The sequence below is a fragment of the Coloeus monedula genome (genome assembly GCF_965178545.1).
Source record: "Coloeus monedula genome assembly, chromosome: 4".
NCBI lineage: Eukaryota > Metazoa > Chordata > Aves > Passeriformes > Corvidae > Coloeus > Coloeus monedula.
Genome location: NC_138784.1, coordinates 67,692,619 through 67,980,976, shown reverse-complemented (window position 1 = coordinate 67,980,976; position 288,358 = coordinate 67,692,619). Strand labels below are relative to the sequence as shown.

Below are 288,358 nucleotides of genomic sequence, written 5' to 3'. Positions count from 1 at the left end.
CTTCTTCATCAATGTTTTCCCCAGTTTCCACTTCCAAAAGCTTAGAAACTGCTAGTTTTCCACCTTTCAGTCAAATAAGCATTAGACAAAACTGTACCTAAATCACATTAGGATCTTGGCATACGTGGAATTTATATATGAAATAGGCATTGAAAATGCACATAACTATTCTCTCAATTCTAGAGTTTCTTCATGCATGGTATAACCTGAATCCATGCAGGTATATCACTGTGATCCCTGAGTGCCTGTAAATGTCCCTTCCATGACTGTGTAGAGCACATGGTACCTATTTGCTTTGTTGTCATGTTTTATGGTTCATGAAGCTCCTTAGGATATGTCTTGCAATAAAACTTCGATTTAAGAGATGATTGTAATTTTATATGTATGAATGTGCATATATACACACACACAGGAAGAGAGAGGAAAGAGATTTGTTAGACATCATCTGTATTCATGTGTACAGTCCCTGTCATTATGGCACTAAGGATTATCCAAAACATTTGTAAAATCTGTGGGAGAATGGCATAACCGTCAGGAATTTCCATGAGGTTCCTGTTGCTACATATCACTTCCTTTCTGTCTTCTGGCTTTAGCTGACACAAAGACTGCTGGATTCCTTCATCCTCTTCTATCTTTTAAATCCTGCTTTGTTTACCTTTGCTACAGTGGTGGGAGGTGAGAGATGAAATATGCTCAGCATCAAGAGACAGTCGTTGTAGGCATATACACCTCCTATAAACTGATGCAGCTGGAGAGCTAGACCCATAAAACTGCACTGTGTGGGTGCCATATGGAAAAAGATTCCATAATCTGTGAAGCATTTGATTCGTATTAAAATTGTCAATATGTATCTTCTACACTTATCTCTAGAAATGAAAATTCCTTGTAACATATCAATATTTATTTATTTATTTGTTTTTAAGTTGGTCACTCGTGTTTCAGACAACCAGAGAAAACCAGAGTGAAAAGTTAAGCAAATAAAGGCAATTTACATTTACCCAAAAAGGATGCCCAGTAAATTTCTGTACAAATCCCATGTGAGAAGTTTTCTGTCACGATATATCTACATCATTCTCTGCCAAGCTTCATCATCCAGCTATTGGCTAAAAATAAGTCTGCTGCACCATGGTAACTGCCTAGCGTTGCAAATAATGTTGTTTTTGAGATCTTAAAAGGTCAGCAGCAAAAAACACTGGGCCTTCTTCACAGTGATATAATTAAAGCAAAGTCATTGGCTTATTTGGGATAAGAAAAGAACCTTCTCCTGTCTCTCTTGCACTAAATAAATTGGGAATTCTCCTTTCAATAGCTTATTGTACTTACCCACATGTCTTTGAAGAGTGTTTTCCTCAAAATTATGAGTTTGACCCAGCCTCACATGCTGGCAACCTGAAAGAGCAAATGTAAAGAATGAGCTATTTCGTTACAAACATCCGTCCTGGCCTTATAAGATACATCAAGGAAAATGGCTGGAGACCAAACCCCTCCGTAATTTAGTCACCAGCTCTGAAATGCTGACTGCCCGATAGTTGTTGTGAAAATTCCCAGGCTGCCCAACCAAAAACCATCTATTCACCACATGTGACCAAAGCCACAACTATGGAAAACAGCTTTACAGAAATTCTTTTCCATACCTTTCCTTTTCCACAGCCCTTGGCAGCCTTCTACACAGTAGGATCCCTGGAAACAAACCCTCTCCTTGACACATCCATGATGAACAGCTGTAACTCCTTAGGCACTGATTGCAGCTGCCTTGAGCTGCACCATTGAAATAATCCAAAAAGGCAGCAAAAAATGGAAATATGTTATTGAGTATATGGTTAGTCGTCTTCGTGCATCAGCTAAATGGGTGGCTTCCAATCTGTATTGCCAAGGCTGCTGGAAATCACGCACAAAACACGTCTGATTCTTTTTTCACTGTTTTCGCTCTGGAGTTATTTCTGGCCAAGGAAAAAGTGAAGAGACCAAACAAGAGTGTAATGCTCCCTTCTCTTCCTTCTTGGTTAAATTCTTAATTTATATTATTCCTAAAATTTTACTGCCTTCAGGGGAACTCAGACTGCAACTGGGAGATCAGGTGCTGGACATGCTTATAACAGTTTTGTGCTATTTCTTGATATTTGAAGAAGTTAAGATACAGAGAGTAGAAGGGGCCCTTTAACATTGCTTCCTGGCTAGGCTAACGGGTAGGCAGGTGAGAAATTGGTTATATCAGCTGAGAAGAGTACTTCATGGACAACACCTGTATTGTTTCCAGCTCCTGAGGTAGCTCGAAGAGGATGATGTATTGCTGTGTTGGTATATCCCACATCAGATTATGCTCTGATTTGAATTACTGGTGAAAAAAGAGCTTGGCTGTAGGTAACACAGCTGCCCTGAGCTCAGCTCTGTGCTTAGCAGTGGATCTGGGCAGGCTTAAGCCTGTACACAGTGTTTTATGAAACTCCGAGCTGGCTGGTTGTTCTCTGTGAGGCCTACAGCAATTCCTACCACCAACATGGGGAGGAAATAAAAGACAACTGTGTAAAAAAAAAAAAAAAAAAAACACAAATCAAGAAAGGATAAAAGCTATTTGTGAAAAACAATGCCCCACAGTGTTCTATTCATGGCACAAAATCATCCATCTGGGAAACCTTTGCATGATTATTGCTTGAAAACATTCTTCTTATCTGATCAAGTGTTTCTTAGGAATTTCTTCATAGACTGGGGTCATAAGACAGTTTCAGAGAGACATGATGCTGCCTGGTGCTCAGCATGGCAGCTCCAGTCCAGAGAAATGATTGGCTCTAAGCACAGGCAGCTCCTTTATTAACACCTGAAAGGTATCTGAATTTCAGAAATTAAGCAAGTGATGGAGAAATTTTGTTTTCTTTTGTGTTCCTATTTATAGGAAGCAAGCAAGATATTTCAATGTATTTTTCACAGTTTATTTTATCCTTTCCTTTCTGGCAAGGTTACATAATTATTGTGTATTTCCACTTTCCTCTTTAAATTCAAGTAATATAAAACATCTCACTGTGTATGGTTAATTAGCTCTTCAGTTGCTGAAATGCTTCTTCCTAAAAACCTTTCAAATAATTCTCTAGCAGTTTCAGGTGGGAAAGGGCCAAATGCTTTCCAAAGTCGAGCTGGCAGTGAAAAATATCTAGTGCTAGTTCTTGAGAGTGTAAATGCTTCCACAATGTAAGTTCCCAAGAAATCAGTTCCAGTAAATAACAAGACAACAGGGGATTTTTTGTTTTTTGCTTTGAGTGGAGGTTCTTTTGAGTTTTCATAAGAGAACTGGAAGGAGGACACTTTTGAGTTGTTGCTTTATATGTGGAGATTTTTCTTGGTATATTTGGGAAAATTGAATTTGCAGTTGGAAGATTAATAATTTTTCACTTTAGTAAACTAGGAAGAGTGTTTTTCTTTGCTTTTTCTTCACTAGGCTATGAGCATGAGGTGTTAAAATTTACCAAACAGTGAAGTAAAATAGACTTGTAATTTGTCATCATCACAAAACCAATATATGACAAAACTAAGTTCAGGCTGTCTTCAGGATCAGTATGGCAGAAGCAAAAATCTATGAGGTTCATTGATGTGTAAAAGTGCAGTGACATTTTAAAAATGTGCACTGACTTTTTAAGAATACTCATTCAGAGTGACTAGGAAAGAAACAGATATATCTATTAGGGTCCTGTGAACCAGTGTTGCAGTCTGCTAGTGGATGCTGGATTTAGGCACAGGCTCATGTATTTCATTTAGAAACAGTAATTTTGCTTGTTAAGCCAAAGGCAGGTATAAAATATTTTTGGAGCATTTGGGTTGAAGACGAAAGTATTTGATTCATGATTAACTATGCATCTGTCTTCAATACCAGACAAAAAGCAATAACTTCTCTTCTCACCATATATAACACCTTCCAGAAAAGAAAATCACAGTGGTCTGCAAATCTTCATAATACTTCAAAGAGTTATTTCCTAAGAAATACTATCTTCTTTATTTTACAGGTGAAAAACCAAAGTAAATAATAGCTACAGTCAATCTTTTCAGCCATTAATTCCCTAAATTACTCCTGTTTGTCAATCTTCAGGTCTTATTCCAGCACCTGTCAGAATAGTAGCCAAACTCCTCCCCTGCTAACCCAAAATGTTGGGTGTATTTCAGCTAGACATCTATAATTAGTACCTAAGTAAGTGGAACTCAAGTCATCTGCGGTTATTCATCATTAAGCAATCAGGACATGCTTTAAAGTACCTACATTTACATTTAGAAATCTTCTGGGAGAAGCCAAGTAAAAGAGGAAACTTTTGGGAGTGTCTCAAAATGTCTGAGCCTGCCTCTCACAAGTACAAGGTCATTCTCCCTTTTGAAATAAAGGATGTAATAGTGCAGAGAAGTACAGAAGACAATGAATGGACCATAAGGAATGTTTGCAAGTGCTTTCAAATGAATAAATTAAAATTTGTAATCAAGCACATATTTCATTCTTTGTTTTGGTACAGAACACGGTGAATAAAAAAATTAAAATAATTTCTGACATTGTACTTGAATACTAAAATAAATTCTATTTATTTTTACTTGTAATTATATTTCTGTGATAACTCTCTGGGTTAAATGATTGTTATGACATGCAGGTACATTTTTGGCATATTTAGGATGGAAAATCTTTTCTGATCAAAGAAACTCAGCAATGGGAAGGCTGACTAATGGAACCAGACAATGGAATCCAAGGTGCTGATACGGACAATAATTCCTAACAGCTGCCCTATTCTTCTTAACGTTACAATAATCATCTAAGAGAATGTAAATTTTAGAGATTCCAGGGGGAATCTTGTAGTATAAATTGCTATAGGTCAGTTCTCTTAATTTTTTATTGGAGAAATCCCATTACTATTCTCACAAATGGGCATAAATTGGTGACCTGGAAAACAACAGTTACCTCTTGTTCTACTAATTAATATCCATAGCTAAGCCTTTTTAAACCACCTGAATTATTGTATCAGTGTGCTGTTTAAGGTGGGATACCTGGCAGACTTTTTTTAATAAATATCATGGAACCATGGGAATGCTGATCTAGTCCAGCTTCCTGCTCAAAGTGGAATTATTGCCAACACTAACCTTCTGGTTAACTTTTTTTTTTCCTTAAAGTTTAAGCTGAGCCTCCCAAGCTGTAATTTCTGTTGTTTGCCCCTTGCTTTGCTCTCTGCTGCTACCAAGACACGTTTGGCTCCCCTGTCAGTGTCACTCCTGTTCATGTCCCATCATTTCTGTTGCTGGGTCTCCCAGTCTGGCTCTAACACTGCCAACACTTTCCTCTACTGACTTTGGTACTATAACAGTACATTTGAATAAGAAATCTCTGTTCCATCAAATTATACAGTTACAAAAATGCTTTAATATATTTTTATGAGTACACATATGCATGCACACACATACATAAAATGAATGTATATTTGTGCAAAATATCTTTCTTAAAATATTGACAGCAATTGAAATTTCAGCCTGAAGTAATCATTTATCCTTGCTGTTGGTGATGTCAAATATATAACTTTCAGTTCATATCTCTTTTTTTAAAATATATATTAGAATTGGAAACTACATACAAACATAAATATGTGCATATAAACATACAGATGCTCATTCCATATGCAGTCCAGACATGCCAGGGCTTGAAATATTTTATTCAGGAAAAAATTGCAGCATGAGATCTGTATATTTTTTCCTCTGACAAGGTTGCTTCCATGGCCTGAGCAAACTTTTGGTTTCACAGACACTCATGGAAACATGTATAACTATTTGTGACTACAGTGGGAATCATTCTCTTCTGGGCAAACAGATTTTTGACTAGAGATGGACATCAGCCATTTAGATCAGATCCAAATAAGGATTTCAAAAGATTGAAACTTTTACTTACTGCATATTGGATCCAGGATTTTAATTTAACGCATTACAAAGATAGGGGCTGTTTATGAAATACATGTACTGATCCATCTGGATGTTATTTACATCTGTGATTTAGTTAAGGGTCTCATTTACATTTTATATTTGAATTCAAGAAACTCTTTAAAACACTTAGATAAGTACCACTGTGATGGAGAAATCATTCCACCAGAATAGTGTAAAAGGGCAGAATGCAGCAAAATTATAAAATTGTTCAAGTTGTTCAAGCCACCACAGCAAAGTTTCATAAAAATCAGAAAAAACTTGGTCAGAACAAAAGCCATTTCTAAAATGTGATGCAGTACATATTTTCTAGGTACGGTGAAAGAGTTTTGAAATCTTTGAATAGTAAAACAGACATTTGTTTCTAGAAATGAGCCTAATCCTTTCCTCCAAGTTTTTCTGTGGATGAATGCAAAACATAATCAATCTAACTTTTTGGTTATTCATGAGTACAAGTAATGATCTTTTTTTGTGTTGTTGTTCCGCACAAAACCAGACGTTATTGTGTGCTACAAAAAACACATTTTTGTCTGGAGTCCAGGGGCTATTTTATTAAATGCTGAAGCAGAGACTAATATATAGGGAGGATACTTTAACATATATAAAGATTTCTTTTCACTAGAGAGGAGGAGGATGATGCCTAAATTTTCAACAGCAGAGCTTAATTTCTTTCATCATCAGAAAGATTAATATTTTTATCCTCATTTTACAGAGGGAGTATCTAAAGTCATGAAAAACAATGAATTCTAATTACACTACAAAAATTGTCACTAATCCTGAGATCAAGTATAACCATATCCCATATGCCATGTGATGATATTTTTAACATTGTTCTTCAACCTTGCTTATTCTCAGACACTGTCAGTAAAAAGACAGTAAGTCCCTCATTTATCGTATAATTTACTGCTACAATAAAAGGTAGTAACTAATTCCTGGAGATACTTAGCATATTAAAAGAAAATACTATTAATCCAGTAAGCCATACATTAAAAATGTCTCAGACTTTTCAAGGAGTGGCCTCAAGAATATGAAAATCACGTGGTATCACACGGCAGGACCCAGTAATTTTGCAGTTTCTCCAGGACAAAAGGCCAGCTTGTGGTTTGCAGTAGCAGTTGCATGTGTTGCAAAGCAGCTTAGAGTGACTCATCAAATCTTACTGAAACCCTAGGCGAAATTGTAGCTTACCACTACAGAAATATTTTTCAGTGTAAAAGGTCTGTGTTTATCCACTTTGCACATCCTGTCCTTCTTCAGTCCCATGGATGCCCCTCATGGCATTAGTAGCACATTTTAACTTGCAATGTGAATTGTACGCTGATCTTTGTATTCTTTCTGAGATTAAAAATATCCTCTACATAGACAACTATCCCTACTTATAGCTATCGCATTACATTTACAGCATAATTTTTAGAGTATAATAATGTAATTCCACAAATTTTCATAATATCAATGTTGAAACAGGGAATATATGGAGATTTTTGTGGGGACAGATGACTATTTAAAAGGACTGGAGATTATACTATATTTAGGATCATGTGAGAAACACCGCATGAACTTAGAGCAAAATGATGATTTCTTCTTCAAAAATCCTGCAATCTTAATTGAAAGAATAACACACAAAAGCGAGAGCCCAAGGAAACAAAGAAATGCAAATTAGCACCATGACCAACAGTAACAGTTTGCAACTTTGGAAAAGATATATAGAACAGCAAGTTTTTTAACAATTTTTGGTTGTAAAGTTATTTCCTCTCATACGAAAGAAAAACAAACAGCAAATAGAATCTATTAACAGGAACTCTCTATATTAACTGCCATGTTTTGCTTTATCTATGATATTATATTGAGATAAATATAAAGAGATATAATATTTAATCAGTATGTACATCAACACAAAGTAATAAACTACTTTCTGAGATTTAGATTACACCTAAGAAAAAAGGCGCTGTTGTTCTGCACTGGTTTTGTCCTTAAATTTTCTCAGAATTGATATTGCATAAAACCTGAAATATTGGCCTGGATATTTTTGAAGATGAAGAAAATAAGTTTATAAAACTGGAAAAAATAAAATGCTTCATCAAAACCCGTGAAGTAGACAGAGACCTATAAGTAAGAACCAGATATTTCATTTGTGTGTCCATAGGATTAATATCATATAATGAAAATAAATCAAATGGAACTGTATGGATAGAAACACAGACATGAATGTATTGTTATATGGTCTGGTCAGGGATAATTTCAATAACTGGACTTTTAAAGTATCTTCTTGTTTTGTGGAGATCAGAGAGTCCTTGAGTGACTCTTACTGAACAAAGAAAGGAATTAACCACAGCATCTAAGTTCTCTTGAGCTCTCGTCTTACTTCTCATAACACACATTGAACTTGCTAGCTGATGCCGGCTTTTCTCTCATACCTCATTTGATACCAATTTCAGTTTGTCTCATGCCTAAATGGTTGGGTGCATGGTAGATACCCTCTTGCATACCTTAGAAGCAATTCAGTTCAATAGGTTTGTCTTTGTGTATTAGTTGCATCGCAGAGCACTGAAATTGTCTAAATTTGCATCATACTTACTCCAGTTAGCTTTTATGCAGTGAACAAACACAGCTGGGAAATAGTTATGAAAAATACATGGGAAAACAGGAGACAAAATCAATGGCTTAAATTACAAACTACACCCCACAGGTTAAACTCATGAGAGTTCAGAGTGTGCAGAAAGGATGTTGCACCATTTTGGAAAGTGCTGATTTGCTGGAGGGTCAGAAGGCTCTGAAGAGGGATTTGGACAGGCCAAAATAATGGGCTGAAGCCAGTTGTGTGAGGTTCAACAAGACCAAGTGGCGGATCCTGCTCTTGGGTCACAACAACCCCAGGCTGGTTCTCTCCAGGCACTACAGCCTAGGGGAAGAGTGACTGGAAAGCTGCCCAGCGGAAAAGGACCTGGGGATGCAGGCCAGCTGTGGCTGAACATGAGCCAGGTGTGCCAAAATGACCAAGAAGACTATGGGCATCCTGGCCTATATCAGCAAAAGTGTGGCCAGCAGGATCAGGGCAGTAGTTGTCTCCCTGTACTTGGCACTGGTGAGGCCTCACCTCAAAAATTGTGCTCAGTTTTGGGCCCTTCATGACAAGAAAGACATTGAGGTGCTGGATTGAGTCCAGAGAAAGACAACAGGGATGGTGAAGGGCCTGGAGAACAAGTCTGATGGGGAGCAGTTGAGGCAGCTGGGGGTGTTTAGCCTGGAGAAGAGGAGGCTTGGGAGGGATCTTATCGATATCTACAATTACCTCAAAGGAGGGTGCTGTCAGGTGGAGGGGTCAATCTCTTCTCCCAAATAACAAGATAAAATGAGAGGAAATTGTCTTATGTTATGCCAAGGGAGGCTTAAATTAGATATTAGGAAAAAATTATGAAGAGTGTTGACCAGCATTGGAATATGCTGCCCATGGAAATGATAGAGTCACGATCACTGGAGGCATTTAAAAGACAGTTGCCCAGAGAAGTTGTAGATGCCCCATCGCTTCAAGTGTTCAAGGTCAGGTTGGATGGTGCCTTGAGAAACCTGGTACAGTGGAAGGAGTCTCTGTCCATGGCAGAGGGATGGGAACTAAATGTTCTTTAAGGCCTCTTCCAACCCAAGTCATTCTAGGATTCCATGACACCATGTGGTGCTTAGGGATATGGTTTAATGATGTACTTGGCAGTGTCAAGTTTATGGTTGCAGTCAATGATCTGAAAGGTCTTTTCCCACTAAAATGATTCTATGATTCTATGATCATTACTAAATTGAATTGCCACCAGAAATAATGTCAAGATGAAAAGGAGTATGGTGAAAAGTAAGTTAGAGAAGCCAGAGATTAAATCATCCCCTCCCTACAGGCCTTTTTTGAAGAGAGTGAAGTCAGGAAAAGAGCAACTGCAGGAGAATTATGCTAGCAATGAGTTTTCTCCAGAAGGGTATTGAGATGGACTGAGTGTCTACATCTGTTCACTGGTTACAGAAATGTCATTACAAGATATGGACATCTATCTAAGCCTAAGCTAAAGACTGAATGTTTCATGACATGAGGTTGAATTGTGGTTTCTGTGGGTCTGTGGTATCAAGAGTAGGAAAGGCTGCTCTGGGCTGAGAATCAAAGCATTCTTTTTATGCAGTGTCAGCACATTAGCAATAAATAGACATCTGATGCTCATTATTTTATTGCAGGAATTTTTACAAAGAAAGCAAATTATTCTATATGGTACAATGCATCCAGCTTTGTTATTGCTTAGAACTGATAGGATGGAATCTGGGGAAGGATTTGTTTTCATATGACAGAGAGACCGAGGCCTCAAAAGCTTGAAGCAAAGCTCTGTAATGATTTTTGAAGGAAGTTAGTCAGAGAGTGTGTTCCTTCCACCAAGGGGATGGATACATTTCAGCGGATGTGCAACTGAAAGCAGGATGCCTGTTCTCAGCTAGTGGAGCTGGCAGAGCACTTCTGCAGTGACACAAATCCAGGGGGACCTTGGAGAAACTAAGCATGAACATACATCTTAGGAATGACTGAGTGGGAGTAGAGTGTTTAACCACACCCACCCTCTGTATTTTAAGTCATCAATCTGAAAACACCCAATAAAAACAAAGCATGGGCCATGACATTCAAATAGTTCAGTAAAGATTTAGATTCCCTAAGTTTTATTTCAAGCTGACAGACCAAGACATTCCTACTTCTTTGTGTTCTATAGCAATAAAACCACTACTCACGCAACAGGCAGAGGTTTGGAAGTGAAGCCTGCTTCTACCATCATACTTCAAATGCAATTGTTCCAGGCACAAACAAGTTCCCTGTGTGGCAGTTGGCCACATTTAGTAACAATAGCCCAGCGCCAATATTGTAAAGGTACCTGGGCACCCACAGAGCTTCTGTTACGGCTCTCGACTGTGTGACCATTTGCTGCAGGGTTTGGTGTTCTCATTCTGACACGCCATGACTCAAATCACCTCAAGTAAACTGAGATCGTTTCATGGGGCTCTGAGAAGACGAAATGTCTGGCCTTCATTTCCAGGTTGCTGGTGATGATTTCATCAGCTCTCTGTGCCACACAGGGCACATCCACTCTCTGACTACACTCAGACCTAATCGAAGGCTGGACTCTCTTTATTGCAGGGTAAGGTTCACAGAGATGTTTTTCCTTTTTGGAGTGAGAGAGAGAGAGAATATTCTACATTTAGCTGTGTTGTTCTTAGCATGGGCAGAGAGGGAAGGACAGAGCATAAGATTATCTAAAACAGGGCTTCCCTCAGACATGTTTTCATTGCCAGGGCACATCAGTAAGGATTAAGCACTGTTAGCATGGCAGTTTGCACAGCTGCTTGAACTAAGTGTCATCTCATCTATGGCTTTTGGGGAAGATGTGGAGAACTCCAGCAGGGAAAATAAATGTCTGTGGCATTCAGTGAGGAAGCGTTACTCTTGGTTAAAATCTCCTGACCTGAGCGGAGCTTTGATTTCAGCCTTGATCGTTTGTCTCTGATATTTTTCTTAGCAGACTGAGAAGCTGATTTCTTTAGGATTCATCTTTTGGGAGACCTAACCCCCAGCTGAGATGAAATTAGCTTTTGAAATCTGTCTTTTAAAATCCAAAATAGCAGAGATTCCCTGGCTTCCTTCCAATGGCAAAGCTGGCAGTAAAATATTTCTTTGAGCGGAGCTCCCATTGCCAGACCATTTTCATTGACCTTGCAGACCCAAAAGTCATTTATACAGGCAAGTATTCATTGGCACAAAGAAGAGCAGAAAAATAGACATTATATGCTCTGCATTGTCACTTAGACCTACACTATAGTTAATTTTAATATTCAATTTCAGCCGAACAGGAAAAGAAAATGATTAGGCAGTAGAATGAGATGTGGTAGATATACCGGTTCTTCTTGTGTTTCAACCAATAAGAGGTTTCAGTAGGGATAAGTGAAATAACTCAATCACCTGTTTGTTTCCTGCTTCCTTCAGATAGCAAAATGCTTCCATGTGTTAGTGGTTAAGGTACCAGAGACTTTGGAATTCAAACAACATCAACATAAGGAAAAAATAGGCCAAGAACCCGGCAGTGTAGTTTGCTTCCTTATTTTTATATTATCTCTTTTTCTTTGACAACTGCATAGCTACATCCAGAGAAGTAGTAATTATATCCAGAACCCAAAGAGGTCCATCATAACATGAAAATGTTGTGACATCATAGTCCTTGGTTAGGGAAATTATAATGATGGCAGAGGTTAAAGCCACATTGTAGGATAGGCAGAGAAAGAGAAGAGCCTCAGAGGAGAGTTTCTTGCTCAAGAAGAGCACGAAACTCTCCCATTTTGGAGGAGAATTGTCCCAAGGTAAGCCAACTTACTTTTAAAATGCTTCTTTGCATGGGGATGTTTTTGCAAATGTTTTTCAATTGGTTTTAAACCACTCATGGGTGAGGTAGGAGAGAGGAAATAATGAGAAACAAATTCAGTGGAAAAACAAGTGTTGATGGTGTGACAAGGCAGTGAAGTAAATTTATGAACTGATTTGATCATGGATATTAGCACCTCCTTTCCTTCCAATGTGAGTCAGAATGAACATAAACATCACAGCTATATGGAAAAATGTACCACTGTGGGGGGAGGGGAGTAAAGGACAATTAAAAAACCCTTACTTTTTCTGCAAGCTTTTTTTTGCCTGCTGGTTTTTTATATTTACTAAGAAAAAAACTCACAAACTGTTGAAATAGCTTTCCCATTTCTCTTCTGACTGGGAGAAGAAAATATGAGGACTAAATATAGTTTGTGACACACCAGTAAATTTCTAAGATAAATGCAACTAAGACATTAGTGTTGTTTTTTTCCATAGAGATACTGATGAGCCAGGATATGCTACTTTGTGAACTGTATTATAACAGGACAGAAGTACCTTGAGTCACATTTTATTAACTTTTCAAGTATTCTTGGATTGATAGAGGAATTGCTCTTCTTTACCAAATGCAATACACTCTAAAATTTTCACAAGCAAATTCACATCTCCTATCATTTTGTCCTTTTCTGTGGAAAGAGGAGGCAAGTTTATGGTGGTGCTAGTAATACAAAGCATTTGTCATGAGATTGTCTAAGAGAACCATATCACCTCCAGAAATCACAGAATATGCTGCTATTTCAATGATGAATTAAATGTCCACTTTGCTTTTCATTTTTAAGGAACTAAACTTAATTTGATAACTTTCAAAACATTGATGGACACTGATCATTTCACTGTGAGTTCCTCAGACAAATCTTAGATTTCAATTGTCTGAGCCATGTGCTCCTTCCTTTGTGCAATATAACAACCTTGTTTCTGTAAGTTCATTGGAACAGGCAAGTAATGAAGGGAGCTTGAACTCCAAAGCACAGTCAACATTTGCTTTATATTCATGATTAATGTCAAATCTGAACTCTATCTAATAGAAATACTGAGTAACCTCATGTTGATCTCTTCTTGATGCCAGCTATGACTGGTTATAATAGCTGAGGTCAGATCACTCTCCCTGATGTATATACCCTCATCACAGAATTTTCTTTGGTAAGGAACTATATTGAGGAAGAATCCCACTTCTTGTTCAGGCTGGCCTAGTTCAATGAAGTCAAAAAACATCATACACACCCTGACATTTAAAAATCCTTAAGGCTGCAGGAATTTACTAGGGCTTAATTATTAAATTGGTAAACATCTATTCTCCACATACTTTCATCTATACATATATTCCAAGATTTCATTGATCAAATAATTTTTAAAAATGTAGACATATGGGTAGCAGAATACACAATGAAAAAATTTTATCATTATCTTAGCCCATATGAGGACTTCCCCCAAAATATGTTCTTAGAAGGAGAACAAGCAGACCCAGCTATGATTAGATTTTTCTTCATAAGAGCAGAAAATAGCATGATGTAAATATTGTTTTTATTGTACAGATGTGCTGTTACAAAGAAAAATGCACACAATATTACATTTTCTCTACTAAAAAATGAAAAAAGTTACAATAAAAAAGAGTAATCCTTAGCCTGTGTTACATAAACTTCAAGAAAGGGTAATCAACCTTGATGCGTGACTAAGGCACACATCTGTCTGTGTGACTTATGACAGAACACAACCAGAGAATAAACTGTTCTTTAAAAAAAAAAAAAAAAAAAAAATCCTCCCTGTAAGAGGATATTCTGCTCTACAATGAAGCATATGAAGCATAGATTTTTTTTTCCCATGTTTTCTTTTTCACTAAGTTGTTATTTTACATCTATGAGATGTAGTTTCTTAGCAGTCATTATAGAAATCCTTATCACTCTCTTCTCTATAGAAGCTCAGAGTTGTTCTTGAACAGAGAAATGATTCAACCTGTTTTATTTCAAAAGAAGGAACAAGCTTTTTCCTAAAAACATAATTATAATTCTGAATTAAGTGTCAAGGAAATCAAGTCTCTTTTTATTTCTATTCAAAAGATTAGTGTATGGAAATAGGGCAAGATATTTTCATTATTCTTCTATTCTTTTAATGCTCCTTAGTTTGAATAGGACATTTCAAAGGGCTAGAAAGAGTTGCATCTTCATGATTCTTTGACAAAACTTCCAATAAAATTATCAGCCATATTAAAGACAACATGGATATTATCAGGACTGCAATTTAATGGAGACCACCTACCCAAGCCAAAGTAAGCTGCTGAACTATTACAAGGAGTTTTCTTTTTATTTTTGATAGAGATATAGACTGTTTTTAAAGAAGTAAGACTTTGTAGGTTTTTTTGTCCAGTGTATTTGATTATAAATACAGTATTGCTTGAGTTAGAACAGAAGGGCTTGAGACACTTGCATTGAATCCAATGACAAGATTTCCACTATATTCAAGTGTAAATTAATAAGTAATTGAAGACTCAGCGTTTCCCAATGGCCTGCAGTCCTAGTCGACTTAATTTTAGATCAAGGTCATTAATGTGGGTTGAAACTTCTTTTACTGAACACCAGCTACCACCTCTGCAGTGCAGGAAATAACGTGGCATGATAGCAGAATATTTCACTGAATTATAAAAAAAACCCCACTCAGTGAAGAACTTAAAATCTTTTCCCAGTGTTGTTCTTTATTTACAGCTGTAATGAATCACTTTCAAAGGTATATCTCACTGAGTCAGTTTATGCTACTGGTGCTGGCTGGACCTGAAAACTGGCTGGCAGGGAGAATGATGCAAGAGACTCCCGTGCAAAATTTCTGGATCCCTGCCTCGGAGAGGAAGCAAAATGTGCTTATGTATTTGTCACATTTAATGGCCTTTTCAGAAGGAAATTGCGTGTCCTGTGACATCTATCGGCAGGAAAGATGACTTAATAAAGAAAGGGAAGGTCTTGCATTAGTGAGAACAGAGTAGTCAATTAGTAATTCAACAGTCATGACAAAGTTATGTGATGACGTTTATGCAATACTGGATTTAGATGGGCCTGGAGGAAGCTTAAAAAGAGTAGGAGGCATAGGAGATGGTTTCAGGCCCTGCCTCTGCTTTAAGTCAAATACCTCATAGCATTAGGTTATGTTAATGTACAATTTTATCTGCTTCTGCATCTCTTTCATTCATCCTGCAACATTTATCACAGGGAGATCAGAAATGTCTTAAGCAATTTTGCATATGGAAGAAATGAAGTTGCTCCACTTAATGGAATTTTATTTGGAAGGCATAAACCAAAAGAGATCAAACCAGAATATTTATCACAATAAATGATTTGTCTATATAACACCAAAAAAAAAAGTTAAAAGACCTAAAGCAAGCCAATCAAAGATAAAAGTTTAGAAACTACTCTCTATCCCTTTAAAATCTGTAACATGCCATTGGAGAAGGTTTTTACTTTTTCTTCTAGTTCTAAATTTTATTTTTTTCCAGTGTATTGAAATGGCATAAAATTTATACCAGAATGACAAGACAACTGTATTATTCATGACTCTATTTTCTTCCCAAATACCAGAAAATTTAATCATCATCTCATCTTAAAAAGAGCAGAAATGTGGGTACATCTGCATAGTAAAGTTGTAGTCAGAGACAGTAGTGCAGGGTTTACAGGTAGCAGAGGCAAATATTTTAAAAATATGAATTAGACACAGTATGACAGATTCTGCAAAGTCTAAATTGTTCAAGTGTAGACTGGGCTACTGCCAATGCCAAAATATCAAGTAGATTGGAGGCCTCTGCTCAGGGATATTCCAAAGCCTATTAGAGTTGATTTAGACTCTCTGCTGATAAAAGAAACTTTCAGTTGTGCCTCATCTCCATAGCAATCTCACTTGAGTGAGTTCAAGGAATGAAACTCATAGAATCGTTTCATTCACTTTGAGTCAGATTTGGGAAATGCACAGCATTTCTCCACACCAATCCAAAGAAGACAGAATATAGCTCCTCTTGGACTCAAATATGGCATCTTGCTCCTGTGCCTCTGGGGCCCAAAGGTAGCCATTGGCTTCCTTTATTTATTTTTTCTTTTAATGTATCTAGAGCATAAAACAGGTTTTTATATTCTTAGAAGACCACCCATGAGGTTTCCTCCTTCACTTTTACAAAGCTGTTTTTCATTGGGAATAATGTGTTTGCCCTTATATGTACCAGCCAGGGAAAGCTTTCATTAATAAGGCCAGTTCTGAAAATGCCTGTGTTCATTTTCATCAATAATTTCTAAGACAAAGAAATATTTCTACATCTCTTTCCCTGCTGGTGGGTTTCCAAAATTTTATGCATGCACAAAACAGTATGCATAATATAGCTTCTGAGAATGTTTATGTCAACTGGAGACCATGAAACCTGACCAGCAGGAATTCCATACGCTTCCTCCAAACACCAGCTGAGACTTTGCCTTTCTGTGAGTCTAATTTTGAAAAGCCATGTTTTCAGAAAAACACCTTTGCAGGTGACTTCTGGAGTAAAAATGATACATACAATAATATGCCATTTCTCCATTTTAAGAATATTTTCATGCAAATGCTATCACTCATCGTGTAATTATTATGTCTGCCATAAAGTTTATATCTGCAGAAGACAAAAATATGCTTTAGATAACTTCTATCTAGTTGCAGCTTATCTCAAGACTTTGTGACAAACACTTCTAGCATTGGTTTAAAGCCAAACATCACCTCTTAGGGCTCCTTGCTTATGCAAATATTAATGTTTAATGTCAATGAGGAGTATTTTTACGAAAATGTATTCATTCACATCTTTAGCTTTATGTACTTGATGAGATGCTGTGACAGGACACTTAAATCAGGCATAATTGTGACATGAGCCTGTCCAAACTTTTTCTTAGAGTGAGGAAAAAAAGATGGTTTGAAATCTCCCTCTTGCCCAGAATAGCTTTCAGCTCAAGATCTAGTTCGCAGTCAGCACTGGGATTCCTGTTACCTGGGACAAATCTACATTTCCATTTTCCTCCATTTTTCTGCATTTTTAAGAAGTCCATGCTACAAACTCAATCTTTCTTCTCATCTTTTTCCTCCATCAACCCAGAGAACTTCTCTCAGCTTGTGGTACAGGTATGGACATCCTCATCTGCTCTCAGAAGATTGTTTCTCCTTCCAGTCTCATCTGTCTGGTCTCAAGCTCAGTAGCTCAGACAATTTGAGCTGATGGAATTCTCTCTTACCTACCACTAAGAACTTTCAGTCATATATTGTATATAAGACGTAATAATCATGGAGTGAAAGAAAAATTTAAACAAGGAAGAATAAAGAAATTTGGATGGAACATCTCTTCATTTCAAGTGTGTATAAGCCCATTAATAAAAGAGCTACCAAAACTAACACTTCATATGTGGAGTATTCCACAGATGAAACTAATCTAGTGAAGTGCATCTGAAATATCTGCTTAACTTTAAATTGCTGTATGTCTGCAAAAGCTCATAGTTCAACAAATTATTTCCAAACATGGACTTTCAATTGAGTAAAAGCTGATCACATTCACAAAATGTTCCTCTTTGCTCTCCCTCTTCCTTTTGTCTTGTAAGAAATAATAAAGTGAACAGAATTTTCTATTAAGTGTTTTGCTGGTTTAATCGTAGGACATTTAACAGGGTGGTCTACTCCTTTCAATCCTAGAGCAATTGTTAGAGGAGCAGGGAGCTAGAGCTGGACTTGGCTGCTCGTATTTGATTATCAGAGCCAGCTGGAAAGGGGTCAAACAGTGCCTATAAAGGACTGAGAAACCTCAGTTGTAAAAACCAGCAGGAGGTAGTTTGGCTCCTGTGATCCACCCTGAAGTAGTGGGAGCACACAAGGTAAAAACAGAGAGGATCCTACAAATTTTTTAATAAAGATTAGTTTTTCTTTCTGCATACCTGTGTGTGTACATGTCGGTGGGTGGGTGGGTGGGTTGATCTTCACATCTCTGTGTCCAAGACATTAAATGATTGCTTAAGAAAAATGTCTGAAAGAGGTACAAGAATGTTGCCAGTCCTGGCAAGGTGACTAGTAAAGAAGAAAATCAGTGGTACTTGCTCTATTTATTACTGGCATGTTTAGATTGAGCTTCATATGCGTTAGAAAGAAGTGCATGCACCTGAAATCTGAATTTCACAAGGGATTAATAATGTTGGGTGCTTAAACTTTTGATGCCCCTCCTGAGAATCTTAAAAATGCCTGACATTTTCTTTTTAGTGTATTTTCTGTGATGCTAGAAAGTCCGTTTAAAAAAGAGGAAAAAAATCTCAACAGTAAATAATTTAATTTATTTAATGGGTTTTTTGTGACTTAGAGATAAACTTTTCCATGGACTTTTCCTGCATCTGATCTTAAAAGGCACAGTCTCTTTAACACAGAATTTTAATCAGAAACTTTTGTATGGAGACTGTTTTTTTTGTCCAGCTAATACAAATATAAAAATACAGCTGCTGCTATATCTCAGGAAAGTGTTGATAGAACTTTGACAGAAGCATCACAATAATAATATTTTAATATCCCTCAAATTCTGCTATAATTAAGAATATGCCTTATTCGGCTGTTGCATGTTGAAGTCAATAGTTTAGTTATGTGCATACATATTGCAGGAAATAGAGATACTTTGAATAGGAAGTGGTTTAAAACCAGTTTTGGGGTGGGGGTTGTACATTATTATACAGAGAGGACTGGATTAGCAGGGTGGTTACAGAGCTTGTGTAGTGACTAAGAAAACTCTAGCAGCATTGGAACAATAAACCTGTTTAATACTCGGGACACTCTCAGTTGTCTTCCCAAATAATTGATTAGAATCCGGTTAAGAAAAGATAAAACGTAAGAATCCACAGAGGTATCTTTTATGGTTTCTCTATCAGTTTACTTCTTAAGTGGTCTGTGTTAGCCTCCTCAGATCTAGGGCTGTTAGGTTTGATGGTTTTGCATCAAATTTCGGTCTTGTTTCCACAGACCATTGAAATGTCTTCCTTCACTGAGCTTTGTTCAGGTTTTAACACAAGGTCTGAAATTTGTCTTTAGCCTGCAGAGAAGAACACCAGTAGGAAAGAAAAAAAATTCATTACTTCTGGAGAGCAAATCAGCAGTAATTGTTTCCTTTAGCAGATAAGGTAATTTATTTCATTTTGAATCACTGACGTTGCAGAAGTCTAGGTTGCAGAAGATCAACTCTTTTATTTTTGAGATATTGAAAATTCTTTTTCTAATTACTTCAATTGTGTGTGTTGGCTTCTGTTTGACAATTGATGTGGGCAAGATCTCAACACTGGTTTCTTCCACTGGATGAGTTTTCTTCTGCCAGCTCTTTAAAACTAGAGGCTAGAATATCTCTCAGCAAACTTCTTATAATACATCTGCACAAGAAAATTATCATGTAATGTCATTTGTCTCTTCCTTGTTTCAAAATATTTTAGCACAACTCCTCCTGTTTCAATCACATTTAGAAAGCCAGAGCATTTCAGTGAAAATGTAAGTCATGATCCAAATATAGAAACTTTTTTAAAAGCATGTAACAAACAAGACCTTGCCTAATTTTACGTGAGAATGTTGCTAGCTTATTTGCCAAGGAATGTTAGGCATTGTGCAAGCACATATTAAAATACAAACTGTGTCCTAGAAATCTGTAGGGTCCCATAGCATCTGCCATCAGAAATATAACAAAATTAACCAACACAGTCCATGTGTTCCAAACAGAAATCTTTAATTTGAAACGTTCAGTGAAATGAGTCAACTGTAGATCCAACTGGGTTTAATTCCATTTGGACTTGATCTTTTGTGAATACATTCCATACAGAGAATATTGAAAAGCATTTTTCTCTGCTCATCCATAGCCCTGTCACTATTTAGCATTTTGAGAACCAGGGTATTCTCTAGATCCCAGAGCAGGTCTGTGTTCATGTGATGGGCATCACAGTGGTAAGTTTGTGCCAGCGACTGAAAAATCCATTTATGTGAGCAAATTTCTAGTTAACAGGTTGCAGAAATTCTTAAATGTTTTTTCATTTACCTTATCTTCTTGCACATTTTCAGTGTGAAAATAAAAAGGATCAGACTGGATGGAGAACAGAAATTCATATAGGTGTAGAAATGTCGATTACTTGGGTTTTTCCAGTGAAGTGTGAGTCTCTTTTACAGCTGAGGTTTAAAGTTAACTGCTCTGAGCTACTCCAATTTGAACTTGGCTTTCTGATCAACTTCCTTAGCTCAAGCTAATCTTTGAGTACTCCCACAAATGTGTCTGAGTAGATATTCAAGTGCCCAGAAGTTCTGCCTGGCTGCCGGGCATTCTGTGTTGCAGAGTTCTGGCTGCTGGCAGAGCAGGTTCCCTGGTGCATGGTCCTGCTGGCTTCCTCTGCCACAGGGTTATGCCTGTGATGCTGCACTCCTGCAAACCTGCATGTCTCCTCTCCAAATGAATGTTTGCTTGCTCCCTGGCCTTTTCCTAAGCAAGATTAATGGAGTGGGCCATAGCAAAACTGTGCTATAATGTTTGAAAAAGTGAAACTAATTTATTTCAATATAATCTATCTAGGCTTGCCTTTATAAGGAGATATTGATGCCTTAGGTTTTAACTTTCATATTTTTCAAATCCTGTACTGCCTACTGTGTAACTCTGAAGTTTCTTGTAGCCTCTTAACTTCTGCTCTCTTATGCTAGGTAGACATAACAAAGCCTCTCCAGGGCAGCTCTCCAAGGACACCCAGACTGTCCTAGGCCCAAAAAGTATAAATCAAAAGCCTCTAAAGGGGGGAAAGCTTTGGGAAATTACATCATTAACTGAAGCTTTAATTGGAGAATTAGCCCTGATATGCAAATGAACCAAACCTATAAAAGTGTAAAGAACTCATGACCTGTTGTCCATCTTGGGGTCCATCTTGGCAGCAGCCTCTGGCTCCCCAGGGTGTACCTTTGAAAGCACTTCAAGTAAATATCTACCTTATTCCCTTATTCTTGTCTAGTCTCTGTTTTTAGGTGGCCACTTCAGGAATCAATATAACTTCATTCCAATAAAAATCAATGCATTTAGAGGTTTGGGAGATACGGAAGAGGGATGGATTGGGTTGGATTTTTTTTTCCATTAATGAGACAATCCTAACAAACTCCAGTTGCAAACCAAAATGACTTCATTACAGCAAAAAGGCTGATACTTTATATAAGTGCAATATGACTGCATTTCATCACAAGACCCCTGCCATGCACTTTCCCAAATCTTATTGAATTTAGAATAGTCCCTGTTACATAGTCAAGATTTTGGATGCTTTGAAGCAATGCTGTGGTAATTGGTTATGTTCTTATTTACTGTTCAGAAGTAGATAAGCTTTTATGTGTTTTTTCTGTAAGCTGGTTGTATTTTTAAAATATAAAATTATTTTCCTTTAGGAGTATCAAAAGCAACATCAATCAAACTGGATAATTTTGCTTTGATGATTAAACACTTGTGGCTGTGTGAGGTAAGATCTTTTCTTCTTCTTTTTTTTTTTTTTTTTTTATTGACATGCACTTAAATAAGTCAAAGCTAACAGTTCCTTCTTGTTTGTTTTCCAGGGATTAAGAGTTCTGTGCAAATTTAACATGCTCCTTAAGGGGCCTAACTAGTACTCTGAAATTTATGTAAAGTAGTAGAATACTGGTTTTGTTTAATTTTCTTTTAAAAACTCAGCTAGATGTTCATCTAGACACTGCTGATCTGCTGGAGACAGATAGATACTATGCTTATAATAAGACATAGGTGAAGCCCATGATGTGCCCTACAGTTTGGATCCTTGATTTGTGCCCTGACAATGTCATGCCTGCTTGCTGAGGTGGGATCTGGCACAAGAGTACATTGTTTGTGCATTTTGATTTATCTAGGAAGTTTCAGTGGATGGCCACACCACGGCCCTTCCTCCTAGGGAGCTGGGAATCGAGGCTGATGTTGCTGACTCTGGGTCAGAGACGCCCATCGTGTGAAAGTGTGATGGGATGGTAAATACTTTACTGCTCTGAACTGTAAATGTTGTTTTCATACCTGGTAGCCTTTTTGTTCTGGAAGAAGCATCATTTACAAGAGTTCACTCTTGCAGGTTCAGCTCTTGGCTGGATACTTGGATATCTGAAATAGTTTCAGGTACAAGAGCTCAGTTTCTGCATCTGTGATTGATTTGACCAGCACAGATTTTTAAAATGAAACCTTCAGATGGGAAAGGAAATCCATGAGGCCAATGCCCTTGTGGTTTTTAACATTCCCTTTTTAATAGAAATTGTAACTGGCCATGGGGTAATTTTCCTTGTGTGAACTCTGGAGTAGTCACAATCACTATTTGTATAGGTTCTTCTCACAGAGATTGTCTTTGAGCACTAGTTTTATTTAGCTATTATGAATTTTTTTTGGAGCTGCCTCTTTTACCTAATTACACAGTGTTTGTTGTACAGGTGCAATTTAATATTAAATGGTGCAAATACTTGTTTGGAGTTGCATCCTTCCAGTATATGCTTCCATGAAAACTCTAAAAAGCACTTCACTGTTGGAGAATTTTTTTCTCACCCCCTGTCTCAGCTGTTGCATATGGAGCAAAGTGCACAAGGGTCTTCTCATATTCCTGTCCTTTACCCCTGGAGTTACATTCACAGTGGGGGGGAAAGGGAGAGAAGATTTCTCCCTCCCTTACATGACAAAGAAAGAGTTATGATAATTTAGCCCTAAGTGTTTAAGCCATACTCCAGTGCTTCTGAATCTAACTGAGTTTGGCATCATTTGAAGGAGCTTGCTGAAGTGTGAAAGGCAATGACGTGGGTATGATTAAAAAGTATTGAAAAATTATAGACCACACTGCAAGAGGCTTTTATTCAGGTGGATGAGGTCAAGGCAGGTTAATACACAAGGAACGCTTTTGTAGCTGATGCCTGTGTACGTCAGGCAAAGGCACATTAAGAGTTGTTTCATCAGGTGTATCCTCTCCTTCACCTTACTGGCCAGACTACAATTGGCAGAACAAATTTTGCAGTATTAGAAGTGGATCTTGCTGTTCATGATTTTAGAAGGGATTGCTTCTGCCAATATATAGCCTGTACTTAGTTCTCTCTATTCTATGTGTTTGATGTAAGTTTTTCAGTTCTGGCTGGCTGAGAATGTGAGCAATAACAGAGAGGAAAAATAGAGAGTGGGCTATATGATGTAACCCCACAGAAAACACAGGTGACTGAAGTTTGAAAGGTATGATAGATTTTAAAGGGGTTCCTGCTTTCTTGAGAAACTATTTCCATATCTTAATTGGACCTATTAAAAGTGTAATATAAAGGTTTTACTTTGGGTTGATTTAAAAATAAAAAGAGTATGTTAGCAAGTGGCAAACTTCCAAGATAATCACACAGTTTAGGATGGGATGAATGTCATTTCCAACACTCTGGAACTATGATTGACCCCAATTTATAAATATTTTTTGATACTCAATAATATTTTAGTCCCATTTTCATGGCTGTATCCCAGACTATAGATGAAAGCTAAGTATCTGTTTTCTTTTTTTGGCAAACAATGATGTCCTGATTTTTCCAATCTAAATTGCCCTCCAGGGCACTAATAAAACAAGTCATGGCTCACAAAGTAAATTTCCTGTGTACTAATTGAAAACGGTTTCAGATTTATTAGGGTTTCAATCATCTTCCCAAGATCTAATACTTGTGCTCATGGTATTCAGTCTGACTGTTAATATATTTACCTGAAAGGGGAAAGAAGCATTAAAGGTACTTCTCAGGTAATTTAAAAGGAAGTGGGAGAAAGGGGGAATGAAAATAACAACAACAGAAAACCACACATATCATGTTGTTGAATATGGTTTAAGACAACATTTGAAACTGAGCACTCATTCTCATGAAATATTTGGGTTTATTGTACTTGCCAAAACCTTTCCTATATGTGTTCCCAGACACTGGCTGTAATGCATGATCTACTAGGATTTGCTGCTAGACATTGTTCTAAGGTGGTAGAAAAGGCAGGAAAGCCACAACATTGGTTTATTTTTTTTTTTACTAGGTTTTCTGTCTTTGCTGTGCAAACTGCAGGAGACAGGGAGAAGGGCTGTTGAAATGTCCCAACTTTCTCCTCCTTCAAACCACACCACAAAGAAGTGTAAGCACCATGCAAACCATCCCCCAGCAACCCGCAGAGAGCCTTCTGCTCTGGGCTTCCTCTATCCAAAATATTGTAATGGGAGGGAAGGCACTTGTCAGATTTTCTGGCACCACATTTCACAGCAGAGTTTCTCTAACAAGGGAACCACAAGCTCTTGCGCAGACTGAATTAATAACATGACAAGAGCATTTGGCCTCCATGTGGATGAGTACTGGCTGGAAAACTAGAACACTGGCTTCTGAAAGAATTCAAGGTTTAGAAGTTTGTTTTATTTTCTTCATCATGCTAAATCAAATAGTGTAAAGGAAAAACAGGGTAGGAAAAAAAAAATCCCCAACTCCTTTGGCCTTATTTTCCTAAAAATACTGATGTATGAATGCTCTAAAATAGCTCAATTGTTATGAAGATCACCTATGATTAAAAAGAAAAACAAAACCCTATTTCTCTCATGTCTCCAATAAAACCCAGGATAAAATCAGTCTCTTTTCATTGTTTTTATTCCAATTGTTTTGGTTTGTGCAAATACTTAAATATAAGACAATAGTCCGGATGGCTTGATGGGGAGATAAAAAATGAAATTTCTATGGGCAACTGTTTTGTGTCTCAGGGAATGTGGGAGACTGCAACTCAGATCTCATCCTTTCTTTTGGTTCATGGTGATCCCTCAAGAAGAGGATGATGGGGTAAATTCCTGCTTGTGAAATGTCTCCAAGGATGTCCGTCTCTGTGCTCTCTACGTCCTTGGAGAGATACAGTCTTTCTGATTGTTATTGCATATTTATACAGAATTATCTTCACTGGCCCATGACACACATGCATTAATTCTCTATCCTCGTGTTTTGTCTAAGTAAAAGTACAGTCAAGGCAAACTTACTCCTTTGGGATAGTCTGTGACGGATCTGTCTGAGAAAAATTTCAAGCACAAGTCTTCTCAGAAATTTTCATTTTCATTAAAAGTAATAATAAAAAAAATATTCTAGCAAATCATAATTTTTGGATAGGAAAGGAACTTTGTTGGAGAAGTCCCATCCAGCTGTAATGCAGATAGCCTTTGTTCAGGGTGCATGTCCTGAAAGCTGCATGGAACAGCAGTAAATCCCCATGAGGTGGATTCCAGCACCAGTTGTGTGTTTGTGCTGCTTTTCCTACTGTACCTTTCACCCCCCCTGCCTTTTCCCTTCCAGCACAAGAAGTAGCACTCAAGTCTCCCATCCCTGTTTTATTTGGCTCAAGTTCTAAACACTGTGACTTCCCTCTGCTTACAGAGGTGTGTTCTCTGCTAGTATACCTAAAGGGACTACATTAATGTCTGATAGCTATTTTATCCAGACCCAGTTTCTCTGTCAAGACTCATGTTCATGGCAAAGACAGCAGAAGACCAGATGAGCAGCAGTTGCAATCCTAAAAACTAATTCCCAGATGTAGAAGAGTCTAGTTGTAATGGCTGTACTGTACATGTGGAAATTAAGTCTAAACATACTGCAGTCCCCTTTCGCTTGTGAGCCAATTAAAATGTCAGTCATGACAGCAGCATAGTAGATACTGTGTTTCTCCTTCTGTTCTCTTGTATGCATATCATTTTGGTATGTTCATGATAATTTATGGAAAAAAGATAATATAGATATTTCACCATCATATGGTTTTTGCAATGCCTAGTACAATACTACACTTAATTCCAAGAACTTTAAGAGACGCCCACTGAACTCCAGTAATAACAATTCCTTTCAAACTGTTCTAAGCAGCAGTTGCACTTTTTCAGTTTTACGTACTAGAATTTTCCTATAAAGCTGCAGTAGATATTTTATCATTTTACAATTGTTATAATATAAAATCCATGTTTTATCCAGATGCATCTTTTTCTTGGCAGGATTGTACTCCATGATTACAGTCAGAATCATGACGTGATAATGAAATCTGTCAATAGTCAGATAATGTCTAATGAAAAAAATCTTGACACCCATTCTGTAGATTCCTTCAGATATGAGCCTGGTTTTGAAGTCATAGAAAAAATATGTTTTATTATAATGGACACTTTATACAGAGATGATAGCATCTGATTTTGAGCTCTATTTCTCATCAGCATGAGAGAGTAAAATAGCTTCAAAGTTAGCATAAATTAGGTCTACTTTTGTACTGTTTGCAGTGATGGAAAACAATAAATGTAGTTGCTTGTTGGGGTTTTTTATTTTAAAAATCCTAATGTTAAAACTCAGTCCTCTAACATGGGTTATTTTACATGCAGAGAAAGTAGCATTTTCAGTTCTCCTTTGCAAATATTCAGTTTCCTCATTATCTTTCCCATGAGAAAGAGGAGGAAAAGAATATTAATTCAGAGGGAACTGAGGTTGTGAGAAGAAATGGATTCACTGTCCTCCATAGTACCATGCATTGACAAGCAGAGCTGCTGTATTTAGGGACAGGCCATTATCTTTCAGTGAAGTTTAGCTTTATAATCCGATTTTTATTTTCTTTATCTTTAGAAGGGAAGTATTCTTACACCAAAGCCATAGTCACAGTTTCCCAACCTGGAACTTATTGAAAATGCTGGCACCTTAAGGTTTCTTTTACACTGAAGAGTCAATGACTTCTGCTTCTGAGATTTCTTCCATCTCAGTGAATTTTGATCATTTAATTTGGTTAGTGAGTGGCAAACTCTTGAGAAATAATTTCCTAGAATTAGCAGTCTAAGGCTCAACTGCCTGTGCTCAGAAAAAAAGGATGTGATTATATGTAGATGGAGAAGGAAATCACTGATTTCTCTCTCCCCTTACATATCACATCTTTGCATCATTCTACTCATTTTCAAATGGGTATTTGCAAAATTAACCACATCTTTTCTGTTTTATTTTTTTCCTTTTTTTTTTAAATTGAGAAGGTATTTGTGCAAGGTGAGTTTCTGAGCTAATATAACTCTGCAGAGAGTAGTTATGGGGTCCTTTCTTTCTGCTGCCATTCCACACACCATTGTTTCTCCTTCTTCCAGCTGAGCTTCACTTTCTGCTCTTCTGGGTGCTTAGGTCACATATCTTTGATGAAATGTTGGGTTTAAGTATGGTATTTTTTGTCCCTGGGATTTGGGAAATGGAAGGAGAGTGATTCTAATAGGAGATGACTTTAATATTTCAGATCATTTCCCTGTGTACCATCAGAGTCACTAGTGCTTGCCAGAAAACAATTGTAAGTATTTAGTGTATTTGGGTGGTGTCCTTTTACTTCCGGATAGGAGTTCACCCACGGCATTTGGTTACTTTGTTGGAGTTCCTATCTAAATCTAAATTTACATAAATGTTGACTATATCTCATTTCTGAAAACGTTTTGAAATGGGATAGGAAAATTACAATGGCATTGATTGTGCTGAATAGCAGATAAGTTTGGTTTCATGGGTTTGCTCTAGTACCTTTTATAATTACTTAATTCAATTACCTTCCTCAATATTACGAAATTCACTGAAGGAGAACCCCTGCTTAGATAAATAAAGAATTGAGTTTATCCCCAGATATCATAGAAAAATAGTTAGACACCACTTCAAAAGATTGTAATACTTGCAAGGACCACTGAAGAATATTAAAAAATGCTGTGAGGCCACCAGTGCATTTCTGTTCCTACAACACTTCTATTTGTTCCAGTAGGGGTCCAAATATTTTGGAATCTGAGTTCCATATGAATGCTGATTAGAGAACTCAAAAGCAAATAAGCTATACCTTATCCAATTACTTTGGAGCTCGCACAAAACATTTCCCCCAAGAAAAACACACTCACCAATCCATTTAAATTTTATAATAGCATTTTTGTGATATATTAGGCACAGTCAAAAATGGACAAAATAACCAAAGGAAGAAGTATGTGTTCCAATTTATACCTCAAACTTCTATAAAGTTGCTTGGAATTACTTCTGCTAGATTTATCTCCCTATTGTGTTTCCTTTTGTCTCTGCATTCCTGTGCTAGGAATTAGGCCTGAGAGGGAAAGCTATACTTTTAGCCTAGCCAGGGGCCAAGTACCAATCAGCCTATCTGAACATTCCTCTTCTGTTAAAGGCAAACCTCACTCTAATAGAAAATCTCAGCTATGTCCCAGGACAATGATACTTCAAAGGTCAACACGTCATTCACATCTAAGCTTCAGGGACACAGTAAAACTGATATTTGAAACCACAAGCAACAATGTTTCCTTGGGATTCTTTTTAACATGTAACCAGGAAGGGCTGCAGAGTCACACAGTCAGAAATAAACTGTGGACTCAATGAGGACAGAAGCATCCAAAAGAAAAGCAAAAGCAAGGCAATGTGTGCAACAAAAAAATGTTTCTAAAATGCCAAAAGAACATAAGTTGCTATTCTGTTCTCAATATATGGTAGCTTGATTCAAGGGGGAAATATAGATTTTTAGGAATGTCAGCATGAAGATAAACATCACACTTGTAGGTCAAGGGGTTGAGGAAGAGGATATGTTCACCACATTTTCTGGCTTTTTGCCCTACCTATGAAGCTGAGCATAGTTGTACAACAAGTTATATGTGGTTATGTTAATCATATTTAGAGACATATTGGCTATTTTGTTATTTAAAAAGTACATCTGTATCTTCCCAGGAGGAAATGCAGATTTGTTTCTGAGCCAGCTGACACAGCAAAATGAAAATCTGGACAGTCCCTTACTCAGCTGCACAGACATCATTTTCTCCCTGCCTGCTATTTTGAGTCAGTGTAGGATGAATTTAATAGTTACTTAATTTGTGTTGATTGCTTTGAGAAACATCTTGGATAGGTCTGCATGACTTTTTTACTGAATTAGTGTTAAGTCACTAATTTTTCCTTTTTCATTCTTTTAGTACATTTTCTTAGTTTCACTTTATCCATAATACCAGAAAAAATACTGAAAACTTTCCATTGTACTCAGAGCTTATTTGTATTGTATTGCTATGTAATTTATCCTATCATATAGAATATATATCACATATAAATGTGTCACTTTGCTTTGAAGAGGTATCTGCTCAGGGTTCAATACCATCAAAATTAGGGAGGATTCAAACTGAGATACTATTTTGTACCAGGAGAAGGTCCCTGTAATTAGATAGAAGGAACTTTTTTAAAAAGAACTATTAGAAGTCTTTTTTTTTTTTTTTTTTCTTAATGGGATGTGCCTGTTTTAGTTGTTTTGATTTTGTATTTTCTTCAGTTTGAAGTGTCTTCTATAGGGTATTCTTTATGCATTTTCATGTCTACATATAGCCTATCTTGGAAACTGGAAAAAAAAAACAACCTCCACCTCTCATAATGACAGTTATGTAGAAAAGATATGTGAGGCAACCTGTGATTGCTTCTGCTATCCATTTTTAAGAGTTACATGGGCATCAAGTCTTCCCTTTCCACCAGCTTTTGTGCCCGTTCTCTTGCTAGGACTTATTTTTGCAATTGCAAACTGGGAAATGAACTGTCTATAATGAGACACAATGATCAAGAAACAGTTTATTCATGCAGAAATCTCTGTATCTTGGTCTGATATAGACTTTAAGTAATGATATAGGAAAGCTGCACAAACAAATGAATATACATTCTCAACTCCCCTGTCAGTGAAACAGTGGCAGTCATCGATTCCCTTTACCCCTCTTGACTTCTGAATTGGAATAGACAATTAAGCAATCTTAGCTTTCTCATAGAGCCTGTCTTCCCAGTTGGAGCAGTGTGAAAGGAAGCTGTGAGAAATATTAAGAAAAATAGGGCAAAGAAAGAGTTATAAAGATTGATTTCTCTTCCCTTAGTGAGTGTTAGCAATTAGGTAAACTGATTTTCAGTGAGGTCATCTGTCACAATTGGAAGCTAATTTGAAAATGGATTAGCTTAGGAAGTTGCAATTTCTGCTCCATGGGATTCAGCAGCAAGTGATTCAATTCTGTAACAGACCTCATAAACTGGCTGAGATCAATGCCCACCTAATGTGCCATTACACTCTGGGCACACTTCAGTGACAGCACTGGCGGCCGTGGCTGCAGGGAGTTCCCTGCTGGGCTTCCCCTGCTCCACGCTCGTGTTCCACAGGTGTGTTAGCTGATTATTTTGCCTAAGGGAATAAACAGTTTAGGAGAATTAGAACGAGTGAAACAATTTCCCCATCTCTTGAGAATGAGTTTTGTAGTCCGAGATCAGCAGCAGCAAGTGAGAAGGATTAGTTAGCACACCCTTTTCTTATAAAAGGGCTGCATCTGCTATGTGAATGCAGATTCTGCAGCAGCACAGCAGAGACTAATACAGGATCTGCTGGCATTTCCAGTTACAAAGGACCTGAGTCTGGTCAGATTTTTGGGGCTGTGTGTGCACACAGGTGGAGAAAGATCATCTCATGCCCTATCCCCCCTTTTCCCAAGAAGAGTCCCAATACCATTCTATCATTTTCTCTGAACCGTTTTGCCTCTCAAAAATCAGTACAGCCCAATTACCCCATCTGTCCTTCTTAGTTCCCCATCTTCTTTCCCAGCCAAGCTCAGGTCCAGCTGAATTCTCCAGCTGCAGGTCCCTGTGCTGTGATTCAAGCAGGTTACAGCAACTGGAGCCTGTGACATCACACAGTCAGCAGCAGCTGGTGATGGCAGTGACCTCAAGTTGCTCAGGCATTTACCATCAATAACCTCTAATGAATACAGAGATATTTGTGTAGCTGCCCAAGTGAGAAACTGAATGTGTAATTGCCACCAATCCTGGGATAGTGACCCGTGATGGTCTGGAGGGACTCGGGTGTATGGTTCAAGTAAGCTTTGTTGTGTTGGGACAAGATTGAAAACCAGAGCTAAGGTCCTCAACGGGAGAAATATCTAAAAGAGGTTTGCATGCTAGCAGTGGGAGGAATTCTGGAGCTCAAGATCAGGATGAATTAATAAGCCTGGAGGAATATTGTTGTCTTACAGTGAGAATTTTTATGATTTTTGGAGAACTTTTTCCTCTAAGCTTGGTCAAAAGCTTAGGGCCAATATATTTAGAATTTCATATTGGAAGTCCAGTTGGATAAATGAAATATCTTTGCTGTGATACTTGTACAGTGTTTCCTTGAGATTAATTCTGACTTCTTAAAATGCTTGCAGGATGGGTGGCTAGCTGGAGAAGATTAGATTTTGAAATGGATATTGATTGATTTCTTGAGAAAAAGGAGGGAATCTTTCACTTAAAATGTGAAAAAGCCAACAATTCTGAAACTTAAAATAAAAGTCTATAAAAATCACTAAGCTTTTCTGACAAAGACTTTTAACAAGCTTTCTAAACCATAAAGATGAATAATGATGATCACCTAGTTACTGAGCTGTAGTGACGATATAAATTTGAAAGGAAAAAATGGTGACTAATTGAAGGAGAGAAAATATTAAGCTTCACACCCTGCTCCCCGGGCATGTGCAATTTATGGTTACATTTTACAGTGGAATAACCAGACAATGCTAATACAAAGAATTAAGACTTCTAAAACCAAGGCTCTGTTTACCCAGATATTTGTGGTTGTACAAATACCACAGCACCACATACAACAATGTATCACATTCATACTTCAGACCCTTAGATACAGTTGCTAACAGTTCTTTTGCCAAAGAATTATTCAGAAAGTTGCAATAGAAATCTTAGGATAAAATCCAAAGAATTCTTCAAATGGGGTCCTTAATAATATGAAACATTTCTATTGTCAGACATTAAACTCTTAGGAACCCATCTGATTACTGTATTTTTTTAAGGGTAAACAGACAACTAAGTAATATGGCTATGGTCTGGTCCCACATGACCAAGCCATTTTTAAAAGTGAAATTTAATCTGAAAAGTGGCTTAGACACTTATTAAAATTTTACTGGGTATTAGGCAAAAAAAAATTAAATGTGAAAAAGCAGAGTTAGTAAGGTCTCTGTCTAAAACATCAGAGCCATATAAAGATGACACTTGTGCACTTCCTTCCTTGCCATGCTTTCCTTGGAAGGGAAGCACATCTGCCTGGAACAGTGCAAAGTCATGGTGTGCTCTGCTATGTCTTGCTTAGTAGCCAGCTGAGGAATCAGGGCTCCAGGGAACAGCATATTTCATGCAGTCTAGATACATGTTTAGAAATTGTCTCTTGTGCTATTTTAACTTCTATCTCCTTATGTCAGTACCAACTGTAATGCAGAAAATTTAATATTTTCATGGAATTTCAGAGCTTATGTTTCATGTAAGTGTGAAAAGATGTAGTTCCTTTGTTTTAATTGTATTTTTACCTATTGAATTACTGATAATGTCAGGTTTCAGAAACAGCTATTCCATGACACTCCCTGAAAACTCAGAAAAATTAATAGTATCTTGACTTGACTCTGCTTGGAATGTACCATTGAAACAACAGAAACAAAATACCAAACAGAATGATGAAAATAAAGAAAGTTGAACATTAGGAGGCAGAAAATCCAATTAATTTTAATGTGAAGTCTAACAAGTTTCTAAGAGAATTGTATCATGTCAATGATTGCAACAGCAACAACATAGACATTGACACTCAGGATTCTCTCTGGTGCTTCATGCCAAGATGTGCCTTTCTGCATCTTCACAACAGCAAATACACTTTTTTTCTGATGTCACTATTTCTTCATAAATTTTTCTAGTTTGATAAATGTAAGAAAGAGCCATAAGAGCAAATCCCTGGTTTAGTTTGTGAAGTAAACACTATGTGCTATTTCCAGAGCCGGCTTTGCAAAGGCTATGTAACTGCCAAAACCCTGTAGCTCTCATTAAGATGTCTTTCTCTTAACAACTGATAATATCATTTAGAAGTTCTCCTACTCACCTACTGTCACAATGGTGCAACATTCAGCTTGCCTTTAGCAGCAGGGTGTTGAGTTTGGCAATTGGATGGGGATACACTTGGTTTCAGCAGAGCAAGGGGCATTATTTAAGCAAAATCTAACCTGCCAGTGATTGTTGTGACTGAACTGTGGGGTCACTTTCACACTGCAATTGTACATCAACATACAGTTAATAAACAAAGTGACACTTTGTGATTATTGCACAGCAAGTTAGAAGTGAGGTGAAATTTCCTGCCTTTTCTGTAGAATAAAATCTATGATGTCAGTGACACCAGCTCCCATTTTTTTGAGCATAAAAACTGAAAGAGGCTGGCTGGGTGATTAGATGTAGGAAAATTAGTTTTTGATGAAGTGTTGGCTAAACACGCCAAATAAAATTCACCCCTACTATATCTCCATTGATCACATGGGAATAACACCAAAGACAAAATTTTTCTAACCTGAAACCCAAAATTTTCCTTTAATTCTTAACTCTATCCTTCAAAAATCCTAAGTGAAGTTCAACTTTACAGTGTGCCTGATTCATCTATGCACAGAGTGAAAGAACTTTGCAGCAATGACTTTCAGGCTTTTTAACACAAAGTGTATTAGCAGATGAGAAATTCTGATGTCCTTTGCTCATTAAAGTCACAAGTGCTCAAGTACTTTGCTGTCACTTTGCAGAATGGAGCCATCAGCAACACTGGAGTGGGAACATCCATCTCCACATAAACAGCTGAGGCTTTATTACTCTTTACAGATGGGCATTGTGTCCATGGCATTTCTCAATCCTCCTTCTAGGCAGGGAGGATTTGGGATACTCAATCTGTAACTAACCATGACTCACCAAACCTTTAACTTATCAAGAGTGTTGTCAGATGTCCTGGAGACAGATCCACAAGTTGGGATGTAAAATTAAATGCATATGCTGCCTGATCCACTTTGCAGAGCTGAAATGAAGGTGCCCAGCTTGTGTAAGCTGACCTAGTTTCACTGAGGTGTATGGAGGTGGGGTGATGTGTAGCACCAGCATGCAGCCTGTGTGGTGTTTATATTTAACACCTGGTCTTGTGGACTTATCAGAGCTAGAAAAAAGTAATAATTAGTCTAAGATCTGGCCATACTATAGTGTACTAGTCATGTACTATATGGTATATGTTGAAGCTTCAAAAAAGAATAAAGGAGTTCCAGCCAGCCTGAATGCCTCCTTACCCAAAAGTTCTTAAAGAATGTGTGTGACTCACTCTGTAAATCAGGTTGGAACTTCTGTCAGTCAGGTTGGCACTTTTGTCATTTTGACTGCATCACCATATTTCACAGAGACTGGTCATCGAATTAAGCTTCTACTGACTTGAAATATTATGGGAGGAATGGAAACATATCACATATCATCGCTGTATGTGCTCTGCCATACTTTCCCACCAGCTAACCACCCTGAAGATATGTCTATTTCCTAGGATATTCTGAAGTCAAAGTCTCAATGTTATTGTTCTGGTGGGTTTTTTTATTTATTGTGCCTAGTAACTTCAAAGAGAGAATTATACCATGGCTGTTTGCATAAAAAATATTTCAGCTTCATAAACACATGGAAATATTTAAAATGAAATACTTGTTCAGATAGCTGGAGAAACACCAAGTTCTTGTTATATATGCTTCTTGGTTTCTCTGTACAAACACAAATCTAAGGCAAACCAATAAGCATTTGTATATGAGTTTTTCTCTGAGCTTCTTTAGAGACCATTTCAAATTCACTATGTGTATTAAATTATAACTTACTTAAATAACTTACTTCCCCATATTGAATCCAACATCCACAAGTAACTGCTCAGTTATTTAACACAACTTGGATAGCACGTCTTGTTCATGTCAAATATCAGTGGAGAAAACAGTCCCCCACCACTCAGAGCCACCAGAATATGTCGAAAAGTATAACTCAGAGTTTTGTATCCTATTGGATTACAGATCTTATATGATCAAGAGAAATGCATATTGGCTGGTAGACGTTTTTAAGCAGTTACAAGTCTCCTCTGTCTTAATAGAAGAGTTCATTAGATTTCAGATAGCAAAGGGCAGAGACCTTTCACTGACACCAGTTCCCCCAAACTCTTTCTTTTAATATGCCCTTGGATGTTTCCATTACTTGAAGGAAAGCCAAAGTTGTTTGGAATGTTCATACACTCCTTATAAGCCCCTTTACATCTAGGGGACCCACAGGTATAGTTTTCACTCGATTGCTTTTGCTTTTGTAACTTCACAAAGTTTGCTTGGGGATTTGGCTTGTAGTCATTGAAGTCTTCTTGGATAGGTCACACTCTTTTCTTTGTAAATAGTGACTCACCATGATTAATTCTCTGACTGACAGATAGTATTGAGAGTAGACTAAGTGGGATAAGAAAGCAAGATGTTAGATAATCACCTACTGGATTCATAAGGGACTTCCAAGAACCTAGAATACAGTCTCTTTCCAGCAGACTTAAACATGAGTCAGTCAAACGATTTACACATCAAGATTAGATATTAATTGGGTGTCCAATCTATAGCTACTATCTAAATCAGCATCCCATCATGTATAGAATGGATAAACACACCACTCCCAGTACTCAGTGTAAGCACACATAATACAGTCAGATGAACTTCAGATTGTTTATACAGCGGTTTTCACATGAATAACCTCTGGAATCTGCCCTGAGTTTAGCTCTTCTGACTTAAAAGAAATTTAACAAAAATCCTTTATCTTTCTTCCTAGATCATATTTTTTCCATTCAAACTAATGAGTCAGAGCTCTGGCGTTCACCCTCAGGCCTGCTGTAGCTGTGTTTAACACAAGTCTCTGAGCCTGGAGGACAAAAGTGTTTCTTTTCATAGTGCTTAAGTTAGAGGTTTGATACCAGCAAAGACAGGATTCATATCCCACAGTTTGGTGGCTTTGTTTGGAGCAATGTGCCAGCTGGGTCTAACACGTGTCATGTCCCATTAATCCTTGATCTGTTCAGCTCCTCATCTGACAAACTGTAAGATAGGCAAAATTTTGCCAGCCAGGCAGGTCCATAATGGAACATTACAGCCTGCTTTCAGGCCTGCTCTCTTGAACGTTTATGCTTCCATGTGCTTGGGAACCTGCTGTGTTTTCTGCACATGTACAGCCATAGGTTGTCCAGACCTTTACAGCACATGCTTGCCTTGCCTGCCCTGCATGCTTTATCATGATGCATGTAATTACACAGGTCTTTTAAAAGGTAGATTTAATATTTTTAATAAGTCCTTTGAATTCACTACTTCAGGTGATTTTCTAGTTATTGGCTGTTTGTTCATTATTTTGGGTCACTCTTTTAAAAATTATGACTGCTATGCACTTGCATTTCAATTTTTCATTTAATAGTGGGGTTTTTTGACTTGTTCTATTAAACACACTCTAAAGTATTACTTTGTTTCCCCACATGCAGGTGTTATGAGGGTTATTTGTATCTTAAAGCTGTTTATAGTATATATCTGACGGCAATTTCATATTCTTCTCTCCTTCCAAATGGGAAAAAAAAAATTGTTATTAATCATGGTTTAAATTTGTCTATTTAATGCATCTCCCAGGAGCTTGAAACACCTGCTGTGTTAACCTATGCCTTATAAGAATAGAGAGGTTATATATTAGATTTAGGCTTGTGGATTAAAATAAAACTTTTCTTTATAGGAGTTCCACCTGGGAATGGCTGCTCTACAATTCTATAAAAACCATGAGAAAACTTGTTTCCAACCCAAACGACTTTACAAAATACAAGACATTAACATGAAAATGTAACTGAAACAAAGTTGACAAAAAAACGAAGTGCCATGGGAGAATCACAAATTCCACCCTGCCAATAACATTTTGAGACCTGCTGTTTTTCCTGTAGGTGTCCACATGGCTCTGATTTCCCCTGATTAGAAAAAAACATAAGCATTGGCAAATGCAATGAAGAAAGAGTGCTGACCCCACTCTGTGAACTAGCACTTGATGCTGTCTGCCTTCGTAGAGTCTCAGTTTGACTATAAAGATATATTCATTTGGTTTTAATTTGAGGAAATTTTATATTTCAATAAAATCAAAATTAAATTCCCTTTGTTCAGATTAGTAAATTCTGACAGTTGAGTTTTACATAGATTTGTTGACAGTTAACCATGGTTCTGTCACTGCTTCAGTTGAGGGTTTTTTCCTTAATATTTAAACAAAAATACATAATTTTGTCAAGAATATACAAAAAAAAAGTAAAGGAAAATTGAGAGAATCTATAGAACAGTAAATCAACACTTGAATTTTCTCTGTAGTTTGTGTACAATGGGAGAATCAAATTAAGGTCATATTCGGGTCTGTAGGCAGCTACTTGCAAGAGACGAGGTGACAAATTTAGTCTTAGAAAACTTTGGCCTCCTGGTATTGTGGCTGCAGTTGCTATTTGGCTAAGTTGTGGTGTTGGCAGCGAGAACAGATTTATGCACATAAAGCTGCCATTCTATTAGGGCTGTTATAACACAAAGTGCACTTCTCAAGTTGTACCTTGGTCTGAAAAGAGCTGAAAGAAAGAAGCAATTGAGCACCGGGAGAATGGTACCAGATGCTGGCCTTTTGACATCAACCAGTGGGCCATGGCTGAGCACTTCCTCAGCAAGCCCTGCTCTCAGCCACTTCAGCTACCTAAAGAAACCCTCATAATAAAAAACACTATCAAAACTAAGGAGTTTCATGACCTCCATGTGACAACAAAAAGAAAAGGGGGAAAAAAAAAAGACTTAACTAAACAAGAAGGTGATAAAACAAAGCATGCTGCTGTATTTGGTTTCCAAGCTAGCTGTAGGCTTTTAAAGGACGTTTTTTATCTTTCTAACAGCAGTAAAATTCAGTAATTAGACTTACTGGCAGGGCAGTGGGACGAACGTGGAGGGACTATGCTAACTAGAATCTCATCTATATGAAGCACTTGGGACGGGGTTCAGGAGATCTGCCTTCATATCCCTGCATCCGCTGCTTCTTCCCTGTGCAGACTGAAACAAATATGTTGTTCATGTTTGAGTTCTTTCTCTGTAAAATGGGGATTATAATTTTAAACTTCTTCTGGCCTTTCATCTGTACTTTCTGTTGGGATTGTAGGTTCTTTGGGGCTGAGTGTGTTTTTTATATCTCAAATTCCACAAGGCGAGGTGAAAAATCTGCTCATAAACACGGAGATGCACATTAGGAATTGACTCCTGTAATTTCAATTAACTTCTTTGCACTTTTACAGCACCTTTTAGCCAAAAATCTCCAAGTAGTTTACAAACCATGACAATGCTATGTTCAACCTCACAATATTCTTATGAGTTCATTAAAAATTATTGCAGTTCTGTAGATGGAAAAAAAAGGGGCGTATAGAAAGTCTGTGACAGAAAAATCATTAGGCCACTGATTTTTCAGAGTGTTCTATCATCGTGAATGCTAACAAATCCACCATCACTTCTCCCTTGCCTTCTTCCAACATATTTGCAAAGTAATTGTATGGAGAGAGAGTAGAGATGTGTCAAACCATAAGTGATGCTCCATCTCTAATGAAAATCACAAGCATATATTGCTGTATTATTATACCACCAACATGCAAATAATGAGTCATGAAATATGTGGAAATCAGTTTCAATGGTATAAGTTGAGCACACCCTTCCATGGTTTTGACACAGAGAGAGTGTGGTAGTCCTCTTTAATGTAGTAAAGGCTCCCTTATGTAGGCATGTTAACTTTATCCTTAGAATTAGAGGAGTAGATTGAAGTGGAAATGGGACTGAAGGGCAGAAGTAGAGTGAAGATTGAAGCATGCAGTTTGTAACTGTTGGACAAGTCTTCAACACTGATCTGTAGACACTCACCCCAAAGTAGATACAGTACCTTCTTTTCCCTCCAAAACAAATTTATTTTCAGAGATGAGATTAGATTATTATATTTTTTTGTTATACTATATATTCTTCATTACATACTCTTCATTATATTACACATATCTATACCTTTGTTATATATTTTGCACCATATTACATAGCATTTCTTCAGGGAAAAAATGATGTCATACTGAAAGCTGAAATTTTGAGACCTGGGTTAAGTTCCACTTCTGCCATAGGCATCTTATGTCACTTAATTAAATCCTCTCAGTTTTTGTTCTTTTCTGCTCTGTATGTTACATAATTCTTTAGAAAATGCTATAACCAGTTCAAGATGAAAAATATTTCCTTCTGCTAAGAAGACTATTCCAGTGCAACTCTAAATATGTGTACACATATTTATCCATATATCCAAGCAATCAGTACAAAAAGCCAGACACAAAGGTGTGCATGTCTGCACAAGCTTATATGCTGTAGATAGGAACCATTTACTCCAATGTGGAAATTCAGTTGGCTCTCAGACACAGATTGGTAGATATTTTCTGCTAGCACTGCTTCTCAAGGAAGAGAAAGTGAAGAATAGCTTCTCCAGTTAGGATCTCTTGGAGAATTTAGGGCAGGATAATATCATTACATAAGCTGGAAGTAAGCCAGGATACTGGGGTTAACACCCCCGCTCAAGTGAGAGGAGCCAGGGGACCATTCACAGCTATAAAAGTGGTCAAGAGCTGTGGTTTTCGGTTACATCCTAAATACAGGTAACTCCAGGACATTGCTAAATGCATCCCATTGAATACAAGCTTCACTTCTGTAGAATGGCCTAGCATATTTTTAATATTTATGAGTACTTGAAGCAAGCTTTTTCAGTCATTACTGTTTGTGATACATAAAACCGAAGAAATAAAAGACAGAAGGAGAAGTTATGTTAAGTTCAAACCAGCATTCAGTTGTGATCCTGGTAAAACCACAGGGACATTTGCCTACTATTGAGAAAAGCATCAGATAGGGTTTCAGTTTTACTGTGCGCTGTTAGGTGCCTAGCAAATAGAACATGAGTCTTTCTATATAGACTTGCCTTTATAGAAAGATGTCTACATGATGAGTACATTTTCAGTTTTATTTTCTGTCTTCTGCCTGAGTGTTTTCTAAACACAAAACACAAAGCTTGCTTGGGAAAAATATGTTGTTATGCTAAAAGTGGCTGCACAGAAAAACTTCAAAGTACTTAAAAGGTTTTATAAAAAGTTCAGGAAGGAGATTAGTTGTTCTGTTGAGTATTTTTCATTAACTTTCTTGCCTTTGCTCAGGTGAACTAAGATTGTTTGGGGTTCAGAAAATGTGTGCCCTAAATGAAGTATACTCATGGACTTGACTTCTTAGACACCTTTAGATCACATCTAACTGGACTAAATTAACTTAAAGAAGTATTGGCACACCTTCTGATATAATTACCAATCGTTGCAGTATTGCTTCAGAAAGAAGCAATAAAATTTTCATCCTTGTTTCCATACCACAGTGAAGAGCCTTCATTCACTACCTTTTGTGATATGTTCTGGGTGAAGGGATCTTTCATCTACCCGGATAAATTATGACCAGCAATGCAGGAACAAGGGGTCATGATTCTTAGATGCCCATATCTAGAAATCAGAATACTCAGCTGGGAAGTGGAGTCCTGTTTCTATGGTAAAGTCTGCTCCTCTTTGCCTACATAATTCTTTTTTTCAACCTAGTGATGTAAAATGAGAAAATAATTTATGTAAACTGTCTAATCCTGTCTAATCCAATAGGTAGCTTTTACTGAATAGTACAGGGCTTCTTAAACTGACCTAAGTGATTTTGCTCTGAAGAGGATGCATAGCACTTTTGTGCTCCATTCCAGAGCCACTGGCTCACATTAGTGTTGCCTGTAAAGTGATGGGACAATAATATCTCACAGTGAGACAGCTGTTTCCTCAAGGGAAGTCAGATCACGAGCTGCGTAAACTGTCTGTGGGGGTGTGCAGAGCCAGTTGTACTGATGGAGAACAAGGGATGCTACACATTTTCACAGAGGAGATGACTGTGCAGAAAGTCTTTGGAAGACATCAGCAAGTGATGCTTGTCTTCCACGGATTTGAACCTTGATGAATTTTCCTGCCTTTCCCTTCTTTCTTAGCAGCGCTCTGGCATGTACACCATGGAAACTTCTTTAGTAGTCCATGTACAGCTGTGCTCAGCACACACACAGGTGCTTTTGCCTGTACCTTCTGTCTTGCCAACACTGGCAATGTATTTTAAGGGCATTTCTGGCAATCCCACTCGGATGTTCTGCAGCTAAAGGGTGAGTGGAGCCCATCCAGCAAGAACAAGTGAAATTGTCCTTGTTCCTCACTGACTTCCTGGTCACTCTCAGCCTTTGAGGAAGAAATCAAAGGGGTCAGTTGAATCATTTAGGAAATGTTTCTGTATTAGCATGCTTATTTTGTTGTTTTGTAGCTTAGCCTGGAAGGCTTGGGCACGGCATCTGGCGTGCAGTGAGGTCCTGCCTTTCCCCCAGTGGTGCTGTCAGATTGCTGAGGCCTGTGGAGGTCAAGAGACTGTCCACAAGGTTATCCAGTGATTCAATACCTCCGTTCAAACTCAGTCCCAGCATTTGCTTGACTTTATTTTTTGCTCTGACCAGGAGACTCACTCAAAATTAATTGGTGGGGAATTCAGGGCTAGTTGGATTAAGTTGGTCCTCTTATGTTTGTGACAATAGTATGTCAGTGTTTTCATGATGAATAGAGGAAATCTGGTATGCAGCATCAATCCTTACAAAAAAATTCAGTCCTATTAGGATGATCAAGCTCCAGAAACTCAAGCAACACATACACAAACAAAGGAGAGACAGTCTTGGGGCTATTCATTGATTCAGTCAAAGGCAAGTTTTCTTTGCTAATAGCCCTTGTGCTTCTGAGGCATTTTTCTGCTGTGACCAAGGTCAGCATAACATGGCAGAAATCACTCTGCTAGGAAAGGACAGTGTCAGTGCTGGTTTGTATCTTTCCCTTTTCCTTTTATTGTGGTGTTTTGACCCTGGATGGATGCCAAGTGCCCATCAAAGCCTCTATATCACTCTCGTCCTCAGCGGACAGGAGAGAGAAAAATATAACGAAAGGTTCATGAGTTGATAAGGGCCAGGAGAAATCACTCATTGATTACTGTCACAGGCAAAACAGACCTGACTTGGGGAAAATTAGCTGAATTTTTTACCAGTGAAAATCGGAGTAGGATAATGAAAAGTAAAACAAATCTTAAAAAACACCTTGCCCCAGCACTCACTCCTCCCTGGGCTTAAGTTTATTCTTGATTCTTAGCCTTGACCAGTGGTGGGTGCATCTTGAAGCCAGCTGGTATTGACTATGTTGGACATGGGGACAGAGAAGCCACCGCTAGATCTCCCTTCCACTACCAGAACCTTGCAATGGAAACCCAATACATTTCTAAATATTGGTTTTTAGTCTCTCATTCTTTAAAAATAAAGGTTACATTGAAGTTATGTCTAAAATCCTTCTTAAAGTCCTGAAAACATGAATATTCAAAGTTTGAGAACATAATACTTCTTCTCAAAAGATAGTCTTTAAGGAACAGACAAAAAGAGTACTCACCTTCATTTGTGGGTTTTTTATATTGTTTTATAACAATACGCTGCTCTGTTAAATATGGGGTTTTGTTGTTATTCCATCAACAAGCTGACATTGTCCAGAACAAATTGCTAAAGAGAAGGAGCTAGAACTGAAATATTTTTTTATGAACAGAATTTCTTGAAGTCTTTTTAAGTCATTTGACCTTTGAGGAAACCAGGACTTTCAGTCTTACTAATATTTATTTGTTTTTATTTAGTAAATGCTTCCAAATTGTTAGTGACAGTTGGATATACACAGGAAAGAGTTTTCAGGGATGGGAGTTCCTAAGAAGATGAAGTAACATGAGGTCATGGGGTGATTTTTCATCCACCAGCCCTCTCAAAAGAGAATTTCACAGCTTCATCATGTGTTACTAAGGGCATAGTACCTTAAATCAAGAATATTTGTTTCTTTTGGAGGAAGGGCAGGTAATCTTACACTTTGCCTATTGCTGTTAGATACCACCTTTCCTTTCCATCTTTGCTGGAACCAAGAAGTTGAGCTCTGTTCTAGATTAATCTCAGGGTGTAAATTACATACACACACACAAACCATGAGAAATCTCACCCCTTTCCATTCTTTCTGGCAATACTCCTCCCTGCCTTCCTCCATAGGTTTTGAATAGTGTGGGCATTTAAAACTCTAGCAAAGTAACACGCAACACAGCCCTGACAGTTCTGAGCAGAAAGTGGAGAGAAGTCACCTATGACAGATGTCTGTCATATTGCCTGCTGCTATTTGGAGAGAGACTAGGTTCCTGAAATGATAAGTGTCAAGAGTCTAGGCAGACTATAGCAGAGTTTCTAGGCCTTCTGCTTCAACAGAAAGATAATTTTGATCATGTCTTTCAAACACGTTTTTACCGGTTTACTTTTTCTGCAACTGGACCCTAAAACCCTTTGTTATCCTCCTGCTTTTAAGGAGATTTAATTTGGAGGTGTGTGACTAAGTTTCAGAAAGGTAGAAACATCTGAATTTTTGGTATTCTCAAATGATCCCAATGCATAGATACTTTTCCCTCTTCAAATAAGTATTTTTAAGCAGTTTCTCATTCAACTTTTTACTAGCTGTTTTTAAATGCCTGGGAATGAAATAGTCTGCTTGCAACTAAGTGGCAGCACTTGTCCTGGAAATGAAATTCACATTGCTAAAGTGTTTATGGAATACCTGGAATGAGAGCATATAAATCATGGTCTCTCTATGTACAGTTCAAAACCAGTAATTTTAAACATTGCAGGTATTACAGGGAGTTGTGCTGAAAAATAAAGCATGAAGGCAGGTGGGATGGTACTGACAAAATTCTTACCATGTGCACCAAAAAATATCTAATTTTATGTGCACCTAAATAAAGAATATGCTTGATCAAACTTCACTTGTAAGCCTCTTTTAAAAACTTCAAAGATACCACTTATAACAGCACTGAGACATTGGTGGTCTGAAGATCACACACTCACAATTAGCTGTTCATTTAAAAACGGGAAATACAACACCTTAATTATAGTAACAGAAATAACTAAATTTCCATGCAGAATTACTCAGAGTTGAACATTTTTTTCTGTTCTTCTGTTGTCAAAACAGTCAATTAGTTCTGATCTTTTGATGAATTTGCTTTTATAGCAAAAAATGCAAGTGGTCAGATGAGATTATAATGATGTCTGTTCAACTGAATTTTTAAATTAATGATACATTTTCAGAAATGATGTAGGAAGGCTGGCTTTGTGAATGCAGTTCTTAGACACCATAACCAGATGGAAAGAAATTGTAATTTCAAGGGTAGAAAATAGAAATTGTTTGTCATGAACTTCAAATTTGAGACTTTAAAAGAATGAACTTCACTGTAGGCATAAATATATTTTGTTATGGTATTGCCTCAAATAGCATAATTAGTTTATACTTTTGAACTAGAAGGTTCTACAGTCTGGGGTTTTTTTTATTCTCCTTATCTTCCATTGTTTTATAAAAATGGACTGCAATTTCAAGCCAAGAATACCTGAAGTTGATTTTCACATGCTGTTCCCAATTGCTGCTAGATAACTGTGTTCAACAGGAGAGTATTTGGCTTCTCACTGTACAGTACATAAATCTTATGCAATTGCTGTTTCAATTTTTCTCTTTCCTTTGAACTCTTGAATGGAGGGAAAGAATTTCTTAAAGAGTTCAGTAGGAATGTCCCATTACAAAACATCAATCATCAAATGCCCATTGTACATGGAAAGTGAGGTGACTGTAATAAAATTGACATAACTAAGCAAGCAGTATCTGACCTTTAGGAGCCAGAACTTATGATCAGAAGACCCAGTCTTCCAAACCTTTAGGAGTTAAGAGTTATCATCTCCCACAAAAAATACCTCAGTAAATGAAGTGCTACATATGAATGTATGTGATAAAAGAGGTGGAATAAATTCTTCCCTGACCCTTAGTACAGAGTGTTGACAGAACAGAGGTAGAGACTGACTTTTGAAAGGAAGGAAAAAAGGAATGTATCTTTGGGTCTAGATGGGAGCAGCTGCTCCCCTTATCTTGCATCAGTGTTAAAGAAGTTGCTGTTCCTGCCGTGTCAGCCAAGTCACAACACAGCATGCAATGCTGCCTGCAGTTGATCCAAAGAAAGGACACAATGGGTACTGTGAAAATGTTGTATCCACAATATGAACATAAATCTTTTGCTTTGTCAACCTGTTTGCTTTTGTCTACGCTCTGTTTTCCATGTAGCATGCTGTCACTACCATATTAGTCTTGTTGAGCTTGCCAGTTCTTCAAGTATTTTGAGGGCTGGTTAGAGGAGAGAGAGACTCTGAGAGTTCTGACTCAGCATCAAGCTGCTGAATTAATGTCATTTTTGTACCTGTTTTTGTTTAGTTTCTCCCTCCTTTTCTGTTTTATTTAAGAGGCTTCAACCACATATACAACTGATGCAGATGATTAGTGCAAACCAAAACATTCAATGTCTTAAATTTTAGCAGAAGGCCCTCAGCTATCCCTTGAAGGGATTGTTCTTCCCATTCAGGTGCTGCATACTTTTGCAAAAATGAGTGACCATAGAGCAGGATGCAGTTGACTTCCACGCCAAGGACATAAATGTTACGGGGTTATACCAGTCTCTTCCCAAAGATTTTGCATATATTTATAACATTGGTCAAATGAAATTGACAGGAATTTAGAACATAGTATTTCCAGATATCCTTGAGGAAGTTCTGTCCCCACATAATGGAAACAGTACTCAACTATTCTCTGAGTCAAATATGTAAGCTTTTTATCAGGTAATGCATTAAGCCAGTACAGAGTAGAGTTGAGCTGCATAGGGACTTCCACTGTAAAGTAAAAATTTCAAACAATTCTAGAACAACCTTATTAAAAAAAAATCCCCCCAAAGTTAGATTTTGATGTGTGCATGATATTTATTACTTCCCTTAGGTTATTCTGTTAGAAATAGTCTGGTGATTTAGGATGGCTTGACTACTAGCTTCTGAAGTGGTAAGCAATATTTCCTCATCACTCCTTGATCTGTGAAAGAGGATGGAGATGCCAAAGTGAGAAGAAAGCAGTAATAGTTAAATCTTTCTATTCTTCTACCTTGCTCTGAGAAATTAAGTGCAAAGAAAGAAAAAGGGTAGGTTGCCTCTCTATGTGTTTTTGCCTCCATCCGTCTCCATGTTTACAAGGCCTCCACTCCTGAGGTACTACAGAAGGATCTGACAGTTCACATAACAAATTCAGAGAGCCATTTCTGGCAAAGAGTTACTATGGTCCCTGTTTTGCAAACAGGAAACTGGAACTAAACTGCAGAGCAGATCATCCAAGTAAGCCATAAACAGAGCAATACATTAAATTCTTCCTTGGTCCATCAGTAAACTCCTATTTGGAAGAGCACTTTGGGGAGTGCTTATCTGGTTCTCTCTCTCCTTTTCCCCCAAACACACTTTTTTTTTCATGGAGCACATTACAAAAAGGATCTTTCAGTTGGCCTGGCTGGATAGTGTTTCTGTTCAGGGGCAGATTTCTAAGTTTCAGAATTAAGTATATTTATATCTCACAAACAACTTTATGAACAAAACAAAAAGAGAAGTTAACCATCTTCCAGTTTGTGTTTTTAGGGAATGTAGTTCCAAGAGCTCTTTGAACTTGAGAGCTAACATGCATTTTCTACTCTGCAGATGTTCCAGCAAACTGTAACTCAGCACTGCTTCTCTGGAGTATGGTGTACTGTGGCTTTTATTCAGCCAAGTACAGCATGTCAAATGTCAGGTTGTTATGACAGCAATAAACTTGTGATTCCCTTGAAGCAGATGTTTTAATTTGTTAGGTGTTTTTTGGGGAAAAAATCTGCTTGCATTTAAATAGATGTTCAGATTGAGAGTGGAATTTGCTTGAAAACATCTTTTCCACCTGTATGAAAACTTTTTCAGGAAGGCTTATGACACATGTGTGAAGTGGTGCGAGAAATCATCGCAAAGATTGCCAAAGTACAGAAATCTCCTTCACACCTGAAAGATGACCTTTCTGAAGTCACTTCAGTGTAGGAGTCAGATCTGGATCATGGAGGACCCTGTTTAATGTATCTCATATTGCAAAAGAACACTCAAATCCAGAGTCTGCTGAGGCATCTTCTTCCTGAGGTGGTCCTTGCTGCTGTGAATTAACACCATACTCTTCTGATCTTTCCCTCTTTAGTGTGCTATTGCTTTTATCCCTTTTTGTAGTGATCAGCAAGGACTACAGTTTTGAAGCAAGTGCCAAAAGGAAAAACCTTTGATGGTTTTCAAAGACAGGGAAGAATTATGCACCTGTCTGAGCTTCAGGTAAAGAAGGTTACAGCTGTTGGAACACTATTTCAAATAATTAATTGATCTCACTTTGCAGTGAAATATGTATTGGACCTTACTCTGTCCTCAGTAAATGGTAGGATTTTCCTCAGGCATAAATTTGACATTAAAGTTCATATCTTGCTGAAAGCAAAAATTTAGGGAGCAGTTTGCCCCATTAAACAACACACGGACAGATAGACTCAAAAGATCAGTCTAAAATTCCTCTTTTTTCTGGGATCCCATGCTTCACATGTGGTCATTACTGTGTCATATATGTTGGCAGTTTACACTTTTTGCTCTAGTTCTTTATACGAGCTGGTGAAGCCCCAGTTGCTGAGGAACATATGCTATTCAAATCTCAAACTTTTTACCTTTCTAAAATCTGGTAACCCCAAAACAAGTGAGAAAATGTAAGCCTAAAGCCAGCCATAGACTTTTCTAGAGTTTCCTTGAAAGAAAAATAAAACAAAACAAACCCCTGATTTGTTTAATGAGTCTTCTCTCTCTGATAAAGTTTTTAGGAGTTCACTGCAGTCCACCTAGGGTTAAAACAATTAAGCAGAAGCAACTGTTCAGAGTTAAAGCCACATCACTTAGCCCAGTGTAGACTGATCCCAGAATCACACACTCAGCAGCAATGTAGGGGCAATGTGGATCCATCAGCAGTGGGAATACAAGAATTTCTCCACATTATTTTATTTGTTGATATCTCAGCCTACTATATATTCTAATAACTAAATTATGGGCCAAGTTGCATGGTTGAATATTTTTTTTTTATGTTTAAAAAATTCTTGTGTTTTCTTTTAATCTTAAAACTTCTGATCATTCATACTTGAAAGGAATGGTTAAATCCTGCAGCAACAGCCACAGAGTCAGAATAGCAGAAGCCTTTGAAAAGAAACTTACCTGTTTCTGGTTTTGAAATATGTTTGAAATAAGAATTTGGGTAATCTGCAGCACCAACATTAACTTAATGGCAATTTACTTTGGAAACTGCATTTTCACCACAAAATATGGCTAATAATATATTTCCAAAGACAACAAACTTGACGAAAGGCAGACTTTAAGGAGAGGGGACTCTCTCACTCCTGCTTTCTCCCCTGTGTCCAGGGGTGCTCACACATCTGTGGGACTTTGAGGATTTTAAAACTTTATTAAATGGATGGCCTCCCAGATCCATGCATCATTGCTGTTTTGCTGTTAGAGTGTTTATAATTAAAAATCATTACATGTGACCTTTCGTCCATGGCCGCAGCATAATTACTTTCACCTTACCTTATTTATGAATGCAAATCAGGTCAATTTAACTCAGCATTGTGTTTACTCTGCATATTTTTAAAAGACATTTCTTGCCCCAGCATGTCTTTCTTGTAGCCTCCTGCACTTTGTGGTAATTGCAGAGCACGCTGTCATGCTGGAATTGCAGGTATGGATAGTTTGAGCAGTGATGGAGTTTGAGTGGTCTGGAGATGCCTTGGATCTGTCAGCAGGCAAAAATGATGAGATAATTTGAATGGTACAGCTTTGTCTTTGAATGGCTAACAGTACTCCCAAACAAGCTTTAAGGAAACGGATATACCTTGGCAATAAAACTAATTCATCTCCACTGAAGTTATTTATGCTAGTCGAGGCTCTAACTCCCAGCTTCTTATACAAGCGAGGAGACTGCAGGTTTTGGAAGGCTCTGCCCCGAAAACTCATCTATGGAAAGCCATTCTTCATTGTGCCTTTGAACCCTCACCATGCCTTGAGGTAAACTCCTCCCAAGTGCCAGTGGATTAAATAACCCTTGTATGGAGGTACACAGGGACAAGTGAGGGGAATTTCAACTGGGCATTATCAATCACAGAGCACAAACAGTTTGGAGAAGTAATCAGTCTCTCTGTCCTCCACACAAAGAAGTTTACAACACCAGAGGAGTTTATTATTATTGCTGGCCTAAGATCATCAAAGTCATTTTGTTTCATCTTGCACAGTAGTCAGAGGGGTTAAAGGGAGGTTAAACTGCCTAAACAAAATGGAAGCAATTACACAGTGGGATCATGGATGGCTGTTTGCTTTAACCCTCACTGACAAAAAAGGTATTATAAGAAAAAGTTTCCCGACTCTTCACAATCATTAAAAGCATCTGTCTATTTAAGTTCATGCCAAGCTTCTTCACCTAAATCTTTGGGGAAATGTCACTGCTTTAAACACTATCAGCTTCTTCACAGTTCCCCACACAGCCCCCGTTTAGTGTCTGATCTTTCCAGCATTGTCATCACCTTCCAAGCCTCTGTGCAGGGCAGGACTTACACGGTGCTAGCGATGTGCCTGTAAAAGCTGTGCCTTAGCTTTTCTACTTAGTGACTTGGCAGGAAAAGACAAAGCTCTGTGGAAGAGCAGTATGATGGGGAATGCAGATTTGGCCCATTCCAAACTTTAAATTGCAAGAAGGGGAATTGACCCTTCTACTCCATTCAAGGTTATATCACAGCTGAGTTGTCAAACTTGGCCTTGCCCTGACCTGCATCATGTGAGGGGATGAGATCTGCCCCTCACTAGTTTTGTTTTTTTTTCTGTTCCTCAAATATGGAAGGTAGTAGCATAAACAACTTTTACTTGCAGCATGAGAACTGATATATTATGGGGCTAAATTAAGTCTTTATTAAAGTCTTTATTCCCTGCAGCTCCACTGCCGTTAAGGAGAAAAACACATCAAAGAGTCCTAGGAATATGATGTATTTAAAGGAAGCCTAGGAAAAAAGTTTTAATCCCATAACCAGGCATTGACACAGTGTTTATTGAAACTTGTCTTTCTGAAAGGTGACTAGGGCTTCTACAGATAACCCAAATGAAGAATTGCATGCCTAATTTTATCATTATGTAAGACACTTGCAAAATGTACCCTGAAGGAGTGTTACTGATATTGCTTCTTTATTGATGCGAATCTTTACAAAGTTAATGGTGAAATATTTCTATGATCCTGTGTCACACCTCCAAACATGAGGAGACTTTCAAAGAGTTCTCTGCATCCTGTGAAGTGTTTATCTTCTTTGAGCTTGTTGCAAGTCTTAAGGAAAAAAACATCAGGGAATAGGATAGGAGGAAAGCAGTGCATTTACAATTTATAAAGGAGCTTGCAATTATATGGCATATCTTCTGTTGGAAAAAAAAAAACAACCAATAAGCCAAACAAAAAAGAAAACCCAAAAACCCAACATAAAAAAAACCAAATAAAAAAACCCCAAACAACCTTTCTTTTATAAAGAGAAAGCAATAAAAGCAGCTTGTCCATAGAGCCAAAATATTCAAGCACAAAAAAGATTTAATAGATTCACAGTCATAGAAGGAGGTTGCACAGGGATGAATCAGGCTCTTACTTCTCAAAACATTACTGTAAATGGTAAAGACTAAATAATATTCTTAGACAAATATCTGTGCATCTCTGATAATTAACCACAGCCTGCACATGAAGGAACATATTTCGGTCTGTCTTGCTTCAGATTTAAAGAAATGGAAAGCTGTCAGATTCAATGGGACTATTCTTTGTTTAAAACTAAAGTTGCATTGTGCTATTAGAACAGAGCTTATCATCCGTGAGGACCTGCTTTGAAAATGTTGAAGCTATAGATAAAAATACAGGTAAAGTCATATAAAAGGGCACGGATTTGACTGAGGTTCTGAGTGGATGGAGGAAAAGATTGGCACCTGTCCTGGGTTATATGTTAAAGAAAATAAGAGTCTAATTTTTTTCTGACTTGTCTGAGAGAAGACAGCTTGAAGGCCTAGTGGAAATGTGCTTTCTATTACGATTCAGAAGCATTTGAATTTGAATAGTTAATGCAAAAATGGCAGTTGACTGTGTAACAGCAGTGTAGCATGCCACTTGCTTAATTAAATAAATTTCCTTTTCTTCCCCAAAATTAATAGACTACTGGACCAAGTCATGATTTATGTATCCTCTAATGCTGGCTCCCTAGATGCAAGAAGGACATAAATGTGATAGGCATTGTTTTACAGGCAAGCAGACAACCAAATATGAGAGCACAAATAGGGAATGCTTCCATCGTATAATGAACCTGATGTCAAGATCCTTGGTTTTGTGTCATGTCAGTGTAGTGTAGGGGAGAGCCTTATTCATTTTGCCTCCCAAAGCTGGATATCCAAAAATGTGTGAAGCTGCACCTGAGTTAGGAAACCTGCACAAGCTCATATTCAGCAACTTGTTTAATCACAGGATCTTTATATTACATTTCTATCAAAGCTTTTTCCTAGTACAGACCAAAGATATAAATTTTATTATCCAGAACAGAGAAGGCTACCCTGGAAGGTAATTCAGCCTGGCAGGGGTCAGTGGTGTTTAGTGATGTTCAGGCTGTAACTTATTGTCACTGTCTCACTGCTGACAGCAGAGAAAAGAGCTACTGAATTGCCCTGCATCTTCCTGTCATGGCTGCACCTCCTCCTGCTCAACCCACCTCCTAGCTGCTGCCTTGCTTAGGTAAAGGGCCACTATAAATTACTGTGCTGTATAAAATAAACTTAGGTCAGAATAGGATGCACCATAAAACGCTGTTGTACAGGATAAAGTTACTGGCAGGAATCAATTCTTGAGGCAAAGAGCATCTCTGAAAACCGTACTTGAGTCTCCCAAAGATGAAATTTCCCAGACTTTCACTGAGGATGGCTGCTGGACATCTGATGCTGCAAAACTAGGTTACTCTCAGCAAACACTGAGTGTTACTGATTTTCCTGCTCTGTATGAGCTGGACATCCATCTTCTGTAAGCAAGAGATCAGAGTGGTATGCTGCATTCAGGACGAGGGACAGTATTTTTGTCCTTTGTTCTAGCACCAAGAGGATGGATTTATTTAGCAGAGAAAAAGAAGGAGTCACTTTTTCATTTGAGGTCTTTATTCCTGGGGCATACTAGCTTGTGCAGAGAGGAGAGATGAGACTTTTGGACTGCTCCCCAATAATTTGTTGGGATTTCATTCTTTCCCCTTAAATGGGCAAGGAGGATAAGATTGATAGATATTTTCAGGGCACGCTTTTAATTAACAGTTTCAGTAGCAGCCCTTACAAACAGCCAGTCTGGGTTACGATTTCTGATCTCACTTTCTCTTTAGAAACTCTGAGGCCAGCCGATCTTTTTCTTTTTCTTCTTTTTCTTTTCTTTTTTTTTTTTCTTTTTATATTTTATTTTCTTTCACAAACCAATTCCAAAGGATTCCTAAACTATAAAAATGAAATTGCTCCCTATAAAATATAATTGGAGCTGCATTGTAGTTCAAGTGACAACCAGATGCTGGAAAAGAAACCAACAAACTGTTGGTCCAATTATATAAGTTTCTTCATACTCACTGCATGAAGTCTAGTCCAAAAGAGATTTGCTTCTGCTAAGATCTTGCTGGTAATTTTTATTCATTCTTAACAGCCTTTTTGATAGCTTTTCTCCTTCTGTATCTACATGTTTTCTCAATATACAGTCACTAAAACTCATGTGTGTTCTGTAGGCTGGGAAGCAAATCCAGAAGTGCAGTAGGTATGAGAGCAGTTTATAGAAAACCAATAGTGGCAATTACAGGGGCTGTATTCTCACCATCCCTTAAAACACACAAGTCACTCACCAGGTCAATGGATTTCCACCTGTGTCTAATAAATGCAAATTAAAGAAAATCAAGTCACTTATGTTTGCAAATCCCCATCTTTCTATTGAGTTAAAAAAAAGTGGGGGTTTCCTGCTAATTAAATACTGTGGGGTTTGCTTTTGTGTCCTGTGAAGAATTCCAGTCTCTGGCTTTGAGTGGCTGCACAATATACCTAAACTCTGTTAACACTTACCTAGTTACCTAAGCTGAAAACAGAGTTAGAAAATTTGCTTACTTCCAGCTAGTGGCAACAAGTTGAGTAAAATGGTTGCCCTGGCATTTTTAGCATCACTGAGCCACTGGAAATTTTTTTTTCCAAAGACTCAGAGTTTGTGTGTTCAGCTCCAGCATTGAATACAGGTATAACAGGATGCAGCTGAAATGGAGATTTTTGGACTTCCCACTGTCTAACCTGGTCCTAGTTCCTTCCATTTGGTCATGGTATGAATTTGTTTCTAGACCAAGGTTAGTGAAAGGGGCTGTAAAAACTAGGCTCAATTTAAGTGCTGGGAAGATTTTGATGAGAGGAAACATTGGACAGACCCAGCATTAGGCTCCTGCTGCCCAAGCCCAATGACAGTCCAAATGAAAGTAAATATTCTTCCTTCAAGTGATAATTTCAAAGTTACATTCTTCCAAAGTTCAATATACACTATCTCTGTTTTCAAATGTCTGAACATTGTGATAGATACTCTATTTAGTTATATAAAATCCCTGTTTTCTTAGTTTTTTTTTTTATTATTTTCAAATCCATGAAATCTGTTAATGAAAGCGTTTGTGTATTACAGCTTTTTGAGTTTTCAGTAACAGAAATGTTGACCCACATTACATAAGAAAGTATGTTTGTTTTGAACCTCAATGCCTCCTTCTGTTTCTTGCAGGACAGCACTGTGCAAATGACCAGGCTTCTCCAACAACTGCTATTACCTAAGGTTAAAAATAGAATATAAAAATTTAGCCTGGAATGCTTCAACTTGTATTTAGTGAATATCAAAGTTGTTTCCGTATTAAATATTTCTTGTACCACTGCATTAGAAGCAGTTTCAGAGTGCTTTACAGGCATAGTCAGAGATGAAGAGCTGAGCAATAATTCAGTTTTAAGGTGATAAACAGATGAGTAATGGTCGGATGATTGGAGTCCCAAAGCAGGTGTCACATCCTGTGCCTGTGCTAAGCATGTGTGTGCCCTTTGCAACCACTACTCTTCAGAGACAGCAGCACAGTTTGCTCTGATCAGTGGGCAAGTTCACAGCCCTTTGGAGAGCTCAGGATTCCCTCCTTCTCAGTAACAGGGTTCACACAACCCTCTTGTGTCTCTAGAAGCACACAGAGATGACCACAATGTCTTTCAGTCCCTGCAGGCCTGGAATAACAATTTTTACTGAGAGGAGAAAATGTTAAAAATGGATGAATGTAAAAAGAGCCTTTGGATGTTTACCTTGGGCTGCTTCAGAATGAACTTTAACAACCAGGACTGGAAAACCACAAACATCCAGCTAAGAATGAACAAAAATCAGAACCACTTGCTTTCTGGTGACTGGGGTGACTTGATATCTCCTGTCAGAAGTAGCATTAAAACAGAAAAAATAATTCTAAAAAAAAGGACAAAAAACAAAGAAAAGGAAATAGCTTTGAATAGTCAACAGTGCATGTAACATCTTAGCAATTGGTTACTATCTATATGATATACACCCCCTGCAGCATGAGGTGTAAACAACCAAAAGCAAAATCAGGAATGTATTTGCAGTGTTTTTAACAGGACTTCTGGAGTATTTTTTGATTTAATAGTTCTCAATCTTTGACCAGAACAACTGGTAACCAGCAGTGGAGACCAACCTAACCCTATCAAATACTGGCACTAGAAACACATTGTGTTTCCAGACATACATACCCTGTGTTCCTATCTCCCTCCAAAACTGTGTGGTATTGGAGCTATAACACATTAAGCAGTGTGACATACTCTTCATGTCTCTGCAGAATTGCCCAGTGTGTCCCTGGGGATATGTCTTCTGTAAAACTCCCTCTCTTGGTAAGGGTGACTAGGGATCCCTTTGGGGGTTGGACTAAATGATCTTTAAAGATCCACTCCAACCCAAATCTTGCTATGTTTCTAAGCAAACGAAATCAGAGAACTCAGAATATTCAAAGCACAATTTGGGATTTCTTTTTAGGGTGACAGCATCAGCACCTGCACCTGATCTGGGCTGGAAGGTTGAAATTTTTATGTGGAAAAGGATCTTGCTTGACAAGATTTAATGAACATTCTGTTTATTTTCTTAAAGTCTCAATGGTGAATGGTGGATATTCTTTTGTTTGTCTTTACTGATTCCAAATGCTGCTACTATCTTCAGTTTTCAGGCACAAGCAACTATTTGCTTTGATATCTGTAGATCTAAAAAAAAATGTCTCATTTATGCTCTAATGGTTCAGAGGTTTATATTGCAAATTATTTGGGGCAGGAATTCCTTGGTGTGTGTTACATCTGAGTCTCTGAGGACCCTAGGTCCCAGTGTTCAGTGAAAACAATTGGAATATAATATTTTGCTTAACTGGGTTTTGGATGAGGCTGTCTTGCTCCCTGAAACGCAAAATACAAATAGAATTCATAATTTTTTCACTCACCCTTTCCAAGAAGGGCCTATAATCAGAATGTTCTTTGTCTTAAAGTCAGACATAAATTTTATGACAGCATACATGTCAGAGAGCTTTGCACATAGACATGTTTCTCTGTTGTCAATAGTGGTTTGTGTCACAGTGGGAAATTTGACTGCTGTCTTCAACACTCAAATATAAGTGGCAGAATCAAAATTCATAGTCATAATTTTATGAATAAATTTACCTTTTCTTCAGATCTCAGGGAAATTATTTATTTTGTTTGGACTGAGCACCAGCTCTTTTGGATGGCTTATATTTAAATTCAAGACATTTCATTCATATGCAAATACTGTGCCAGGGGCAAGTGGAACAAAGTAGCTGACCTCCTGTTTTGCTACCCAAATGCTGGTCCGTGAGGCCATGTTTCCATTCCTACATAACAAAAGTGTTTCTGTAGCACTTGTTTCAGAAGTGAGAATGCCATTCTCCCACCTAAAAAATACCTGTATCCTTCTCTACATTCTGATATGAACTACACGTCATGGACTGATGGCAATCCTTTACACAGGTCATCCTGAAATAAACAGCTTCTGAAAGCCACATCCTTGTCCTTTCCAACCCATAAACTCATAGTGTAGCTCAAACACAGAACAACAGAAATATAATATATAATCAAGATGGTTGTGATCACCATGAAATGTAACAATATCTCAGTATGAATCTATCCGGGATCCATTTTTTCCCCCTCAGACATTCACAAATGCATCAGATAGAAACCCTTTCAAGTGTTTGCCAAGTGCATATAAATATGAACAGCTGGGGCCAGGGAGGGAATCTTTCCTTTTATTTTCCCCTCAGTTATGCATCAGTATTTGATTGGTTTGTTTATCTGGTTTGGGGCTTTTTGTTTTGCTTGTTTGTAGATGTATGAATTTTAATGAACAGAGCACTCTGGTGTGAACAAAATAATCTGGAGACAACACAGAGCAGTGGTTAAGAGACAGTGTTGGTGTTCAGGTCGTTTAGATCGCATTTCAAGTCCTCTCACCTTTGAAGAATCTCTTCATTCTGTTCTACGCATATGCCCGTCACCACTCTTTCTCTCATCTCTGGTTTTGGTTATCATGTTTTTGTCAATTCTCTTTGTCCCTACTTTTTGCTACATCTTATTTCAATGTTCAGCCCTTTCTTGCCATGCCCAGATGAAGTCTTTTAACCCAAAAAGGTATAGAAAAGGTCAAATTTTTCATAACCTAGAGTTTAGGAGACCACAACAAAATTACCAGATAATACACCGTTATTTAATGAGATATCTTTTTTGCACAGTCAAAAAAAAAATAGCATAATTCGAAGCCCAGTGCTACTGGATTTTAAACCAAAAGTGGGATAAAACAAAAAACTATGGAGAAGAGCCTTATCAGCTGCACCCTCAGAAAATCTGATTGCACTCTGCTGGGAGGATGGTTCCCTTTTTCTTTCCATTTTTCTTATATTATTTCCCGAAATGTCCACTGATGTCTTCCACAGAAAGGAACTGGGCTCTTGATCTGAACAGCTATGGCAGCTTTAAAAGTTTTAAGTACAGAAAGATTAGAGGAAAAAATGCAATGATCAAGGTGATGAAGACATTCTATCATCATTAAATAGCTATAGGAAGAAATCTTGCAAGAAAAACAAAGCAAAGGGAAGAAAAATTACAAGGGTCCACCAGAAAATATTCCAGTTGTCTTGTCACATACCCGGACAATGGTTTAGACTTATTCCTGCCAATACATTTCTTATAAAGAGACCAAACTGAAACACAGATGTCCCATCTCATCAAATGTATATCATGACTGGCCTTAAGCCATGCTGGAGTCTTACTCATAACTGATTGGGCATTTCAGAAATCCCTGTGTCTCAATTGGAACAAACAGCTTTAGGGATAAGAATGTGCGTGACTGGGAGCTGCCCTTCAAATACTACTGCTGTTTTTTTCTTACAAAGTGTTCATGTGAGGCCAACCATAGCCTGAACCTAAAGTCAGAGTACAGTTAAAACCTGGAAGTCAAAACCTGCACAGCCCTGACAAAGCTGTGCCTGGACTGTGGAGTTCGATTTCACAGTACTTTTTTGAATGATAATAGGAAAATATATAGTTTTGCTTTCCCTGTCTTTGCTGAAGAGTATTAGAGAGAACTTGTTCTCACTCCCACTCTTTGGATAGGCTGAGCCTGCAGTACACAGCTGACTTAGTGCCACCTATGACTTCAAATGTCTTACAAGACGTTATACAGGAGCAGAAAACCTTTTTTTTTCTTTTGTTCTGTAGTAACATGATTATTGGGGTGAACTTTTGTAACACAAATAGTGCTTTTGAGGGGATAGAAAATGCCCCAGTAGGTTTCTCTAATCCTTCTTGAGAGAGACATCCTGGGGCAATCAACTCATTTATACATTCTCTACATTTTTCCCCCTTTTTGTTGAAGAAAAGGGCTGGTTTGCTGCCAAAACCTGTTTAAGTGGTAACCTATGCAATTCATTCTAAAAACACTCATTTATCATTTCCAAATTAATCTTGTAACAGGATAGCTGCTCTTATTTTCATTGTTATTTTGCCCTTTGGATAAGAGATCACAAACACATAGATATCCAACTCAAAGCTTCTAAAAAGCATATATAAAAGAGGGAAAATAGGAATGACATTGTTATAAACAGAAACAAGTAGCCATACATCTTCATTTCTCACATATCACATCTATTAATAATAGAATGAAACGTAATTTGTGCTGAATATTGCTCAGAGTCTTGTGCCAGCAGCATAAATTTTTTCAATCAGATTAGTAGTTGGAAGGAAAAGGCTTTTTTTAAACCCACAGTAAACACAATTTATGCAAAATTATTAAGATATGATATATTCCATTTTGTTCTGGAACACAGAATGCATTTTGACATGAAAAATGATATGAACAATGAAGAGTTTGGTATGAAACTACTGTACAGAATTTTAAAACCATATATGCATGGTGTTGGGTATAAAAAATAATATCTTGGCACTGGCAAGAACAGCTTGCTACAATGAAAAAGTTATAGATGTAACTTTTTTACTGCAAGCACGCAGGCTTTTTAAACCTATGCCTTGTAAAAGCATTGCAGACAAATTTAAACGAAGGGTCGAGGTTTCTGTGGCAGGTTCGGACTCTCGATTCTTCCTTTTTCGGGGGGGTGGGTGTAAAATTTTATGGGTTCTGCTCACACACTTAGAGGCTTTTCTCTCAAAGGACTTTCTTGTAGAGGAACACACTGCAAAATGTGTGATTTCTGACACCTCTCCTGTTCCCAGCAGCACAGGCCTAAATTTATGTTCTCTGTCCTGCATCCCACTCTGCAGGGACATGAAGAAAATAATGTTTTATTTTTCCTTCATTTCCCCACACACCCCCTTTTCCCTTATGTGCCAACATATCTCTTCAAACTTTCCTTGTCTGTGGATATTGGATATCTTTGTTTTGGAAAGATGGTCCATCTCCTTGCATAGTTGAAAGGGTTGGAAATTGTGTTTTTTCAAACAGTCTTGAAAGTAGGAAGAAGCATTCACCTAACCCACTAAACCGTGATTCTTTCCACTGACTACAATGAGCTTCAGACCAAGACCTTAATCGTCAATCTTCGTTGTTAATTTCTTTAATGAATGAGTTTCCTCACAAAGCTGGGAGTTGTCATTCTTTAAACAGTTTGTGCAAACAAATTTAAGCTCATGGATTTTTATTATTTTTTTTTTAAGTGAGAATTTGCTTTCTTTCTCCATCACTGACTGCTCACTGGTTTGTCTGTGATGGGTCGCTGAGGTCAGTGGTACTTTTTCTGCTCCATGAATGGAATGACTCAAGTGTTTGAAAGAGACTAATGACTCTAATAGCCAACAAAGGATGAATTTGCTTATGTATAAACATCTTTGTTTGTGTGCCAGTTAGTACATTTATGCACAGTACATCTATTCTTCCAGCATAGGTGTATGCAAATTGAAATAAAGCTGGGGGGGAAATGGCAAATGGAGCTTGCATTTTAGATGGGAAGACTTGGGAGCAGCCCAACTCCCTGGCGAGGGAGACGGCATGGTACAGTAGGCGCCTCCGGTCCCCCTGTCTATGCTCTGGGTTTCCCACAAAAGAAAATTGCTGCAGGTCCCATCCAGTCTGCATGTCCCAACAAGTCCCTAGTTAGGGTGTTTGGAGCAGTAGGACTCCAGGGCACAGCACCACACAGGCCCACAGGTCACATTATAATGAGCTGGAGATGATCAGAGAGATGCACTGGACAACTCCAATTCCCGAAAACAGCTTGAGTGTGTTTCTGATGTGCATTAGAAAAATAAAAAATAAGCATAAAAGCAAAAGCCTTTTAGAAGTCTCCCCCATACCTCCAGAGCTGCAAACGCTGTAAAACATACTTTCCTGTCATAAGGGTCTGCTTTTCAGTACTTTCTTCTTTTTCTTCTACTTCTCTCATCAGAAAATGACCACAGAAACCTTGTAATTTGAAAATATCATCAAAATAGACATGCTTCTGTGGAACACTTTAGTTTAAATAGGCTAGCACATATTGACTAAATTGTCTTTGGGTGAAAGTGTTCCAAATATATGCAAAGGCAACCCTTTCCCAAAATTATTTTTCAATTGAAAACATTGAAATTATCATTTTTGAATCTCTTGGGGGTTATTTTCTTCTGTCTTTGCATAGTTGGAATTATTTGTGTTGGTTTGTTTGTTTTCTCAGACATCTGATTTTTTTTAATAACTGTATCCATGCAGATGTTACATTAAAAAAGAAAAGAGGATATATCTTACCCTAGACCAAAGACTACATTGGGGGAAGGGGGTAAAATTAAACTTCAAATTATTGCTTCATGTTGGAGGCATGAGCAGCAAACAAAAAACTAAACATTTTCTACTGAAAAAAAGTATTTACATTCATTCTGCATCCACTGCTTTCTGATATGTCTTTGTCACATAGCACGCTTCCTTGGTAAACCACAAAGCAGAAGCTGGAGCTCCATAGCTCACATCTTAGAACCTTCTAGGGCTCCTAGGGCCAGACAAAGCTTTTAAGAAGCAGAAGTGGAAGCAGCAGTGAAGGACCTGCTCAGGTGACAGCATCCCATACCCAGGCCCCCCGCAGGCCATCAGCTGAGGGCAGCACTGCTGAGGGCCCTTGCAGAGAGAAAAATGATGCCCATTAGTGCTTAAAGTCAAACCTGCCACATCCTAAGGTCTGCCTGAAATCAAACTTCTCTTTGGAGCCTAGCAGAAGCATTTTCAGAGATAAGCAAGAGTGCCAGGAGCTGGGACCACCATCTCCTCCAGCTCGTCAGGATGTGTGTCTGCCTTCTTAGCATATCCAAGCTAGTGGGCTTAATGCTCTGGAGCCCAGAGCTCCAGTCCAGGGGAAGATTAATGTAGATATTGCCATAGAATATCTTTTCTCTCTTCAGTAGTGGTGATTCCAAGCTTCCACCCACAGCCTGCTTTAATGACAGTACTGTGGAGGACAGTGACGCCCACAGTTTGGTACTAAGTCTGTTGTCAGCTCTCAAAGTTTCTCACAGAGTTTAGCTCAGCTATTTAGGGCTGATGAGATCATGCTGTTTAATAGACCAGAGACCACATACAGATGATGTACCAGCACTTTGGAGAACCACAGTTTGAAAATCGTTCAGCACAGCTAATCCCAGGACTTGATTCTGGCAGGTAAGATCAGTCACTGGAATTGCTCCTGTCTAAGAGGTGCAAAAAGCCTTGACTAAAGCAGTATTTTCTGGATTTACTTCTGTAACACTATTATGACTTCATTGATGCCTGCAGTAATGTATGGGAATGAGAGAACAAAACCAACCATGATTACTACAGATCTTGTTTTTGGCATCGGTGCTTTCAGAAATGTACACTTCTTGTTCAGCACTTGCTCTCAGTTTCTCTGAAGATGTCTCTTTCCTACAAGCCTCTTCTGTGCCTTGTCTGTCAATGAATGGAGCTGTGAATTCCCCACAAGCAGAGATCTATCCCTCCTGGCTGAGTGGATATTGTTGGCATTGTATAAACACAAAACTATGGGAGTGGTACTGTGGTATAGGTGATTTCTCACAGCTTGCTGAGAGTGGTTGGTCATGCTGGGTGTTGAGAGAAGGGGATCTGGCTGACCTAATTCTTTCTTGCCATGTGTCAGTGAGCCTCATGGATGTTTCTGCAGCAGGATCAGTGCAGGTTACCTGCGCTCCTGTGAGTTTGCTTGCAGAGGTGTCAGGGCTGGGTGTGTATAAAGCCACATAGCCACCGTGTTTGCCTAATGCCGTTCAGTGCAGATCCCAGCCAGGGCTCGGATTTGTGGCTGGGCTTGGAGCCTGCAAAGCTAAGGATCCAGTATTTGGCCAGCATCTGTCTGTGTATTTATATAATGACAGAAAAAGCAAATTCCTTACAAGCAACTATGAGTCAAAACAAAAACACTGTGAAGGTCAGCTGAGCACAGCAGTGAGAGGATATTATCCCAGCCACACGTTCAACTCTTAAACTGCCCGGCCAGCCAGAGGGACTCTTGGGCAAAAGTCCTGAGAAGATGCCAGCTGGGAAACCACCCACCGACACCCAGCTGGCTTCTCAAAACAACTGGAGCCTCAGTGTTTGACACTCTGCTCCAGGCACAGCTGCAGGGCATACCCAGCCACAGAGCAATACCATGGGCTTCTCATCAAGTTTTCCAAGAGAAATACGACACATGGGAAACACTGTTACAAATCCTAATTTGTAAGGATTTCCTTTTTTTTTAATAAGACAAACAGCAACATATTTAAGGCTAAATTTTCTTTTTTTTTTTTTTTTCCAAGCTAGCTGGCATAATATTAATCCAGTAAGTCAAACTCTGTTTTATTTCTTTTTTTTATAAATGTATTGGTTAGCATCTTGCTTTCAGCCAAGATACTATAAACAATTCACAGACACAGATCCAATCCAGAGTTAATTAAGGTTGATCAAAGCTTATGTGCAGCTCTCAGCTCCTGAGGATAAAAAAGAGGATATGTGCTGAGGATGAAAGCAGAGGTCTTTGTTAAGGATGTGGTGGCCTTGGACATATATATCCCCTCCTTATTTGTTTGGAATTAATTTAGTTTCATTATAACCTCATGTCTATAAACGCCCTTCCATTAAGTAATAACAATCTCTATGGAATTCTTCTTGGAAAAGTTTTGAAGCTATCTGGAGGCATTCACTATAAATGCGTATTTCATTTTTAGAGATGTAAATGTGTTTACTCTAGTAATTTTGAGAAGTTACACTGCATTGTGATCACTTTTCTTGTAGGAAGGCTCCAGCTTTGACCAGTTCCATTGAGTTAGGCACTGTACAATGCCTGGAAACTACAAGACAAGCAGGAAATCCTGTGCACATTCTACCAAATGATTGTAGAGACATCAGGGCTGAATCTAGAATTAAAATCTAAAGTTCTGGCAATAGGGCTATCTGCTCACCCCTCCCTCATCCATGCTGGGTCAAAGCCTCTGTTAGCACCAGCCACCTACACTTGTGTTTTTCAGGTGGATGATGAGAACCAAACCCACTGAGTGGAGGAGAATTTAGCAAAGAGCAGCTGTTGCAAATAATTTGCAATTTGCATGCTACATATTTGCCATTCTGTTCAGAGAAAGCAAAAGAAATTAAAATCTGGACTTCTAATAGTACCTTCATTTGTTCAATGGCAGACAGAGTAAGTTGGTCAGTGACCAGTACGCACAAGCTTTGTCTCTAAACTGGGTTGCCTTTAATAGATATAGACTAATAGATATAGACTCTCTCAGTGCAGTTGGTAGGGCACTTCACAGTCCCAGATAGCAATTTTAAGTTGTTTTACTTCCTCACATCTGCAGGAAGCATTGCCAGAAGTCAATAACCTCTGCATTACTGCCTAACAGGTCCTAAACAGTGCTCACCTTTATGACCCTCAGACCCTTCTGGGCCTAGAACAGGTTTGTTCCTGAAGGGCTGTACACAGAGAACAAGCATTCTCTACTCAGGGGAGTAGTTTTGTCTGTGAGGGCAGAATCTGGCATGGAAAGGCCCTGTACCCCGTCCTTTGACAGGACAAGCTCTCATGTGCAGTAGCCCACAAAAGAGCTCTTTCGTGTTACGTATGACTATGTAACAGATGCTTTACCCTAATAAAATGCAGATCAGGTTCTGTTTATGCTTATGTGTCAGGAAAACTTCTCATTAAGTTGGTGTAGTACAAAATTAATAATTTTGGCTAAATATGGTCCTCTCGTAGAAATGGAAAATGGAAAATCCTATATCCAGCCTTGCTCACTCCTCATGAATGGGGCAGGAAACCTCTCCAAAGACAGAAAAATTGGTCCATTTTTCTTTTATGCCCATATGCTAAATTACACAGACATATATTATGCTTTTCTTTTTCTTCACTTTTTTTCATGTGAGTTTTGCCAGTCTGGTGGTCTTCAGCACAAAGTCTCCTTGCCCTATGGCAGTGGTAGTTCCTCAGAGAACCTTCATCATGTGTAGAGGTAACAAAGTACTCTATTCCTACTATTAAGATTTTACAATATTCCCCCTGAGGTCTTGATCAACATCACCAGACTTACTCCAATCAGCACATGGGACACTGAAGGCCATCTCTAGCCCAAAGCAGAGTTTCCATTTGGGAATGGAATATGATTTTGAACTGGGAACCCAGAGGAGAAGGATTTTAATTTCTACTGTTCTTAGCCTTTCATTGGTCTTCAATAAGTTTTACTGTCAAGCAGAAAAAAAGATTATAGAAAAGTATAAAGCAAAATGTCAAATTTTATTGCCTGACAGGTTTTATTGTTGTAATGGGAGCTGATCAAATTGGTAATGGGTAGAGGCCTTGTGCTCACAGTTACTAGAGAGACAAAAGTATTGGTGAACTTTGTGTTCTGCCTAAAAATCACTCTGGGCTATGTGGCTACTATTTCATGCTCCTCTATAGAAATAAAACTTTTTCCTTAACTGTTGAAGCAACAGAAGTATTCTCCTCTTCAGTGAAGAAAAAAAATTAGAAAAATGATTCTTTCACTTTGTTGACAGCAAATCTTAAGTATTTAATAAATTGTAAATATTTCCCTTAGGTTATATTTAAGGAAATAAACCAACTCCTTGGGCTTGGAAGAATTTGCAGTTAGAAAAAGGGATTCTGTTACTATCTACTGAAAATAAGTGAAAAATCACTAGTGGAACCATGACACAATGAAATGTTATGTCAAGTTTCAAATTTGAAGTAGGAGAAAGTGCAATTTTTTCAGCAGATTTTTTCCAGCTAAGTTTTTCAGGGAAGATGGTTTCTGCTGACTTTAAAATTAATTTCTGGTTCTGCTTTCCCTTTTAAATGGCTTATTATCTGTTAGTCCTCTCCTCCATAATCTGCGAGAACAGCTCTATATACATGTGAATTCTTCTGGTGTTTTAATTGGATGTGTCTCCAGTGTGATACTAAAGTCTCTCATTTAGCATCGGTAGTTTAACATCCTTGGGAGCAAAGTGAACCAATGACTTAATTAACTTCCACTTGGGCAGTTATCTGCTCTGGGAACCTGCAGGAAGTATTATTCTATTTGAGGGTGACAAATGAACATACATGAGGTACCACACGCCACCCAGTGGGAGATCTGACAAGAAACATAATTTATTTCATTAGTGGTGCCAAAATGGGCTTTCAAGCTGAAAACCTAAATATGTAGCAGTGTCTTAGGAGAAGAGGAAACAGCATGGGCTTTGCCTTGAATAATTGATTGTGTACAGTTCGCAACATATATTTCCATGGGAAAGTTTAAGTTTTGTGTCAGTCTTCATCCATCATACTGTAGTTTGTTAAGTGTCAACCTAAGTGGTGTATAAAATAAAAAGTCCTAAATACTTTTGGATTTGGTAATACTCATCAATTCCATTATGGAAATAGATTTAAAATAAAATAACTAGCCTTGATTCAGAATTAACTTTGGGGGTTTAGAACATATTTATAATTGCTCTGAGTATTGTAGATTTCAAAACATGGCTACAGTCTCCAACATCCTTGGCTTTCTTCAGATTTATTGTAATTTATAGAGAAAAAGTTAGTGGCAGCCTCTAATTACCCACAGAACCAAAGTTTCCTGAGTGAAAACTTGAGATCAAAGGGCATGAATAATAGCCTTAAAGGCATCTCCCCTTACACAGGCTACTCTTAGCCCCACTGCTGTCCTTTGGTATAAATTAAGCACCTTAGGATGAATAAAACATGAAGCACAGAAGGTTTAGGTTTCACAGAAGATGAATGGTTGGATTATTGATGGGAAAAGGAGCATGGGAAAGTATAAACCATGTAGGTCTAAAAATTTTAAACTCTGTAAGCAATCACCTTTGCTTTAGTAATTTTTTTTTAAATTTATTTTTCGTCATTTTATTCAAATCCTTTCTGTTGATAAGGCAGCTGGGTTGTTCTGTGTCACTGAGCTGCACTTCTAAGCAAGCTCAGAAGCCTTTCACAGTTCATTCTGTTGATTTCAGTGGGCATATGACCAGGCCATAAAACCACAAGAGCAATCACTGGTTGTTAAAAACCATACAAGCACTTACATTCAATTATAATGAAAAAGGTGCATACCTCTTGTGTCTCATGAAACTCAGACTTGAAGGCTGCTTGATTCCTCTTATATACGGCATGAATCCAGTTCCTTCCTGAAGTGAAGTTCATTGCCTTTCACTAGTGTTACACGCGCTGAATTTAATTCATTTCATATCCCGTCATGGTATAAATGTGCATAACCATAGGAATTAGGAAAGTAGGGTCAAAACCCTTTCTAATATAGATGTTTATTCATAGAGAAAGATTTTCTAGGATGAATGGGTACATGAGGCAGAAGCTGTGTGTTTGTTTTGAACAAAATTCTGTAATTGCTTTCTATGAAGAATGTTTTCTTTGAAGGAAAAAAAAGTACAAAAAGAAAAATCAGTAACTGTTTTGGGAAATGGTAAAATAAAATGTTTCTCCATGAGCTGTGAAAATGGCTGACTCTACATCTTGGCCTTAATTTGTTAAGAATCAAAATCTTAACTCTCTGAAATTTGGACATTTGAAAAGTTATTTGTTTTGTGTTTACCTGTATTGAAGGCAACCAATGAAAGCAGTCAAATGCCCAAATTACTTTCCTTTGTCAACCAGAGAGATGCATATTATAATCATATCTCATTCAATCCTATGGCCCAGGTATAAGGGCAGTCCAAGAAACCCAGGAAAAGAGCTCACATACTTCTTATGCTTGATTAACATCAGGGCTTTGAACAAAGGTCATCTTGTTTCCGGGAAGTTGAGTCAGGCTTTGTCTCTCCTCTTAAGGTTGTTCCACTTTTTATAATACAATTAAAAATTCATTGGACTGGGAAGGGAACCCAAGTGTCTCACATCCCCTGGGACAGGTCTAACCACTGTCTTATACAGTCATTTTCACGCTCTCTTGGTGGCTCAATAAATATTGAAGTATTCTATGCAAAACGAAAGACCCTCTGTATGAGCAATGGAGGAAAAATGCATTCAAAGACTACTGTAGATTGTGATGATTGCAGCAGCCTTGGGGAAGTGGGGACTTCTGCCTTTTACCCTTGCCTTGAACCAAGAAAAAAGAGGCTTGAATGTCTCCCTCCTCATGTAGGAGTGTGATTATTTTTGGAAACTGGTTAAAAAATGGAAATTTAAACAAAAATGTGCACTGCAAAGATCTCATGCCACCTCTCTGGCTTTCCTGATTACAAATGCAGAAAAAAATACCATTTAGAAAATCATAATGGCCGGATTGGGGATGTGATTTTTTTTTGTTTGGGAAATGTTGGAATTTTGCATAAAATTTTTGTTCGGTTCCGTTTAGGCAAAAAGTCTTAGAGTACCCTAAAAAACACTTCTTCATATTTTTATTTGTTTTCCTTTTAAGAAAATAAATACATATCCAACTAAAGAAATAGAGCAAGAACATCTCCATACTTTTTCTAAGTGTTTTAATTTTTTTTTCTCAGGTCCATTTATTTGAAGGAAGAGTTGTGAGTCAAATTTTTTTGATTATAGCCAAAAAATCAGTTTTTTTTCCCCGGTGAAGTATGATGGAAAAAGTACCATTTTTCAAGTAGTTTTAATCTTATCTCTGAATAGGTGTAGTTGTGCTTAAATTGTCAGGTTTCAGGAAAACTTTGAGCTCCCAAAGCTGATCCAAAGCCCTCTGAGTAGGTGACAGTCTTTCTGTTGACTTAAGCTGTCTATAGAGGGGATGCTATCTGAATTAAAACCTACAGACTGAGAATCTGTGCCTGTGTAATCTAGTTTATTAAGACAGAGGTTTACAGGAAGGAGAGATACCTAAAGTTATCTTAATATTGCAGAAATTTGATTAATTATGCTTTTGAAGCAAGGGTACTTTTATTTATTGTGTGTGTTGTTTGATTGGATTTTTCCCCTGCTGTATTATGGATATAACATATTGATGGCCAGGACGCTGTAGAGGCCAATGAATTCCAATCAGTGTGAATGCTCAGAAACCCTTGGCGCTCAGAGCTCTGGCAAACAAAGCCATTTTATAATGCATCAGCACAGACTTCACATTGCCCTGAGGAATAGAAAGGGTAGTTAGTTTAGGCAATCATGAAAAAATAAATCTCGAGGAGCAAATATTCTCACTTACAACAGTTTTCTGACAATAAGGCCATTTCTGATGGGAAGGGAGTTCACAGGTCATTCTTATTAAGTGCTTGACTGATTTATTTTAACACAGCTCTCCCTTCTGCGGGAGCTGGGAGAACTGAGGTGTATTTTCCTCCAGAAAAGCCTGTTAATGCTGTGCTGGGCTGCTGAGTGGAAAGGGTGAGCACTGCTATCCCATTGTATCAATTGCAGTATGCTTCCATCAATGCAGCCAAAATGCTCTGGAAGGGAGAATTCTCCAGCCTGGATCTACTCCCTTACTGCCTCTCCCTGACATCTGGAGTTTGCCAAGTGCCCTTTTAGGAGCAGTTAGGTGGTTGTTGTGCTTGTCCTTGCAAACTGGATAACTCATTCTCTCTACCCACTGCACTTTCCTACAATATTTATTTAAGGAATAAGGAACAGCCCAATTCTGCCTCTAGAAGATGGAATTTTTAAATTTGTCTTAAAGTATTTGTGATGTTTCTCAAAGCCAGAGTGTACTGAATATTAAAAACATCATATGGGGTAATATTTCTCACTCATATTATAAACTAGATCTTTTGGGACTCCAGCTTCACTTTTAATTACATCATTACCCTAATTATCTTACTAACATCCATCCCTTTGTGGAAGAATAAAATAAAGGCTTTTTTCTTTGCCCTCACAGCAGGTTCATGATCAAATATTCAGAAACTATTACACTAATCGTGACCATTTCACTGTTAGCTTCCACTTTGCCCATCTGTTTGCCCGTATCCACTTGCTTCCTGCCATACCCTCAGAGTGTCAGCTCTCTGAGGCAGAGTGTCTCACAGAGCTTTGCACGGTGCTTCTTTCTGACTGGGGTGCGTGGGTGGTGGAACTGTTATAGTGATAAATTTGTTTTCCAGATTATCAGTAACATAATTGCATTTTATTAAGTTGTACTATTTTTGCCAATGCATTTTCTTACCTTATAATCTTGGAGTACTGTGTAGCATCTCCAAAACAATTAGGAGCAGCAATTTATTTATTAATTAAACAGATTGATAAATAACAACTGAAGCAGTTTGTGGACAATAAAGGCAAATGTTCTGTCCTTTAATGATAGACAATCATGAGTTCAACACACTTTGCAGAAGTGAGATAGGAAACAATGAAAAGAGAATTGATTATGTGTTGTCACTCCATTCTTCTCACTTCTCACAATTAGTTTAGGCCCTTCATCTCTTCATGTCATCCATGCAACACTTCTATACTTGTTTATCACCTTCCTCTTTTATTCCTGTTTTGCAAACGGGAAATTTTTGCAATATTGTTTCAGAGGAAATTATAGATCAGACTAGACAGCCACATTTCCTTTTTGTTTCCTTTCATATATAGCAAGAAGAAATATGAATTGAAACCCATGATCATCAAAGAGGGCATTGGGTTGAGAACACTGGATGCTGGTTGCAGTATTAAAGGACTACAAGCTGAAAATATGATACAGCTGTGCTGATAGCTTTGTGATTATTTTGAAAAGCTGGCTATCTGCCCCATCTGACAGTCTGTGAACATGGCAAATAATTTAACATTCATGCTGCTCCTGTTTTGGCATTATATATATGAATCATGTGGTCACCACTTTCCAAATTGATAGTAGATCAGAAAAGAGTTAATGACTAACATTTTGGTCATGACTTGTTCCACTGTTCCATAACAAAAAACATTGTAAAATGGAATATCAAGGCATAAAGGACATTTGTGTCATGACTCATTGGTCATGGAAAGCTTTTTTTTTAGTACATCTTAAAGAGTTATTTCTAACTTTGGAAGTTTCCTGAAGGGTTGATCAACTCAGTACTGCTGAATGCCAGGCATGGTCCATGGAATCTTTTTTGACTCCATAGGCTTCTACACCCCCAAATAACCAGTCATTTACTATTGCTTCTATGAGCTGGAAGAGAATATGCAAAGTCTTATTTCATGTACACTTCAAAAGTCTATGCAAGATTTGCAATTAGATTTTCTAAAGTCACAAAATACCTGTTTATTATTTGCCTGAAGTTTGGGTTTGGGGTTTTTTGTGTAGCTGAAATATGTGGGAAGGGAAGCCCTCATTAAGTTACATGGTGAAAAGATGGTTTTTATCCTGATGGCTTTATCCTCTTTGCTCCAGCAAGGAGGTGCAGGCTCTTCATTACACTGGCACCATTTGTGTTAAGCAACTTTGAGTGTGAAGATCCCCCTGTGGAGTAGCACTCTTGATCCTAAGTCCACCTGGGCACTGTGGTTATGTGCCTGTCACTTTGGAGCAAAGCTGATAACATAATAAGATGACATGCTGGGCGATTCTCAACTCAGCAGTGAGCCAAATCACCTCACCAGCTCTTCCTCCATGATTCAACATTTTCTCTGAGCACATGGGTGACCCCAAAAGCCGTCTTGAGATGAGCTTCTCCCTATCAGCATCAAAAATTTGCTCTCTTAGAGAATCATAAGTGTCTGCTTATCTGAATTTTAGCTTTTGTTCTTTTTTATGGCTGAGCTAGCACAAGTTAAAAACAGGGTTTTGTGTGAAGACAGAGCTAATGTCTGTCAAGCAAACTTGGAGTTTTCAGGGCAGGAAAAGCACAAAAGGAGAGTGAATACTGATCCAGGTATGGGAGACATGGTCTGTACCCTCTGTGCTTGGCAATCAGATATGTCATAAGAGCATGAGGGAATATCACATTTACAAACAGGGGCAGGAATAGGTTATCTCTATACCCATTAGTGTAATATCCAATTTCTTCCCTTATCTGTCCTAGAAAGGAGCAAACACAGTCCAGGTTCTTGAATGCATAGAGAACAAGGACATAGAAAATAGTGTCACCAGCCTTCCTGGGCCCCATGGAAGAGCTACCCTGCATTTCAGACTGAATCTTGTGAGGCAATGTGCACCAGCCTCTTCAAAGGCACTGCAGGAATTCAAATACTGTCTCATCACTACCCAAATACTTCTCTGCTTATTTTGTCACACAAGGTTCCTAGCTTGCTCACTGTTTGTGCAGAACACATGGATACACCTGCCAGACATTTGGCATCAAAGGCATTGCAGAGCTTATGTTCCAAAGCAAATATACAACTGATAGCAAAACACAGCAATCAAAAGCAGACAGTTCTTCAACTTGATGTAATGTAAGAAACATGAATTTGTATGAACTACACTGATTTTATTTTTGTCTTGTAGTGCTATACAAGAATATTCTTTTGATGATAATTTGAGCAAACAAGAAGTCTGTTGAAACTTCTGTAGTTAGAATAGCAGGAATTGGATAACAGTTTTGGCTTGTAGGGTTGTTTGTTTTTGTTGCTGGTGGCAACTGGAAATGTTCACGTTACCCAAAGTGACAGGGAAAAATTGTCAGCATTGCAGCAGTACCCATTGCCCCCCTCCATGAAGGAAAACACTCTCCTTATCCATCTGCGAAAATTCAGCTTTGATTAGAAATTTGCAAAGTCAGTTTCTTAGGATTAATAATGTTGCTAAGGATTGCATGAGGGGCTTGGAATCCTTGATTCAGACTTTATCCATCTGATATACCCAATCTGTTCTACCTCTCTCTAAATAGACATTTACCTGTCATATCTGGGATTAAAATAACTCCTGGGCCATACAGCAGGCATTAGAAAGATTTCAGCATACATAGAAACAGCCTAAAATTTAAGGGATCACTTTAGCTTCCTGCTGTAGCGAATTCTATGTCTGACTGGAAGGTTAATAAAAGGAAATAAGGATTTACAGCTTAGTCATTGAACAATTCTTTGAAGTTGTCTTTACACGAGGATTTTTTAAGTTCAGTAGTTATCTCTGTCAACATTTCCCTTTCAAAATATCATATTAGTGTGAAAATAGCAAGGAAAAAAGAGCAACAAAGCAAAGATTTTATGACTATAAAATTAATCTCCATAGAAGTATGGAATTCCCAGCTGAAATGAGTAAGAAATCAATAAAAGTACGGAAATTATAAAACACAATTGTAAGGGCAGGAGGTCTTGAAGTGCTATTTAGTCACTGTAGTGGGATTTTTTTGTCTCCACAGAGCAGTCAGATGAATAAGGTTCTATACTATAGATGAAATGCAATTTGTTTCATCTTCAGCATACTAGTTGGTATATAATTATCATACATACACACATTAAACTGTAATCAGATCATCTTCAAACACAGTTTTGAAACCCTGGTTATACAGTGGGAGAATGAGGATGTCATGGTTTAACATGCAACTAAGTACCATGCAGCTGCTTGCATGGTAATATTAAAAATAGCAATAATTAGTGTAAAAAAAAGGGAAAAGAGAGAGAAAGAAAACCCAAGACAAGTGATGCACATGCAATTGCTCACCATGCACTGGCCAATGCCCATCCTATCCCCGAGCAGCGACTGTCAGTTCCTGGCCAACTCCCCCCAGTTTCTATACTGGGCATGACGTGCCATGGTATGGAATATCCCTTTGGTCAGTTCAGGTCAGCTGTCCTGGCCATGCTTCCCCCTCAGCTTCTTGTGCACCTGTTCAGTGGCAGAGCCTGGGAAGCTGAAAAGTCCTGGATTTAGACTACGAATTACTTAGCAACAACTAAAACATGAGTGTATTTTCAACATTTATTCTCATACAGAATCCAAAACACAGCACTGTACCAGCTACTAAGAAGAAAATTAATTCTATCCCACCTGAAACCAGGACTGGGCAGAATTTTTTTATTAATGAACTAAGGAAACAAACATAAGAGGTTATCAGTGATACTTCACACCAGGATAAAAGCTCCAGCTATGTGAACTGCAGAAGCTACAACCTGAGAAAGTACTTTTGCTGTGTTTACAACATAGCTGAGAAGATGATGATGGAATTAGCCTTCTAGCATATTTTAGACTCTTGGACTAAATGCCACTTTTTAAAAAGTTAAATGTAGCTTGATATGGCAGTGAATAAAAGGCCTGAAAACAATATATGAACCAAATGTAGCCATTCCGGGAGAGATGTCTCTTAATAAAATCAGTGGCTTGAAGGTTCATTCTCAGGAATATCAGAGGCAAGAGTCTATCCAATATACAATACCTGTGAATAGTAATACTCATCAGGGGGATTTAAAGAAGCAGAAACTGATTCATCCTGCACCAAGCAGTTTATCCTGATGATGCTAATGCTACAGAAAGACAACTGGGAAAACGAACTGTAGAAAGAATTTGCTAGGCAAGTTAGGAGTAACATTTTTCAAATGTTTTCAGAAGCAGCACTAAATATTTCTAAAGTTATCAAAGGTATAGGGAAATTTTTTAGATAAGATTAAATGGGTTGCCTGGGAGACACTTAAATATTTCTATTTTCATGTTGCTCTGGTTCCTTTATTGCTGATGTTTTAACCATAAGATTGTGTTCATCTGCTTTTTTACGCTTTTCTTAAAACTCACTCTCAGATGGGCAAGAGATGAGAAATTATATTACCCCAGCTCTTTTATAAATTTGTTACTACTCTATTCCCTCAAAATTTACCAGAGTTCAGATCTTTGAGTAAACTGTGCATCATTTAGCTCCTGAGTTTTTAAAGTGAGCAGTACTACTTATCTCAGACACCATGTAAATTTAGCAGAAGCTCAACAGGCATGTGAAAAGACTTATTAAAAACATAGAATCTCATTTCGTCTTTTCACAGCAAAACATAAAAAAAATTGAAAATCATCATTAAAATAATACAGAATTTCAAATATTTATAACCTCTTTTTTATTTATATTTTATTCATTAGTTGTAAATGCTCTGAAGTGACCAGCAGCCTTTGACATACTGTCCCAGAAAACGTCGTGCCTTCCCTTTGGGACCATCAGTCCCCTTTATTTTTGGTTATGCCATGCCCCCAGGTTTCACTGTGTCAATTTTCTGCAACTGTTACTCAAGTGACACTTCCTTAGGGAAAATAACCTTCTCAAATGTCTCTCCAAGAATTGTAATTTCTCTAAAATTTGTGTCAGCTTGGACATACAGTTTCACCCACAGTATGACACTGGTGACTGTCTAAGTCTCACAACATATTCTCACTTCATTTTAATGAAATGGTCATTTCTTTTGGTGGCACCAGGTCAAAGTAAGGTTTTTTTTTTCCCTGTCTCTACCTTTAGTTTTGGGTCTGACAGCTTATTAATGTTTTCTATTCTCTCTGGAACAAATAGCACCTCATGGCAGACTCATTGCAGCCCTCCACAAGTTAGTCATGCTTAGCATCATTAAGAGCATGACTCCACATGTTTTTTATTAGTTTCCAGGGTTTTGGTGTTTCAGTTTGGGTTTTTGGGTTTTGTTGGTTTTTTGGAGTTTTTTTTGGCACCATTTTCTTGCTTACCTATAACATTAGGGATAACACCAATTAGGGGTTGCATTCTATACCTGTAATGAAACTGTTTAAAATAACATTAGCTAAATTCTGGCAGAATTTACTATGTAATAGGTTTCTATTAGACGTAGAGCTGGTTTAGCAAAAAAATTATTTAGCACATGTGGCTACATGTTCAGCTGCCATATTTTCTGTGAAAGTCATCTCTTGAGAGTCAGAATTATATTCTAACACAAGTATATTTGTCCTTGCCAATTTAAGAATTATCATCTATGTGTGTTTTCCTTCAAGGTGCATATTTTCCTTTGTCATTAGCAGGAATTTATCACTCTTTCACTTAGTTTTGTCTCATGTGGTAATCCCTGTCAATGTTCTTTATTTCACTGTTCACTTTGGGTTGTTTTAAAATATTTTTGCCCTTTGTCCAAGGTGTTTTTGGACCATAACACGACTTTTATGTATCCTTTTGAATACATATATTCCTGAAACATCCTAGAAATTGCGAGGTTGTTTCCTCTAACCAAAAGCCTACCTAGGATTGAATAGTCCCCCTTGAAAAGCTCTTGGAAAATTCTGATTCTACCATCCCATGCTGGTAACTTGGATGATTTCCCACAGTTGTAGTCTCAAATGTAGTTCTGGCAATTTCAGTCCTCATCTACCTCAATGAGACCTGATGTTCATGTGTTGGCAACTCCATACCCTAGTAACAGACATTGTTCCACTGCATATTTGCCCAGACAGTGTTACTGTAGTTATTAAATCTTTTCCCCTTTTTTAAAAGTTTGAATATGTAATTTTGTACCTGAAAAAATGAATAATTTTCAGGTTGTCTTACACTGGAATGGTTTGCCAGATCCCCTCCTGATAGCAATAAGTAATGTCTGACCAATTTAATTTTAAAAGCACATACAGAGTCAGAAAGAGCAAGTTGAAGCTTCTTATTTCCATTGCTTGAGGTCAATGCCTCCTTTCAAGCAGGCTGAATCTCAGTTTTGGTTAGTGGTTAGTGTGGTTAGTGTGATACATGAGCCATTGCTGATCATTTTCAATCACACTACTGTAAGTAGACTTTGCCAGAGCCCTTCTTAGAACTTTCATAGAATAAATTAGATTTCTGTTTTCTGGCATAGTAACAATGTATTACCGTGTCTTTTAACAAACCCATCAGTTTTAGAACCTCTTTAAGCTTCTCCTTGATAGTCATTAGATTTTCTTTGTACACTTTGACTTAGGCAGGAACATTTATCATAAATGTCCTGGTATGATTTAGCATTGAGAAGAACTTGGAAAACTTTACGTGGAATCAGGCATTTTAGTGATGACTTCAGCTTTATTATAAACTGCACATATACCTAGTTGTGTTAAAATCTAGTTTTGTTAAGATATGTTATGTCTGCTTATGAGTATTCAGATTTGGGCCTAAATCTCTGCTTCTTTTCAAAATTCTAACAGCTCAGAGCTGTTAGTCATGGCTAAGGTTTTGTTTTGTTTTTCTAAAGCAAATATTACTCCGACAGGCTTGAGTATTGTCTATAGCCTAGATGTACAACTTGTATTATATAAACAGCTATGTACAGACTAAAGAAATATATCATTTAGTCCCTGGCCACTTTTTCTGTTTTCTCTTTTCCAGGATAAGCTGGAAAAAGTCTAATATGAGACAGAAGGATTTCCCAGATGATGTACTGGTTCAGGTCTCTACCTTCCTGAAGAGTCTCTTAGGTCATTCTCTCTGTCATTCATTTAATATGTGCATAGTGAATTTTTTAGATGTGTTCTGTAAATCCATTTTTGGTCAGGAAGGCCAGTTTTAATGAGGGTGCACTGTGCTTTGGTTCTGCACTTGCATAATAAATCTGATATTCCTGGGAAGATTGTACAGTTTATCTGGAGAATGAGCACAGCACACCAAGGCCTCTCATTGCTCATCTTTTAGGAGCTGGTGCTACATCAGCTCAGTGGTGACAGGACATATATTCAGATATACCCAAGAAGACAGCAGGGGAAGCAGGCAGAGAGTTCCATGAATGCCACCTTCTCAAAACTTTGCTTGCAGTTATTCTTGCAAAGGTGATAGGGGAATCACTCTTTTTGCACTAAAAACTTGATTTTTATTACCCCATGACACTTTTGGGAGGAAATATTGACCCAAGCCTTAAGCAACCAAAATACATGAACTCTGATATCAGTGTTGATTATTCTACTAAAGTTAAAAATGTAGCTTTCCTTCTATGTTTAAATTGAAGAATCTTCCCTCATTTTAAAATTATTAAGATTATCGACTTAAAATTTACAAGTTTTGTGCTTTTGCTTAGATATACATGTTCAAATGATTTGTGAGTCTCACTGTGTAGGAACATTTAATGGGAAGCCAGTTTAAGAACTCTTTCTTCCTAAGTTTACCCACCCCCAGATTTATTCAGCTTCTGTAGCTATACTGCTCACAGTTAATCCACATTTCTTTGGCTCCACTACTGCACATGATTGTTTTATGTCATGGGATTTAGGGTATAAGTATACGCAAAAACAGATTATTCAGGGCAGCTTCAGAAGCTCCACGGTGGCCAGGAGGCGGCCTCCACCTCTACCTTCAAAAATTAGAGGTGATTGAGAGGGCAGGGCACAGGTTGTATATTGATGACACTATTTATCACAACTTTGATTTTTTTTCTGATGTTTTTAGTCTCCTTTTCAGGTATCACGGTTTCCTGTTAAGGTTACTGCTCTTGCACATGGCAGGTGCATTACTTCTCCTGAGCATAAATAGGATCAACCTTCTAATTCTGCTATATTTTATATCCATATCTCAGAGCCATCTCCACACACAAATGAACAGAGTATCCATCTATTTTTCAAAGTAAAACTGTAAGACAACTTTTACTCAAGCAATCAGATTTCCCTGATATACATTATTAATTACTATTATTCATTGCATTAAGGTGATACATAGGAATGCCACCCGACAGTAGTATTCCTTCTTGCTACATTTCCATAGAATCAGCAAACAGTTCACACAGCTTTTTGCTCTGCTGCTAAAAAGATGTTACAGAGACTATATCATATGCATTCTAAACACAGGTAACTAAAGACAGAAATTCATACAAAACTCCTAAAAAAATAGTGACTAAATTCTTTTTATTACTTAAAGAACTTTATTTATTGTGAAACACCCCAGGTTCCAAAGCGTGTTAGTAGAAGACAGAGATAGTTCTTTATTGATGATTTTTTTAACCATCTACCTCCCCAGACCTGAAGGCTTTTCATCTCTGGTCAGTAGAAACACAGAGCAGAAACAGAGAAGCTATGGTAACAGTAGGAAAAGAGAATCTAGATATGATTTTCTTTCTCCTGAACTGACTCTTCATGTCCCAGAGACATTGGGGAAACATTTTTCCTTTTGAATAATACGTGAAATGGAGTGTGTGAAGTGCTCTTCCTAAAAACAAATCTAGGGTAGTTTTTGAAAGGGAATTTATTACTCACCGAAGAATAACATCCTTTTAAATATGTCGCAAGAAGCAGCAGAGATGTAGACAGCAGTGTATACACTAAATCTTGTCCTGTTCACCAAGTGTGTTGTGGATACATCACCTTCTGCTAATACAGCATAAGACAGTGTTTAGGCTTGTGCAGATTTTTTTCTCCTTTGACAATCAGTGTTGTACAGATTTTTATTGTAGCGTGAATTGTTGTCACAGAAAAAGCAGAAGAAAATAATTTAAATTATAAACTCCATCTGCCTTGGCCAGACTCCTTAGCTGACTGATGATCTGTAACCCATACTTTTGGCTGCTCTGAGTTGAAGTTTGTGTTACCTCTTTATCAGTACATTAACCTGTCCTGTTCCAGACACTGCTGATATTCTGCTTTACATGTGTATAACAAAGGCTCCCTTCTGGAATGAGAGGTGTCCCAACATGAATTGCTGAAATTAAATTGCAGCATGTCTACTAACTCCCAACTACTCTGAAGGAGGCAGAACCCTCCTTTTCTCTCTAACACAATTTTCTTGGTTCCTGAAATCAGCTTTTCAGCTTTTATCTGATACTAACTGTGGTAGTAAAAATTCAAAGTCGGAAGTGGATCACAGCCAACTCTTCCACTTGTGCACAAGATAAGTATGCCATTAACTATGTCTCCTAAAGTTATTTATCTCATGCAAGCAAATGAGTTCAAAGCCTTCCTTTTACTGTTGTATGATTGTAGATATCTGCTGTCAGGTCTTCACTGGCGAAAGCTAGGCTCTTAACAGGGACAGAAGCAGAGTTTGCAGTCCAGTATGGCCCACGAATATAGGTTTTTTGCAAAATAATATGGCAGCCGGTAAAAATGTATGCCCTTTTTTTTCTCTTTTTCCTCCTCACTCTCTAGGTGTATACAAAGCACAGTACCAGCAGCAGCCCTCTCCTTTGCAGGTATGTGTCCTGACATTGTGCTTTCCTCCATCAACTTGAGAGTTCTCAGACACACCAGATAGATCAATGTATAGAACATTCACATTGGTTTAACTTTATAGCATCTCATTTCTTCTTCTCTGTTTCTCCCATCATCTGGCTCTGTCAGACTTTTTTCTCTTAGAGAATGTATGGGATATAGTACAAGTATCAGCTCGATACCATTATGAACCATAACATTCTCCAAAAAGAGCTTTAATTTCTTTTCCCATCACATGGTCTCTGAACTTAGAAAGCAAGGTTTTGGGGATTTTTATCAAGTCCTTCCTGCATCATCTTCCCTTCTGCTTCTGATGAGATTTCCAACTAGAATCCTCAGTGAAGGGTAAATTGCTTCTGCACTGTTTTGTATTGACAAGAGTAAGACTTCAGCAGTGAATAGTTACTGCACAGTGGAGGCAAAAGAAGTAGACCCAGAGGTGCTTTTTGCATTGGTGGCAGAAGTATGAGCTCACACATTTTTACTGTGAACTAAGCACAGGCTCTGTTCACATAGTCAGATGATGTATAACAACTCACAGGACTGTACCTCAGCCCTACAGCCTAAGCCCCAAAACATGCAACCTGCTGAGTAGCCTTAAGAAGTTCCATATGGCAGAAGAATCCCCTATATATAACTACCCATGTACTAAGCTACCTGTTCTGCTCCTCAGGGTGTTTCCATACACCCACAGCTGTTCCTAGGCAGGTAATGTTAGTCCCATTAAAGCTTGATGGTCAAAGGAGCTTGCTACACCCTACTTAGGGTGAAAAACTACTCCTGATGGCCTTGAAGGTAACTCCATGCCCTGAATCTTTCCATGTCTTGTTTTAACCTCAAATTAGCTTTGAATAGGCCTTTGGTTCTCTAGCTTGCATGAATTATAGAATTATAGAATGGTTTGGGTTGGGAGGGACCTAAAAGACCATCTAGTTCCAATGCACCTGCTGTGGGCAGGGACACCTTCCACCAGATTGCTCAAAACACTATCCAACCTTACCTTGAACACCTTCAGGGATCTGAAACTTCTGTGGGCAACATGTTCCAGTGCCTGACCACTGTCATTGTAAAGAATTTCCTTCTAACATCCAACCTAAATCTGCTCTCTTTCAGTTTAAAGCCATTCCCCCTTGTCCTATCACCACACGCCCTTGTAAAAAGTCCCTCTCCAGTTCCCTTGTAGCCCCTTTAGGTACCAGAAAGCTGCAATAAGGTCTCCCTGGAGCCTTCACTTTTCCAAACTGAACAATCCCAACTCTCTCAGCCTTTCCTCATAGGAGAGGTGCTTCATCACCCTAATCATCTTTATGGCCTTCCCCTGAACCTGTTCCAACAAGTCTGTGTCCTTCTTGTGCTGAGGACCCCAGAGCTGGATGCAGCACTCCAGGTGGGGTCTCACAAGGTGAGACCTTCCCACACAAGGAAACTTATGAATGCAAAGGAAAGGTTTCCACAGAAGGTATCAAAAGTCCATAGAGAAATATGTTCCTTGTAATTTCAGGTATTGAAAAGAAGACCTTTCCTTATTTGTCTGCTTGCATACAGAGACCCCACAGGACAGAATTTTAAATAGCTTAATTCCCAAAATTTAAACCCACAATTAAGGCTTTCCAAGAGGTTTCCAGAAATGGTATCTAAGTTTATTTATCTCCAAATGTAACATTCTATGAAAAACAGTTCTTAGGACACCCGTTATTTCAAACTCAGGATCTTTTAATTTGGTTCAGATGGAGGCACTCAGAATTAATACATGCTTTTGAACATGATGGCACACACTACACAAGAGCAGATGTGTCAAAGGGACCTATGTAACACATTTCTCAACTGCTAGCAAGAGTATCATACATCAATGATGTGATTGTGAGCAACTACATTGTTTTAATGTAGCTGCTCAGGGATTTTTACCTGTAACATGGTGGGTACAACCGTTAAGCAAGAAAAATGCTTGAAATAACAATAACAGTAACAATAATACTATCACTTTTGGTATCTTTATTCCAAATGTTAGGAAAAGATAAATAAGGACTACCATCACACACACACAAAATATCTAGAATGTTTTATAACACAAATCAGTGCAAGATAAAATTGAGGTCAAATGCGTGAGGGAAGAAAGAGCGTGCACAGAAACTTGCAAACTATTTCCTAGCCTCCAGACTTGAAAATGGCAGAGAAGAACATGTGGCAATTACAGAACCATTTTTATTGCTTTAAAACAACACAGTTTAATTGGTTTGATATAAACATTGGAGCATATCTCAACTATGAGCAAAGTAGTGTACTCAATCATGTTACTTTTAATGGAAATAGTCTTGAAAATAGATTGCGTAAGGAACATTTGTCATAATGGCTGGTATAGCAAATCACGCAAGCACAACTAGATAAATAAGGTAATGTGTCCTGCCACTTGTAACTTAATTCTCCAGTGTATTTCATTAGAAGGATCTTAATTTTCATCTGAACGTCTCCGCCTTAACGAGAATGAGACTAGAGTTTGGCTGGAGCCCAGATCAATTTCATGCAATAACATCAGTAACCATCTCAAACTTTGCCTTTCCAGTAATTGAACTATAGAATATGTTTAAAAAAAGAGGAAACATACAAACAAGCAAATAACTTAATCTCTATCCTAAACTATACTTTGAAACCTTTGTTTCAGGAGTCTTGAAAACACGATCAGTGAAGAAATATGGCTTTTGAGGCAGTGGTTGTTTCAGATAAAAAATGTTGGAAGAGATTAGTGAAATAGCTTTTGCGTTTTTCATGCTGATTCCACTGGAGATGTGCTGAAAGCCATAAAGATATGCTTCTTTCTCCAACTCATTTATTTCACATATACAATAATTTGCGGTCAATAAATCTAGGATGGATTTGCATGGTAAGGCATTGGTGTGGCAAACAGGATGGATAATAACTTTATCCATAATGTGGTTGTGGTATTTTTATAATCAGTTTCGTAATGTGATATTACTGGAGAATATCACCAACCAGTGTTCAATATGAAACAAAGTTTTCCAAAGCAACACATGCTATGTACTAATTCATGTCATCAGAGATCCATCTTCCGGTGTACAAGACTCATCTTGTGTGCACATGGCTTTCATGGAGATGATAGCACAGAGAAATTTACTTTTACAGTTCTATAGCTGGGCACTCCAGATGGATCACTTTACCAAGAAGAAAATAATTTCTTCACAAGCCAGAGTTCTCTGGACTTTGCAAGATAAAATTTGTGGAAGGGTGGAAACTTCTGAGATCTTTAATGAGAAATAATTACTTTAAAAGAACAATTGCAGTAGAGACTATTAATAAAATATTAGTTTACTTCTTTCATGTGTTCATTTGTATGTTTAATGTCTTATAAAAAGCAGAATATTTTAATTAAGGAAGTAATTTCCTTAGAAATATCTGTTATAGAAGAAAACATTGAAATCCAGTCATTTAAACAAACCAGACTTTAATATTTCTTAAAAATAATTTACAGTTCATATCTCAGTATAATAGTGTACTTAAACATGAAACTTTGAGACTCAAGAAATCTCAGTCCTGCATCCTGCTGAGTTAGTCAGCAGGCTTAAGTTTAAGCACAGTCTTCAATTTTCAAGTGCAATCAGCTGTCAAAAAGGTAAGATTTAGTTTATGCAGCATCTGATAACCTGCTTCCCTAGACACCTATTTTTCCCGGAGGTCCTTCCTTAAAGTTTCAAGTGTGCTGGAGAACAAAACTTGGCTCTCCCTGATTCTGGATTGTGCTGTCTGTCCTACTCTTTACAAAATTTCAACACACATGGGAACAGATCCAGCAAAGCATGTGCATAATTTGAAACCCATGAATAACTCCAGTTAAAGCTGCCAAAGATGGTAGGATGAACAGAGAAACCACTGAATTTCAGAGCAAAAATACTGGATGAAACTGTATCCTCAAACATAAGACTGCAAACTTTAGAAGGGTACTCACTCAGCACTTGTCAAGAAGGATGTTGCTTTTCAAGTTATTCACATAAATCACTATGGTATCTGAGATTCATTGAACAATTCATGAGAAATACATTTGCATTTGATTTTCCTTTCCTTAAGCTTCTGTTTGTTGCAACATTTAACTCCCGTGGGAGACTGGACTGAACTGTATATGTAATGCTTTCTTCTTCAGCAGAATCATTAGACTTGTATCACCAAGCATTGGGCAGAAAGTAGAAATATTTTTAAAGGTCAAATCATAAAACTGTAAAGCCTGGAGGACTTTATCTCTAGGGGGTTATGCCAAGTGTACCACTCCCTTGTATGAAAACATAATTGATGTCACTTGGTTGAAATTATTATCTCTTGAGACAAAATTTGATATGACGTTATGTAAGATATCAGAGTAAAAGGCATTTTTTGGATCAGATTTTAAGCCCAGCTTGTAGAATCACAATTGGTCATTGTAAAAGTGATTATTATATCACAACCAGAGGATTATGATGTCAGGTGGGGAATAAGTGCAGAAGCAGATAAATTCTTAGGAAACAACAGTGATTCTGTTTTAAAACATTGTCTTCAGAAAAAATGACCAGAAGAAAAGAAGTACAGGGAAATAAACTGCACAGAAGAGCACTTGTTTCCAAATAAGATATTTCATAAGTTTTCCATAAGGTGACAGCTGCTTTTTCAAGCACCACATTCTGCTCTCCGTTACATCAGTGTGAATCCAGAGGAATTGCATTTGAATTGTTTTTGCTAGGGACTGACATCAGGGTAACTGACAGTAAAATTTGGCTTGAATACATCTTCTCAGAAATAGAACCCATTTATTCCCTTCAAAATAGAGAAGGGAGAATTACCAAACATCATATGATGTCATGTATTGTTCAACACTTTGGAAGAAAAATGGGAAGCAAGATTTGTTTGAAGTATGGCCTGCTGTTTTTTTCCTCTTGTCCTTCCAATTTTCACAATTTATTGTGAAAGCCCCTGTGGCTGAAGCACAAAATAGACCTTTTGGGCACAAGGCAGCTCTCCTAACAGTTGGGTCTGCCACCAATAAAACCTTTAAGGACACTAATTCTAGGCTTAGGCACACTGTTCTCTGTTAGCAACATTACATAAGTAGTTTCAAGGCTCTTTATCAGCAGCTAAAAGTGTGTTTTTAGAACAAAATTGTCATTGGCAAACTTAAGTCTGACATGGAACACTGCTGCAAATGGGTGAAGACTGAGTTTTTGCATGCATCACATTCTGCAATTTCATGTAAAGTAACCTTTCTGGAGTGACAGTATTTTCTTTAGCTTTGTCCTGTGGTGGAGGGGGGAGAGGAGCAGAGTGAGGTTTCAGTCACTAAAAGCAGATGACAAGTAGCTTCAGAACACAAGAACTCACACACCTCACACACCAACCTGCTGCCTTCATTTGTATTCAACAGATGTCCCGATTTTTTTCCCACTCACTGCCTAGACTGTGCTGATCAGTATAAACAATGGAATTTTTGTCTTTATGGACATATTTTTGTTCTGTTTCACTTGAAGGTAGAGACAAACATTAAAAAAAAAAAAAGAAGAAGAGCAAAAAGCAACCTTCACAGACACATTTATAACTTAAAAATTTGATAGGTAAACTTGAAGAAATAATTAAGGTATTCAAGAATTTGGCTGAGAGATTCATGAAACTAGTACATGATGCTGTAAGATTTAAACAGAAAGAAAAAAACAGCAAAAAAGAAAACCTGAGGGATTAATCTGTGAGACACTGTAAAAGCCGGGGGAAATGAAAATGGCTAATTATGCTAATTTTATGTTATACTATCAATATGGAACATGTATTGTCTTTATGTGTATATATATATATAGATACATAGTGTGCATATATGAGTCCAGCCTTTTTCCATGACTACTTTGGTATAATATATCTTTTAGTTAAACTACTTTGCATGCACAGAAAAGCTGGCTTATTAGAATATAATTTTTTTCCTTCCTAGTCTGATCACAAGTCCCTAAGGTGTCACTAAGTAGCTAATTCTGGTCCAGAATCAAGAATTTCCATTGTTGTGGGAAATACTTACTGGCAGTAACAGCATCTTTGTCTTTCCTTCTCCTCAGTTACAGAGAACAGGGCAGGCTCTGAGAGAGCAAAACGATGTTACACAGTGTCAGCAGATCTCCATTATCATGTGATCTCCAACAAGGTGTCAGGCTGACTTGGTGCAGCACTCTTCCCTACATCTGGCCATATGTTCCCTTTCCTTTGCCACTTTTACCACCTCTACCACTGCTGTTAGTTCCCAGTCAGTGGGTGAGATGCTCCAGGGAGTTCTGAGCACTGAAACTGCAGCTTCATATCCTGCCTGGAGAGAAAAAAGGGAAGGGAGACTGAAACTGTTCAGACTTGTGTTTGACTGCATTTTCCCCAAGACCAAGTACTGGTGGAAAAATCCTCATTGTAGAGTCAGGGATGTTTGTTTTATTACCTGATGCTCTTTGTAGTTATTATCTCTATGCACATGCAATTGTCAAAGTAGCTAAGTAGTTCTAGAATGCCCAAGAAACAGAAACCAAGCTGTGTTTTCAGTTACTTTCCTAAAAAATTGCTCTAATTGTATATGTGTGTGTATGTGTCCAACATACGTTTGGATTTCCACAAACAAGATTTATGTGACTGACTGGTTCTGCTCCATCCTAATTTTGTTTTGGATTTCAACACTTCAGGAGAGAGAAGGAAACCTTTCTTTCCAATGTCTATATTTACCTGTCTAATATATCACAAAGTCTGATGTCAAAAAAGCTATGTTACGTAAGATATCAGATAAAGAATGAGTGTATGACAGATCAGGAAAATAATGCAGTGTAAAGATTTTCTGAAATAGTTACAAATGCAAACTGGAGAAGGAATAAAGTTCCCCTCCCCTGCTGATACCCCTATTCACTGGGGATTCTGAGAGGGAAAGAGAGAGTTAGTTAATGCTTTCTTAGACCTTGTTTTTCTTTGAATTCCCCTCTCTCCTCTTCTAGCACACACTTGTACACATTGCTGACTCTAAAAGCATTCCCAGAGGTCAAATTATTGAAAGTTCAACCAAATTTTCCTAAGCTATCACAGTTTACTTACCATTCCCAGTTTCCACAGGCTATCTGAGCAGTGATTAAATATCTATCAGTTTTGGCATCAGAAGCCATAAACTGACTCTTTAGCCCCTGTGCTTGTGTGATACTGTTTGATCTTCCAAAGACAATTTGCACCCACACACACTGTTCAACAGAATCTGACTTGCAGTTTGTCTGTGAAAAAAAAAGCATCCTCATTAAAAAGTTTTCCAGTCTAGAAAGTCAAATAGGGAATATGCATGAAGATGACAGTCAGTGGTTATGTTTCTGTTGGTTTTAAATCTTTGTCATATTATAATGACCCACTCAGCACAAGAAGAAAAAAAAAAATAGAAGAAAGGTCCAGAAAAGAACTATGATCATAGCAGATGCTGCACATGCTTTCAGTTTGTGGTTTGCTGCTATTCACCTGGACTATTTAAAAGCCTGTGATGAATGGGCGGCACAAAAGATAGTGTTGTGTCTTTCAAGCCTTTGACAGTAGGCACTAAATGTTACTAAGCAAAATTACATAGGGCCAAAAGGTTGGCCATGATGAATCCCAGATACAATAGAACTGGGGATTTTCTGTATACGGAGTGATAAGGAGGGACTTTTAGGGTTGACAGGAATGACTTGCATACTATGACAAATGAAGAGGTAAGGATGTGGCTGTTGGCACAGTGCGTGAGAAATGCGGGATCAATTTCCCGCCACGTTAATGTCTTAGTGTGTGGCCTTGGGGAAATCCCTTGGGATCAGACATTGGAAAGTATACAGGGGTCTGAAGATGCAAATCAGAACAACAGAGGACTTTCAAAGACAAGCAGAAAATCCTGACCTGATCCATGTCTTATTTTTCTGATCATAGAGGTTTGTTGGGTTTTTTAGAGAAAAATATTTTATGTATCATCAGTTGTTCCAATTCAGAAAAGAAGTGGGCAATAAAAGCCAAAATTGGATTTGAAGGCCAAAATAGCTGAATGTGTAATTCATTTGTGTGTAATACACCTTGCAAGTTGTCTTCACAGCCAATAGTGGAGAAGAGGACAGAACTGGTTTATTATCAGTCTTTTCAGAGATCCACCAAGCATTAAATCTGTCAGGATAGAGGAGCAAGTGATTCTGCAGCTGGTCATTTGGGAGGAGACCTTCTGGCTTGATTAGACTTCCCTCAGCAAAGTTCAATACATCAGGCCCGGAATAGGATTTAAGGAGCCAAAAGTTTCATAGCTGCTGTTTCTTTGGTTTTCCCTTTCCCTTTTCCCTTTCCCTTGATTTTTCTTAAATTGGCTTTTTTCTGAAGAAGTAGAACATCAAATATTTCTTTGCATTTCCCGCATCTCCTGTAAAAAAACCATATGTCCAGTATTTCCTCAGTGAAGGCCCAACAGCCAATAAACGGGAGCAATTAGAGGGACAGAAGTCTCTGTGCTTGGAAGTTAAAAGACTTGGAAGTTTTGTGCAATTTGCATCAGTATCCTGGAGTTAATCCATTGAAAACAGAAGCTACTGACCCATACCAGGGATTGGGGAAAATAAATTTTTTGTAACTCTTATTAAAGTCACATGCCTGGTACTGAGCTGTTAAGGTGGGTTTCCTACCAAGGCTCTGGATATCTACAGGTGCTGTACATCTGTGTCTGAGATGAACATCAGGCAGCCAAGGCCAAGGGAATAGAAAAGATTTATTTAGGTTTGAAGAGCAATCTGAAAATTTTGCTGTTCAGACAGGCATGTAACCTGTCTACAGAACAGGATGCAAAGAAAATTTTTGAAGAGTTTGATGAGGTGTTTAATAGACCTGAAAGCATTGTGAATAAAATACATCATACTGATACAGATCCCATTATGCTGCCAAAAGTACTAGCATCACATAGAGTACAGTCTCATTAGTCCCGAGAAATGAAGGAAAAGTTGATTGTGACAAGATGGTAAGATGCAGTGTTATTGAGAGGACACAGATACTGACTAGCCTGGTTAGCAACCCAATCACATTCAATAATAAGAAATGGTGTGGATTTATGTAGATGGAGGAGATTTGAATAAGGCTACCAAATGCAACAAAGCCCAAGGGAGTGCTGGGAAAAGACATGTCTAGACTTCCAAAAGCAAGAATATTTCCAGATAAAAATGCAAGCCTGTGATTTTGGCAACTGCAATTTGACAAAATTTTAAACTCTACACCTGCATATGTCTTTTTGCTGATGCATTTTTAAATAAATTTGCTCTGTGATTGCTTCAGAAATCAAAAAGTGCCACTAAACAGAATTTTAAATCCCCTAAAAAACAGGTGGAAAGAGATACTTATAACCTCTTGAGCTAATGTGATAATCATCAACACTGTAAAAATAATAGCTGATATCCAGTTCAGCAGGTCTGGCTATCAGAAGCATTTTTCTTCACTGTATAAGCCTTTTATAGGTTTCCTTCTTTTCGTTGTTTCTCTTCCATGAGAAAAAGAGAACAACTGTGTCAGCAATAAGCTTTATGTCAAATAGATTCCAGGTTTAGACTCCTGTCTTATATAGGCAAAGGACTTGAACCTCAGAGGTAGAGCTTCATGACATGCTGCCTTCAGGAGAGAGGCCAACATTTGAAGATCCCCTGCATTGTTGCTTTTCCCCAATGCCACTTGATGATTCTTTTTACTCCACTAGCAGGTGCATGCACTGCAACTGTGTGAAAAACAACCCCCTTCATATGCCAAAAAGATTATTTTTAAACATTCTTGTTCATCATGTTTCTAGTATGTTCCCACAATAAGTTTGTAGCATCCCACACAACAGAGTGGCAACCTGTGACATAAAATGTGGTAGATGATGTCTGGATATTCTTACAGGGGATTTTGCTTCTGAAGTCACTGGGTTATGACACTGCATTCTGGGTCTCTCACACATCCCATGAAAAACACACTTAAAATTGTTTTCTAGACTAAGCCTCCTTTGGACCAATAATGATCCAGTTATTTGAAAACATTTTCGAAGTATCATTATATATACAACTCACAAATTTCAAAGGCACCCTTTGCAGAATTGCAAATATTCTGCTTATCAAGCAATTCGCCTCCTATAGACAAAAATAGCAGGGAGTGTATCTTAGTTAAGTTTTCACATTTCCTGCATGAGTGCGCTAAGAAGGTTTTTAGCAATAGGATGCAGAATGAGAAGTTTTGGGTTTTTTCTCTGATTTTAGTCAGAAATTGCACACTTAAGAAATCTTTGCCTCAAAGATTACTAGATAACTACCAAGTGTCAAAACTGGATTCTGGTAATTCCTGCATAGTTCTGAGAAAGACCTGATCACATCCATATAAACAAGTAATGACTCATCCAAAACACAGGAAACAATCCTGAAAACAGAAGTCCATTTCTAAAGCACACTAACGACTTTCTTACAGCAGTTAAGCTTTCAAGAGTTTCTAAGCATAAAAATCACAGCAAGCAGAAAGGTTTGAAGTAATCATGAGTCAAGTAATACTATTTCTGAGTAATGAGAAGTACCAAATTATGCCAACTTGTAAGTGATTGTTAGAGTAATTCTGCATGGATGGTCAACAGTGAAAGCCCAGAACCATCCAAATATAACTTTTTGTGGGATCTATCAATGTGAAGTTGCTGCACATATTGGAAGGTGGCATAAAAAAACTCCAAATCATAATACAACACAGCATGAGAGCAGAAATGTTAAACAGAGCCCACAAGGGCCTATCTGGGGCTTGAAACATAAAACACTATATAGAATGTCTTATAAATACCATTACAGAAAATAAAAATAAAATCTGAAACAAATATGGGTAAAGATGCAGAAGAACTGTTATTCTTCTTGAACTTGCTTCCAATAATGGAATAATTCATTAAGCTAATAACTGTGGCCTCCATTTCTTCCAGGGATAAGGGTATTATCTTAAGAACTGAGAAAGTTTGTATTTTACTTTTTTGCCTCTCTCTAAATTCAGAAGCTAGATCTCTTTCAAAAGACCAAAGAAAAAAGGTGAATAGATTGTTATTTGAAAGTGAGTTGTTGCCCACCCTAAATTCCCAGAGTTGACATTTCTGGCACTGGTTGTAAGAGTCTTGGCCAAATCATTCCTTCCAAGCAAAGCCCAGTTTCGCCTTGGCAGAAGCACCATATGGCAATGGGTGCCTTTGAGATATAAAGCCTCCTCAAGCACCACTGAAGTGCTGCCATTGCCCCTCTCCTTATAAGGGGGTGTAGCATATGCTCTCCTGACTAGCTGATTAGCACTACTTAGAGCTAAATAGCAGAAGGATCAGGTTTTACCCTTCTCTGTGTCTTTAGACTGCTGTATCCCACAGAGGAAGGCAAAAAGTGAGTGGTCTCTCACATGAAGGATGCAAAAAGTGTCTCATCTCCCCTTAAATAATGCTGTATTTTGTCTCTCAGATGCAATCTTGGATAACTTAGTATTCGTTGTATCTAATCCATACGTTTTCTGGGGAAAATATATATTGACTGGGAATGTGGTTTGTTTATATGATTGATGTAAAATAGTCTGGAGTGTTACATGTTCATTCTACATGAGAAAGACAGGTTTTTAGCTTTGTACTATCTTCTCCTCATGAGAAAAAAAAGAAGTAGCTGTGCCTTCTTTATGCAACTAGAAGTAAATTGAGTGTAACAACATCATTGTAAAATGATGTGCTTTATAAAGTCCCGAATATGGTGCATCTTTTGTGTTTTGTTTCTAATTGTTTGCTCAATACAAAAGGATAATTCATTAGGCCAATTCTCCAAATAATCTCAAAGTGACATGAATTCCTTTGCAGAGTGAATGTCTGTAACAAGTAATCCATGGAAAACAGACAGGCGTCTCTTGTCATTTTGGAGCTCTAATCCACTGCCTGAAGCATGAAAATACTCAGGATAACAAGTGTGGGAATGACCAAAATCAACATTATTTTTTTATTTTCTTTTCTAAACAATGCTTCTGATCAATAGAATTGCTGAATCTGCCAGATACAATGCCATGGGATTAATGAATTAAGCTCAGGAAGCAGAAGAATTTGTTAAAAAGGAGAGGGAAAAAGCCCCTTCTTTTCCACTGGTGTGTGAATATTAAGCAATGGAAGCAGCAATGACAGAATTTTAGCCCTTGTTTTACCATAGCACCAAGCCTTGTTCTGCACAAGTCTTTACATTTTAATTAGAACCATACTGACACCCGCTTTTTCAACTGTGAACTTCACTTTTAAATTTAAAACTATTTCCTAAATGCTGGTTTAGTATCTAGGTCTGAACACAGAAGAGAGATGCTGTGTTTGTGTAATCCTGTGTAGTGTGGTCATCATCAGTGGGGCTAGATAATTTGTTTTTAAACCACAGTAAATAGTGGTAAAATGAAGGAAGAGACTCTCACTGAAATGCCATAGTACCAGTAGTCAGCATAAAGTACTCACATGCTCTGGAAAAACATAGAATGAAATATAGAGGGATCATCACACTTCTTTGATGATGCCAATGTTTTACAAAGGCTGATTGCCAGCGTTTCTGTCAATACTGCATCAGGAATGTAGCACAGGGTACATATCTGTGTAAGACATTACATTCCAAAATACACATTACATTGATATTCAGCACAGCATGGAAATTTTAATAAACCATCACTCACTAGAAGGGGTTTGTTCAGATATTTGGGAGGGGAGAGCTTATGTTTGCTTATATGTTTGTATCTACACCTCCTTAAAGACCTCTGGGAATTCTGTGCGTCCTTTTGTCCAAACAAACAAACAAAAAAGTCTTTATCTAGTTTCATTGCACAAAAATATATTACAATAATCACACAGTCCTAGAAATCGGAAGGTTTGGAACATTTTCAACTTACAAGAACACTTCAGAGAATACTCCTGTGTAATTTATGAGCCCCTCTAGACCTGTCCATGTCTTGAACTGATTGTTGAAGTGGGCTTTACTAGGAATTTCTTTGCCTGAATTGGAGTAGTGCAGGAGGTGGGGAAGGAGGGAGGGTTAGAGCAACCTTCCCTAACAAGGCTTTAAAAGCTTCAGCGGTAAAGTTATGCTGATGGGAGACTTTGTTACTTGTTTTTAACTGGGAACAACACGAAGAGGATTACGCTATGGGCAGGAGCTGTTATTTATGTGGGTAGCAACGTCGTGGGCTGTGTTGTGCCGTTGTTGTTTTTAGCGTGGGACGTGCATCTTTTGATTAGAACCGTAAAATGATTTTAAAAAACCAAACCGAACAGCCAACCAAACAAAACGCAACAAACCCAAACCAAGCAAAACCAAACCCAACAACCTGGGCAATGACATGAAACAGCTGGTGAAATGTTTAGCTCCGTGCCCTCCCCAAGCGCGGCGGAGGTTTCTGTTCTCTCATCTCTGCCGCGATGTGTTGTTTTTTTTTTTTTTTTCCTCCTTTTTTTCCTTTTTTTTTTTTCTATCTCCTTGCATGTGCTGTGACAGCCGGGGAAGGGGGGTGTGTGGGGGGGTCGCCCCTGCCGGCGCTCCCATTGTCAGGCGCTCCGGGAGCGCGGGCAGCGCTGGTGTCCCCCGCGCCTGGCGGAGCGCGGGGAGCGCGGGGCCGCCCCCGCCGCCGGGACCCGCCCGCCGCACGGGGAGCGGAGCGGGGCCCGCCCCGGCCCGGCCCGGCCCCGGCCCCTGCCCCCGGCCCGCGCCGCCGCCGCCGCCCGCACCATGCCGCCCCCCCGCCGCACGCCGCTCGCGCCCGGGGGCTGCCTCCCTTTCCGGCCCGCGGCGTGTGCGTGAGAGGGGCTTGAAGTTGCCCCGGCGGCGGCGGCGGCGAGCGGGGGGCCGGGACGGCGGCGGCGGCGGCGGCGGCGTCGGGGCGCGGCGGGCGCGGAGCGGAGCCCACCCCCATCACCTGTTACCTCCGCTCCCCAGGTTGCCTGAAGTTCCCCGGCGGCGCCCGGCAGGACGGGGAGCGCCACGGCTGCGGCTGGCGGGGACCCTACAGTGGCTGCTGCAGCATGGGCTGGCTCAGGGGGATTGCCTTGCTTTCCTTGGGAGTATTACTAGCAGGAAGAGTCAACTGCCAGCATGTGAAGAATAATGTGCCAAGGCTCAAATTATCGTATAAAGGTAAGTCTGTTGTTCTCTCTTATTCTCGGTTTTCCTACGAACCTCTCTCCTCCTTGCTCCGTCACTGCCTCCCTCCTCACCTTCCTCGCTGCTTTTCCTTATCTTCCAAAGGGGAAATTGACATTAGGAGAAATTTCTGAAAACATTTACTTAAAAAGCCCCTCCGTGCTGCGGTCGGTACCAGGCAGTTTAAACCTAGACAAAGAAGAGTTAGTTGCGGTTGCAGACGAGGACTCCGGATCGTGCTGATCCCTGTTAGAGCATTTTTCAGTCTTGTGCTATTTCACCGGACTTTACTCTTCAAAACGATGAGTCGCGTTTGGCCACCCAGCTCATCTCCCCCATGCTGGGCATGCAGTGCAGCCACCATCCCAGATCTGCTTTAAACATCATAGAATAGATGAAGATTTATATATTTTTTAATTTTATATTTTAGTCATGAAGTGGTTAATTTTCAAGTCATGAATATTCAGTTTGTACAAATCTGACAATCAGATGCCTAACATAAGCAGTAGATGGTGGGTTTGCCAAGAAACTATAAACTGAAAGGAACAGATCAGTCCAGAAAAGGAGGAGAGGACTGCTAGGCACCAGAAAATGCTGCCTATGGATGTTTAATGCAGTGCGATTTATTTGAAACACGGTTGTTTTCGGTGTAGTCTGATGTGTGTCATTAGAGATCACAGGGAAGGTGTAACTGAAGAAAGAGAGCTGTGAGATTACATTTACGTTTGAAATTGTGTAATGCCACTCACACTGCAGTTGTCAGTAATTAACTTTTGTATAATAGTGCCAGTATTAAAGGAGAAGGGTGAAGTAGACAGACTCTTCTCTTTATCAGCATAGTTCCACTCTAAGTACGTTTTCAGAAGAATTCATCAAATCTGAGGAATGTACAACTGGGAAAGAAGTTTAAAATGTAAGAGCTGTAGAGTATTTTTTTCTAAAACAGAGAGCTATACACCTAGGTACATACACATCTCTCTGAAGAGCTGCCTCCTCATAATTCTCAGATTATTGAAGGCTGAGAGAAGGAGCAGCAGCTACAGTTCTGAAAGCAGAGAGGAAAAATAACACACTGCTTCTACAGAGGGAAAAAGAGAACATGTGTGTGCTTGCCTGGTCATAGATGTCAATCTCAGTTTACAGCATAGTGTCAATACATCTCTTGCCAGTAGAAATACGTTTTCCTTTTTTTTCATCTTTCTCATGCTGCAAATGAGAGGGGGGAAAAGTCCTCTCTGATACAGAGCAGGCGTCATCTTCACACTCCAGATGAAAAAAAGAATTAAGCACCTGCAAAACTTGGATGCACTGTGTGAAATAAATGCATGTGCCGGGTTTTCTTAAAGAACACATATGTGCGTATTTGTGTGTATTTAAACTTTAAAGTGTATGAATGAAAAGAACAGTTTAAGGGGTTCAGAGTCTGTTAATGAGAAAAAAACATTTGTATTTAACACAAAATTGATTATTTTGAATAATGGAGTCTAAAGAAAGCTTCTACTGTAACTACATGTCATGTCAAAAAACTCATTAAAAAACTCTTAATTGCTTCCAAACTTCTACAATCGTACTGAAACTCAGATTAGTATATAGAAGCATAAATGCTATAAAAATATCCTGTAAAGGGGTTTAATGGCTTATTAATTACTGTTTATTTTTTTCACCCTTTTAAAGTTTATCCATGGCTCAAGTCTGCTACCCCTGCTCATATTGGCTAAATGCACAGAAACTAATTTCAAAGAGTGGCCAAATGTGACTGATGGTGGTTTTCTTTTTTTCTTTTCTCTTTTTCTTCTTCTGTTTTTTTTTTCCACCTCGCTGGTGCTGTATCTATAGACCCTTTAAAAAATGTTTCGCTGCTCTGCCGATTGGTTGCTTTCCAGTTCTGCTCTTGCTGGGATAAAGAGCCTCATTTTGATTTTTTAAAATATCAGATATCAAATTTTGCTATATAGTCAGTTCTATATGATCAAAACAGGAAACTGAGCTGAACATCAAAACTGTTTTATACTTGGTGGATCATTGTGGAACAAAAATGAGTTCAAATGGTGAGCAACCCTGTTTCCTATGCAGTGAAGACAGTAAATGCCTAAATCCAGAGCAAGTTAAAGTCTGAAGACTTACAGGAATTCACACTGTAGCCTTTGAGACACACATTTGACTTCAAACATGTGTAACTCTAAAAATCAGATCAGACTGCTCACATACTTAACATTAAGTACTGGTGTAAATGCTTGGCCAGGTCAATAGGAGAGTGCTGCTGCATATCCCCAGGTATGGGGATATCATTATTAGTCAGAGAAGACTCAGCCTTGTCAGGTGGTGCTTTTCCAGACAAATTTTGCTTCCAGCATAGTACTCAGTGCACCGATCAATGTTAACACCTTGCGTAGGAACATCCTTAAATGCTGTGGGTATTGAAAATATGTCTTTTAGGTACTGACAGAATACCTCACATGCTAATACTTATCTCTCTGGATATACTTCACTGCCATGTGACTATGTGATACCAAGTGATTCATCTCTATTTAAACTGCTTGCAAGTACAAAAAGAAGCTACCCAGTTACTTACCCATTCCTCATCTCCATGAAGAGATGTGGTTGAGTAAAATAAACTTATGATATTGGAAAAAAAAAATCCCAAACATGCAGGGTGAAAAGAATGACCCAGGTGACTTCACTTTTCTGTGACAGTCATTGTGCTTTCTTTTAAGACGTGTGCTTGTTTGTCTAAACAGATACCTTGGAGCTAAGTGTTGGTGCTTTATTGCAAAAGAAAATCAAGGATGTGTTTTAACTTCTTGTTTGTCTCGACTAATTAGATGTCAAACATGGTTAAAAAGCTCAGGCATTTGCTTTAAAAGTTAGCGAAATGAGTCATGAAGGGTTAAATCCCTGCCAACCTTGATTTCCTATGGTCACTTGCTTTCAAAGGCCCAGTATTAGCTCTGCTATTTCCCTGGTTTCTGGACAGAAGTTTTGGTGAACTCCTGTTCTTACTTCCTCTTAACTTCTTGTCGCTCAGTCTTGCAGAAGATTAAAAGCATCCTATGGGGCGTGGTGTGGATAGGAAGTAGAAGAGAAAGTGTATAAATGCGTATGTTAAGGCCACATCTGTGACCTGAAAAGGTTCTTTCTGTTTATTGTGAAACAAAGTTCTGGTTATTTGGTTTATATCACCTTGATTCTGCTGGCATATTAAAGAAAGGAAATTTGAGGAGAGCGGTAGGGATATCCTTGTCCATCTGAAATCTGTGGTGAAGCTCCTGTCCAGTAGCTTCTGGGTTTTGCTCTGTACTTCATAAAGTTTCCAAGCATTTTCGTCTCTGTAGATGGGTGGGAAAGGTTTTACTCAAATGATACTCATCTCCTTATTTCAGTCAAAAGGAATTAATATGATTAAAAGCCTGATCCAAAGTTCATTGAAGTCACTAAGTGCTGGATCATAGCCTAAATGTGGTAAAACCAGTCATAAAACTGAAAGCTCAGTTGAGCTCTTCAACCACTGAACTCCTCTTTTTGTGTCCTTCAAAGACTTTGTGTCCTTACTGTAGAGTAACGAGAAATGTCATTGTTGATATATCAAAAGTAAAAGAATCTTCCCTTAAAGAGTGTAGGGGGCTTTCTTCTTGCTTTTTTGTTGTTTTTTTTCTAATCTCATTGAATTCACTTCTGATGTTCGTTGTAAGTTTCTATATTGTGTCACCAGGTCAGAGATTCTGTTCAGGAAACTCCTATTGAGCACAGAGTTCTCAGAAAGACGGTGATCAAGTTGAGTGTGCAAAGTTTAAAACAATAAATATAGCCTTAACTCCAGATGGATTTCTTGTATCGTTTATTGTTTTGTATTTTCTTTTGCTGTTCTCTGTATGGGGAGGTAACAGCACAAACAGAGATGGAGCTAGCTATAGTACCCTTTAAATATAAACAAATAAGCCCCAAGAAAGTGTTCATTAGCAATCCCTTGATTTGCAGATTTTTTTCATAAAGCAACCCTGATTTTTGCCTCCACATGAGTAAATCTTGTCAACCCAACTTTCTCAAATCCATCTGTCACATCTTATTTGTCTATTGAAAATTACTAAATGCTGTAAGTATGTTTTGCAAGAGTACATGTGTGGTTCTCCTTTGTTATTGTTGCTCAATTGGATACATATTACTTGAGAAAAAGTAAGTGGAAAAGCATTGCACACAGATTTAGCTCTATTACTCCCTGGCTACAATTCAAGCCATATTAAAAGTAAGTGTCTTGTTTAAAGTTGCAGTGATAGTGACAACTACTCCATCCTTGATGTGCAGTTGATTTACAATTTTATAGCATGGATTTTTATCCAGATGAAATCATGGCCCTAGTGAAAGCAATGGCAAAACTTCTGTCTGTTTCAATCTGTCCCACATGGAGTGATGAGGAAGGAATGGCACCACACTGAATTACCTGTATGTACACTAATGTAAATATGATACCTGGCTTGTAGTTTGTTGACCCAGTCTGGTTGTAGTTGATGACCTGCCAGTGGGTTTGATTGTGGTTTTTCCTTTCCATCAAACTTTATAACTCACAATTCAATACCTCTGCAAATATTGGGAAAGCAGGACAAAGTGGGAGAAGGAAATGGGGAGAGAAATATTGGCAAGGGAGCCTATTTCTCTTGAGCTGGGACCAGTATTGGAGTTTGTCTCAAATTTCAAGGTAGCGGCTTAAAAACCTTTGCTTAAACTATCTTGTAAGAGTACTGTCTGAGGGAAAAGCCTCTCTGACATGCCTGAAAGGGAGAGAACAGCCCTGAGGAGGAAGACTTTGGGATGTAAACCAGGGACATCTGCATCTTAACCTTCCACCATTTGTGACAAAATTTCTGCACGGCTCGAGCACTCTTGGACCTCGCAGTTCAGTCAGTGTAGGAGGCTGTGGGATGGTTAAGATACCAAATGCAGCCACAGCCACTTCAACTTTTTTTTTGCCCGAAAATAATGAGTCTTTCAGGGAAGATCTGTGTGTTGGTCTTTCTGTCACTGGTTGACTGGGGTCTTCCCAAGACCTGGGAACTCTCAGGGAGGTGCTAGGACTACCCTGCCTGGCTCTGACAGCCCACAGGCTGACAGGAGGGAGAAGCTGATGAAGGAAGTGCCAAAGCTCAGATCTTGCCTATATAGGGAAATTTTCAGCTAGCTAATTAGGGCTTGAGACAGGCAGTGTAATTGGAACAAGGAGGGTGAAAACCTAGCCCAACATTCTCGTTTTGCATTTCCAACTTTCCCATTTAAATCCAGTGGAAAAAGTGGTTTCTGAATTACAGAGCCTCCCTTTTCTGAGAAGCTGGAGTTGTCTATAATTTTTTTTTAGTCTATGGTTTGCAAATGGCTGAATTATTCATGGAAGATGCTGTATTGACAGCCATGGAAACACTATTCTTTTGCTGCAGACAAGGTGTGTGCAGCACTTACTTGTATTGTTTGTAACAGCATCTTTAAAACTCTGACCTAGTGGGGAATTTAAATATCCATAGTTTCACTGAGCTCAGTGTATCTTCTGATATGTGAAGTCTGCCTTAAAATTTGCTTCTGTGCTTGAAGCTTTTGATCAGGACTGAAGTACCTATCTATTTGCTTAGGGTTTTTTCAGGTGTATACTTGTTCCATAACACTTAGCAAAACAGTATTATAATAAGAAACCCAGTCATGGCAGGTTGTTACAATGTTACAATGTAAATGGGTTATTTTTTATAATCTCTCCTGCATGTGACTATGTATGCACAGAAAGCATTTCCATGGAGTTCCCACCTGAAAAGAAACCACAAAATGATTTGTATTTTTAACTCATTCTTTTTTTCTTGGAAGTATTTTTCAGTTTTAATTTAATGCATTGCTATACTGTGATCCTTTTAATATGGTTTTGGTTTGCTTAATCGCTGATTCTGCATATGGCCTTTAATGCCCGCAGCTGCTGTTAGAGAATCTTCTTTATTTACTTCCTCTGGCCCACAGACTTCTCCCTCATGTGCATACCTGGAACACTACAATGGAAGCGCCTGCAATACAAAGTTGTTCCAGTATTTTCAACATTTTCTTCATCAGCTGGAGCCTGAGTTGACCTCAGTTCAGTCTGAAGCAAAATCATATCTTCACCTGAGGCAGTGCCTAAGTGACTGAGAGGAAAACAAATGCTTCGAAGTGGTGTTAATGGTTGTGACATTTTCCAGTTGTTTGAAAGCTAAAAAGGATAACATTGTTTTCAGGCTCCCACACGCTTATTTTTAAGCAAATGTGTGGGGTGGACCCTGGGAGCTCTATGTCAAACTTTTAAATGGAGGTTCTGTAGCCTGTTAGGGTGCTCTTGTTAATTAAGGTTGCATGTAAAAATTGTTTCTAGTGGTGTGCTGGTGTTGGTGGGCGATTCAGTGAATTCCTTCCCTTGCAGGATTAAAGCTCCCTTCAGGAATGTCTGCAAGTTCACGGTCCTCCCACATGCAGCCTTCATATAAGTTAGCTGCTCTCTTCCAGTAACAGCTGTGGATAGTGAGCATAACTGTGGGGATAGTACTTTTACTTGACTTTTCCTATTTTTTCCAAGTGGGATAGTGCCTGAATATACAAGAGAGAAAAGGATGGCCACAGCTGTTGAGAGCGTCAGAAATCTTGAGAGTGTTGTAACCTTTCTCTCGCACCACAGGAGGTCCTCTGTGGTGTCTTTCTCTTTCTTTGTGACTGACACAGTCAGCCACATTAGGCTCTTTTCAGTGTCAGGGGAAGGAGAGGTACCTCCAGAGAGATAATCTTGGGTTAGGCAGACTGAATGAGACTCTAAAGAGTGCTCATCACTTGTCATTGACTGTAAAAGGAATTAAGCTTCTGTTCATTTATTTAGTTTCTTTCTTTCTGGGAATGTATCGAAAGAAGGTACTAATTAACTGCTATGGAAGGACTTAGGCTGTATTCTGATCCAAAGCTTCCTAATTTAAGAAACTGCCTCTGCCTAAATGAGTATTTAAAGTTGTGTAAAAATTGAGCTGATTAAGCATATGGATGGCCTCAGTATCTGTGATCTTGAGGTCACCTGTGACTGTAAATTTGCATCAAACTTGCAGTACAGAAAGAAATGAACAGTACCACTACATTCTTCATATTTTTAAATAATTATCTAATTTACTTCTCACGTTTCCCATGTCTCTCTTCCTTAATAAGATCATCCCAAATCCAGTGACACATGCTGGAAGTGACTGTCTGGGGCTCCAGAGCTTTGCTAATTCAATGGCTTAATCATTTAGAGCTTTCAATAAGCTGTCCCCTGGCCAGCCCCATTACCTTCTGAATGTTTCTGCACTTTGAAGAGAAAAGCATACTCAAGTCTCAATTTCATAGTGTGTAGTTTGCAAATAAAATTCCCTGTGTATATGTGCAACTCAAAGGACAGGTGTCTTGACACTTTTTCTGCTGAACTATTTCAATAGTGAGAGTGGAATGAAACCTAATTTATTAATTTCTAAAAATTCTAAATAGATTTACACTTTGGGGGATTCTTTTCTCCCTTTGGGGATTACAGATACCCCTTGAACAAGACATATCTACAGCAGTCTGTAAAATGTGTGAGCACTACTCTACTTTGTGTCACATCTAGTTTTCATCCTTTGCTGTTTGATAGCCAAACAGTAAAGTCAGAAGTTTTTGCCATTCTTCTAATGTTTTAAAGTTGTTTGACATTTATTGGGCTGCCTGCTTATCTCTCCAGCTGGATGTTGCAGAAACTTTAGAAGTGAGCAGTCAAATAAAATTCTCATCTCTTATAAATATTTTCATGCAAAGTTGGATCTTGCAGCGAACAATCTAAGGAATGAAGTAGTTATTTGCTTTCATCTAACTTGTGGAAGGAGGAAAATAAAAGCTCTCCTTTACTCCTCACTCTAATGAAGCAAAGCTCATGTTGGTTCTGACGGCCCCTCTTGGCTCCTTTTGAAATTCCAGCCTTGTATGAGAAAAGGACACAAAAAAGCTCTGTGAGATAATTTAAAGGATTTAGAGCTGCCTTTCAAGGGGGAGGGGTTGGTGGCCTTTTCTAGAGGAATCACATGATAAATACAGCTCACAAGCATCCAAAAGAGCTGCAGAGAGTGCAGGGTACAGCTTTCATCTCCAGCTGATGCTGGAATGGCAATAACTCTCTTCTGCTAGACACAGATCCCACGTGTGGCCAAGGCACAGAATGAGGTCCCTTAAGATGATACCTTAGGGTGTTAATTTTACTTTTACTTCTTTCATGGATTTCCCGGTGCAACTTCATTACTTTTGCATGAATGTAGAGCCTGGAATGGTTCTGACTCCTAGTGAAGCTCTTTTTCTCGAAGTACAGCAACAACAACAACACTCAGTATTACCTGTAGGCCAACTTGATCTCCTCTCCACTGCACCAGGTCCTTTCCAAGGTCTCCATCCTGCTGGGGCTGTGTGATAAATCCAGTTCCCATTAAGGGATAGGAGGGACAGCAGAAATTATGTCTGGGGATCTGGGAAAAACAACTTTATCTTCAAGATTGCATTTTTCCCTGTATTCACTTCTACTACAACAGATTAATGGCTCTATCAAAACTTCTTGCTCTGATGACCCTGTAGACAACAACATAAATGTATTCCTGAGGTACCTGCAAATGGCACAGTTAGGAAATCGCTTCATTCTGAATTGCTGCTCTTCCAAGAAACTTCAGAGTCCACCCACCAAGACCAAGTGAATATTCAGTTGTGCAGGAAAGTGTGATAACATTTTCGAAGAGCTCCAGTTGGGACTTCTCTGCAAGCTCACAGACATCAGCAAAGCAGAATTTCCAGGACACTGGCTGTTGGGTTATCAGAATGGTAAATCCCAGTCTGTATTTTTGTTCCAAATGTGTAACTCTAGTCATAAAAACTGACCTGCAACAAATTGACAAGCTAGATTTCATCTCAAGTGAAACTATTCAGGAATTTGTTAAAATTGAAAAGAAGTTTTTCATAGTTCATTTTAAAGGAATGTTATGAAGTAAAGTATTAACAACAATAATATATGTTGAAAGTCTTTGCTTTTGTCTGCAGCCTGTATTATTGAGATAGAAAATTACATAAATTTCTAATTCTATTTTTTCAGATTTTGTTTCTCATCTGTAATGGGAAACTACTGGATGTTCTACTTCCTTTTCTCTCATCCTTTTACAATTCTGCGTGTTTCATCATTCTTTAAACCTGCATTGTAACTCAACTCTTTACTGGACAATAGTCATAAATTAGGAAAGTTTTGTTAATCTCACCTACATCGCCTACAAATGGAGGCTGGATGTTAACAGAAACCCAGCACCACAGCTGATGATACACAGGAAGTCTGTACTGTAAAGAGAATCAAAGAAAGTACCATAAATGTGAAATCCTATTAATTCCTTGGCTCTTTGTCAGCTCCTTCACCTGTAAAGTGGCATTAAGTGATTTCATGAGGAATTGCTCAAGGTCAGAGACTTGCCATGCTTATTCAGAGCTGTATCGTACTCTCAGAATAATCCCATTAATGTGTGTATTCAAAGTTCAGTCAGAACTTATTTTTGATCAACATAGAAAGGCCTTACAAGTACTTTAAAGTGATTGTAATAGTAATATTCACAGCCATGTATGCCTGTGACATGAAACACATCCCTATTATGCAGAAAGCATATCTAATTTAATTCCATTTGGATATTCCAGACAGTTTTTTACAGGAGCCCTTCACAGTGTTTTTGGAGTATCCACCTCTATTTCACACAAAATACACTGTGAAGGTGATTACAGATGGCTCTGGAGAAGAGCCTTTGTATTTAGTCTTTGCAGTATTGTCTGCCAATGGTGTGTGAGTGCTCATGAGATTCTGGCCTATTTCATTGAGTTTAAGCTAGGGTTTTTTTTATCATGGCTGATAATCATATTTTAAAATTAAGAAGGAATAAAAAGTGGTAATTTTTTTTTCCTTGTGTTTATCCGACAGAACTAAAACCTCACTTGGGACAATTTATCCCTTTGTACTCGGTCTGAGCATAACTTACCAAGCCACTGGTGATTAACACCCCCTGGCTCCTTCAAGTGTATGTGTTTCCTTCCCAAGAGATTATGGAAAAAAACCTTCTGTTTCTTTGTGCACACTTCCTTTTTTTCTGTCTGTCCATACCCCAAGTGTTCCCCCACCTTCTCCAGGATGAGGGCAACCTTTCCTAGACACTTGGGGAAGTATTCAGAAATCAGTTGAGTCAGTTATAATTGCCTATCATTTGTGACTCACTCTCTGGAAAACTGTTGCTTGACAGCCCTGCTTCAGACCTAATAATGAGGATAAACTGCTATAATAAATTCATGAGTAGAATTTTGCATTTCACAAAGATTCACATTCTCATTCCTAAAATAAGTAAGAAAGCACCTGTTCCCTTTGTCAGCCTGGCCTATGAAAAGAAAATTGGTGTTTCATATATTCCACATACCTTAAATGCAGCATTTAAATATTATCTTCAGTGAATTATCTCAAGGAATGTTTTTCTTTGCTTTTATACTTCCTCGTGCCACTTATGTGATGTAATTGTTGTTTTGAATAGCATTTTTTTTCCATAATAAGCTAACCGTTTTCATGCCATTAATTAGGAAATACAGGGAAAATGCAAGTTTTTGTGTGATTTTGATGTACTTTTGAACTTCAGACACAAGTTTATAGTTTAACATGTCAAACTATAGTGTCTAACTTGAACACGTGCTACATGGTTTTCTTTACAGTTTTGCAGGTGCTAGGAGAGCTAAGTTTAGTTCTTGAGGTTGGCAAACAGACCAGCTGAGAGCAATGGAGAAGGTCCTGTTTACTGATGTCAAAAGACTTCATATGTTTTCAGAGAGACAAATGTCAAGTGTCATGTGTATTATTATTCTATATTAGAAATTTTAAGCAGTGATCAACTATTCTGGTGTAAACCAAATGTAACATCATAACTGTGACTGCAGTGCTACATGTTTAGACCCCTGATTTTGCTAATTGACTTTTTACCAAAGGGAATGAGGACATGACTGAGCAATGCAACTTGTATTTTTTTAATACAATTTCCATAGCTGAGACCATAAACAGCCCCTTAAGGTCATTTCTCATAACTGCCACTCTCTTAAATTTTTTTTTCTACCAGCATTTAGGAATATGATAAATGCTGAATTTTGTTTCACTGTAGGTTCACCCCCATTACAATGCATAGAAACTATTTTACCTTATGCCAGACATATGGAAGTGATCAATGTATGTAAATTGTATGAGGAGAGGTGAAATACAGCTTTCTAGACAAGGAAATGTGTACTTGTTTCTGGTTATAAGACACTGAGAGCACACCAGAGAAGACTTTAAGTCTTCAAATAAGTTTTCTTTTAAAAGTAACAATTGGCAAGAGGGTAGAATAGCAATGATTTTTGATAATCACCATGAAAGCACAGTATTGTCCTGAGCTCAACTGCCCAGGCAGATCTCTTGGACACCAGGATTTAAGAGGCAATTGCTTGCATGTGCAGGGCCAGACCATGAACCTCCTTCTGAAATGCAGAGGTGAACTGTTCTGGGACCCACTGTGCTCAGTAGTACATGTCAAGTTTCTTCAAACACAGGGTTTAACTGGCAGGGCCAGCTTAAATGTCTGCTTTTCATTTTCCTCCCCTGATGTCATGGTGCCCACTGTGCAATGATTTGAACCTATTCTAAAAGTCAGGTTTTGAGGGGCTGAGTTATTTTTTGGGTTCTGAGTGACCACAGCAGGAAAAACCAAGACCTTAAGTCAGCTATGCTTTTCAAATACGATTTAAACTTACTGTTCCCAGATGGTCTCTAAGAAATAACTACGTATTTTATGACTAATAGGCATTCACTGTGCTCCCCAAATTTTCCATTCCAATAAAGTTGGATTTTTATTTTGATTTTTTTTTCATACTCGATATTGCAGAATAAGAAACTAGAGTCTGGCAGGCCTTTATTCTAAGGCATTGTCATATCTTTCATTCTGAGTTGAAAAATGGACAGAGAATTGGGTTTCATAAATGTGTGGAGGAGCTGTCAAAGTTCCCATTTGCATGTGAATGGTCAGCTGAGGTAGGAAGGGAGATATGTAAATAATTCTCTAGCTAGCTCCTGGCAAAGATCATTGCATTTCAAAGTACTGTGAAAAGCAGCACCATAAAACTTTAACCTATTCACTGGTATGGAAACTCCCACACCTTAGATAGATCTACTATAATAATGACCACTTGGGGAAAAATGAATCTTAAAAAGCAATATCAGGTCTCCAAGTACTATACATTTTCTGATTCTTTTAATATTTCATAAAAGATAAGCAAAAAAAGCCAGTCTTCCTTCTCCCCCAATGAAGGAGGGGAAAAAAAAGGGGAAAAAAGCACAAGATCTAAGCAGTAAGCAGATGTAGACCTTCACTGAAAATCTGGCAGGTAAGTGTGATGGGAGTGAAAGAAATGTAAAAGATTTTAGTATTATTCTGTATTATGTAGGTATCTCACCCAGGAGGCACCCCAAAAAATCATTACTTTAATCTTCCTTGCAAACTGCCCAGCATTTCACTATTCTGTTCTGCTGCTGTACTTCAGTACATGCTCAGCTAGATAAAGCTGAATGTTGTACTTTAAAACCAAATGTGTCCTTCAAAATATACAGTTCTTCATGGATCCAAAAAGGCAAAAAAGTGAAAGAAAACAGTAGAAAAATGAGGAACACAGAGTAAAACAAAATCTTAATAGACTCTGAGTCAGACAGTTTTCTACATATTTTATTGTGCCTCATATCTGCTTAGATAGAATTGGCATGTGTGTATATGGAGAGACAGGCAATGATTTACTAAGCCCTTTATGCCTGAAACAGCTCCAAAACCTGAAGGAGTAGAAAATGTTTCCTGAGTAAAGTTCACCTCCAAAATTGATATGGGTTATGTATGTGTACCCCTTAATAATGAGACAGCATGGGACTGTTGCTGTAGTTTACCAATATAATTTCCCTGATACTGTTTTGTAGTCTCCATCTACTTACCTCAGAATACCATGATGTATTTCATTCAAGCTCCATATTTCAGAAAATAATTCATGTCACCCTTGTAATCATTTTCAGCACAGTCCTTCTTTCTCACAAAGCTTCTGTGCAATAATTTGATCTGGTTACGCTGTTCCAAGAAACCCACAAAGTTAAATGGAATTTAATTCACTAAATTTACAAAGGGCAGTTATTCAAAGGCTCTGGGATTTTCTCTATCACATAATATTCCTGTAATGAAATGTGATTTGTCTTGGGATTTACCAGGAGATTAAAAACAACAAAAAAATATACTGATCTTACAAACACCTACTCACATGAGTATTCCTTTTGATTTCGATGTACCTGGCACTTGTGGTGTGAAGTGCCCTTTTGAGAGGTTATGCAAGTTATTCTTCACTTAGAAAATAATCAACCAATCAACCCAAGCTCTTGTAGGGATCACTTGAAATGTTTGAGCTCTGCCCATTTAATGGGAAGAAATGATGCAAAAACTGTTCAAAATGTAGTTCTACGCAAATGAAAGTTTTCATTCGGTAATAATCCCTTTTGATCTGTCTTATCCCATGTTTCTGCTGTGCTCTACCACGAGAGGAGCATTCCCTGCCTTGCTGTCGTTCATTGTATCCTCATGTCCGGTGGGACAAAATATCGGTTAAAGTCACTATGAAAGACCCTTAGTCTGGTAGATATTTGAGTATTAGTATGAAATGTGATCAGATTTTTTGAATGACCAGGAAATTTTAAACTGAGTTTTTGAGTAAAGGAATGTCATATCTTATCCAAGCCCTGTCCCATTTTCCCTGTTAATGGGTCTTTCCATTAAACCCTGTGTGCAGAAGCCCATTTGTGTGACTGTACATGGAGCACACATTAGGCAGTTCTGCTGATTCAAGCACAGTAACTTTTGATAAAGTGATACCACAATATTGGAATATGGTTTCCACAATGCAGCAGTTCTGTTTCAATAACCATTCCCAATCCATGAAAAAAGGGTACAGCATTGTGGAAACTTTTATCCTTTACTGGAGTATTACTTCTTTATTGTAGCTGTGGCTCCAGGCACTTTGAGTGAAAGTTGCTACTGACTCTGCTTCTCACATGAGCTGGTTGGAGAGAGCCCAGGAGATCTCCCCACAGCAGGAGACTCCAGAGCTGCTTTCCTGCCACTCCAAATAACTGCTAACGCTAGCAACTGAGCAAGGAATCCCTGCTCCTTTTCAAATATCAGTCTGACAAAGTGGGACAGTGAGCACGGGGCCATGTGCTCCCTCACCCCAGACATCTTGTCAATGGGCTCTCAGTGCTCTTTGCAAAACGGCAGGAGGAATCTCAGATTGCAGCCACTCAGATGTAGCCACTTGTGCAGACACTTCTATTACCTGAAAATTTATTGTGGCCTGTGTCACGTGTTAAGGAAATGTAGAAAGTCTCAAATGCTGTAGAGAGTCGTGAGGCAATACAATTTTTCACATTTTATAATAGGCATACATTTAAAGAAGGAAGAAAAAATAATGTTTTCTATTAAAAATAGGAGCAGAAACTATTTGTGGCATAGAATCCAATAGGAAACACATTTACACAACTTCTAGTTATGGTGCAGTTGGCTGTGAAGTCCTTCAGTAGGCTGTAAGGGGCATCAATTTAATTAATGGAAGCTGTTACTTAAATTATGTTAGCAATCAGTGAACAACCCACAGAGTAGCTCATGAGTGAGTAAGTCTATGATGTCTTGGAACAGAGGCATCCTAGCACTTCTCTAATGCTGGCCATGGATGATGTTGGAAGGCAGAGGTTGCGTTATGTGTTACCATACATACAAGAGATTCATGTATAAAGAAGGCCACATACTGTGAGGAAGCCCCTGAGCCTGTTCAAGTGATAACTGAAGGACATGTGGCCGTCAGACATCTGTACAGAACTGTCAGCCCAGTGGGGTGATGGAGTACGTCACCAGGGCACGTGGAGTGTAAATGCAACATGAGAAACTCCTTCCTTCACCTGTTTTGTCCTACTGAGACCAGAAGCTCTCTCCCACTTCACTGCTCTTGCAAAGGGATTTTTTGGGTCTGGCTAGCCTCAGCCTATTCTTCTGTGATGCCAAGCAGATGGATGAAACTTACCAAATTCTGAGCTCTGGAAATATCCTGAGGTGCATGCATGCATTTACCTACCTAATGTATACAAATATGAAGCTATTTACACACCCATACTTGGCCCAGATCCACAGACAGTGCAAAATTACACCACACCCGGCTGCAAGTTATTTTTAGCTCTCCTCAATGTAAATGTCTAGTTCATAATTAAGTTTCAAAATAATGAATGATGTGTTTTGTGTTTCAGTGGGTATAATCGTTTGCATTGCATAGTGAATGATTTAAGCATGAAAGGTCTTGCATTCCTAAATCTGTTACAGAATGTGGGTGGGAGGTGGATCTTTGCTCATACCAGGAAACAAAGAATGAATATTTGTCACGATGTTTCATCAAGGCAGTGTTAATGTTAGTTGAAGATACATTGTGGCAAGACTGAGAGCTTGCTTACTGTAAAAATTTCTGAAAACTGGGGCATTTTAGTGTTTATAAGGGATGTTAGCAGTGTTGATACTGTAGCCACCCAACCATGAGCCTTGTGCCTAGGCAGTTAATTAAGCCAGAAATGAAGGAGATCAAATGCTATTGAATCACCCCCCCTAAAAAAAACCCAAAAAATCAAACCAAACCAAAGAACAAACAAACAACAACAACAACAACACCAAAAAAAAAAAACCAGCAGCAAAAACCTAAACCCCCACACCTGAAAATCCAGCACAGTTTTCTCCAGTTTTGACGTAAGAGCTGTCAGGAATTACCTCTTCTTTTGCCCTCATGTTCTTTCCTTAATCATCTGTGGCTGCTCTTCAGTATTAGGGTGGCTTCTGCATTAGACTCACTTTTGGTCTGGCTGCATATCCCTGTGCTGATGTTCCCATCTCCAAGATCAGAGTGGAGATTTTGCCATAAGTTCAAGATTTGTGCTCAGTCCTGCACCTAGAGACAAAATGATCCCCATGTACACCTGCCAAAGAGCAATTGCAAGACCAAAGAAAGAAAGAAAGAAAAGAAGAAAAATCAAGAAAGAAAAGTAAAGAAAGAAGGGAAGAAAGAGTAGCTAGAAGAAATAAAGGGTTGTTTTCTTCAGCAGTGTCCGTATGTCTTAAACTGGAATTGTAATGGAATGTTATCCTTACGTGCATTGAAAAAAACAGTACAAAACCCACAACAACAACAAAAACCCCAAGGAGAGCTATTTCTAATAAAAACATTACTCATACTAGTATCATAGCCCTGACCTTACGTTTATTGGCATGAATGCGAGCTTATAAAGCTGTGTGGATGTTTGCCATATGCAAATCCATCCATCCATAAATCAGTGTACAGACTGGAGACTGCACAGCTGAAGTGACTGTAATGGTAAATGAAACCTTTCACCACCAGGTCAAATGCAGTTCAGCATATGTGGTAAATGGAAAAGCACTATCATACAGGAATTGATCTGTGGCGTGTGTGAAACAAGTGACTGAGCAGTTCACACTATTCACCACCACAACTGGCTCCCCAGGTTGGAGCTGGCAGATAAGTTGGAGCTGCAATGGCAAAGCAGTGAAGCAACCTGGCAGAGAATTTGCCTTACGGGACTGTCTGGTAGTGTATTAGAAGGATTAGGCAGGCTTTTTTCATCAAAATGAATTGTCAATGAAAAAGGAAGTTTCTATTTAATCCAAATTTTCCACCAGTTCTATCCAAATGAACACATTACTTTGGACTGTGGTGCTGATCTAAGGCACATAATGTTATATTCATCTGACATTAACCTCTGTGTGTTCAGGGTAGCAGCAGGGTTTGTAAAAGCTTTGTGTGGTTTTCCTGCTTTCTTGCCCATTCTTTTCTGAAGAGGGCAGTTAACTCCCATTAAAATCTTTGCGGGTACTCAGAGATCAGCATAAGGCTTATATGATAGCAGGATGGCAAAGAACATACAGCTCTGTCTCAGGTCCTGGTTGACAGGTCCAAATAAGGGATGAGGCACGTCTATCATTTATATAATGTGCAGTTTAGGGTTAGAGGGTGCCATGTGGGACAAGACACAGCAAAAACCTTTTCCAGGCTTTGTGATTTTGGGATATGACTTGGCCACGGCTGAACTGTAGAGTGTGTTTTCCCCCCTTACAGGCTAAGGAAGTTGGACACCCTGACCAGAACAAACATAGATAAGATGATAAAAAACAAAATTCACACATTCCTGGATTTATTTTTTTTTTCTAAGTTGTCACTTTGAGAAGTTCAGTATTTTGACTGTTTGATTTAATTTGAAAACAGATGCTGGAATATTGTAATTTCCCTAGAGACAAAAAAAATTTCCTTACTTTTCTCGGCTTTCCTTATTCCTGCTACGAAACCGTGTTGTCACAGAAAACAGTGCTTTGTAAAGCTCCTATGTGAGTTGTGAAGCTCCAAACCATCTTGACACATTCAGCTATGTGCTAATGTCAAAACATAGTTCTCAACAGTTATTGCAGCTAAAACAGCATTAAAAATTTATGTCTGATTCTTTGATATAATTCAATACATTATTTTAAAAATGAGTACTGTTACTGGTTATAGTTTGCTTAACAGAACATTTGCTCTACTTTTAAAGAATAAATCTTTGGAGACATTGATAAGTTGAGGTATATGTTTGCCTTCATGTTTCAAGGATGTTACTAATTCCAGGAAGATTGGTCTTGTGGCTAGAAGTGTGAATGGATAGATGTCCTTCAATTTGGGGATCTTACACAAACATTTTAAGTAATGTCAGACAATATCCCTGTGCCTCAGTTTCCAATCTGTACAGGCTTTTTGTATATTGTTTTATTTTCAGTGACATTGCATGTGTTCTGAAGGCAAGGACTATGCTTTTGTGCAATGAAATTCTATCTGGACTTTTCAGAACAAGTAGTACAACTGATAAATAACAGAAATACTTAGTTCAAGGCTCAAACAAACATCTGAGCACTAAGAATATAACTCTTACTCTTGCTTTCTGGTATAAAGAAGTTTAAAAAAAATTATTAAAAAAAACCCTTTGAAAATTCCTTAACAGTATAATCAGATTAATTTCAGAAATCCAAGAAATTTAGTTACTTTAGCAACTTTAGTTACTTTAGTTGCCTGATCCCTTTCTGACTGCATTGTTTTAGCCACTGAGAAGTGAATGTCTTTAGGAACCTATTCCTTTTAGGGGGAGGGGAAAAAAAGTGTTTTTTAATTAAAAAGGTCACTTTTCCTCCTGTCTTAAAGATTCTTTAAGTGATAACGCCACTACATATAAAATCCAAAAGCTGACAATTTTTCTTCTCAAAATTTTTCCCTTACATGTCTTTTTCATGTTATGCAATTCTCTGGAGATATAAAGGCTGCAAAATTATTCAAGTTTGTTACACACATACATTCATTCCAATATGAAGAGATATGTTTGTCTTACATATCTGGTGAGGAGAAGCAGTTCCCATTTCATTCTGATTGGTGCTGAAGAGCTTTGTTTGTGCATTCTCTTTCTTTCTCCCTTTTTTTTTTTTTTTTTTTAATTTTAATCTGTGGTTTCAGGTGTAGTTTGTCATATCAGTTGGCTGGAACACTGTAGATTATCAGGGGACTTCCAGGTATCACACAAGAAGAATGACTGTTTTCCAAAACAAGCTGTGCAGTCCTCTAGGCTCTGGCATAGATGAATATGGGAGTGTTACTAGGCATAGAAAACAGTTCTGAAAAGGTAATCCCATGTTGAGTTTGAATGTTAAGGAAACCATCTACTCATTCTGAGGGGCTTAACCTTTCTTCAGGAGGTAAGTCTGGAACAATGGTCCTTATTTACAAAAGGTTTCCTTTATTTTCCATAAGGAATACAAAACCAGAGTTTTTTCTTTGTTAGACTTGCTCCTTCCTTGATGTAAGTACGCATTGCCATTGTTGATTCATTCAAATGCAGATTATTACAGTAATAATAAGTGACAAGCTATGTGTTATTTTGAAGTAACACACATTATGGTTCACATCATGTCTTCAGAGACCCGAGCAATGTGTTGTTTCACATTGACAAATGCTACAAAGTGTTTGCACTTATGAATAAAATATTCTCCACGCAACTCGACTTTCAAGTGTGCTTTGTGCAAGAGCATTAAAAGGTGGCCTCGTCACAGGCATCCTAAACTTCTGTCACCTCTTGCCTGGATTACTCCTCTCCCTTCTGTGACACTTGTTCCAAGCTTTTGGAAAAGCATCAGTGGACTTTAATCAGTCCTTTAAACTGGTGGTGCCTCTGCCTTGGTCCATTTGAGGTTCTGGATGGGATTCAGGTCCTCAGTAGTGTTCTTTGGAGGTGCAATCTGAAGCCTATTAAGTTCAGTAAGAATTTTCCTATTGATTTTGGTGCCTTGCAAACCAGGCCACAGCCTTTAGTTATAGCTGATGTTCCCACACACCTTTTCTTTCTGAGCTCAACCCCAGGAGCTTGCCTTACCTGCAGGGACAGCCCAAGGTGTGACACTATTTGCTTGCCTGGGCTTTCTGACAAAATCTTCTAGGTGATACATCAACAGCTATGCAAGCTGGAAGGTGCTTTAGCATACAGCAATGATGCAAGTGCCAATTTTTGCACATTTACTTGCCAGCTAAACACAGCCCTTGGTTTGGTCCCTTGAAACTGAGCTATTACGTGTGTGTGACAGCTGAAAATTAAGGATTGTAACATAAAGCAGTGTAGGACCTGGTGTTACATAAACTACCTCAGGGCTGGGGTGAACTGTGTTGTGTCACTGTGTCTTTCATTAGACTGCTCAGGATGCTGCAAGTCTGCTGGGGCAGATCAACATACAGTCCAAGCATGGCCACTGCAGCCTTTCCTTTACTTTGGACTGCTGGTGAATTTGTTCTCACACAAGAAATATCCAGGACTGTATTTTGTAGCAAAATCCAGAAAAAATGTGAATCGAGTCATCAGCACATCTTTTCCAGTTCCAGTGCAATTTACCTCCTACATAATGTTTCGAATATAGAAAGTATTTCAAGAGGAAAATCTCACATGGATTAATGTTTATTGGTTGCCAAGGCAATAGTTTGGAGACCTCTCTAGCACAAAACAGATAATACTATAAGCAGAAGTAGATTAGTATGAATAGAAAATTTATCGATGTTAGGGAAGACAATGCTCTGAGTGTCTGTTATACCTTTAAGGGATTATATTAATTTTGCTTTGGTCAGTTTTCCACTCACTGACATACTTCTGTGCTATTATTTGAGTGTCAGGAGAAATTAAATCTCCCCATGAAGGCTGGATGGCACTGTACAATGCAAAACAGTGTTTCTGTGTGGAAAACCTGACAGTCCATTTAACAAGTCAGCCTTAAGGTAGGCTGAGAGCTGAGATGCTGTTGAAATAATGGTCATGCCAAGGTCATACTATGACTCCGTGGGAGACATGGGAAAAGGACACAACCACATCAGTCCTGAGTTATTCAAGTCTTGAATGGACAAAAACTGAAAAAGCCAAACTGAACTCAACTAAAACTAAAAAAAAAAAAAAAAAAATTAATTGACCTATATTAGTTACAAGGAGTAAATGTAAGGAACATTAGCAGATGCTACAGAGATGGAAAGCTGACAAAAAGCAGTTGAGATACAAAGATGGAAAATAAATGCTGAGAATTTCTGTATTTATTTTCAGCAAATCATGTCTTTAAATGCTCTTCTGTAATCATAAAAGAGCATCAGTATATTGAACTTTTCCAAACCAAACATGACCAGGGAACTAACCAAAAGAAAGGATCACGACAGCATTCACTCTGAATCATTTCAAGCCTAGCAAGAGATTACAAGGGCATTTCTGATGGGAATGGGGTTTCTATCCTCCAGAATTCTGTTCCAGAATACATCTGTACCAGCTCTTCCTCCCTTTTTTTATAGTCTCCCTGCCATCATGATCCAATCCATATTATAGAAGAAGGTGTAAAGTAACCATGTTCTTTTACAGCTGAACATCCCTGACTCCTTGCCAATTACTGCTTGGTTTTGTCTCTGCCATCTTACCTCTGCAGCTCTTCTTTACAATTCTTCTAAGCAAAGTCAGAACAAAGTGATAATGAATTTTTAGATTCTTTGATTGACTGATTTCAAATTATATTCAGTTTTATCTATAACCTTTGATATTTCTAAAGCAGCTCTGAACCTCCATTTTTCAAAGGTAGCTTGTCAGCAGAAGTGTTGGATGTTTAACACCTTTGAAAGTACTGTCTTTTGAAAGACAAACCATATCAAAATAATATTGTTCATTCGTCCTTTAAAAGTTATGTGTTCTTCTCATCCCTGCCCCACACTATACATTTTTTACACCATGTCCATAGTTCATAGATCACTTTTAATCAGATGTCCCAGTAGTCTCTGTACCTTCTAGTGTATATATGTATGTGTATATTCTGACATGTATATTATAAAGTAAGACAAAAATATTGAAAGTACATTATATTGCAATGTCTCCTGGATACTAGAGAGGGATAGAAAAAAAAAAAAAAAAGAATAAAATAAAAAAAGAATCTTGAGCCTTTTGCCGGAAATCCAAGCCAGAATTTTCAGACTTTGAAACATATGACCTAAAGTTTTTTTCTTCTGTAGTAATTTCTTTTGCTTACCGTAGTGGTTTTCATTGACCTGAAGAAGTAGGCCATACCAGTTTTCTGATATTTTTCACTCCACTGGATCAGAGGGCTGCTAATCTCTCTTGCCATGAGATTCTATTTGCATCTCAAGTAAGAGTTTTCTGTCTTGTCATCTTATTTACCTGAGAGACTTTCAGGTGATATCATCTCACTGTCTTCATCAGAGATCTGGCAAGGTGCTGATGTTGTCTAGCATTTTCCAAGGATGATGCACAGACGGTATCTTTACAGAGTCTAACACATTTTGATATGTAATTGTCAGAGAAGTCAGATATGGAATGCTCTCTAACTCAAGAACTGAAGGGTTTACAAAGTTTATTCAGTGCAGAGGTTTCTTAATTGTTCATTACTGTGGTCCTCTACTCCTCAACTGTAATTATGTCATACCAGCAGGTGTTTGTTTTCACCTGCTGCTACTGCCCCAGATGAATTCGGCACATTTTTTTCCTAGAATGTCGGGGGCTATTTCTGTTCCCATTGTGGGTTTGGGTCAAGGTCATATTTGTCAATCAGGAGACAGTGGCACCAGGCATGTACTGAAGTTAGAAGTGTTTGCACTGCATAACCCAGGTGTCCTGTCTTTAATCATGCTACCTTTGTTAGAGGAGCTTCCCAGCAGGAATGCCTGGTATGGATTATGACTATGTGGTTTTTTGCTGGACAAGTAAGATGAGCATGAGGGTCACAAGGATTCCAGACAGGGCTGCCAGAAGAAACCTGCATATCACAGTGGTCTGGGAAAGCAGTTTGATTCAGGATCCACTCAAGCCACTGTTAAGATCTTGCATATGCAGTGAACATCATATTTTCTTGCATGAGAGGTAGAAAATTACCCTGGATGTTAGTCTGTCATGCTTGGTAGGAAATGTATATAGGCATGTTACGATATTCCCTGTGATCACAGAACTCCCAGGAAATGTGTGGCATTATGCCAGCTGCATTTGGTGCAGCTGCACAATGTACTCAAAGATCAACCATGAGGTTACCAAGATGGCTTGTTTTTGACATACAAAATGCTTGAGAATAAAGAACTCTCTTTACTGCAGGGCTCTACTATAAAGAAAATATTCTTTCTGTGAACAGGCTCTTTCAGTTCCTGTGGAGATAAAAAGATGTCTTCAGGAGGAAGATACTAAGGAGTCTTCAGATACTCAGTTTCAGATCAGACCACTTTGCTCAATACAGGTTCAAATGAAAACTAAAATCAGTAATACAGAAACTTTCTTGGAGGTTTGCAGTAGAGCAGTTCTAAGGACCACTGACTCTTTCCAGAGTTTTGGAAATTATTCTAGTTATCCTGTATCTGTTGGTGGTGCCTGATGAAGTGGGTGTTGATTAATGGTCAGGGCTAGCAATACATATTGGCTGACATTGATCACCCCCATCCCTGTGGGGCATGAGATGAGGAAATGCAGCAAGAGGCAGAATAGGAAACCAGTGATCTGTAATAAGAGATAAAGGCCTAAAATATTCCTATGGGTGTTAATATAGTTTTTCTAAATCGGTCTTGAAATAAAATAATTTTTAAAAAGTAAAAATGAGTAGTGTAAACCTTAGGAATATGGCCCTATATTTTAAAAATCCATAATAAAGTGAAACCAGATACCAGATTCCCCATATCTCTATTAAAAGCAAGTCCAAAAGGAGTGTATGGGCTTGACAATAAGAGTTTTCCACAGAGGTTAAAGTAGCAGGCTCTCAGAAGTGGAGTGCAAGGCTTCGGACCAGTTTTCAGCAAGAGGAGCCAAGTCTTAAAGCACAATTTGTACCTTCAAAACCAAATTAAACTTCATGTTTCAACTGTTAAATAGAGGTAGTGCTACCAAATCATCTTGGAACAATGTCTGGAGGCTGAAGGGTGAAAAGTATTGGTATTTTTAATAATTAATGATAACAATAGATATTAGAGAGGATTTGTCTTCACTAACTTAACTAAAATTCTCTTGAGGCAACTGCACTGATATTAGACACTTTACCACATAGTGCTGTGTTTTGGGGGAACACTTAAGTTAAAGAAAGGTGAGAATATTGTGAAGACAAACAACTTTCAATATCTGAAAATTAAACCTCTCTACCACAATTAATAAAGTGCCAAAGTGCCTGTGACCTAAATACTGATTAGATATGGTAAAAAATAGAAACATTGTTACTGAAGAGTTAAATTGTGAATTGCTGAAAAGTTACATATCTCTTTACCAGGACAAAGTTTGGCATTGTAATTTTACTTCTGAAAATAGAGGTACCTTCCACAGCATTCACATGAACACATCTTATACTTTTTTCTTAAATGCATTGATTTTTAACAGTAGCAGTTTATTGTCCCCAAAGTCTAAACATATAAACAAAGCAAGATCTTGAGACAAAAGGGAAAATTTTTTTTAAAACTGGAAGGAGTGGAAAATGATGTTAAGGCTTCAGCCATACACACACATAGACCTTCGAATCTATGTTAGGGAGTAAGGACTCTTAAAAAGGAAAGTGTACAGTTTTTGATTGATTTTACAATACTATGCATTTTAGAACATTACTAGAATGTCTGGCTTGTGGGTGAAGACTGTGAAAAGGGCACCTTTGCATCTCTTTTACATTGCCCTGGATTTCTGTTTTGACTTCATGTCAAAATCTGTATTGAAAATAAAAGGTCTAGAAAAATAGAGTATAAACCAAAATAATCAGATATGAACTTCAACAATATGAACCTCTTATACTGAGTGTAAGAGCCTATTTAACGGGATTTCTGTTCATCATGCTTTATAATTCAGTGTGATATTGTATTCCATTACCAGCAGCCTAATTTATTTCTTTCACCATCTGCTCTTTTTTTTTTTATTCTTCCATGCCAAAAATTCAATAGCACTCAATGAGCGAAGCAAAACTATTCTGTATTTCAAATAAACTGGTTTTATGCTGTTGTTATTCAGAATATATTGGCCTATTTCTTACACTGGTTTTGTTTAGCTAACCAAGCCTTTTGTTTTCTAAACCTGGAAAATGTGAAACAGTAAATACTGTGTGAGCTATTAGTGCCAGACTTCTGTAGCCATTATTTTATGAGACAAATATCAAGCCAGTTGGTTTTTAATTACAGGCAATAGCTGAAGCTTAGTAAGTGTGACTGTCCTTGCCACAGCTCTATCCAGCCCATCCCTTGCACAGAGCAGGCTGAGCCACTTGCACAAACACAGACCAGTAGTCAAAGCATTCTCCATGCCAAGCCATATTAATCTATCAATATCTCAAAATGTCCTTGTGTGTTCCCTGAGCCGCCAAAATAATTATGTAAGTTTTGTGAGCTCCTAGAACTACAACTGTGCTCTCATTAACACCTTCTGTTCCTGTGGAGATAGAGAGATGTACGAGTCTTCAGAATACGAAGTTTCAGATCAGACCACTTTGCTCAGTACAGGACCAAATGAAAACTAAAATCAGTAACACAGAAACTTTTTTGGAGATTTGAAATAAATAGAGCATTGCTAAGGACCACCTCAAGGTAATGTCCATCCATCTGTGAGAGACTTACATAAAGGGTTTCATGCCACATATTGCAAAGAAATGATGGAAAATGAGTTTAGAAACTTTGCTCTGGGGCTTCCAAATTGTGATCACTGTTCTGGTCTAACTTGGAATATGTTGGACCTAGGTAATTTTGTCATTCAAGTTCTATGTCCCACAAAGCACTGTAGTATTTAGGCTGAGTTGGACATTAAATACTAGATATTCTATAATCTTAATCTTGTTGCTTCTTTCACATAACATGGTATCATTAAATTTCACATCACGGTATCTTTAAGTTGGTACTTCAGCTGATTAGTTCTGAATGACACTCAAATGATGTTTTGGTCAAAAAATGCCATACCAAAACTCTTGTAGTTCTTCCCAGATAAGACTCATGTTCTTTTGTATAAGAAATAAAGGATAATAAAATATGTATTACTAGGTAAAATAGAGCTAGCTGCACAGAATTCCTTTCCACAGGCACTTATAATTTAATACAATTCTTTCTTCTACTAAATAGTATTACTATAATGCCTGGAATTATGTTGGATTTTGGGTTCATATCCCAACTGTACAATTCAGGATATGCTTCAGACCTGTTTATTCAAATAATTTTATTCAGACTGTGGCTAAAATAAACAGAGAAGCAATTTAAAGAAACTTGATGCAGGTTATTCTGAAAGCCTAGTAGACATAATGATTAATATTTCCAGGAAGGCTGATGATTAGACAAAATAATGATACAGAGAAGAGCTTTTGGAAAAAAAAGAAAAAAAGGGAAGAAAAAGATGGAAAAGTACTCTTACTGAAAATTATTGGTAACCTAAACCACCTGAAAAAATAGTGTTTGCAATAGAAGCCCTTAAAGTTATAACAGAAGTGAAAATAATACAATTATTAAATTAAAGATAATTGAGAGATAAAATAATGTGATTGATAAGTGCCTGTTGTTTTTCCTCTCTGATTTCAAACAGAGCACAATATTAATTTAGGATTCATCAAACACATGTGATGAAAGACAAAGAACTAGTAGGAAAAATATATCATTCCTTACACAGTCATCACTATAAGATGTAGTTCTTTGTCAGCTACCAATTTATCAGCACTGAGAGTGCTTGCCTGCTGCACCTAACAACATCCTCATGCCAACAGTGCTGTTTTCTCTTGAAGTCTCGTTTATCTTCCTACACAGGTCATTAAAGATTGAACTTGCTTGCTTGAAGTTGTGTCTATGGTTGCCACTTTCTCTGTATCCACCCCCACAGTGTTCTTGTACTCCTGAGATACAACAGCAGCAGCAGCCAAAGTACTGGCGTTTTCACTGACAGAAAACTGGGGAAAGATTTTGTTTTAGCTTTATCTCAGTTTGTAGTTCTAACTACTTGCAGTAGTTTTCTCTGAACTACAAGATGTCAGTTTTAGGGGAGCTGATCAGTCTTACAGTTTCTACTGTCAGCTGCATAACACACGGCACACATACACTGCTATTATCTTGGGTATTTTTGCTTGTTTTACCCCACTGATTCTGCATTAGGTGTCTGTGTGCCCTGACAGAAAACCCTAATTCATCATTGTCCTTGTTCCTTCCTACTTGAGGAAAGAAGTTTTAGCATGTAGACTGCTGTAGAAGTGATGGGATATATATTTAAAAAAAAAACCTGAATGCCTATGTGAAAACAACAGTAGCTGTTAAAAGGAGAATATAAGTGAGAGCTTGCTTTACCCTAACAGATGATGATAGTGGGCAGGTGTATCAGTTAGTACAGAATCAGAGTAATTTAGGTCAGGAGGGACTTAAGAAAGTCATTGGGTTTAAGATCTAGCCCCTGCCCCAAGCAAGGTTGACTAAATCAGGTTGTTCAGGGCTCCCTCCAGGCAACTTTTGAGTATCTTCAAGTTGGAAATTCTACAGCCTCTCTAGCCCTCTGTGCCAGTGGTTGACCATCTTCACACTGGAGAAGCTTGATCTGGTTTCTAACCAAAATTTGCCGCGTGACTCTTGTCACTGGGCACTTAAGGGAGATTCTGTGTCAATCTTCTCTGCAGCCTCCCATTCAGTAGTTCAAGTCAGCAATAGAAGGTTGCCATAGTAGACAACCAGTGTGTGTATTTGGGGATCAGTACTGCAATATGCTCTAGAAAATAATAGTACAGCTTACAGGAGATCAGCTAGTACAGAAAGTGCCAGCCCAGCTTCTGACTGGGAAAGAATAATTATATGTGTTCTGTACTGATACACTGACTCCTGGATGACATACAAACTAAATTCCTTGACTTAAAAGCAGACAGCATTTAATTTTAATGGAATTCTATATTATTATTATTTTTAATAAAAATGTAACTGGATTCCTGTAAAACTTGAGGTATGAGGTATTTGAACATTTTCCTCATCCTCCTTTGTTTTGATACCACACAGTGAGTATTTTCATTCCAAGCTTTTTTTCCTAGTATTGTGCTACTAGAGTTGTTTGGCACATGACTGTTCCAAGTGACTGGCTACCTGTATTCTATCTCTGGATCACATATACTGTATATATGAGATCTGATTATTTTGGCACTGCTGGGGCTGCATCTGGCTTCTGGGTAACATCACCTCTTCCTTTTTCGGATGGAGTGAAACCAACAGTCCCTCAGTTCCTTCATGCTGTCATAGCTCATTTTGACTTCTTTGTGTGCAGTGTAATTTTTGATACCAACACTTGCATACCAGGGTGGACAGTAAGGTTATTGTAGCTAGTGTTTCTGGTGTGGAGGAGCTTAATTCTTACAGTTTTCTCTTTTATTGCACTGCTTAGTTAGGTAAAATGAAAATAAATCTTATTAATAGTAGAGACAGGTTTGTTTCTTGTTCTGGCTCAGAGTTGTGGAGATGCTGAAGGAAGACAGCTGGTGTAGACATACACTCCAGTTAAGTCAAAAAAATTGAGGAAGAACATCTGTAGGAGATACAAAAATATTTGATTTCAACAGGGCAGACATAGCAGTGTCATCTACTCTTCTTAGCCAAATGACTCAAGAATAATTTCAGAACATTACTATATGTTTATGCCCTTTGGAACAGTATGTAGGAGTAATTCAGAGGAATCTGAACAGGCAAACTGAGTGTTCTGCTCTCCTCCACATGAATGCTTTTTAATTACTGGTTACTGGAATAGGCAAAAAATGCACAGCAAAATCTAGCTTCTGTGGCACATGTCTTTAAATGTGGTAAAGAGGAGCTCAGGTGTGCCTTATTAGAGCTCAAAAAATACTACATACTCAGAGATTCCAAGATTTCTTGGCTTTATGAGACCACAGTTGGCACACATCACGTGGAGCCGGGCTTTATTTCCTCCTGCCTTCATTTGATATCCTTTGTTCAGGAACACAGCTAGGAATGCTTGTCTCTCCTGGAACCACAGTACAATATTTTTTTTGGTAAAAGAGCTTTTACTCTTTAGGAGTTTGCTTTTTTATACCATGTATTCATTGAAATTTCCTTTCTAGTGCGTAAAATGATCGCTTGAAGAGCTATGGAGATTCCTAGTTTCTTCTGTGATCCTAATGATGAAGTTACCCCATGCCCTATTCTGTTTCCCAACAAAAAGGCAGAGGTTTTGATTTTTATCTGGTCATCTACTTCACATTTTTTGCCACAACCATGGAACTTACTTCCCCATGGGGAAATCAAACAGCAAAATTTTATTTATTTTTTAAATTAGTTTAAAAGAACAAGACTTCTGAGAGCTTCTTCAGATTGTTGATACAAATCAAGTTGATTCGATACTGATGAAGTACAGCTTGATTACGTCAGTTCTAGGCAAGGCTGGAGCTGTGAGGGCTCAGATTTTGAGAAGCCTCTGTCTCAGAAATTTTCAGGGGAGCTATATGGGAATCAGTCCTTTCCACTTAGTACTGTGCCTTATCAGATCCCGCAGGCTTTTAAAAATTTTCTTAGGAGCCAGATTTCCATTGTGAGGATTTGCTCATCACCAGAACTATCATCCATGGAAAATGACAGGAGAAACATTTATTAACCTTGGGTAAATCTGTTCCTTCAAAACATATCTCTCTAACTGTTGCTGTGAGCCCTGCTTCCACTGCTACAGAATCTATCTGGAGTCTGAACTGTCAAAGGAATTTAAGACTGGTTGAGCCTGCTCTTCCCTGTATACCTGTGTGGGAGTCAGGAGAGGGTGAGATCATTCACACAGGAGAGCCCCAACAAAGACTCCTGACTTACAGAGTCTGAACTGGCATTTGTGGGTCTAACACACACCCCAGAGTGAAACTGCCAGAAACAGTCTCTTCTCAGCTGTTCTTTTGCTAAGTGGTTTTTCTTTTGGTATCTCTAAGGTAATTGGAATCTTTGTGCTTCTTATCTTTTAGCACATCAAATATATCAGATAATAGTTAAGTCAGAACAATAAGAGATGAGATGCTGTGTCAGCATGTGGGCTGCAAATGGAACAAAAGAGTTTTCTTAAATTCAGTATGTTCTGAAAATACAAAGTAAGTGCCAATGCTCAGCCATGCAGTAACAGGCCATACAAGGAAAAGGAGTTACTCTTAACACTGCAGTTCTTTTGTCTTTCTATATCAACATTCCCTTGTTTTTTAAATAGCCACAACAAATTACACTCTGATCTCTGTAAGTACCTTCACTGTTTCTTCCAGACTATTCTTCTGCAAAATAGACTGTGAAACCGTGTTTGTTAAGTCTCATTGTGCTGTTTATGGCTGTGGTGCACATGCTGTCCAGCAGCTGGAGTGAGATTTGGGGAATGCTGAAGTCAAAAGGACACAAATTTTTTCAGTGTGTTGAGATTGTTACTTAATCACCATTAAGGTGATGTTTACCTGGGCCCATTTTATTTGCTATTTACCACATTGTCTCATGAAATTTTTTCACAAGGATCTTTAACGTGGTCATGTAATAAATGCAAATAGCAGTAATACATAAAGGAATATTTTGTAGAAAATATCAATCCAGAGGAACTAATGCCTGTTCACGTTTGCATGATTTATAAATGCTGTTACTTAAAAAGAGATTGTGTTGGGAATATATGAGGGCACAACAAATGAGAACATGATCAGTAAATTAACATCTACGTAGCTATATTGGCATGCATTATGCTATTTGAAAATCTGGCCAAAATAGCATCTGAATTCCTGTATTTGACATATAGCACATTCATAAAACTACAATAGATTTTACATTTCAGTCCTCTGTCTTTTAGGGAAAGCTATGCATCCTTGTTTGCTCAGTAATGCAGAAGCAGTAGTATTTATGGTCCCCTGTACCCCCCAGCTGCTTTACAAGGACCAAAGTCGTATCTCCTGTTGCCCATTTCTTTGCTTTCTGCTCTTGCTTACAGTAATGGAAGTCTCACCCTCAGGAATACCTCAGGAAAAATCAGCTTTAAAGGAGATTAATAAATTTTGGAGGATTATTTTGTTTGTTTTAATAACAAGAGAAACTTGCCAATAATGTCCTGTTTTGTTTTTGTTTTGGTTTTTTTTTTTTGTTAGCTCTTAATTTACCACAGCTAAATCAATATATTTAATGCATAGGGAAAAAAATATGATTGAAGGTTCTAATTCAACCTCCTGCTCAAAGCAAGACTATATTCAGAATTAGATTGGGGGGTTTGTGTCTGATTGTGTCAAGTTTTGATGGTATCCAAGGGTGAAGACTGTAAACTCTCTGGTTATTGTTCTAGTTAAGAGTTTTTTATTCATATCCCATTCAGTATTTCCCTGACTCAACTTGTGCATGTTATCTCTTGTTCTTTCACTGTGCCCAACAGGTAATCAAAGACAACACTTAGATCACCCCTTAGCCTTCTCTTTTTTTTTCCACAGACATTACTCACTCAGGCTCAGTAAGTTCCAGTCTTGTGGTGCTGTGTCAGCCTGAAATGGCACTTGGTTTTTGCGGTTCACCATAGTTCAGGTCAGCACAACTTCAGGATTTCTTGCTTCATGTCATGGAGATATCCCACAATTAGGATAATACAAAAAAAGGTTTAAAACATTTATTTCCATTTTGAAACTCTTCTGCACTGCCCAAGTAAGTGACTGACAATGAGACTTAGGTCCTGTTGTTTATTAGATTGTGGTTAGATCTTTGCATGAAGATGCACAGTGGTGCACAATGTAATTGGTATTATTAACTCTGAAAATACAAATGTTTACTAAACTGGCATCTGATACACCTGGACTATAAATTATGCTTTCTTTCTCTCACACAAAATTCTCATCTTCATATTTACACTTAATGGGTAGTGGTAGTGCAGATGAACATTTCAATGAGTCAGACTCTGGAGTGGAAGGATTGTACACAATTAGAGTATTAACTTCAGATAGTAATTGCCAGCATAGTTAAATGTTGGTTTATTTAAATATAGCCACCAAATTATAATGGGCTCTAATGCATTGGAATGAATCGTAGTCTTGTTATGTTCAGTGAATACTTAGCTATATCCTTTATGTAAACATCCTACTCACAGTAATCCAGTAAGGACATAAGGTAGAGTCTGTTTATTTTAAGAGGTAAACCACTCAGGATTATACAGGAATTAGGATGTGCGTGCATGTATGGAGGTTTCCGATGTGTTTCATTCTGCTTTTACTCCACAGTAAAATGTGGAGTGTGTTCCCCTAGTTATCAAATAGTCTATATTCCCAACTTGCGGAAAGATTTTAGTGTGTATAATCTAAATCGGGATTTAAATTCTGTTGAATTCAGTAGAAAGGTGTGTTAAGTAAGTTTTAAGACTAGAAGTCATACATTTCCTCATAGTTAATGCCTTATTAGTTGGACACTAATTAACTGTGTGTGGTATTTCCTGTGATAAATTCATGGTTTTAGTTTCTCAAAATATGTAACACTCTGGACCAAAAGTTTGCATGGTGAGTGTCTTGCTTCCTTCTATTTGGAATTTTCTGGCTAAATCACTTCTGTATATGAATCTGTAATGTAGAGCCTGGACTACTAATGAGTCTGAATTCCAGAGAGGAAGCCTTTCTCTCCTCACACAGCTGGAGAATTCAGCAGCCTATTTCATACGCAGAAGTACCATGCAACCTTTAATTACACTTTTTTTCCCTGTTATTTCTAAGGCACTTCTGCATCTCTTGATGAGCAGAATGAGGCTGGGTAAAGCAGCAAGGTGAGATCTGTGTGTTCATTAATTGCAGAATCTAGTGTGTGTGATGAGTGAGATGGGACAAAAAGGTTAAGGTAGTTGATTCCTCTGCTATTCTCAAAGATAAGAGCTTGATGAGTCAGATTAAATGCTTATTATTTTAGGGTACTTTTGTTTTCTCTCTTCTTGTGCCTACATAAATTAGGAATCATAACAGCTTCTTTTCCACTGAATCATGTTTCTGACGCAGATTTTTACCTTACTGTAGATGAAAAGCAATTTAATAATTCCTTCTCCCAGACCAGCATTTGAAGAGTGTGTAGTCATTAGGAAAAATACTGAAAAGTTCAAAAAGAAAGATAAATTTGATGTTTCATCCATTCTGCACATTGAACAAAGTTAGGATAACATACAAAAAACATGTGTTTTAATCTGTCATGATAATTAGTGAATACCTGCAGTTAAAATACTGCATTCTGGCTTAATGACAAGGTCTCTTTTGCAGAACAAAATGGTATTTGATTCATTTATGTTCTTAAATATAGACAGAGCTGATCTCTTTGTGGAGATCCTCAGGGGCACCTCGCTACTTCCAGTGACCTACATAACACTTATTTTCGGCAAACTGCTTTGTGACATAACTAAAGTTTGGGCCCAGATCAGGTATCCAGGTTAGGTACAGCGCACACCATTTGTTCTTTTAGTATTATTCTGAAATGGAGTTCTCAAATAGCATGGGAGACAGTGGGATATGCATAGAACATGCATGAATCAACACCAAATCCTGCTTCATAAAGCCCACTCTCAGCTCGGATGAGTTGGACTAAGGCAAAACAGAAAACTCCCTCTGCTTGTATTTTCCCTAAGGAGATCATTGCAAAGCATGTCAGCTTGAACATTTAATCACAAAATAAGGAATGTATTTGGAGCCCTGTGCATAAGAGTGTTACCTAGTGACATCCATTGGGACCCTGTGTTTTAGCTTAAAGTACATACTTTTAAAAAAATGTTTCTGAGGTTATAAGGGTAAATGTTTTGGAGGAAGTTCCTGAAAACATAGGTCCTGTAGGAATCATACCCTTAATCCATTGGCTTGATGCAGTTTTCAGCACAATCAGTAAAATCCCACTGCTTGTGCTTGGCTTTGGATTAGACCTCAAGGGTCACAAACTGGTTGAACTAAGCAGTGGAGCAGATGCAAGCTTCCTCAACTTGCAGACCTTTCTACCAGATTCCTGTTCAGACTTGTTAGCATCTGAATCTCAGGAGTGCTTTCTGGAATATACATCTGCAGAAAACAGCAAACGTGTAAATTATTCTCTTAAATCTCAAAGTTTTCTTCTAAAAAGGGCAACAGTAACTTTCCTTTTAAGGAGCTCAGTACTACGTTCACTTACACCTCCAAGCTTGAAGACCTCCTCTTTTGTGGGGTGTTTATGCACTCCTCATGCAGCTGTCGTACAACAGCTTAATTAAGCAATATTCCACTTAAACTGCAGTCAGCCACTATGGCCAGGGTATGTTTCCTCTGCCCACCGTGGAGAGTTGGCTGTTCTAATTTCATTTGTTCAAATTAATGTGTTAACTCCCTCTGAGGAGGTAAGTAGTGTGTCACAGCTTGAGGCAGGACCTCTGCACACGAATCCTTTTAGTTCATAGCAGGATGCAGGCATGCAAATGTTGACATTTTGAAATTGTTTCCCCAGAAGGTCAAATTAGTATAACTGGCTACAAAAAGAAAACACATCTACCCTGATGCCTTTCATAATTAGACTAGCTAGAAATAAACCCAAGTGTTTGCCATTATACTAAACCATGTCTGCTGCTACTGGAATTACATTTGTTTATGGAAAAAAAACCCAAAAGACTTTATTTTGAATATTTATTTGACATTACAGGAAACAAATGGTTGAAATAAGTATTGAAAACTTTGTAAAAAGTAGTGTATTTGTTATATACTGATTGGTAATGTATTGCTTTCAAGACTGTGAGGTACCCGTTCCTGAAGGTTTTCAAACACGTATTCATCAGTAGGAAACCTCTTCATCATCAGGATAAGGAGTTGTTTTCCCAGCTATCTTAGAAGTATGAATGGAGTCTGCAACAGAATGTCATGATGCTGCTTTGTAATGTCTTTCTTGGGTATTACTTAGTCTTCAAACATTATAAACATGTAGGAACTATATTGTGACATTAGTTTATTCCAAGTTTAATCAAAATCTTGTTAGACAATAAGAAGTTTTAGAGACATGCTTTGTACATTTCACTTGAGGTATTTAATTTATATCCACATCTGCTGTAAATTAATTTGGGTGTACTAAAAGCAATAGAGCAATAGTTATATCAGTTTCTAGTCTGCTGAAATCTGTCTTTAGAACTTACTTGGAACCACCCAGTGCTACTTTAATTTGGAAACACTGAATCAGTGTCCTGTTCAATTTTAGGTGAATTGTAACTTCAATTTTTAATTTTTCTTTCCCCTCCAAATCTCTGGAGTGTACCATTAAACCACAATGTGTTAGTATATGAGCCTCAAGGAAAAATGTGAGTTCTCCTTTAACTTTCAGCGGGGATTTTGTGTGAATGTTCCTCATCTGTCAACAGTGACTCATGGTATCTTGGATCAATGTGGGCATTTGAAAGCCTGTGTGGCAGTTGACATACACATACACTCGAATATTGCACCCAAAGGAGCGTTCTTTTGGAGGGAAATTAGTAGAGTAACCAGCGGAGCTGCCGAGAATGAATAATATCATTGGGTCTGGAAGGGGAACTGGAAAGTGCCCTGCCTTTTCCCCCACAACATTCCAAGTTTTAATGCGCCCTTTACATGAACCAAACTTTACACTGAGGCTACACAATGTGTGTAAGAAATTCATTAAACTCACATTGTGCAGGCGTGGCAACTTGGTGCCAGTGGACAATGTTTCCTAAATCCAGGTGAAAAATGGTCCTGCTTCAAAGCACACAAAGTGCAAATAAATGTAGAATGGGAAAAAATAAACTAGGTTAAAATTTGCAGTACGTTTTGCAAAAATTGTTACATTTTGGTAATTCTTGTTTTACATAGTAAAGATAAGGCAAACCCTGCTTTCCATTTCAGTGTGCCTGGACCATTTCACTGATACCTTCAGTCTACAGATCATTCTCTAAAGGCTTCTGTTCTGACAGGGACACAAAGTAAATTATATGAATGTGATCTCTGATTTCTGTCTTGGTAAGAAAAGTGCAGTTTTTGTGGCTTGAGCGAAAATGAAATAATGATTCTCATTTATATTCCACTGGAGCTTCAGAAATAAAAACTTCCATTATTTTTCTTTCCTGATGCTAACACTGAGGATAATGATGCTATTGTGTTGATGCAAGAAGAGCTACTATTTATTTAGAGTGATGAGACACCTAGGATCAGTGGTGTGGACTAGATCTCCTTTCTGCTAGTTCAAAGAGAGTGGAAAAGAAGAAAACCTCTGGAGAAAGATGGATTTTTAGCACAGCAGGCAGCCACACCACTTTTGCCCCCTCCCCTCCAAGTTAATTTCGTTTAACAAAATATTGCTTGGTTTTTGTTACTTTTGGAACAGTATTTTCACTTTTCCAGTTCTAATTTATGTGTGTGTCACCTTCCTCTTACTGACATTTGCTGCAGGAGGTGGGAGGAGATGTGAGTGGACATGCTGCAGTTGGGCCATGTCAGCTGAGAGCAGCCACCAGGAACCTGCTATGACCCAGTTCTGGTGGGTCGAGTGGTCTTGGAGTCAGAACATCATAAAGTTACTTTCAATTGTCTTTGGATCCCCATCTGAGGCTGCTCTAAATAGAGGCTGATGTACCAGGTGATTTGTTGTTCAAACAAATCCAACTGTATTTGCATTGACATGTCTTTCAGCAAGTGAACCTGTGATCTGAGGTCAAGCACTGTGGAGTTGTATCCAAACCTCATCATGCATTAAGCCCAGCCAGACAGGAGGTGCTACCTGAGTGCTGTTGATAATCCACTCACTTTTCCTCTTCCACCTCTACTGGAAATTGCTGATGGGTCTTTCCGAAGTTCACTTAAGAGATCGAATATGAACAAGTTATTTCAAAACAAGAAACATTTAGAAGGAATTAGAGGTTGAAATGCTGTTACAGAAATTGAATTCAATCAGTGTGAAATGATGCTGTTTGCAGATACTTCCACTCACTCAGGGAGGCCCCAAAGGCTTTGAGGAAGGGAGAGGGAGAGGGAGAGGGAGAGGGAGAGGGAGAGGGAGAGGGGAGGAGGAAGGGTGAGGGAGGTGCCATGGCCAGCTGAGAAGGGAGTCACAGCAGTCATTTTGCTGAATTAGATTTCAAGTTTTGCATCTTCACTTTCCCTGTCAAGACTCAGGTCATGGCTGCACTTTTATCCACACATGATTAGGAGGGAAATATGCCGTCTCCAACCACAGCCAAAGCAAACATATAATATGGTTTTTCCATAACTGGGGTTCTCCACAGTAGAAGATAACAGGGTTAGGTCAATCAGAGAGTGAAAGTTCCCCAGAATACTCTATAAGTTTCCTACAATTTTAATTTCTGGAACTTGGTGAGCTAGAGGCTCTGCCTCTAAATTTAGTAGCATCTTAAAGGTTTTTTGTCGTGATTTTGCTACTTGGTCCTTTGAAACTATAATCAATTTTACCATTTACAATAGCCCATATCAAGAATTTCTACAGCTTAACTGTGTGTTAAGTGGATTAAGACAAATTTTGGGTGATTTTAAAACTAGTTAAAGCTCTTCACACTCTAATTTCTTGGTGTTGTCAGAATTACAGCTGCAAGTTTGCTTCTGCATAGTGAAATTTTGGGTAGAAATGTATTCCTCCCAGCCCCTTTAGAGTATGCCTAGAATCCAAAAAATTAATGTAAAAATTGTATGTAAGGTTTGCTTTCCATTTTCAATACAGCAATTAATTATAAATTTCTTGTTTCTTATTTGAGTGTGTAATAATTATAAAAATAATGAAAGTACATCTAGTTTGGTTTGTGTAACCTGAAAGAAATTTAAAACTTTGATCAGTAGAGTGGTATCAGGCATGAGAAAATTCACTTTGATTTGAGAAATGGGGATTTGCTGCTGGATGATTCTTATGCTTATGACATTTGGATGGAAGAGAAAAACTGGAAGTTCCTTTTTGATGCACAGAAGATTGTAGGTACAACTGGAAACATTTGATAAATAATGTTTACTAATTTATTCTAATGGATGATAAATATGTTGCGCACATTGCAGAACCATAGCAATCAGAATCTTTTATCCATGGTGTAAGTCCATTGATTTTCATTAGGATAAATTAAGAACAACATTGGGCATTATTACTTTATTTAGGCATGGAACTCTGTGCAAGGAGGGTCAAGGGTTAGAGTTCTCTGTTGTATTTTGCTGCAGTTAAAGTGCACAGCAGAGCTGTGTGTGTCTGTGAGCTACACAGACTGCTTAACTGCAGTTGCTGCTTTCAGCCCATTGCTGAAACTCATCCAAAACCTCACTTATGGATTAGAAGAAACCAGAGCTATCAGAAGAGAGAAGGATGTAAATCCAAGCATGAATTTTACTCATCCATTCTATTAGTGTTAAAAGACAATTCCTCAAAGTGCTGGATATGTGATCAAAGTGAAGGGTGAATCCACTCTGCAAAAACAAATTTTAACAGAAGCAGTGTTGATAGCTATGTCTGAAATTAAAAATATGAGGTCACTGTTATGTACCCATATATGAAAAGCTGGACACAGTCCATCTAAGCCAGCTGCTATATAAATTATAATGATTATAATGATTTACCTACTAGCAGGGCTAACCCAAAGCCTTTTTTGCATCTTATTCATCAGAGGACTTTGAAGAGTTGTTACACAGATAGAGACAAGAGTTTCACACATGATTTTCAAGCATAAGAATACCTTTTTTGAAGCAGGTCAGATGCCTTTTCCATCACAAATCTGCTGAAAACACAAGTGTTACTTAATCCATTTTGCAGTTTTGCATATGCAACTAAATTTCCAGGGAAGCTTCCTAACCCTATTGTGCATATTAAATAATTCACCTTAGTAAATAATTTGTGCAGGTTTATATTGTCAGTGCAGTAATAAAAATAAAATAAAATACATCAGAGAAGGCAGAGAATGACTTTACAGAAGCGTAGAATGGTTTGGGTTGGAAGAGACCTTGTAGATAATCTAGTTCCAAGAGCATGGGACGCCTCACCATGAGCAGGGACACCTTGCATTAGATGAGGTTGTTCGAAGCCCCATCCAACATGGCCTTAAACAGTTTCAGGGCCACGTCTCTGAGCAACCTGGGCCTGTGTCTGACCACCTTCATAGCAAAGAATTTCTTGCTGCTGTCAAATCTAAACCTGCCTGCGGTCGGTTTAGAGCTTGCTTAATTTCAGATCAAATCTGCCTCTTCTGTATTTCCCCCATCCCAGTGTTTGAAGCTGTAGAGACACCCTCCCTTGCAGCCTCTTAAGCCTGTGAAAGCACTGACACCCTCACTTACTGATGGCTCACCCTCTGCAGGTCACCCTCATTCTCACACTGTCTCAATTTTGACAGCTAAATCCTTTACAGACCTACCTCCTTAGACTTACTAAGAATTGATGGTAACTTGGTTGTCAAACACCAAAGTCAACTTGAAAATAAAACCACCAGTCTTTTAAAGAATTTCCTCTGATATCCCTGTGAAACTTTACTTCTCATATTTGCTAAATCTTCTAAATGAGCTAACTTATTTTTGAAATACATTAATTTAGTACCTGAAAGCAAGATTTCTTTAAGAGTTAAAAAATATTTTAGTACTCTTGCCCTGAGAAAGGAGTACACTTGCATGAGGAAAGGTTTTATCATAACTGCAACTCCAGTACACATATGGACATTGTTGTTACTTTTGAATCCTAGTAGTCCATGGTGTGTAAATCACAAAGACACTGACTAGGTTTTTAACTTTCATGTTCAGTTGTTAGGAGGTTCCCTTTTCAGAAAGGAATTTTCTAAAACACATTGTATTTAAGTAGCTTTTTACATAATAGTCCCCAAACTTCATGGCAGGTTCTGGCATTATTGAGACAGTTTTACTCTCATTGGAGTTTTTACTCAGAAGTAATGATTCTTCGGAAGATGGACTGACTTTAATAATAATAAATAAATAAGCCTAAAACTTCTCAAATTGTACTTGTACAAAAGGCATCAATTTTGTCCTTGCATTGAGTATATCTTTCATTGCCATGATTATGAAAAAGTATAATCATGTCTCTTGAGCTAACTTCAAAGTAGCTTGCCTGAGAAAACACCCTAATAATTCAGTATGCAGCTTTATTGAGTCACAATTAGATGAAGAGAAAAATCAGTTCATCTGCTGGCTTTTTAGCCAGTGTTGTTGGACACTGTGAGTACATAAGTGAGTTTCAGGGTAACTCAGGTGCATGTATACTGCAGCATGGTCAATGTCTGGAGCAAGTAGCTGTGCCTATAGAGAGCAGCAGCTCCTTTCCTGCCTTGCTTTTGTTCTGGTGGAAAAAGTTAATGAATTGAAAATCTGTGTCTTGCTTTATTTGGGAACACTCGGTAACTAAAAATTGTGCTCCATGCTACACTTGGACCCAACATGTAGCTCAACCATGCAGAGGATAGGATGTGACGGTCTTCCCATCTCATTCCTGCTTGGCCAAATGAAATACATCCCTGCCCTGGCAAAACAGCTGTCTGTGTGTTAGCCTTGCAAAGGTGTTCATGCCTCTGCGATACAAAATTTAATGAGACAAGGCCGATACTGTTTATAGATAAGGTAATCACTCCTTGAAGTTACAACTACCCACTGTTTTACTTAATTGATAACCAGTACCGGTTCTGCTCACTGAAGTTTAACTTCACAGAAGTATCATACAGAGAGTTGGAAATTGATTAGCTTCTAACTAGATCTGATAACTGAGTTATTTAATGAATGGGATTTAGCTGTCTGTTTACCTGTGCTAGCTCAGATGGTGCAATTTAAGGTCATGCAGTGCCACATTGGTCATGCAGTGCCACAAGCTCAGAGGGCTGAGCTGATATGCCTGCAGTGTTTCTAGTATTTGAGTTAGAATGTTTATAAACTTTGCATTAGATCATTATTTTGCCATATTATTTTAAAGAACCTTGATAGTTATAGATCTCCTTAAGATCTGGGTGCTCATTAGTATGATGTATCACTTCCATTACTTCTCCTGAAATACTATACCAACACGAGTGGGAGGTAGCAAAGATGTTACCCACTCAAATCTCAAGACAGATACATTTTCTCTTAGACAGACAACATCTTAGTAAAACCAGATTGTGGTCTGCTTTTGCCATCATATATTTCTGCCTGATTTGTCACACACAAAAAATGCTATAGGTAGTATAGGTAATGTAAGTCTGCGATTTTGTAACAATGCTGGGCTTAAATACTTGTGAAGTTCACAGTTTAATATGTGCCATAACCTTTCTCACAAAGCCAAGTTCATAATATGGGATGTTACAATAATTTTACAAATATATGAGATCAAACTTTACAGGTCTTTGTTTAGCTCATAGGTTAAAATTTCTCATGTTTTATAAGAAAACAGCTGAGCAGTAAGGATAATCTGGATTCACTTTCAGAGACCAAAAGGACAAATAATGCAAATAATAAAGGGAAAACAGGTTGGCTTTAAAAATCTGAATGTTTTATGTCTTTGATATATCATGTGACCCCTTCAATTACTCAAACTAAAAACACTTTAAGGGCTGTCATGTAGCTAAATAGTGCTGACATTAATGAGATAAAATCTTCTCTCAGTTTTACAGTATAAAAAACATATGCATCAGTATTTTGAAGTCAAAGGATTCCATGCTTATACTGGTGCAACTGAAACAAAACATTGGTGTAACATTCCTCCTTCAGGTATCTGGTTTTAATCAAACTATGCTCATGGCCCTCAAGTTTTCTTTGCTGTAGTGGAAGGTAGGTAGGAGTGTTTCATTTAAAATGCTTGGTTTACATCACAAGTGCACAAAAAACTGTGTATCTTGTCCTAGCTACCTCTAATTGATGAATTGTAACAGTTCCCTCAACTGTGTTTCTGAACTACGTGTTCTCTCAGAAGCAAAAGTTTTGCTCAAAAACAAACACAGTACCGATTTTTTTTCTCCTTCCAGTAGAGTTCAGTGAAACCAGGTGATTGGCAACTGTTATGATAAGGTAGACGAAGAGGATGAAAGCTAGGACTGATTGAACAGCTGTGAGGGGCTCTGTTCCAATTGTATTTTGATTACTGATAAGATAACCCTCCCTTTTCTCCCAGTGATTTATCTCATTCAAATTACAATAACAGTGAATTGCCATCAACAACAAACGCTGTGTAGTTTCAAGTCTCTCTGACTGTAGTGTAGCAAAAACCCAAAGGTGCTGCTTACAAGTTTTCATGTTACATTTCTAAAGATGGATAAATCATTTATTGCACTATGTGATCTCATACACTTCATAAGCCTGTTTTTTGTTTCATTTGAGGTAGACTGATCACTTGCTGATATTTCCAAGAAGAAAAATTCTAAAATTATCTGAAAACATAACTTGTTGGGATTTTTTTTGGAGGAGCGGGTGTTGATAATTGATATGTCTCTTTATTCTTCTGCTCCTAATATGAAATCAAAGACTTACAGGTAAAAATAGCTCACAAATACTGGAACAGTTTGAATTTAACTTAAAGGCAGGTAATCTGACCAGTTAAACTAAAAGATGTAACAAAACAAATGTTTCTGCAGTTATTCCCTGCCACTCCCCTCCCCACCTTGGGTGAAATGCTAGAAAGAAAAAGAAAGTATGAATTAATTTTCCTTGTTTTGTTTTTAGATGTTTGAATTGTACCACAGACTGTTAGCAAGTTATTTTTAATTAGGGTGGATGACTGAACCATTCTCCTCACTAAGGGCTAGATCCTGAGGTCCCAGTGATATGTGAGGTGTCAATGAAAGAAAATAATTGTGGTATAAAGTAGTTAAATCCTGGATGGGGGGAAAGGAGTTGTTATACTTCAGGCTATTGGACATTTTACTAAGCATTAGACCTGGCATGGGGTCAAGCTCACCTGATTTCAGACTAGTGTTTTCCATTATATAAGGAAATACCCAATTGAAATACCCCACTGTATGGCTGCTGTCATCTCATCCGGGTGGGGACCAGACTCCCAAGAAGTACAGTGTCTTTTCTATGCTTATGTTGCTGGTTTTGCCAAATAGCTCTGCTGGCTCATGCCTTGCAGGAAGCTCTCTTGATTTCCTGCCAGTTCCTGCCTTTTCCTTAACTGTTTGACTGGGACAGAAGTCACCATCTGCACTCACAGCAATAAAATGGGGAAGCTATGGGAGAGGTTGGAAGTTAAAATACACACTCCTTTCCTTGCATGTATCTAAGAATTCAGCAAATAATTACTCAAAGAGTAATGACTAATTTACACCTGGGATTATTTAGAAGGATACACATGCTGATATACAGAACAGGCACAATATGCATCTGTGTAAGCAACAAATGCATGTGCAAACATGCGGCCATCTGATCCTCTGTAGCCAAAGTAGAGGCCTGGCGAGAGAAGAAGGAAATGTTCTAGCATGATGTTGTGGGAGGCACTGCTCACAGTTCAGCAAAATCCCTGTTTGATGGCATAATGGCATTGACTCATCTTTTATCTGCTGCTGGGAGATCTACAGTAAGATCTTATCGCTGCTGGCAAAGGAATGGAGGTCGGGAGTTTTGTGCAACCAGCAACCCACTCATTGGCTTCACGAGCATGTTGTGACGAGCACCACTCCCAGTCACTCTGCAGAGTCACCAGGAATAGGATAAGGCCAGATCTGAATCCGGCTGAGGAAACTAGGAGACCTTTCCTCTGTTTTTTAGAGAAATTGATGTGCCCTTTTGACCCTCATCAACAAAAACAGTCTTGGCTGGTGTGTGTCATTGTGAAGTCTATGACAGGGATGTAGGCCAAAGCCCACAAATTTTCTAAGTTGTTACACAGGCAAACTCCCTCTTGCTAAAAAGATTCAAGATAATTTGCCTTCTAGTAGATAAGTAAAAAATAAGATGATTTTCTTTTGTTATGTTCTCCTGACAAACTCCACTGAGGGAACACAGACATAAAACAAGGTTTACAGTGGAATACCAACCATGGATAAAGCAAACTTCAGGATCTGCCTGACTATATTCATCTTAGCTATAGCTGTGGTTTTCTGGCTCCTTCTTTAATGAAGAAGTGTGATAAAAATAAACCAAATATACATTCTTTGTGCATGCACATCTCCATGGATTTCACAGCAGGAATTTGGCCCTCTGTGTGTATGTATACTATTAAGTTACAATTCCATTAACAAATTAAATAACCATATATTAAAATGAAGGCAAGGGTTGGGGACTGGTTTTCTTTTGTAAATTTGCCAACTCGATCTGGTAAAGTGAATGTTCTGACACAAGTCAGACTGAATCAACAGACACATCAGTTAATAGAGGAGAGACCATGCAGAATCTTTGGCATTGAAAAAGGTCAAATACTTCAAGCTTGGACACTGGCAGAGAAAGGAGACTAAGATGGAACAAGCAAGTCAGGAATGTGAATTAAAGCTAGCTGGTTATTAGGAGCATCTATAGCCCACAAACCCTGAGAAACTCAACCTCCATCTGGTTTCAGTGATCATACCATTCATTATAATATGATTATTTTTTAAGATATGGTGCATTTCCAATTGTTAGTTTTGGTTACCTGCAACACTTAATAAATGTGGGAATCAAGCACCAATAACAAAAACAATGACATCTTTTTTACCTTCAAAATACCACCACCCAGTTTAAATCTACCTCATACAGCATTTCAGAGACAATGCTAGTGGTAGTGTGCAGTGGTTAGCTGTATAGGGCTCATTTGTTCCTGTTCAAAGCTACAGGCATGACTACTGCTGAGGATGTGTCAAAAGGAAGTGAGAAAATTATCTCAGGGCAATTACTGAAGAAATTCTCTGGGAAATCACTGAACAAAAGAAGGAGTAATGTTACATCTTTGCAATAAAAATAACTGCACAGATCATAGAGGAAGTAAAAAAAAAAAGACTTTAAGAGCAGGTAACCGTCAACCATTACCTGGCTGCATAGGTCATGGATAGGCCCACATTTAATAAGGATTAAAAAAAAAAAAAAATTAGGGTATGCCTAGTATACAGTATTAAGCTCATTGATTCATTGAATGCATTCATCATTTCCTCTTGTCATTGCAGTGCAATCTTTGTTGTAAATCTTGGTTTATGTTATCACTGATCATCCACGAACCTTGCCAGCATGAGCGATCGACTCTTAGCAGAATTGATGGATGCCAGTGCCCTTCTGGGATTGAGCACTGTCTTTGCTATTTCTCTCAGCAATAGTCACTCATTGGATACTGAAGACAGTGGATAGTAAACACTTTGAAACTAATGAATTTGAGGAAGTGGAATACTTAATTTGTATTGATTGTGCAAATGCCATTGCTTTGCCCTTCAACACCCTGATCCAGAATGGCCTGTAAAGCCACATTCATCACTGGATGAATACATATCAATTAGAATAAACAGCAGAGGAACTGCAAAAATTACTTAGTATTTCACCTCCCACTTGTAATGTAGCTCAAACCTACCTAAATTAGTAGTAATTGAGAATCATCAACACACAAATGACATTTTTCTCCTCAGCCTATATTCTCAACCTGATTCCTGACAGGGAGAAACCTGATGTCCCTTGATTTGAAATACACTGCTTGGAGCATGTTTAGGCCTAATCTTTTGGGCAGCAGACCCTGGAAATCTAGTTGTCATCTGCAAAAGTCAGTAATGTGACAATCTGACACATATTGAATTAAAACCTAGAAGAAATGTCCCATTCTTAGAGAAGGCAATGGAATTCAGCTTTTAGTTTGACTTTAAATTGCGCATTCATAAGAAACCCAACAGTGTTACCTTTAACATTGTTGCATGCTCAGAAAGTCAAAGAAAATGAAAAGAAAAAATAGTTATATGTATTTCCCTGCACAGCCACACCTGCTCCTTTTAAGTTATACTGTGGAGACTTATGAACAGTGAAGATGATGATGTAATTTACTCTTGGCCATAATAAACCTTAGTCTTCAATGCTATGATCTCACATTTTTCATGAATATTAGAAAGAAAAGAAAACATCAATCACTGTCTGTAAATGTGAATATTTAGAACTCTGCATTAGCAAAATCTTATCAGGCTTCTTTTAAGCCAAGTAGCTGTGTGCCTAACTGATCTCATTTCCATTTTTATCAGTTTTACCTTTGTGTAACATTGAATTCAGCAGACACTTGTCTTTACGCCACAGTCACAAAGGGCAGAATCACACCTATGCGAGTTCAAACCAACAAAGATGAAAAAATTGCAAAGGTTTTTGACAGCTGTATTATAAGAAAAATGATCAGATACAGATGACAGCAAAGCATTTCTAGCCAAGAGAGTGTTAAGACAAGTTAAGCAATCAATCATGTACATCACTCGCTATTCAGCGAGTCGACATTCGACATCTGAATCAGTCATTACAAAGTAAAGAGAATTAGTAAAGTCTCTTACAAAATGCAAATAAGTGAACTGGAGGACAATAGAGTCAAATTCTAGAACTTGGCAGGAAGCCATAAGAATTATTTTGACAAGACTGCTTGGGGTAATTTGATTGTTACATTTAAAAGAAAAATAATTTTTAAAAAGTGAGCTTCACTCTTGAGCAGTACAAGTTTGTGATATAAATGTATAGTTATATTTAGTGACAAAAAGTGTAGAATAAGGAAGAAAATGTAGTGTCTGCTCTGATGCTTTGTTACACTGCTGCATGAATTAACTATTTTTGGTGGTAGTGAGAGTTTTTCCACATAATTTCAAAGAATTCCAAAGCTAAAAGCTATCCCAAATGGTATGCAACTATCAGTGTTTGTCTTCCTTGAACATGTTGCCTACTAATGTTTTTGCAGAGTTTCAACCTGCTTCAAAATCCACTGGGTATAAGTGAACATCAAAAATAGGTTTAACGTCCGCAGAGCTGCAAAGCTGCAGGTGTGAAATTCTGTAAAATCAAAAGTATCACTATTACATAGGTCCAAAAAAATCCCCACCTAACATCTTCCTTCTTAATACAAAAGAATGAGTAAAAAAGAAGGAAAGAGAGTTGACAATTAGGCAGAAACTTTGGTTTTGACAGCAGTTTCTCCTTAATTTCTAACAGCATACGGGATGCTATCTTACACTCACTTCTCAGTTGGAGTAATGGTGGAAAATGGGAGTGATCTTACTGAAAACCAAAAAAACATAGAAGGTAGCTGCCCTGTTAGGTGAATCCTAGACATCCAGGCATTTGGCATCTGTTCTGAGAGGAGTTACATATGTTCTTGGCTTGCACGTGTGGCAGAATTGACACAAGCATTACATACCTGAAGCTCTGGGCATGCCCTCTGGCCATCAGCCCTTGGATGCTGATGGATTCACTCCCTTTCTCATCTGTCTTCATGGCTTCATCAATGGAACTGCTCCTGCTCCTAAGAGTGCATGTTTGCCTTCATACTTCACAAGGTCAGGGCTTGAACCATATAGGATTTGTCATCACCAGGAAACTTTCTTATTGATGACTTACTAGTGCAGACATGCCTTAAAATGATAGAGATGGTTTGGTTTTGGTCCTGATATGAAAATAGGCTTAAAGAAAGTGTGTTCTCATTAATATTTATACTATCATGGTCTATATTAACTTATGGTAAAAATATTTTTCAGAAAAATGCATATGACTTTGTTAATATTTGAATAGCTGAGATGATTCTGTGGATCCTTGCACTTAAAAAAATCCTGTCCGTGGCAAATGCAAAAGCTTTGTGAGGAGTATCAGAACTAGAAAATTACTCACGAGTTTTAAAAGAAACAAAGTTACTTTCCCTTGATTCATTCTTGTTCCAAGGAAGGGAACAACATGCTGCCTGTGTGAGAAAGCTCGGAAGATAATACATTTAAGAATAGATGTTACATGTTATTTTATCTCATCAGCTAGTCATTCTTATCCCTGTTCTCATAACTTACAGATCTTTATGAAACAGTTTCTTCTGCTGGAAGTAGGAGATTTTGTGTTTAGATGTGTTTTTTTATCAGCTGGTTATCCTCAAGTTTATCGTTGCAAATCTTATTGATTGAAGAAAATTGAACTTTGTCCAACAGTTGTTGAGCTACATGGATAGAATTTTACCACCTAAGAACTCATACAGGCTTTTGATTGATTTCACTGTTGTTTTGACCTCTGTGTAGAGCTGAAACTTACAAGCAGTTTGGGTGTGTGAAATAAAAACATTCAAGGGCCCAGGTACACAATGCTTTCACTTGTTTCTACACCAAAAGCACAAATTCCTAAAAATATATCTGTATTACTCAAAATATAAGTCTCTGTTTCATCTGATCATGTTAACAACAAAAGTATTACCTTTATCTTCCAGAAATGTTGGAATCCAACAATATAATAAATTTCAATGGACTAGCTAATAGCTCCAGTTACCATACTTTCCTCTTGGACGAAGAACGCGGTCGACTGTATGTTGGAGCAAAGGATCACATATTTTCTTTCAACCTGGTTAACATCAAGGAATATCAAAAGGTATTTTCATTCATGTTCTGTCCAATGTAAATACATACCTTTAATGTTAAAGACTCCCTATCACTCAAGACTATGTTGTGCACTGTTGGAATTATATAGTAAGTGTTTGGATGTCAGGAATACTGTTACAACAAAAATATTTGCTGACTCTATGAAAAGAAATTTATAACGAGCCTGTGACCTTTGACTATATAATCTACAATATTTTTTTTCAGACTACAAAAAAGTAGTAAATGGTAAGTGAATAATCCAGCTATTTCCCAAACAAGACATACTTTCATGGCAACTGCTAAAAAAGCCAAACATCTATTATGACAGTTTATGCAGAAAGACCTTACTGCTCTGTATTTGTTTGCAGATAAAAGAAGCTATTTGGGAGTCCAAGTGTTGATTTTTCTTCTTTAACTCAAGCACATGTAGGCACTCTGCTTCTGCTGCTTTCAAGCCAAAATAATTCCAGTATTAATAAAAGACGAACAATTCCATAAAATATTGCCGTTCTTGATGGAGATTGTAATTTTCCGGTAAAAGTTGGTGACTAATTAAAAGCTGACAAGCAGTTTAGTGTCATTCTTCTGCTAAATAAATAATTAAATTTTCCTTTATTTTAGTAGGACAAAATGCCAAGAAGGTAAACAATGTGATGGAGGTTTGATTTTTTTTACATTAAGTATTTTGATGGCACATTTTAAAATCCAGAGAGTACCCTTTTATGAGAGATATATTACTTCAATACCCAGGGATTATTTTTTTTTTTCTTAGTGTTCCTGACCTTTTGGCTGTTTAACTATTAGCTTCCTAAGATGATAGCAATAAATATCTTGTGTTTTCTGTTCAGAGGGAAGACAGGCTATTCATTTGTATTCTCTAAGGATAAGAGGATAAAAGGAAAACTGGCTATTTTCTTTTCTATTCTCTTTAGTGCAGCTATAAAGGAAACTAGCTATTTATTTGAATTCTCTGAGGGATCAATAGCTTAATGTGCAAAACATCTGGAATAATAAAGGAAAGAAGGTGTTTCCATTGCAGAAAACAGCTCTGTAGAATGGGAGTGATTGCAATTTACATACTTACATATTCAGGTACTTTTAGAACACTATTTGACTTTATATACAAATATTAAATAAAGAACTGTTGTCAGTAACATGGAAATGTATGTTGGCAACAGACTTAGAGAATTTAGACTAGATTTAAGAATAGACAAAAGGCTTTAAGAGTTTGGGGATCTGTTTATTATAGACGGGAGAGCCATGTACGAAACTTCAATCAAAATTACAATGCAGCCAGTGCTGCCCTGGAGCTCAAACTTCACCAGTTGTTGCTTCTACCATGTAAGAAAACTCAGGTTTCTGTATAAATGCTGATGGCAACATCAAAACTCAAAAAGCCAAATTTTTCAGTGTATTAAAACCAGTTTGACTTAACTGTCTTTTAAACCAAATTAGAGGAGAGAGAATTACTGTGACACTAAGGATAAAGAACATCTGATTTGAAATACAGTGGTTTGAAAAATACTGAGATTTTTGCCCAAAACTTGAACTAAACTTGAACCGGTCCTTTTGGGATATCTGAGAAGTTTGGTTAATGTTTTTCAACCTAGTAAATTTAAATTTTCACATCTCTGCACATTTTAAGCTGAGAATAGCAACAGGAAGTAGTGGGAATCCTCTGAGAGAGAATGTGCTCATAAAATTTTCAGCCTTATTTTATAGACTTACAATGTTTGATTGCTGTTTGGACTTCATTAAAAAAAATTGAATTTAAAAAATGTTGCAAACTGTATTTTCAAATATCATCTATAACATCTCCTTTGACCCCTTTGGTCCTCTACATTCCATTTTTTTTCTTTAATATTTTGCCTTTTGCTTTCTATTAACAAACTATATTGAACACCAAGACTGTAATCCAGACTTAAGGCCATTCATATTGCATTATCTGAGGCTCCCAAATGAATAGCCTGGCATTTTATGGGAAGATCATGTTTTATTCTATATGTAATTCCTAAAAGCTTTTCAAAGAAACATGAATAATTGACTGTGAGGGTCTTTGGATTTTCTCTGTATGAGGTGAGATCCATTTTCTGCTAAGCTAACACTACAGAAAACCTAGATTTAGGATTAGTTGTGTTAGGGTAGCTCTATAGGAACAGCATAAACATGTTTTGATGGTGTGATACTTTTCAAATACTATAGCTCCTTTTTTATTATTTAATTAACTGAACTAGTGAAAGAGTGAACTATTAGATACCCTGAAGAGGCAAACACCTCATTTCTGATGCTGACTCTAATGTGTGATTATATTTCTATTACATGAGATTTAAAAGATTAAAGAAACACTTAATGGAGAGTCAACCTTCTTATCATTAGGACTGAAGATTCACAGCTGAAATTCACAATGCAGACAGTATTTCAAGATTGTTTTTTTCTGTGACACCTATTATCCCAATATTTCATTTCTTTGTTGTCAAATTTTAAGAAAGAAAAGGAAATAAGGAAAAGAAGGGGGTAAGATAAACTGGATAAAGGGAGTAGCATTTGGCCTGCAATTTGTGAATGCTGAAGCATGAAATAACACAATGTGATTTTTGTTTTGTGTCTTTAGATTGTTTGGCCTGTATCACATTCCCGAAGGGATGAGTGCAAGTGGGCTGGAAAAGATATTGTGGTAAGTACAAATCTTTTTAGCATTTTTTTCCTTTTATAAAACATTGTAAATATTTTATTATGGCCCACTGTGTTAATTCTTGAAGAATTTTTCCTGCTTTATAAGGTCACACTCTAATCATAACTTCAGTCTTGAGTTTTCCCAGTCCTCTTATATAGAAATTTTGTCTTCATGACCAAGGGTTTCAGTTTATAAATGGAAATCATGCAGATGAACTAGAATTTATCTACCAAAAAAAAAAAAAGAAACCAAAACCAAAAACAAACTAAAAAAAAACAAACCAGTAAGAAAGAGAAGATAGAAGAAATAACAGAAAAAGAGATATTGACCCTGGAATACTCATCTCCTGATGAGAAGGTACATAATATTCTGACCCATTTTTGCCCTGCTCCAGGTCCCAGTCCTCAAGGGAGTTCCAAGAAGTGCTTTCTCTTTGTAGCATCTCTCTGGAGCCAGTGGGTTCCCCAGAGCTCTTCCCTGCTTGGAGTTCACAGCAATATTGAGGTCAAAGTGGTTTTAACATTCTTCATCAGTTTCAGTGCCTCAGGAATGACACTGCTACACTGGGCATCATTTTCTGAACATTTTCCCTCATTCCTCTGTACATCATATTCCCTGTATTTATGAAGTAAGAGAGACATAGCCAGTAGCCCCCAAACAGCAATCATTCCACACTGATAATAACTGTCTTCTTTATAGGAACAGTGTGGGAAACAGGGCTGAAGAAGGGGAAAAAAAGATAAAAAATACATGCATGCAATGAGCCAAACAAATACTTGCATAGCAAAGCCAAATGGGAAATCATTGTGGCTGCCAAGGTATAAGTGAGAGTGGAACTTGGCCCCGTGTGTATATGCTATTGGCCTGATTTTCAGAGATGATTCTGTAAAATATTCATAATGCCAACCATATGCCTCTAGAGAGCTCCATTTGAATAATTTCCTAGGTCATAATAAAAATAGTCTCATCAGTCTTTACCTAGGCCATAGAGGACAGTTGTCTTCAAAAAAAGCCATCTGGGAACAGTAGAGGTAGATTGGGTAAAAACTAAGAAATATGGGCTAAGCTAAATATGTGATGGGACAGCTGAAATGCCAGATACCTAGGCTATCTCATTACACAGAAATAATACATTTAAGTTAATCCATGCTCGTGTCCACAAATAATTTTCAGGAGTACTTTGCAAGGTAAGCCTAGAATATCTAGTATTCAAGGTTAAAAAAAAAGGGCTAGTGTTAAATATGTGAGCAAATTAACTAACCTTGCTACTTCATCTCATATGAAGTATTATGATATTCCATTAAGTAGATTTTTTCCATGGCTGGAGTAAAAGCCTAGAAAACTAATAAGAGATTCAGTGCCTAGAATGAAAGTATATGCTTATATTTTTTAAATAATTATTTTTAGAAATTCACCATAGTAAGAAAGAGTATGCTTTACACACTGCACTAAGCTGATTCTAATTCAGCTTAGTTGTTTAAAATCGTAGAGACACACATTCTGGAGTAAGCTGGGAGGTTCAGGTCCCCATCCTTTGAGTGTGGTGAGCTTGAGAGGACTGCTTATACTGTAACTTCTATTCACCTTGATTCTTTTGCTTCCTGTGATACTAGGACAGCTACACCTGCTGCTCACAAATAGAAGGTAAAGCCCACACCACATTGCACTGGAGTGTGTGACCCTGATAGTAGATCCTGTAAGATTGTGTGGGGTGGTTTTTTTGGTTGCTTTTTTTTTTTTTTAACTCTAAAGTTCTCTAGAGGAGTAGGTGAGAAATGAAATAAACACATAGGGGAGATGTAATGTGGGTCCTGTTTTCAGTAGGCAACTAGAAAGAGGGAATACACAACTTGATGTGTTCAGTACATCATATTTTAATATTTACAGCTACCTGTTCTTGCCATAAAACAGTGCATTACAATATATTTAATGCAACTGCTTTAAGTCTAATTACAGATAATTTAAAAAACCTGATTATTCCTGCCTCCTTTAAGCCATTGTCAGTACCTTGGGAGTGTGAAATATAAAGGCCATAAAAATAACTCAGCAGACTCTTATTAGAGGGAACAAGAGAAAAAGAAGACAAATAAAGTGACATATAAACCAGGCTTGATTTAATACTGCTTTCAGCATGTACCACTTCTAAGATATTATATACTCCTCACTTGTGATAGTTCAAAACTTTCTACATGACAGTCTATACTTCTACATTGAGGTCTTTTTTAAAAAAACCCTCCTTTTAATTATTGATCTCCAGGGTAAGTCAGCGCTGAAAATGCAAGTCCCCACTAATGGGCCAGGTGCACTGCAGCAGCTGCAGCCCAAGCATAACCCCAGCCCTGCCCCACTGCTAACCTCAGCTATGACCTCTGAGATTTCCTCTCATAATTGTAAGAGGTAATTCAGCGTTGTTTTCACTCCTTCAGAGGGATTCCTTATCCTGATGCTGTCAGTCATGCCAGTCCCAGCACAGCAGGCTTGTGGCTCAGGAAGGTCCACACGGGATTTGAGGAGAGCAGCCAACAGGGCCTATTCCTGCTCTCCTGCTACCCCTTTGTTACTTAAACAGTCATTTTAATTTCTGTTTCCTAAAGGGCTTAGTATATGTTAATTACTTAAGCTTTATTCACTGTTTAGGTAGATAGAACTTTTAAAGTGTGCTTTGGATCTTCTTCCATATGAGTAAGCTGAGAAGAGTTGCTGAAAGACCCCCACCTCAGCTATGCAGTACCTACTTAGAGCAGGACTTCTCTGAAGAAGGTTAACTGCTACACTTTCCCTCAAAATTATAGACTTTTTCCAATAAAATCATAATTACTGTCCCATGTAAGCACTTAGCATTACAATATATTTCCATTTCCTCAGTATAGAGTATCGCAAGCACCAAAGTAACATTGTTCATGAAAAATTAAAGTCTATAAATAATAAGTAAGAGACTTATGTAATTCAACTAAATGAGCAATTCTGTGAGGATTTCTTGCTATTCTGGACTTCAGTGTCTTATTTGATCTATTCTGGTTTCTGTAAGTCTTGTAAATATTTCTCACGATTCCTGGCCAGACCTTGGGAATGATCAAAGAAGACAAAGTCTCTACAGAATATTTCTCAGCTTTTATACTAAACTTACTGAACAGTCATAGTGCTAGTCATATTTCTCACTAGTGAGCCTCAATATTTCATTTAAAAGTCGTACAGTCACCTGGGCCCCTACAAAAACACATGGCAAACTCTGCATTACATGTGGGTTAAATAATAGCTAACTGAAGGAAAAAGGAAAAAAAAAAAAGTGGCTGCAATTCCATTCTGACATTCCTAGGATATCATAAACCAGCAAAGCAAAGCTTGGGTGCTTTACAAAAGTTATCAGAAGCACTAATTAGCTTTGCAGGTAGTCATAGGGTAAGGATATGTTCCTAACGGGAAACCTCATTTAGTCCTTAAACGATTAATTAGCTTTATAAATTTTGGCTGCTGTTTAGTTACTACATCTCTGCATTAGATTTGGCTGAGGCACTGTAGCAATAGTTCACAAATTACACAATTAATCAAGGAAATTCCTATTAAAGAGTACAATAGGTTTCTATGACATGAAAGCTTAAAAGATGTGTTTCTGAAGGGCACCTTAGGATGTTATTTTCAAGTGTGACTTGACTATCCAATTTATTTAGCCACTTTTAAAGATTCCAGGTCAAATTAAATTGTTGAAATAGTCCCTTCTGGCCTTGACATGTATAAATCTATAAAATTTCCGTAGGTGCTTTAACAAAGTCACGTAGGAGAAGCTGCACGATGACAGACACACACACTTAGCATACTGTAAGATACCAGCCTCTCCTTGGATGTTTCTGGTGAGAAATATACATTGGTGTACAAACAGATACAAAGAGTACCAAGTACTTCTACTTGGTACCAGCAAGTTTCTACATCTGCTCTGTCACACGAACATACACAGTTACATACATACAGGTCCAGAAAGAGTTACACTTTGTGTACACAGCTGAAGTGTACCAGCACATTTGCATGTGGGTAAGCACTGGCTGTATTGTAATTTATAGGAGATAGACATCTACCTGGGCTATTTCATTGCAATTAAATTTTACCTAGTTATTATCTCTTACCTGATTCCAGCTGTGTGTAACTTTTTTATGCTTAATAGTTCTCTTGACAGCAGTTTGGAATCACTTCAGATCAGAAACCTATTTCCAGTGACAAAGCAGCAAGGCTCTTTACACTGCACACATTTGATGACATAGCCATATTCTGTGCATGCTTCTTTGCATTCAAGTGTGGCTGGCACCTAATTATTCAATTTATTGTTCATGCAAGTAGAATCACATGACTGTAATTTAATTCACCATCTAATTTGTTACAATAATATTTAAAGCCAAAATGTTCACATGCCATCTTAGTTTGTGCTTCCTTTAAAGTTTTCCATCCCCTCCCTAAAATATAGGAAGGGAGGGGATGGATCTGTAGGCTTATGGATTCATCAGTGTGCAATTTGGAAAGAAAGAAAAAACAAAAAAACCCCAGAAAGTAAAAAGTGACTCGACAAGTGTCCCTCAGCCATATCTGGTGATACTTTGGAAAAACACAGCTAGAAATAATTGAACACTAGTCCCTTTAACTCATTTTATTACTGTTGTTGCCTTAGGGAAAATAGAGGAACATGGAGGGAGAAAGTAAAAGTAATTCTTTTCATCTGTTATTGTAAACAAAGATCTGAAGAGGGAATCTGAAAATTAAATATACAATGCTGGCTGAATCTAGAAAGCATGTTTCTAAATTCATCTGACAGGCACAACTTTTCTGGTCAAATTACCTCTGGCCCTTTGGGTGTGCCAAAGAGTTCATTCCTTTTTGTCAGGGTTCTTTGGAGGATATCTACAGCCAAATGTCCAGCTTTTCTCCCACCAACCTTCATTGCCAGACCTTTTTCCTTTCTGGCTTCCTGTCTCCAGCATAGCAGTAAAATTCTTTAGCAAAGCCTAAAGACCCAGGATGCCCACCCAGCCTGGGGAAAAGACAAAGGTGAATGTCTCCTGTCCAGATGGGGTAAAATGTGTAAAAATCCAAAGAAACAGGTCTCAAATGAGTTTGGGGACAGAATTTACTCTCAGTGTGACCTACTACAAGAAGAAAAGTGGTTTTTGTGACGTGTAAGACAAATAGTGCCAGAGCATATTCCTTCCTAGTCTATCAACTGTCCCAGTTAGTATGCTGCGTTTTTTAGTTCGAGGGCTGCTCACTCTTTCCTCTTGTCCATGTTCTTTAATGTGAACACAATTTCCTACCAAAGCATTCCTTACCATTTGGGGGAGATGAGAGTGAGACATTTGTAAGCAGTGTGCTGCTGCAATACTACTGCTTTGGAAAACTGCTGTGCATAGACTACAAACAAAGGAGAAACACAGATGGGGCGGAAAAAACCCTCAAAACCTACAACCACTTCACTCAGAGGTGAACTGGGCTTGGTAAAAAAGGGGTTAAGGACATTGGAATCTTTCAAAGTCCTGTGGAGCTCTCAAACAGGCCTTCCCCCCCAGGAACTTCTGGTTGTGCCAGCTCCAGTTCTTGGATGGACCCCCACAACACACCAGCATAAAGCCTTATTTATGGCTTATTGCAGATGTTGATCCTACAGCTTGTGTTCATTTAGGCATTTGCATATATTTCTTTCTATGAACTGACCAAGGCAAATCAGTTACTGTAAGGTAATAACTTGAGTCCTTACACAGAGGAAGAATTAAGTTGGCAGTTGTTCAGATTTTCATATTTTACCCATTTATGTATCATGGGAAGTCATTTAAGTCTTTCAGTATGGGGAACAAATTGATACAGATCAAGGAGAAAGCTAATTTTCCAATTTTGGGCTTATTTTTCTGTTATAGGTATGACTATAGAAATTTGCTTCTGAAGGAAATTTAATATTCAGCAAATTTAATGCTGTCTTGCAGAAATTTTTTCTTTGTTGCTTTGGAAATACAAAGTCAGAGTTAGAAAAGGGGAAGTAAAGGAGAAATGAAGGAAAAATAATTCCCAAAATTACGGGGTTTAATTTTCTATCAGTATGTGTTCCTCGTGAGCCCTCATTTGGCCTTGGCAAAGTCTGAGAATTATTTATGGCTGAATTTCCAGCTATTGCTGTTTCAAAATGTTGTTGGGTAATTCCATATTATAATTTACTGCACCCCAAGATGGGCAGAGTAAATTTATTCTTCATACATTTCTTTCCAGAAAAACACATTAACTGAATGACTGGTAGAAATGATAGATATGTTTAGTCCCTGGTTTTTTTCAGGGCTTCAGTCTGAAGCTCATGAAGTTAAAGAAAAACCTTTTCTCTGGTGCCAGTCACATTTTACTTTTTTTTTTTTCCCCTAGATTTGCTTCACATTGTGTCTATTTTCTTTGTGATTATCTATTGTTTTATTAAAAGTTAATTTTAAAATTAAGGATAGGTCTGCTCTGAAAGATCACATATCACAGTTCCTCTGTTCATCTGTACTCAAGATGTGGTCACTATATCTCTATTAATTTAGGCCACAAATAATTTTTTCTGTAGTTCTGTTGCTTACATACACTGAAAATATGTCTACTTAATTTCTCCCTGCTGCACACAAGGTGAAATATTGTCTTTTTTTCTTTTGTAGTAATTAAGAGAACTAAAGGGAAAGTTCTTAAAATAACCTAGGAAATAATATGCAAATTTTTCTCTTCCTTTCTTGATTGTTTGTTGTTATTCTGACTGAGTGGTGGAATCTCTGTTGGATTAAGTAATCTATTCATGTCTTGTTCCCTTAGGTAATTCCTTTCTGATTAACATTTTCCAAAAACTTTAGGTTACTATACACGTATCGTGAATACATATATAGACAGAGAAAAAAAATCCAACCAACAAAAAGATAACAACATGCCCCCCCAAAACCATTCAACAAACTCACATTTCAGCAATTTCACTTGGGTGCCAAATTTTTACTGAGTGGTAATTGTAAGCTTCTGCCACTTAATGTTTCTCTGGTTTAGCATCTCTGTCATGTCACACCAGTTTAATATCCCCACAGAAATTTCCAGCTTCCCACAGTAAGACATGTGTAACCTCCTAGAGTAGCTTACACAGTGTATTTATTTACAGCCACGCACACTGCTAAGCAACTGCCCCTTGGAGATGCCACAGTCTTTTGCTTCCTTTCAACACTTCATAGTTTTACCTTCATTTTCAACACACTAGTTTGGAGTACACTTATCTGAGGTGGCTATGAGTGGAAGTCATAAGAGGATATGCCTGTACTATGCTGAAAAAAGGCAAGCTGACTGATCTGGAGCCTGAGCATCTTATGTGCCTGTAACAGGCTTGGCAACTCGTTTGTCTGAAATACTCCACCCAATTAGCAGGTGTTGATCCAATTCGGAAAGGCAGGGTGCAATCTGATTTCTCCAGGAGACAGGTGATTACTCCACCCAGATGGAAGAGATAGATGAGAGAGACTCCTTAGATCTAGGCTGTGGTTGCAACTTAAATTGCTGCTGGGCTTGGTGAGACTGCCTGAGCTGAAACCCAACACTAGTGTACATTTCTTTGCTAATAAAGCCTGCTCATATTGTGGGGGAAGTTTGCTCTGTAGAACAAAACAGTTTTTAAAAAAGTTAAGGTCAGAAAAGAACTGGCTTCTGCTTGACCTCAAGACTTCCCAATATTTTGAGTTATTTCTTAAGTACTCTTCTGTTCCTAGAAAAAATTATTTTGTGCTGTAGGAAATGCATACTACTGAAAAACAACAATTCAAAATAAAGGAACCTTGCTAGAACTCATGGAAAGGTTTAATATACAACAGTCATCTATGCCTGCAAAATCCAAAAACCCACTTGTTTGCTGGACTGCATCTGCAGAAGACTTTGGTTTGTCTTGTTAACTGTGCATTAACCAGATGAACAAAAATATGACATAGTCATTAAATCAGGTATTTTGTGCTGCAGCCTTTTTGTGGCATCCCTCTAGCTGTTCACATGTCTGGAAAATTTATTGTATGCATCTTCTGAATGAAGATTTCAGGGCTTGAAACATGTTTTGTTGTTTGAACATACTGAATGCAGAAAAAAAAAGTGGAAATTTAACTTCCAAAGATCACTAGGTCAAATGGTTAGTGCTAATGACAAAGATTTAGAGGTACAATGTGTCAAGGGAAGCATCTTCAAAGCATGGCTTCTAATGATTTCTTTAAATGGCTTCTGGATTAAGATTGTTTTCAGGACAGACCCCAGGGAATATCCCACCCAGCTCAGCTACCTCCATGCTTAGCCTCAGTGGTAAACCCTGGGCCAAATGACCAAATACCAGTAATGACCCAGATTTGCAAGTGGGTAGGTAGGCAGGCAGGGAGACATCTTGTGTTTTGCCCTCACTAGCACAAAGGCAGAACCAGAGAAGCTTTCCATCTGCTGTGCAAGTGTACTGACAGTACAACTGTTTGCTAATATGGCTTGCTGTTTTGTGGCTTGAAGGAATCAGGATATATTTGCACCTTTTTTTGCTGGCTTTTTAAAATCATCTGCTTTCTTGCCTTCTTTTTTCTTGTCTTGATGCTTTAATGGTTTAAATTCACGCAGACATCCTGCAACTTGAGTAAATTATACACTTTAAATATTCTCAAGAATTCTTGTCATATCAAAAAATCAGACAGGTAACAGGCATAATTTAATTGGAAAGATAACTGGAAGCATAGTAAGCTGTACTATGCAACCAAAAATTTCTTATCAACCCTTATCAGTCTGAAGTTTCACAGGGCATATCTTGTCAGCAGAGGAAAATTTAGGTATGAAACTAATCAATGGTTTCTGTGCAATGCTGGCAGTGGTCACCATGCCTAGGAATAGAGATCTTCAAAGGAGTCAGATCCCCCAAATCACAATACCATATAATCCTGTGATTCTGTAGATCCTGTAAATCACAATCCAGCATAAGGGCCACTGAATCTGGGGATCTGTCAGCTTTGAAAAATTAGGCATATTCTTGGTTTGTATTGGATTTGCATGTGTGTGTGTGATGAAATGCACACTGCTTGTAAGGCTTTGACAAATGCAGGATGTAACCACCAAGAAGTAAGGTAATAGAAACCCCTTTCTGTAACACAGACCCCAACACTTCAACTTGCTTCACTCAGCGCTGCAGACTAGCTTTTTCAGAGGTAAGACTATAAAACATTGATTCTGCTAATTGCAAGGTACAATGATGATAAAAAGGGGATGTAAATGATGGTATTGATCCCAGCTGCAAGGGGTACACAGTCATAAATCACAGTTTGCAAATGTTTCCACGCCAGCTGTCCTCCCCCACTCTAAAATCATGCACCTGCCTATACAGGTTCAGCTGGAAGGTTATCTCATGGAGTAGAGGTGCCAGGCAGGATTTCCCCACCCATTAGGGCCTGCACACAGCTTCCAGTACCTGGGGACTTTCCTGTTCCTGCCCATATTAACACAGTAGCTCTGCAGCACTGTTGCCAACCAGCCTACTCCAATAAAATAAAATTTTAAAAGACCATTTCATTTTAACAGGACCCAAAGAATTTGCTTTGTTCAGTGCTTATTCTGGGTCTGTTGAGGCAGACTCTGCACTTGGACCAATATTTTTCCAAATGTTACTGTAATAAAAAGAGGGACACAGCAATAATTTTTAAATAATGTTACTGCATTTTACGAAATCTTGCACCCAAACAGCAGGAGCTGTGAAAGCACACACGATGCAGAGCTCACCCCGAAGAGGCTTCCTCGCCCATGCTTACTGACATGCTGAAGTCTTTGCCGGGTCTAGCTGAGAATCCATCATCTGTGTACATGGCAATCACACATATATTTATTGCACTAACACTTCAGAAATATTTTCCTTGAAACAATGCTGCTCCATGCTGAAAAAGATATCTGCCAGTACTGACTGAACTGATGGCAGCCAGCAGTAGCCCACCAGAAAAAGAAAGAAGTTAAAAAGCTCCCTGATAAACCCGGAACATCTTTCAGCAGTGTGATAAATTTGAATGACAGCAGTAATATCAGGGATTACTTATTCTCCATGGATATCCCTGACCTCATCGCTTGAAAATTCAACTAATGGGACAGAAGAAGGAAAAAAAAAGTAAACATAATAATTAACCTCTTGCATGGGACTTCAAATGAAAGCTGTCCATCCATTTTGATTTAAGACACAAAACACGTGTTTATTTTGCTTGTCCAGCTGTTAGATGATAGTTCTAAATCCCTTTGTCCATCCGGTTTAGACAAAATCTTATGATATTTTAATCACTTGGCTATGTGGGAAGGCTGATATAAAGGAAGAATGCATTACTGAGTCTGATGCTTATCTGGATTAAATCAGCAGAAAACTGTTGAAGCTAATGATAATGTAAAGGATCATTTAGTCTTCTACTTACTGCCCTACATAATCTGGCCACTTGCATTTGCTGTAATATCGAAGAAGCAGTATGGACATCAATGTTGGTTTAAAAAAAATGAAACCACTTTCTTAAAATATGGAGAAACATCTGGATATTAGTTAGTCACAGGGACTTACCCTTCAACTTAAAAATATGTCATTAAAAACTCTTTGCTGCGTTAGTAATCCAGATCGAAGGACATAAGTTCCAGGCTTCTGGAGGAGAGATAATTACTGGAAACTCCTAAAACCCACCTAAATTCTGTTTTAATTTTCATACGTGGAGCAGATGTTTTGACAGATGGATGGACTTTATTTTTGTAACTGTCCGGGAAAAGTCTGTGTAACACAGCCTAATCAGTGTTACATATCTTTACTGTTTGTTTTTCAATCTTTCTGCATTTGGCTCTTGTTCTTTTGGTTGCAGACATTTTCTTTGTAATTTATTTTGTCAGGCTAATCTCTCTCTGCATAAGCCCTTCTATCAACTTGATATATAAATATTAGAAAATTCTTAAAAAATAAATCTGTCTGTTTGGTTTGTAAGTCAGATACATTGATCTTCATATAGTGGGTGCCCTTCTGGAAAATCTAATTAACACTTTATCTCCTCTTCAAGACAGGCCCTCTGCCCTTATAGCTGGTATATAATATTTGAAATTAAAATTTTGAGTTAAGACACCTGTCCAGACACACTGGACCTCTTTTACTTTAATTCACACTCTGAATGTGACAGTCTAATAATTTCTTAAGTTGTTCTACAAGTAGGACTTTAGTGTAGCAGAATGTGCAGCTGACTTGGTGCTGTGGCTGCGTTACCGTAGTATGATGCAAACTCTTTTAGCCACTTTCATTTCAATAAATCATTAGCGTGGAACTGAGGATCTGAACCCCACAACTTCCTCAGAATTGTCTAGAGGAAGTGTAAACATGTTCATTGTACGCGGAGTTCAATCCTTTTTCCCACTCAGGAATGCCCAGTGAATTTCTGGGGCGTGTTCCTTCCAGGTGGCCAAACGTACCTTTAACTTCCAGACCCGAGGTAGAATGGCTTCAACTGGATGCCCTGGTGCACTTATACACTAAACTAGCCCCAGGAAAGCCTGTAGGAGCTGCTTGGGCTTTGGTGAAGGTTATGGTCCACATTCCTTCAAACAGAGAAACAAACTGGGTTGTGCTCAAGGTTTGTGGTGACTGCTGCAGCTACTGCACGTCACCATTCCTTTGGCTATGCTTTGTAGGTTGGCAATTCTGCCATCACAACTGTTTGCAGACACAGATCCAGCAGTTGTATACATAAAAAAGTAGCTATCTAAAGAAGTTCTCTGTGTCAGAAGAGAGAGAGGAAGACCTTGCAGGCTGTGCTAGAAGGTCTCAGACATGATGTAGGGATTTAGTTGCTTGGATTTTCAGATAGAGGTACTTCTGTACAAGGCCAAAGGCAGAACCTAAAGCTCTTGTGGAAACCTTAGAGCATTTATTGAAATATAAATGAGGATTAATCCTCTCCAGGGGTAGGCAAGATAAATTAATGGGTATTTTGAGGACTGCAGTGACTCCCACGTGATGTACCTTGTTACAGTACCTAATTTTCCCTTTGAATATCTACTTCAATCAGTCTATGCCATATGCAAGCACTTATGCTTTCTGCTCTATGTATGTATATATAAACTCAAGCTTTAGGGCATAAACCAGTGGTTACCTTCATGTAGACAAGAAAAGTTTCCTAATATTAAACTATCCATTATAATGAAGATTATTAGGAGCAAGAATTTGTAATGATTCACTATGATGGTCCCAGTGCTCCTCTTCTTAAACGTTTATTTTCATAACCCATCCATGTAATACTTTCCTGCCTACAGAGATCTTTCAAACCTTGCATTCATTTTCATTCACATTATTAGGCTAAAAGTATTTAAACTCCCTCAACACCCTGCTCTCAAGTATGTAAAAAACCAATTTCCACCCAGAAAATATTTTTTTTTAAGTCTAATTTCTTTCTTCATCTGTTTTGCTTGACAAAGTACAATATCCAAAGGGTATGGATATGCCCAGAATATGTTCTCTTTAAACAACATCCCTTTCTTGGGGAAAGTAAAAATGGATACAAAAGCACTGGGCGCCGCACAAGCAGACACAGTGTTTAAATTCCCTGAGAATTTGTTCCTTACAGCTTCTGCCTCTGGGTTACCTCCTCTTCCTCTGGTGGATGCTTTCCCCTGTCTGCCGTATTTTCTGAGATACTACATGCCTTTTGTTGTCTTTGTCTCCCTTTCAGTGCCTTACACTCTGCAGTCATACAGTGAAATGCCTCGTCCTGCTGGCACAGACCTTCACACCAACAATATAGTGCTAGCCCGGGGGTCTGGAAGGGGAAGACTCTGCTGCCAAGTGGGACAAGCCCAGTTGGAGACACCCAAGTCATTCCAGGCCTCCAGCCAAGGGGACTGGGGAGTTGCTTTGTAGTCGAGTTGACGTAGCCACCAGTGTCGGCAGCAGCAGAGCTGCCTGCCAGGTTTCACGAGTGATGGTGCCTGGATGCCACTAAAGGAGTTGTCTTGTGAGGGCAGGAATGGGGAGACCGAGTGGGAATAGGAGTCAGTCACACAAGTCTTACATAGTGGCAGACCCAAACTGCATTCAGGGCACACACATTTTCCATGATACCTTCTTTGTCATACACATGTGCTGAGATTCAGAGTCTCTGCAAATTATTCTAAGCTGTTAAAGTTGGTTTATTACAGATTTGTGGGAAGCTATTTTGTCCCAGAGTCACATAAACCAGGAAAACCCAGTATTCACCATCCCAAAGCAAACTCTTGCTAAGTTCAGAATATAAAAGGACCAGGTACAACATTTCGACACATAATGGGGTACCTGTGCAGCTGCACTTGAGCACAATTAGACAAAGGAAGGAGTCTGAGATGGAAATCCGTGTGCCTGTTGGTATTGTTCCAGGGAGAATAGCATCGTCTCCCAGGCAGGGCAGAAACTTCACTTTGAACTTCCTGAGTTGACAAGGGCTTAAATCAGAACTGTAACTTTACTTTGATGTCATTTATTGTGGTTTAATACCCCTCTTTATTTATTTTTTTACTACCATGTAAAATATATAAAGAAACCTAATCTGGTAGAGCGGTGTATGAGAATTTACTGAATAGACCTTAATGGTTCCTTTATGCAGCTATAAAACAGAGGGGAGCTATAAGAGCAGTCTGAACTGGACTAGGAACCTTAAATGTTATATAAATTTATTTGTCATAGTCAAAGGTTTATTGCTGTAGGTATTTACCTTCCCCATTGTTTAACTAGGTTGTGTATTTCTCAGACAACTAATGTAAAAAACACCCTGTACAAGAGCTTGAAAGCAAGGATGAATAAGCTAAATCTGATTTTGGAAATACCTTGTACATTTGGAGTCACTTTACTGATATTTTCTCATTTACACTACTACCAATCCTCTGGATATTCAAATATGGCTATGATAGGGTTAATCCACCTTCTCCTATAGGCTGATCTGGAATAATTCAGTGAAGGTGGTGATAGAATTTTTCTTAATTTCATCTGCAAAAATCAAAGTAGACACCTGCCCCTAATCTAAGTAGGGTTTTTCCATCTCACTTTTAAAGCATTAGCTATCTAATACCTTCTTGCTGTATGTTACAGATAAGCAGCTGAACGATCTCAGTGGGTTGGAGAACGGTGTTAATAATGCCAAGGCTGTGTGTTCAGCCCCTGTCAGGGCCATTCACTGAGGAGTTGGACTTGATGATCCTTGTGGGTCCCTTCCAACTCAGAATATTCTGTGATTATGGGATTCTGAGTACATGTACAGTCACAGGTGGTGTGTTGCTGTAAATCAGAATAATTCCTCTGAAATCAGCACAATTAATTCACACTGGCTGTGGATCCAGCCCATCTACTCACAGCATCTTGTATGTGGCCACCAGCCTCTAACACTTCATGTTCTTCAGGTAGGTAGTTTTAAAACTTTAATGAAGGGTAGTAGTAGACCATAAAGACATTTTTAAAATCTGATACATTAAACCTGACAAGGCAAAGCACTGTCCTAGTGAAATTGTGTTGTGTTTATATCTGGCCAGATACAACTCTTAAGTGAGAAACTTCTAATTTATTTAATAATGCACACACATCATTGCTCAATTTTAAATTATGTGGAGTCAAAGTCAGATGCTCTATCTGAAACACAGAATATAAGAATTTAGGAAAGGATCTATTTCAGTTTTGTTAATGTGACATGAATTTGGGGTATTTGCCCATTTTACTCTTGTAAGCATTGAATTATTAATACACTTTCATAGGTTTTCCATATTTCTTTTATTTAAAGCAGCAAAGAACAACAACATTAATAAAAATATATAAGCATATTTTTTTTACAATTTATGCCAGGTATTTGCCTAGTACTCTACCATATGACAGTGGAAAGCAGTCTGTGGATAAACATAATAAATGTATGCACATGCTTATACTTGTGTGTGGGAAGAGTAAGAATGGACTAGAAATTGTGTGTGTTTTTATTAAGAAAGGTCAGAATGGAAAGAATTAAGAGTATCATCGATCTCTATTTCTTTCAATTTCCTGTTGGATTACCTTAACTATCTCTATGTTTTCCATTTCTGTTGAAAAGATAAGTTAACAGCAGTAATTCAGGGACGTAGTAAGATTCTGTATGCTTTTCTCTGGGTGCTCTTTTTAATACATTGCCATTTTCTGTTATGCAAATATACAATAAAATTGTAAGAGCTATGTCTTTCCAGTACAGTCCTTTGTGTGAGGCAGGGAATCAGTGTTTCATCTGTGTAAGTTCATTGCTTTTCCCTGTGGTGGCCTAAGGCATGCCTCAAATGGCACATGCATTTTCCTGGCAGAGCCTTTATTTTGTGTTCGGGAATATCTGGCTTAATTAGCAAGCAAGTTACAGAGAGGGAGGATGCCAGTCAAAGAGATTTCTGTGGGGGCAGTAGCTCAGGTGGTGTTTCCATGGGCCCTGGTCCACTTGGAAAGGTAGAGTTGAGCACTGTACCAAAAAAGTAATCAAATATGCAGAGAAAATTTTTTCTCATCTTAAACACAAACCTTAGTGGAAATATTTAATTTTTTTGTTGTCATTTTCCTTTTGTTTGAAATCCATTTTTTTCAATAGTGTCTGTAGACTGACTCACAGGCATTGACATATTTCTTTTCAATGTTAGACCTGATTGAAATAAAAATATTAAACAAATGGAAGAAGTTGTCCTCTTGGCTATCCATTTTAATTACATTAGTCATTAATGATGACAGTTTTGTTAACAGATAATAGATAGTGTTTGTACTAGGGATTGTTAGTGTTGCTATTAAGCTTTAATTTGCTGAGATTTAAAATAAGTCATGATGGATAATTTATTTAGGAAGAAAACATAAAGTCCAAGTCTTGCAAAGCTTACATTCTAGGGGTTGTCAATGATTGTATGGAAGTTTAACATATGTATTCATATGTGTAAGACTGGCCCCTAGACACAGACAGTGGGGGTGAGGCAGCAGTCATATGATTGTTAAAAATGTTGTATCAATGATTTGGTTTTCATCAACTCCTTCCATCTGGCCCATTTTTCTTCTAATTGTTACTTAATTGAATACAAGCAAACAGTTGGTCCATTTTTCTTCATTATTTCATTCTGACACATTTCTATAAATGGGTTTTGTCTTACAAACACAGCAATAGCATAAATTACAAAGATGAAGCATGTCTGAAACAAAAATTAGGACTTTTTTTCTGTAATCTTTTCTTTAGGGTTGGATGCTTTATTAAATAGCAACCAAAGATATTTAAATGAGAAATTAAATCAGGCTTTTTATTAAATGCTTAGCAGTAAACAATGTTATAAACAGCATGAAATGATCACACTTTACAAATCTGTTCATTCAGCCATATATCTCTAACACGGAAGAGCTCCCATTAGTCATAATCACTGAATTAACTCTATGAATAATTTTTATTTTCTCCTTTTCTTTGCAGAGAGAATGTGCTAATTTCATCAAGGTGCTTAAGGCTTACAACCAAACCCACCTGTACGCTTGTGGAACAGGGGCTTTTCATCCAGTCTGCACCTATATTGAAGTTGGAAGCCATCCTGAGGTAAACTATCTTAAAACAGTATTTTTCTCTTTCCTCTTTTTAATCTTTATTGGTGTTTACCCATGATCTCTTGCTGCCAAAATGCACTCTCACTAGTTTCTGTGGCTTGGGAAGCAAATCTGGTAAGAACTGCTCCTGAATCAGGTGCTGACGTGCTGATTGATAAATCACAGCAGAATCTCTAACTTTTCTCCCCTGCACAGCATCCGTTCCCCCAGGGGCTTAAATAAGTATAAGTAGGCCCAATCTACCGTGCTCATGAAGTTAAAAAGCACTCTTCTTTTTAATAGTTGGGACAGGTACCAGGTGTAAGAGGGGTAGTTCAACCACTGTGTTTATTCTGGGCCCAACACTGTCTTTAGTTTCCTGCCAGTCAGTACAGTCTGACACCACCTCAGCTTTCTCCCAGCTGAGAATTAAAATAGTGTCAGACCTTCATAAATCCCCCTTCTCAGATTTGTCCTAACACACAGTTAGGACAGTTTTTCGTATGTGACCTAGGTTTTGTTTCCTTAGTTTTTTGTGAAAAACAAATCACTCTCTTTTCACCCATTTCTTTAATCTCTTGTTGATTTTTGCTTAGTATTGCAGAATTCTTGCGGTAGTTCTTGTACCGTTTTGTCAGAGATCATCATAACTAAACAGATAAGCATGGTCTTCCCTGGTAAAAAGCAGACTCACTCACAGGAAGGCACTGGTTTTCCTGGCTGAAGATTTGACTAGAATGTCTCTATGCTGCCCTTCAATACTTTTTCTCTCCGGAACAGTCAATCTCTTATTTTTCTGTTAAGATGAGTATGTAATATAAGTTAGTCCCCTTTACTGTATTTTCTGTCTGGCTTACCTGAGTATTGCTCAATGGAGTGTTTCAGTTTAGCAGTCGACTCCTGATCTGCTTTCAGCATTTATGGGTATGTTTTACTAGTGAATCCATAATTGTGTTACTTGTAGCTTCTGTGATCTTCGAAAAAACAGCTCTTTCAAGTTACCTTATGCTTTTGCAATTCAGGTTTGCAGATTTCCTTGTAAATAAAAACATCATTGTTGAATGAATGAGGACTATTTCTTCTCATAGAAAAATTAACAGACCCTTTGAGTGTTGACTTCATAGGCTGGGAACTATTTTTCCCTATGAAAATGTCTTTTGATATTTGAAACATAAGTCTTTAAAATGTTCTAAGAACAAGGTTTTGAAGGGATAAGGGAGCTGCAGAGCAGAAAGGGTTTTGTTCATATTCTTTAATGCTTTATTACAATGCATTCTTGGCAATTAGTGATTGTCTCTTGACCACACACAGTATGTCATTGCTTACTGCATTAAACAGATTCTCTGCTTCCTGAGATCCATTTGGGAATTGGTAGACATATTAATTAACTCTAGTTCCGTAAGATGTGTGTCAATCAATCCTTGGCTATCTGCCAAGGGAATCTATCTGCGCAGAGATAGCTCGTATGAGGTCATTTAGTTCTACATTTGGCTGTTTTATTGCTGTACCATAAAACTAACACACACTTTATCAAGGATTTATAGAAATGATGATCAGGGATGAGAGGCCAGATCCAACCTTAGTTTAACATTCTGGGTTTTTAAAGTCTTGAATCAATGATGTATTTGGCCCTGGAGTGAAAGAGGAGGTTTGTTTTAGCTTTTTAGCAGTCCCTAACTATAAATAAAATCTAAATTCTTGGGGGACTACTTTTGTTCTTTGGGGTTTTTTTTTCATTTATGCAGTAAGGTTCTAAGTCCCCCTTAGCCTGAATCATTCTCATGACCCTTGGTTTCACCTTTGCAAATGAGGGAAATTAGGAGTATGTTTATCTGAATTGCCTTGGACACCATTGGCTTTTGTTTTCCTTTAGATAATTAAGCTATGAGTGAAATCATCTTCACCTGCCTTTCCAGTGGCACAAGTTTCTGTGTCCTCTGGAGAGTTGTGCAGGAGGGTTTATTGCTTTTTCAGGCCAAGTCTGCCCATGTGGAGAGAAAGTGAGGCAGGAAGGAGGCAGTGTACCCACCTCTTCTTGAGCTTTGCCAAATTTAACAGTCAGCCTGGGTTCTGTCTCTTTAAAGGGTGAAAATCAGATTAATAAATTAATTTATTAGGTTTACAATGAAAAATATTTTGTCCCTTCTCTCAGCTAGAGCCTGCTCCTTCCTTTCCCATACTACCTAGCCAGGCATTTCAGATGTGCTTCTCCTCTGGGAGCTGAGGAAGAGGAGGGTGCTTGATTGACAGTAGCTATTAGAGACACCATGAATGAGGGGGATCCAATATTAACCCCTGCACCCCTGCACACTGCATCTGTGAGAGCCAGATGGTTTATGTTCTCATGTCGGACAGCAGCACTGGATGTCAAAGGGCCATTGCTTCTGTACCATGTAGAGTTTATACCTCCCTAGCATACTATAAAAGGTAAAAGTATAAGCAAAGACAAGCAGTTGATTATGAGTTGAAAACTGACATCTAAGACACTTCCTGAAGATTTCTTTTCTGCCACAACACTTGTGGAAAATTAACTGACTTCACCATCTGCTTATTTCTTTTTCAAGCACTTACAAAGGTAAATGTGAACTGATTAGGGGAATAGTCAGGGAATGTTCCTACTCTCTAGTACGACTGCTTGTTTGTCTGAGCTTGGAATGTAACCCACCTGCCTGAATCCAGTGGAGAAGAGGAAATCAGTGTGTGCCAAACTGAAGAGGGTAGAGAAGTAAAATTTAAAGAAAAGAGTGGCAAGTGATAGAGGAGACTCTGGAAGCAATTGGAGTAGGCTGCAGGAGGCTGGAATATGGTACAGTTTTTATGACTGGGGAAAGGAAGTAAATTACTTTGTGTGACAGTCATAAAGTAATGGGAATATGAATTGTTATATCTGTTGAATATCTCTTTGATATGAAGCAGTGTATCACAGCCCCATTCCATACCTGAAGAAAATAATTTCTGGTGATGGAACTAGGCAGGTTTAATTGAGTCTGATGAAGTACAGTATAAGAAGTAATAATAAAAAGCTAAAAGGATATGAACAGCATGCTGTGCATCTGATTAAAAATGATGTGTGTGAATGTATACAACCTAGTATGTTGTGAATTACACCGCAGTCTGAGGAGTAAAGCAGACTAATCTTCGCTTAAATCCATTCCAGATGTGTAAGTGAATAACCACAGTATTTAGAGGGAAGAATAAAGTTAATGTTTCAATAGTCTTTAAGCACGTAAGCCATGAGGAAGCAGGAAAGAACATATTTAGAGAGAATGTAGTATGTGGATATGCAGAAAATACCTGAGGGCAGCCAAATTTAAAGCTTGATATCATCCATTTTATGTGCATGAGTTTAGGGGAGATGACCTAACACAGAAACCTACACAAACTTCAGGGATCTGGGGTTAGGCAATATATAGCATTCTGTCCTCATAATGCAATACAACACAAGAAACCAATTACCAGACAAAACAAGAAAGTGATTAGTACAGCTGTGTTTTGCACCCACTGACTTCTGAGGAAACTGGGCTGGATGTGTAGGAATGTTTTACTTAATGGTTGCAAAATTACAGAAGTCAGATCTGTGCATGAAAGGAACAAATCCAACTGCAGGGAGACACAGAGGTGCATTAAACCCCCTAGAAATTCACAACAGGATGCAGAATGCACCTGCCTGTGCATGCCTGAGCAGGGGGAAGGAGCCCTGCTCCCTTTCCCCGGGGCTCCCTTTGGGGTAGTTTGAGTGAATCAGCCGGGAACAGTCCTGTTTCAGTAAGAACAGGATTTTCCATTTACTTAACCCTTACACACAGGTGGAGGTGTAGAGAATGCCCTATAGTACCTTTTTTATTTTTTTTTTAATGCTCAGACAGTCATTGCAAGAGCTTTACAAAATTGTTTGCCAGATCTTCAGCAGGAATACATTAGGGTTTCTTCAGCAGAGGTAAATCAATAGGTGCTGTCTGAAGAACTAACCCAGCTTCTTTTTTTGTCTCCTAATTCCAAATTTCTTGTCATTGTCCAACAGATTAAAACTAATTTTAAACTGCGTGAACTTAAAAGATCTGGGATCACTTTACTTGCAGGTTATTTCTCAATCAATAAAGAAGGTTTAAATTCAGTTTAGATTTATGATGTACATAAAACATTAAGTTATTGCATATGAAGTTATATAATGCTACCACCTGTAACATATTTTCTTTTTCCGGACTCTGTGTATTTTAAAAATCTTTGGTTGAACTCATAAAATTTTGCTGAAATATACTTTCCACTCTTTTTTATCCCTTCTTTACTTCATATTAGAAGAGGTTCAGAGTGCATTTCTTAAGTAATGGACATCCTGTTCTGACACATTTATGCACCTCTCTTGTTGTCTCTCTGTGTATATTATATATATATATATATGGTGATGGAAGAGCATTTTTTTCCTAAAAGAATGACTTTGAAGAAACACATTAATTGAAGGATCAATGCTACTGCTGGTACTACACATGTTGCATTTTTCTAATGTAAAAATTCAGGATGAAACATTGATTTCAGTAGTAGTAGATGTGGCATAAACTAGCCTAACTTCATTGAAGACAGCAGACCTGTGTCAATTTACATCAGTCAAGATTCTGAGCTGTGGTTTTTAAGTGAAACATTAGAGCAAATGATTTTTTAGATTAAAAATCACCTGAGGCTAGTTTTCTTTCCATCTAATTAACTATACCTTCATATGGTATTTATATGCTTATATAGAGAAAATGTGAAGGAAAAGGACACTGTTAAAGGATTACTCTAATTTTTGATGGAACTGCTACGTGTGACATACTCATTCTAAACATCACTATAATCACAGAGAAATGCCATCAAAAGATCTAGTTTATAGACTGCAATAACCTTCTTTAGTTCACAGGTGCTTTAACTTTTCAAACTTCCAGATACCCTGTTACTATAGTACAGGAAAATAAAACTGAAGAGCCAGAACTCTAGCTCAGGAGCAGTGTAAGTACCTTTTAGAGCACTTCTTTCCATTGCATGAGTAGTTTTACCATGGAGAAATAGAAAACATCTCTAAGATGTTCGAAGACTGATGTACTTGACCTTGCGTCATAAAAAGCTGAGCAGTGATTTCTGCCATACAGGGAAATCCCAGGCACTAGAATATTTTGCTGTATTAATGTTCTTGTCTGTGGAAGATGGCAGGTAACAGGATTGTCAGTGCTAGGCACCCATCTGTTCAGGCACCTCACAGGATCAGTGGCTGAAATCACAAAACAAAGGGGCTTGAGTCCTCTGGAGGTGATGAGTCTGTAAACCATCACTTCTGCTGCTCCACATGACATTGATTTCCAGTCCCTTAGGCTACCCTGTGTAAAAATACTTCACACAAAACCAGGCTTTTCACACGTGTACAATTTACCTTCACTTGTTAAAAAAGAATAAATCTTGTCATAGCTATCACCTTCTTAGCATATTATTTAAGTGTATGGTTTTCTGTAAAGTTATATGTAGCTATATATAGCATTTAATTATTTTTCCAAGCCATAATTCATTATGGCATTGTTTGGGAAGGGATGTGATATGGGAACTTTTAGACGACCCAAATACAACATTTACAAGAGGAGTAGAGGGAAATGGGAGAGAACATGACAGTCCTTTCTCATATGACAATCTAAGTGAATCAGTTGTTCTGGTAAGGTCTGACAAGTATTTCAGTAAGGAAACCAGGATGTGCTGTTGGAAGCTCTACACATTTTTAAGCACTGTCAGGCAGAAGTACACATTTCTTATAGGTTGAGTGCCACGTCCCAAATAGCACCTCCTGTTATGTTGTATTATCATGTGATAAAATTACAGAAGTAGAAGGTCACCATAAAGAAGTAACTTGATTCCCATTTAAAAGAGTTTTTGAGAAACTCCATAAACCCCTTTGTAAACAAATATTAATCAGGTTCATGGTTAAATGCTGTTATTTATGAAGGCCTGTCTTTGAATACACTGCAGATCTCCTTTGACTTTAGCTGTATTTGGAACACTTGCTTCGCTAAAGCAGAAGTTAAACCAGGAAAACTCAGATTTTTCAAAACTTCATCCTGTCATCCGCAAGCAAAATATATTTCCAATAAACATTTATTTCCAGAGCAGATCCTTTAAAGTAGGACTATTAGGCTTTATGTGATAACTTAGCTGTCAGAATAGTTTAATTTATGAGGTAAACTTCTCTCAACTGAATAGCACACATGGCAGCAATGGCTGACATCTTTCCTACCCCTCACTGTTGGGAAAGTCTACACAGCTGCAGTGGATATTTCATCCTCAGCAAAGTGGGACACTAAAACCAAAAATTTTGATTTTTTTTTTTCCAAGTACCTTATTTTATCAAGATAAGAATCTACTTCTGAATAAAAATTATAATGCATACTAAACTGTTAATGTAAAACACACAATAAAAGTATGATAAATTAAATATGTAGGTAGTCTTTGTTATCCTGGTATATTCAATTAAGGAGGATGTGCCTTTATGACAGCTGAATGCTTGACAATTAGGTGATCCATTTGACCTTCCATTTACCAATGTAAAAGTGTATTTGTAAGGATAGGCCTATTCCAAATCATAAGTATGCAGAGGATGTGGCTCAGTATCTTAAAATTCAGATGTGGTACAAATACCATTTTTGGAGGGAAAGTACTTAGCAAAGTGGTCATGCTTTAATCACTGACAGGAAATACGAACATTGTAGGTTTTGAGCTGTCATTTAGTGCATCCAGTCCTGTCCTTGCATATTTCATAATTACACCTAAGCAATTTGGAATATATTTATGTCTGAAGTGACAAAGTCAGTAATTATGTCTGAGGCTCACTCTGAGATTTACAAGTTGAACATTTACATGCAGGAAATAAAATCATGTTTTAAACTAACACAAGTGAAAATAGTGTAGTGGCTATTTTATTTCTTCACCTTTATTCCTCAGACTACATGGTTGAGGGTAGAATGGAAGCACAGTTCTTTAGTAAGTCATACTGAGTGGAGGTATAAGATATGATGAGAAACAGAACAAAGACATGGAATTTACAACTGCAAGGGCCATTTGTTGCACAGCAGAAACCACTAATGAAACCCTAATCACTATTCAAGTCTGATCATTTCAGCTATTCAGCAACTAACTTTTGTTTGGGACTTGATAAATATATCCAAATTGCTATGGCAGACCTCCCAGTTCATTCTTAAGAAACCAAGCCACACAAAACCAAACTGAAAAACAAACTCCAGAACCATATTAATTTAATATTACTTTATACAGATCTTTTAAAGAAAATGTAAGTGGAAGTCATTCTGCAGGTGATGGTCCAGCACGCTGCAGTTTGGTTTTAAATGAAACAAATAAAACCCTGAGATGAAGGAGAACTAGTAAGGAAATGGTCTGGAGACAGCATCAGTGTTTCCGTGGATCTGGTCTGATCTCTACAGGTATGCAGTGGCACAAAAGGAAGCTTGGTACTAGCAAGATACTGCATCTTGTCCTGTACTGTTGGAGAAAAACAACTCTAACAAAATAATTGTTAACACAGAAATTTTTTTAGGTTTTCCCAATGCAAAAAGGGTCCAGTGTGAGTAATAGTGTCAAATTTGAACCCCCAGTCTCCTAATGAGAGGAATCTATGCACTAGCATGCTTCCATGGAGATAACTGAGGAGGCCATTGTTCCCTCACCGTACATGGCTTTCTTCCTTGGTGGCTGAGAACTGCTGGTTGATTACAGTGGAGAGCTGTACACAGTGTGCCACAGCTGAATGGCTTCCATGAATAAGAAACCAAAGCCAGTCGACATGTTCATTAGGTTCAAAGAAATAAGTCTCAGAACTGTGGGAAAACTTTTGTTTATGTTGCTGGAGGGGAGAAAAAAAGACTGAGATAGAGAAAGACCTCCATGGAAGTAAATTTGCAGAATGGAGCGTGCACATGTGCACACGCAGAACCACTGGGTGGACTTTCACTTATACCACATGTGATGTCTTGATTTGTGAGCCCATGTCTTAAAACCACGGGTAACTTTGAATATGCTCAGAGAATGAGTGATTCAAGTTAAAGACCCTCCTAGGGCCTGGGTTTAATTAATTGATTTAAAGTATGGGGTGTTTTTTCCTACAACTAGTTGTCTTCAGTGCAGTTCCCTATGACTTACACTGGGGTAGCTAAAAACTGAGGTACACTCTTCATTTTCATAGTCACAGAAAAAAACCACATTAATTTCTAGCATGGTTAGAAGGATGATTCAGAGTTTTGTGACTACTTTAAGGAAATTAAATTTAGCAATGACTACCAGAGGAGCTGAAAATACACCCACTGTTTGCATTTGGATATTCATTATTTCTCCTATCAGTTAAAGGATGTTATGATGAATTATTTATTCCTGTAATGTAAGTATTCCCACTGACACATGGTTACCTTACTTTACCATGAGATGATACAGTTTTCCTAATTCATTACAGACATAGATTGTACTTTTAAGAGGTATGGCAGTCACATTAAGATGTCGATCCAATTTCCTGGGTGGGAATATTATGTTGGCTCATCAACAGAGCCCATAATGTTTTTAGTAACACAGAAGTTCAGCATTTGCCTCTTGTTAGAGTAACAATTGAAAACATTAACCCAACTTCACAGTCATGCAACATATGCAAAATTTCATTCACACACCTCTTGAAACAAAAGAAAAGTATGGCTAAATCCTTTGATCTCTCGACCAACATGGGGGAGAAAAAAATAAAATAACAAACCACCATCTGTTGGGAAACCAATGTAATAAAAACAGTGGAAAGCCAGCTTATAGTATAGACTGACTTAATTGAGGAAATGACTTATAAATAGAATTTTTTCTTGATTTAGAGGCACAGGAGGAAACAAAACTGAAAGAAGGAGTTACTGAGCTCAGGTTTGGATAGATCAGAATCAAAGCAGCATTATTCATTGTGGGATTTGCTTCACAAGGCTCCAGTTGACAGGGGCTGCTAAACTCATGAAGAAGAATCGTAAATGTGATGTCTGCCACTGAAGGAAGTGACTGCACTGTGTTTGTAGCTCAGTACCAACATCTTGTCAAATAATCTTTAAACAGCCAAGGTCACAATGCAGCAGGTTTTAGCTGTGGGTGATGCTCCACATACAGACCGCAGTGCTGAACAGCACAGTGAAATGCTGAACAGCAGACTAGCCAGTTATATTATACACTCAGACACGAGAAACTAACAAAGGTCTTATTGGTGAACTAACTTCACTCGTCTTTGCCTAAAATTTTATGGTAGCTGGGATGCCATGAAGTGCCTTTCAGGCCTGTTTTAAAGGCTGTAGGATATGTTTTAACTCTCAGAGACATGTGAGTCTGCAAACACTGCCTTTTCCCATGCTTTCAGACCAACCTAATATTTACAGTTTCTGCATGTTCACATTGTATGAGTTTAATGGTACGCTGGCATGGTGACTGGCCTCCAGTTAGTCCCAGGAAGGGCCCAGGGCGGCTGTGTATGGCCATGGCACAGGCAACTCAGCAGTGATGGAGAGGTTTATGCCTGATCTTCTCAAAACCTCTTCCTGATGTTGCTTCTGACAACAAGACTCTAACTGATTCAGAATTCCCAGAAAAAGGGGAATTCCTCTAAAGGAAAAAATGAGAACACTCATGGATTTAAAAGCTTTCAAACAGATTCAGGAAAGAAAAAAATCACTTTCTACAATGGAAGGCCTCCTTGGTGTCCTTTCAAGCTCCTTAGACATCTCTTTCTTTCATCAGGAGCTGCAGTTGGCATGACAAAAATGGCTTCTCCACAATCATTAAATCTTACCTCTTCTTTAATAAAAAGAAAAGCAACTACAGGTGAAGCTGCTATTTCTGTGAATAAACAGCAGGACACAGGTATTTCCAGCAGTTGCCTGGTGGAACAGGAAATAATTGTTCTCCTCCTGCTATCTTTACCATCCTCACTTTATGTACGGACACATATTTATTTAAAATAAGCTTTCATAATACTTTCCAGATGCTTCCTTACCTTTAAAAGATTTTGAAACTGAGTCTCTTCTCTACCCTGTTGTACAAGGACTGTCTTAAATTTGTTACCATCTAAATTAATTCAAATCATAAAATTCCACTATTCCACAGTTCAGTAAGAAAACAATACTTACTTGACTAGTAATTAGTACTTTGCTTCCTAAGGAAAAAATTTACTGAGTCATGTAAGAAAGTTAATAAGAATTAATCCCATATATGCCAGACACACAGAGAAGATGGCTGGAAGTTGAAGCATCTCTGCAAAACAAGAGCAGATAGAATTTACCCAAAGTACACTTTGTAACTTTGCTAAATACCTTTAAAAAGTATAAAGAATATGTTTCTTTGCCAGTATACATACAACCTTTCACCTTTTTGCATCCCATGTTTTGCTGGCATAAGATGACGCAAATAAAGTAACAGTCAGTTATTTCAAGATCTTAAAAGTTTTACAAGAGAAAAAATCCTTCATCCTTCTTTAAACAATACTTTTGTGTGAGTAGAGACCAGGTACAGGAATGTATGCTTGATTGCTGCAATAGTACCTGTCAGCAGGAAGAAAATACAGTTAAAGGAAGAGGTCGTGGCTTAGACAGGCTCTGTATTTTGTGCACGGAAGGAACATGGGACTGTGCGTAGAATTATCTAAAAATAGCACATACAAAAGCAGTGTATAGGCAGAAATAGTCACCTCCCTTATGCATTAGTCCATATATCTTCTGCCATGAAGAGTTAATCAATTTACTGCTGAAATGCTGTGGGAGATTAGGAACACTACTGAAGCAGGCAGTGTTTTCAATATTTGTGCTTACCCCGTATGCCTACAAGCTCGTGTGATGCTGGAAATCAGACTAAGTGATTGCAGCAACTCTTTCTGTTCTCAAAATCTAAGAATAAATCCACTGGAAGTCACTTAGGAAAAAAAAAAAAATAGTTTACTCTTCAATTCATGCGGGGTTCCAGCTTGCATAGCTTGTAACAACTTGTTTTCTGTTTATGGCACTTGGTAAGTCTGGAAGTGTGTCGGCTCCTCTTTGAGCCCCCGATAAGCCATACAGAATCTCTGCATCTTCCCTCAAATACGGGTCCTGTGAGGGAGGTGTTCTGTGCCCCTCTGTTCCTGCCATCATCTCTCCCTCGTTCATGTAAGAAAAATAATTTAATGAGTATGACTTGACTCAGATGAAATACATGCCTCTGAGTTGTTCATGCCTCTGTGGACTTGGAGTAAATTAGTTATTTTCTAAGTAACTCACTTCATTGGAAAAGGGTGAGTAACTTTCCAACATTTCTTGGGAACTCAAGGAAAGACCAGCTAATACCTGCTTTTTCTTTCTCTTCAGCTTCTGTGTTATTCACTGTAGACAATTCACATATGGTTATTTATATTTTTTTTTCCCTGAAGAAAGCTTTGTTTTTAAAAATATTTTTTCTGTAGCTCAGTGAGTCAGAAAATAACATGAGAAACATTTGGATGAAAAAACCAGTCACCATTGGAAAACTTAGCTAAAAAGAAGTATTGTGCAGAATAAATAAATGCTATCAGATGAATTCACGCCTATTAGAATTGGTGATGACTTGCTATGTCATCTAATCTATTTTAATTTGTGTACATTTGCAGTCATCTACAAGTCTGGACTGTCTTCTCACCTGTAGTGATATAAATCACAACTAGTGATTCTTGCAGTGCAGCATTAATTTGCATTTTAATTATTTCAGCTTCAAATGTTGCACTGCTGATCGGAATTGTACACACTGTCCATCCCTAAGCAACTCTTTTCCTATTTAGTGTTCATATCAGAACTGTCATACAACTTCTCTCTTGTATGATTGCATATAGTTTAGTTAAGAAATGCTTCCCGATTTATGAAAATCTATGGATTCCTCCAAGATGCAACATGGTCACACTCAGAGAGATATATTAATAAATGTTTACAAGTACCTAATCAGATGAGAACACAATACTCTCCATTAATGAAATATGATCCATAATGAATCTTGCATGGGAGTGCTAATAACTACCTTTAGGTTAAAGTGCTCAGATGTCACAGTATAACAATTTCTGTCTTAGATGTGTATCATTATGGCAAGTAATTAAAGGTTACTTAGCTGTTAAATGGTTACCTTGGAGGAATCCTTCAGTAATGTGGCTTCAAACATTCCTTCACAATGAAATAAGTAAATTAAATATCAGCCTTGTAGTAATTATTTTATGTGCAGAATATCGGGTATATAAATGTATTATATAATTGGTCAGAGGACTTGAAGATATATCCATTTGCTATTAAGCATAAAACAACGTTGGTTGTTCTTATATGTAGAATAAAGCTGATTCATGTTAAAAAGAACAGTGACAAGACTGATGAAGAGAAATGGAATGTCAGAATTATCACAGTGATATTCCATGTGCTGCATCAGTGCAAAGCTCAACACTGATGAGAGAAGTATTAAAATTCACTTGGTCTTTTTCACACCTCTGCTGCTACATAGAGTTAAAACCTGGTACCAAATGACTGGGGTTTTGCTAACAGCTCAGGCTGACTCATCACAAGGATGCTTTCAGGGATTACTAAGTTGCTGCCTTCTTCTGTATTTAATATAAACCACACCAGGAAAGTTGAGCAAGCAGTTTGATGTGGATATAAACATTTTTTGTCACCTCTTAAAGTAGAAATATGACATGGGCAACACCAGTGACAGATTTTGACTAACAAAATAATTTCCTAGCATTATGTAAACTGGCAGTGACAAATACAAATAAAGCAGTACATTCCGCTTTTTTATTCTTTGTTTAAAGAGCAACATTCCACTAGATAAACAGATCCTTCATCTGAGAGCTTTTCATATGCAAGCAAGAAGATGAAAAAATCAGATCTCTGCTGTCCTCCTGAAACACTGGCTTTGCTTCAGGCAATGACATTATTAACATACCTTAAGTCTACTCTTTAAATGTTTTTCCTAATTTTGTCATCTGATGAAACAGAAAAGAAATTAAAAAAAAGAAATGTGCTTTATGCTGCAGAAAACTTTACTCACAACACAGTTAGGAAAGTATTAGCAGAAGAAAAGGAAACATGAAGAATTCATGATAGAAATTGGTTTTTTTTTCATGTTCTGGTATGTTTTTTTATGCCAGTGAGATAATTAACAGTGGTGGCACCTTCTTATCAGTGATATGGAAAATGGCTGCACATTTTGGTTGAGGATGAATATGGTGTTACTTAGTTCTCAGGCTTCTGCCCAGGGCAAGTTGTTTGGCCTTAATTGGTTTTGCTCTCTGCAATTTAGATTTCTTAAAAGTTGGAGCTTCAGTAATTGTCGTGTGAAAATGGTCCTGTGTCCCTGGGCCAAAAGGAGTCCCCAGAGAAGGTAACTAGAAGTGGTAAAAATATCTGTCCACCAGATAATCTTTACATGCTCCTCTGCACACTTATGGGCCAAGCCTACATGAAGTTATCATATGTAGGAGTGAAAAAAAAGTCTTAATACTTGGATTCTCATAGAATTGGTCAGTTCTCTGTCCTACAGCTTCTCAGATAATACAGATTTTTGCCTCTTAGGCACAGTAAAAATACACTGATTGATTCAGCCTGATTCCAAACCTGGAGACAGTTTTTGAAGGGGGATTAGAAAACCAACAGTGTAAGAGAGGAGGGGCATTAGAAAACAAACAGTGTAAGAGAGGAAGATTATCTTCCAGTGAGTTCTTTTGCCCTGAGGTATGAGTTGTTTTTTGTTTGTTTTTTTTTTAATTATGAACCAGTAAATGTGTAATCAGAAAAACAAATGGCACTGATTTCCTTTTCAAAGCAGCCACTCTCTGATCATTTCATCCTATACTTCCAGATTGTTTGAAGTATGGAACCAGCATAAAACCTGAAAGCATTTGCCATTTGTATAAGTCAACATTACTCTGTGTAGCCAGTGTTTATTTACAAGCTTGCAAAGGGTTTCATAAGGGATATTCATGCACCTACAATACAAACCATGTGTCAAACAGCAGAAAACTGCAGAGCAATAGCACTGTTGTTTTTTTCCCTTTACTTGATCCAAGTTTCATTTTCTGTTCGGCTTCAATGGTCATGAAGGTGGTATAACAACAATAGTCATGGTGGCATATTTAATTTAATTATAGCTGTTTGAGGTGCTTAACTTCATTTACTCTCTCTGAATAACAATTTATTTTATTCTGTTTTAACAAATCTTTTTGTTTATGCATTTCATCATCTTTTGTTACAAGAAACAGGGATCTCATTTCATTATTTAAGTGTGGGAGTAATGAAAAAGTAAGTCTTCATCAGCTTACTGTTGCTGTACCAAGGGTCTTTTCCTGGAATGCTTACTGAAGAACAAATCCATTGAAGTCTGTAGAGTATAGTCTAGATCATTAATTTTGATCCTGACTAAAAATCTGTGAAACTCATCCTGCATTTAGGATATGATAAGATTGGGCATCATCTATAATAGAATGGTTTGGGTGGGAAGGGGTCTTAAATGTCATCTGGTTCCAACCCCCATGCCATGGACAGGGACTTTCCACTGGACCACGTTGCTCAGATTCCCATTCAGGCTGGCCTTGAAACAAAATTACTGTTGTTTATCATAGAAAAAGGTTACATTCTTCCAACAGGTATAATATAATAGTAAATGATTCAGACTCAAGTGTAAGATTTACGTGTTCTCCTAAAGATTGGTGGAGATAAATAGAATAGTAATGGGTAAAGTTGACTTTGTTTAACCTCAGTCAAGAAAGGAAACTAAAAAAGGATAGCTTGGACAATGCAGTGGAAGCTTTGATTGTGAAAGAGCTCTCTGCATGGCTTAAGCCTTGCCCATAAGGAAACTTGTGAATGTCTCACAAATTCAGTGCAAATCCCTGCATTGGCATTCTCATTTCAGTTAAAGTAGCATTTCAGATCTGGTCTTAGCTGCCTGAAGTAGCTGAAAATAAGCTGCTCTTAAACTGAGCTCACTGTGTCGACACAGAGTGCATGTGTTTACTGGAATCTCATTACATTCAAACACAGGGATACAAGTCTGCAGATTAGTGCTTGCCCTGAAAAGACTATTTAGCCTTTCAAAGGATTTTGCAGGAAAACAAGCTGGAATACAAGCCCTTTCTGCTTGTCATTTGTAGGTTTGTGAATTTGGCTTTTATTTCTTTGTGCAAATGTGTTTTCATAAAGACACTGAAAAGCCATGACCCTCTGTAAAAAGGATTACCTCGGAGGGAGATAGTAAGACTACAGTGTAAAGGATTGTTAATGCAGAAATGCTAAATCTTGCTGTATGAAGATTATAGCACAATAAATTTTTTAACTCAAGGTACTTTCCTGACATTATAAAAACAGCCACATATCAGAATCACAAAATAAAAGTTTTAAGAGAGGGCTAAAAGAAAATAAAGGAAAATATCTGCTATTTTTTTTTTTTGGAGAAGGATGATACAGAATCCTTTAAAAATGTGTTTTCTTTTAGCTGACATTGTAGCAAGTAGTGTTTAGATAACACTTAATGACTTAGGTATTATTTTTACAATCAGTATATTTCATGGGGTATTAAAGATAATAAATAAGGAAATACTTTAAAACAGATAATAGAAGAACGTAAAGAAAGCTGAAGATTTCAGTTGCTTATGAAAAGCCTGGCATCTTACTTCTATGAGTCAATGACCCACTGACACATGACCCATTTGAATAAGAGGAATCAAATCCCAGTCCAGAATTATTTCTTTGGTGGAAAAATTCCCAAAAAGAACAGGGGTGTTTTTTAAACTTACACCTAGAACATTTTTCTTTTTTGTTTGTCTGCATAGTAAGCAGTATGGTCAGAAAAAAAAAACCAAACCAGAATTAACCCATCTAAAACTTCCCAAAGAGATAAAAGCAGTATACTTTGGGGCTAACTAGGATTTCAATTACTGCAAGAGTTGAACTGGAGTGGTACTTAAATAACTGTAGTGTGTAGCCCAAGCTTCCCTACCTGCCTGTTTCTCTTTTGGGGCTGCTGCTGCTGCTAAATTACTTGGTCTCCTCCAGGCTCACAAGACTACAGTAAATTTAAAAAAAAAGGGTATGTGAAAAGGGTGTGTGTGATAAACTGTAACAAAATTCACCCAAAGACTTCACCTAAAAAGCAGAAATGATATTGCAGTAGGAGTGAAATTTGTTAATCAGGGTAAAAAAAAAAAAAAGGTTGGATTTGAAGGCTAGTGCTTGATGTAAGGCGGATTTAAAATGTCGTAGCCATCTGGTAAGAGGTGAGATGAGAAGAGGTATAAGAAAAAACATGAATAGGACTCTCATTGCATAGGTGAAGGAAGGAAACTTAATACTGAATTTAATTGCAATAGCTAAATTTTCAGATTATTTCATTAAAAAGAGATTGCAGTATTTTTTCAAGATATTTCAATGAATAATTGGAGATAATGAATAGGAGAACTGCATATTTGCTTTTAAAGTTGCTTTTAAAGCCAAATCTCTAATGCACTGTCATCACTGACTATTTTTTGATTTCTGTAGGGGTAGGATTAGGCTTTATGTGCCAATGTCAAATTAGAGCATTAATTGCCTATGCAGTTAAGTGTCCAGTATGGTGCTTTTATGAAAAGCAGTCTCAAAACCTCATTCATAAGGAACTAGAGCAAATTATGTCAGTATTTTCAGGGAGATTGCTCATATATGTGAAGTAAAACTGACAATGACAGCTTTCTGCATTTAGATGCTTCAGAAGAACAACTTAGTTTTGAGTTTTATAGGTTCTCCATAGGCACCATCACAGGCAGGACCCTCTGAACAGCAAATGGGGAGAGATTTGGGGTTGCATATAGTGCCAGAGAACACAGGGTCATGAAATGGAGGAAAAAAGACAGTGAGAAAGATGAATAGATGGCAGCAGGGAAGTATGTTGGAGGATTGGAGATGTTCCAGATTTTGCTCTTTCCTGATGCTAAGGCAATTTATTCACTACAGACTTAGATTACAGCTTATTTAAGAGGGTAGAAGTCATTTTACATGATTCAATTCACCTGAAACATACTCAGTTCATATAGTCATGCAGCCTTAGCCCTAGTCAATGGAGAGAATTCTGCATCTTCAGAAACAGTGCTTATCTTTCACATCTACCATAGCACCTGGGACGTTCATGACCATGAAATAAAAATAAAATAAAATGAGGCAGGCGCTCAGAAGCAGTGCATTTCAGAAAAGTTCCTGGATATTGATTTACATTTCTCTGAACTAGACAGAATAAAATTATACAAATTGAATCCAAGAAGGGAACTCAGGAAGCAGTATGAGTTTTCAGTTACAATTTAATTGTCCAAGACTTGAGGCAAATTATTGTCCATCTCAATCCACACTGGCCATGTGAAAGCAACATGGACTTAGGTATTCTGTCAAACTCAGATTTTGTTGTTCAGACTCTTGACATGTAAATCTACTAGAAGACTTTGATTTTCTTCCATAGATGTGATCATCTAAGACAGTGGATGTAATCTCCATGCTGAATTTCATATAAATGGCTGAAAACTAATGTCATGGCAAGGTAGATAGCAGCAGAAAGGTGGAAATGCAGCAGAAAGAAGAAAGCATATGGCCATTGTAAGCAAGTGTGGTCTATTTTGCATCCTGTTATTGTCACCTCATTTTCTGTTTGCATCTTGCACTTACTAATTTTCTACCAGTAATCTTCCACTTCAGCTGCTCTATGTAAGCAAGTATCCTCATCATAGTGCAATTTGTAATAAATGAGTTTAACTTCTTATAATGGTTAAGAAGATTAACAGTGCAAAATTTAAAACCTGTGACCGAAACTTGATGAGACGACTTAAAATGAATGACATTTGAGATAGAAAGAGGCTTCTGAATACCAACAGACAAAATCCAGACAGCAGGAAAATAAGGTTAAACCATTCTATCTGAAGCCATTTCACAAAAAAAGCAGAGGAAATGTGTGACATATGGTATCAAGTGAGGCACTTGAAGTTGAGTCTAAAAATGTTTAAAAAGACAGCTGTTAGTTCGCATGATTAAAAAGGGAAAGGAAGGATATTATGATACATCCAGAAGCAAGGAAGTTATGAAACCAGAGGTGGATTTGCTGGATGTTTGTTTGCTTTTCTTATCCAGTGGTTTCTAATGTTTTTATTAAATTTATCTTCAAATTCAACCCCCACCTCTATCTTCCTTTCTGTTTCTCCCAGTGACATCAGTGCTGGCTATTAACACAAAAACTGGGTGGATCCTTGAACCTTGAAACCAAATCAAAGAACAATTTGGGGAAAGAGATAATTACATATCAGCTCTTCTTCCCTACAATATGTTTAAATAGATTAGATTATTTTAATAAGTGTTGGAAGTGATGGTAACATTTAGAATAATATTGTCACGTGATCTCCACTGGCTGTATGTGAATCATAAAAGTCAGTGAAAAAAACCCCAAATTCGTCTCTGCAAAGTATTGTTGTGTGCATTATATGATCTTTATTCTAAACTAAATGACTTCTTTCTTTTAAATCTTTGTTCATATGATGATTTGGTTAATTAAGTTGCTTTAGAGCTGAAAATCTGTGAGAGGGATTTTTTGCTTCCGCTGCTGGTTCTTGTAAAACTCCAGTGAATAGAAAACAAGTGGCTATTTGCATATGGCAATTTGTCTATGCATGGGGAACCCAACAGAGATATTCCTTGGGAATCACAGGGAGACTAAAGGCTAACTGGGCACAAAAGCTGATGTACTCTCCCCATCACAAGTGATCCTTACCAATTTTACTTGGCACATTGTGCACAGCTTTGCATGTGCTGAGTAAGCTCAGTTGCCATTAGTTTGACTGGGATTTGAGGCAGGACTATATACTTTTGTGTATGGCACTGGACAAGGCTCAGGAACTAGAACATTAGCTTTTTGCTTTGGCATAGATTTCCTGGCTAAATTACCTAATTTCTCTCTGCCTCATTTCATAAGAACAGTCCAATCTGTTCAGACCAAAGGCTCATTTAGCTCAGGACCTCGGTTCTCACCGGGTCCCATAATGAATGTCAGCGGAGGAGAATGAGCGGCGAGCAGGCAGCCGTGCTTAGTGATATCGTCTCCCAGGCTCCAGCACTCGTTGTCCAGGGATTTCCTGAACCAGGGGTGGAATCTCTGTCTTTAATGCTTTTCAATGACTTGGTTTTGATAAATTAGTACTAACATTTCTTGAGCTCATATATCTCTTAAGTATCCACAGCACCCCAAGCACTACAAATTGCAACATGGGCAGAACATCCTTTTATTTTGTTTTAAACCTTCTGCCTGCCAGTTTCTCATTTTAGAAAAAAACCTGAGAATACTCTTCTTTTCTTCATATTTCCTCCAATGGGTATATTTTCTGAGTTAGAGGACTGTAACTTCATGCAGTACTGAAAATGCAGGAGTGCCATGCATTTAAAGAGACATAAAGACACTGATGGTTTTGTTCTTTATTTCATTCCTAAAAACTCTGTATGTGAAATTTGCTTTTTCTGATTGTTACTGGGCATTGACCTCATTCATAAAAAAATATTTATATAAAATTTTTAAAAAGTAATTGTGACTTTAAGACCTTGAATTTGATCTATAAAATACATACTGCACTAGTGCTTCTAGAATTGCTTTCTGTGAAAAAGATACAGAAGGAAACCATGAACACATCTTTACATAAAGTGCACAAGTTTTTCTGGTCTATCTGCCTTCAGTCAGTAATATGACATTTTGTCTCTAACACTGACAAATGAAACATTTTCACGCAGAAGTGTAGCTCTAAAATTCATGTTTCTATAATCTGTACAAAAAGTGATGATGCTTCTGGTCTTTTGGGGTCTTAATTCAGAAGCCACTGAAACATGAGAGGAGAGTGCCCTGGACTGAATAGCTTTTGGGGAAGATGCTTAGTTATAGATATGAGAATAAAATGCCAATCTTGCAATTTGACTTCTGTGCTACCACTAACACCTCCTGAAACAGGAAGACAGCTGGGCTATTATATTTCAGATTCCATTTGTGTTAATTTTAATGCCTGCATACAAAAGGAAAGGAAAGGGGAAAGATGCACTTAATTCCCACAGGTTTGCTATTATATTTCAGATTCCATTTGTGTTAATTTTAATGCCTACATACAAAAGGAAAGGAAAGGGGAAAGATGCACTTAATTCCCACAGGTTTTCTGTGTGTCTCTAAATGTACAGTGTGCAACCGGTGGACCTTGCTGGCCCCTGTGAGGCTCGTCTTACAAGGGATCTCCAGCACCTTCCAGGTTTTTGGTCACTTTTCCTGCAAGGCCGTGTCTGTAAGTTCTTCCCCTTCAGAGGGACTTACATTTCAGGAACCAATTATAGTTGACAATGTTCCAAAAACTGTCTCCTATTTCTCAGGGGCCTGTAATCTGTGTTCAAATCTTAGGTAAACAAAGTTTCATCTCTAAAGAGAAGATAAGCTTAGCAAAGTTCAGAAGGTGCCTCAAACAGCCCAAACACCTTCTCCTGTTGAAATGTTTACATGCAAGGTGATAGAAAACTGAGCTGCATTATCTTACAGATGGTCTGAGAAGATTTTATTAAATAAATACAAAGGCATGTGGTTTTTACCTACCAATTAGGTTCAAAATGTCCAGATCCAGGGCTAAGTTAGAGTAAGGAAACACTCCAGTTGTAAAACTAAGACAAGAAGCAACCCAGTCATTTAAAACTTACACCTGTGCTGTGGATATGCAAAAAAGATGCAGATGCTTCTGATATTTGTTCTTCTTGATAATCTCCAAAAGTGACTTTGTTCTTTAGTTCTCTTGGCTTTCACTGGGGATGCACAAGCATTGCTGAGGAGAGAACCCAGATGATTGTCTAAAGGTGCCTTTGCTCATTAATAACAAATTAAAAGGATGATTTGGCACAGCAGGTGAGATGATAAATATTTCAGATCTTATTATTTTTGTTTGTGGATGTATGTGTTTGTGTGTAATTATACATTTCAAGTATGAACAGTTAAATGCGGTTAAACATTTAACATTTATCTGAATAAATGCAAATGAAACTTGCATTTCATTCAGATATTGTAAAACAAGTAATTGGTATGGATTAAGAACACACATGATTTTTCTTCTCGGTGTTTATTGCCATTACTTTAATGATGACAAAAAGCAGAAGGTTGGTGGTACAGATGCAAGTTTAGAAATCGTATATTCTTCAGTTCAGACCTTTTAAATTGATGGTGATGGAGAACAACTGTTTTAATTCATAGTCATTTGGAAGGATTTGCCGTGACCTCGAGTTAACATGTAAACATGGCAGGGGATATGAGAAAGATTCCTCTGGCGTTTGCTGAACTTGAAGGGAATCTTTCTGTGACTTCAGTGGGCTCCATGCTGAAGCTCTGAGAGCAGAGCCTGAGAAGATACCCATGAAGGTCTCGGGGATCACAGCACATCTGGGATGGCACCACCCTCTCTTGCAGTCTGTGGTCTTTAGTGCTACGGTGCTTAACTCTGTGCAGAGAGCAGGTCCTGCATAACCCAGTTCATGACCACAACCACTTCTCGCCATGTCTGTGATCTGGTGGTGGGTGGTAAAAAATGAAGTAATCTGAATGTCAGCTTTCTTTGTCAAAAAAACCCCAGAAAGCAAAAAGTTGATGTGTTTGTCAGTTTAACCAACAAAGTCAATCTATATTATGCTGTACTAAACCATACTAAACTACACTATACTATAGAATGAGCCAGGATTTTGAGCCAAAATTCTGTTAAATGAAAAGCTGCATTTCTTCTTCAAAATCACAGGTATCAGTAATTGAGTAACCTGGTTGGATGCTGATTAGCCCTGCTGACACTGTGCATTCCTATTTATGAATATACATATATAGACATACGAGCTGAGTGTATCAAATATTCTTGCCAGTGTCACTGATTCTCTCCCCTTTTGGGGACTGCTGGGTGTTAGAAAAGCAGGCAAGGTAGTGAATAAAGGAGAGAATTTTAATGTGCTTTTTTCAGTCACCTTGAATCAAAACCACTTAAATCCATCTGTTACTGTGTCAGTGAAGTTTTTGTTGCACTGGGGAAAGAATATCAAATATTCTTGATTTTTTTAATTAAAAGAAAAAAACCCAACCAGTATGAGAAATGCATTGCTCTTAGACACAGTGCTGTGAGGAATAATTGCAGCTTGTCACAGAGAGAGGTTATAATTATGTCTACCGTTAGTTATGTCTCCATGTGCACAATAGAAGTTACCTTTTCAAATTCATTGTTCTCTACTGCAATACCAGTTATTAAAATCTGACGATATTATTTCTTACTAATGAAGAAAAATCAAATGAGGCTGCAGAAAGACTGGGTGGTGTAACACTGAAAGCACGTGGAGGGAACAAAGAGGAAAGAGAAGTGCTTATTGCAGAGATTTCAGATCTAAGCTTTGCCTCAGGAAAAGCAAAATTGCCTAAAGGGTCAGAATTTCAGCTCCTGTATTTCAGACTTTGTTTATGTCTTTTTAAAAATCTGAATATGTATCAAACACTGGTCTAGAGCTGATACTTCACAGGCACCTTTGCATGAAATGCTACAAATAGACTGCAGTATCTTAGAGAAAAAAAGGAAAGCTTAATAGTTGTTACAGTGGTTTCTGTGGTGTACTTCTCTGCCCCTTTGTTACTTGCACAAATTCTCTGAAACTATGCTCACAAGGTCTTATTTTAGGGAAAAAGAATTTGTTGTATTTTTCTAGGCTTGCTCCTTATTCTGTCATTTGTTTAGAGTCAGCTTTTTGAAGCCTTTAATTTAGGTTGTGTTCATATTAGAGATTTCTTCTTCCTAGGAATTAAAAGGCAGAGAGGCTAAAAAGCAGTGCAGACATATGCCTTCATTTTCAGAAGTGACTAACATCTCCAAGTATCAGAATTTTAAATTGCCCAAGAAAGAATTTGTGAAAATCAGAGCTCTTGAGCAAGTTTTAAATTGGGTGCCCAACTTGGGAGTTTGCAAAATCACTTGGGATTTAGAAAATCTTGGCCATATGCTTATATGTTAATGGCACTTGACTGAGTCCTTTCTGTATGTTGCTCCCCCAATTTGCAGCCATTTCTGTGTTGTAAATAAGATATCCTTGACTCAGTCGTGAAAGTTCCCCAGGAAAACTGGAGAACCCTTCTCTTGTTAAACAACACCCTAATTACAGAAGCAATTTTACAAACAATCCCCTGGGGGAAACATTTTTGTTCTCATCAGGAAGGCTTTGAATAAAATAACACCTTTGCTAACTTCATTTATTTACAACAGGACAAAAGACTGAGACTGGGTTAGATTTATTGCCATTACATCACTGATGCTCAGTAATTCATAAAACACAGTCTAAGAGTCAGCACTGCTGTTATTTCCTCTGATGCCTGACCTCACCACAGTCTAATAACATACAGGAAATCCAGAAGACAAAGGGGGAAAGAAGTGGTCTTGAATGCTAAAAATAACCACAGAAAACTTGTAGAATCATGTAATAGAGTATGGCCTGATAATTTATTTAACATAATAGTAGAATCTGCTAAAGCAATTAGAATCTGTTCCAAATGTTTTTAATGGAAAATATGTTGGGGGTAAGAATAAGAACACTTAAAGAATGGAGACTTTTGGTTATGTAGTTCAGTTACATGTACAGTTTTAGGTTTGTGTATCTTATTTCTTACATATGCAGACCACTTAATAGCTTGACTAGAACAGACAGTCATTGTATGGTGGTTATATTTCCAGAGGTCATCCTATATGAAGCAGGCAGTCATCTTAGGTGATGTATTACACTTGACAACCCAGAAAGTTGCAATACAAAGGCATTTTAATTCCCAGTGTCCTCTGAGAATTGTTCAATATCCTTGATGGTATCTAGTGTCTGGTATGCCATTGGGATGACATTTTTGGTGTCTTTACTAATCAGTCAAGGTTAACATCTCATTCATGTTAGCTGTGTGTTTGGTTTGTTTTGAGTTGTTTTCTTTTTTCTAATCACTCCATACTTGCAGGAATTTCTAAAGCAATAAATAGTAAACGACACTACAATGAAACTCATGTCTGCTCATTTATTTGCTTTAGAATTAGAATACTTTATCCAAAATAGGCAGATCTTTAAAATTGGTGCAAATAGGTAAATGACATCATCAGGGAAAAATAAAATCAAACCCAAAAAGTTGTTGCATGAAAGGTAAGTCTGGTGTATTTAGTTTGTGAAATATTGCAAAAGCAAGTTCACAAACACAGGTATCTTTTTTGAACAGCTGCTCAGTTTGACTGTGCCTGCCCTTCTTTTATTTACATATGTTGCACAGTGATTTGAAAGAGGCTATTATTCGTATAAATACCTTTATTAGTATGCAGACTAGAATGTTCAGGTGTGAACAAGTCTTCACCATTTGACATTGACACTTGGTTTCTCTCCCAATCAGAAGCAGAAGCACTTACTGATCATGAGCTAGGAATAATGAATAGATTGAACCAGCTGTTCCTGAACAGCCCAGTTGGCTGTTTTCCCTTTCATTAAATTCATTGGATTATAATTATGCAGATTGATAGATAGATAAATAGATAGAAAACATTTCCCTTTTTGCAAAAGTGTATGATAAATTAATAAATATTGATAGATTTAATTTCAGAAGAAAGCGAAGTAATGTGGGGTGTTTGATATTTGACTGAAAGAGTTATTGAGAGGGTGAGTTGTCCAAATTCAGCCTAGGGAGTTAGGTTTTCAAAACTTGTGCTTTCCAGAGTTGCCTGCTGCAGAGATCCCTTTTAAGGCATCTTCTGAAGATCATAAGCTAGGAAAACTTTCCAGTAGAAGTGATGTATAGGGATAAAAGAAGAAGGAAACCAAGAGGCCCATTCTTCTTTCATTAATCTACAGAAATGAAGCACGGAGCTGGTCATCATCACAACAGCTTTTATCTTGATATCAAAAGTAAGATTTTCAGGCACCAAAATGTCAGTGAATATCTACAAGTATAGTGGAAAGAATATGTCTTGAGCCTGAAGAAGAAGACACAGATTAATGCAGAGACTCTTTGAGAAGTCTTGGAGTGATCAGGAAACTGGACAAACTGCCTGAGGGGGAGGCACGGAGAGGTGGGCAGATCTTCCTAGCTTGTGATCAGTTTTGCCTCTAAATGCTCCTCAACAAAGTTCCTTCTCTGTCCCTTTTAGCACAGCACAGCACAGCCATCCCAGAAAGTTCCAGGTCCTACAGAAGCTGGAGTCTTTTCTTTGGGAACACCATTTCACTAAAATCTGTCACTTAGAGTGATTTCCCATAGGATTTTAAAACTGATTTCCATAACTCAATTCCGCTAAGCCTCAAGTTGGAAAAATAAAATGTAATAAAGGTGTTGCAGAGCCCAGTGTCCTCCAGATGTGTGCAGGTAAAACCCTATAGCACATGGAACCTGAAGATTGAAAGTCAGAAGCCCATTGTGTGCTTTTCTTTTCTTTTTTCTTTTTTCTTTTTTTTTTTTCCTTCTAATAATTAATGATTTAAAGCAGTTGTGTAACTGCTTTAATCACTTTTCACCTATTTCCCTAATGGTTACCACTTGCCTCAACATTTACCTTTGTTTTAATATTTGTATTTTTTGCATAATTTCTCACATTATATTTATTTGCACTTGCACGTTTTTTTAAAATAAAGCATTCCATGGGGATAAATTTAATAAAAGTTTCTCATTAAAAGTTCTGTAACAGCATGATTCCCAAACCCAAAACCAAAGTCCTCATATTTAACAGTTTTCATGACTCAATAGATTAAGTGTGAAATAGGAAATATAATAACAATAACAACATAGCCATATCCTGCACAGTTGTTTCACCTAAAACTATTCTTGAAAAGTAACATAATTCATAAATAAGTCAATTCTCACAGAGTGTAATTTACTCAAAAGACTCTCTGAAATAGCCTTGATATAGTCATAAAATGTGTGCACAGAAAGATGTATGGGCAAGAGGTGAATCAAAAATTCACTGAAATTAATATATTGGAAGGCAGAAGAGAAAAAAGAAAAAAAAAGAAAAAAAAATCAAAGAGCAAAATCATCAAATTTCGGTTTTTCCAAGTCAGTTGTCTCCAATCAGCTGCCTCTGCAGTGTTCATTTAGAAAGACTCTTAGCTCAGACCTAAATTCGTATGAAGGTTCCTCTGTGGTCAATGATGAGATCTTGTCCTTGGGAACTGCAGTTCTGAGCTGCTCTGACTCATTCAGAGAAACCTGTGGCCTTCTGCTGTGACCAGAGCAGCAAATTCAGCCACCCCAACTAATGTCTCTATGTAGAGGGGATAAAAAAACCTTAAAGACTGACAGTTTTAATCTTGAGTGGGAAGTGGAACTTTTCCTTTTGTACTTTACAATACTGAATTATACAGAGGAAAAAATATTTCAATGCCAGCAACTTCTTACTCAGTTAAGAGGCATTGCCACTGGCTTTAAAGTCCTCCAAATGGATGCATTGTTATACTCCAGGCACTCTGGAAATCTTTTGGAGCTGTTTTTTCTGGGGTTTTGGGTCGGAGGTGTTAATTTTGGGTTTGTCTTTTTTTTTTTTTTCCTTGATCAGCTTGTTTTATAAAATACTTCATCATAGCACCACAGAGTCTGTGGAAATAGCAAGGGGAATGTCAACATCAAAAATGCTCACAGCTATGGCCAATTCTACCTTTTTTATTAAACAAAGGTTGTGATAGTTCTAAGGCTCTAGGCCTGTTGCATGTTTCTGGACCATTCCTCGTTCAGCAGCTTCTCGTGGAGATCAGTTAGTCCCTGAAAGATACCATGGAGATCTGCTCCTTTCTATTTATGATTTGGGGGTTACAAGAGTAAGGATATGAGTTCATTCCATTGCACTAGAATGGCTGGGGAGCATCGCTGCTGTCATTCCATGCCTTGTAATTTAAACCAGTAATAATTTCATAGTAGCTGCACACGGTCCATCGACAAAGTCTGTTCAGATCATTTGTTTGCACTGTATTTATTCATTATTGACCAGCAGTGGTTTCACTGCATTAGGCTCTGCAGTTCTGGGATGATTTCTGTGAGAATTGACAGAAAAGTTTCAGGAAAAAAATCCCCCTGAAATTCAGCAGTCACCGCTGTCCACATTTATGTAGGTAGCTTAGTACTTCCGCACTGGCCACATTTTCACTTACAAGGCAGTAGTACTAAGCTGGGAAGTAAAATATATATTTACCAATACCAGCTAATGCAAATTGTCATCTCCCTTGTCTTTGTTACACTGAGACAGTACTGGATGGGCTGGGTACAGGCCGACATGCAAAAAAATTGTTCAAGAACTTATCATACTGGGTATAAATACATATATATATACACACACATGTATAAATGGGTATAGAGTTGGTGTGTTTATGACTATATAACATGTTTCACTGGCACACTGGCTGACTGCAGCTATTCAATAATAAGATGTGAAATGTCTAGTCAAATAGCAATGTCTTGTCATCACTCAGTGTCATGATATGACACATTATTTCGGTTGTATTTCAGCTGTTTGAACACGAGTGTCTGGAGCCTTGAAGTGGCAGATCATCAGGAATCACAACAATTTTGTCGTTCATTTCCAGGACTGAACTATAGATCTTTTTGGCTAAGTCTTGCCATCTATCACACTATCTGCTACAGGAAAACATATGTTTTAAGGAGACAAAAGCATTATCTCCTACCATGCAAGGCATTTACTAGGTGAAAAAATTCGTGTCATACCATGAGCCAGCAGGCAGTTGTTGTCTTTATGGGTTTGTGGAATTTCAAGACCTAAACAATCTAATTTTCAGTGGTTTTACTATGGATTATAAAGAAGCATCAATGAGATATAAACTTAGTGTTTAATAACCCATAAAACATGCTACAGCAAGGTTTTTAGCTACAAGGATCTGTAAAAAAGGTTTGAAGTACATTGTAATGTTCTTTTGGGCTGCCAGTGCAACTAATGAAAGGGTTTAGACAATAAATTGGACTAATTGTTAAGTTACAAAGGCCTTTCTTTGAATTTTTGTTTTCCTTCTTCTTTTTGCATTTCTAGAGACTTTTCTCCCACCTGGCAATCTTGCTTTGTCATGAATTCCTGTCCTTGATTCTGTAACAGCCCTCATAAACTTTGCAACATTGAGCATTTGTTTAATACAGAGGGTTTTTGCTGTCTATGGCTCAGGCATTTGCTGACTCACTGCAGTACCATTCTTTGTATTCAATTAACTGCAAAACCCAAGAAGCAGCAAAATTGTTAACTGATCAGAATTTTTCTGAGAACAATGTGCATTCGTTCCAGCTGACAGCTCATGTCTGTACTGTGCAAAAGAGGGCCACACTCACATAGTCCAAAGACCCCCTAAATCTCTGAGCAGAGCCTTGTTCTTTGCTGTCTCTGGGCAGACTGATCAGAATTTGGGTGGAAATGCCACAGACAAGTGACTGGTGTGATTAAGTCCCTATCACAAGTTATATTGCTTCCTAGGCTTTTAAGATGGGGGGAGGCATGTAGAAAAGAGTTCATTCCTCCATTGCCTGTATGTTCTGTTGGTTTGTAGATAGAGATAGTTTGACTCCAGCACCCAAAAAGGCTGTTTGGGCAAGTTGCCCTGTTTGTGACAGGTTAGACTTCCTACAGCATGTTTATCAGAACTCCTTGGGGCTTCAGACTAACCATGATACATTTATTTGGCACTTAACAGTGATGTATTTATTGTCATTATTACTCACCCATATATTTGGAAACTTATAGTAGTTGTCTCTTCATTGCTTTTTAACTGAAATGTGAAAACACTGTGGGATTTCCCTTTCAGGCCTCTTATTTCAAATGTTTTATTCCACAAACACAAAGAGAAGGGTAGATCATCTCTGACTTACGCTGACCCAGGTCTCCACTTGTTCTTGCCTTCTACATACCAATATCAGTAGAGTTACAGTGACATAAACCAGAAGAATACAGTCAAAAATCAGATCCTTCCTACACCAAATCACTTTCCACATCTGTTTCCTATTTTTCTTATAATGACACATGGGATTATTTTGGGAGTATATTCTGCTTTAACTGTCATGCCACTGACTCCATAGCCTTATCAGATATCCATTGGTGTTCAGGTTGAGCAATTATCATCTACTAGGAAGAAATGCCAAAAAAATGTAGATTGATAATAACATTTTTCAGTAATAGCTTGTAGCATTAGTGCCATTTTCTATTATTGCAGTTGAGGTTTAGCATTCTCCTCAATTTACTACTTTTATTTATTGTGCAAAATCCAGATATGGACCCTACACTAGAATTCCAGAAATGTTTTTTGTTTTGATTACTTATTCATCTCTGGTTTGAAGGAGCCAGAAAACTGGAGAGAAGCAAGGAATGTGTCTGGATTATTAAGAACAGAAAGAAAGACAGCAGGAAAGAAAGAAATGTAATTCTATGTCAGATATTACAGATACAGGATGACTGTATAAACATAGTCAGCCAGGCTACATGTACAAGAACATGCCTTAGGAGATTGAGCTTGAATTCTGGGATCAAACTTCTCGAAGCTGTGTCCAACCTTTTTATCTTACAGTGCAGTAAGCCATAGATGACCATCCTGCTAACAGTTCATTTTCCCTTCATCTTTTTCTTCAGTGAATGGAGGGAAGTGTGAAATCCCTCTCATGTTCCTTTGAAAATATGTAACGAATGCAAAGAGATATGTGCTTGCGTGATGTAATTGAACAAGCCAGTAATAAAATCTGTAGCCTGTTACTTCCAGAGTCATGGATGCTGTAGGTTTAAAATAACACCATTTGGAAGTATGTTTGGTCACTAGCCTGGCCCATGCCTGGGTTCAGTGTGGATGAGCTATATAGGCAAGGCAGGGTGCCAAGGGGGATGCTCTTTCCAAGGTAGAAGTTGATCTCTTCTCTTTGGGGCTTCTTGACTTAATTGGGTGTCAGTGCAAATTAACCACAGCGCAGGTGGGAAATGGAAATTTTGGGTTTTAGTGAGGTCTTCACAAGTCTTCTGTGAATGTGGGAGACTTCTGTGCAAAAAACATCTGTTTTTCTGGTTTTATCCTCAGTGCAAAACATAAGATAAACATACTATGCCAATTGATTGGCAGATTTTGTCCCCCAGTTAAAATTAAAGTAATTAAATGTACTGAAAAGCCCATTGCTTTGGATTTATTTACCTTCATTTGACTTGGTGTTGACTGAGGCCCTTTTTAATCTTGGCTTATATTCACATATGATTTGCCCTCAGCCTGTATATTTTAAAAGTTTCATTGCAAGGTGCTGAATAGTAACAATAATAATAATAATAGTAATAATAATAATGCTCTCCTGATGCAGTTGAAATTGAATTTGAGTATGTATAAAATAGTAAGTCACTAATGCTCAGGCTAGGAAAAGCAGAATTTAGCATCATGTTATGTACTGATCTGCAATGGTGGGACATGTCAGAAAATTATAGTCAGTGAAAAATAGGTTTTATCGTTTTTTCAGATAAAAGTTTCAAATTCCTGCTTTTTCAGTTACATCTGCTCAGATGTATTCTCAGTGAAAGCAAAAAGAATCCAATAAAGCCATGAAAATTAATATGAAAATAAATTATATGTTGAGTAGAGCAGGAGAGACACAAGCAGTTTATGTGTATTTTTGCCTTTGACTAGCCTTCAGCACATACTGATTAGGAGGTGGGCACTTTTACCAGATCCTCATCCAGTGCAATTTGACTTCCCTGAAGCCACAAACCCCAATATGACTCACATACACTGCACTCTGTTTAGTTGAAATTACTTTTTAGTGTTCTTTCATCAAATAATGTTGCTTTTCCTTTTTTTTTTTTTTTTAATTTTATTTCACAGGACAACATTTTTAGAATGGAAGAGTCACATTTTGAAAATGGGCGGGGGAAAAGCCCTTATGATCCCAAACTGCTGACAGCTTCACTTTTAATAGGTAGGTGTCACATAGCAAGTTCAATGAATGAGATGTGCATTCACTGTAAATAATTCGCCAGTTTTCTGCTTTTTTTTCTCCTTGCAGCACCTATGATAGGCCTTTGTTTTATGCAATTTATTTCCAGGTTAAAGTAATTTTGACTTACTTTTAATACAGTTCACCCAGGTGTCCTGAGGTGAAAACCAAGATTCAGGTATCACAAGAGCCACTTTATACCCCTGCAAGACCTTGATTCTGCATAGTGTTTTTCCTCCTCACATCTAGGTGGAGACATTCTAGTCACCCACTTTACAGGCTGGCCACACTAGTGGTCACACAAGCACAGCTGAAAGCTACGTGAGAGCAGGAATAAATAATTCCTTACATCAGTTTATCTGCCAAGGAATGTCTGTCACCCAGCTTTGCATGTGAGCTGAAGATCAATGAACAGCCACAGGTCTAGGCCTTAAGGTGATGTTTCAGCTGGAGAGATCTGTCTGAGAGTAAATATAATTAAATTCCTGGCCAGAGAAAAAAGGTTTAAATAAATTGTTCTGAATTGGTAATCCTTCATTTCATGGAATATGTAAATATGAAGCAACTGGACTGTGTCAATCTAATTGAACTAATACAATTGATTGAATTTATCTAATTGATTTATCTAATTGAATTAAATATGTTCATTGTTATTACTTCGCCTTCACAAAAAAGGCAAAAAGATGTTTGGTGAGACAATTAGAAGGAAACAGATTCTTCTTTCCCTAACAAGTCTGCCTAGGTGTAGCCACCTTATCTTTAACATCCTTACATGTAATTTTCTGGCACTTCATTGTAACTTAAAATCCAACAATAGTTTCAGAAAATTGGAGATTCTCTTATCTCAGAAGTTTTCAGGAAATGACACATAACAAGACCCATTGTTTTCTCCAGGCCTTTGTCCATATTATCAGCCTATGGCCTTGCCTACTGTCTACTCTTATTATATTTACATTGCATTTAAAAATTAAGCTATTCAAAGTAGATGGCAACAAAAATTTAGTCCTAAGTGTGCCTCATTTCCTGATCTTAGAAGCCCATAATGATCCCAGGTGATGAGCTAACCTGGAGACACACACTTTTTAACAGGAAAAACAGGTAAGACATGCACATCTTGTTCCAACTTGTACCCTATACAAACAGAAAAGGAAAAAAAAAAAAAAAAAAAAGTGTGTGTGAAAGGCCAGTGTATAAATTAGTGCCTGGAGCAACTTGAATTTGTGGCAGAGCTACTCTCAAGTGAATAGCTTTACTATTTACTTTAGTATACAATGAAGAAGAGAATGATGACAAGCCAGTATTACATGGTATACCTGGTATGCAACTGCACAAAGTCAACAGCGTCTAACTTTTCACATTCCTTTTGGTTTTTTTTTTCACTCAGTCCGGCACAAATATGATTATCTTATTTCCCTTGGCTTAGATTTCATGTCTTTAAAACATCTTTGCTTTCTTGAGCCCACTTCCTGTCACTATAATTTTCACTCCATGTATATTTCCTTCTGATAAATAGTAGACTGAGCATGATCTTTTATTTTGAATCAGGCCTCAGTTAGAGCCACTGGGTGTATTAACACAGTAGAACGTGGTACAAATTGAGCATTCAGAGCCAGTGACAAATTTCTACTTCAGTCACTTACACAAAATTCAGGGTGAAGCTAAAATTAGCATTCCTGCACTCCTGAACACAAGCAGCCTTCTCTGCCTCCTTAAAGTTGCCTCACAGCCACACTGGGTAGCTGATTATGATGTTGCATTTACATCGACCCTTTTCTGCAGTGTGTATTTCAGAGGGTGTATACCAAATTCACCACTGGTTCTTTGCCAAAAAATAACTTCTTTTTCCCAAAACAGCCTTGCATTTTATGATAAAATGATGACCCAAGGCAAAATAATTTCCTCCCCGCAAAACAGTTGAGGAACAGGGGATGAGCTGGCCAAGCAATGACTTCATGGAGAGGTTTGGTTCAACTGCTCTCCAAAGTAGGGACCATGGGAGTGAGGCAGTGAGTGTGGGCATGAAGGCCAGAGGAGCCTCTTGACCACAAAGGTGTCACACCAAGAGGGACATGGATTCACTGCTTCTTCCCTTCTCCTGGGCTGAGCTGGTACTTAGCTGGTACTGACCCCTCATGTGCCAGATTATTTGTCCTCGTAAGTGACCATGGTTTAACTAAAATTTAAGAGGGCAACTATGTAAAGGAATTACCCAGCACTCATTAAAATGCAATGTTATAATTAGTAATGCAAAGTAACTATCCGGAAAGTAAAAAAAAAAAAAAAAAAAGGCTGAGAAGAGTAATTTAGATGGTGAAATACAGGAGGGAGACATTGTCTCTCTTCTTCATCAGAAACACTAAACAGATGTTTTTCAAAGTGTGGAAGATGAATATGTTTTTGACACCGTAACTAGAAAGTAAATTTTAGGTAAGTGAATTTTTGGCATTTGGGCAAAACATGAAGGTTAATTTGCAAAAAGTAACTTCAGGTCTTTAATAGCCATTAGTACCCATGAGGCCTATCCTGTATTTCAGCTGAAACAAACTCTTACCAGTGTAAAGGGGATCTTTAGTTTTCCCTCTCTCCTAAAAAAATCAACAGTATTAAAAAAAAACCAAAAAAACCACACTAAAGCAAAACCAAAATAAACAGTTCATCATTATTAAATTGTTCCAGTATTTTTCCAGTATGTATTCCTTGTTCCATACACCTGCAAACATTTTTCATTATTTTTTTAACAGTTGTTCATTAAAGTTAGTTATTGCTACCCTACCCTAAAGTAAATGCCAGCTGGGAACATGATATAACTGGTTCCTAGTAATGTAAGACGCTGTGCAGCCATTCCCATCTATGTGCTGCTAACTAAACACTCTCAGTTTGAGTGGGCTAATGCATGAAATGTAGAGACTAAGAAATCCCTGGGCACCACTTGTGAGTATTCCAGTGCAGGAGAAAAATGAGAAGCAGCATGGTTTCCAAGGAATATAATCACAGGAGAAAATATCAGTGAATGTATTAGACTAAAGGAATTGTATTGGGATAGTTGAAAAAAAACCCTTCAGAGAGCGAGACAGCATTGTGCCAATATCAGTTTGTTTTTGGAAATGACCATTTGGGATTTTCAAAAGCTTTGGTTATCTGGAATCCTCAAAGCTGTTTATGTTCCTGTGTCTCATTTTTTTTTTTTTTCTTTTGCAATTCACAATTTCTTTTAGAATTTAACAATTATTTAATTCTTCATTTTTAAAAATCATTTTAGGTGCCTTAATGCTCCCAAATATGTATTAACATGATCTGAAAGACAGTGGCTTTTCACCAGTTAAGAACTTTAGTATTCTATTTCTTAGAAATGAGCTACTAAGTACATATGAGGTTCGAGATTTTAAAATTACTCTACTTTCTGGGAAGTTTTAGTTATTGACTTCAAAATAATTGAAGTCAAACCACCACTATGTCTGAAAATCTTAACTTTAGTGAATAAACCTTTTGACCAACAATAGATTTCATTTGTGAACCCTGTTACTGTTGAGATCAATTGTGACATTCAAGGCTTGGTTTTGCCTATATTCCTTATTAGTTCAATTTCCTTATTACTTCCAAAGGAAAGTTTACAGTTCTATATTCTCCACAAATTATTTTCTTTAAGAATGCAATCTTATTTAAAAGCTGAATAGCTTATTTAATAGCTGAATATCAAATAGCTGCATATTGCTTAGCGTTTAACATCTTTGTATCTCATGACCTTGGGGAGTTACTCAGAATTCTGTGCTCTTTATGTACAGTACAGGCAAAAATGGTTCCTCCCCTCCAAAAATCAGCATTACTATGGACTTTAATTGTTCCCTCTTTATTTAGTAAAGTCAGTATATGTATTTCTGTTTACATTTATGTGTCAGGATGCTACTCCTGTACAATAGGTGTTTTTTGTCCAAAACATAGAGTTTTTCCTATGCGGACAACTGAGGGCCATCCATCAGCTCTGGACAGTCGTTCCTTTGTGCTGCTGGGCTGGAAATACAAAGTGACAAGTTTTTTCTTTTCTTTTTTCTCCTTTATTTTTTCCCTTTGGTAAATGTTTGTCAGTTTTCAAACTATTGCTTTCCACTTTCTTCTTAAAGTTAATAAAACTTCTTTTAAAACTGCTGACAATAGAAATAACACAGTGAAGACTATCCATGACATTAAAGAATCATTTTCCAGACAAGCAATGAGTAAATTTCAGTCCAAAAGAAGGTATACACAGGGAAACAAAAATGAATATACTTCTATCTAGACAGGAGGCAAAATCCTCATGTAGCTTTTGCATAGTACTAACTCAAAGGATGTGCACATCTGGGACATGACTTGAGGCTCACCCTGAATTTTGCAAAAATTATCTAAAGCCTTACAAAAATAAATTGTATTCCTTGGTATTTCTGTCTGGAAGAAGTCAAAATCCCCTTTTTGCATGACTGCAGCAGATCAGTTCAAACTCAGGCACTGGTCTAGGTATACTGAAACTTGGAGGGGCTGTAGTAGGGAGGATAGAAAGGTCAGACAGTTTTCTACAGACCCTTCCTCATTTGAAACATGCTGAAGCCAGTTATTGGCAAAACTTTTACCCTGTCACCATTGATGAAAAAGTATCAGCCACAAGAGCCTTGTAGTGTCCTCTTCGGTTGAGCTGAGTCCACCCTAGAAAATATGTTAATTTCAGTGGTGTTTGTATATCAAGTTAGAAACAGAGGTGTCAAAAAACCTTACCATTCTAAATATATCAAATCTATGATTTCAGTTAGTTTTTGAACTGTATTTGTTTAATTTTAACAATATAGTATTAAATATAGATTTTTTTCTTGACTGATTGACCTTTAGATCTGTTGATAACTAGGAAGAAAAATGGGCCTTGTTGGATTTTCTTTCCCCTTTGATTTATATTGATTTATCAGAACTCACTAGGGATTGAAAGACAAGAAAATGAAGATAAGGTTAAAGAAAGGTTAAGCATAGCATCAAAGCCCTTTTCACAGGCAAAAAGGTTTTATGATCTTTAAAATCTCAGCTGCATACTCTGTACATAATAATCACTATAATTAAGTGATTGTGTCCCCTTCAAAAAAAGTTGAAAATTACATTGAAGAATGATAAATCGTTAATTAATGATATGCTGTTCTGTTTCCCTTCTGATTACACCTCCTGCTGGGCATGACTGGTCTATTTGCTTCTAATCTCTACTGTGAATTCATTCAATTCCATGCCTATCCGCTATCATGTTTTCACCCTTCCTGACCATATGGTACAGAGCCACTGTAGGTTCAATTGGTGATTTCATGGTGTCAGTGTTCAGGGGAAAAGATGCCAGTGGTATCCAATAAGCATGCTTGGATCTGGTTGTCCCACCATGGAAATACCTAAAATTGCCATGAAAATGATAAACTTGTTCCTAAAAGGGTGTTTTAAAATGAGGATATGGTAGAGTTCATCACGACCATGAAAAAGGTATTACCTTAGCTAAAGAAGGAGTTGTTTTATCCTCAAACTTGTCTTTTTCACAAGGGACCAGTGTAATATGGGTAGCTTGAAAGTAGTAGTTGGAAGGAATAATGCTTTTTAATTCCGTATTAACAGTACAGGGTAGGTTATCTCATCTCACCTGCAGATGTAGAAAACAGTCCTAAAAATTCATTTTTAGCATTTTTGATCCAGAGTAATTTCATGGACAAGCTCTAGATTAATGTCAGAAAGATGTGTTGTACTTTGATCCCTGGTTCTTTTCTGTGGGTCTCATTACAATGTCCTTATTATTATTACTGACTCTACCAGTTGTCAGGTATTTAACTTGACCTGCTCCTTGGAATTTAGACACTCTCTTCCTCTCTCAGTCTCCCTGTGGCACATCTAGCTGGCTGAGGAGGGACACACTGGGATGAATTTCATCTCCAGCTAGGCTGTGTACGTGCCATTTATGGGCTGAAGTATCATAGGGCAATTTGTAGTTCATTTGTTCACTGTGAAATTCATGGGGGTCAAGGTAGCAGGGAATGATCTTGTTTATTCTCTCCCTTAGCTGTTGCCCTTTGCCAGTACCACAATTACAAAGGTGGCCAAAGGAGAAAGGCATGTTCTGTCTTTCCTGTAAAGTATACTGTTTTCTGAGAATCTGCTTGCTCAGAAAAAAAAGAGGAAAAAAACCAAAACAAAATAGCAACAACAAAAAACCCAGCAACAACAACAACAAAAAAAACCAACCCAAAACAAAACAAAAAAAAAAACCCTTAAAACAACCAAAGAAAAAAGCACATAATTTCTGTAGGAAAAATGGAAGGGATCTAAGGACTTTCTGAACCAAAAGTGACTGAGCTGGACTCTTCAGTTCCCAGAGTTACATAAACCCAGTAGGTTGGAAGGAGCCTCTGGAGGTCTCCAGACCAAACTCCTGTTCTAAACAAGACAATTTCACAGTTAGGTAGGTTTTCTGAGGCTTCATACTCCTGCCTGCCAGGGTAGGTGTGCTGGCTGCCGCTGTTCCAGCCTAAGAATTCAAACAGATTTTTGTGAAGTGCACCAGCAGTCAGCAGATACATCTCATTTGTGAGAGGTTACAATTAGGCTCTGCAGTGAGAAATTGGGTCTAATCATCTATTTTCAATGACAATACGTTGCATATGGCTTGTTGTTTTGTAATTTACTCATTATCCCCATTAGCAAAATATGAACATATGACAGCTTTCTCTGATTTACCATGACTGGAAAATTGAGGAATGTTGCTTACAATTATGTCTTCCCACAGATGGAGAACTGTACTCTGGCACAGCAGCAGACTTCATGGGCAGGGACTTTGCCATTTTCCGAACTCTGGGGCATCACCATCCCATCAGAACAGAGCAGCACGACTCTCGGTGGCTAAATGGTATGTAAAATACACATTTCTCTGGTTACACTCATCCAGCCATTAAAGACTAGCACACAGCTTCGTTCCAGCAACATCTGTGACATATACACTCCTCTTTTATTTGGAGCAGAATTCTGTCTTAAACCAGTTAAACTAATCAAAAGTGATTTATAAAGAAGCATTTTTGGTTTAATTACACTGAGATTTGTGGAGTGTGATTAAATTTAAAACACACACAGACACTACAAGTTGGACAGAAGCTCAAGGCTTGTGGAGGCATCAGCCACGCATCAACACAAAGTAGCTCCAGAGCCTTGGGCAGGATTGTGCCTTGTACAAGGTTTAATTTTTGCTGGGTTGAAGGGGACACGGCCACATCCAGCAGAAAGTCAATCAGCAGAACTTCTTGAGCAAGCCAAAGTTGTCAAGAGTTTGGAAAAAGAGAAAAGGGGCCTGGGCATTTCAAGCAATTTGGTTTCAAAATATCCAATAGCTCAGCAAGGCACAATAGCTTACATTATTGTATGGATATTACTAATCAAGCCTGTGGTTGTTTATTTGTGTGTCTGGGGAGAAAAAGATAGTTTCAGAGAAAATCTGATTTTGGCTTTGTGTGCCAAAATACTTTAGAATGCATCTGAGTACTCTATCCGAGTTCTACTGAAGTCAAATTTCTAATAGCTCAAATGGAATTACACTTGGCTTTAGCTATACAAGGATATGAGCATTTTGGAAATGAGAATTTGTTGTCTGAAAAAGCTGACATTTAAGTTAAGTAATACTAACGATAGTTGCTGAGTTAATTTAAACTTTAATTTTTTAAGAGTTAACTAGCTCTACTTTTGCTGTACATACTGCTTGTACCTGCACTCCTGTTTTTGAATTCACAAATTATTTTATTCTTAGACATTTTTTGCTCCTAGCCGTGTTATTTATGTCTCTGCTGAAGTTCATGCTTTCTTATGTGGTTTTGCAATTTAGTGCAAACTGTTCACACAAATTTTAATGTGTAAGAGCAGAGTATGTTTTAATACACGGTTTGTTATTAGCTGGTCAAAACCTTGTAGTATCAAATTGGGTGTCACATTAGCTGTATATACAATCCGTTACAACATCAGACCCTGACTCATAATTAAAACCACAAGATGCTATTGCAGGTTGGATTATCAACTCTATATATAACATACATTGGATACACATGTCATAGAAGCGTGTATATGACAAGTATGGATCTGTATTTTAATATGACAAGTTTATGAATGTGATGTATATCCTGTTAAATTTAGTTTTGCTGTAACTCGTGTGACTACTGTCTGTCTGGAGAACAGATTCAGGTCTTCCACACTTAAGTTCTACAGTCTGTGCTTGCCCAGTAACCCAAAAATTTTATTCATTGGGTTATTTTGACAATAAACAAAATTTCTGGACTTCAGGAAACAGTAAAGTACAAGGGTTATAGACATACCCATCTATCTTGATACCTGGTAGAGTAATAACGTGTTAAAGATAACCAACACCAGCTTTTGTTATGACAGTCATGATGACATAAAGCCCAATCATGCAAGCAAAATCTGCTTTTGTGCAGTAGATTTGCGCAATGACAGCTGAGTCAGGGGGATTTATGCAGTGGGAAAGCGCAGCCATTGTCCACAGCCCCTGTACTACACTGCTGAAAATGTGTCATTCCTTTGTGGATTCGGTTATCAGTCTTTCAGCTCTAAATGTGAGAACTGCTTTTCCCAAATTAGCACTAAGGTTACATCTGACAGGGTGCAGAAACCACAACTGCTTTGTGCTCAAGGTGGGGAGGAGAAGACAGTCACACATGATGATGAATCTCAAGCTATCTTAATTTAAGTATTTTTCAAAATGAGCATAAAAGTAGAAAGACAGCATTTTTTGTATCACAAGGTGAAGGTGATTTCCAACTCTTAAGTAAAGTTCTTGCACTATATTTCTGTATTGAAAGTTTCAAATTTAATTTAAAACAAGATAAGAATCAAATTGAAACCTTTAGAAATTATTCTCATAACTGTCCATAATTTAATAGAGAATGATCCTTAAGTACATTTTTGAAATCTCTCTCTCCACTGCAATTTAATACACTTACCTTCCTAATATGGAAAGATTGGCCTAAAATCTGCACTACAACATTCCTATTAAGGGCTCTGAGGCTTTACTGTTAATTTCCCAGTGATAAGATCCTGGCAGCCTTTCCACACAGCTCTCCTAATTTCAGCAACTAACATGGAAATCCAAAAATGATAATAGATTGGGTTTGAAACTCTGCAGGCATTATTATTTGATTATTGTTTTAAATTTGTTATTTGTCTTTTTAAAATATCATTATAAAAGAAGCTCTGTGTTTGCACGTGTTTAAAGTGGATATACTTTTAGTGAAACAGCCTCTCATTGAAGAATGAAGTGTACACTGCTTTTTAAAGATCTGTATAAACTATTTTTGAACCTTAAGCCTGTAGAGCTTTACAAGTCTTTTAGTAAAGACATGGATTGCTGTGTAGTGGTGGGTTTGCTTTCCCAGTTGCTTTTTACAGTGTGCTTAACCTCAGGTGAAAAACCAGTATTCTAATGGGCATATACTGAAGGCTGCAAACCAACAGTTCTGATCAAACTTAGAGACAAATTCTCATCCCCCTAGAGTTTAATAGCTAGATGGTGAGGCATCCAGTTCTGAGACCTTGCTAATGTTTACTTCAGTCAGAGAAGGAACTAAACTGCTTTTTCCATACTGAGACTAAGGTCAGAGCCAACAGGGTGCAGAAAACACAGCTGTTTGGTACCAAAAATGGAGAGGAGAAGACAGTTGTACGTGAAGAGCTTGCAGACTTTTCCCAGAAATTAAGTCTTGCCCTGAGCTGGCATAAAAGTTGGACAGCATTACACAGAGTGATTAAGTTTTTGGGATTTAAGCAGGAACACAGAGTTCCTACAGAGATCACACACTCACATTCTGGAGATGTTCAACCTTCTTATAGAAGTTGTATGTTTTGAGGAAGAGAACTGTGCTCAGCCCAAGGGAAGGTGCTGACCAGCAGCTCTTAAAGACTTCTTAAGTCTTTTAGATATTAAATACTCACAGGCTTCTAAAGCTTTCATTTTGTATAAATAATTAAACAGTCACCAAGCCAAATAAAACAAGGGAGACTGATTCTATAGCCATGTAGTCAGGACATTCATCTAGAAGCTAGGGAACCATACATCAGTCACTGTAGCAGTGTATATTTAATTGTTGATACAGAGCTGGCCAGATGTGACAAGGAAGCATTTTGCAAAAACACAGTAAAATAAGCTGGTGCTCAGGGAAGTCATCTTGGATATGAAAAGCTGCAGTTCAGTGCCCCGACTGAATCATGTACTTTGATATAAGCCACATTCGTGCACACACCAGACATTCCTGACTCCTCTGGTACGTGCATGGAGTTTCTCTGCATTAAAGAAGCTTTGGCAATCTTACTCAGTTCCAGTGAGGGTCGAGAATAGTTTTGAACTTTTGGGAAAAAAATTCTGAAGTTGAAAAAACGTCTCCTGTCCAGCTTTACTATAAGGAGCAATGGCCTTGATGTTACACATATGTCTTACAAAGTCTTGCCTACAGGCAAGTTTCCCTTTAAATGTGCCATTGCCTCTCATAGTTCAGAGCCATAAAGTTATTTTGAAGAAGCATGGATCATGTTCTGATTCCATGAACTGCTGCAGCAGTTAAAAGGAAAAGATGAGCGGAAGCCTGAGCAGGTGGGAGCAGCTTCTCCTGGTGCCAGGGAGTTCCCTGCTGCACAGCAGGCAGTGTTTGCTGTACAGCATCCCCACAGCATTCGTGCAAGGGCTGAGGGCATGGCTGGAGGCAAGAAGGCAGAACTGGCAGTGCAGTCTACCAGAGCTAATGCTGAGCAATGCAAAAGCAATGCACCCAAGGCAGTTTTCAAGCTGAAGACTAGAGGAGTGGAAGGAGAGAGTTTAAAGCTGCTCTCATCTCCTCTGACTTGAGCACAGGGGATCTGGCCTTAAATTGTTAACGTTTTGTAAAATGAATAACCATAAACATTTATTTTAAAAGCAAAGCAGGGTTGGGCTGAGAAAAATCTGAAAGGAAATGAAATCACAAAAGCTGCATTAAGACAGTATTATGAATCTGGTTTGCACCCCAGAAATACTGGCCTCACTCACCCTCTTTACTGGACCTGGGGTTAAGAGAGACTGTCAGTCTGGATTTCAAGACTTGGCTTGGAATTTCCTTGCTTTTTATGGTTTTAAACCACTCTATGATATTATTTTAGCATGCTTTCCGTGGCTTAATTTTTAAAGTGGAGTAGTAACTGTGCTTAGTCCCCCGAGGTTATTGTCCTTGGTAATCTTGACTTTACGGTTACATAAACAGCTGAGAATTATAGAAGCTGAGTGACTGTTCAATAATAAAAAAAAAAAATGTCCTCTTAAATTTAACAGGGTCCAAGGCAGGAAACATGGACTTGATACTCTCCTGGCATTCAAACAGAACTGTAGCCATCACTTTGTTTCCACTTATGGCACTTTGTAGAATGTCCCAGCACTGGCAATACACGCACATGATTTTGAATGTATACATATTGCACAGTAGAGTAATGTATGGCAAAAGAAAGACAAGATTACAGGTAGTTTCTAGGATTTTTACCTCTCTAATAAAATGCATTGAATGTGTCAAAATGTTAGAAATTAATTACTCTTGCTGAGAATTGGGTGTGTGTACATATTCTGATCCTTGAACCTATAATTAGTCTCTGGTCAACCACACCAAACCCTTTCCCTACCTATGCATAGCCACTGATGGTCCCCTGTGATGTGCCACTCCCTTGTCCCTAAATGCCTTCCCAATTTCCCATTTTCCAGTTCACCTCCTACATATTCTTAATCCAGATATGCAGCATGCAGTAAAATACAGGTAAGCAGATGTGGAAACAGGCTGACAGAACCCAACCATCCTTGCACCTGGGATTGTTTCATTAAATACATCTAAGATCTTGTTGGAGAAAGGAGGTGATGGATGCTACAAATACAAAAAAATCTCTGTTAAGAAGAGAGCTATTTAAACAAAGGAGATTTAAAAAGAAAAAGTGTGAACTGCATATGAATTTACTTAGTCTTCAAATTAGAAGTATTAAACTATGGTGGGAATGAAATTAGAAAAAGCTGCCCAATAGAAGTAGTCAGTGAGGCAGCCTAGATGGTTTTAAGAGGAACTCAGGTAACATTTTATGTGTTGTTATATAGCACACTTGCCTGACATTGCAAGAGACTACAATGAGTAGAATAAGAAGCCTCTTCCAGGTCTGCCTTCCCATGAATTTACAAGGTCATATTTAAACAACCTTATGAGTGAAAACAGTGAGGGGATTTTTTTGTGTATGTCATTTTTCTTGTTGTTCTTTTGGTGTTGTTTTTTTTTCCTGTGAAAGGATCTCCTGCATTTAAAATATGCATTTCTATATTTGAACTGCATTAACCAGCTGATATGTCCTATCATGAAGGCTGTAGTGTGGACTGAGTTCCACGCTTTCCCACCATGGCTTACAGAGGCATGAACAACTCCGACCCTTGCAGGAACAAAACATGTCCATATATGCAAGTCTCATTTCTCACTCAATACGTCCTGCCACCCCCATTCCCGTTATCTTCATTGCTAAGAATAGTAATAAATAATTTCACAGTGATAAATTCCATGTGTGACAAATGCTAATGTCACCTAACACAGTGCTAGGAAGTGCTCAGAAACTATGGTGACGGTGGCATAATACTGTGAACAGAATGGCACACAAACTCAATTTACAAGTTTTTTTTTCTCCCTTAAGTCTGTAGATCCATATTTGAGAGATTGAGTATGAATTTTAAGTTGTTTTTCTCATTGCAATCTAACAAGCTTCTTCTATATACATTTTTTGTTACAAACTGTTCTTTTTTTTCTTGGAAGAAATGTAGAATTTCTGAAATCACTAAATAAATTTTTATTTCTTATTGTTATTTCTTGACTTTTGTCCTGTCACTAATCTGAAATGGTTACAGGTCAGGAAGCCAAAGGCCCTGCTGAATGCTTGACCAGAACCAGCTGATTCAATTGAACCTGTCTGATAACTTTTCCCTGTATCTTTATACAAAGTAAGAGAAGCATTTGGTTCAGAAATCTAAGACCAAGTAGCAATTAGAGAATGTACTGAACAGTTTCACTGGGTGTGAGAAAGGTCATGAAGATGGTGGGTGGAGACAACCAGAAATAATATAATCTTCCCATCAAGTGGCCTAAATGAAATTATTTGAAATCATTCTAGGAAATAGATCTCGCTCTCTCTCCCTCCCATGTCCCTAGGATTAGGTAATTGTCTTCATTAAATGTCAGTGCTGTGGATGAGATTGTTTTTTTCTGTTTAGGTTGAAAAGGTGGTAAAAGTAGCCAGAGGACAAGTTTCAAGGTTAGAGTGGAAAAAGCGGGTAGGCAAGATGAAGCAGCAGAGAACATTCTCCTGGTCTGACTGCACATTTTGGAGGCTTCCTGACACTATAGAGAATATGACCTGGAGCAGGAAGACTTGCCTCAGTAAACGTATTGGTCTGAGCTATAGCCACAGTATGCTTCAGGAAGTCAGGATACAAGTTAGTCCAGGAACCTAACTTAGGATATGTTTGTATTACATGGTTAACCATGAGCTCGTTTATGGGTTTTAACTTGGTCAGCCTTACTATCCACACCAAAAAATGTAATAGCTGGGAGTGTAGATTAGAAGCCATGCTTTGCTGCAGTTCTTTCATTCTGTGACTCTTTATAGTGCATATAAGATCAAAAATAATGGGAGAGCTCAGAGTTCTTTGTTCACTGTTTCCGCTGGAGATCAGAAAAGTAGCTCTGCTGCGTGTAGCACAGTTTTAGGAAAGAAGTTCATGGCTGTCAAGACAAGAAGTGTGGGATATGACCCCGGTCCCAATCAGATCACTGCAGCATAGTCTTTCTTAAAAGAGACTTAGCAGTGATGGCCAGTTTGAGATCTGCACTCACTCTTGTGCACTGAACTGGTCTATTGGTGATGTGCCTTAAAATTGCTAAATTTTAAGGTTTTTATTTAAATTGTGAATTGAAAGGTCAACATATCAACATATATGAGGTTAACAGCCCCACAGCCCAATAAATCCTGAGGAGTCTCATGCTGGGGGAGATCTGAGAGTGCAGCCATTCCCATCACCTTCTCTGGAAGGCAGTTGGATGAAAGAACCAGAACAAGCTCTGGGTAGATACTGGATGTGGATAAATCAATGTATCTCTGTACTGGGCAAAACTGGTGATCTCATTTAGGTGTTCAGATTCAAATTTGATGATTCAGGTGAATTGTTTTTTATAGTTTTCTCTCCTTCAGAAGAACAAATCTGACTCTCTTCTGCCTCTTTCAGCAGCAGGAGCTGTGTAAATATCCATCTGCATGAGCACACTCTAGGAGTACATTCAGTAGGAGTAGTGCAGCTCTGTGCCCTTCTCACACTGGTGAAAAACACCTGCAATTTTCTGATTATCAATAGTCCCAGTGATATTCTATTTCCTCTAAAAAGCGTTTTTTCTTTTTTTTTTTTCTAACCTAATATGGATTTTTTTTTTCTATGGATTTTTTTCAATGGATAACTTATGGAGTTGGCAGTGGATGGCTTTGTAAAGTCATGGTCTGTCCACCGAAGGTGACAAACTTAGTATATTATTCAAGCAGTGACAATAACCTCTAATAGAAAGCTTTGTGTATTACTTTCAGTTAGTGTATGATTAAAAAGATAATTTCTATCTATATATTTATCTATCTATCTATCTATCTATCTGTTACCCACATGCATCAGTTCATAGGAAGACTTTCCCTTTTCCCTGGAGATAAATCTCAGTAGGAAAAAAAGAGTCATTTGTCCAGAACAGGTGTAGTGTTCAGGTTCTAAGTTTGCATTTTGCTTTGCTGTTGGTATAGAACCTACTTTGAGTTATACAACACCAGTTTCTTCGTAATTATCACCTTTGCAGAGATCCAAATCAGCTTAAGCAAAAGGAAAGTTCAGATTAGGTTGCAGGATTCCAAAGACAAAGCCTCTGTGTTATAGACCTTGCAAATTCAAGTAGGTTTCCCATGATCTCTGTGAGAGCTCATCACAGCTCTGATGCTTGAAAAACAGTGACTTTTAACTACCAAATTGTGCCTCCTTTCTTGTTCACAAAAGTCACTAACCAGTTTTTCAGAAAAGTTAAGCAGAAATCTGCTTGTAGGAGTCACACAGCAGAATACTAATTGATTTAAACAAAGGAGGAGTGGGTCTGTTACAGCCCCCTTTATTGGGATATGACATACATCTGAATTTTCTTTTTACGTTCTTGTGTTATTTTTGGGTTTTTTTTCCCTTCTGCTCTAGCCATCAATTTAATGAGTGTTGACCCTGTCAATACCAATTTCCTCTTCTTGGCCACCATGTTCAGAGTTTGGTGGGCATTCAATAGAGATTTACTGTTGACTGGGTAATTTGAGTTCATGTGTGTGGTGAAAAATTAGTGAGGAGAATTACCCCGAAAAGTGGATGCCATGACAATGCATGTCACCATGGTGTGACCAGCTCTGCTGACATAGGTTTCAAAAGCTCTCCCCCTGTGAAAATGGGGCCTGTTTGCAAATTAATTAGTTTCTGGCAGCAGCTTGATTGTTGACCCAAAGTTTGTAGAGTGGAAAAACAATCAGATTAGTGTGTTCAATATAAAGGCCCAGCGCGGTGCTCGAGTGCAGTTTGCCAAAATGTTGAAGCCGTGAATAGAGTGAAACAAATTCTTTTTTGAGAAGCCAAGGCAAAGGTTAAGTGTGATGTGACTGGAGCATGCTGGCCATGGGGCAGTGGGGAGAGAATTAAAGGTTTCAGCCACAAAAAAATAGAGAGTGCTGAGCGAGTTGCATTGAATTTAATGAAATTCACAGCTTCAGACGCAAAAGTGCTTGGCAATGTTTTAGTCTGTGTTAAAGGGAGAAATAAGATGGCTTTGTTTTAAGAAGTATTCTTTGTACATCCATGTTGGACACCAGGGACTGAGCCTCTAAAGAGTTTTAGAGACACTTCCTGAGCCTCCACGCTGTTTCTAAGCACCTGCAGACTGAGGTTTGTACCAGTTCCTCCCACTCCCCACCACACACTAACTCCCTTTATCTCTAGTGATTCAATCCAAGCTTCCCATTCATCAACTCCAACATTTGGGCAGGGTTCTTCTTTTAAATAGTGCTGGTGTGGGGGCTTATGGACACATATATTGGAAATCAATGCTTGTGAATAAATGACTGGCTAAAGCTTGTTATCCAGGTAGTGAGTCAAAAGATAGATACTAAAAAATACAACAGGCCGTATCTGTAGCTGACAAAACATGACAATGACCCATATGCAGCCAAGATCTGATTTCTGCTCATTCCTGTGGCCATTTCATTATTACTCTTCATTCCTTCAATGGCTGGTTTTTTATATATGTTTACCCTTCATCATCCATTTTTGTTATTCACTGTTATTATCACTCTTGTAATATTTCCTTTGTATCAAACAATCCCTATGCATTTTAAAAACTATTGTTTTCCCACTATGACAAATAGAAAGAAGGAAAATACCAACTATTGTGAAGGAGCCCATGTTCATGGGCAGTTGAGGTATCTTTGCTTGGACCAATGTCTTAGCCCTGTTGGCCTGGATCAGAATGCCTGGCAGACCCAGGGGAATGGGAGGACAGAGCTGCTGAGCTCAAAATATGAAGGGCGCCACACAGCCCACCACATAGCCCCCACCCCATCAATTAACTGAGATGCCCAGCAGAGTTAATGATATGAGGATACAGCCCCTTAGTCTGTTCCCACCTCTTTCCCCCATTCCATAAAATTCCAATTCTTAGCCTGCGACCTGTGCAAACTCTGTGATTTGTTCTCGGTAATGGGGCTGAACCTACCCCCTTCACACTAACATTCCTGAACCGTGAATTGCTTGTCCCAAAAGGCATTTAGTGTTGCTTGCAATTAACACAACTGATTGCTCAAAGCCGGCACCTGAGGTGGCATGGAGCCAGCTGGAAGGATAATTGGCTCCTTAGCTGGAGAAACATCCACTTCACAGTGGAGTCTGTGATGACGGAATTATTAGTTCAAAGTAAGCCAGGTATGTGAATACCTGTTCTATACATTAAAGCCTCCACTTGCACTAGGCACAGATGAATTATCGCAGACTCAAAGCCTCCCTTTCTCTCTGTCTCCGGAACTTCCCCTTCTCTTTGTTCATGAAATCGCACACATTTCAGCCTGAATATTTGTAAGGCTGAGTAATTGCTTTTGTTCTTTGGGTTATTTAATTACAAATCTCAGTAGATGACAGGTCCTCTGCTCTAAAGGAAGACATCACATTTGCACAGTTACAGAATCCCAACACAAATGTGTGTGGCAAATCAGTGACTGCAGATTTATTCATGCCCTCTGGGACCTGCACTGCCTTTTCAGCTTAGCATGCAATATGATTTAAATTACAGCTTGTGCAGAGCTGTGCCTTGGGATTACACTCCATGTTTCCAACTGTTTATAGTTCAGTGAGCTTTAACCTCTGTGATTCTGAAAATTAAATAATGTCACGGCTGATATCAAACTGATGGCTGGTACTAGATTACTAAATACTGTGTAGTATTAAAAGCCTATTTTTACAACAAAGTGGAAACGTCAATGTATTTAAAACAATGATAGCACATTCAGGTAGTTCAAGAACACAATTCAAAAGTTACCCTAGCCAAGAATGGCGAAGCTAATATTAAACTGCGTTATCAAGGATACTGTTTCAACTCCTGTATTTAGCAGAGTTATGGCTCTGGACTTTACTAGAGGAAGACTTACCCTAACACAGTGATTTGTGATGAGGTAGACACAAAGAGTATGTAAGATCAAGAAATGTAGACAGAGCATCTGTTGAAGTTAAATTCAAATTTGTTAATTCCTTGCAGAAGTTTCATTATTTCTGAAATAGTGTGATATATCAAATGTTACATCTTCAAGACCTTTTTTTGCTGTAACTGTGGACATCTTAATATTTCTGTAGCCTTTGAAGAGGAGCAGAGGAAACACCTAATTAGAAAATTCTGTATTTAATATGACATGTAATTTCCCATCAGATTACATTTCTTTATTTGCAGGGGTTTAATTGATGCAATAACATTTAGTCATTTTTCTCTATTTAGTTCTGCAAACCCACGTTTCCAGGATAGAAACTGTTCCAGTCCCACCCGAGCCATTTCACCGTGTCCCTCCCCAGGCTCCATCAGGCAACACTGTGAAACAAAAGGGTGAAACCGATGTCACCATTAGCAACATTTAGGCCACAGAGCCTCATTCATGACTGTGTTGTAAGGAAGGGGGAACAGGAAAAGGAAAGGACAAATGGGAGAGACAAATGGATACTTATTTTTCACTTGTAAAGGCATCATGTTGGACTAAATAACAGAAAACAAACAAAGAATTCACACAATCTCAGTTATCAGATATGATGGACAGATCACAGACACACAAAATGTTTGATAAATGGTTCCTCCATTGACACTGCAGTATGTCCTGAACTTCCTATTTTGCTGCATTGCCAGAGTTATGCTTCTTTTTCCCCTTGATCTTTAGAGTGCCCTATACTACTTATTTCAGGCTTTTGTGTCCAGCTCTTAGTTATCAAAATGGTGTCAGAAATATCCCATCCCTTGCTATTACATTGGATTCCATGGACTTGTACAAATTCACCCTTTTTAAAAGGTGGTTGTTATATTTGATTTTTTTAAACATGTAGCTAAGTGCTTTTACATACCATACAGTGAAAAAAAAAAAAAAGATATGGTAAAGTTTATAGTAACATCTAAGTGGTCAAAGTATGCAGGTGATGACTAGCTAATAGTTGATAGTCAGAAGCAGTGAATGCCTCAGATGATGTGCTGGTGTGCAGATAACATACAGTGTTATTGAAATGTGGTAACTTTGCTTTTAAGAATCTCAGTATCAGTCTCAAATGTAGTAGCAGTGTTGTACAAAAGACTATTGAGAGTGACCCACTAAAACTGGGGCTGATAAGCCTTTTTAGCTGTTTTCCCTCTGTTCTGAGATCACTGTATCACTGGTGTGTATAGGCTGAATGTTTCTGTTGGTAAGGTGAGCTGCCTTGTAGTGTTACCAGGGAAATTATCTCTTTCAAAGGCAAGGGTTAAACTGTTGTCTTTGAGACTACCATTTATTGTATAATAAGCAGCAGAATTTGATGTTCCAGAGCACTTAGAGCTGCCACAAACACACTGAGTAAATGAAGACAAAATATTTCCATTTCTGTTTTACCTTTTAAAGTGATAAACTGGCCTGTGTTTTTGTTAGGTTCCTGGATTATGGAAAAGAGTCTTTTTAACATATCTTTAAATATGTATAAATTTAATTCCCTCTTGGTAGGCTTTAAAGATTTCTGTTCAAGTAAGTGCAGCAAGATTTGTAGGAAGATTTTGTTAGAGAAGCTGGCATAAGCAGAAACAAACTAACCTTACAGTGACAGCTTTTTAACAGATGATCATTCAGAAAAAGCAAAAGAAAAGTTACTTTAAAGACTAGATTACGTATTTTTCCCATTCAATGCACAACTCTTATGAAACAGTTGCAAGCATTCAATGATAATACATTATCTGTGATATATTGCCATATATCTGCGGATTGGTGTTTATTGATTCTTTTACTGCTGTTTGAGCAAAATTCAATATCCTCATAAGTAAGAAGTGTTCCACTGATGTCAGTGAGATTATTCATATTTCCTGAACTCTATGGTAACATTTGTCAGACTGTAAAATTTGGTAGTCATGGGGCACAGCTCTCTTCAGTTACCCATTTCTTCAGTCTCAATGTCCTGTTCTCCTGTTTCTCTAAAGCAACTTTCAGTAAGGGCTGAAAAATGCTCCATGAGAGAGGAAGGTACCAAACCTTTCCATGTGGTATTTTACATGGATTTGTGAGTCATCAGCTTTTTTCACAAGATTGTGTAAATGAGTTGTCATTATCAATACTCAGTTCTGTTCCATGTTTGACATACTGTCAGCTTTAATATTTTTTTGTCAGACCTGTTGGTAGAAAGCATTGTTTAAAAAACAAAATCCAGTTTCCCATTTATTACAGGACCTATATTTTTTACTACATTTCTTTATTTTATTACTTTTAAAATACTTCTGTTAAACTTTCTGCCAATTCCTCTCCCTGTAGTTTATGTATCACAAGCAAGTGTGCTGCAAGGTCCTCCCTCCCTGCTTTTAAAAAACACTAAAATTTTGAGTCTGATACAATGAAATTTTCACTCTTAAAAGTCACAGAAATTACATCAAATATATCTGAAGTGCTGTCAGTGAATAAATAAAAAAAAAAAAAGAAGGGTTTCTTTGTACAGAATTAAAGTATGAACCAAGGAAACAATGTTTGAGAAGCACAGCTTTCTGACTGTGTGGGTACTATTGCAAAACTTTTCTATCTGAAGCAACGTCACAGTTTTCATCTCACCTATGCTATCAAATACTTTTTTTTTTCTTTTTTAATGAACAGAACTAAGTTTCACATCAACAATAAATGACTACGTGATTTCATTATTTCTGTTGTGTAAAACTGTGCTAATACCTTATGTTGACTGAAGCTAGATTAAGTTGGAAACACACATCACGCTCACATGACTACTGAAAGAGGTTGTCATAACTGATGCTATCACTGAATACCTCTGGTTCTGCTGAGGGGTTTTGCTTCCTCTTACAGATGCCTTACTGCATTTTGTGTTGCTGTGCTACACTGACATATGAGCTAAAACCAGTCATTCACCCAGCCCTTTCATCAGTCTTTGTTGCCATCCCTCATTAATCCTACTTTAATGGATTTTGTGTCAAGTTGCTTTACACTAGCTGTAAAAGTTCATTATACCAACAAAATGTTTCTCGTATTTTGACAAAATTACCTCAGTTCTTTAGCCAAATCTAAAGGATTTAACAAAGAAATTAAATTACGGGAGATCGGAAAGGTTAGGTAATTGCTACAGGAGTGTTCTCTACTGGATGACTCCTTGGGAACTGGCGTGAGCTGATGATCATTTCCAGATGAATGAATATCTCTCACTGAGAGTTGAGACTGTGGTAGATACCTGTCCAATTTTTGATGTGACATCAGGGAGGAGATTTTTTTTTACAGCTACACAATCTCTTCCACACACTTCAAATTGAACCTGGCAGTACAAAATTTGGAGGTTTTCTTCCTGTTTTCAAAATAGATTATTTTTGTCACAAAGGACATATTTATTCACTTTTTAGGCAGAAAAAAAGTAATATTTCTGTGGACAAATGGTTCTGGAGACAGGGTTATGCACTGCATGGAGCTGACAGAGAAATGTTAGGAATTTAGCTTTCAGGAGACACAGGCTGAAGATATGCTTGTCAAGCCAGTGTGGTTCAGCTTTTTCCAGTCATACTGTTGAGGGCTGTCCTATTTTCCCTACACTGGAATATGTTTGCCATGTTAATCTCCAGCTATTCCTCACACTTATCCAGGTATTTGCCTCCTGCAAAGTGCTGTGTCAGGAGTTTGGCTGATGGTGCTGCAGCATGTTCCCTCTGCCTTCAGGACACCTTCTTGCACTCTTGATTTCCAGGTGGCAAAGAGGAAGAATATTCCAACGAGACATAGACACACATCTCTCAGCATTCAGAAAGGCCTGAGAAAATCACATTAGTGGAGAGGAACAGGTTTAGTTTCTGGCTTTTAGGATCAACTGCCGTAAACTGCTTCGGCATCTCCAGGGACTTGTGCTTCACCTGTGAATTTTCAGAGCTTACAAAAGGCAGGCCTGTAGCATGGCTGTATATGCCAAAAGTCTGTAACATCCCAAATCAGAAACATCTTTTGTCTTCAGTGCCTCCACGCTCCACTTCCTCCCCTAATACATCACTTCTTAGCATAAAGACTGTGGTATTTAGTTCTTGTCACTCATCCAGAGCTCTAAAGATGTAGGTTACACAGTTAAGGCACAGGCTTTCTGGTCTTATTTCCAAACATCAATGTCAAAAACTTCAGATAAATGACTGAGAGAGGAAGAAACAGGTTCTTAGCTGGAACTCTCATTAGCTTTAAGAAATACAAAAAATTGAGATTAAAGTATTCCTAAGTGGAGACAATGTGCTGCAAGCCTCACTTTCTGTTCTGTGATGGACACTAGTTTTCTCAATTGCCCAATTACTCTCTCTGAGGGACAAGTAAATAAGTTTAAAATTAATTGTGTTGATAGATATACGACAACCTTAAAACATAGTCAGTAATGGAAAAGAGGTGTTAATTTTGCTTCTTTCTCTGTAAGGAGATAATAATCACCTCTATTAAAGTAAATGGGGTGGATAGATCATAAGCATTGTTTTGTGAGAAATCTAATTTATGTTGAGCATTAAGCTATAATTTTACTGAACTTTTGTATTCACTTTTCTTCACCATATAATTAGTCTTTAACAGAGAATCAAAACTATTGTTGTCTCTTTAGAACAAAGGCTTCAGAAACTGGTAATTGCATCAGAGATCAACATTTTCTCCCTTCTCTTTCCTGTGGGAGCTAAAATGTTATTCCCAAGGTATGTTCATGCTGAATTATGCCTCTAAGGCAGAAGAGATGAGGGATCTTGAGGTGGTGGCATTGTTTTGGCAGGTATTAAGGGACTCATTCACACTACTCTAGAGGTGCTGAGCACCCCAAACTGAGGTTGTGCTCCTCTTACTGTCATTTTGCTTTGCATCACTGCCAGCCCCCGGGAGGGCACCCATGGCTTGGTCCCCAGCCTGGTCTTGTCAAGTTTTCACTTCTGCTAGCTGCCCAGCCAGCATGGAGCCTGAATGCTTTAGGATATTAGAACACACTTGCCGTTCTTTGCTTTTGCCTCAAATACAAATCAGTCATTCCTTAAAAAAACAGTCATTTTAATTCAGTTTTAACATCTCTCACAATGAGAATGGATGCATAGATAACACTTATGGTCAAGTCACTGTAAAAGCCACAAGGACTAGAGTCCTGTTGCTGTATGTGTAAGTGTACCATTGAGATGTAGAAGAATTTACACATGTAAAAACACGGTGTGCCTTTTTTAATGCACGTCTCTTTGCGTGTTACATTGCTGCTGCACCCATGTATTGAAATGACAGAAGAGTGATATGTTGTTGCTACTTTTAATACCTTTCATCCTTGAAAATCTGTAATCTCCTTATGTCACACAAGTCACCACTGAAGCATAGCAGCTGGATTCTGCAGAGGAAGGGTTTGTTGGTTTTTTGGGTTTTTTAATTATGAAAAGAGTTTTGAATAAAATACAATAAAATTAAATTTTTAAAAAGTACATTATTGAAATTAAAAGAAGCCTTATTAAACCTCATACTTATTAGCCTGTTTTATAATCTGTGACACAAAAATTGCCTTTACTAATCTTTGAAAAATTAATAAAAAACAGGGTATCACTTCTAAGAAGGAGAAGCTGGCTGACATAACTAACACACTACTTTAAGATCATCTTGACTCAAAGATAAACTGCTTGATGAAGATCATCAGTCTTTAAAACTCTTTTCTGATGGAAATTTCCATTGCAAAATCAGTGAGGGACCATAGGGCTTCTTACCTTGTGATAGCTGCTGACAGCTTGATCATGCATGGCCTGCATGCCACACATCCTCCTGACTTTGTAAACAGCATCTTTAAATGACATCTCTACTCTGTAGTCTGTCCTTTCTATGTTAGCATCTGACAATAAGTTACCACAAAACCCTCACATTAGCTCCATAATAGCCACAAGTTGTCCCTTGTGCAAAGAGCATTCCCACTTTGAGGATGTGGTCTGATGCCATCCATGTTATTGAGGAGCTTCACTGGAAGCAGTGAATCCATGAGAGCTCTGCTGTGTTTGCCTGACTCAACAGCAGCAAGTGGAATATGAAAGTTGAGGAATTTAAATGAAGGGACTTTAAAAGAACACCACTAAAAGCTTTGCTGTTTTGTAAACTACACTTGAGTGTGTAAAACCACAAACCATCTTAGCTCTCTCATCACCACATGTTAACAGCTTTGTCCTCTGGTGACCTTACCGAGGCAGAGGCTCTGCTCTGCACATTTGTGACTGGAGCTGCAAGTCTCCTCTCTGTGGGTAGTAGGGCTCACTGTGAGAGCAAGTCCAGATTTTCTGAGGATAGTGTTTGGGTCTCCGTGCTGGATCTCAGCGGACAGGAGCTGTACATGGTTATGAAGTCTTGAGTAGCTGTCTGGTTTTGTTGTTAAATTTTTAATTTCAGCTTCTCTAGTCTTCCTCTCCTCAGGGTCCCAGTCACCCTCCACTACTTTTCATTAAATTATAGCAATTGCAGTTTTACTGAGCGTAAAATTTCCCTAGTTCCCTAAAATTTTCTTGCTGTGAACTGATAAATTAGTAATTTTGACCGTAAATATACAATAATAGGGGCATCCAGTTCAAACTCTCTACAAAACATTTCCTAAGAGAACTGCCCTTTGGCTCCTGTCAAGTGATGAGGAGATGACCCCAGCTTCTGTTCCTTCAGCTTACTCAATCTTGACAGCTAAAGGTAATTTCTGTGCCTTCAAGTTTATAGATCTTCATTAAAATGCTAATATGATTCAGTTAGAAAGCCAATTTCTGACTTTTATTGTTTCTTGCTCTTGGGGCTGTGTGTGTATTTGTGCGGTTGTTGCTGCTAAAGAATAACATTTGTTAGAGAACCAGTGCAGATCGATTTACCTTTGCTTTTCCTCAACCTGAAATGCTGAGCCAGGCAAAACATGTTTCCATTACTTAAATAAGCAAACAATGGCATATAAATCATAGAGGCAGCTGGACCAAGGTGTCATTTTCATAAAGAGCCAGGTTTCTCAGGAAGGACAGTTTAATGGGCTGCTGCCAATGAAACGTCTGCGGAGCTGGTAATTGCAGGAGGGCGCACAAAGTGGTGTACAAAGGTGTCATGTGGGATCTGAGAAATAGCACCACAGCCAAGACAACTGGAAAAAGGAGACTGAAAAAGGTGTGGGCTTTAATAATTTGCTTCTTAAAGGCTGATTGTTTTAAATAAAAATATAAGTTTTTATTTTTAGCTTGTTCACTTTGGCTGCAAGATCAGAGAAGTGTTTTCAGCTATTATTTTATTTTGATCGTGTTTATGCTGTGGCTTCATTTCTCCTTTGATCATGCTTAAACACGTTTCAGAAATGTTTGTTTGATGTATGCTGTTTTTTAAAGCTCTCTTCCACATTGTCTGCCTGTGTTTTTTAAAAGCAATGAATCGTTGCAAAATATTTGCTGTCAAATTATTTCTTAAATCCATTTTCCCAAAACAAGCTTTCTGGACTTTCAGCCAATGGGAGACTGCTTTCAAACAAGAAAGTGTTGAACTGTTGTAACAGCATTTCTGAGGGCTTCATGGATTGGAGGTAGTTTTAGGGTTGCAGAATACTCCATAAACCACACTCAGAAATTTGAAGTTTTCACCTACCCCCAATAGCTGCAGTGCACTGACTTTTACAGTTGTTACTGGTGGGTTTGGATCAAAGTCCCACTTCCTCTTCAGTAAAACTTGCTTGAAGTTCATTCCAGCATTTCTTTTCTGGCTGTGTTGAATGTATGAAATAGGTCAACCCTGACTGAATTATTTTAAACTTCCCATGGGGACTCCTTGATACCAAACCTGTTTAATTTTGCAGGGTAAGGCAGGGCAGTCTTGATACTTGAACATACACATTCATGGATGACATTCTTTCTTCTGCTGCATGGGTAAGCAATTAGGAGAGTCAAGGAGAAGTCCCTAATTCCCTCATCTGTGGATATCTCCCTTGCAATCCTCAAAGAAGAGCAATAAAAAAGTGCTGTGCAGTCCATGGAGAGGGCTGTGTTGCGTGACTGTAGGCCATCTGGCTGATTGATTCATCAGGACCATCAGCAGCCAGTAGTGAGCATGGTCTGAAGCCCTGGGGTTAAATGCAAGTGTGCATCAAGCTTTGGGCAAGTCAAACAGCCCCTGCACTAGTGAAACAATAAAGAACACACTACAGATCACTGGTTCACACCACCCACTTCATAGCTTTATAACCCATGAAATTATCAACCACTTTTCTGTCCCTCTCTCCACACATGGCATCATGATGTTGTTTCTGTAACCATTACATTCATTCTGAACAGAAATTAATCTATTTCTATATGCAACAGAACACATGTAGCCTGTTCTTCCTTCATTTGCTTCACTGCATAGACATAGATCTATTACGTGGAAGAGGGGAAAAAAGCCAAACACCACCAGGTAACAAGAGCCAGGGACGTATAACATGAAGAACCACTCTTTATTGACTAAAATGTATCGATTTAACTAGATGGCAAAGCAATCCAAGGTGTGCTCAATAAGAAACATCAGTGTTCGAAAAAAACCTGTTCCATGACGTACAGTGGATGTGTTTCTAATATGAGGCTGTGTGACTACTTCATTTTCAGGCATGTAGTTAGGATTATTAATCACTAATTAAAAATCTGAATCCATCTCAGATGAGCACTGGTAAGAAGTGCCTACAATGCATACTCTGGCTGTGGCATTTATTTTATCTCACAACCCTCTTCTCAGCTGTCACTCTGACAGAATCATTTGAAACACATATTTGCAATTTATTCAACTATTTTTCTATAATTGCTGTGTCAGTCCTGCTTTAATACGCAACTGTCTTACTGTTTCTGAGTTCACTTGCAAAATTATGAGAGGGAAAGAAAAGAATAATAATATGCTAACCGAGGGCAAGTTTATATAACCAGTGCTATATCAGCAATATTTTAGACTCAGATGGGACTCCCCACAGTATCTTCATAGGCCAATGTAAAGTTAGATTTTTGATGCCTGATAATATAGTGATTTATTTTAAACTTGATATCTTGCACTAGAAATAAATCATTCAACCATTTGGGAATGTGTTTAGGTTTTGGTTGAATATTATTTTTACCCTTTTTCATTAAGACCTTAAGGATGTAAAAACAACTGATTCAGAAAAGAGGTTCTCCAGATCCAGTAGCCAAAAACACTGTCTTCTAATGGGTATCCTCTTTCTCTGATGGATCCTTCCCCAGGCTGCAGTGCAGACATTTTCAAGCTGTAGTTCTTGTTTCTTGAGATTCAAGTTGCATGCAAAGCCTTAGTATATCATATAAAAAATAGTCTAGATATTATTTATCTCGGGTCTCTTGTCAGTGTACCTTGAAGGCTATTAAATGCACGCTAGAAAGAAAGGAAGCACATTTAATAGCTTACATTACTGGGGTTTGGGGTGGAGAGCTTAAAATCTCAGCTTGTCCATGTTTTCAGATGTCTAAAAATGTTTATTTTAACAGACAATAGGTAGTAGACACAGGTTCACAGAGATCTGTTTTGTGGCCTGTGTTGTTCAACATGTTCATAAATAACCTGAAAAAGAGGCTGGATGAGAGGTTGGGTTTTTTTCACATGAATCTAAGTTATTCAGCATAGTGAGACAAAGGAAGACTGGGAAGGATCACAAAAGGAACTTATGCAACTGGGTAGCTAAACAATCAAATGACAAATTAAATTATTCTTGATGAATGATGTATTGATAAACCTTGGGGAAAGCCATGAGGAAACCATGCCTATCTTCACATATAAAATAATGGGCTGTGGACAGAGCACCACCAATGAAGAGTGAGATTCTGGGGTTATGGCACATAAATTCCATGACGATTTCAGATTACTGCTGAGGATCTGTCAAATCCATTTTAAATGTTAGGAATTAATGAAAAAAAAAAAAAAACCAACAGAGAATTCAACAAAGAGAATTGCTACAGCCCTTGTTAAAGAGCATACTAGTCTTGAACACTAAGCATTTTTTCAATATAGGAATTGAGAGGAACCAAATGAAATTATTAAGATCAATGTTCAAAACAAAAAATCAGGAGTAAATTTTAATTCATTACATTGTATACGTGAGGAACAAATTCCAAAAGGACATGCTGAATGCTGGAAATTTGTATGAGTTCAAGAAGAAACTAGACAGATAACTGGATGAGAAGTCTATTTAGAGTTAACTAAGCACACAGAAAGCAGCAAAGCTCAGGGAATCAGCTACACTGAAAACAATTGAAGGAAGGGACTTTATTCTTGGAGAGTATTATTTGTATTCACCATATTCTTTCTTGTCTCAAATAATTGCTTCTGGACGATCTTGGAGGTTGTGTATTAATCTAAGTAAACTTTAGTCTAATCCAGTAGGGTCATCCTTCTGTACTCATATATATAGATGTATACACACACACAAGTACATTAGAATATATACATATATATACACACAGACTGCATGATAAGACACACACACACACAATTATGCAGTATCTACTCATATAATAGAAACAGCTAAACTTCTATGTGCATATATACAAATATATTAAAATATGTTGCTTAAAAACACTGCCATCCTTAATAAGGCAATGAGTTGCACAGGCCAGCTACTGCAAACTGGCAAAACATAGCAAAGTTCATTCTTTCCATGACTATATAGCAATAAACATACACTGGAAAGATGTTAATACAGACACTAAAATAGCTTGCAATTTCACATAGGAGCAGGACTCTGAGTAGTTAAATATAGTTCACAGTTAATTATCCCAGCAGGATGTAGAATGGTTATAAAACAGATTGGTAAATCTGTTGGATATGCCTTCTTTTTCCAAATATAGTGAAAGATACCAGCTGAAGTATCTCTGTAAAATACAGCGATGAGCCAGATGCACCACTGGTATGAATTTATTGATATGAATTCTATAAAATTCTCTCTCCTAAAACTTCTTTATAGCATTTTTTATATAACTGATCAGTATGTGCACATTATCTGTATTTCATTTTTTGATGCATCTTTTTTACCGCCAAGTAAAGTCGTCACTCTAATAATTAAGAAATAAAGTTTATGTATATAAAAAAAAAAACCTACAAAAATGGCAAGACAAAGTATTTCAACAACTTGAGTAGAAATTCTAAAATCTGTTTCTATTCTGAAAAGAAGACAAAAATTTGGGGATTTGGGGTATCACATGGAAATAGTATCAATCAAAATGTATTTTTCAACTCAACTTTTTTTAACAGTAATGCACTAACAATTTTCTAGGCGTAAATTTTTTTTTAATCGCTGAAATGAGAACTTTACATTTGTCTCCATAATTCTTTCATTTTAATTGTGACTTATACAGAAAGATTATTAACCGAAGTCCAGACATCCAAAGACAAGAAAATTGTCAGTAATAAATACATGGAATTATGAAACCATGCTGTAATGTTACACAAACATCTGTAAAAAGATTTCATAAACATTTAATTACTCCAATAATGAAGTTAATATATGTTCATTAAATACCTGTAACAAAAACTTCTCTGTATTAAAGATAAGAGGAATTCAAATTCCTCTTATCTTTAACCTGTCATGTTAACAAGTGATGATGTACCTAATTTAGAAATATTTGCCATGGGATGCAGTGATTGGGTTTTGGGAAGAAAAATGACAGTTCATTTATGTAAGGAAGACAAGTGATCTAGCTCATGCAGTAGTAACATGCACAATGGCATTGTCTTCTCAGATCCCAGATTTGTCAGTGCTCACCTGATACCAGAGAGTGACAATCCAGAAGATGACAAAATCTATTTCTTCTTCCGTGAAAATGCAATTGATGGAGAGCACACTGGAAAAGCCACTCATGCCAGAATAGGGCAGATCTGCAAGGTAAGATGATGACTTTTTGGTGTGATACCAGATGCACTTGCAAGCAATTTTAGAAACTGTGTTTTCTTGCCTGTGAACTATTCAGTACTAACATTGGCATCGTAGTAAAGCAGGGGTCATCCCAAGAGAAAAATAGTTTGGGGATGACACACACAAAGGAATACTATTTAATTATTTTCTGGGGGAACTTAACAAACTACAGTGCTTGGTTTAAAAAGTCATACATATCCTCTGAAGCTTAGAAAGTGTCTGTAAAAGAAAGTGTTTTACAAGAAATGTGATACTTCCAGGTAGGCCAAAAACATTTGAAGAATTTGCTTTTTAAATGTTAATACCTTTCCATTCCCACATTAGTGGAAACCTTTAAAACACAGGCAGAGGAAGATACAACAAAATAACTGTTTAAGGTTAGCTGTAGAAATGGGCAACCATTCCAAAGACCCTTAGTGACTGCAAGATGAATCATTTGTCCACACCGATAAATGTCCAGATGGTTTTCTGACAGACTTTCAAAAATATTTCTGCTAATGAAATGATATTAAAAAATTTGTAGATTTGGCAACTGTGATGTTTACAGTAAAATTTTCTGTTAATTCATAAGCACAATTTCAATTTACCTCCTTGAATTCAGAGGTTGCTACTTTAAAACCAATTATCCCACAAGTATGAAGTCCTTGGGGCACTTTGTTTCTGTACAACTGATCCCACTGTTCTGGCATTTTTATCTACTTTGTTCCATTGCAACTTGCCTTTCTACTTTGCTGCTACCCAGTTAACCATAATAAACACCCTCAGCTTTTGCAGGACTTCTGCCCACTTATCTTTTCCCAGTCTTATATGTGTATAAAGGTATATAAAGAGATTTGAGGTTTTTGGGTTTTAAGTTATGTATTAGGATGAAATATGACGCAATACAGTGTAAAATAAAAATAATTCAGAGTTTGTGTCTTTGCAGCATATTGCTTTTGTATGTAGAGTGTGAATTCTTCTCTCTTATTTTCTCTAAATATCATCTTATTTACTGTATTTTCTTTGTTGGTACTTCAAACAAAGACTGTTGCTAAATATTAATGCAAAATAATTTTGTTATTAGAATGACTTTGGAGGACACAGGAGCCTTGTTAACAAATGGACAACTTTCCTCAAAGCACGTCTGATATGTTCTGTACCAGGACCCAATGGCATTGACACACACTTTGATGAACTACGTAAGTGGCAGAAATGGCCAGAATATAGAAATGTCTTCAGGTATTATCTGTATGAATTTAACCTAATTTTCTTTTCTTTCTCCTGTTATTGTTACAGAGGATGTGTTCCTAATGAACTCAAAAGACCCTAAAAATCCAATAGTCTATGGAGTGTTTACAACTTCCAGGTACAGAGCATATCATTTTACTTCCACAGAATCTTGGGTGGCTGCTTGTTTTAAAGAGGATTCTTTGTTAAAAGTGGTTTTAAAAACCATGAAATTTTCTTAACCTTTGAACTGAGAAGTCAATGGCAGTAAGAAGTAATGAATTAGGTTTCTTTCTTATGAGCGATGTACATCATCACTCTGAAGCTGCTTTTTATAGCAGGGATTAGCATTTGTAGCCCTTTCCACACAGATTTGGAAAAAGAACACAAGAACAAATAAACTTGTTTGGGAGCAGTGTAAAATAGAAAATCTGTGGAGTGAGAAATTGGCTACTCAAGGAGATATTAGTAAAAAATATTGCTGAAATCTGGAAAGTCTAATGATCTTTCAAATGTTCTGTTATTGAATCACATATAACTGTGACTTGAATGTTTTTGTTTCATTGTGCTTTCACCAAGAACCAAATATACTCGCAGCTTTGTCCTGAGGAAGGTTTGCAGTACTGGTTGTACTGCCACATTTATCTGTGAAGGAAACAAGTTTTAGTTTCTAAACAGAAAATATGTTTCTAGTGATACCAGGGATAGAGGAGGGAGATTTACAAGTCCTTACTGTCTTCTGCAAGAAGTGTCAGGGTAAGAAACAACACTGAAGTTTGCACGTGTGCTGCCCGAGTGATGGAAGAGACTGCTAAAAAAAAATAGAAAAATGTGAAGTGTAGGAAAGAATTGAATAGTTCTCTAGGGACAGCCTTACTGAAATTTACTCACATTTGGGCTTTGGCCTTCTGGGGACAAGATGTTTTAAATAGTGAAATAGCAGCCATCTGCTTAGGAAAATGTCTGGGAGATCGTATCAGTTTTGCTGAACTTTTACAGGAGGTGAGTGAGGATTGCTCTGAGAGCATGTCAGAGGTTTGATAATCAGCACATGCAATAAATTAGAAAGCACCAAGCTGCTATTCCCATAGCTCTACCACTTGATTAAATCGACGGATAATTTAAAAGAACCTGATTTGATTTGATTTCTTCTCCCCTCATTTTCAGTAATATCTTCAAGGGATCAGCAGTGTGTATGTACAGCATGACTGATGTGAGGAGGGTATTTCTTGGTCCCTATGCCCACCGAGATGGCCCGAACTACCAGTGGGTTCCCTACCAAGGGCGAGTGCCATATCCACGGCCAGGAACTGTAAGTACCCTAAGAAATACAGCAATCTAAACTGGGAAGACTGTGGAAAATATTTTCACACATTACATGGTCCTTGAGCTGAGATCCAGGAAAGAAACTGACACAGATAACAAAATGGATAGAGTGGCAGAAGGGAAAACTAACAGTTCCTCCAGGTCCAGGATGTACTGATTTTCTGTAACATATGAAACTGCAATAACAACTTTGCTTGGATTTTAGTTTTGGCATTCATATTAACAACTTCAAAAGAAGTTTTGGTAATGGCTGGAGAATTTTACTGAAAGTCAAGTGTTTCATAAATTACATTGCATTACCCTTTCCTTGGAATTTGTTTTTTTCCAAATATTGGCTGAGCCATTCTTATTGAGAATTAATGGAAAACAGAGGATATGCCTGCCTGTTAGGAACTTTCAGTCAACATTAAATCTAGGACAGTGAAACAGATATTTCTGCAATAGATGATAGAATGACTACAGTAGTTTCTGACTTCCACTGGGCATTTTTTAAAATCTCTGCTTTTACCTGATTCTCTTTCTAGTTTATAAATGACTAAAATATCAACCTATATAAGACATCCATATTTCAACTGATATCATCACATTCTAGAAATATTTAACTGCCTCTGAAATTTCCAGTAGTCTAAGAAGATGGGACATTTATGAAACAAGCATTACTTGTATACATTGGGGCCTCTCCTTAGCTTGTATAAATCAGCTTGGCCCATTTATGCTGTGAACTGTCATTGAAGAAGATGAAATATGTATGTGCACATGTATACATATAAATGTATGTATGTAAATAATATATATGTCTATAACATTCTTTTTAAAGTCTTCTTAAATATAAGGCACAAAAGAAAGCAGGAATAACTTTGCTTCTTTAATTCATCATATTTTCTACTTTTCTCTGGTATGTTTGAAATCGTCCTTTCCAATCTGATCTTTCAACTGATATATATGCTCAGCTAATGAAAATTGCTTCCTAAGTAAAAGAAAACAGTGGCTCCCTGACAGCTGGATTCCTCACACTCCTCACTCCTTCACTGTGACTAACAGAATTTCTAGTTTTTTCCAGAGTTAAAATAAAAGCTCTGCAGCATAAAAGAGGTTTCATTTCTCATCTGATGGTGAACCTTTTTTTTTTTTCAATTACCACAGTTGATTCTGATATGTCAGGGGGTTGGGGTTTTTTTGAAGTTCTGTTGTTTTACGACTCTGTAGAAAATGTGAATGAGTGGACATTTTTGATATTTCTTGTGTAGCTATTGTCACCTTCTTTTCAGTCTAACAGACTTAGTGTTCATTATTCTGTTTCTTTATATTCCTCTTTGATTCCTGTATCAACTAACCTTTCTCAACAAAACCAGATACTAGATATTATGCAGAACTATGGACAAAGAAATTTCTGTGATATGGACTATCACAGAAATAGACTGAGATAAAGAACTGACTACTGCACACAGGCTCTGTTGCATTCACTCCTCTGCAGAGATCAGATGCAGTTCTACTGAGATTCTGAATGCACAATTCAAATACTTGCTCTTGAGATTGGAAGTTCTGTGTCTTGAGACACAGTTATGGCCTCGGTTCTGCCTGCAGGTTACGTCAAGACTTCTCTGGGGGTCTTGATGTGAGATGCATATGGGAAAAGATAAGTTGATCAACTTCCCCGAATAAGCAGAAAGAAAAGGACCAGAACCCAGCCCTTATGTGGCGAAGTGAGCTAAGACACCAGAGCCTTTGTCAAAGTAAGGAAATGCAGTCAGGTCACAGATACTTTTGTTTCTGGCTACCCTATCAGAATGGAGTTTTCCTTTACAATTTCATTGTAAAATGCTTTTATTAAGATTCACGAAGTGCAAAGATGTTCAGATTCCACCATAAGCTGTTTTCTTGCCTAAAGGCAAATGTGATCCCAAATTTTATAGGTCTGCTTAGCCCCTCAGATGTAGCTCAGGAGGCTGTGCCACTGTAAATCCTGTTAAGAGTGGCTGAGGCCAGCAGTTTGTCCTAGCCCAATGCCAGTGACTCTAACCCTGGGTTCTGCCACTTTAAAAAAGAGGACTGCCCTCACAGTTGCTAAAATCATTCTGTTGTATTAATAGGATAAAACTCAGTTTTAAAATGAGGTGCATTTCTTGTTAAAAAGAAGCTTTTTGTTTATAAAGTGATAAAGATGGGTGTGTTTTCAATGGTTTGAAGATCTGTTGAGAATAAAGAAGAAAAATATTTTTGAAGTTCTTTAGATGTCAGACCTTTGGATTCCTTTTCCAAGAAATGCAGAAAGAGGTGGGAGAGAAAAACCTGATCTTCTTACAGTAATTCATTTCCAGATTGCACTGCAGTTAAACAGTGCTGAATTATCTCAGGAATTTAATAGGTGAGGTGCCAGTAAACTTCTTGAGCATCTGGTGACTTGCCCAGTATGAGTAAAAGAAAAGGAAAGTAAATGTTTTTTTTTTAAAAACAGAAAGCTTTGTAAACAATTCTACATCAGCTTCACATGTAACAAAGAAGTTGCCAGAATTTTTCCTGTAAGATCTACAGGACTTGGTTCTATCTCTTTCTTTTTCTATTTTTATTTTTCTTTTTTAAACTTTTTAACAGTGTTTGGGAGAGGAGGGAGGATTTATGTGTATACCTCATCTTAACTGAGGTACCTCATCCTGAATTCCTGTCTCCCTTTCTGTGAATTCAGCTGCAGTGCTCAGGTTTTCTCTGCTTCATGGCACCAAGAGTTATGACCAAAGCATTTTTTCTTTCTACCAAAATGTAGATACTGATTTGTTCTGTTGTATTCCCTACTAGGCCAGTTAGGGGATAGTCTGGTTCCTTCCTCCTGACTGATCTAACTCCCTGGTATTACACAGTGGGGACACAAAACTGGAAGTGAATGTAAAATGCCAGAGTTCTTACACTCTACTTGAATCCAAGATGAAACTCATTTCTCCATTTTTTTCAGGATATTTGTATTCATACCTATATTTTGGCACACGAAAACCTAGTTCTTTAATTTTGATGGGATTGGTTTGGTTTATAAGCACAAGTTCTGATTAAGTGCCTTGTCAATTATCTTGACCTAGAATCACTAATGTCAAAAGCAGCCCTGTCATTAGCACCAAGGATAATGTCACGACAGGGCTTTCCTCCTCAGGACAGCTGTTCTGTTCTATTCTGTTCTATTCTGTTCTATTCTGTTCTATTCTGTTCTATTCTGTTTCTGAGTTGAGATTCCTGTGCAGACAATTCGGACTGTGGATGGGCTAGATCTCCCCTACTGACGGTGCCCATTTTGCTCATTGAAAAGGGAGGGATTTACAGCAGTGGCAGTTTGATTTCATCCCAGTTTTCTAAAGTAGGATGAGATGGCTGTGAGCTACAGCTTAGTCCAGGTAATGCACTTCAAACTTTACATGTAAAGACACAAGGTTATAGTAATTTTTTTTTATTCTCAGAAAAGCAAGGGATCTAAGGAGTGATCAGGGTCTCAGAATTGAGAGTCTTATTCAAACACACAAAATGATGACTCTAATTCTAGTTTTATGACTTTTCTGCGCAAAGTATATCTTGGTCCATAGAATGATAGAATATCCTGAGTTGGAAGGAAGCCACAAGGGTCACTGAGTCCAACTCCTGGCTCTGAACAGAACAGCCCCAAGAATTACACCATGTGCCTGAGACCATTGTCCAAATGCATCCTGAGCTCTGGCACTCTTGGTGCTGTGACCTCTTCCCTCGGGAGCCTGTTTCATATTGCTGCAAGTAAAATCCTTTGTTAGAAAATGAACCAGAAAGTAAATATTCAAGCAGTTGAAACACAGCTGAAATTCATTTGCTTAAAAATGAAATGAATGTTCATTTAGTATTTTTCCAGTTTGCCCAGCTGCAATTAACAATACTTAGTTATTGTGTAGTGATTTTTATACATAGAGTACTTTACATCTATTGTCTAATTGTTATCTAATTAATCCAAGTAATTAGTATTGAACTGTAGTTAGAATATTAATTGAGATGCAAAGCAAACTTAAAATTTAAGTGTAGCATTTGAAACACTATTTTTGAGACAGAAAATGGTTTGGCCAATAATTATGAAAAGTCCATCTGATTTTCTCTTTGTAATAATTTTGTACAAAAGAGCAAGAACATATAATAAGAAGAAAAAGGTTAAAAAATCTTAACAAAATAAAATAGATAGCTAACTTGCTTTCTTCTTTTTCTGCTCCACAGGCCTTAATCAAATATTCTTCTTCCCTCCATTCTTCCCTTCCATACAAACAGAATGCAGGAATTTGCTTACTAGCAAATATTCCAACAAGGGACAATTTACACTTTATATGTCCATGCTGGAAGCATCCCTTTGCTGAGTATAGCAGCTACTCCTTTTGACAACATTGATTTTTAAATTTAATTTCTGTTGAATTATTAATAATTTGGATCAAGGTGATAGCAAAGACAATTGATTTCTTCTGTTGAGCATCCTGCAAGGTCTGGATTCTTGCATAGTAAGATCTTGTCCTCTAGGTTTTTAATTTAATTGGAAGGTATTTTATACCTGGATATAAAGGGCAAATTATCTAAGGCATTTTAACACCAGTTGTTTATATTTGAAGTTCAAATACTGCAAAATAATTATTTTCAGCTGGGATTTAATGTTTTGTATGTCTTCAAGAGTTATCTAAACAGGTCAGCAGTGGGGGTCACCAAGATCTTTGACAAGTATCTTTGGCCTGATGTCATGGCTTGTTTTCTTCATCCACTCAGCAATACTAATACACTATTAATGCTTATGTTAATGTTACAAATAACTGTTCATAAAATCCTTACCAATTCTACAGAAGAGATCAGGGCAAATGATGGTGATTAGCCACAGTTCTTGAGTCTCCTGGTGGGGATTTGTGGTGGCTGAAAGTGGAGGAATACTTCTGTGGCTACCAACACCATGGTCTTACCTTTCCTTTTCACCCTCTGGTTTTTGCTTACAGTGGGAGGACATGAGCTAAATGTGAAAAGTAGAACCTTGTGGTTCTCACAGATGAGAGGCAAAACTGTCTGGCCCACCCCTGGGTATATACAGGAGAAAAGTGACTCTTTTCTGTCTTACTTCATGGGACCAGATTAATCCCCATGAGACACCAACTGTTCTGTCACTGTGCAGGACAGTGAGGAGTTATTGCAGGTCCTTAATGAGACTTGCCTCACCTAAGAGTTCATATGGGCAGTATGATGAGCAACACTCACAGAAGGCTTTCTTTAGAATCAGAGGGCAGAAAAAAAAAAGATACATTTAAGACATGACTCACTAGATTTGATTTAGTGTAACAGGATCCACATTATCAGGACTACATGGACAACACAGACTTGTTGAGACAAGCAGGGGTTTGAAAAGTCAGTAGAACAGGGCATTGTCCCAGGATTTAAGGATTTGATTCCTAACTGGACTTCCAGTCAACTTCTGAAGACAGTACTTCAAAACAAACATGATGGCATAATTAATTAATTTTGTGTTGTATACATAACCAAATACTGAATTTCTTTCCTTGTATTGAATCATTTAGGTATTTCAGGATTTCTTCCTTCTGCCAATTAAAGATTAATACTAATCAGTAGTGGACTTATAAACCTTTTCCACTGAATAGGAATAAGAAAATTGATGTATGAGGATCATTTACATTCTGTTAACCATATTGGTTTAAATCCAAAATAAAATTAAAAATAGAGGCTAAGAGTGACAGAATTAACTTATGCTGTCTGTCACAAAACACTTAGATTCCCTGACATATTTAATTATAGACTGCAGTAGATGGGATGATAAATAATAAAATGTAAAACATTTTGGTTTTTTATTTCCAGTGTCCCAGTAAAACATTTGGAGGTTTTGATTCCACCAAGGACCTTCCTGATGAAGTTATCACATTTGCCAGAAGTCACCCAGCCATGTACAACCCAGTATTCCCCATCAACAACCGTCCAATCATGATTAAAACAGACGTGGATTACCAGTTCACACAGATCGTGGTAGATCGAGTAGACGCAGAAGATGGCCAGTATGACGTGATGTTCATTGGCACAGGTGAGAAGTCTTGAATCTATACTGTATGCTCCTCCAGGCTTGATGGAAACATAGAGCAGATAAATTTCATACTTTGAAAGACAGAATACTGACTGAAGAACAGCGTAAACCTGTAAAAATTTGGGGCAGGACCTAAAACTGCATGTGGGGAGGTTTTTGTTACAAACATTCGCTGTTACAGGTTCAAGCCATGGCCTGCTTTAATTCTTTAGGAGCTTTGCCAACTGGATTAAGATCAAACCACCCTCTTTCCAACTACTGCTATTAGGGATTTTTATTAGAAATATCTTCCCTTATTAATTATAATTTAATATTAAAATGAGGGGTTTGAGGTACCCATTTTGAAGTGCAGCGTAAGAAGTATTAATGCGAATGAGGGAAATATCCAGGTATGGGAAATGTCTTGTGCGCCTTTCAAGTATTTCAAGTATTGCCTTAAGATGCTCAGCTCTTCAGCCAAGATGGTGCATCATTTTACTTAAGATGAAGATATCTGGCACGAATGGAGTGTTTTCAGAAAAGCTGGTATTCAAATAGAAACATTATATCCTTTCCAAAGCATTTGCAGAATCATTCATCTTGGGCATCTTAGAGAAATGCACTCAGAAAAGACATTTTTTCCAGAAAGGTAATAATGAGAAAGAGTGTCCAGAAATTAGCTGATATGCATTTTCCTAAATTCAGTGGTTTCCAAAGTGTGCTGAGTAGCAATTGGTGGATCTGTTTCTTCATTTCTGAAAGTTTTAGATTAGTTGGCTGATGTTTCAGTTAATGTTGAATATAAGTATTTTATACTCCTACTGAGCATAATTGCTAGTAATTAGACATTGGCATCATGAAGCCAAACCAAATCAAACAGAAACCCTACTGCTTCTTTTCAGTGTTGGACCAAAAAAATACCTGTATGTCTGTCTTATAACAGTCCAACTTTTTGCATGCTTTAAATACAGTTCTGGTACTCCAGACCTGGGGTTAGATTTCCAAAGCAATAAATGTAAAGTCTCTTTCATGTTGATGCCTGAAATGTATTATGAGTAAACTGAGAGCTGGTGAAGTTTTGTGTACCAAACACAGTGCAAGCATAACAATTCAGAACATTTACTGCAGAAAACACAGCTCTGCAGGAAGGGTTAAAGCACTTCAAAGCTGTGAACTGAGTTATTAGATACCAGTGCTACAGTATGTTCTTGCATAAAGCATTGGAAAAGTATTTTCATATGATTTTACACAACATATATATTTTCCATCACACATTAGAGACTTCAGTGTCATCCACAATTCACAGTGGTTGATGGTTGGTGCCTTTCAACAAGTCTTCTATGACCTGATTCAGCCCAGAAAAAAAACCCAAACATATACAGGGTATGATGCTGAACAAACATAAGGATGTGTCTTGAGCAAAAGTGGTGGCATTTAACTCTCCAAAGCTTGGCCTTTGGACAAAGAAAGACGTGTTGCTTTCTGCAAGGGAAAGCAAGAAGTTCTTCCAGAGAGTCACTGTACTTTCTTCAAGACTTCTGTTAGAGTAAGATGAAAAGTAAGACAGAAGTTCCTGTCTGTTTCAGATAGTGCAGGAAGGTTTGCTTAAACCTGAGTTACAGCTTCTAGACAGTTACCATTGCATATACTGGTTCTTTAGTTATTATTATGTATAGCAGTTGTTATGTAAATCAGTCAAGGCAAGGTCTTCCTCTAAAAGAACCTCAACGATAATTTTTACCTCTGAGTTGGGAGTTCAGGGTTTTCCTAAACCACTAATATTCAGGTGTATGATAAATACCCAGGATTCCATCCAATGCTGGTGATAGCCGTGCCCACAAACAATAAGAAAAGTGTTGAAACATTGTTACTTGCACTTACCAAAAGATATTTCATCACCAAAATCCCATCTTTCTAAGTGCAGATTGTTACTATTTTTTGAAATACTACTTTTGTCCATAGAAACCATTTTTTTTTCCAGCAGGAGATCATACCTTCATGGGACAAGAGCAGGCATTACAACACCCATGCCTGGAGCTGGATCACAAAAGATGCTCCATGCTCCTCTGAGCTCATGTCCTTATTTTCAGAATAAGGAGAGGTTTTCAGGATGAGGAAAGGTTGTCTTCTGTGTGGGAGGAAAGGTAAAGAGGCAGAACCGAGGCCTTGCCTGCCTTCTACCAGAGAGCTGCACTGAGCCAGCTGCACAAAGTCAGAGGAATCAGAAACAGATACACAATCAGCATGTATTACTTCTTCCCAAGCAAAGAACTAACTGGGAAGCAGATTAGAGACTCTAGTCACAGTCCATTTTCCCACTTGGTGATCTGAACGTATGTCAAAGCCAGAATTATGCTCTCTGGGGTATGACTGGGTTTTTCTGTGCAGGTCTGTCCCATCAGATTAGATATATTTCTCTGTATTTTCCCTTTACTGTTAGAGCAATCTGCATTATTCCCATGTGCTGCTGAACTGTAGTATATTGAAGAAATACTTTTTTTTCCTTTTCATTGAATAACTGATGATAATTGAACACAACAATTAATAGCCACCCAGTGTGGTCACATTTTCCTTTCCTGTGGGTGAAATCTTGAGCTGAGCAGTTTCTTTCCCACTGTGATTGCAACCAGTGTTTCACAATGAAAATAAAATCCTATCAGCATGCTTGAAAGTAATCAGAAAAAAACAGGATTTAAGATACACACTTAATACATATCCTGAGCGTCTAATGCTTGGGATCCTTTGGCACAGTTAAAGTACCTCTGTCAGTAAAGCAAATTAATAACAGTAATCTTATCTTGCTAAGCAGAGCCTATTGATCCTAAAGGAGTCGCCTGATTCCGTTTGTGTGAAATTGTTTGAAATACTACTCTGTAAAACTTGATCTAGAACTCAGATAAAGCCGCACTTTGGTACCTGTGGCCTGACCAGAGTCTCCAGGGTGATTAACTCAGTGTATCTTTGACCTCAGAGGCTTTCTTGAGATCAGGCAACTGTAATTGTTGCAGGAGCCACTTAAAAGTCTGACCTTTTGTTGAAACAACATTATGGGAAACTTGTGTCTGCTCAGTGCCCACTCAGTCTGTTTTAGAAAAAATCTCCCTTTATTTCTGAGATATGGCATTTGATGGATTGTGACTGAGGACAGTCCTAGTCCAACACAGAATACAGTTGTGACATTTTGCTGCACTCTCATATTTATTAGATGAGAGTTCCCTGTTTTTCACTGGTGAAATGTATTTTCCTTAAAACCACAGTCATCATATTATCAGGATAATTAAGGAAATTAACTCATCAGTTAAATTACAAATATAACTACTGTTAGATTATCTGTTCTTCTGAATTACTCTGTTGTAGAAAAGTGGGATTTTTTCCTTATTATTTTAAAGTTTATATTGCATTTATTCTGTACCATTCTCAATATTTCTTGAATTAAATATATTCAATTAGTAGCAGCGACCATAATGAAAACCACTCCAAACCCACTTATCTAGTATATTTTACTAGCTTAATTTCTACACATAGATGCCTAAATAAAAAGAAAGATGTGCCTTACTTTATTGTTGCTTTAAGAAATAACTGTTGTTTTGGGTTTTTTTAAATGAATATATGAATGTGTGGCCAATGAAAGAAAACAGTGATGTACATATTCTGGGAGGAAAAAAATTGCTTCTTTCTAAAACTCCAAAAATATGTATCTAGAAACCAACATCTGGTTAAAGGGAAGCAGATGGAAAAATCAAAACTCTCAGTTCTACAGGATATCTCAGGTTTTCTAGAGTATTTAAATACAAAATCATGTAAAGAAGTTAAGTACCAGAATTTTAAATTAAATCAATATCTTTTAAGATAGTTGCCTTGTAAAAACATTTTTAATGCATGTGATCTCTTTGTCTCAATTTTATGTGTATTTTAAATATAGAAGTAGAGAGTTGTCATCTTTTTATTCTGATTTCAACTAACACACAAATTATATATACTTATAAAATGTGTATACATTTTATTTTGTGCAATTGATGGTTAAATTCTTGTTTTAAGAATGTCGACCTTTATAGTAATTTGAGAATTTTATCCACTTAAAATGCCTTGTATTTTCCTAGACCATTAAAGCTGTAGGATGTGCAACTTGAAAAGTCCTCAGGGACATAGTTATTCTACCTGTGATACATTTACATGGCACTACACTTGGCTGGTTAAAAAGAAAAGTAGCATACAGATTGTTTCCATTTCAGAGAGTCTGCAGTGATGTGTGCCAACCTAGAAATGGTTCTTTGTGTTTTTGTTGTTTCCTGGAAATCGTGTTCATAGAAACAAAGAAATAAATCACAGATGCAGAAGCTGAATAACAGAGATGGTTTTTAGTCTCAACCACGTTCCCAAAACCAGAGGCTGTGGCTCTGGAATTGCAAGTGCTGGCCTTGTTAATTTTAAAGCCAGTTGCAAAACTCCAAATATCTAATTTGATATAGTAATAAAATGCTGGCACACATCTATTTCTAAACCAAAGGCACAAATTGTATGCTTTTCACCCCTCAGTGAAGACCAGCATCTTACACACAGAGAAATATAGATGCCTTAAGGGGCTTATACATCTTAGGTACTTTGTTTGACACAGGGAAGATCGCGTGTACTTAAGAGACCTAACAGCTTCATCTGTCTAACAAAGTTCGTCCAGATGGTTTTATATCTGTATTGCATCTTCACATGCATTTTAAGAAAGACAAACATCATATTCAAAATGGACAATAAAACACACCCGGGTAAATTTAGTGCATTTCCTTCCCCAGTCATGAATCTGTCATTTTATACAGTCACTTAAATAGTATTTCAGTTCTGTCTATTCTTTAATAACTATAATAGTATGTATTTTCTTTGTTGCATTTTGATAATTGAAATACTTAAATGTCCTACTGAAATTCAGTGTTTTCTGAAGTTATTTTAAATAGCAGTTATTTTGAATGAGTGCTGAGAGATACGTAGCTTCACAGTCTTTATATGTGAAATAATTACATACTACAAGAAATTCTGGCTGCTACAAAGCTGAAGTATTCATCTTAAGCACCTGAAAACTTTTTTTTTTTTCCCTTTTCAAGATATTGGAACAGTTCTTAAAGTGGTTTCAATTCCTAAGGAGACTTGGCACGAATTAGAGGAAGTCTTGCTGGAAGAAATGACAGTCTTTCGGGTAAGTGCAGCTGAATTTCAAGTGTCAGGTTGTGGATTTCTCTGTGGACAGCTGCAAACTCAACTTCTTGCAGTCTAGCCAAGGAATAGCCTGGCATACCCCTCTAATTAGCTTGTCATTTAGAGACCCAGACACTAGTCAAAATAAACCTTGAAACTTTCAGTGTGAGCTGGAGGTTAATGATAAAAGAAGTGGCATTCTGGGCTCTTGTTCAGTGGTTTAAAAAGTAAATTAGTATTTCTGAATCTTAGAGCTGTTGCATGCTGGAGTTAAATATCTACCTGTGCAAGTCTGAGAACAATACCCGTCTGTTTTCTCCCACAGAGATATGCAATATACAGATTTGTAATTGCATCAACCCTTAACACTAATCAGACTATCAACATACTGTAACTAAGAAGATACTTTAGGTAAAACAGTGATCTGCCCAGATTTCTTGCGCTTAATAATGTGGGGAACAAAGTGTTTATATTTTCAAAGGTCACTTTAGGGTCTCATTTTCATGGTTCAACACAAGACACTGTAAACGCCCCGTAGCTTTTGTACTTTTTGGTGAAATCAATCTCTTCCATTTTTCCTATATGAGCCACCTAAAAAATATGGCATCCTGTAGGCACTCCTGCAAGGCAAGGCTGAGTAAACCTTTCAAACACTTCCCAGACAGAACCCAGGGATGTCTTGTGTTTTGTACACAACAACGAATCATTTACATTCCCCACTTTATTCTTTCTGTCAGTGCCGGTTTATGGCACCATTTCCCTGTCTCCAGGCTGTTGGGGGTTGATACCTGGCTGGGAGCACGAGGTTGATGTGACAGTGTGAAGATGCTGCTGGCACGCTCCAGGAGCCTCTTGTTGTGTAGTGTCACTCCAGACGTGCTGACAGGGACCGTGCCCTGGACCTGACAGAGGGGCGCAGCCACCATATCCTCATCAAACTCCACTCCCATCCCTTCATCTGTTTTTTTCTGAACAGAGACAACATAGCTAAACAGAGCTTCTTATGGGCATTCCTGGCTTTACTGGTACCAATCTTGCTCAGAAACCTCTGTTTTGAGTGCAAGATACCTGTGAACAATATGTGTCCCTGTTCTTGCAATCTGTGGGTTTTTTTGTGGACAGAAATCTAGGGATCTTTTTTTTTTTTTACATTAAGATGAAGTAGAAACTGTGAGAAGAAAATGACATAAGTAATTTGTGTCTCCCGACATTTTTTTTCTTTTTTATACACACAAAAATCATTAAATGAATGCAGGGTAATTTGGCAATTGTTGATCATGTATGAATCTCTTCCCTGAAACAAGTAGAAGTGCCAAGCTAGAGGACATCAGAAAAAAATAAAAGTGAAAGAAGGAAAAATAAATGGAATTAATGTTATTTCAGAAAGGTTTTACAAAAGTAGAATCATTAATTGGAAATTCAAATTTGGAATTTTACTTTACATGTTTATTTTTTCATTGCATGAAAGTATTTTGGTGTTCTGATTTACTTGAAAGCTCATTTATCTCTTTAGACATATATTTAAGCCTTAAAGAGGGCATTAATGTACTTGAAATAAGCAGAATTTGTGTACATAAGATACGAATCTTTCAAATGTAAGTTTTCTTTAGTTGTAAAGAGTATACATGCATCATGAACAATGTATTTTGATGCTTAAGCTGTAATGTGCTGAGTACAATGCTTTTCATTTATAATTCCACAAAGCTGAAGGTCTTTCATATCTGTTACATTGATAACAAATGCCTCTTTAAACCCCATTTGTGCAGTATGTCTCTGAACAGCTGAGCAAACAAATTAATGAGTTCAATTTCCATTCAAATGTTGTATTTAATTGATGCTTTCTAATATAAGGTCTATTAACCTCTCTGTAAAGGCAAGTCCATGCTTACCATCCACTGACCCATATCAAATTCTCTCAGGATAAGCAATTTGAAAGCTCTACAAGTGTAAAAGCTTAATAAGGACCTTATTAATGTATATAACCAAAAATATGATGTGTGGGATAAATAACAGATTTCTAGATGGAATAAAGTTCATACAGAACTGACTTGCACAGTTTTTATTATGCCACTTTTAAGATGAAAATCCATCCAAGAAGCTGGACCGAAAAGTTGTAACTGTTGACTAAATAATGGATATTCCAGAGTGCAAAGAACCTCATGCTCATTTTGGTTGCATGTTCTGAAAATGCATGTAACTTCTTTGTAAGTGAATAGTGTGGTGCAGTTAAAGAGATTGTACTTGGGATTAGAACTTGTTCTTATGAGGAAAATTTAACAGGAATGGGGTTTTCACCTTGATATACTAAAATGAGTTGCTTATTTCTGTGTTATTACCTTTAATAGATAGTATCTATGAATTTTCATATAGCCATTATTATTTTTATATTACCTGGGAACTTCTTTAAAAGTAATTTTGTTATTAAGTGTGGATAGCAATTTCAAGATGTGAAATTAGTGACAAAGTGATCACAATTAAACTGTATTAAAAATGGGAAGTGAAATACCTACAGTCAACATAGCAATCAAAGATGCACCCAGATACATGCATTTTTACAGCTAGAAATTATTCCACTGCAAAAGACAACCAGAAGGACTATTACTACGGAGTATCTAGTTTAATTTCAGGGTTTTCTACCTTGTGCAAATAGCACTGTAATAGCATTTTTATGTTTACAGCTCACTTTATATTTTAACTCTATTTTTCCCTAGGAACCCACTGTCATTTCAGCAATGAAGATTTCCACAAAGCAGGTACTGTGTGCACAAATGTTAAATCACTTTCAAATATTTATTGGTCTCTGTCTTCTAGAGACAGTAACTTGGCAGTCAGCAGAGACATATTAATTGCAGCAGCAGCATCCCATCCCTTTACATAAACAGCAGTAGTTTCTCAGGAAAATGTGACGTGCAACAGGGAAAGGAAAAGCCTAGTTTGTGTTACTTTCTGGTAAGGTGGAAACTAAACAAAAACTAGCCAGCTGTCTGGTGGCTCTCTAGAAAAAAAAAAAAATTAAAATCCACGTTGTAGAGTGTTTCCATGACAGAGAGGCTGTTCAAAAGGAGTGGCCAAACTTGGTCCCTTTTTAATGGGACTAGTTCCAGTCTCTGTAGGAATAGTCTGGTACAAAATGCAGATGGTGGAAGGATGGAAATGGGACATCCTCCTGTCTTTCTGTCCTATGCCCATTCCGTTCCCGGACGTGCGTCATTCAGCTTTAACAAAATATTAACAGATCTGATGCAGTCCAAATTTTCCATGGCCTTCTGGTTCAGTGATGTGGTTAGGATAAGGGTTCCAGACTCCAAAATTTATATTTCCTACTTTCTGTTGAGTACACTAATAGCTAACTGCTTATAGAAAAGATATGTATTATAAAACCAGACCATAACTAAAATGAGCTGAACCTCTTGATGGATAGAGGTAAAGTTTTGTCTGACTTATAGTAAAGGTGATTCCTGCATTTCTAAGCAAATTTGTGAAGCAGTTGATGAATTATGTGGTTGTGAGAAGAACATTGGTTTGCAGTCCAGGAATGAAGTGGGTATTAGGGGCCTATCTTCTAGTTTGCTTGGAATTAGGTGGATGGATCCCAGCCACTGTCATTTCCTGTCTCAGGAGTCTGAGACATAAAATTTAGTGTCAAATTTAATTTTTTTTTTCTTTTTCATATATGTGATGATCTGAAGGCTAATTTGGTAAATATAAGGAACTTGTTTTCGTTTAATGTCATTGTCAGGAAAGAGGAAATTTGGTATTACTTCCAGGACTAGGTGCACTAAAAATTGTGCACGTAATAAGTAAAATTTAGTTAATTCATCTACCTCCCTTTATACATTACTAAACAGAAGCTGAATTCATTCTGTAATGGACAGAGCCCAATATTATATTTGAAATGCTGCATATTTAACTCTGAATTCACTGTCTTTAGGAAAGTTGTCTGAAAGCATTCATGTATTTGACAGAAACTGTCTTGGGGGGGACACTGTTCTAACAGTTTACCACCTAAACCAGCAAAAATGGCAGGACAAAGAAAAAGGTAGTATTGAATACTGGGATAGTTAAAAACAAACTTGTCAAGTTGTATATATGTTCACATCATACCAAAATGCTCTGCTTTGGATTATTTTTATAAGTACCTTGTCTTAAAGCAGCCAATCATATTTGAAATTGACCATGCATTTTCATACAGCTTTTTCTCTAAAGCATCTTTAGTTATTCAGGAGAGATTACAATTTTCCCTGAGTTTTCTGAAAACAAATTTACACTGCTAAAATTGTCTAAAGCTAAAAAAGAGCATAAACCACAAGTTATTCAGGCAGAGTAAAACTCATGAAAAATCAACCACCCTCAGGCTAAAAATGACAGAATCATGATACACTATGACAAGCTTTTGGCAGTATGTATGAAATAAGTATATGGCAACATGTTTCCATTTTACATTTATGATTTAAAAATACTGTAGTTCTATAACTCAAACACTTTAGTCATTGTGTTCTGATAAGCAGGGTGGTTTTCGTATAAACAGCACGATAATTCTATGCATTGTGGAAAGCCAGAGCCTGAAATGTAAATAGTAAAACCAGCATGTTCTACTGAATGCCTTAAAAATAATCACTTCATTTTGTTTTTTCACTAACAAATCGTTCGTCCAATTATAAAAACATGGTGCAGGGAGTTTCTCCTTATTTCTAAATGTTTTACTGCTCTGGTTGTTCAAAGCTACCTCTTTTGCCATCATGCCAATATGTTATGTTACAAATTACTCTTCCTAAAGACCAAAATCTACAAATTCTTCAGGAGCGGAACTTAGCTTAAGTTTTAAATTATATAAAGCTCTAAAGCTCCCGTCTCTCTCTCTCTCTCCCTCTCTGAGTATGCTTTTGGCCCTTGAGCAAGAGGGGCTTTGAGTAAGGAAATTTAGCTTTTATGTGCAAGACTAAGCCTTAATATGTTTTTTCTCCATTCTGCTGTCTTTAACTCACAGGAATTACGTCTGTATTTTTCACTGAAGCTACACATTCCTCCTGATTGTGTTCAGAGCCCTAGGCTTGTGTAACCTTATCACTTAAACAGTTTGTGCTTTGTTAGCAATAGACACAAACCTTCAGAGCATCCTTGAGCCTCTGCAACACCCTGCAGCTGCCTAAACTCCCAGTTCTGTGATGGACACGGTACCACTTGGCTTTGAGCCTGTCAGGTGAAGCTCTGTAATTTTTCCCTTGGTTTACAAGCACGGAAGCAGGCCAAAAAGTTCAGCCGGGGTTTCAATCAAAGATGACTTTTTGCAAAGCAACCTCTCACCTTTTTCTCAGGGTCAGATTTGTGATGCTCCATCAAAAAGCCATTGGATTTCTGGTGACATGGGAAAAGGACAAGGAGATCCTTAGCTGATACAGGGCAAGTCCTTGTCTGGTGAACTGCTACAAAGAGCTTTTGTTTCTCTTGTATAAGATTTTCAAGCAAAGGCAAGGCAGACACCTTCAGAAATACCTTAGTGGCCACTTTCATAGTATATTTCACCAAGTACTGAATTTTATTCAGAGATTAACATTTGTGTCCATAGTGGGCACATAGAAAGGACCAGCTCAAAATGAATATATCACTTAAACGGCATGCTGAACTATTCCACCTTACTTCTTAAGACATTAAATTAAATCAAATGATATTTGAATCTCATGCTCCCTAAAATTCCTTTTCAAATTCTGCTTAAGTTCTTCCTCTTAAGCATTACATTTTTCCCATTTTGTTATGTCTTTGCTTTTTGGGCAGCACTGTGGGGCAACCAGAAACCACTGGATCACTTAAATATTAGTCTCTTCTTGAGTTTTTCTTGACTTCTAATACTTTTGCAAGAATTTTTAGAGGACAACCTTTTTTTTCCCTCTCTCTGGTTTGATCTGATAATCATTCGTTAAATTAACAGTTAACAATGTTTTGGGAGAGACTGCCCAAAAGGCAGTTTGACTATGGTATGGCAAAGTACGGTCAGACCGTTGATGCTAATAATTCTATTTCTATTTTCTGAATTTCATACTGCCTGGATTTTTATATTGTTAGTGTCCAGAATAATGATCACCAGCTGGAGTCTAAAACCATGATCAGAAGAGCAGCAAACAGGGCAGCAGCCTTCAGGCTGTGCAGCACCTGAAACACATGTTGCAGTTCACTGACTGAACTATAAACTTATCTACAAGGAATATAGTTTTTAAGTAACCCTATTTTGGCCTCAATTTTTTTTTTCTTATGTTTCTGGTCATTTTTTAATTCTAAAGACATTTACTGAAAATTAGGGATGGGACTTTTGCAAAATGAAATTGGTTACAGAGGTACATAGGAAACCATTACACCATTCTTTATTTTCCCATGTGCATTCTCTGGGTTGATTTTTATATTAGTTGCACCACACGTTCCTACATGCTTATACAGATATTAATGCCCCAATTACACAGGACTCAGATCAATACCATCTGGACATTTAAGATACTTAACTGAAGCTCTAATTTGACCTATGCTGCCTCCGTAATCAGTAAAGAGAAGAGGCATCCCTTGAGAAGCAGTTAGGTCACCTAAGATTTGAATTGCTGCTCTTTTTACTGCAGGATGTACCCCTAAGGTGGGTACTTGATTAAGTGACTTAAGTTAGAGAGAAGCAGCTCATCTTGTCTGTTGCCTGTCATCTCTTCTCAAGGCTACAACACTGACTAGGACTGGTTTGTACAGTTCAGGCTTTGTGTGGACCCCTGTGTGGTCAGAGATTTTTGCCTGGAGAATGTGGGTTTACAACCCAGCTATGGAACTATAATAGATGGAAACAGCTGCTTAGAAAGGGTTTAGTTTTCAATTTGCCAGTGAATTTTCCTTTGGGGGCTTTCCTTGTCATATTTTCCTTGAGAAAATACCGGTGTTTATATAAATGCACGGGATGTTTCTGTTACAATTAATATGTCTGTATAAACTGCCAAGCTGCTGTCTCTGAAAGAAGTTAACACAACACCTTTTATGAGTGTTTTTGGTGCTGCTATCTTTGGTATCCAGTGCTCATTATTTCTAGTAGGTAGGTGACCTCAGCCATCTTCCATCCCCAAATCTCTGGAAATGTTACCTCTGGGACACTGCAATGCAGGAGATGAAGAATTTTGATGGCATTTCTTGAAATTCTGTTGTTTACACCAGCTTTATGTCTTCCAATGAAGAAAAATTAAAGCAAAGTTGTATTTTCTTGATGGGACTGCTTGGAGTAGGACCTTAGGAAAGGTATTCATCACTCCACTGTGGGTGCTGGCTGACAAGGTTTAAGATTTGATAGCAAAGTGTCAGCGTTTCCAAACCAGAAGGATTATGCCCTTGAATTTTTGTGTATCTGTTTATTTAGTGTTCCACTCATTTTGCATCCCACTCATACTTGTTTTCTTGTTTTCTTTGTGAATTATTGGTAATCTGAAATATCTCTGTTTGGACTTTCACATGGGATCAGAAGTTCAGTTTTCTCATATCCCTCTGGGGGCCAACTTCCCTAGTGGACCACATGAATTTGATATCAGAGAGGAAATTGAGAGAGACAAGATATTCTGTTGTGATGCCATGCAAGGCTGTATTTCATTTTGTATGCATGTTTTTTTTATTTACTTCTGCATTTGAACTGCATCTTCTACTCAACACTGTTTTTTATCCAAAATAAAATAAAACCTCTCCCCTCATTAAAGATGTGTTCCAGTTAAATCATGTGACTTACAGAAAAGAGTACAAAACATTGGAATTACCCAGACATGCAAAGAACTGCATGCATGGCAGCGCTTCCAAATTGAAATATTGTGGCATCAGTCTGAAATAATTTACTTCAGGTTTCCCCCTCACATACATAAATTGAGGTAATGCTTAGGAAATGTACGTTGAAATTGTTCGTTTTGTTCAAATTCAAAAGCATGTTCTTCATTGTGTTCTGTCACTGACTGTAGTGTTCTCCCAGTGCGAGGATCTGAATACAAAAGGAAAAACTTAAGAGTAGTTTAATTTTCTTACTGTTTAGGGGAACCACCAAGAGTTTAATGAAAAAATAAAGAGTTTCTTATTTGATTTTTTTTACCCTGGGGACAATTCTGTTCTCATTCCTTTCGCATACATCAGAATCATGATTCTTTATTGTATTTGAAGTGCTCCTAACAGATGATTATATAATATATTTATGCTTTCCTAGAAAAAGAAAATTGTAATTTGCGATATTTTTTAACCTTTTTTTGTTGTTGTTTTTAACTTTTACAACAGCAACAGCTCTACATTGGCTCAGCCACTGGAGTTTCACAGCTTCCTTTACACCGCTGTGATGTGTATGGAAAAGCTTGTGCTGAGTGTTGCCTTGCAAGAGACCCTTACTGTGCCTGGGATGGCTCATCGTGTTCACGTTACTTCCCCACTGCTAAGAGGTAGGGACAGTTCTGGATGCCTGCATGGTTTGCTATTTGTTTTAACTGATGGTCTCAATATGACCAGAGGGCTTTGGAGATTTTTCATGGGATAGTTAACTGGAGCCCTTTCTCTTCCAAAGAAAACATCATTGTAGGAGCTACATGCTATATGAAGTCTTGGTTGATTTAAAGTGACCACTGCTACTTCTTGGGCTGGCTTAAAAAGCTCCTGTAAGAAAACATTCAGACAAGAGTTGTCTCTGAAATTAACTCCTAACTTTATATTCATTGGTAAACAGCAAAAAGAAAAAAAAAATTATTTTCTCTAAAATTAGGAGGGGGCTCAAAATCAAAATGAGATCACTACCTGCCCAAGTAAATTATCCTGCATTTTCATGAACTCTGAATCAAAAGAAATATTTCTAAAATATTTGGACATCAATAGAAACTTACCTTTTTTAGTGATATATAACATTATTGTTATTATTTGAAAGTATAACTTGTATGTGTTGATGTGTGCCCAAGTTGTTCTGCCAGATCAGAACAACCACTGTTTTACAGTCACTCTGCACTGATGCTAAAGGCTTTGCAATGCAAGAGTTGGTGGAAAGCTGACTCCACAAGTCAAAAATATCAATTTTATTAAAAAATTACAAGTCTAGTTGCCTGATCTGAAGGTTTATAGTACTAATTTCTTTGCCTCCCTTTATCTTTGAAACTCTAAAAGTATACAAGCTAGTTGCTGAAGAGCTCCTGGCTATTGAAGCAGAAATTGGGAATAACTGAATAGATAAACATTTGCAAATAGCAGACATTGGTGGAGTGTTGAGATTCCCTTGATAAACTGAGTAAAATGATAAAAAAGTGCTCACATTAAATTAAATATGCCAGACTTATCACACTTATGAAGAAACAAGGAATCCATGGGCTTATGTACATAAGGGTTTATATACATGAAATTAATTGCAGCAAATACTTAGTTGAGAGTGTCCGAACTTCAAATTCCAGGTTTAGATTGGTTGTTGAGGGAGATGAAATGTATAAAGGGTGAGAAGTTGAATTAGTGTCACAGACGTTTCAGATGGAGGGGATTAAAATTTTAAGGGTTACATTACAATATATCCTAAACAAATACTGATGAAAAAAGTAAAAGCTGCTCATGGAACATCAGGTTCTGTTTTTGCACCAGGAAACAAGAGTTAATCTGAGAAAAGCTTTCTGTGAAATTCTTTAATTAGTTAGAAAACAATTAAAGCGTGGAAATTGAACCCATCCCAAAAGAAGAGCCAGTCAAATTTTCTCAGCTACATGTGCTAAATTCTTATTTTTGCTGGTAGCGTGGTGGTTTCTCTGGAGGAGGAAGGAAAGGAGAGGGAACAGTGTGGTTTGCAAGGAGAGTCTAAAAGGTTGATTTATTCTGAAAAGGTTTTAGGATTAGAGATCAGTATGGTTGAGTACTGCCTCTGAGTTCAAGGAGGAAGTAAGATCAGGAGTCACTGAATCAGTTTTCTGCTACTTCCCTGCTACTCTTTGTTCCTGAACCTTATCCTTTCTCAGCATCCACTGGCACCCATTCCTACTGCCAGTAGATCCGTAGAGCACATCATCCTGTCATTCCTCTGCTTACACTGATGGAAGAAATAGGACTCTTTGTCTTTTCCTTATCTCTCCAACTTACTGCTGTAGAGGACACTCAAGTTGCTATCGGGGTAAAGTGACTGGGACCTCTTCTTACAGGGATTAAGGGGTGGGGGTTACTGGGGCCAAACTAGGTTGCACAGCTACAGAAAAACCTTGGGGTGCAGAATTTACTCTTCTAGAGGCCACTGTGAAAGAGAAAGTTAGTCCTGGGAAGCTGGGAACCGAAAAAGGCCTAAGAAAAAGTTGCTGTCTCTGCACTTTCCCCCAGTTTTCCCTTGGCAGCAGCAGCAGCAGAGTAGAGGTCTGTGTTACTGGGAGAGAGGATCCTCTGTTCACCTGGTACCTGCTGTACCCACTGCCTCAAGCCAGCTCGGAATGCATCAATGACAAAATCAGCATTGCTGGAAACAGCTTAAATGTCAGCATTTTATTAATAATGGATTCTTGTAATTTTAGGCTCCAGAAATATTGGGAAAGTGGATTCCTGAGGCAATTGTACAGATGCTTTACTAATTGTTGGGTTTAGGGTTTGGGGTTTTGTTTTGTTTCTTCTTCTTTTTTTTTTTTTTTTTTTGTTTTAATGAGATTTTATGAGCCTTTTTTTTTTTTTTTTTTTGCTTTTCTTTCTTTGTGTATTTTACAAGTCTAAATGACAGTTCAGAGCTCCTGTAGTGTGACCACTTCACTTTACCCCGGGCAGATGTGTTCTGGTTCATATTTCATAAATCATCGTGTTGATACAATGGTGATATGTGCGACATTTTCCTGAGATTCCAGCTAAACATTTCATTCAAACTTCATTGACAGTAATATGAGTCTTTCCACAGACTTCTTTTCTACAAATTGTATCCTAGAAATATACTGTGTTTCAAAATTCAGGAAAGGGTAGCAAAATGTTATGGTTCCTTATATCTTGGGTGTGATTTTGTCATTGGTAATGAGTAATATAAAGATACTGGAAATTATGATTCGTACATTTTTTTAACCATATATCAGCAGAAGATTCCTTCTTATTAAAGTGTGCTAAGATGGCCTAACTCATAATCTTAAGGAAGTTTTTATTCAGAAAAATATATAAAAATGCTCGTCCAACTTTCTTTTTAAGAAAGAAAGCTTTTGCTGTACTTCACATAACTAATTTTAGGTTTAACATTTCTGTAGCTTTCAGTGGAAAAAAAATATGGTTAAAATCTTTCAGGCAAGAGGACTCAGCTCTGCAGTTGTGCCTCTGAGAACTCTTGGTATGTGCTGATGCTGAGCTGTTAGTGAGAGCCTGTAAATAGAGCTGGTGGAGGGAAGAGAGATGGTGTGCTGCAGAACAATGGCTTTTAAAAATGTGGGCTGTTGTCACAAGGGAGTGACCAACGCGGCTTTTTACAAGGCTACTTGACTTTTGCATATCCGTTGCTGGGTACCATAATCTGAAATCGCAGCATTGTTCAACAGCCTAATCCTCTTTGTTCTCCTCTAATTTTGCAAGCCCTCAGGCTTTCTCCGATTCCTAAAGTAAAGTGCTCACACTTGAAACACATCTTTGTTTGCCTTGTTCTTTTTTTCTTTCCTTTTCATATGAAATGCTTTTCTCTGGCTCGGTTGAATTTTGTGTCACAGCTATTTAAATAAAACTAGGAGCAGACAAAGAGAGAACAACACATGCAAAACAAAACTGTATTAAAAAGCTCTCTTCTATGAAATACAACATTTGTTTTTAGCACAGATCAATATGTTTTTCAAAAGAGCCAGTAGAATTCAAACTGGGGGAAGAATATACTGTGTTAAAAAGACATGCAATCAAAGGTAGAATTCAGACTTAAGCTACAAAAGATAGACTAAATGACATTTCAAAATCTTCCTTTTCAAGTTTTTATTTTGTTTATTCTAAAGACAAAACCATTTGCAACAGTTTTGTAAACAGTTTTATCAGAAATGTTTTGGTGAAACCCATGGTGGCTGAGATGATCTATGCTTTTTAATTTAGATTTTGCAGAAAATATAGCACTTCAGCTTTCTTTCAAAGCCACCCATCCTAACATTTCATCTATCTAAAAGATGCTCCAGTACTCAAAGTATTCTGTACTTGCACAAATGTGTACTTTTGATGCATGTTAAACTCTACGGTGTATATTTTAATCCTTCAGCAGTCTCTGTAAATGTGAATCAAATAATGAATTTATTTGTGCCCAGTATTGCCCACACAGTTAAAATAAACTTCATCATTTATTTTATTTGGTATTTATTTAAAACTAATAATTAGCATTAAATTTATTTATTTATTCAGTATCTCAGTGCCAGAGGTATGTATTTACCAGTTTTTGAAGACTTCACCTGTAAGAGTAAAGCCGATTCTACAAAATGATAATGCACAGAATATAGCAGTAGCAATATGATTTCCTTCCTAGTGTTGTTTAGATGCACTTGTGACCTCTGTAATTATGTAAATGTTCCATTCGTTACAGTTGAGCACTGAGAAGGGCACTAACAGATTTCAAATGTGATCTTTGCAGACGCACCAGACGACAAGACATCCGAAATGGGGACCCGCTCACCCACTGCTCAGACCTGCAGCATCACGGTGAGTTATGGGCACCACTGAAGGGCAGCTAATTTGTTTGTAATTAATTTACAGACTGTGAAAGAGTAGAGTAGGAAGCATGTGAATGATTTGTTGGTGAAATTGTCTCGAACATCTGCGAAAGATGAATATAATAAATACATCATTATCCCAATTCAGATAGCTTACAATGGCCTGGATCAGACACTAAAGTCTATTTGGGTTTTTTTTGGTTTTGTTTTCCCCAGATAAACAGTTTAAGAATTTTAATTTTCCTGCTTCTCTTCCCTGATAATACCATGCCGTCACATTAGGTATGTTCTATCAGAAAAGATTCGTATTTCCATCATGACATCAAGAAATATGTACATGTTGCTTTACATAGTTTGCATAAGATGATAACCAAATGTATTTGTAACTATCTTGGCAAAATGTGGAGTGACCTTTGTTGTAGGTATCACACTAAAAGCTCTGAAGTTCAGGATGTCCTTGCAGCAGGCATGTCCCATGTGCTTTCAGTATGGGTTTTCTTAGACATATTTTGGTTTGCTTTTTTGTCAGCTGTTTCATTTTCACAGTGTAATGATCAGATTCCTTTCTTGACTTGTTTGACTGACAAACTTCTCACAGTTACTAATTTGTTGCCAAACTTTTCAGAAGACCTTCACTCAGAAAATTAAAAATGTCCATATTGGTATAAGTGAAGGGATTACTTAGGCAATACTTCCCTCTGCTGGAAAAAAGTGATTCCTTGTGATTGTGGCGCATCTACAGGAACTTTTCACACAGAATATTCTGAGTTTGAAGGAAATCACAAGGATCATCGAATCCAGCCCTTAACTGAGTGGCCCATACAGGGATCCTAAACCCTTCAACCATGGTGTTACTAGCACCATGCTTCAACCAGCTGAGCTAATCTCAGGGTTAAACCACTGGGAAAAATAAGGAGGTGACTGAAAATGGAGATACCTCAAAACCCTCTTGTCCTTCCAGTCCACATAATAGCAAAAATTATGAATAGTCCAAAATTGTACTTTTGTGTTAGCTGTAACTCACTACCAATATGTTTCACTAATTGCTTTTTCTATCTTCCTTTCAATCATTTGAAACTCACAGCTAACATTACTATAGCTTTTCTTTTTACTTCTGATTGTCAGCTTGGGCCAAGTTACTCAGAGGGAAAAAGGGGTTTTAAAAGTGCTTGAATAGACTGTGGTCAGTATGTAATTGTCACATTTTGAGAACTCATGAATGTTCAACTAGTTTAGTTTTGAACTAGTCAATTGTCACTAGGAGAAAGCTCACAAATTTCCCATTGCATAATACTTACACAGTGAAGATAAGACCATCCTTATGTTGAGACTGAGATATTCAGTTCCACAATAGGAAAACTTCACCAGGCACTAAACATTGATTTTAATACCAGCAGAAGCATTTCTTAGCTTTACCTTTTTACTCTCTGAATATTTTACTCCTGAGCAAAACTTTGAACTGGTCTACCACATGTATGTTAATTTTAATGTTCTCTAGCCTTTGCTAGCTGTGCTTTATAAACTGCAGGTCTGTTCTTTATTTTCATAGATGAAAAAAGCATTTCAAAACACTTTTTTTTTTTTTATATGTTCCTGTATTTTTGTATATTTGTCTGAAAAAGATATGTTCTGTCCAAAGCAAAGAGAGTAATCCAGTTTTGCAGTAATCCAGAAATGCAGTTTTTTTTAATTACAACAATTATAAGAACTCAAGGTCTGTACAAAGATATGATGTGGCAGACCTGATCACAAAGGCCTTTAAAATAGCTTTGCCAAAATGAGGAGAGCAAGTACAAAGCAAGATACTGAATGTATTACTTAATGGGGAAAAGAAGACAGCATTAGAAGGATCAGTAAGTTACAAAAAATACTGAGGGAATGCAGTGCTGGATCCTAGACTTGAAGGATGGACTGTCAAAGTGCTTAACAACTGGTTTAGGTTGGTCATGAGAGAAATTTTCTCTGAATCACTTGACTTGTAAATCTAATACATTTTCCTATATTTACTTGTCATTTACACATGATCATACATAGTACAGATGACTGCATGGCCTGTAAACTTCCTATGCCAATTCATGCTGATTTTTTTTCCTTGTTTGTAATTAGTAGTTCCCTGGACAACAGATGAAGAATTGGGTTTGTCTATAGGCAAAAAAAAAGCTTCAGAAATCATTTACTATGTGTCTACACATTCATTTGCAGGAAGTGCCAATTTATTCTCCATGTGAACCAAAAATCATGAATCAAGAATGATCTCTTAATGTATATCTCACTTTTAAAGACATTGCAAAAACCAAATTTGCAATCAGTCTGAGGCAATAATATTTTAATTAGGTTTACATAGCTTTTTCAGTTGCTCTTTGGTGTAAATGCAGAAGAAGTATAAAATGACTACACAGCAACATTAGAGGGAGCTGAGGATCCTTCACTGTCATCTGTTTGCCCAGACATTAATGTTTAAATCTAAAAGCATGGTCATCTTTGTGGCAGCTAGAGGACAATTTTTGTTTAAGTGTGACATACTAGTGCTATCAAGAAATAATCAAGTTCAGGATTTTTTGAAGAAGAATTTGTTAAAGAAGAGACACTTCTTTTTTACATGATTTATCCCAGAGGAAGTTCAAAGAATCACTCTGAATTAAACTGTACTGTGAGATTCATTCATCTGCAAAGCAATCTTGGTATAAGTACTTAGCCTTTCATACTTCTTCGCTTATGTCAGAAATTATGTACTTAAAGGGTATTTATCAGGGTAGTAAACTGATACTGCTGTTGGGTTCATTTTGGGAATTGCTGCTCTCAGACAGGATTTTGGGCTGAATTTCATTACTAACTTCATGACTTCTATAGTTTTCTAATTCCTCCAGCTGCTTTTCTGAACGTCGTAGACTTTCATTCTTCCTTCCAGTCTCTTCAGCTTCTCAGTCCCAAACCTGCACTCTGATCCTGTGATTATTCCATCACTGCTTACTTTCTTGCACTCCACGTGCTAAATATTACATGAACTTTATAGCCATTTCTGGACCTGTCTTCTGCTTCTTCAAATCATGGAAATGGAAATTGAAGAATCTCTAAAATGCTTCCTCTCTCATTGCGTGTTTGTCACCCATATTGTATTTTCTGCAGCTGTGAAGAAATTTAAAGAGCACTTCACCCACTTTCTGTGGTGTTCTCTAACACACTAGAATGTCATAGACCAGATCCAAGGAAACAGAAGTTTGAAATGGTGTCAGAGTGCACAGTTTCTCAAAAAACTCGTGACTAGCTTCTTAGATACTAAGAACATCCTAGGTACCTAAGTTTTCCAGCAGAAACTTCTCTATATACTTAAAAACATGCTACTACTCATAGGCTGTAGAACTTTTACCAAAGAAAGGCCTGGTTTTGTCCTTTATACTGATATTTAGGATTTAGAAAACTACCTCCCTTGGATCTAATGAGAACAGTGTAACATGTGCTCTGCCCGTTTGTAATTCACTTGAACTACGCCATGTTCAGGAAAATATAATGAAGTGGTGCTGCAAGCCCCCTAATGAGCAATCTGCTGGTTAAATAATCTTTTTAGGACTCTGGAGATGAGGACCCAAAGTTTACTTAGGCTTAGAAATTTGACTTGATATTCCTACTTCCAATACAAACACCCAAACTGTTGGGTTGCTGTTGTCAAAGTTGGGCCATTCTGCAATCACGATTCAGGGAGCCTGGGAGAGGAATCGAGACACAGCGTGCATCCTAGGGTGAAATTCCTGTGTTTCCATCCTTTATTATGGAAGCCAGTAAATCACTGTTTCACAGAAACACATGGCTGGAGCAGTAACAAGTGTGTCCCAGTCTATAAAAGGGGATATTTTCTAGTAAGTGTCTTATGCTGCAGGCCTGTATGTGCTGTCCGTTGTGAATCCCAGTTCAGTTATCAAACAGCTTCTCTCTGACTGTGTGAGGATATCTGACTGCCTGCTCAGCCATGTGAATTTTGTTCCTTAATTAGAGCACTTAACTCGGAACAGAAGAGTTCAGTTCATCAGTCAGCCATTCACAGTGTTAAATCTGGACCCATCAGTTATCAGACTATCAGTTACCAGTTATCATTCCCATTTCCAATCTTTATCTTACCACTTCTAATTATATTCAGTTAATCTCTTCACATATTTCCAGTTCCTCTGTTTCAATGACACTAATTTACCTGTGCTCCATCTCAGACCTTGCCACCTTGGCTATGTTCTATTCCAGCTGTCTTACCCTTCTCTTGCTCCTTCGCTTTCTAATTCATTCCTCCACTGCTCCCTATCTTCCTGACAGAAGCTATACTGACATTCTTCATGGGAATGTGGTTTCTGAGAGATGTCATAACAGTTGTTTCACTTGGTTTTTAAAAGAACACCCCACTCGCTTAAAAGGTCCATAATCCAGCAGAGGAAGGCAAGCAAACCCATTTCCTATTTGTTTAGTGTAATAGGCCATTTGATGTTTTCTGAGAACTGGGCAAGCATCAGTCCTTATTCTGCTCCACATCCCTTCTGCCATCCTCTCAGGGCTGAAAGTCATTATTGAAAGGCATTTGATTCTGTGTCAGCATAGGCCAGGAGCTCAATTTTACTTTTACCTTTGTCACAGTCATCTAACAGTTTGTGTTTGCTAAACAACATGGCCAGTATGAGAAAGGCACAGTTGAGAGCAAACAAAACTGGACAAAGGATTTCTCTGACGGGGTTTTAAATAGACATAATTTTCCTGTTAAAACATATCAAAACTAGTTCCTTAAAGATTTCCAGTGCTAAAGATCAAACGTGAAAAATTGAAAGAAAGGCAAAGAATGGCAAGGAGTCAGGAAACCCCATGAGATCAACACAGTGTTAAATAGCCTACCAAACCCTTCCTCCTCATCTACTCTGCAGGATTATTGTTTCCACTTAAGTCCATACCAGCATTTTAAAGAGCTAAGGTGGAGAGTTGAAACATGATGCCTTAAAGCCTCTGTGGTATTGGAGAAGAATCAAATACCATATAAGTCCTATAGCTATGTGATATTTCCAGCAAGTTGATGAATATCTTGAAACATTGTTGTTACAAAAGGAAGTAATTTATTTAAATTTCTTTTTCCCCTTCCATAATGTCTGGTTTATTAACCTCATTACATTTCCATAAATTATATCAGTATGAGGGGAAATGATTAATTGAAAATCGTTTCCTCAAAAACATCATTCCTGGTCATTAACAGCTTCAGCAAACTGCAATGCCATATAATCTAAACACATTATTCTACTTTTAAATAGCCTCATGTTTTATTACTTTGCTCTAAAGTATTATGACCATAGAGCCCAGGAGGCATCATTACAAACATTCTACAACTACACCCTGAGTTTTCTCATTGCATACAGTTTGCTATTAAAAATTCTTGTCATGTCCAAGATGTTTTCCTTGATGAATAATAATGAGGCTTACACAAAACTTCACAATTAAATTCATTAACTTCACATATTGAGATGTTAACAGCTGTTAGGATTTAAAATACAATTAAAAAAAAACCCACTAAACCAACAAACCTACTACCATGGGTCCTTACAAAGATAGAGGTGTTGATGCATGCTTTTCAAATGGTATACTGATATGGGAAAGGGTTTTTTTTAAGTTTTTATCTTTAAACACTTTAAGGGAGACCAAATTCTAAACAAAAAAATTTACTTAATCGTTAAGAGTTAGTTTCCTGGTAATTTAATTTTGTTTTGTTTTGTTTTGTTTTTTTTTCATGCTTTACAGATAACCCAAATGGTCAGACTCTGGAGGAGAAGATTATCTATGGAGTAGAGAATAGCAGCACTTTCCTTGAGTGCAGTCCAAAATCTCAGCGTGCCGTAGTCTACTGGCAATTCCAGAAGCAAAATGATGATCGCAAAGAAGAGGTACAGTAGAAAAAAAAATAGAGAGATGCAACTAATTTTCTCTATAAAGATACACTTCAATTTGAGTCCTTCCCAGAATAATTTTAGTAGAGCAGAATTTCTCTGAAATATTTTAATTCCCATTTTTCTTCAGCATATTCCCACTCTTATTACCATAAAATCCTGTAAGCTCCCTAATAGGTTTTACAAATTGTTACAGCAGAAAACATTCATATCCTCTCCTTGCTCAAACTCCCTGCAAAGCACACTGGTTTGCATCAGAGATCCCAGAAACAAAAAAAGGTAGTGTGCTATCTAAGTGTCGACTGAAACATCCTACAAAGATTATATGAACTGAAATATCACAAAGGCCTGAAAATCACCTTTGAGAAAAAGCTTAACTGCATTCACCCAATTATACTGTTTGACTGAAGTGCAGTCTGGCAGGAGCATCCCATGTGCTGCGTGCTCTAAGACTTTATTGCAGATAACACAGAGTCAGAAGAACTGAGAACTGTAGTGGACACAAGAGTATGAAAAATTGTACTTTTTTTTTCATCAAGAGCAGTATTCATAGAGGGAAAAACACTGAGTTGTAAAGCTTATACTTTATTTTTCTCCTTTTCTTGTCACCAATATTCTTACATTATTAATTATCTTCAAGTCATATCAAGCCAGGTCACGCATATTTTTAAGAGTATAATCTACTCGGGTAGGTAGGGAGGATGTTTGTTCCATTGAAGTATTTTTAAATATGTATATTTATTCAAAGCATGTTCTGAATAGTTACATTAGCTGTTTTAAATATTTTTGTTCTGTTTGCATAAGTAGTAAATTATTAAGAATTTATTCTTAGTGAGAGAGCAGCAAACTGGTTTGTGCCCTTTCTGTCTGCAGCAACATGTGCATTCAGAAAATGAAGTTACATTCTAGATATTAATTAATTCAGAAAAAAAGTATTTTGAACAGCTGCTTTTTGAATATTAAAATTTTGAGATTTAATCCTTAATTGCTTGTTTGTAAATTTTCCACTTAAGCAGAACCCACTTCTATCCATAAGGGCTCTTGCAATAAGGCACAACCGGAAGACAAGGAACCTTTCCTGCAAATGGATCTAGGTTTGACTGAAAGATAATGGTGAATGTGGCCTCAGTAATACAGCCAAATGAATCCATGTTGACTCTGCTCATTACAGGCTCAGATCTTCCGTAATCTTTCCAGCAACTCCATCTGACAGAGTAGAAACAGATCTTTGTTCAGCAGCAGTAATTACTAAGGAGTAAATTCCTAATCCCCCAAACTCTTGGCAGTATATAAGTTTTTCCAGAATATTTGAGCCTTTCATAATTACAAATGACTGGCAAAGGGTTTTCCTTTTTTGTGGGTTTGGGAATTCTTGGCCAAGTTTTACCAGTTACAAGGAGCAGTAATAAAGAAGTAGCATGGTTAGAGGATAATGTGGCGCATACATGAAAAATAACTGTTGAAATTACCACTTTTTCCCAATACAGATAAAAGTGGATGATCACGTGATCCGGACAGAACAGGGCCTGTTGCTACGAAGTCTTCACCGGAGGGACTCTGGTGTTTATTTTTGTCATGCTGTGGAGCACGGCTTCATGCAAACCTTGCTCAAGGTGACCCTTGAAGTGATCGATAATGAGCACCTGGAAGAGCTGCTCCATAAAGAAGAAGACGGTGATGGCTCCAAGACCAAGGATGCGACCAACAGCATGACCCCCAGCCAAAAGATCTGGTACAGAGACTTCATGCAGTTGATCAACCACCCCAATCTCAACACAATGGATGAGTTCTGTGAGCAGGTTTGGAAAAGAGACCGCAAACAACGCCGGCAAAGGCCTGCCAATGCGCAGGTGAACACAAATAAGTGGAAGCACCTACAAGAGAATAAAAAAGGTAGAAACAGGAGGACCCATGAATTTGAGAGGGCACCACGTAGTGTCTGAGCTACATTACCTCTAGGAACCTCATCCAAGTAGAAACTTGTATAGACAGATAACTGGAAAAAAATGCAATATTCATGAACTTTTTCATGGCATTATGTGGATGTTTACAAGAGTGGAAAGGTCAAACAGTTTCCACTAGGTTTAAATAAGATCCATTTCTAACTTTCCTAGCAATTCCTTCCTCTCTGCTCTAAGACCAGAACGACCAGAGTTTCAAGGATGATAACTCACCTGGACCTAGCTGACTGCTCAAAAACTTCTGCAAGTATTCAGCAGGCAAGTTTTGCTTTCTCTTTTGACAGAGATATAAACAAAATGCTGTATTTCATGCTGTCATCTTACAGAAAAGAAAAACAAGCCCCACCTTTCATCAGCAGCACTACCATTTCTAGACTTATATAAAACTGCATGAACTCATTAAGCTGATGAACGTCTAAACACGTGATTGGACACAAGGATTTTGTTCTTGTTTTGTCTACCAGTTCTCCTGTTTATATGTGCTAGAAGAGGAAAAACAATACTGAATGAGATTGATTGTGGAAACCTGAACAACATAAGCCATCCATCATCTGGAAGAAAAAAAAAATGTGGAGTACACTGGCCTACTACTGATGACTTCTTTCAGCTTTGATCTAAAGATGTATTTTATTAAAAGTATAATTTAAATGTACCATGAAAAAATATGCAGCAAACATTAGCTCCTTTCTAAAATAGATTAGATGTTTTGTCTTAGAAATACTGTACTTTCTAATTATTGGTTTAGATGAAAAAAAGACAACTTCCAATTATGAGCTGCTTTACTCTTTTGTTTGGGAAAACTTCCAGGGGAGCTGGTCACACTGCAGTTAACCTCCTCCCCTGTCAGTAATCTATATGACATGTAACTTCAAAGCAATTTTAAAACTAAGCTATTTTAACATGAAAGTCACTGTATAGCATGGAAGTATTCTGCATTCTGTTTTTCTAAGTATGGTATTTGAAATTATTCAACTTGTATAATACCTTCCTATAGGTTGAACCAATGAAGAGGAGAGCATTGATTTTCAGTTGTATATTTTTTTTTTTTAATTAAAAAAACAAGTAGCATTAAAATACCATCTGCTAATTACACTCTTGCTTTCTTGGTTCGTTTTTTGTGAATGCTAATATTTAAATACTAATGCTCATAGACTGTCATATATCCATGAGCAAAGCTCACATTCAGTTTAAAGAGTTGTGTTCCCAGCTCTATGGTAGAAATTTGTCCACACTACTGACTCTCAGTTCTCCATTCCTTCTGTGGGCCAGGTCACCAAAATGCAAAGAAACAACACTAAGCCACATGAATAGCAACCCCAAAGCCAGCTCCCCATTTTAAGATCTGAGGGACAGTTTTATCTGTGGGTGTAATCTGCTGAAGTAGTAAATTGGTGAAGTTCAGCTTAAGACTAGTTTATACTAACAGAAAATTTGGTCCTGCACTTCTGTCTTATTCTGTATACAGGAGAGCAGCAGGGTAAAACAATGTACTTGTATCATGAGTGTCAGTTAAGTAGTGGATTTATTCACCTCAGCACAGATGTGCCTTTGGTCCCCAGTTCTATGGTGTCCAGTTCTTTTGAGATCATCTTTCTCCAGCCTCTCATATTTTACCTTGGTAGAGTCTGTAAATGACATAATTTCAAGTAATGTCATTGTGGGGAAAATTACTAGAGCAAAATCCTTAGTTTGCTAAAGGAGCTTTTATATAAAAGTGTGTCTGCACTGATGACTGATCTGTTTTGTTGTTATTCACTCTGTGGTATTTAATTTATCAATTTATTGCTACACTATCAATCAGCCTTATCAGATACAGTATAACACAACTGCTGTGACAGCATCTGTCACAATGTGCCCCAGTCTCCTTGCCACTCACTAATTCAAGTATCCTGCTTAGGGAAGCCTTGGCTTCTTGCCTCCCTAGAAATTGGATTTTCACTAGCATCCGAGTTACTTCAGTCCCCTTTGAATCCTTTGGAGGGGATGAACTTGCAAGATTTTTTTGTCATTTATATCTTCAGAAAAAAAAAAAAAAATCATTGAATAGAGTAGGACAAGGCTGTAGGGCCATGATTGAAGAAAGCACTTGGGAATTTATTTTTCAAGCAGCTTTAAGTCTTTCTCATGTTTAACCTGACTCTTGTGAACTTCAGTATGCTGTTAAATTCCCATTATTTCATGGTGTGCTGAATATGGATGAATTAAAACATATGCCCAGCTATGTGCTTTTCTATGCAGGAGTATTAATTTTTCAGCTCAGCTTATGGTTGATTTCTGAGCACTGTTGTCAAATGAATGATTTAATTTTAATCACAGAACATTTTTTAGCCTTTTATGAAGGGCTATTTTGTACCATCTAGTTACTACAATACTCTTTCTTACAAAAGGAAACAGTTTTAAAATGAAACTCATAGAATTCAGTGGGAAAAATACAGATTGATTTCAATAGACCCCAAATCACTTTGTTTTCTTTTTTAGAGATTCATGGAATTGCTGTGTAACTTTTTTTTTCTCTTCCATGTTCATAGCAACTGGTTCTATAACAACTTGTTACAAAAAAATCGAACCAAAACCAACCTCTTTCACAATGCCTGAAGAGGAAACAAGTCAGACTTCTAAGATATGTTTTTCTATACTGAGAAAGATAATCTGTGGGAAAAAATTACAGAAGATGCAGTAATTTTACCATGACCTGGCAGTCTCATTGAACAATTGATATGATCGTATCTTACAAACTTCAACCCAATCCTCACTGACATGAGTAGTCTTGTTTAAGTCTTTGTATTTGTTTATATAAAGAAGAGGGCAAAAGATCAAGCCAACAGTGGAAATTCTTGATTTTAAGTTCATATTATGGTCAAGTTATAACAACATTTAATATTGATGTGAAATGAACTTTTTTTCAGAGCACAGGCCTTAATTCATGTATAGAAAGATGCCCTGCAGCTTCAGTAAGATTCATACCCCCATTTATGTCATTATTGTTTAAAGCAACATAAAGTTGGAAAATAAAGATTAAAATGGTATTTCTGTAAATGGCCAATAAAACCCTCTAAACTTCTAGTTACAGACTTTAGAAAAAGTAAGTAAAAAGTTGTGTTTAAGCTGGAGAGAAATAAAGGATTTCATTTATAACCAGAAAGATCTATTTTCATTTGTTTTAAGGTATCCATCTGTAAGGAACAAAAATATATTGAATCTTATTCTTACTCATCTGTGCTTTGCACTTGCACAGATAACTGAAATGGGAATTTGTTCCTAAAAACTGTATGGTTATGTTAAACTATAACATCAAACTGAGAAAATGTGCATCTTTGCAAAACAAAGTTAAATCTTCATGACCCAATAAATTCACTATGTAAAAAAAATTAAATTAAATGCATGTGAATGCGCATTTACTGTTCCTTTTTATGTATTATTTAGTGAATATCAATGGTATGTGTTTAATAGTTCAGTTTTTGCTACCTACACATTAGTCAAAAGAGGTGTAAATATTTTTGGCTAGATAAGGAGGTACAGTGTAAAGTACTGTTATCTAGAGGTACTCCATTTCGGTGTGTTCAACAAAATACTAAAATGCAAGATTTTGCCACACAAGTGATAAGGTGGTTTATTTGCTATATCAGTGTCGGAGTTGTGCAATTATTCTTTAAACGCATTCCTCACTGGGTAGTAAATAATTCCACTTCTGTATTTATCACTTCAATTCAGATGGGAACTAGAAAACTGGAGAGAAAGTGTAATGAAACTGCTGCTGTAAATTATTTCTTTTAGCATGTATTCAGTTGTTAAATAAACATTTCTTCCAAATATTTGAAGTTCAGTGTCTTGACTGTTTACACGGAAATGTGCCCTGTAACCTTCATGAGCATATGGAGTGCATTGTTGCCAATATAATGCTATCAATGTGTATGAGCTCTGTTTATTAGGCCAGAAGGATTGCTATTTTTATTAATGGCTTTTTTTGTTTCTTTTTTTGAAGACTACAAACTAATAAGCCCGAAATGAAAGGCATGAACCTATCTTCAGCCTATCTTTTGGCACAACTGCTGAGCTTGTGCAGATAAAGCCACGCATATGCACACCCCCATTCTCCACTCTGCCCATGAACCAAACTGTAAATCAGCCTGGAAGCCGTGTGAATATCAGCAAGTTGCTGTACTTGATGAAATTTCACTCTGTGCAATGCTAATGGCTTAGGACAGCTATGCTGCTTCCCTTTGGAAACTGGCTTGCACAGAAAGCAAGTGGAATAAATCAGGTTCTGTCTGTTACCGACATACCCTTGTATCCTTAGGTAAACTTAGCAGCTGTTTGGAAGTGCTAAGGGGCTCTATCTAAAAGTAATATGCCATGGCACTAAGCGTTGTGCAAACAGCTAATAAGACAAATGCTGTCCTGGAAAGCATGAAGTTTAAATACACCAGAACAGAAGTGGAGGAAGGAAAGTATCATTATTTCCATTTGGCACATACAGAAGAAACAACCAGTAGTACTGAGCCATCACTAATCCATTCAGCCTCACCCATGCTTCTTCCTGTTAGCAAGGGTAGAGGAGTCTGGTTCAAAAGGATGCTGTAAGGATATTTTATGGTTACTACTGTTTTCTGAAAATTAAAATAAACCCTCAGCAGCAGACAAGCAACTCAGTGGGTTACAAAGGATACAGCAAATACAAAAAGGATGAAATTAATATGGCAAGCAATGAATCCACTAATTGAAAAAGCAGTAATTTTGTATTTCTGTGTCGACTGCATGGCTTATAAATTCTCACAGAGGAAGACCCTTGTTCATGGATGCAGCCACACTGTGTCTGTTGCTAGAATTCCCTGCAGAAGCACAGCTAAAATGAGTGTCCTGTTACTACTCAGGAACGTACAATGCCTGGGGACCACCTTCAATGACAATGAGTGGAAAGAAAGAAGAAACATTTTGGATTTTATGTTTATTTGTTCTTATATACAAATGCATAGCTAGGTAGATACACATTTAAACAGCCAGCTTTCACTGAGATTAAATCCTCTTTTCCCTGAAGTATTTGAAGCTCTAGATGTAATTTTAGTACATCTCTGAGTCTGTTTGGTGGCTTCAGCTATAAATTGTTATAAATGTTTCCTCTGTGAAGACTGAAACACACTATTCTGTTTCCTTGCAGGTCACATTCACTGAGCTCCCAATCAAATATCCATTTAATGGCAGGCAAAGTTGTGATGGTTTTTTTCCAAAGCATAAAACAAAGGGACTATTATCCCTAGAACGCTCAGTAACAGGATACAAGCAGATCAGAGTATTAGTGACTCAGCCAGTTTCTTTGCTCCCCATAAATACTTGTGTGAAAGTTTGGAGGAGCTTCATAGAAAAACTAGAAACTGTGGAGAAGATGCCTTTTTGGGACCTTTTTGTCCTGGAATTTATAAAAGATTGACATTTTGGAGAACTTCAGGATGATCTGAGCTAAATCCCAAAGCTCTAGTAAAGCAATATCCAAACTGAAAAAGTTTTGCTTAGGTTAAAAAAGCAAACTTCCTTTGTCTCTGAGCAGTTTTTCACCCTCTCAGGAAATGGGTTTGCACTTTCCGCAAGTGAATATTAACCCAAAGAAGTCATTATATGGTTTCTACAGTCCTTGTTGAAGGTTACTCTCTTCTTCAACACACCTGGGGAACCCCATTTCTGATGACCAGCCCTCCTTGAGCTGCTTTTGTGGGCAGATGTTCCAGTCAACCTATCATGCCATCTAGTCTTGTGATATCTGTTAGTACTAGGCCTAAAAATGTCCAGTTCTCATCCACAGCTATAAAATCAGGCTTTGGTGGGCAGCAAAAACCTCATTGAACTATGAGGTACCATGCAAGAAGATTCCTGTCAGGGAGTTTTAAGGGATGGAAAGTTTCTGTCTGGGGGCAGTAAGGGGTCTCTGAGGGCAGGACCTGCCAGCCAGCTCCTGATCCCCATGTCCAGGACAAGGCAGGCAAGGGAACAGCTGGCACAGCTCCAGTCCCTGTCTTCAGGCACATACCCTGTGCATTAGCCCACAGGTGGATCTGGCTTGGCACAGCCCATGGGCAGGATTGTGTGGGATTGGAGATGGAATCCTGCAGCCTCTCTGGGGCAGACACTGAGTGCCAGGGGCTGTAAGCAGGGTGGGATGAGCCCTGGAGTGGGCAGGGTCATTAGGGTTCCCAAGTGCAATCAGGTGAACTTGGTGTTTGCTGCCAAGGAAGCTCAAACACCATTCCTGAGTTGCTTTTAATCCCCTGAGGTCACTTGTCTTCCACATTTAGAGTCAATTCTCTGCCTTCTGAAAGCCTATGATAAACCAACAGTACTACAACAGCACAACTTTCTTCCAGTTTGATTGGTCCAGTTTAGTTGATGTTGAAATAAAAAAGTAAAAAGTATACACCAAACAGTTACTAAGAATTAATGTGCACAGGATTATAACACTTTTTCTTTAATCAGAGAAGACCTCATGAAGATAAAGATCTGGCCTTCTCCCCACACGTGAGCCTGCCAGGTTTGCCTGTGCACAACCACATTCCACGGAGCTGCATCTGAGGCACTTGGGATGAAGGGTGAATCTGATTTCGTGAACAAGCTCAACAGTTTTTCAGGACATTCCACCTTACAGCCTGGTGTAAATAAAATCTGATGGTCTGCCCTGGGAACAAACTCTTCCTTACACCTCTCAACATGGGGTATCCCTACAGCCTGTACTACTTTTTTGTTTATCCAAATATATTGTATTCATTTCTCTGTGAGTTTCATGGTCATCATTTCTTGTAAGCATGTCAACATGAATTATGATTGTTTATGCAGAGGCAAATGGAGATGCATGTTTCTGCACAGAAAAAGGATAAAAAGACCGTGGTAATTCTGTTAGATCTACTACAACAAGTAAATATCAAATATGACTTAAACTTCTCATTTCTTGCTATAGCTGCAGGCAGGAGAGGAAAAGAGCAGACAAAAGAAATGCAGATATTTCAGCTGTGTTTTGCAATGATCTTTTCCTTAAGCCCTTAAGTTTTACATCACCTTTTTTCTGGGCTTGTAGCACTGCATAGAAAGCATGCATTACTACAAACTGCTTTTGCTGAGCAATGCTACATTGAATAGCTCCATAGAACAAACAGATGGACAGTGCCAGTTCCTCTGAAGAAGGCTTAACTTACCTCTTCTGCTTGTTATTTTATTATTATAGCAGGCCCACTGTGGCTCTTTTTGTAAGGGTTTTGTCAGCACTTTTATTCTAAAGCTCTGTTTTTAGGGCTTTATAATTTTGTCTACAGGTTAAAGATTTTAAGTATCAGCTTTTAATCAACAAATAATTTTACAGTACCTTAAAATAAATTGCTAGACTCTGATCAAAATTCCATTTTGAAAACAAACCAAAAAAGATTACAACTTTAGCCATGTCAGGTAGTTGTTTTAGTGACTGCACTGCTAAAAAATTATGAGTGGGGTAAAGCTCAACGAGCATAATGAAAAGCTTCCCACCTCACTGGACTTTGTTTTTGAAACATCTGCATGCTTATCAGAGGTCCTGAATGAAACACCAGCTTAAGCATATTCTTCTCTAGTTATTTGTGACTTAATCACACATTTCTGTTCCTAAGGCATGCCCTGGGGTAGAATGTTTTCTTGCTTCATGCCTGTCTCTTCATTTAATTCGATTTTTAGTTGCTGTTGTATGTGAAGATAATATAGGCTCAACCATTGCCCCAGTTTAACAGCTGTCTGATGTCCAGTACAGATGAAAAAGACTGCTTGTGGTGTTCTGCATTCTAGATAGCTGAGGGGAAGTGATGTTTTTTGTTCTGTGGTATTTTCAATTTAAGGGATGGAACTGATCTGGATCTGTTAGAGCACTGTGGAATTTTTCACCGTATTTCCCTTTATTAATGAAAGATGTGCACACACCACTCTTATAAACATGCCAATGCTTCTAGAAATCAGCAAGTTGTATTTTTTGTCTTTAATGCTAACCAGTATACTTAGCTAGATCCTCATCTAAATAAATAAAGCTGTGTGCTCCACCACCATCTTTGTTGACTGGAATCCATCAAACAGTCAGGATACAGGAAGGTATGAACTTCAATCCTTGTGTTATTCACTATGGCTCAAAATGTTACTCATGAAAGCTAAACAGTTTGATGCCAGTGTAAAGTAATTGAATATAACAGGGCTTCAAACTATGATAAATGTTTCACATATGTATCTGTGATTTTCACAAGCTGGAGGGGGAGAAATGGCTGAATGTAAAAAACTTAAACTACTTGTAATTAAGTCCACAGTTGCATGGCAAAATAGCAGACATAATGCAGCTGAAAAAATCTTCTTTGGACACAGAGTGGATCACAGGCATGCTTGGCATATAATGTTTCTTTGTCTCCTAGAAATTCTCCTGTTTGGCATTCACTGTACTTTGACAATATGATGGCAATTGTACATACTGTTGCCTGACAGAAAAGTATTTCCGCAAATATTTGGAACTATTGTTAACACTAAATCCTTTTTTGTAGCACTTGCACCTGGAAGAAGCTGAAACCTTAAGTAAAGCTCCAGGGATACTTCCAGGTATGGTGCCATCACAAATTATAGTTTGCTAATAATGTCTGTGTAAATCAGGACAAATCTTTCTAGGACCATTAAAAGGTTAGAGATGGTCTGTGGAAGGAAATGAAGAATACCACAACATTATATCTGGATGTTTTTTTATTGAGGAAAAAGTGAAAAAAAAAATTAAAATTAATACAAAACAAGAACACAAAATGCAGTCTCTATTCAAGTCTCACTGTCTTCTATATTTTATTTTGTTTTATTTTTAAAATTAAAAACATTATTTTCTATTTTGTCACAAGTATGAATGTTGCTTCTATTACAAGCATTGAACATTTTTGTGTTCCTTGCAAGCCAGTTAAATACCACTAGCAAAAGAAATGCTTACCAAGTCGATAAAATGGACTGCATAACTTAAACCTCGGCTCTTAGACCAGTTGGGTCAGTTAGATTTATATAGTAGAACCAGCACATGTATCACAGAGGTAATGTGGTCTGTTGAGGAATACTTACTCATTTTCTCAAGGCAAGGCAGTGTACTACTATTTCCTTCCTTCAACTACCTTCCCAAAGTGGAACTTAATTTGCTAGTGCCAAGAACTTGCATCCCCAGTGCTTTATTCCAATGACTCCCACCATGTAGATGATCCTGAATGAAGCCTGCCATGTTTTACCTCTGTCACTCCTTCAAGCCAGAATCTTACCCCAACACCAGAGATCTCCAAAAGGATTTATCCAAATCATCGAAATAGTATTAGAACTACAATGCTAAAAGAATTGAAAATATGAAATATTTCCATAATAAATATAATAAGTGGTTACAATTACTGGTAACCTCTAAAGACCCAATTTTCTATTAGAAGGATAAAGTGGTACATGCACGTGCACTGGGCTCTTCCAGTTCATTTGAGTACTACAGGCATAATGAACTGCTAAAAACCAGGAAAAGTTCTTGGAAATGAGTGAAATCTGCTTCCATTGTAGCTCTTGGAAATTCCACCATTATCTTTAATGGAATGGGATCAAGACAGGATTTGCATTTCCTGCCATGAGTCACTAAAAGCAATGGCTTGAGGCATTCAATGTCAGGCTCTGTGTGGAAAACCTGCTTTAAGTGAATTAATAGAAGGAGGTGCAGAAGCAGTGCTGCATTTCTAATAACATCAAGCTGCTATAGATAAAACATGTTTTAGCCCTGATTTTGCATTTGAATTTTAGGTGTAACAGCAAGAAATGTTAATTTGAACTCCCTATTTGATTCACATAAAAGTTTACATTTCTTTTCTCACTGTGGAGTTATGTGTCAGTCTGTGGTCACTCAGAAAGGTGTCTGACAACACTTTCAACACCACACAATGACCCCTCAGATCTCTGCAGAAGATCTTGATGTATGAAATAGACTTGGAGAAGAAAACTAAGGAGAACTGTCAGTTTTTCATGTAAATACCTCTAGGGAGCATAAGCTTCTAGTATTACCAAGAAGGATATTTTCACATCATAAAAAAGAGCTCAGACTGAATTTTAAGCCAACTGTTTCAAATATGGGCTTTTTTCAGCATCTTCCTGGAAATGATGCTTTATAAGAATGGATTAATATAAAAAGTACAATACTGGTCTTAAATAATTGCTGTGTGTCATTCACTTCCATGTTTCAGAAAAGAAGAACCAGGTGCCTCAGAGGAAAGTGTAAACTTCTTCAAGGGTAGTAAGGAGATAACCTGCTCACAGGGCAGCTTTGGCCTGTGCTCGTCATAAGGATGCCTTATGATTTAAGTTTTCAAAGACAGTTTTCTCTTCTCTTTCTGGAGGAAAGTGGAAAGACAGGTTTCTTGGATATGTTCAGGGCTGCTCATTCAATTAGAGTTAGCCATAATCATGTTATAGCTTTGAGAGGCTGAAATAAATCTGCACCACATTAATTAGCTTGTGGGTTATTATGAAGGTACTGTCAACCAAGGTTTCCTCATGCTGGACTGAATATCTTGCTGGAAAACATGGTAAATTTCTGTATTATTTTTATGAAGTATGTGTGTCTTTATCTGTTTCATCAGATAAATGGTGGTTTAGGCTGTGTATTAGTAAAAACATCTTCACCAAATGGGTTGTGAGGATTCAGAACAGGCTTCAGAGCAAAGTGGTTGAGTCATCATCCCTGGAGTTATTTAAAAGACTTGTAGATGTTGTGATTAGGGACATGGTTTAGTGGTAGACTTGGCAGGGTTTGGTTTACAGTTGGACTTGACAAAAGACATTTTCCAAACTAAATTTTTCTACAATTCTATGAATTCTAAATTGTAATCCTTCTCTATTAGGGCACAAGAATTAATCCTTATTATATCTTTGTAACATAAGAGCATGATGAACACGTGTGCTGAATCAGACCAGAAGTCTGTCTTGCCTAACAACCTGTCTGAAACACTGGTTGAAAGTCAATGTGCATGTAAGACTATAACAAAAAAAAGCAAGTACACTGATCATTCCCCAGAACAACCTCCTGGCTTTCAACTGTTTGATATCTGATAAATTCTTAAAATGCCAGCCCTTTAGTTTTACTGGGACAGTCCTTGAGTATTCCATCTGAAGTCATCCTCTGTTTGCCTCCTTGAAATTATTACATTAGAAGATTCACTCTGGCATTGTTTTCTACCACACACACAAGTAGTTCCAAAATCTAATTTCTTCTGAAGTTTGCTAATTGCACTCTGTCTGTCTGATATTCTCTATGTTATTCTGCTTAGGTTAAATGATAATTTGATTATTGTTTTAGCATTAATAATGTTTGCTGTAGTTTAACAACTGTTCTTCTTCAAATTGAATAATCTGATTCTTAAATATATGACCCTAAGGTACACTCTATACGCCACATTGAGAAGTGTTTTGCAGGTAAATAGATAGCTAAACTATCAGATATTAAGGGATAACAGATATTTTAAACTCCTATGTAGCATTCAGTGCTAGCTTTTATAACTAATATATAATTATATATATATATATAATATATGTAACATATATATGTTATAGAACTTATGTATTATATAATGTGGTATATATAATATATAGTTTTATAACTATAACTGATATACTGATGTATATTGTAAGATTGTAAAAAGACTTATGAATTACAATATTTAATCATACAACACACAAGTAAGAAAATGACCTGTACCAAAATGGTAATTACAAGCTAAAGCAAGAAAGAGCAAGTCAATACAATAGTCAGCTGGAAAGAACCACCAGACAATACTGAGATACTATTGATTAGTCTAATGATTGCTTTATCACAACAGCTAACGAGCTATTGCTGAGCATTGTTTTATGAAATGTCAAAGACATTTTCACTGAAGAATGTGAGAAAACCAATTGCACAGCTGAAACTGTGTAGAACAATGCAAAAAGCAGGATTATGCTTCTTCTATCATTATCCATTTTATTTTTATAAGCATGATGGGAAACCAATTATGATGACAGCTGTGATAAGTCTTCCTTAAAAATTGTACTGATTATGTCTTGTTTCAGATTACCCATTTGAGGAATAAATAGAAAAATAAACCTGATCCTACATGCACAGTGCAGCCTAGTGTCTTCCTAATTCACTCTAACAGCTCCTTAAAAACAACTGAATTCAGTGAATAATCAAATTAAAACTGTAAAAGTAGCAACTCTTTTTCTGGGAGTATGATTTAAATCAAAGGTAAAATTGGGATTATTTTATGTTGCTTATTATAGGCATTGTTCTTCCTACCTATGTAACTTCCAAAATACCTTTAGGGAATCATTATTTTACATATGAGCTTGTGTGTTTTCCATGAAGGGGGCGAAGGCTGCAGTAGTTGTCGGTGTATATATGTGAACATTTAGCATATTGCCCACAACCAGAATTTGGGATTGGAATGGAATAACAGATGACTGAAAGAGGAAAGACATCTGTATATATTTGAAATCACTGTGATTATTTATCTTGGCGTTTGTTCATAACTAGTAGATTAAAAGTACCTCTTCCATAAAAAGTCAAATAATTTTTTAAACTAAATTGAAGGATTATTTATTAGATCCTTATCAAACCTTAGCCTTTTAAATTTATATTAGAGACAGCCAAAATGCCTTCAATATTTTATTAAAAAGCATGTATGTTTTTCTTAATCTTCTTTTATGAATGGTCTTTCATTTCATGGGCTCCTTTTAATATTACAAGAAATGGCACAGCTCTTTGTAGGGAAAGAGTAATCAACTGAAAAATCACTTCTCAAAAAACTTGTATTTCTTCTAGAAATCTTCTTAGTAAGCATTATTTTCCTCCAACTGTTTAGGGCTTAGAGTTATCATATCTTGACAAATAAATTTTTTTTTTATTGATGATAAACAATCATAGCAAATTTTTCAGACATATCATCAGAATGGGAATGATCTGTAAAGGCACTTAGATACCCTATTTTGTCATGCCTTCAGTAGCAGATTTCTTTCTTCCTTGTGTCACATGTAGGAAACAGTGCTGTCTCTGCTCTACAACTGAGAACTCAGGCCAAGGATAACCCAAGTGGATGGATAATAGTGCCTGAGTGCCTCAATCAGAAAATGAACCCAGCTTTTCCAAGCCTGAAACCAAAAAACTGTTCACTCTTCCTTAGTAAATGGGCTTGCAATATGTATTTCCACATGCTTCGTGTTTGCACTACCCCAGAATCATTCACAAAATAACCTAATCATCTACAAAATAACCTAAATTCCTTACCACAATTTCTGTTTGATATGAAACTAACTACTTTTTTTTTTTTGGTATAAATATAGCCTTTTATTCATATTCTCACTCATTTTAAAACATATCTTGTTCCATAGCAAAAATTATATGTGGTATGAGCTCAAGCCAGTTCTGTTTAAACTACACAGTATCTTTCAAACATATGAAATATATTTGATCAACTATCTGGGAAATATGATTTTTCCATATGGCTTAGTTTTCACATAAGGGAGTTTAGTTTTCTTTGGAGAACATAATATGCTCAGACAATTATAATAGGTAAAGATTTGCAAACCACAGAATGGGAGAAGCAGGTGTCCAGCTGGATTTTCTCATAGGAAGGTCTTGAAGGTCACTGATGGTGATGAGGTCTCGGAGATTCCCAAATCCTCATAAAGCTATTTGTTCCTTTCCCAATACACTAGTCTCCTACTGCTCTTGATAATCCAGTGACTCAGGAAGCAAGCCTGGTTTTTTTCCCTTTTGTTTATCAGAAGCAGACTAAATGACAACAATTTTCTGAATTACTATTTATTAGGGTAGAAAGAGAGCATTCACAAAGGTCACCACCCAGTAGAATATTAATTCATTAATGTATCAATATTTGTCTTCCTGCTGTCAGACTAGAGTCTCCAGAGAACAAAAACATAATGGTAGTAAAATTTACAGCCAGGTATGACTTTCCCCACTGCCCTAAAATGGGAACACAAACAATTTGATACCCTTGTCTGGCAGAGAACTGAGTGATGTCAGCCCATTATAAAGGGAATACTTGATGGTCACTTCCTTCTGCTTTCCATTTCCCACAAAGTGATGACTTTCATCCACATGAGTTGCTTGATCTTTGTCAGTTGTGTTTTATTCTCTCTTGTCTTTCTTTCAGTTTATATGATTCAGTTTTGGTTATGATCCAAAAGAAGGTTTTTCTCGGTGTTTTCCTCCACCTTTTCTCTTTATAAATTATCCTTCCCCCCATGATGTCCTCAGCTACCTTCAACAGAGGATTGTTTCCACAAAAGACAATGCAACCACTGAAGGGAATTGTCAGAGGAAGAAGAACCTGGAACAAATAATATAGCCTTCTTTGATCATTTTACTACTGTTATTTCTCATTCTCAATGCAGCAGACTCGGAACAACTTGTGAAGATTAATGAATACTAAAGTTACTAGGTTAATTGAACATTGTAAATATTACTACTTTTTGGGTTCATATAGGTAATATGTTAAGAATATTATACAGATGCACAGCAGTTTTCAGATAGCCTCAGTTAGCAGCACAGCCATTGGGCAGTCTTTGATGTTGTCAGATTTAGCCTTTGGTAAATCAGCATCTGGTTTTTCACAGTAAAAATTGGCTAAAAGGAGGAACAGTGAATATCCTTTCTCACATATAATAAGAAAACTCACATCCCTTCAGAATTACTGCTCTTTGAAAGGAAGATGAGCAGATAACCCACATCTCAGATCAATTGGGATCTGAGGAATCACTGACAGGGACACTGTTGGAGAAGAGGGAGCAGATCCAGGACATAAGAATCAGAAAGATGCTGCTGTATCTCATGTATGGGATTTGCACCGTGTCTGTTGTTAAGAAGTTCTGCTGTTAAGCAGTTCTAAATAGCCACAAATGAAAATACTGCATCAGGTGGAGGAATACATCCAACCTCAGACCAGAAGAGAGCTGAAGTGGGACAAATCGGCCACCAGACCCCTGTAAGGGAGAGAGCTGAGCTGATGAGGGTCTTGGCTTTGCGTTGACAGGACTCAAGAGAGATGTGCAAGAAGGTGTTTTCTGTTTCAGAATAGTTATTCACTTCCACATTTTGTTACAGTATAAGTATAGTAACTGCCTTTCCCTTACTATAACAATAAATTAGGTAATTTTTTTCACCTAGCTAGACAGTATAAACAATCTCAAATTCTACCACATAGAGAGAGGAGGTGCATGCCTTTGCCCAAAACAATGGCATATTAATGACATCTTACACTCTTGGCACTGGTTTTCTTAAGTTCGTGAGAAAGAATCAGTGAAAAATCAAGGAAATAGAAGATCAGAAAAAGTAAAAGAAGAAAAAACATTTTAAAAATAAATTCCTGAAATGTGACTCAGAAATCTTAAAAGAAACACTAACTGCTTTCATTGCTGTATGTGGTGTTGTTTCTAATTATTTAACTCCTATTCTGTTGTGGAAAACAAGGCTTTGAACATTCTTTGTAAATTATCATTACATTTGAAGACACATAAAACAAAAAAGGAAAGAAAAGGAAAAGGAAAGGAAAAAGAAAGAAAAATTAAAGAAAAGGGAAAAAGAAATGATTTAAGAAAATGTCAGCAGTATAATTGATGGTTCACCCCACTCAAGAGAAATTAAGGCTTGAGATCTGATCTGGAACTGGTGACCACTCCAGTAGTCCAGATTGAGAGGCCTGATTTATGAAAAAATAAATGAAAGCCAAGGGCTGAACCTTGATGCAAGTGGTTAGTTGCTTTCACAGATCCCAGGCGCTACAGAACTGGCTCAAAATTTGAGTAAGTAGCATTTCTAAAAATTGAAATTTTTATATTCTGGATAGTCATTGTATTGTAAACACATTTTATTATGTGATAAGAAAAACAAGACCAAAGGTCATAAATACTACTAATAAAATCTATGTTATAAATATTTGGTTTACTCAGTTATGTGTACTTTATAGTCATCATCACTGCCATGAAGGAGTATGTTACTGGTGACTTAAAGAGCATTTGTTCTATCTTTGTAAATATGTAAAATCTCTTGCCAAACTTTCCATTCTTCTTTAGCTTGGCCCAGCTGATGTCTACAGTAATCTAGGGTATTAAAGGTGGAAAGAGAGTTTTTTTTGTTATTTCCGAAAGAGTTTATCACCTATCATTTATAAATAGAAGGTTTAACACAAGCAGTGGAACATAAGATCTGATGGGGTTTTTTTAGCCTTAGGCAGAGTGTGGGGGGATGATAGATTTGCCTCTTCAGATGAAGTCTATCAGCAAAGTCACTGAGGGTGTGGACCTCTTTCACCAGGCAGGACAGGCATGAGCCTAAAACAGTGACAGTGGCTCAGATTTCCTTTAGCACTTCTTGTGCTCCTTACTTTGTGGTGTGCTGAATACTTGGAAAGAAGTTGGTTTGTGCTTAGGATGTGTCTCAGTGAATGGTTGTTGCTTGTCTGGGGTTGTATTTCAGATGTGGTAACTGCTCTTTAAGAAGTGTATTTTTGTACTCACTAATGCAGAGTTAGGCTCCAGGGTGGCTTGTGTTCAGACTGCATTGATAAAGTGAGAGAGGATTGTTTGCTCTCAGTCTCAGCTGTGCTGAAGTGTTGTAGTAACTTGTTGTGGAGGATTTTATATTCATCTGATTGCGTTTTCTGCGGAGGCTCCCTCCGGAGGAACAGAAGTGATAGCTGCATATTCTACAGGCAAATCCAAAGCTCTTGAGAGGCAACCACCTGGTCAGGCTTGAAGTTTTGAACATGTTACATCTGCAGCACAGTACAACACTGTATCATGTGCAAAACAAATGCACAGGAACAGAAAATTAGTAAGTATCACAGAAATATGCAGTATGATTTGGATAGAAACATTCAGATCTTGATGTCTTCATAAAATACGTGAAAAAGGAAATAGTCTTCATGCTGTGGCTTTAGACATCTAATTTAGGGGACTAAATGATACCCTAGGCACTCTTCTCCACTCAGCAGAGTTCCTGGTCACCAGTTCACCGCCTCAAGCACCTCATCTGCATAGTTCAGCTGAAATGGTGTGAATTCCTTACATTGTCTCAGGCCTTTGCCCCATATGAGAACAATGAGATACAGATACTGAATGTTTTTAAAATTGCAGTGTCTCTTTCCCAGTAACAGACATTTCATTTTACAGACTTAAATGAAGGAGGAACATGCTTGTGTAGCACACACACATTATTTTGTGGAAATAGTATTTTGCTAAGAATGATGCTTCTATGGCAGGGGGTTGCCATAAAGTGGAACAAGTATGCATGAAGTATTTTCTTACCTAGACTAAGACATGGATACCTGCATGTCAGTTCATTCTTTGATGCAGATTCTCCTTTACTGGAAGCAGCAGAGAGCAATGATTTTGGAGCAAGGCTTTTTCAGAGGTTCAGAAGCAAGCAGGAACAGTTTTGCTTGGGATTTTTCATGAGCTTGCCTTTCTGTATGTACTGGCCTTGTTATGTGGTTATCAGCTCTGGAATTACCGCCAGTACCAAAACACCTAATGAATTTCCATTGCATGCCACATGGAAACAAAGGTGGGTCAAGAGCTCATTCACAAGCAGATTACTTGTTCCTTCGGTGGGAAATGGATGGGGAGACAGGGCAGCAGTCTCCTTACTAATCTTCACTGACTAAGCAGTGTCCTTGCTCTGTTGTGAAAAAGTTCTGTTAAGTTCTAAATAGCAATGTGAGGTGACACAGGAACATGCAGAAACCTTTACTGACCATGGATTTTGTATTTGCTGTAGTAGTTCAGAGATATGAGAAGATTTAGGAACAGGCTCTGCTTCCTTGGGACTGAAGTGCCAAACACCTAAAGGCCAGCAGACAGGAGCATGGTAAATCACAGAGTGATAATATTGCTACTTACAGGGTGCCAGACACAACAGGGAAAGCTTCTGTGCCAGCTGGAAGGAGGGATATCTTGGCCTTCGGCAGGGGAAATCAACCAGGGAGGGGTAACTGAATACACCATGTGTCCAAGGCAGTAGAGATGAGATTTCTTCAACTATAATCTCACTGACATGCTGAGAATTGTACCAAGATCACATTTATTACTGAGGCACCTGGATCCTACAAAGATTTGCATTTGTGATATGTTAATCTGCCTGCTCTGACCTACACTTTGCCTCCGTTTATCCATCTGGAGAAAGTAATCTCACAGAAGCATGAACAAATCTAACTATTGTAGAAGGAGTAGATTATCTTGGTTTCAAAACTTATCTTTCTGGTACAAAGATTCAATATCAAACTTAGTAAGGTAAATTTCCACATTGACATCAGCAGGTTTGTGGGAAAGACAGCAATAGGATATGTGGCATTTTGGCAAAGCTCCCCAGTTGTTTCGAGGAGAAAGTGGAATTGTACTGGGAACTTTTAGTCAGCTTTTTCCAAGAAGTCTGGAGAACTTATTCCCACCTGGGGGAACTTGGTCCTACCAACTAATTTGGAGAACAGGAAAAAGGAAATTGCACACTGGCGGGGTTTACGGTAGACAACGGAGCAATCTCCTTATTGCTTAAACATGCAAGCTGGATACTTTTGACTACCTCTCTTTTGTTGTGGCACCCCCTTCTTCCCCCAAAAAAGCTGAATAAACATGAAAGATCAGCTGACATATTGCGTTTTACACAACAGAGTGTAGCTTTACAGGGCTTTGTTACATCTTGAAAAGATTAAGTGCACCTGCATGTGAAGAGTCTCCGTGCCTCGGAACCATCAGGCAAAGGCACCTCGGTTACCAAGGGCACAGGCCAGGGACATACTTGGGCTGCAGGTTTGTAACAAAGCTTGTTCAGCAGAGGCTGCATCCTCTAATTTGTAAGGAGCAAGGCTGCCATCCAGTGGCTCTTCTCTAGCACAAAACTGAATTCAACAGCAACAGGTTTGGAGCAAAAGTTCATGTTTTTCTTGATTTAAATGGGGATCTGTGAATTTGCTAATTTCTCTTTTGTTTTGATTTTTAAAGCAGATAACACACCAGCAGCAAACTGCATGGAGAAAAGAAAGGTTATGAGCTTACTTTAAATCATCACTGGCTTTTCTTCTTGTTGACTTGGATTTTAAATGTATAACTTGATAATCATTCTGCCTACATGAAGCTGTAGACAAGCCCAGAATAATTTTTAAAAAATGCATCCCTGTGAAATAATAGTGATCCATTAGTATGTGCATCACATTTTAAAATGGAAAGTACATTTATACATAATTGAAAGCTGGTAAGAATAATTTCATTCTTTAACAGGCTTTGAATCAGGCCCTCTTTGAATAGAAAGAAAATTTGAAGTTATGCAAGATGGAGGAAAATTGTCATGCATATTACATATATTCATCTCTGGGGACTGACAGATCCACAGGTAGCACTAGAAGGAAATTTCCTGATGTTTATCCCCTTGCAGATCCCACTCAAATACAAACGTTTTTATCTATTGAAAAGCTGAAGCTCAGGCTGGTGAATAAGGCAGGAGGATAATCTGCTCCTGAGGCAAATCATATAAATTCCCTTTGCCTCCATTTCCCCCTGTCTAAAACAGGGATAATGCTTGTCTACCTTCCAGGCAAGATGTGAGATTCAATACACTGTGAATTACAAAGGATTTCAAGCTCCTCAGAAACAAGAGAGTATTTGTGTACTTCCTAATACTGTTTATACAAGACAAAAATCTATCAAAGGCTTGAAGGAGGCTGCATTGCCCATCTTCCACTCTGCCTCTCCCCAGCTAATACCTCTTAGCAGACCCCCTGTCTCCCAGGGCACCAGTGAAGATGGGGGTCTATCCTTTTTAAATGTTATTATTAACTGCAAGTACTCTTGTTTCAATAAACTCACTAACAAGGATGAATCAATCTGTTTAGTTTAACCAAAAGAAAGCAAAGACAGTTTCAACACAGTTCAGGGGCTCTTTATTGGGAGACAGAATTCAGCTAATGAAGAGCTCTCGACCACACACTGCAAATTATAGTAACATTCAGTACTGAGATGAAATGGGATAAATTCAGATGCAAACAAGGGCATGAATGCCAGCAGTAAGAATGCTTAAGAGCCAAGCTAGAAGGAGTTGTGGTACATTCAGAGTCAGGACAGATGTTTAAACCAAATGTAGCTATTTTTTATGGAAATCACTAATTTTGAACATGAATTTTCTGGTAGAATTCAGATAACATCTCCTACCCCACAGACCAAACCAGACTATCACAAGGCTTTCTCTGACCTTAGGATATGTTAACACATGGAGCAGTTTGTAAAATTGATTCATTGTTAGAAATACTTGCTAGGAATAGAAGAAATTGTTAGAGTTGGTGAAAGGAAAGAAGAAAAACATTTGAAGTAAGTTTAAAAATGGAAATACTGTTTAAGGAACAGCTGCTGACTCTACTGGGAATTAGTAGAATGTTCACAAATGTGTCATATGTGAAATGTCAAAATATTTCAATCAGTCATGTATTTAGTAACACAATTAGGAATGTGGTTTTTTTAATGGGGAAAAGTTACTCTTATTTTTTTTTAACTTTTGTCTTTTATATTTCCTATAGACACCACAGACCATCCCAATATATTATTTTTCTTCATACAAAGGTGGAACACTAAAGCCTCCAGCATTTTCTGTTTATGGTGAGGAACACTGCTCTCCCATTTCCTCCATCTTTTGCCCCAACACTTCAGATGGAACAATTTGATTAGGGAGTGAATATCTCATAGCTGAAATGAATGAAATTGTTGTTTTCAGCATATTGGGAGGATAGGCACTTTTTCTGGGTCTTGGTCATTTTGAGTGAATTAACCTTGCTTCTCTTTGGTCATGTAAAAATCATGAGTCAGTTGCCCTCCACATTCTGTTTCCAGCACAATCTAAACTAGTAACCCTTAGGATGAACACAAGTGTCTTTCTTTACTCAAGACAGGTTTCATGGTTATTTTTGAAAATTTTAGTCTATTTTTATTCAAATCTTATCACAACCTTTACTGGTTTTTTTTTGTTTGTATTTAAAAATTAATTACACCTATCAACCATAAGCAAAGAAAAAGGCCTTTTACCTCCTGTTGGTCAAAATCCAGTCCGTTTTACTTAGGATGGCAATCCTACTAATGAGCTTGAGGTCATTCAAGTAGAGGGCTTCCAAAAAACCCTAATTTGTAGGAAAATTAAACCCAGAAGAATGAAGCAACTCTGTCTGTCTCATCCAAAATTTACTACTAAAGAATTACTTTACAATTGCTATACAATCAGAAATTAATGCCCATTTCATACATCAGAGATTAAGTATCTATGTAAGTTGTCAGGTACCAACACTGCTCTAATTTTGAAACATAACTTCTGTCCTTAAATACAGAATTCTGTCTAATAACATGCTCTTATGCTTATTTCATTGGTCATGCTACAATCATGTTACAGCTCCCTAAAATGAACAAGTTATTTGAAATATGTAACTGTAAAAATTATAATGTTTGTTCAACATATAACTTTCACAGGCACTTGCTATCTATATTAATAACAAGAAATTAAAAGATGATGATTTTGAAAAACAAGCAAACAAACAAAAAATCCAAACCAAACCAAAAAATCTGCAACTAATCCTGAATGTTGCACTATAAGGAAGGTGCAAATGGCCATCCTTACATGAAGACCAAGATGACAATAACGATCTCATTTTCCTTCTAACATTTTATGAATTGTGAAGCATAATTTTACCTGTCTATTCCAGCTGGGCTTTGGAAACAAGAATGTGCACCTGAATAAGGACAGCAGACCTTGGTTTAATAGGTGCAGTTTTAGCTGCCTCATAGAAGCCTTTCAGACCTGTGCAATGAGAGCAACTTGACAGATGCAGCCACACTTAGATATCTTCTATTTTGCACTGTTTTTTCCTTATTGCCCTATGACTTATGCCTGTGATATAGAATTATCTCAGCTGGAAATGTTTGCAGTGAGCAAGAATACCCTCTAGCAGTACTCCATAGCCTCAGACAGAGCTTTGCTTGTTTTTCATCGCTTTTTCCATTAGGGTTTATTTCTCAACTTAGCACCAGGGAACCTTTGGTTGTTTAGAGGTACAGAGGTACCACACCTTAGTCCAAACTCTTAAAACAGCTTCTGCCTCTGTGGTGCCTCAGGCTATGTCTCATGCATAGAGCACAGCACCATGGCATTCATGGCATCCTTCTGGATACACCTTCTCACTAGGGTCCTGAAGCAAAGGGTGTGCTTTGATCTGTCCTCCTAGAGCTGGGAATTACACATACATACAGATATAAAAGGCCTAGCATCCTTTTATGCTCAGAAGCAGCCCTCTAAGATGTGCCTGCCCCTATTGCAACCTAGAACTAAGCCTTTTTATCCACTATATGATCCGGCATCAGTTTCCTGCCCCATTACATGACCTATTGTGTGAAAGTTTGCACACTAGAAAATTAGATATTTAAGACATCCTACATCATTGCTGATCACAGACTTGAAAAAACTACGGTGTTGAAGCTGACCAGACCTGCAGGACTAGCCCAGTGAAGACATCAAACACTAAATCTGAAAGCCCATTTTACTCTGTCATAAATCTCCACAGAGTTGACATTTTCCTGAGAGGTTAACTAGTAAGACATTTCCTAGAAGAGATCTATGACCTATCAGGGAAAGAGCATGGATACCTGAGAGAATGCTTCTCTCCTGTTGGATTTCTAGGGGTTTGGGTACTTAACTTTGATGGTTCTGTAGTGTCAAATGCTATGTCTCTCCCAGTCCGTAGGTGCTCACACAGCCCTTGACACTGTAATGACCAGAATACCCAGGTGACTTGGAAGGAAATTCCACACATCAAAAAAGTTCTTAGAAAAAAAACACGTGGAGTAGCACAAGTGAAACCATCCAAATGTGTCTAAAATGTAAAGCTATTCCAATACATGTAAGTGACAATAAAAGAACTATTTATCTTTGAGTAAAAAGACCAGCTGTGAAAACATTGGCATTTCTCAACAGGGACGTCTTCCAGGTGAGCTTAAATATTATCCACAAGCATATCAGAGCTGAACATTTATTTTTTGAGATTTACCAAGTAATTCCTGTGGTTATTATTTATTATTTTTAGACCTACTTGAGTTTTTAGATTTTTTTTTCTTAAAGGCTGACAAATTTCAACCTCTGTTAAACTGAAAAGGAAAGCTCATATATGGGGTTTGTCGGGGTTTTTAAAAATTTTTTTTATATTATGCAAAATATCTTAAGAAGAAATTCTATAAAAACATTGCACCATTTCTTTGAGCTTTGCTAAAAATCCTCTTAAGTGCAATCAAGTTGTAAATGTATGAAAAAGACAACTTTTATAAAGATGACATTCTGTCCAAGTACCCCCATTTAATAAAAGCTCATTTTCATGTAACAGGAGGTTTGAGCAATTGTACCCAATTTTGATATTTATTTTACAGTATCATTTAGAGCTTCTGGCTGAAAACTCAACTGTACTAAAAACGTATATCAGTTTACAGTAAATAGTCATGCTTTAAGGGGAAAAAAAAAAAAAAAACAACAACAAAACCCATATGATCCAATAATCCAGGAAAGAAAAATCCCTGGCCATTTGAATAGCCATGATGTATGATACAGAAGAGATGACAGAGTCTTTCGTGAACTGGGCTTCAGAAGCAGTCCAATCTGATTTTTCAGAACCTTTGAGCACACATAATCCTCACAGATGTGAAATTAAAAAAGGGGTGATCACAGTTTTTCAAAATTAGCACTTAGGGGATTTGTCCAGTTCTTTTCAAACAGCATGACTGAGTAGAAACTTCAGGTAGTATTCTATATCCAGTCAAGTACCTTAAATCAAATATATGATTACTCTATAAAGATAATGATTTATCTTACAGTTAGGCCTGATCCTGTTTTGTACTGTGAGTAGCTGTTGCTCATTTGGTTTATATACTCGAGTTTATAATTTTTATTACCACATAGCGTCACATTAACTTTCCCTAATACTGTAGGTTACTTATTCTGTTCTATTTAGAAATATCTTGTTGACACTAGATTTTAGCTCAGTGGCCTAAAGAGTTTTACTTTTCTTTTTCCCAGTTTTCTAACCATACTGTGAAGAAGAAATGGAATGTAACTGAATGCCACCTGGCTTTTGAATGTCTCCAAAGCTTTTATCTGTTCATCCAGATGGCTCAATTTGCATTGACAGTTTTTGTGGCCACTTCAATTAGCTTAAGCTGCTTCATGGTGCATCTAATTATTTCAGTATGCATTTAAAAAGAACCTTAAATTCAAGAGCAGATTTTAAATCAAATGCTGGAAGGAAAAAAAATCTCACATAAAAAAAAAGAAAACCCCCCCAATTTTCCCCAAAATGTTTAAATACGTGGTGAGAATTTCCCATCCTGTAGGCTTCATATCTTAGATGACTTTGTAGTTCTTTATTTTAAATATTTATATATATATATATATATATATTTATATAAAACTTGCTGTGGTACAGAAAAGATCATTCATCTTTTTAACTTTTTTGTAACTTTTTTTTCTTCTTTCTGTTAGACTGTAGCACATTCTGCATTCTGGAAATTAGTATTGCATATTGGCCATTGTTATGCAAATACCCATATGGAGCAAATTTTACTTTCATGGGAGTTACTGTAAAAGATTAATTCTAGATCAGTTTTTACTAATATAGAAGAGACTATTGTTCGACTGTGGTTAAATAAATTTGCTTCTTAAGTTCAAGGAAAACAAACTGGAATTTTTAAATTATATTTTGAAGATTAACCCAATCCTAAATACTTCATGAAATAAAATTTGTATGTAGTAGGAAAACAGTCTTCTTGTTTTTCTTGTCTTAGAAAATAAAAAAAGGCTTTGGGTCAGATTGATCTGGAAGACAGTATTTAATTTTTAATATAATCAACAAAATGCTTTTGGAGTGTCTGACATAATGAATTTGTTGTCAGGCTGACAATGTCCCATTTACATTTACCAACATTGACTAATATGACATTTGCTATACTTTGTCAAATTTAAACCATGAAAAATCTGCTGCCTATATGTAACTGATCCTGTGTCACAAGTCCATCACATCCTAGAGACTTCAGATTTACCATACATTCCAATCACCCAATTTTGTGTGAAGGTTTCCTCTAGAGTTCTGATCTATCACCAGGTGGAGATTCCTGCTCAAAATTTCAGCTTCCCATGCAAGTTGCTAGAGCTGAAATGTTGCAGTGTGACTTTAGTGTAACTTCCCACAATCTCTGCTTCATTGTCTTATTTCAATTACATTTCTCCATTAAGTTTATCTTAATTGTGGAGTTACTTGAAGTTTGATGAAGATATACAGCTGCGTTTGTATTCACAAGCAATTGGAAAAGGAGAATGGAGAAATGCAAATGGAGCAGGGAGAAGAGATAATATAGTCAAGTTATTTCAACTTTATTCAGGTTTAAAAAAGGTAGCAGTAGACGAAGACAAAACTTGTGGAAGGCAATAGTGTGATTTGTAATTTGATTGGGCTGAAAGTGGATTCCACTGCCTTAAAGCGTTTGTTTGTGGGTTTGTTTGGTTTTTGTCAACCATGACTGTGCCTGTTTTTTACCCACATAAAATGAAAGATGTTATAATAATCAACAGAAATTGCTTAAAAAATTAAAGTGGGCAAAAAGAATACCTTATGTTCATAAGAGAGCAAATAGCATGACTGGTATTTTTCTCCTCTGCAATTCCAAAGTACATTTCACATCTCTCCAGTAATACTGAGTCATGTTTTAGTTTGTGATGAATTTTACAAAGTTCCCTGACCAATAGTTTCCACTAGAAGGTGTTGTCTCCTTAGTCATGTCTGTGTGACTATGGATGTATATGTAAGTCATTATTTAGACCTACTAAGATATTGTATTGCTCCAGCTTCTGGTACAGAAATCAGATAAACACATCGAGAGAATGATTATTTTTCAGGAGAAGCCTAATGTGACTGGAATTACCTTAACTATTAAAGTTATATCATTTTACCAGAGGTTTGTTTTAATGATCACATTTCCTCTTAGGTCTCAATTTTTAAAGCTCTGCATTATTCTTTAAAGGATGTAAAACTAGTAGAGAGGAGGGCCACAGAGATGGTGAAGGGACTTGAGGGGAAGCCATATGAGGAACAGCTGAGGTCACTTGCTGTGTTCAGCCTGGAGGAGACTGAGGGGAGACCTCATTGTGATCTGAACATCCTTGCAAGTGGAAGAAGAGGGGTAGATCCTGACCTCTTCTCTGGTGACCAGCGACACGACCCAAGGAAAAGGCCTGAAGCTGAGTCAGGGGAGGTTTAGGTTGGATGCCAGGATAAAGTTCTTCACTCAGAGGGTGGCTGAGCACTGGAACAAGCTCCCCAGGGAAGTGGTCACAGCACCAAACCTGACAGAGTTCAAGGAGCATTTGGGCAATACTCTCAGGCAAGTTAAAGCAGCATACTAAAGTTAATAAAAATATACCCCTACTTAACATATCAGAAAACAAAATCTATTCTCATAGATTTACAGACAAAAGTGTGTGTAAAGTGTAAAGTGTGTGTTTTTAATGTGTAAGCACACAGCAAAAACAAAATAATGCAATTTGAGAGATCATGCAATGAAAGTTAAGCAAAGTTACTGGATGTTTTGTTGCCATAGGCTAAGAACACAATTACACTGGTTCATTGCATGCTCAAAAGCTTTTTGAGCAGTGGGAATTTGAACATGTGTCTGAGCCTTCTGTGCAATTATTTTATATCTCACATTGCTGATTGATTCTGACTAAGCAGTTTTCCTTTCTGTTATTTGTCATGTGCAGCAGTATGTGTTCATTCTACTGTTTTTTCTATGTTACATTCCTGATTCCTCAGACTTCTTTTCTTCTTTCAAGGTCCACACTGTGCTTTCTTAAAATTCCTGTGTTTTCTAACAGTGTATTTGCCCCGGCTCCAGACAAAAGAAGTCCACCTCTTACATCGCCAAATTGGAAAAGATCCCAGAATAAAGAAAATATTAAATAGAGCAGAAAAAAAAGTCACCATATGGATACTATTGGTGCAGAAGGAGAATAGCCAAGTGCACTGTTGAAATTCCCACTCGGAAGATACAGGGAAGCAGTGTTTGTTTAGCTCACGCTGCTGCCAATCCAAAGGACTCTCATGACCTATAAAGTAAACCCAGGAGGTGGAAGGATTGTCTCATAAAGGGAAACACAAATATTGTAAATTCAGTTTTCATTGTGACCAAATGTACAAGAAGAATGAATTAAAAATTTGGAGAATCCCTCTCAGTGCTACCATATGTGAAAGTACGAGTCAGCCCAAGATCCAGCTAACTCAAGGTTATGAGGCACCTCTAGTGACAGACATCTTCAATCTAGAAAGAAGTTGTAGAGCCAACAGCTGGTACAAAGGCAAAAATCATATCAATTTGGACTGGAAGAGAGACCCATACATTTAAAAACCAATTAACCATCATTAACTACCATCTGACTAGCCATCATTTATCATATTTTAATAATACTGGTGCATTTGCATCTCTGTGGGGATCACACCTAGATCATATAGGTTCTGTATCGAATTTCCTAATGAAATATGTAATGATCTCTCAAAAATCACAGTAAATTGCCCCTTCGAGATATAACATTAGATCTGTAAGAGGATGGAGGAATGAACAAGGTATGAACCCGTGAAGAGGACAGATGCTGTACTCCAGTGAGGAAAGAGCCTGAACTTTCATTTAAAACATTGTGAAAGGAAATCATCCAGAGCAAAGAAGAGAAATCAGAACAGTCTGTGAAACTGACAGTTGCAGAAGGAAAACTTAATCTGTGTCTGTAGTTTAGCTGGGAGATTGTTTTACAGTAGAATTGACTCATTATCGTACCACTCAAAAACCTCACCTTTTAACAAAATATTCTATTCAGCAAAAACAGAGTCTGCTGAAAGATTATGCAGGAGCCAATTAATGCCTACAAAAAACCCTGGAAATGTGTATTTTCTCTGAGACAGTGTTTTTTACTATGGCAGCTGGTTAGGGGTCAGTAGCTCTGACCGAGGAAGCTGTGACCGGTCCGGAGAGATGGTCCCAAAAGGAATCGTCTTCCCGAGGCCCGGTGTCTTCCCTCAGCTGCTGGCAGGAGGGCCCTTGCAGAGGCTGTCAGCTCTTTAGTGATTGTCAGCTCATGATTCCAGCTCAGCTCTGCAGGGCAGCCTCCAGGCCAGACCAGGGAGAGAGACGAGAGGTTCGTGTGGCTGTTCCACACCAAGTAGCTTTATTAGTCCATACTCCGGCAAAGGGGAGCCAGGGACGGGCATGTCTCTGCCCCCGCAGGGGCAGGGGGCTGGCTTTATAGGGATACAGGGGGTGGGTGTCAGAGGGTAAAGGCCAATGGGTTACAAAGGATCTGCACAGGGTCTCCCTGAGGATTCTGGGTTTGTCTTCTTCTCGCCATAACTGAAAAGTGGTTGCCTTTCCAGGAGGGTCCTGTGGGAGATTGAGCAACCTCCTTATCTCAGCAGACGTCCCTCCAGGGCAGGGGCTGGGCATACCCTACATTTTATAACCCAATGGCTTGTTCATTCCTCTGCTTTCTGAAACACAGCCAGGGTGAAGATGTTTTAAAAATGAAAGATGAACAAGGGAAGAAACATAGTAGCCTGTGGCTAGTGAATCACAGGCCATCCTGCAGACCCTCTCTTCTGAACAGAGTCAAAGTTTATTGTGGTCCCAGAAGCTGGTGTGACACAAAGTTTTGGTCCTTTCAAAGTTCATTGTCACTTTTAGGTCAAACACTGAATTTAAGGGTGTGTGTTTCTGCCACAGTATTCTTGTTTTATAACATAGGATTTTGTGTAAATTGGCTGAGAAAAAGATTCAAAGGAATGTTTTAAAGTTGAATACATGTTACACTAATTGGGCATACACTTACGTATTCTACCATTTTTTTTTCACAGCTTCAAAACTGGCTTCTGATATCAAGTAACACCTCAAAGTCTGCTGCTAATCTAATACCTGAGCATGATCTTCAAAATATGTCTCACCATTTTTTGATGAAGATCAAATAAATATCTCACTTACTCCATCACCAAAGAAGTAAAAGTGGTTTGTGTAAGTACGAAAATACTGCAGATCATAAACTAGTGTCAAAAAATAATCTTTTTAAGCTTTTTAATGATCAAAACTAAGTGCAATCTGGTAAAAATTCATCATATGGGTTCTAGCCTTGATGACTGCATTCTGTTTTTCATTAATTGTCAGACTACAAAGGTCATCAGTTGCACTTCCATGCAGTGAAAAATAGATACAGAGAAACGTTAGGTCCAAAATTATACACAAGCATTCACACATTGTTCCATTTGCCTCGTGGTACCCTAAAATCCACAAATCATCCCTGCTGAGCAAGGACAAGTCTGAAACCACTTATGTGTTGTCCCAAAGATCAGGCATTAAATAAAAAATGAACACTTTAAAATTCAGTTTGATTAAAGCGCATGGACAATGTATTTCAGTCTTTGGTACTGAAAGACCTCAGCTTTGAGGAATTCTCTTAAAATTTGAGCAGATATCATTTGCATTCCTGTATACATCATTGTATACAAGAAGGTGCAAGTAAACAAGTCATCTAAACCAAGCAGTATAAGGAATCACTCAGTAGTGAGTTATCTTGCTTGACAGGAAGAACATATAACTAGTATATGGATAGACAAAATAGCACAACAACTTCGATTGTATTAATTCTGCCTGCCAAATTAGTTTTAAACTTATTTTGTTTTTTGTTTATATTTCTGCAGTTGCAATACAAGGTAGCAGTTAGGACATGTCTGTACTAGACCCTGTGCCTCTGAGAGCCCTTATAATCCAGGCATATAATGAAATTAGGGCACTTTAGTAGGTTACACAAATAGTGACTACTGTACATTCTTTCTTCAACTGTTGTTAGTGAACTGTATAAAATTGTATTTTAACTCTCTTTTCCTGAACTTTATGTTGCTCCATTTAACTTCATCTTTGCCACAGTTTCAAGTAAATCGAGTATGGCAATATCAATTCCATACCAACTATGTAAAAATTCAGTTTCTGAATTTTTTTAGCTTGAAAATGAATTTCTGTTATTCTAGAAATAATGACTTCCTTGCCTGGAGATATGCTTAAGTCTTAAAACTTGAGCAGTTCTAAGTCCTTCTGAAATTGTGTAGGGAAATTCACTGTGGCTGCTTTGGCGTTCTGAATTAAATAAATGCCAATCACTGTTTGAGGATGTTTATTTTACCCACTTCCTTTCTGTCAGCTGGAAGTCAAGAAACCCAACAGTTCTTTGAAAGATGAGATTTAGAAGCTGTTCCAGTTTAAATGGTTTTGGTTCATGTTCTTTTATTATTTCAGTCAAAATGTTAATAATGAAACCTCCATATTAAATCTGTAACTGTGCTATCAGACACATGGTCGAAATTTTAATTGAAAATGTTATTCCTTTGTATAATGTAAAATGTACTGATTGGAAAAATATTTTTTAAAAATTTCATAAATTTCTAAACATGTCTATAATTATAATATACAGCATACTGTCCCAAGTCTCTTTTTATCAGACTAGTTAACAGGCTTAATTTGTTTGCCAAAACTGGAGTTCTGACAACTGTTTCCCATTTTGATTCAAAAAACTGCTTTTAAAATAAGGGATAAATGTAAAAAAACCCCCAAAAACCCATAAACCAAGAATATTTTTAATAAAAACTTTCAACATTTTGAAACAATTTCTGATTTTCTGAAAAACATTTTCTCCTGTTTAATGACAAAGTGGAGATATTAAATCTCTAACCAAATTTAAATGTACATTCAAACATATTAAGACAAAATTCAATATCTGTAATTGTAGCTCAATGCACATGGATCACTTATCAAAGTGTTACAAGGGTTTATTTGTCTTTCTTAATTCCATCCATCAGGTGGTTTTTTTCATTTAAAAAGTTCCTGAGAGCCAAAATAAAAGAACTGACATCCCAGGCAAGGTTTCTGCCTGTTTATGGGCTGTTTGAGGAGAGAAGGGGGACTTTGACATCTTGAAGCTGTACTTGTAAAAGTCAGGTAGTAAAACAGAAGACAATTTTTCACTATCTGATATCAAGTTAAACATGATGTGGCTGATCTGTGGATTCAGCCTGGGAAACAGAGCATGGGCTGCTGTAGCTCCTGCTTTCAGGGCTTGGACAAAAATCTACTGCTCACTGTCATTCAGCCCCCAGACACAGTAATCATAGGTAAGGATAGATTTTCAGAACTTTCCCAACTGGGAAAGTCTCTCTGTACTCAGCAAGCAAGGGAAAATGAGCATCCTACCTTTTGCCTTCATCCTCAAGGGAAGGTAGGTTTTTACCTGGATTCAGAGTATTCAGAACCAAGCATGTGGCTCAGGAAGATGAACAAGCCTAAATCATAAGACCAATATCCCAAACAGATTGTGACTTTCTAAGGGATGTTTTTGCCTTTTCTGATAATGCTGCCACAACCTTTTACATAGAATATTTAGTGCTAATCATCCACCTTGAAAAAAAATAGCAAAGATAATGAGATCCACAAAGATCAAAGCGGGTGACAGTTGGTACAATTCTGCCAGAGAAACATGTCTAAGACATCTGGACGTGAAGAAGTAACATATTAAACTTTATTTTAGCTCCACTAGAAATATCAAACAAAAATTGTGGTTGCAGCAAAAACTCCTGAGTAGAAATAAGAAGGTGATACTATTTTTAATAATCTTACATTTCAAGATCAGTGAATGAAAAATTCAATGCAATGTTCAACATATTTTTATTATTACCTGGAATCATGCAACAGGCTCACAGAGACACCTTAAACACTGATGAAGAGAGGGGTTCACAGCTTCTTATCAAGTAGTGTGACTGAACAACCATCCAGACAAACTCATATTAAATTGGCTGAAGCCAGGTCTCTGATGAGACACAGAAGTAAGGTTTTAGGTTCCACAAAGAGTGCTAACATAGCTCAAAGAATCCTCAGATTGCTGATGAAATGGAGATAAGGACACTGTTAAGGCTATATTCATTTTCAAAAACCAGAACATTTCTGGTATTATCAAAATGAATTATTTGAGAAATTATATTCCATTAATAAATTTGGCACAAGCAATAAATCCAGTGGCCATCCATCTTCCAGTTTATAATGTTAAGAATTCTGGGAATTCCAGTAGAATCTCCTGGGGATGTCAGAAGGGCAAATTCAGTTACCCTGAGATTTCTTTCGGTAAGAAATCTTACACTCTTACCCTTTATTTCTGCTTAACATCAACACATACACAGACAAAAAGATTTTTCTTGAATTTTGGAAAACATTAAAGACTAATATTTGCTTCTAGGCAGCTGGCTTACTCAGAAGTCATATCTATGTCTCTTTTTATGCCTTTTCCACAACCCAGAGATGCCAGTATGCAGCCCAAAACTCAGCAGCCAGTAGCCCACAATCCAGCAGTCGGTGGCCCAACAGACTGTGACCCAGAAGTTCAGTCTAACAAATATTTGCTTAGAGAAAGTATTAAATTAATCACTGCAATGCTTTCTTTAGGGCTTTTAAGGATTGGGAAAACAAAATTGAAAATTTATTTGGTGGTCTGTTTTGATGCTTTTTTTTCCCTGCTCTTTTTAAAA

At 37.7% G+C, this 288,358-nt stretch overlaps 1 protein-coding gene across 1 annotated transcript; it reads left to right on the top strand.

Moving 5' to 3' along the window:
• Positions 1–93,293: 93,293 nt before the first annotated feature.
• On the top strand, positions 93,294–255,653 carry SEMA3A (semaphorin 3A; the record flags this gene model as incomplete). The annotated part of the gene is made up of 17 exons (XM_082280615.1): positions 93,294–93,420; positions 141,328–141,485; positions 144,087–144,149; positions 160,592–160,711; positions 191,586–191,679; positions 198,467–198,586; positions 221,256–221,398; positions 222,492–222,606; positions 222,704–222,773; positions 223,802–223,946; positions 229,796–230,015; positions 235,088–235,179; positions 237,890–237,931; positions 243,444–243,601; positions 247,729–247,796; positions 253,565–253,707; positions 255,198–255,653. The coding sequence occupies exons 1-17, from the start codon at positions 93,309–93,311 to the stop codon at positions 255,651–255,653; spliced, it is 2,319 nt and encodes a 772-aa protein (XP_082136741.1). The 5' UTR covers positions 93,294–93,308.
• Between the last annotated feature and the right edge of the window lie 32,705 nt (positions 255,654–288,358).